At 37.6% G+C, this 288358-nt stretch overlaps 15 protein-coding genes, 3 long non-coding RNA genes, 1 other non-coding gene and 1 pseudogene across 59 annotated transcripts; 14 read left to right on the top strand and 6 right to left on the bottom strand.

The window, feature by feature from the left end:
• Positions 1-9868: 9868 nt before the first annotated feature.
• LOC131302086 (leucine-rich repeat extensin-like protein 4) lies at positions 9869-13112 on the top strand. Of its 3 annotated transcripts, XM_058328718.1 has the most exons (3): positions 9870-11674; positions 11705-11731; positions 11762-13112. In XM_058328718.1, the coding sequence occupies exons 1-3, from the start codon at positions 10282-10284 to the stop codon at positions 12640-12642; spliced, it is 2301 nt and encodes a 766-aa protein (XP_058184701.1). In that variant the 5' UTR covers positions 9870-10281; the 3' UTR covers positions 12643-13112. The 3 variants fall into 3 exon arrangements, with proteins under 3 accessions (XP_058184684.1, XP_058184701.1, XP_058184692.1); XM_058328709.1 differs by having other exon boundaries at positions 9870-11731; XM_058328701.1 differs by having other exon boundaries at positions 9869-13112.
• Positions 13113-47620: 34508 nt separating this feature from the next.
• On the top strand, positions 47621-56528 carry LOC131302066 (uncharacterized). 6 transcript variants are annotated; one of them, XM_058328652.1, is made up of 13 exons: positions 47621-48063; positions 51331-51626; positions 52126-52199; positions 52610-52769; positions 52855-52879; positions 53013-53102; positions 53279-53450; positions 53541-53614; positions 54091-54160; positions 54450-54521; positions 54596-54735; positions 54932-55005; positions 56244-56528. In XM_058328652.1, exons 2-13 carry the CDS (start codon positions 51434-51436, stop codon positions 56300-56302), a joined length of 1203 nt encoding a protein of 400 aa, XP_058184635.1. In that variant the 5' UTR covers positions 47621-48063; positions 51331-51433; the 3' UTR covers positions 56303-56528. The 6 variants fall into 6 exon arrangements, 5 of the variants coding, with proteins under 5 accessions (XP_058184635.1, XP_058184667.1, XP_058184657.1 ...); XM_058328684.1 differs by having other exon boundaries at positions 54678-54735; positions 56244-56381; XM_058328674.1 differs by lacking the exon at positions 47621-48063 and adding an exon at positions 49359-49382.
• Positions 56529-57389: 861 nt separating this feature from the next.
• LOC131302049 (uncharacterized) lies at positions 57390-66872 on the bottom strand. 3 transcript variants are annotated; one of them, XM_058328632.1, is made up of 14 exons: positions 66604-66872; positions 66106-66226; positions 62610-62671; positions 62404-62491; positions 62243-62304; positions 62070-62166; positions 61267-61839; positions 59890-60561; positions 59643-59804; positions 59443-59544; positions 59270-59353; positions 58583-58754; positions 58398-58440; positions 57390-58027 (listed from the first exon to the last, which is right to left on the bottom strand). In XM_058328632.1, exons 2-14 carry the CDS (start codon positions 66202-66204, stop codon positions 57880-57882), a joined length of 2364 nt encoding a protein of 787 aa, XP_058184615.1. In that variant the 5' UTR covers positions 66205-66226; positions 66604-66872; the 3' UTR covers positions 57390-57879. The 3 variants fall into 3 exon arrangements, with proteins under 3 accessions (XP_058184615.1, XP_058184608.1, XP_058184623.1); XM_058328625.1 differs by lacking the exon at positions 66604-66872 and adding an exon at positions 66453-66500; XM_058328640.1 differs by lacking the exon at positions 66604-66872 and having other exon boundaries at positions 66106-66434.
• Positions 66873-78092: 11220 nt separating this feature from the next.
• LOC131302040 (protein SODIUM POTASSIUM ROOT DEFECTIVE 2-like) lies at positions 78093-81404 on the top strand. Its single transcript, XM_058328613.1, has 3 exons — positions 78093-78517; positions 79495-79570; positions 80984-81404. Exons 1-3 carry the CDS (start codon positions 78314-78316, stop codon positions 81145-81147), a joined length of 444 nt encoding a protein of 147 aa, XP_058184596.1. The 5' UTR covers positions 78093-78313; the 3' UTR covers positions 81148-81404.
• Positions 81405-87809: 6405 nt separating this feature from the next.
• Positions 87810-89263, bottom strand: LOC131302035 (uncharacterized). Its single transcript, XR_009191582.1, has 3 exons — positions 88981-89263; positions 88147-88403; positions 87810-87937 (listed from the first exon to the last, which is right to left on the bottom strand). It is a non-coding gene; the product is annotated as an uncharacterized LOC131302035 (long non-coding RNA).
• Positions 89264-91727: 2464 nt separating this feature from the next.
• On the bottom strand, positions 91728-104052 carry LOC131301946 (putative protease Do-like 14). 3 transcript variants are annotated; one of them, XM_058328480.1, is made up of 12 exons: positions 103843-104052; positions 98737-98802; positions 98285-98537; positions 98096-98170; positions 97738-97883; positions 97344-97645; positions 96947-97007; positions 96128-96258; positions 95776-95893; positions 94949-95041; positions 92533-92657; positions 91728-92046 (listed from the first exon to the last, which is right to left on the bottom strand). In XM_058328480.1, the coding sequence occupies exons 3-12, from the start codon at positions 98433-98435 to the stop codon at positions 92001-92003; spliced, it is 1248 nt and encodes a 415-aa protein (XP_058184463.1). In that variant the 5' UTR covers positions 98436-98537; positions 98737-98802; positions 103843-104052; the 3' UTR covers positions 91728-92000. The 3 variants fall into 3 exon arrangements, with proteins under 3 accessions (XP_058184463.1, XP_058184461.1, XP_058184471.1); XM_058328478.1 differs by lacking the exon at positions 98737-98802 and having other exon boundaries at positions 103843-104031; XM_058328488.1 differs by lacking the exon at positions 103843-104052 and having other exon boundaries at positions 98285-98530; positions 98737-98815.
• A 4021-nt stretch (positions 104053-108073) lies between these two features.
• On the top strand, positions 108074-115076 carry LOC131328210 (cyclic nucleotide-gated ion channel 1-like; annotated as a pseudogene).
• Positions 115077-125341: 10265 nt separating this feature from the next.
• LOC131301982 (uncharacterized) lies at positions 125342-128612 on the top strand. Of its 2 annotated transcripts, none has more exons than XM_058328525.1 (3): positions 125342-125546; positions 127327-127385; positions 127592-128612. In XM_058328525.1, the coding sequence occupies exon 3, from the start codon at positions 127649-127651 to the stop codon at positions 128447-128449; it is 801 nt and encodes a 266-aa protein (XP_058184508.1). In that variant the 5' UTR covers positions 125342-125546; positions 127327-127385; positions 127592-127648; the 3' UTR covers positions 128450-128612. The 2 variants fall into 2 exon arrangements, 1 of the variants encoding a protein (XP_058184508.1); XR_009191503.1 differs by lacking the exon at positions 125342-125546 and adding an exon at positions 126953-127022 and having other exon boundaries at positions 127592-127736.
• An 8720-nt stretch (positions 128613-137332) lies between these two features.
• On the top strand, positions 137333-224660 carry LOC131301971 (putative protease Do-like 14). Of its 3 annotated transcripts, XR_009191490.1 has the most exons (11): positions 137337-137568; positions 137917-138006; positions 139243-139382; positions 139475-139737; positions 139936-139996; positions 141158-141288; positions 141509-141626; positions 143010-143102; positions 144697-144821; positions 145319-145450; positions 224388-224660. XR_009191490.1 is itself a non-coding variant. In XM_058328515.1 (10 exons), exons 1-10 carry the CDS (start codon positions 137526-137528, stop codon positions 145371-145373), a joined length of 1119 nt encoding a protein of 372 aa, XP_058184498.1. In that variant the 5' UTR covers positions 137337-137525; the 3' UTR covers positions 145374-145713. The 3 variants fall into 3 exon arrangements, 1 of the variants encoding a protein (XP_058184498.1); XM_058328515.1 differs by lacking the exon at positions 224388-224660 and having other exon boundaries at positions 145319-145713; XR_009191498.1 differs by lacking the exons at positions 141158-141288; positions 141509-141626 and having other exon boundaries at positions 137333-137568.
• LOC131302014 (protein SODIUM POTASSIUM ROOT DEFECTIVE 2-like) lies at positions 157425-248291 on the top strand. Of its 2 annotated transcripts, none has more exons than XM_058328571.1 (3): positions 157425-157638; positions 158278-158353; positions 247851-248291. In XM_058328571.1, the coding sequence occupies exons 1-3, from the start codon at positions 157435-157437 to the stop codon at positions 248030-248032; spliced, it is 462 nt and encodes a 153-aa protein (XP_058184554.1). In that variant the 5' UTR covers positions 157425-157434; the 3' UTR covers positions 248033-248291. The 2 variants fall into 2 exon arrangements, with proteins under 2 accessions (XP_058184554.1, XP_058184551.1); XM_058328568.1 differs by lacking the exons at positions 157425-157638; positions 158278-158353 and adding exons at positions 244660-244972; positions 245884-245959.
• On the top strand, positions 160655-160762 carry LOC131308654 (small nucleolar RNA snoR100). Its single transcript, XR_009194520.1, has one exon. It is a non-coding gene; the product is annotated as a small nucleolar RNA snoR100 (small nucleolar RNA).
• On the bottom strand, positions 164316-173037 carry LOC131301928 (putative protease Do-like 14). 4 transcript variants are annotated; one of them, XM_058328456.1, is made up of 12 exons: positions 172742-173037; positions 172237-172316; positions 171786-172038; positions 171598-171672; positions 171239-171384; positions 170838-171151; positions 170442-170502; positions 169593-169723; positions 169270-169387; positions 168450-168542; positions 165138-165262; positions 164316-164636 (listed from the first exon to the last, which is right to left on the bottom strand). In XM_058328456.1, the coding sequence occupies exons 3-12, from the start codon at positions 171934-171936 to the stop codon at positions 164591-164593; spliced, it is 1260 nt and encodes a 419-aa protein (XP_058184439.1). In that variant the 5' UTR covers positions 171937-172038; positions 172237-172316; positions 172742-173037; the 3' UTR covers positions 164316-164590. The 4 variants fall into 4 exon arrangements, with proteins under 4 accessions (XP_058184439.1, XP_058184420.1, XP_058184429.1 ...); XM_058328437.1 differs by having other exon boundaries at positions 172237-172382; positions 172742-172916; XM_058328446.1 differs by lacking the exon at positions 172237-172316 and having other exon boundaries at positions 172742-173026.
• On the top strand, positions 195947-199195 carry LOC131301991 (uncharacterized). Its single transcript, XM_058328540.1, has 3 exons — positions 195947-196130; positions 197911-197969; positions 198176-199195. Exon 3 carries the CDS (start codon positions 198233-198235, stop codon positions 199019-199021), a length of 789 nt encoding a protein of 262 aa, XP_058184523.1. The 5' UTR covers positions 195947-196130; positions 197911-197969; positions 198176-198232; the 3' UTR covers positions 199022-199195.
• Positions 214909-224660, top strand: LOC131301964 (putative protease Do-like 14). Of its 3 annotated transcripts, XR_009191486.1 has the most exons (11): positions 214909-215141; positions 215508-215597; positions 216848-216987; positions 217080-217342; positions 217546-217606; positions 218764-218894; positions 219120-219237; positions 220172-220264; positions 221741-221865; positions 224274-224451; positions 224560-224660. XR_009191486.1 is itself a non-coding variant. In XM_058328495.1 (10 exons), the coding sequence occupies exons 1-10, from the start codon at positions 215099-215101 to the stop codon at positions 224326-224328; spliced, it is 1119 nt and encodes a 372-aa protein (XP_058184478.1). In that variant the 5' UTR covers positions 214909-215098; the 3' UTR covers positions 224329-224660. The 3 variants fall into 3 exon arrangements, 2 of the variants coding, with proteins under 2 accessions (XP_058184478.1, XP_058184479.1); XM_058328495.1 differs by having other exon boundaries at positions 224274-224660; XM_058328496.1 differs by lacking the exons at positions 218764-218894; positions 219120-219237 and having other exon boundaries at positions 224274-224660.
• On the top strand, positions 229822-231951 carry LOC131302025 (uncharacterized). Of its 4 annotated transcripts, none has more exons than XR_009191565.1 (3): positions 229822-229860; positions 229974-230021; positions 231294-231951. It is a non-coding gene; the product is annotated as an uncharacterized LOC131302025 (long non-coding RNA). The 4 variants fall into 4 exon arrangements; XR_009191560.1 differs by lacking the exon at positions 229822-229860 and having other exon boundaries at positions 229867-230021; positions 231294-231467; positions 231592-231951; XR_009191569.1 differs by lacking the exon at positions 229974-230021 and having other exon boundaries at positions 229833-229860.
• LOC131301998 (uncharacterized) lies at positions 233391-240909 on the bottom strand. 4 transcript variants are annotated; one of them, XM_058328552.1, is made up of 3 exons: positions 236957-237226; positions 236218-236285; positions 233391-234287 (listed from the first exon to the last, which is right to left on the bottom strand). In XM_058328552.1, exon 3 carries the CDS (start codon positions 234272-234274, stop codon positions 233618-233620), a length of 657 nt encoding a protein of 218 aa, XP_058184535.1. In that variant the 5' UTR covers positions 234275-234287; positions 236218-236285; positions 236957-237226; the 3' UTR covers positions 233391-233617. The 4 variants fall into 4 exon arrangements, with proteins under 4 accessions (XP_058184535.1, XP_058184539.1, XP_058184533.1 ...); XM_058328556.1 differs by having other exon boundaries at positions 236176-236285; positions 236957-237153; XM_058328550.1 differs by lacking the exons at positions 236218-236285; positions 236957-237226 and adding an exon at positions 240754-240909.
• A 4106-nt stretch (positions 248292-252397) lies between the features above and the next one.
• LOC131301913 (uncharacterized) lies at positions 252398-256986 on the top strand. Its single transcript, XM_058328422.1, has 2 exons — positions 252398-253004; positions 256727-256986. The coding sequence occupies exon 1, from the start codon at positions 252536-252538 to the stop codon at positions 253001-253003; it is 468 nt and encodes a 155-aa protein (XP_058184405.1). The 5' UTR covers positions 252398-252535; the 3' UTR covers position 253004; positions 256727-256986.
• On the bottom strand, positions 255653-256687 carry LOC131301922 (uncharacterized). Its single transcript, XR_009191476.1, has 2 exons — positions 256471-256687; positions 255653-256399 (listed from the first exon to the last, which is right to left on the bottom strand). It is a non-coding gene; the product is annotated as an uncharacterized LOC131301922 (long non-coding RNA).
• A 9292-nt stretch (positions 256987-266278) lies between the features above and the next one.
• LOC131301844 (VIN3-like protein 1) lies at positions 266279-278277 on the top strand. Of its 14 annotated transcripts, none has more exons than XM_058328397.1 (7): positions 266281-266462; positions 269048-269112; positions 273082-273126; positions 273300-273400; positions 274205-274850; positions 275633-275943; positions 276406-278277. In XM_058328397.1, exons 5-7 carry the CDS (start codon positions 274387-274389, stop codon positions 277545-277547), a joined length of 1917 nt encoding a protein of 638 aa, XP_058184380.1. In that variant the 5' UTR covers positions 266281-266462; positions 269048-269112; positions 273082-273126; positions 273300-273400; positions 274205-274386; the 3' UTR covers positions 277548-278277. The 14 variants fall into 14 exon arrangements, with proteins under 14 accessions (XP_058184328.1, XP_058184313.1, XP_058184321.1 ...); XM_058328361.1 differs by lacking the exon at positions 273300-273400 and adding an exon at positions 272813-272904; XM_058328345.1 differs by lacking the exons at positions 273082-273126; positions 273300-273400 and adding an exon at positions 267288-267430 and having other exon boundaries at positions 266279-266462; positions 274211-274850.
• A 550-nt stretch (positions 278278-278827) lies between these two features.
• Positions 278828-287160, top strand: LOC131301833 (fe-S cluster assembly factor HCF101, chloroplastic). 2 transcript variants are annotated; one of them, XM_058328301.1, is made up of 16 exons: positions 278828-278982; positions 279098-279238; positions 280768-280907; positions 280989-281039; positions 281769-281924; positions 282107-282250; positions 282341-282483; positions 282889-282958; positions 283097-283192; positions 283369-283458; positions 283680-283733; positions 284250-284373; positions 284786-284910; positions 286075-286197; positions 286636-286704; positions 286875-287160. In XM_058328301.1, the coding sequence occupies exons 1-15, from the start codon at positions 278913-278915 to the stop codon at positions 286702-286704; spliced, it is 1596 nt and encodes a 531-aa protein (XP_058184284.1). In that variant the 5' UTR covers positions 278828-278912; the 3' UTR covers positions 286875-287160. The 2 variants fall into 2 exon arrangements, with proteins under 2 accessions (XP_058184284.1, XP_058184292.1); XM_058328309.1 differs by having other exon boundaries at positions 286636-286730.
• Positions 287161-288358: the final 1198 nt, after the last annotated feature.

Here is a 288358-nt window from a genome sequence, read left to right as displayed (position 1 = left end):
CGCGATTCTAAGTCCGGATAAGTGTTGTACGGTGTTCGTAGATCGCCATGGTAGTTCTGAAATCTTGAGGCAGCGTCCGGTGGCACTCCAACAGGGCCCGCAGCAGCGGTGTGCACACACCTACGGCCACAACTCTCTCTCTCTCTCTCTCTCTCTCTCTATTCTAGACTCAACAATAAAATTGGGAGTGAAATAATATACTGGTGTTCAATTTTCGGATTATGTGGGTATGTATAATGAGAGAGAATAAGGTAGTAAGAAGGTGAGAGGATAAGTGTAAAAGTGGTGGAATGAGGAAGGAGAGTGATACTGATAACGATAAAAAGATAGGGGACAAGTGCCACATTTGGGGGGGGTTTCAATTCTAATGTATGTGGACGCATGTATGTACAGGGTGAGAATGTATCTGGACGCTTTTATGTATAGGATGAGAGATAGAGAAGTGGAGAGTTAGTTTGAATAGAGTTCTACTTAGGGTTTAGATAGGAAAGATAAGAGATGAATATGAATCACTGATTTCTTGTATATCTAAAGTTTAAATACATATCTTATACAATAATGCAAATAATATCAATTGCACACATAATAATATATTTTAATTATTCAATCTAATTAATTATTGAATTAGGAATTTAAAAATATAAATTTGTATTAAAAAAAATTGGGTCAAAAATCCGGGTCGTTACATGGAGTATGATTTTTACACAATTTTTACTAATTTGACCCTAAATTTTCATAGGAATAGGTATAATTTAGCTATTTTGACCCCACAAAAAATCTCTAAATTGCCCTAACTTATTTTAAGTGCATAGAAATCTCAAACGTTCTCTTCTATTCGAGAGTTGATAGTGCTATAAATGAGACTATTATGTATTATTTTTTAAATATAACAAGTCTTTTGGAGCCAATTATGAGGCAAAAATGAATTATTAGTGCATATCAATCTTATAATTAATCTTTTAATTTAGTTATTTTTGGACGTGTGCGTAAAAAAAAATTGCATATAAATATAATTTTTGACCCCACAAACCAAAATTCTTGGTTCTGCCCCTGCCTAAAACATCATTTTAGTCGCAAGTATTACACATTGAGTGGTAAGTATTTTACAAGGAGAGGTAAATATTTCACATTCAGTGATAAGTATTTTAGATGTATAATACTTATTACTCAATGTGAAATACTCACCACTTTATACGAAATATTTTCACATTGAGTGGTAGGAATTATACATTTACCACTCAATGTGGAATACTTATCACTAAAGTGACTTTTTGTGTACCATACACACACAAAAATTGTGTACCATAGATGAAAAACCTATGTGGGATAATCAAAATAAATAAGCAGCAGAAAATTACTTACCTTTTGCCATGGTGTTTAAGTCTTGAGAAATTCGGAAACCGTTTCAAATTTAAACCACTATGTTTCGCCAAACAAACTCTCACTAAATGATTTGGAGAGCAATGGGTAGGATTTCTAATCTAATCTATATAAATGTTCTTCACACTTGTAACTTGATGGTAATCACATACCTTTATATTGATAGATCGGGACCCTTTTTCCAATGGACACAATCCTTTATATTTCCTTCAATCAAAGAAGTAATAAAGCACCTATTCATTAATAGTTGCAACTTTACATATGAACGGTCACTAAACCCATTCATAAATAGTCACCATATCTATTCTAAATAGTCACCAAACCTTTTCATGAATAATCACCAATTATTTAGACAATATTTTATTTAAATCTGATATCCATATTTTAGTTACGAACATAAATACTATAAAATATAAATAGAATTGATGTGGCATGTGAGCCACCTATAAATTCCAACAGTAGATGGACTCATTCCTGTCTCTATTTAATGTTTTGGGTTTCTTCAAACATGGGAGAGAGAGAGAGTGAGTCCAACAGTTGTAAAATTGTGAAGGGTGTTTTGGTAAAGAGCGAAGCTGGATAAGAAATTTTAATTAATATAGATATCCTGGCCAAATTATATCCGGGAACCAAAATGCAAACAAACAGGCCGTCGTATCCCCTTTTTGTACGCCTCTACCAAACAGGCTGTCGTAGTAATCTAATCGTAAATACTAACATCTTCGCGGTCGACAAAAATTTTATTTTTTTTGTCAAAAATCATATTATCAACTAGCCGATGCCAATTGATTTTCGAACATACTTAAGTTAAATAAGTTGAATGGACTTTGATTTGGTGTTGTAATATCTTTTTTAGAAGATCAATTGGGATTCAGAATTATACCGATCGGTTTTCGATCAAAGCGATTTTTTGGGTGGACGATATTCTCAACGAGCTCTAAAAATTGACAGTCTGCATCATTTAAGCGGGCATGCGAAGAATTCACAAAAAGACAAAATTGTACCATCCAGTTGAAACTTGTGGAATGAAAAAGAAAAACACTTAGAGAAAAATAAATAAAAGAAAAACACTTGGAGAAATTTTACATAATTTAAACAATTTTCTTTGTTGGATTTTGCTAAATAAGGTAAATACAGTACGGTTGCACGGACTTTGTTGGATTTCTTTCGTGAATTTAACTATTTGGAATCGATCGTGAAGCCTGTCTTATCTTCTTCTTTTTTAAACCTTTTTTCTAATACCCCAAACGTTTTTTTTTTTTTTCAAAAGTGAGAAGATTATATTGATAAACACTCAGAGGCACTTACAAAACGGAGAACATTACAAAGAATTTGAACAAAAACAAACTAATCGTCTAACAAATAGAAACGAGTAAATCACAAGGCAATCGATGTCTTTCATCATAACTCAGGCATGACCTGAAGCAAAAGCGACACTTTTAAATTTCCTGACATTAAATTAGGAGTCTCAACCGAGAAAAAATGCAAAGTTAAGGATAAAGACACCAAATACCCAAACGATCAGATGCACTCCAACCAAGGATGAGCGCACCAATGAACTCCCAAAAACTACAGATCTGCCAAATAGCCACAAGTTGTCCCACCCAAAGACATCGTGTAGGGATAGAATACTAAAACACAGATATCATTGTGAAGCAACCTCGATTGAAAGAACTCGACCTGTAGACAAAATTCGTCCAAAGACGAAACTAATAACTTTGGTAAAATAAGAGACAAAACTCACACAGATCAGACGACAAACCATTAATCTTGAGAGACGGAAGAAAAAAAGGAAAAACAAAGCAAGTGAGTCAGAATAGTACCATGGCCTTCTCCTCCCGCCGCCGCACACACGGATATGAAAACCACGAGGAGGGAAAAAGAGAAAAAGAGTTGTGGTTGTTAGGATTGATAGAGAGGAAGAGAGATATAGGGCCTGTTTGGATGGCGGAGAAGAAGGGCGATTTGTGAGCCGGCCGGATTTGGACTCCAGGTCTCACTCAAATCCGGGTCGAGAACCACCACCTCAGAACCTCACTTCCCTCAAGAGAGCGCCAGTGCCACGTCTAAATCTTTGTTTGCCCCATACGTTGCTTATTCCATTTCTGGAAACAATAAATATGTTTTCTTCTTTTAACTTAATTACTGACTGTTTCCTTTGGATTTATCTCAATTAAATTTGGTCAAACTTAAAATGAATGAGCTACCAGTTTCCTTCTTTTTTCATGAATGAACTACCGGTTTTTCTATGGTATTAATAAAATGAAGTACTAGTTGCAGAATTAAACCACAACAAATTCCCAAGTATTTCAATATTCATGTATTGATTTTATATTTTCTTCTTTTAAAAGAAAATGAAGGTTTCAAATCATTAAAGCAACTTGATTTTTAGGGCAAGAGTTCATGCATATAATAAAATGAGGTTCCGTTTCGCTAAGAGAAATAAGTACTTATTGTTGTTTGAATTAAAGGTAATGTATTATAAGAGAATAATTTGTCTCGTAAAACAGAAAATAAATATTTAAAAAATAAGAACCTTAGCGAAATGGGATCTACTTGCTTTTCCAAAGTAAAGTGGTATGAAAAAGCGACGGGTCTTTTTTAATGGGGACCATTTAGATAAACTTATAAGTTACTTGAATTTAGCATAATAATGTTGGAAATTCAGCAATTATACTAGCTTATAACATTAGTCAATCTTTGTAAAACCCTACTATACTTTAACAGGGAGTTAATGGGTTGTCCTACATAGATATAAAAAGACCATTATGGCCTTTACCTCATTAAATGAGGTGGGCTATGACAGAAGCATCTTGTCCCCTTCCGTGGTGGCCGGAGTTTGAGCCCCACGAGAGACGGGGTTGGAGGTTTCAAGGTTATGAATAATCTCTAGACCTTTTGTGAACTAACATTCTACTGACCTCTGCTAACTATAAAATATGGCAAAAAGAGAGAGAGAAAAGCATCCATAAGCTTAGAATTAAATATTAAAGTTGGCATAATAAAAGTGGAATATTCCACCGCATCCTGTTAACTCATGATTTTGTCAAGAAGCCGGCAATACTAAACTTTTAAAGATGCAATATTAATTTGATGCTCACTATTAAAAAAAAATAAAAAATAAAAGTGAACAGAAAGTACCGTTACCGGGACAAAAAATGAAAAAGGTGACCGACATTGATAACGTAGAATATTGAAAATAGTACTAGAATATATTCTCTGTGTGTATTGTGAAATCCAACCGTAAAATAAATATATGCAACATTAGAAAATTATTTAAAAGTATTAGTGGAGACCGTCATTACTAAGAAAATTTAGCGTAAAATCTGCATTATGCACGAGGTGATTGTATGTGAGGCAATCCACTGAATTTGTACTGTAACTAAACAACTTAATGAAATTCATAAAAGCGTATAACTTAAAAGGGATCATTCGTAATTACTAAAGTCGCAAAAGAATTGCTACCTAGTTCATCCCACCAGTAGTCATGTCCAAAAGATTAACCTTGTAAGTGTAAGTATGAATTAATTCCGACTGTGAAACTGAATTTTTTTTTGTTTTATTCATTTATACTAGGTTATTTAGATAATTGTAGTAATTCTATGGCTAATAAGTGCAACACATCCCCAACTTGTGAAAGTAGTAATACATTTAAGGTCCCGTTCCAGAACGGGTTTTAAGTCCTTATTTTTTAAGAAGGCAATTTCAAGCTCCAAAATTATAGGCTTATTGAAATCTAAAAATATGCAATATGGATCTTGTTTGATAGATCTCATTGAGATCTTTAATACGATGCAAAAAAAATTGAAAAATTATTTTTCATTTACATTATTTTTGAGTTTGAAAATGTGAATAAAGTACTTATTTTTTAAGAAGGTGTTCTGGAACGGGGCCTTAGTACATAAAAAGGTCGATGCCAGCTTTCTTGGTGGTCAGATGATCTATGATGACTCGACGTATTGTTCAGTCTTCGTGTCGACGACGGATCAACCAAATTTCTACCGATCAATTTTCGCTGGTCGAATAGTGACTCTACTATGGTGATGTCTATTATTCCTTTCGTTCCAATTTACTTGTTCCAATTCTATTTTAATTGGATAAAAAAATTAGTTATATTTTTAAATTGGTAATGAATTTTATATCTAATATAGATCTTGTTTAATAGATCTCGATTTGTTCTATAATACAATGTTTTCAAAATCACCTAAAACATTATAAATTACAAGATATAATCAATTGAAAAGTGACACGAATTTTCAAAAGTGACAACTAAATTGGGACGGAGTAGTACAAAACTCTGCCAATAAGATGCCCAACGTTTGGATAGCAGGTGGTCGAGGTATGGTTATGTTGGACTCAACCACATTGCCTTTGGATAAGGTTCCTTAGTTTTGGTGTGAATGACTTGCTTTTAACTAGATTGAAAAGGAAATTAGTCGAGGTGCGCAAGCTGACCCAAACACCCCTAGCCGACATTAAAAATGGAAAAGGGGTACAATCCACTGATACCCCCTAAGGTTTTCTATTATGACATATATCCTTTTTTACGTTTGAGAAATGACTGTAAATCTCTTGTGATTTCAATGTTCATTTCATCGACAACCAACCAACGAGTGTTCAACAAAAAACGTAACGGATTTATCAAAGAGTGACTTATGTCAACAAATTGACCATTTTTTTTGGATAATAAAGCGAATCAAAATAGATTTTCCAATGGCTTTAAAAAAATCAATTTGATTCAAAATAAGTGAAAGTTGATAGGTTATTATTATTATTTAATATAAGAAAAACGAAGTACGTACGAGATATAAGTAACTTTTGGATCATCAGTTTTGTTTGGACATAAAATTGTCAAGTTAGGGTATCAGTGAAATGCACATGTAAGCAACTTTTGGACCATCACTTTTGTTTGGACATAAAATTGACAGGTTCGTTGTAATAGTGAAACGCACATAGAAGCCTCGTGGGGTTCACCGTCATTTCTCCCTTGTAAAGGGGGTCTCCGTCATTAGGAAAAACCTCAAGGGGTGTCGGTAGATGAAATTCGCACAAAGGAAAAAACTCTCAACTGGACGTTCCCTCCAACGGTTTCACATCAAAATCATGGGAATAATAATCTCCTAATCGTTATCATCGCGTGGCTCTATTTCAAAATCATCGTTATCATGCTCACAGAGACTTACTTGTGAAATGGAAAATGACTAATGAGTATCACATCTGTGAGCTGTATATACTCCCTCCGTCCCAAAATTTTTGAATTTTTTCAATATTGGCGTCATTCTTTGAACTCTTATATATCTTTCAATATGAATCTTTAGAAATATACAATATGGATCTTGTTTGATAGTTCTCGATTAGATCTATAATACGAAGTTTTCAAAATTGTGAAAAATGTCATAAATTGAGAGATATAAGAGTTTAAAGAACGGCGGAAATATCGAAAAAAATCCAAAGATTTTGAGACGGAAGGAGTATATACTATAAATATAAAAAGGAATGAAAAAAAAAATCTTACCATGGTGTGAAAATCAATTTAACATTAAACTTTTTTATTTTATTAAAAAACATTGAGTATGATCATAGTTTGGAGTAGGACGCGGGGGGGGGGGGGGGGGGGGGGGCTGTGCTTATTTATGGGTCCATTCCGGTCTCGCTCTGATGATCGGAAGCGTTCACTTTGTAGAGCTCGTCGAGTAGAACAACTATGCAAAAAATCAGCTTAATTGGATATCATTAAGTGCCTGATCGGAGCCTATATAACTCTCGGTCCATGGGTTACAATGGATTTGATCCAGTGTTTCGGATCCATTCTTTTCAAGATAAAAAGGTTCCAATCAGGCACTTAATAATATCCAATTAAGCTGATTTTTTGTACAGTTGTTGTACTCGACGAGCTCTACGAAGTGAACGCTCTCGATCATCGGAGCGAGACCAAAGTGGACCCCGAATTCGGGGACAGCAGCCTCCCAGCTCCCGTTTGGAGTAGTTGTTAACATGATCATCGACTGAAGAGGTTAAATGAATCAAATTATTTGAGCTCAATTCGTATTAGACCTGTTAAAATCTCGTTAGCTTGTTATCTTGCTCGATTGGTGTCTTGCTCATTCAAAGTTTGTTGAAGATCGATAACTACTAGATAAGATGGTTTTGAACGAAAATTTTTTCATTAAATTTTAGACCTCGCTTGAACAATTCAACACTTGTTTCGTTTAACTTATTTATCATTCTTACTATTGACCGGGTAGTAATTTGCGTGCACATTAAGGGACTAGAGGGCCCCACTATGCCTCAAGCACAAAAGGCCTTGTTGTGTTCATCATATGGACCGTATCTCGAATTCAAAGAGCGGTTTATTTTGTTCAACTTGTTGAGTTTTTATGCATTTGCAAGAAATGACACTGATAGATAATGGTAGCAATGTGAAAGGAACACATTTATCTTGAAAAGAATAACGCTTAACATGATGAGAATGAGCATAAAAATAAACTCACTTTGTTCACATTAATATCAATGTCCAATATATTTATCTTGATATAAATAAAAAAAATGGGTTCTTATCCCATATAGCAATCTTTCTTTTCAAGATAGATATATATTGAAATCATATCAAACAATATCTAATCAATGAACGAAATTTTTAAGCATAGATAATGTTCTCAAAAAATTTTAAATTTTTTTACAATTTCAATCATTGAAGTAAGTTAGGAATGATCTACCGATAGCCAAAAATGGATTGTCCAAACCATTTCCTAATTGCTCGTGGATTGAGAAGGAGCCCGATCACATTATCTATGGTATTTCGGTATAGTTGTTTTCTCCCACTCTTATAAATTGCAATAATATTTTGTTTCCTTAAAGAAAATACTTTCACGCTTGCGTTTATGCTTCCGTTCATCTACGTATACTCGGTGAATGGATACGCGTATTTTGTGACCTAGAACCCATAGCCCGTTTGAAAATCTACCAGGATATACTAAAAGTCAAAAGTAACGGTTGCTCAAAGAAGAATAAACGAAATGAAAACGCAAATGGTCAATTCCGTCACTGCGCATAGCGTTACTGGGGGGCTCCTCACTCTGCTACGATTTGACAATCAAAACCATGGACTGCATTTTCTAGTTTTTTAACGGTCAGCTTAGGGTCTTGGAGTTTACTTTTAAGCACTTCGACTAATTCAGTTTTTTGGTCTGATTAACGGGAGATTATCCACATCGGAATGAACAGATTTTCAAGTAATTATTTTTTTACGGTCGGACCTCAAAAATCGAATCATTGGTCAATTCGCCAAGAGCAGGAGCTAAACAACCAACAAACCGAACTAGGCCTGTTTTCACTAACAATTTTGCAATAAAATTTAATAGCTTTTGAAAAGTTGTTCATATTAAACTAATTTTTTTTGTTAAAAGTTAAGTTATTTTCACTAAACAAAAGCATCTAGTAAAATATTTTCTTCTACTAACCAAACATATTTTGTATAATTTATAATTTAGTAAAAATAATTTGACGTTTATGATCTACAAAAAATGGCCATAGGACCATAACTTAAGAGTAGTGCTATTGGTACCGACGGTACCATAGGGAAAATGTACCGACGGCCACCGGACGGCCGTCTCCGGCCACCGGACGGCCGATCCGAGCCGTCCAAAAATTTTAAAAAATAAAACCGAGTGGGCCTTCGCGGGAATCAATGGCATCCGAGGTGTGTAGAGTACTTGATCCGAGCACCTCTTTTTCGTGTATATACACGTATATACAAATATACACGAAAAATGGGTGCTCGGATCAAGTACCCTACACACCTCGGATGCCATTGATTCTCGCGTAGGCCCACTCGATTTTATTTTTTAAAATTTTTGGACGGCTCGGATCGGCCGTCCGGTGGCCGGAGACGGCCGTCCGGCGGCCGTCGGTACATTTTCCCTATGGTACCCGTCGGTACCAATAGGATTTCTGATAACTTAATGCTCAACGGAAATGCCCTCTAGACTCTAACCCTTGGACTCAGGCCCCGTTCCATAACTGAAAATAAGTATTTACTTTTAAAAACGCAATTTCAAACTCAAAAATAAAGCGTTTACGCAAATAATTTTTCTAGCAATATGAATCTTGTTTGATATATCTTATCAATATCATTTATTTGATGCAAAAAAAATTAAAAAATAAATCTTTATTTACATTATTTTAAATTTAAAAATATAAAATAAATATTTATTTTTTAAAAAAGGGTTCTCAATAGACTGCTTTTAAACTCTGTCTTCTCTCTGCTCCTCCCTCTCATCCTACTTTTAATCCAAAAAAGGAAAACCATTAAATATTCACCAGTTACGTACCGCCGGAGTCTCGCCGGCGCGTTAGTCGCCGGTCATATCCAATTGCCACGTACACCATAATCTTTGAACTTTTTTAATTACTCTCATATTGTAATCTAACGAACTGCTAATTGTCCTTTTTGCACATATTTTAATCCAGTTTTGTCGTTTGCCCTAACCCTTTAGCTAGGGGAGTTGAATAGGAATGCATAGAATAAAGTCTTGCTTTTGGAGAGAGAAAATCAATGAATGAGAGAGGTAGGGAGAGAGAGAATCTGGTGGGTTTTGAGCTGTGATTTAGCTGTCTTTCCCTGTTTTTATTTTCTCTCTCCTCCCTTCTCTCTCCTCCTCATCTCTTCTCATTAACACACACACTCTCCCCCAAAATCCCCAGAAGAAAACCCTTCCGTTCCCCTCTCTCTCTCTCCCTAAACCACACCCATTTCCCCAAATCTCCTCACATCCTTCTCTCTCATCAGATCTCAACCATTCTCACCTCACATTCTCGAAAAACCCAGCAGAGAGAGTGAGAGAGAGAGAAACAGGAGAAAGAAACAGAGAGAGAGAGCCACTACCAGATGTCGAATCTGAGATGAAGAGGAAGAACTCTCTCTCTCTCCTCCTCTTCTTCCTCCTCTCTCTCCTCCTAACCTTCTCTCTCTCCACCGGCACTAGCCTCGTTCAGAATGGAAGACTCACCGACGCCGAGGCCCACTACATCAGGCGACGCCAGCTCCTCTCCCTCACCGACGACGACGGCGGCGGCCGAGGAGAGAGAGTCGTTATCCCTCCCAACTTCACCTTCCCCAACCCCCGCCTCCGCGACGCCTACATTGCCCTCCAGGCCCTGAAACAGGCCATCATCTCCGACCCCTTAAACATCACCGGCAACTGGGTCGGACCGGACGTCTGCGACTACACCGGCGTGTACTGCGCCCCCGCGCTCGACAACTATTCCGTCTTCACCGTCGCCGGCATCGACCTCAACCACGGCGACATCGCCGGCTTCCTCCCCGAACAACTCGGTTTATTGACAGATCTAGCATTATTTCACATCAACTCCAACCGGTTCTGCGGAATCGTGCCGAAGAGTTTCAAGAAGCTGAAGCTCTTGTACGAGCTGGATCTCAGCAACAACCGGTTCGCCGGGAAATTCCCGTATGTCGTCCTGAGGCTCCCCAGCTTGAAGTACCTAGATCTGAGGTTCAACGAGTTCGAAGGCACGGTCCCGGACGAGCTCTTCGACAGGCCGCTGGACGCCATTTTTATCAATCATAACCGGTTCCGGTTCGAGCTGCCGGATAACTTCGGTAACTCGCCGGTTTCGGTCATAGTCCTGGCGAACAATAACTTCCAGGGGTGCTTGCCGGCTAGCATCGGAAACATGTCGGCCACTTTGAACCAGATTATAATGATGCAGAACGGGCTGAGGTCGTGCGTGCCGGACGTGATTGGGCTGCTGACGAATGTGACGGTGTTTGATGTGAGTTATAACGAGTTGCTGGGGTCGTTGCCGGATGCGATTGGGAACATGGTGAGCTTGGAGCAGTTGAATGTGGCGCACAACTTGCTGTCGGGGAGTATTCCGGCGAGTATATGCAACTTGCCGAGCTTGGAGAATTTCACGTACTCGTATAACTTCTTCACCGGGGAGCCGCCGGCGTGTCTGGGGGTGCCGGCGTTTGATGATAAGAGGAATTGTTTGCCGGGCCGGCCGGCGCAGAGGTCGGGCAAGCAGTGCAGTAAGATTCCGAAGGCGGATTGTGGGTCGTTTAAGTGTAAGCCGTTTGTTCCGGCGTTGCCGCCGCCTCCTCCGCCTTCTCCGCCACCGCCGTCGCCTCCTCCACCTGTCTACTCACCGCCTCCACCATCTCCTCCACCACCAGTTTACTCGCCGCCGCCGCCTCCACCTCCGCCACCACCACCACCACCTCCTCCGCCACCACCACCACCATCACCCCCTCCGCCACCTCCACCACCATCACCTCCCCCGCCACCACCTCCTTCACCATCACCCCCTCCGCCACCTCCTTCACCATCACCTCCTCCGCCACCATCTCCTTCACCATCACCTCCTCCGCCACCACCTCCTTCACCATCACCCCCTGCCCCACCACCTCCTTCACCATCACCCCCTGCACCACCACCTCCTTCACCATCACCCCCTCCACCACCCCGTCCGCCACCATCTCCACCACCACCTTCACCTCCACCACCAGTTTACCTCTACATGTCACCGCCACCGCCCTCTCCGCCTCCACCATCACCGCCACCGCCTACAATGTGCCCACCTCCTCCACCGCCTCCCTGTAACCGCTCTTCGCCCCCTCCACCATCGCCGCCACCTCCTCCTCCACCCTTGTATTCTCCACCTCCTCCTCCCGTTTATAACTCTCCACCACCACCCTTACCTTCTCCACCGCCGCCACCCGTCTATTCATCACCACCACCTCCGCCCCCCGTTTACGTCTATTCATCACCTCCCCCTCCTGTCCCCTCTCCACCTCCCCCATCACCTCCTCCTTGTGGAGAACCACCACCTCCTCCCCCACCCCCTTGTGAAGAGCCTTCTCCACCTCCACCTTCACCACCACCACCTCAATACTTACCGCCCTCATCGCCATCGCCTCCACCACCACCAATTTACAGTTCTCCACCTCCACCACCACCTGTTTACAACTCCCCACCTCCACCACCTCACTCCCCACCTCCACCTCCACCATACGAATACAATTCTCCACCCCCGCCATCGCCTCCTCCCCCAGTTCACTACCAATCTCCGCCTCCACCGTCGCCACCACCTCCAGTTCCATGTGAAGAACATCCACCACCACCGCCTCCACCACCTCCATTGCCATGTGAAACTCCACCTCCCACGCCTGCTTACGAGGGCCCCTTACCACCCGTCTTCGGGGTTTCTTACGCATCTCCTCCACCGCCCCCTTTCTATTGATGATTCTTTTGAGAACTACTTTCCTCTAACCCCTATCCTCAGAAACACACAACATCAATTACCACTTAAATTACCAGTCATCGCATCGATTTCCACGATCAATTGAGTTCAGAAGAAGAGATACAATTGCAGATTCGCCCTCATTGACTTCCAATGGGGGTTGATTCAACTGGTGTTATTGAAGAAACAGAGAAGATTTGAACAGAGGGAGGAGGAGGAGGGAGGTAAAGAGGAGAAAGTCTCTCTCTCCATAATTTATTTGAAATTGTTAGATTTTGAGATTGTGAAAATAAATTGGCAGCGTAAAAAAAAAAAAAAAAGAGATTTTTAATTAGGTTGCAGGGGAAGTTGTATGTATAGAGACCATAATCATCATCATCATCATTTGCCAGTAACTGCTCTGTTTTCTGGCTTGTTGGTTCTTTGTTATTACTATCTCTTTTCTTTATATCATACCTTTTGTTTCTTTCTTCTTTGCTCTTCAATTTATAGTATAATCTTGAACATTTTTTTACTTGTACTTGATCTTTTAGTATTCATCAGTCCATTTCCTTTCTTTTCTTCTTGATGCCTTCCTATTGGTTTTCATTTGATGAGATTGATGAATCAAATGTCTTAGATTTATATTAGTATCATCTTCTATCATTGTTTATGCAGAACTGAGGGTGGCAATTGATCTCAAACACTTGCTTGTATTGGTAGCCATTTGGGTTCCTGATCGTTATACGTTTGAACAGAATTTCTCTTTCATTGATTTGTGCATTGTCTTTGAATCCTTGTTGAGGCCTCATACCAAGGGGACTGTTCTTCCGCTAGGGCGCCTCAAATCGACTGTGCCTTAGGAAGCCTGTATGTTTCGGCCATTGAATCAGGTGAGAATCTTTTCGGCTATTGGATCAAGTGAGAATCTTGAGAGATTGAAGATTCTCATGTGATTAGGCCGAAAATATTCGGGAATACTGGCTATTGGTTCATGTGAGAATCTTCATTCAGTGGCCGAAAATATAGGGGAGTCGATGTACAGGCATTATGAGTGCCGAATTTGAGCTCGTTCAATGGTTTGTGGCTGTCACTAGACCTTGAGCTTATTTTTGAGCAGAGGGTAAGAGGGTAATTTCTTCAAACTCACTCAATTAGGCAATTGCTTACTAGTGTGGGCACGAGGACCCTTCTAACTCACATCCCAACCCAAACTTCCCAATGTAGAAAGCCATCCCATGACGCAGGCCCGAAAGAATCACCCAACCCAAAGCGCAGGCCCGAAAGAATCACCCAAACCCAAAGCGCATTTGATCGTAATTCGCAAATCTTGGGTTCAACTCCTGCCGATAATGCTTTGCGCAGTCAGTGATTTGTGTTTGGGAGCAGGAATGGTCCGGAGGGATGGGTCTGCGGATTGGTTTCCTGCATTTAGCATTTTTGTGTATGAAAGGGTCCTGCATTCGCAGTTAAAAAATACTCCATGGATTTACAGTTCTCCAAAAGAGAAGTAAAAAAATGGTAAAATCCAATCGTGCGGTCCTAAATTTTCGATCGAGGCTTCGGGCGCCATGAACTGCGGGTGATAAATTAGCCAAATTCAGATCTTTACACACTTGAATATGACTTTTAACTCATTTGGAAATGGAAAACCATGTGCAGTTGACCGTAGAGCTAAATTCGAAAATTCAAACCTGTTTGCTTCAAATTCACACATTTTTTTTTTCTCCCATTGGAATGTGTGGAATTTTTACCACTTGAGTGCTCACTTTATTCTCCATGGGAAAAGTTGAAACTTGGGGATATCCTTACAAATTGCTTTACTTTTTGAATCTCATTTTCCCACTAGATGTAGCATTTGGCTACTATTCTTGTGCTTTTTCTTTTGAAAGGATTCACATTCTTTCCGGTCTAGGTTTGTGACCGGACAAGATGGTCTAAATGTGAATCATACACTTATGTAATTAATAGTTCAGATTTGCTCAGAGTCACTTTTATTAATAGTAGGGGGTCTTTGAGCAAATTCAAACAGTTAAATGAGGCAACGGACAATCCCGTCCAAATTAAGGACTTGAGAGGATCCGATTCTTTTTGAACAATGTGCGCATCAGCACCTCAAGAACTCTTTTAAGAAAAATACTTTCTCATTGAAGCTCCGTTCCGCTAAGATTCTTATTTTTTTAACTACTTATTTTTTGCTTTACGAGACAAGTCATTCTCTTACAATACATCACATTTAATTTAAAAAATGAGTACTGATTTGAAATCTCAGTCAACTGATTCATGTAAACACAATGACTAATCACAAATATGTTCAACATTAGGACATCATTGTGGTGGTTGTGGCAACTGGGGCTTTGCTCCTCATAAATTTAGAAACACAGCTATACTCATAATATATTATGCATTGGTAAATTTTTTTATGAGGCATCTCTCATGACCTCATTGCGCTAAATTTAAATGTGTGAAGGATACGGTTCGATATCAATATCACATCTCATGATTTTAGTGGGATAAGAGTGTACCGTTCAATATTCGCCGCCAACACATTGACTTACATTTCATTTTGATTGTGGGCGGCTCTACGTATTTGGAGTGAGTCCAACGCGACCGTACTCGAAGGGATTTCTCATCAAAGAAAGAAGAAGTTAATTTGTTTATCACTTTAGAGGCAATCTAACGGTAAACTAGGATTGAGATTTTAAATAGGAGAAAAGGTAAATTGACTCAAGAATTGAATATTTTTATTTGATTTGATTGTATTCAACCAGTAGTCTATGTACCACCAATACTAGTACGTACGAGCATCGAGACTTGAAACATCAGTGAGTGTTCTGCTTTGCAATCGGAAGGTCCATTTCTCTTGCGACAAATATGCTTTGTTTTGATAGGTATCGAAATATGATCGACTTGATTTTTCACATGGTTTGTTGATAAATGCATCAAGACTTGAAACACCTTGCTTCGCTAATCGATGCTGTATTGAGTTTTAATTTACGTGATACGAAAGACCACACGAGAGAGCGTGTCACACGAGAGGATCTTCATCTACCATAGACGGATCCACCTATAGGAAGATGATATAAGCAATGTGTGTAGCATTATGGACCAAAAAAGTAGTGGGGCTCATGATACCCAAGACTTGTCACAGGCAGAATGTGCTTTCCCTTTGCCTTACTCTAGAACCGAAAGCCCTTTATCCCATGCAAGTGAGATTGTTCTTCTACAACTAACTATTCGGTGCTAGCTTGGATCTGGTACCCTTTTTTCCGACGGTCGGAAATGTACGGGCCAGCTTACGTGCACCTCAACTAATTCCTTCTCCGGTCCGGTCAAAAATAAGCCATCTGCGCAGGGACTAGAAAATTTATAAGAAATTTCTTTCTTGCGATCTAACTCCAAAAAATCAAACTTTTATCAATTAAGTGGTGGGCAAATCTTCCGATCAACCGGACATCTGGTACTGCTTCCTGCATTACATGTGACACTGACAACACATATTTTCTAGACTTCTATAGCCCACAAACCCAGCAAAAGTTTTCTACCCTCCCCAATTGACAAGGTCTCTTCAAAACAAGAAAAATGCCATAAAAATTGCTTCAGTTCTTGGAATGGCAATAATTAGTTGAAGCATGTAGATCTCTACATTATTACTTCTTCTCTGTGCACCCAAGAATGCAATAATTGCAAATTTTTTAATAGTAAAATAATAACCTAATTGTCTTTTTAACCCAAGACATTTTTCTTTACTGCTTCTCAACCCAATTGTAAATTTTTATCTCCATTATTACCACTGTGGTACGCATTCGAGTTTTTTTTTTCTTTTCACAAGTAGTAATATATGCATTCGAGTTACGAGTCTTCTCTTATCAGTTTGAACTATGGAGTAAGACCAAGCAATTTTGAGTCATAAGATATGAGATATAGACTAGGAGGAATATTTGCGCTTATCTTTCGTTGGAAGCGGGTATTATTTCTAGCTGTCTCGCTACTAAATATTTACTGGGACGAATTCCAACGTCTCTATTTATTATTACTACTTTAATAAGTGGCTCTCCGTATGCTGCACGGGATTCAGAAAAATGTTTATAGTCATGTCACCAAAAAAATTATACTAGAACTTATATTAATTTGAATATACCGCAGTGTATAAAAATCAAAATGTAATCAATCTGCTGAGTGTTTTGAAGAATTCAATTTTTTGTTTTTGAAACGATTAAGAACTCAGTATCTACATATACTTTAGTTTAAGGGAAAATTATAGTTACCCCCCTCTAACTAACCCTCGCGTACACTTACCCCCTCTAACTTTTTTTTTGGCACTTAACCCCCTCAAACTAATTGAAATTCAAACGGTCATAACTTCAAACGGTCATAACTTCTTCGTTCAAAATCGAAAATATGCAAATTATATATCGATTTCGAGGTCTTGAAGTCAGCTTTCTAATGACACCAAAATCACATCACGATTCAAAGCACACAGAAAGTTATGATCAAAACGGTTTTTCTGTCTACCAGCCCTTACACAGAAAGTATGGACTTCGGGTTGTTGGTGTGCAACGGTGTGCGCACTACTGTGTTGCGCACCTTTGAGCCGTCAGATCCTGCATTCGAGGGCTCGGATCTCATCTTGGCAACCAACGATCGAGAGCCGTTTATTACCGAGATGACATCCGAGCCATCGGATGCACGATCCGACGGCTCGGAGGTGCGCAGTACGGTACTGTGTACACCACTGCACAACACCATTCCCAATTCCAAAAGTATGATTCCTTAGATAGAGGGACCATTGGACTACTGACTGCATAAATGGATGAATCCGCAGTTGGCCGGCTAGGAACCATGGGAGCGAATCTTCTTCAACTGTCCATCCTACCTCCTCCTCTACGCACTAGACAGCCCGCCCAGAATGCCCATGCATACTGACATCGTTCACACAACGAAGAAAGGCCGAGTGGAAGGGGGCAGACGGGCAGTTAGCTGCTGGCTGCTTCTATCCGGATCTAGAATCATCTACTTCATTGTTTCCTTAAAGTAACAAGTGATTAGTTTAAAGAAAATTTAGCGTGTAAGTTAATTTGATGAACTTCTAATAATAAATCCAAAAATAATACTAAAGGTTTTAATTTAGACCTTTTATTTTGGAAATTGAATTCTACACTCCATTTTTTGACATCTACACTCCTTTTTTTGTTTTCTAGCAAAAAAATTACATGCACTTTCAACACTAAAATCCAAAAAAAAAAGTGTAGATGTAAAAAAAGGTAGTGTAAAATTCAATTTCCTTTATTTTAAGCAAATAGTATACAGAGATGGCCGACGTAAATTTATGGTTAATCTTTTGATATTTTCTTATAAAAGTGATGAGGGAACTATAATAAATGCTCGTGTTTAACATTAAGAAAAGTAGTGTCATTTATGTTTGAACGACTAGCATTTTTCCTTTGTGTTCCACTAACTAAAATAAGTATTTTTTTGAAAAATAATTACTTATTTTTTTAATTAAAGGTGATGTTTTGTGAGAGAATGACATTTCTCGTAAGTACTTAAAAAATAAGAATCTTAGTGGAATGGGGCCGAAGGTAATGCAGGATGTCCAAAGTCAGCTTGTTCGCATTCGCACTAGCCCAAACTAATTCCTACAATTCCTCCCACAAACTTTTCACACGATTACAAGTGAGGGTGAGGTGCACCCAAAAGTTGCTGACAAAGAGAATTGAACCTGAGATCTTAAATGATAGCAAACTCCTAAGTTCCAAGCCAAAGACCACTATCCCAATCTCCGGGTTTTTTTTTTTTTTGGTTTCTTTTGAAAAGGGACCCCTTGTGTGGGGTTTATGTACTAGCATTTGGGACCAAGAAGAACTGGTTTTGCCAAGTCCACTTTATTGTGCCATGATATGTGAGATGCTAGTAGTAAGAAGAATCCACAGGAAAGAAAAACTAAAAGAGTGGTGGAATTCAATTTTCTTTACAGATGGATAGCATTTGGGACCTTTGGGATTGGGTTTTTTTCCCCTTGAATTAAGTTCGTAGAAAACTAGATAGGCTTATGCCATTTGGGTCCTTTTTGCGGTAGAATTTTGTCAATCTTAAATTTGTTTTCTACAGAAAAAGCATGAGGTGTGTAAAACAAGATAGGGAAAAAGAAACTTAAGTCTAGAGATAAATTCCATTTCTTTTTTGTTTTTATAGGAAATTAAATGAGAAAAACAATGAACGGTTATGTACAAAGGAAAAAAGAAATCTGTTTTCTCTGGGTATGCACAAAAACACACTCCTCCTTTCCTTTTATTTCCTCCCTTTTTGGCAAATGTACATTTTCTCAATAAAAAAAAATTTGTGAATTTTTTTTCATTTTTTTCCACGTGCTAATAGATTGAAAACTATTCTGTAAAATTTGCCACAAAATATACCTTCCATTTTTTTTTTTTGACACAAAAACGTACTCCAACTATCCTATTTTTGATGTCCTAATGCATGTTATTTTAAACAAGTTAAGGTGAAAAGTTTGATAGGTTTTTTTTTTTTTTTTGATTAGTAACTCTCTATAATAAAAAAATACAGAGGAATTTTGGATAAATTGTGATGATGTTCTCTTAAATAATCGTAGAGATGAGATCCTCTCAGATGCCATTTTGTGGGTCTTTTCGGGTTCACTTCAATGATCAACATCATTCGTTTTTTGGGTCTTTTCGGTTCCACTTCAATGATCGACACCATTCACTTTTTAGTGCTTATTGATAACCAATATCATAACAAAAAATCAAGTTGATTGAGTATCCTATGCTATATTTGAACTCCCAAAGAAGCATTAAAATTGCGGGAGAAGAAATTAAAGCATTAATTTGACTTGTTTCTTCAAACATATACCACCATTATTCTAATACGTGAATCAATTAGGTGGTTTGAATCTTTTCCCAAAACAATCTCCACCATAAATTTAGGTGGAGTACCTAAGTTACGCGTGCGCGTTGTTGAGCTGGATCGTGAAAGCGTCTTTAAAATGCACTTCTCAAACCACCAAAATTCGAGAGAGAGGATTAAGAGCGCGATCACATATCGAGAATTGAAAGCAAGAACATAGAACATTTTGAAGAATTATGTGATTAAATGGAGTACATCGCTTTCGTTTGTCTCTTTCTAGTCTATAGTAGGATGGAACCCTGAGAAAAAAGAGGAAAAATAAATGATGGGATTGGAAAGCTAGCTATAACCCACAAGAGATAGATGGATAGTGATACAGTTGAAATGGGCCCAAAAATACATAAAGCTCACATGGGGCTGTTAGGGCTTTTTCTCACATCAGATAACAAACACAGATTAGACAAAACCATAGTACTTATTATGGCATTTATTTAGAGGGTCATTTGACAGGCTGTGAGGTAGGTCAAGCCCTATTAATGGCATGTATCAATAGTAGTTTTGGCCACATGATATTGAGCCATTGAGGTCAATTGGGGGATGGTGCTGTGCAGTGGTGTGCATAATATCGTGCTGCGCATCTTCGACGGCTTGGATCTCATCTCGGCAATGAACAACTCTCAATAATGACATGTATCAATAGTAGTTTTGGCCACATGGTATTGACTCATTTTGGTACTTGCTATCATATCAAATTTGTGGATTTTCACTCATCGGAACTTCTCTTCCAAAGTTAATCCTGAGGCGTTGTCACACGGTGTTCTAGATTCTTTTTTCGCCAGACGTTGGTGAAGGCGCCACTCCGACTAATTAAGTAAACAGTGACATAGAATACAATGGTGACAAGTTTATGTGGCATATTAAAAGGTTAACATATGTAAGCACAAAAGCTCAGAAAATCCTTCATGGACATAATTCCCCACAAGTTACAAGGGAATAAGGACTATTGTATTTTAGATCAAAAGGCTCAAGCAACCTTATGTAGTAGGAAAAGGAAATCAATATTGGATTGAGCTTATATATTATACTCAAAACAAAAGTCTTACGGATAGAAATAAGGGGACACAAATCCGAAATCTGAAAGTAGTTGTGACCGAAACTATCCAAGGTTTGTGGGTTTCACGTGCATTAATTGTCTGGGATTCACGTGCATCGAACAGTTCCAGACGCATTTGTTTCCCTCTCTGTCTATGTCAACAAAATCGCAAATATCATAACAAAAAATAAAACTATAAACAATGTATTATTTATCACAAGAGGACGCGACATTTTCATAATACTTTTTTTTTGTTTTTTTGTATGAATGATATAACATTTTCAAAATCACCTATTTTAGGGTGTTTCCCGTCAGAATTTTCACCTCAAAATGGTATAACATTTATCATGAAAAGACATCCTAATATATCGACAAAGTGGGGGACAGCTTAGGATTTTCCATCACCAAACCCTAGCTAGTAAGGTGTAAATTAATAATGCTAAAAGTATACAACTTCACTAAATATGTCATGCAACCTACTTAATGCGTTTCCATATCTTCCCAATTCCCTAACCCACTCTAACACCGAATGGAGATGGTGCTGTGCAGTAGTATGCGCAGTATCGTATTGAGCACCTCTAAGCTGTCGGATCGTGCATCCAACGGCTCGGATCTCATCTCGGCAATAAATGGCTCTCAATCGTTGGTTGCCGAGATGAGGGGATAGTGCTGTGCACTTCACTGCACAATACCAACCCGAAGTCCTCTAACACGCTTCTTATACCTCAGTACAATGAGACGTGGTTAACACATTACTTATAACCTCCTACACAAAAATGTAACCCCAAGTGGTTGTCACGGTGGTTAATTTGTCTCGGCGGGGCTTACCATTCCAAGGTCACAGAGTCGATTGTCTTCGACAAAAATTTGTCCTTGGGGCCACCTCACCTCACGCAAATGCGTGGAAAAAACTGTGAAAAAACTGAAGAGATTATAATCTGGTTCATCCAGACACTCTTCGTTACCAAGAAAATTTAACGAGATATATTTTTGGAGAGCTTGTAAAAGCTCCAAACATGGTTAGCAACTTCAGGAGGTCTCTTAGGGGACGCAAGTACGGAGTATATGGCACATGGGATGAGAGGTTTTCAACGCCTCATGGGTTGTGGATTCCAGTTTTGGGGCAGAAGTATGGGCCTTAATTTGTTACGTGATGGACTCCAATTAGCCATGAAATTAAATCTAATTAGTACTAGTGTTGGCAAGGGCAGATCGGGGCTGGATATTACTATCCCGTCTCCAATCCTCAAACCACTTCCTCGTCCTTATTCCCTCCCCGATCTCTAAAGGAAATTTGCTTTTACCCTCCATCCCCCTCCCAAATGGGAATTCAGGGAAACGAAGTTTTTTTTATTTTTTTTATTTTAACAAAGAGAAATTTCAATTATTCAACGCGGCAATTGCAAACATTAAATAAATTGAAGTATGTCTGGACCCTGATAGCAACTTACGCTAGGCATTCAAGGGTCAGATTCACCCACTTGGGTGGTTGCCACAAGGGCTTACAACATACTTGACGTGTTCTAATCAAATACATCTACACAAACAAATTTCATATTTCTCCGTTCGCTAAAGAAAATACTTATTTTTTGAACGAAATGTGATGTATTGTGAGAAAATTGACCTGACTCGTAAAGCGGAAAATAAGTACTTAAAAAATACTCTGTAAGAACCATAATGGAATAAAACCTCATAAGTGTTGCTTTCAGGTGAAGGTTGGAGATTTGTTTAGGATAATCAATGTATTCAGAAATAATTTTTTTTAGTTAGTAAGCATTGTAAGATCGATGGACGGCAATTACTTTTCAGGAAAAAAAAGAAAAAGAAAAAGAAAAAGGACAGGACGGCAATTTTGCTTAATTCATGTTTAAACTAGAACTATAAAGACGTATTTGATGTTTCTATTGTCAATAGCCAATGTTACCTGACATCAAGTTTACGCGGTTCAACCCAAATCGCCTACATTTACGAGAAAGAGATTTCACTACGATATAAAATAAATTATAAACAATAGGATATTACACACTTGAGATGACAAAATGCGTAAATCTAATAACCCTATGGAGTCTTCAATGAAGGATAGTTGAGCGCTCGTTGACCCCCAGTGCTCACAAATAATATTTTTCGTCGCAACCTCTTGCATCTCCGTTTTTGCTCCTCGCATATTCTCTTGCCTCTCTCTTGGTTCCTATATGTCTCCGTTTATAGAACACTCGAAATGAATTAATCCCATGTGAAATTCAATTTCGTACAAATATAAAACCCACACATATAATATTTCTAGTGAATTCCGGACCTCAGTCGTAATCAAAATATGTAGATAAAAATCAACTCTGCATGGGTTCCCATCAATTTTGATTCTATTCAACCACCCCACGAGGGAAACCTAAAATTTTGTTTTATTCAAATTAAGATCGAATAATTAACAAGAAAAAAGAAAATGAGATAGAGGAAAAGATAAGCAGCTTGAAGACCCAATTATACCAAAATATCTTACGCCTAGCAAGTTTATAAAATATTTGCTCTCGTGGTTTTGGATGTACTCAAGATTGATTTCTTTCACTTTTTGAGACGATCTAAAATAAACTTCAATTTAGCCGATCATCAGTATAAATCGAGTAACTTGGTCTCTCCACACATAATATCTTGAGTGCTTGGCAAAAATATTAACAATCTTCAATGTTATAATATTCGATCTTGATAGTAAGATTTTCACTTAATGAATATTTGAATTTATCTCGAATAAGATTTAATGCGCAGCGTACAAATCAATCCACTGACGAGTTTGTGTACATCCCCATCAAATTGATGGATTCGTAGAGGGAGAATATATGAAAAGAAATTAAATTAAGTAGAAGAATTTTTTTTACAACACACACACCCCCCCCCCCCCCCCCCCCCCCCCCCTTTTTTTCCCGGTTATAGCACGAGGAAAATCAGAAGAAATATGAGAAATGAATGATCGCTTGATAGATATATACGATCTACTGCAAAATATGGCCTGCCAAAATTTATCAGTGAAGAGGCTTTTCATGGGCCATGGCCCATCTGATCTGCCTTAGAGCCAGAGGCTTCAATGGGCTGCTTAATGGACAGATACAGGTAGATATCATCATTGTAATTTGAAACTAAAACAAGACCATTTTCCATTTTTGTATACCAAGCTAGATACTACATTATTCAATTTTCATTTCTATGGCATTCGACGTGTAACGATGTGATTCGTATTGCCTATCGATGATGATGACGTCAACGGTGATAAAATTTTCGGTAGATTAATAAAATCATTTGTCTTCTGTCAACGAGAAGATACGGATGTTAACCATTCTATGTCTGACATTAGTTTTTAGAGATCTTCATTTCCAGTTCATAAGATTGTAGCGCATCATCGTAATCATTCTTCGTATGGTAGATTGCTAGTGTTAGTTTCAAGACGCCTGTTATCCGTCTAGCGTTTGATAAAAATAAAATAAAAAACTAAAAAAACAATAACTTTTGCATAGTGACTCATCTCACAACATTTATCGCCTATTCTTATGCAAAAATACTGTATAAACCAACGCCCTGTTCTTGCTATTAGTGGCGGAGCCATGATTTTGTTACGGGGGGCTTGGCTTAACAAACATATATTCTTTATCGAAACGTATAATTATTATATCATAAGGCGTTTGCTTTTCAATTCATTACATTTGTACATTAAATTGATTCTTTAGGCTATTCCAATTGTCACACGTCCTTATTTTTTATTTATGAAAGAAATTTAGAAATGAAAATGTAAAATAACCAGTTTTTTTTTAATCAAATCGAAGCAAAATTATTAAGATTATAAGTAACTATACACGAATAATTATCAATAATATTTAAAATTAAATATATATAAAATAAAATTTTAAAACTCGAACGCTTGGGGAGCCGGAGCCTCCCCAGGCCCCTACATACCTCCGCCCCACTTGCTATATGTTTCGTGCTAATGAGGGCGTCCAATGATTTGCTCAGATTAATTTCTTAGGTACATTTTCCCCTATCTAACATGGTAATTACCATGTGATAGTTACAAAAACTTCTACCATTGATGCGCCTTGCAATGATAAAGCCACGAAATTTAATACGAGAACTATACTTTTAGATAATAGTAGTAGCACAATTCAACAGCCAACTAATTTATTAAAAAGGTACTTTTTTCGTAAAATTAAGAATCCTTTCATGTGACGATAGATGCATCGAACTTATCTAGGCCGAACCCTTAGCCTTTAATCCAGGCGCAAGTTTGAAACCAACGTGCGCCTACAACTTTCGGGCTTAGGTTCCGTTCCACTTTTGGTCCTTAAAAAAACAAATACTTATTTACAATTTTCAAGCTTAAAAATAGTAGGTTTACTGAAATCAAAAAATATGCAACATGTATCTTGTTTGATAGATTTCAATGAGATCTATCAAACCCTGCAAAAAAATTATTTTTTTAAGTTTATTATTTTTAAGTTTGAAAATATGTACTTATTTTTTGAGTACTTATTTAAGAATGCAGAATGGGGCCTGAACGGGGCCTAAATGGGCTACACCAAACGTGGTCTGATTTGTGAGAAATTCAGGTTGCTCATTGAAGGAAGTCCAGTCAAAATTTCAGAATGTTGGTTGAATGAAGGATTCGGATTTGTTTTTTGGGAAAATGACGGCCAAGGACGTGTTTGATAATTAATACCCTCCAAGGACATTTTCAGTATTAACAAATGTTCTCAAATGTTCTAAACATGTCCTTGGCGGGTATTAATTATCAAAACACATCCTGGGCCGTCATTTTCCCTTGTTTTTTCTTTCTGGCCCAAGTTTGAAATGCCTGTTTGCCCATGATATCGGCGTACATTTATCTAGCCCAATTTCTCAATAGAGTGAATGATGAAATTTGGGGAAATGACGGCCGAGGACACTTTGGGGGTCCAAATTATCAAGAAGGACGAGCCCATTTTTAAAATTTACCAAGTACAAAGCTATTCACTAATTCTTACCGGTCATTAAACGAGAATTCTAATCCTGAGCCGTCATTTTTCCCTTGAAATTTCCATATATCCGATGTGCATTTAGTTTGACCCATACAAATTTTAACCAAACATCGAACATATTGCTCCAATAGATAGTTTGATTTAAATCTCATCTACAGCACATTTTTTCTTTTTTTTTTTCAATTGATAAAAGAGATTTTTTACATCATATATGAAGTACAGAGACAACCAAGCACAACAACTCAACCAATACAAGAAGTAAGCCCATTACATGATTGATAGAAACAAATAAAGAAAGAATTTAAAACCTCTCCAAGGGAATAACACCCACACGCAAGTGAGGAGAAGCGAACTCCTCATGACCAGTTCCTAGTGAGATACAAGAATCCTGGCCAACTGAGCTAGCCCCAGTTAGTTACGTAAAGCATACATTTATCCAGCCCAATTTCTCATTAGAGTAGATGATGAAATTTCAGTATGTCAGGTTGACACTAATGTTCAAGTACAAGGATGAAATTAACATGGGTGAATATTACTAACATGGAAAAAATTGATCAAATTGCTTTCTGCATGCTTATTAATTTCAACATAGAAGATGGATTGTTTTCACCATGTCAGGTTGACACTAATGTTCAAGTACAAGAATGAAACATGGGTTATTATTACTAACATGGAAAAAACTGATCAAATTGCTTTCTGCATCCTTATTTACTAATTTCAACATAGAAAATGGATTGTCTAGGTTATAAAGTATTGAAATTTTATTACAAGAAATTTTACCTCCAAATTCACCGTTTGTTGACATCGCAATAATTTCAATATTATTTCAAATGTATATTCTCCTGATCTCTTTTAATGTGTGGCGAACATGTATTGAATACCAGTAAAAAAAAAAAAAAAAACTTTTTTTGCTGGTGTTTGGTTTAAAAAAAAGTTTTAAGGTCTTTTCTTTTATCTCTTGTTCTTATATACGAATGTATATTTATCAAAGATCAATAGGAAACTTGACAATGGAGAAGTAATTCATGGGGTGAATTCAACTTTCAATGGCCAGGGCCGGTTTGTTTGACAGGACTAATACTAAAGAGAATTAATATAGTATAATTTTTCTTGTAAGATAAGTAAGTTTATGGAATTAAAAGTGTAACGAGATTGGTCAATAGTACCATGAACACCCCCATGGTTGCGGATTAAATTTCTGATGCATATCTAATTTGACCCGTAGAAATTTTAACCAAACATCGTAGGTGGTGTTTCACATTTTTTTTCTTAAAAAATAAGTATTTATTTTACATTTTCAAACTCAAATATAATGAAAATGAAAAATAATTTTTTGATTTTATTGTACCGTTTAAAAGATCTTAATAAGATCTATCAAACAAGATCCATTTTGCTAGGAAAATTAATGTATTTGCGTAAACACGTGATTTTTGAACTTGAAATTACCTTCTTAAAAAATAAATATAAAAGTTAAAATACGAAAAAGAATATAAAAGTTCTCCTGACCTAGTGACCTTTTGCTTGGGTAACATATGACATCATGCACTTAGCTAATAAGTAATAGCTAGATACTTCTATGTTCTCTTCAAGTAAATATGATGGTGATATTTACCCCCCTTCCCCCCAAAAAACAAAAAAACAAAAAAATGATGGTGATAATGACTTAAAGTCGTTAAAGGGATCCAAACATCTCCTTAATTGACGTTTATGGAGAGAAATCAATTTTTCTTTTTCTTTCCCACCCCCCCCCCCCCGGATTCATTGTATTTTAATCCTAGTAGGAAGCATGTGTGGGGGCAGATTATCCAAATTACTTTGTTGAAAGCCAACTGCTTTTTTGCCAGACAACAATATTGTCTTCCAAACAATTAATTGCTCCTAAAACTGCCGAAAGCATTGAGTAAACAATATTTTATAACTTAACTAGAAAAGACTCCATGTTTAGTAATAGCAATGCTGCGGAAACTGAAGAAAAGTGTCCAGATTCGGTTACAAATCACCGTTTCGCTAAGGTTTTTATTTTTTTAAGTATTTATTTACTGCGTTACGAGATATGTTATTCTTTCATAATACGTTACCTTTAATTCAAAAAATAAGTACTTTTTTGAAAAATAATACTTAATTTTTCTTAACAGAACGGGACCTACATGAGGGTTGTTCGGCTAAATAAGCCACTTGGCTTTTTTTTTCGTCCGTATTCAATTTTTTTTCGCATTTGTTAGTTTTTCATCAATTTTTTAGAGATGATTACTTCGTCTTGACGAGAGGAATCTAAAAAGTAAAAAATTACGATTGAAACCTAATTTTTTTGAATAAAGACAAAAATAAGCCAATAAGTTAATTTTTTCGTCTTTATTCAAAAAAATTTGACTTTCGATTGTGATTTTTTACTTTTTAGATTCCTCTCGTCATGACAAAACAATAATCCTCAAAAAATTGACGAAAAACTAACAAATGCGAAAAAAAATTGAATAAGGCCAAAAATATGCCATCTTGACTTATTTAGCCGAAATAAACCTAAGTTTATGGAAATCTGGAAAGCTTAATAGTTTAATTAGTTTGATCTCTAATTAGAACTCTAAAGCAGATGAGCCTCCCCTTCCATGGATTAAGGGAATGTTCTCTCTTCCATTTAGGCAACTGATCAGATAAGCCACTTTTCTTATGATAATTATAACTATTTATTATTTTGTGTGATTTCGGTCATCCGCTTTAGAATAGGGTGAATATTGTCCACTTTTTCTTTGCTATGTAAATAATAGACGCTAGAGCCCATTACAGCATTACTAGCAGTGGTTCCCAAAACCCTGTCAATGGAAAATCAATAGAAAGTGCGGCGGGTACGGCGGTACATAAAATCGCAATGTCTTTTTTCTCTTTGCAACTAAGTACAATCCGGATGCCGTCGAGCCAAAGGCCCTTCGGCTATTTATTTTTCTTGTTGAGATGATTTGAAAGTTTTCAAATTCTATTTAAAGGACAATAATATCAAACCTTATAATTTATTGCGAATCTTCTTAATTCGGAATAATTCTCAAAAGGTTAACTATTAATTTTAATTTTGTGCATAGAGGGGTATTAAAACATCTTCGATAACTTTGAATGCCAACGAATTTGAAAATTTTGCCTGCAAGGTTTCATATATTCTAGCAGACTCTTCAAATACTAAACTGCCCTTCAAATTCTTTTTCTCTCCTCTTCAAGTTGTGCATAAGAAAAACATACTTCAAATATCAAATCAAACTACAATAAATAATTTGGTACATAATTATTAACTAGTAGTATATAATTTTTGCCCTTTCAACTGACAAGAATTTGTAGGGATGCAAGTGAGCTTTGTTCGAAGAGGTGGCAATTCGGTGGCACACATTGTGGCCAAGAATGCTGTTAGAGGGAGTGGGTTCGTTCTTGGGAATTTTTTCCGCCCCCTTGGCTTTTCCATCCACTTTGTGAGGATGGGAGCCCCATCTGATGTATTTGAACTTTATTGCTTCTTGATTTTAATAAAATCTCTCCTAAACTTTGGCAAAAAAAAAAAAAAAACCTGACACCTAAACAAACACACACACACACACACACACTCTCTCTCTCTCAAAAAAAAAAAAAAACCCCTAGCTGCCACAAATATCACTCTTCTTCTTTCCTCTTCTCCCAGGGTTTCACACCCTTGTACGGTGGTGGGAGAGGAAGGCTATGGTTTAGTTTTGTCTTCGCTTTGTTTTTCTCTCGTCTCTTCAGATCAACGACTTGTCGTGATATGTGAGAGTTTTGTCTCTTGTCTTCTCGAGAGTTTTTAATTTCGTCTTTGAACAAAGATTTCGTCTATAGATCGGGTACTTTCAGAGATGATGTTGCTTGATGAATGATATTTGTGCCGACAATGCTCTTACACTAGATGATATTTTTGGAGGGGCAATTGGTATGGCTTGTTAGATCGGTAGTTTTTTGAAGTTCATTGGTGCGTTCATACTTGATTGGAGTCTATCTGATCGTCTGGATATTTGTTATCTTTTATCTTTGGTTATCTTTTATCTTTGGCTAGCACTTTATCTCTTTTGAGACTGCTGATTCTAGGTATGACTATACAACATATTGCAAGTGCCGCTATTTGCGTTAGGCTATGTCTGAGTCGCGGTGAAGACATCGACTGTCTTGTGCTTTCTCATTTACAATAGTTAGATGATTAGTTTGGCTATGTCCAATTTTTTTTTAGAAATAAACTCTGTTATGTAAGTGTTGCTGGACAATTATTAATATAATCTTCTCAATTTTGTCAAAAAAAAAAAAAAAACTAGAGTAAAATTAAATATAGAAGAGTCCATACGTTGAGTGCATCATAAAACCTTATTTTTCAAAATAAAAATGTGCAAGAAAAAATTCAAGTTTTGATGGTATATATATTTCGTGTATCTATTGAAGATAGAATGACGATGCTCTTAGTTATTGGATTGTAATGCTACAAGTCAATGGGCGCTCAAGGAGTAACAAATGATTATGTCAAAATTTCTGAGAAATTATAAAAGTCGTATTTTATCAGTTTCTTGCTAAATTTTAGGGAGGGGTTTGATTTTCCCACTCATTTTTTTACTATCCACTCATTTTTATTTATTTATTATTCATGTGAATTTACCACATTACTATTTGACGTGTGAAAAAATTAATCAAGTGGGAAGATTAATCTATATTATAAAACAGAGCGGTATCTTAAAGGAATATTTCAAAATTTATGTACACATACAAACAAGAGCACATTTTTAGCCGTTAGATTGAGTTTTCAATACGTTACAGTAAATACATTACATTTGAGTGGCATTTTAGTGAGGGAGGAAGGAATTTTAAATAAAATTCTCTCTCAAAACCACGTTCCCCCCTTGTTTGATCCTTGTAGGTTCTCTATCTCTCTCTCTCTCCACGCAGGCAGTAAAAATGGGTTGGGTGTGGTCCGATGAAGTAGACGACGGCCATGACGTCGCTGCAAAATCATTGATACTGCTCTGTTTAAGCTAATGGTTCCCATCTCTAGGATCATTCCTTCTCATGTACTCGCTACCTTTTTTATATAGCCAATAAGGTGTTTGATGGAATGCCCAACACATGTTCGGTGAATCTGTAGCAGTGAATTGGTTTTTATAGTAAGTAGACTACTTTTTATTCAATTGTATGTGTTTTGGAAGTTTTGGAAAATCTTTGGAAGCAGGTAATGGCTATTGGCCATCCATTTAAGTTGGAAAATGTGTAAGCGCATGCAGTGTGTGAACAATAGTTCATGACTGAGTGTTTCGTCTTTTTTTCCCTCTAGTATAAGGCTACATAAATCAAAAACACCAAATTAGAAGAGTGATAATTTTCTTCCCCTGCTCTTATTGCTCTCTCATTTTTATAAATTAAACTAAAAGGCCAAAACCAGTACCAAAAAGAGTTTCCATTATTATTTTTCATCGCCTACTGATTTATACTTGATATAGAGCATTGGTTGATATGTTTAAATCTTAAAATGTTGGTTTTTATAATCTTACTCTTGGACAGGGATTGATATATTGGGTTCACTATCCAATATTTATTTGCAGTGTGCTAATCGTAAAGTCATGCCTTCAGGCATGCACTAGCAACGTGCTTTTAGATACATTGCGCTGTGCTTTCAGGCATGGGGATGCACTAGTATGATCATAAAATATAGGAATAAAAACAGGAACAAAAAAGAGTGCGGTACCTTTTAGGAATGGCAATAATCTGGTTTGACCACTTGATCAAATCCTCTGCAAGACTGCAATCAATCTAGGTGTGAATCCTTTTTCACGCAAAATATAATGAATTGGTAAAATTTAACACTTTTTTTTTTTTTTGTCATTTTGATCCTTTCACTTTCTTCACTTTTTCTTCTTTATCTTCCTTTTTTCATCTCATTCAAGGGAAAAGAACATATCCTATGGCGATTAAAAAAAAAGTATATATAGTACAATTCATTGTCTCCCTTTTCAATAACGAATGAGGTAATCTTCATAGCCCCAAATCCACTCATTCTTTTGTCTTATATTATCTTTCGTGAGAGAGATGATCGGAGAAAGGTGCATGTGTCGATCATTAACAAGCAATTAAGGGAAGTGGGGGCAGTCTCTGTCATACAACCTTGAAAATGATATTAGCTTTTGTAATAAGATTGACAGTGTAATTCCAAAGCAAGCGTGACCGAGCCGGTTTATTTTTGAACCCTGCTGCTACACATACAGATAATTTGTGCACAGATTTTGTTGTAGGGGCCCACCACGGATTCCACACAAATAATCCAAGCCGTTCATTAAATGTAAATTATTTTTTCAAAGGTTCTTGCAAAAAAATCAGCTCAATCCGATACCCATAGATGCTCAATCCAATCGTCTAACTTTTCATTATCCTGAAATCTGAATGAAAAGTTAGACAATTGGATCGAGTATCTATAGATATCGGATTGTGCTGATTTTTCGCGTGGACACTCAAAAAAATATTTTACATTTAATAAATGGCTCGGATTATTTATGTGAGACATGGGGTGGACTCCCACAACAAAATCTCTGCACAATAGTCTATATGAATAGACTTTCTGTTTATTTTTTTATATTGAGGTATTCGGGTCAATGCATGAACCAACTATTCTGAAGATCAATTTCATCACTAGTAGGAGTCCAATTAAAATCGGGTTAAAATCTTGTATGATATGAAATGGACCTACACTAAATGGTAGCACGAGCGCTGGTGGAAATCAAACCTAAGCATCAGATTTCTAAGACCCCTAATCCGAGATGACTACTACTACGCCAACCCCTAGATTGTAATGCTCTCCAGTCTCCACCATTACAGTTTCTTCATTTTTTCGGGGGGTGTTGTTTCTTGACGATGGAAATAGTAGTAATTTTGATTATGATCACTCTGCATTTCTCACTTTGAAACAATTATTGTCTTCTTTTTATCTACATTATATAAAGTATGGCAGTATCTTTTAAAAACGAATAACTTCTGCAATCGTCCAATATATTTTTTCCTATTAAAGTTGTAATTGTTTGATCTAAATACACACACACAAAAAAAAAAAAAACACAAAACGAAAAGGGATCCCTGATAACTACTTCCTCCATCAAAACTCTCTCGTTCTGCACTCATTTTTTAACTATAAATAAAAAATTTCATAAGCTTTTAAAATATTTGGTGGTGAATTTAACGATCGATAATGATTGGTTAGTTATCTGTATATATCTTTTTTTCTTAGATGGACATTTATGTGAATAGCGATGGAAAATCGTGATTCTTAATTAATTGACAAATTGAGATACTTGCATGTGTTCATGTGAATTAAAAGGCAATACATACGAAGTTGCTATTGGGAGTGCCTTTTGGCACGCGCAATCTGCTAGTCGTAGCGTATTATTACAAAACAAACGTGCATTTACTAGGGACAATATTTTGATAACTAAGCATAATATATTAAAAGAACATCCGATCGAGTATTTATTTTTGGTATAAGTGAAGTATCAAGATGATTTAAAAAAAGGAAAGTGTCAAAATTACTCTTTTCTCTACAAAACTGGTATCCACTTTGATTAAAAAAGATTAAACAATAATATCTAGTATTAGAGTGGTAATAGTTATTACCACGTCGCTCCCATAATTGAATTGGGGGATGGTACTGTGTAGTAATGTGCGCAGCATCACGCTGCGCACCTTCGAGCCATCGGATCATCCGACGGCTCGGATCTCATCTCGGCAATGTACGGCTATCGATCGTTAGTTATCGAGATGAGATCTGAGCCGTCGGATGCACGATCCGACGACTCGGAAGTGCGCAACACAGTGCTGTGTGCACCTCACTGCACAACACCAACCTGAAGTCCTAATTCCCATAATTACCCGTGGTTGGTAAAGGTAAACAACCCATTCATCCCTTCATCATGATTTAGCGTGACACTTAAAAATGAAGACTAGGTTTTAATCATTTAGATAAACGTGCTTACTTTAGGAATAAAAGTAATATATGTAATTAAGGAGGAGGCTGTTAATGCCAAAAAAAAAAAAAATTTGTTAATGCCACGGGCTTTAAGTACGTAAAATGCCAAAATGGCTTAATTGCCCTCCCTCCCCAGTAACTAATATTGTTCTGACTTCTCCGCTATATAGCTTTCCTAAAATAACCTTTACTAACTTTTGGTATACTGCACAAAAATCTCGTTGAATCCTTCCCATTTCTAATCTAATTTAGTAAAGAGAGATGCTACATACACTACCCATACATCCATTACATCATCCACTACATCTTTTGTGGCGCTCATTCTGGGTCCCAAAAAAATACAGAAAAATGTCCATAAATTTTAGAATAATATTTTATGGGGCCTTATAAAAAATCAGCTCCAACGGATATGGGTAAGCATTATTTCTTGATTTGTAGTGGCGAAACTGCTCAACTGTACAGTTTTGCCCCTACGAATCAAGAAATAATACTTATCGATATTTGTTGAAGCTGATTTTTTACAGGGTCCCATAATATATTATTTTAAAATTTATGAACATTTTTCTGTATTTTTTAGGGACCTGAGGTGGGCCCAACAAAAAATGTAATAGATGGTGTAGTGGTTGGAGGTAGTGTACCTAGACTTATTGTTTAGTAAATTTACTACTACTCCACTATTTACCAAACCCAACCAAAATTCTTTCCTCTACAAAGAAGGAATGGCTGAAGCTCCATCTTCTCCATCTCAATATCATATTCAAGGTATTTTTTTTTTATTCTTATTATACATACCTAAGGTCTATTTTTGTTTTTTAACTGTTACATATGGGCTCTAAGATTTGAAGTCTAAATTGGTGATTTCTTACGGTTACTTAGGTCTTGGATTTTGTGGATCGATCTAACTAACTGAGTGAAGAAGCACCACACAACCTTCTCCAATTTCTGTACCAACCAGTACTCGAATAATAATGATGAAAAATCTAACATCCAAATATTTTTTATATATATTTGGAGTATATATATAAAAATGTACTATCATTTAAATTAGGTAAAGTCATTATGAATTCATGGTTAGTGGCAGCTCAACCGTATTTTGGTCTAGTGGTAGTAGCATGTGAGTGAAGCTTGGGCGCACAGGGCTGTAATCGAGTTGAATATTTTTTTTTTATTAGTAAAGAAAGATTTCTCTATCATTAATTAAAATGATACAAAATAGAAACTCTGAAGTGATACACCCGGGAGCATCAAACATAAATGGTAGTACTTCACCTATCGCTACACCTCACATCACATTTTTTTTTAAAAACAGAGAAAAATACCCAAAAATTAGTAAGGCACTAACAAACACCCAAAAAGAGCCTAGCCCAAACAAGCCGACTAGACCCAAACACCCAAACCTAAGAGCAACAACCCGAAACAAAAGCCTACTTGCAAAAGAAAAAACCCTAAAACCTAGCCAACCTAACAACTCCACCGGACCACCGCCGCCGCCACCACAGTCCCAAAAACCACTGGAAAGCAGCCCCCAAAACTCTAGCCAAACCGCAAACCTCCAACCGCCCACAACCACAACCCAACCACCATCAGCAGCCACCAAAGCCAAAGATCGGCTATGCACGCTCGCACCCATCATCCAAACATACCAGAGCATAAAGGACAGCCACAGATCGAAGCAAAAATGGCACCGCCGAACAGGAGGACCGCAATAACTTGAGTTTGCGTGGCTCCCCTAGCCGTTAAGCATGAACCAGTTCCCCCAGGAAAAGGAACCGACCGGAGAAAGCCAAAAACGCCCAAATGGACCACCACCTGCAAACGCAACCACCACGCCATTAAGCAAAGGACCGGATCCAACCAAGGAAGGTAACCGATGGCCTACGATGCAATAGATAGGCCGATCGTCGGAAAGGAAACGCGAAAACAGAGAGGTGGAAAGGAGAAAGGTGCAGAAGAGCTAGGAAAAGGGAAAAAATAAAAGAAGGATGCCAGAAAGGAGGAGGAGGCGCCTCCCCCTCGGCATAAACCCTAGCGGTTGGGACCAAAGGGAAGGGGAAAGGGTTCTAGAGAGAGGGAGGCTTAGTAAAAATCTTAGCAATTATCGAGTCAAATATATATTATAATGTTCAGATTCGTTCGTTTACCTTTTTAGCAAATTTGAACTCGACCCGAATTCAATGAAACTTTGACAAGCCGAGCTTGCCTAGGTTTGAGTTGAACTCGAACTTGTTCACGACCTTAACGAAAAAGACAGATACAGCAAAAGCGATTCGTTCTTTTACCTTTTTAGCAAATTCGAACTCGTCCCGAATTTAGTGAAATTCTGACAAGCCGAGCTTGCCTAGGTTTGAGTTGAATTCGAACTTGTTCATGACCTTAACGAAAAAGACACAGATAGAGCGAAAGCGAAAGTAAATTTTTTCCCAATTCATTTCCTTAACCTTTTGTGTACGAGAAGAAAGGAAGACAAACTCAACATTTATCTCCTTCATTATCTCTCTCTTTTTTTCAAAAAAATTTCTTTAAAATTTTTGGAGAGCTTTAACAAGAGGAAATGTAAGAAAATTAAAAGAAAAACAAAACAATTTTGTTCAAGCACCAATAATATTATATAATATATCTATGTTCTCATATAAATATAGAGCTGCAAATAAAAATTTTAGTATGTATCCAAATATGTTCATACATATATATAAAATGATAAAAACATATATACAAATAAGTTTTTAGTGTTCTAAAATTTTAATTATGTGTATTTATAAAATTCCCATAATATACCTATACGCCAAGTTTGTGAGCCCAATCGAGCCGAATACTGTTAGGTTCATGTTCGATTTATTTATGAAACAAGCCTAAAATTGAGGCTCAAGTTCCATTGAAAAATATATGCAATAGACACAAAAGAAATAATAATAGATAAACAAAAGAAGACATTAAATAGGCATCTTGTTTGTCGACATCCTGAAATTTAAATAATACCTAAAACACCCTTAATCATGACAAATACAAAAATCATGACAAATACAGAAATTATGGTAAAGTCATCTGAAATCATGACAAAATCATCCGGGATGTAAAACTAACTTAAATAGTAGGACCTTAAACTAACTTTTTAGGCATGTAAAAAAAAAACTAACTTTTTAGGACTTTAAACCAACTTTTTAAGTTAGTTTTACATCCTGAATTTCTTTACCTATATGGTAAAAATTTTTAGGACCTTAAACTAACTTTTTATGTTAGTTTTACATCCCGGATGATTTTATCTTGATTCCGGATGATTTTGTCATGATTGTCGCTGCGCGGACCAAATTAAATAAGGGATATTGACTTTGTCCAGACAAAGTCAATATCCCTTATTTAATTTGGTCCGGACAAAGTCAATATCCCTTATTTAATTTGGTCCGCGCAGCAGCTCTATTAAAATGTAAAAAATTATTAAGGGCTAAATGAATATTATTTAAATGTCAGGTTAAAAACATAAGTTTTCAAACCTACAAGAATTAGAATTTTAAACCTACAAGAATTAGGACTTAAGTATCAATGTAGGATAGGACCTCTATTTAAGTTCCCCAAAACAAAATTGGACGGAGAAAGTATTATTTTAGTCTAGTATAGTTGGCTATTATTGTACATTCTCATTGTTGAAAAATGTATGCATTATAATTTGTGAAAATTTATATGCATCTCTATTAATTATTTTGATGATTAATTCAATGATATTTTTATTCGGCAAATACAAAATTATCGAAAAGTCGATTCCCGAATTAAATATTTTCGTGACCTTGAAATATAGCATAAAGTCTCTTGGATTCATGATTTATATTTACAAAGACTTTATTGAGCTCAATACATGCTTTAACGGTTTATTTAGATGAAATTGTGAGCCACAGGATTGACGAACCGGCTGACAAGCCGACTGTCTGAACAGAAAGCTGTGACAACCGGACGACCACCCGGATGACCACTCTATCAAACGGCTAGTTTCAAACGGCTAGTTTCCAACGGCTAGTTCCAACGGCTAGTTTCCAACGGCTAGTTTCAAACGGCTAGTTTCCAACGGCTAGTTTCCAACGGCTAGTTTCAAACGGCTAGTTTCCAACGGCTAGTTTCCAACGGCTAGTTCCAACGGCTAGGAAGCATATGGATGGCTATATAAGGCATCAAGAACTCATTAATGAGTACATACACAAGCTACAACATTCCATATTATTGCAAGAGCAAATTCTCAAAAGATCAAAGCCAAAAATTCTCATTGTTCTTCCACTTTCATATTATTCTTGAGAGAAAATTTGTACAAGTCGTGAGCGATAATTTTCATACCTTCTTCACATACTTGTATTTCCTAAGTGAGTGTTTGAGTCAAACACTTGAAAGCTTAGAAGACCAAATTCGGGTTGGAATTTGGGTGTTATTGTTTTTGAGAAGTTTTCGGAGAAAATTCTTGCGGTTGTGCTAGCTCCTCGGGAAAGCTAGAGGCATTCGGTTCTTGTAAGCACCCGCAAGACTTACAAGTTGTAATCTTTTAAAGATTAGTCTAACCTTCAAGTAATTGCTTGAGGAGAAGTGGAGTAGGGCCGGACCGTGGACAAATCCGGACCGAACCACTATAAACGGGTTCTATCTCTCTATCTCTCTATTTTGATTGCATACTTATTGTTTGCATATATTGTTAGAGATAAATTTTTATTGGTAATTATTACTAGCAATCCTATTCACCCCCCCTCTAGGTTGCATAATTTGGGTAACAATTGGTATCAGAGCCTCGGCTCTTGTTTGTAGATTTAACCATCTAAGAGTTAAGATCCATGGCAACCACTAGTAATGTTTCTTGTATCGAAGGTCAATCGTCCAATAGACCTCCCTTGTTCACCGGAGAAAATTACTCTCATTGGAAAAATAGAATGATGATCTTTATTCAATCCACGGATTATGATCTATGGAAAATTATCAAAAATGGTCCCATTATTCCTACTAAGAAAGTTGGAGAAGAGACTATGCCTAAACCAGATTATGAGTGGAGTCATTTGGAAAAGGCTTCAATAGAAAAGAACTATAGAGCTATGAACCTTCTTTTTTGTGCTATTACTCCCAATGAATATGATTGTGTTTCCGCATGTGAATCGGCTAAAGAAATATGGGATAAGTTAGAAATGTCACATGAAGGAGATAGTCAAGTTAAGGAGTCCAAAATTGATATTCTTGTGCATAGCTATGAGCTCTTCAAAATGAAACCGGATGAATCTATATCTCAAATGTTTGCTAGATTTGCTAGTATTACTAACGGTTTAAAAGCTCTTGGAAAGATTTACAGTCAATCCGAAATGACAAGGAAGGTGCTCCGTTCCATGCCAACCAATTGGGACACTACCACCTCCATCATCCTACAATCCAAAGATTTCTCAACATACACGATGGACAAGCTCATGGGATCTCTCATGACGGAGGAAATGCATCACAACCTCAAGGGTGAAAAAGAGAAGAAAGTTAAGGATCTTGCCTTCAAAAGTACAACAAGCAAATCAAAAAGCAAGGAGGATTCAAGCAACGAAAGTGAGGATGATGAAATGGCGCTCATCACAAAAACGTTCAAGAAACTCCTCAAAAATAGAGCATCTCACAAAGGCAGAGGATTTTCAAGAAAAGATGGAGGCAAAGAAGAAAATAGTAAAAAGGATCCAATCATTTGCTACGAGTGCAAGAAGCCCGGCCACATCAAAAGTGAATGTCCATATGCAAAAAAATATTCAAAGAAGGACAAAAAGAGAGCTATGATGGCCGCATGGGACAATAGTGACGATAGTAGCTCCGATGAGGACGATGAGCAACAAGAGGTCGCTAACTTGTGTTTCATGGCCATCGAAGAAAACGAGGTAGATCTCGACTCATCCTATTCCTTTGATGAATTATTTATTGCCTATAAAGAGTTGAAAGTAGAATTTGAAAAGGTTGTTTCTAAAAACAAATTTCTTAAAAAGGTTGCTAAAGATCTTTCACTAGAAATAGATGATTTAATTGAAGAGAAAGATATTTTGGAGGAAGAAAATGAAAGTTTAAGAACCTCTTTGGAAAAAGAAAAAGAGTATTTGAAGGATACTTCCAAAAACGAATCTTTAGAAAAACAAATTGATGATTTAACTAATTCTCTTTCAAAACTCACTAATGGAAAAGAAAGTTTAGACATTCTTCTTGGAAAACAAATGGTTTCTTTTCACAAGGCCGGAATTGGTTATAATCCCACTCAACACAAAAATCTTTTTGAAAAAGATGTTCCTCCTTCTAGCCATTCTAAATTGACATGTCATTATTGTGGTAAAATTGGTCATATTTCTCCTACATGTCCTATGAAAGGATACTCATCTTCTAATGCAAAAAAGGTTTGGGTTCCTAAGAACCGTATCAATGCTAACCTTCAAGGACCCAAGATGATTTGGGTACCAAAAGTCAAGAATTGATGTGCTATTGTAGGTATGCTTCAAAAGTTCTCTCAAGGAAGGAAGTTGGTACCTTGATAGTGGATGTTCAAGACACATGACCGGTGACAAGAGGGCTTTCAATTCTCTTTCGTCTAAAGATGGTGGACATGTCACATTTGGAGACAACAACAAAGGTAAAATCATAGGAATCGGCAATATAGGTAATTCTCCTATTATTGAAGATGTTTTACTTGTTAATGGTTTAAAACACAATCTTCTTAGCATAAGTCAATTATGTGATAGAGGAAATCGTGTTATCTTTGAAAAATCCAAATGTATCATTGAAAATGACAAAAGCAACAAGACACTCTTCGTTGGACAAAGATTTGAAAATGTATATGTTTTTAATCTCAATGATTTAAGTAAATGTGATATAAAATGTTTTTCCGCTTTGAGTGAAAATAGTTGGCTTTGGCATAGGCGCCTAGGACATGCAAGTATGGATGCTATTTCAAAACTCCCTAGAAAAAATTTGGTAAAAGGTCTTCCTAAAATCAAATTTGAAAAAGATAGACTTTGTGGTCCTTGCCAACAAGGAAAACAAACCAAGGTTTCTTTTAAGTCCAAAAATGTTGTTTCAACTACTAGACCTTTGCAATTACTTCATATGGATTTGTTTGGACCAACTCGCTCTCCAAGTCTTTGTGGAAACTATTATTGTCTTGTTGTTGTTGATGATTTCTCTAGATATACATGGGTGATGTTCCTAGCTCATAAGAATGAGGCTTATCCTAATTTCACTAAACTTTGTAGAAGAGTTCAAAATGAAAAAGGATTTGTTATTTCTAACATTCGTACGGATCATGGAAAAGAACTTGACAATTCTTTATATGAAAAGTTTTGTGATGAACATGGTATTGGTCATAACTTTTCTGTACCTCGTACTCCTCAACAAAATGGAGTAGTTGAGAGAAAGAATCGTACTTTGGAAGAAATGGCCCGCACTATGCTTTGTGAAAACTCTTTGCCAAAATATTTTTGGGCGGAAGCCGTTAATACCTCATGCTATATTTTGAATCGAGTTTTAATTAGGCCTATCCTCAAGAAAACTCCTTATGAGCTTTGGAATGGTAGAATACCCAACATTAATTACTTTCATGCCTTCGGTTGTAAATGTTATGTATTAAACAATGGAAAAGATGACTTGGGTAAATTTGATTCAAAATCGGATGAAGGCATCTTTATTGGTTACTCTCTTACTAGCAAAGCATATAGAATTTATAATAAGCGCACTAATCTTGTTGAAGAATCTATTCACGTTTCCTTTGATGAATCTAATCTTTGTGCTACTAAGGATGTTGTTGATAATGATGACTTAGAAATTACACATGAGATTCATGACTTGAAAATTCAAGAAAAAGTTGATGGTGATACTCAAGTAGAAAGCTCTCAAATCAAAGAAGATGAAGTTATTAATCTACCTCAAGATGCCATGGGAGACAACCAAGATCTTTCCAAGGATTGGAGATTCGTGCAAAACCATCCAAAGGACTTGATTCTTGGAGAAGTTTCGAAAGGGGTAACCACTCGCTCGTCTCATAGAAATTTTTGTGAAAATCAAGCTTTTGTTTCTCAAATTGAGCCTAAAAACTTTCCGGAAGCTCAAGATGATGAAAATTGGATTTTGGCCATGCAAGATGAGTTAAATCAATTTGAAAGGAATAAAGTTTGGGCATTAGTACCTAAGCCTCTTGATCACACTATTATAGGTACTAAATGGGTTTTTCGTAACAAGCTAGATGAATCCGGAAATATTGTTAGGAATAAAGCTAGACTTGTTGCTCAAGGTTATAATCAAGAAGAAGGTATTGATTTTGAAGAAACTTTTGCACCGGTAGCTAGATTAGAGGCTATTCGCATATTACTTGCCTTTGCATCTTTCAAAAATTTCAAGCTTTATCAAATGGATGTGAAAAGTGCATTTTTGAATGGGTTCATAAATGAAGAAGTTTATGTCAAACAACCTCCCGGCTTTGAAGATCATGTATACCCCGATCATGTTTTTAAACTCTCAAAAGCTTTATATGGTTTGAAGCAAGCACCACGTGCATGGTATGATAGACTTAGTTCATTCTTGCTTGACAATGGCTTTACTCGTGGAAAAATTGATACTACTCTTTTCATTAAAGCCAAAGGTAAAGATATGCTCATTATTCAAATATATGTTGATGATATTGTCTTTGGTGCCACTAATGATAATATGTGCAAAGAGTTTGCTAAGTGTATGCAAGGTGAATTTGAAATGAGTATGATGGGGGAGCTTAACTTCTTCCTCGGACTTCAAATCAAGCAAACTAATGAGGGGATCCTAATCAACCAAGCCAAGTATGCGAAAGAACTTATTAAGAAGTTTGGCATGGAAGGATCAAAGCCAATGAGAACACCAATGAGCACATCAACTAAGCTAGACAAAGATGAGAATGGTAAGGCCGTCAATGAAAAGATGTATCGAGGTATGATCGGCTCATTACTTTATCTCACTGCAAGTAGACCGGATATAATGTTTAGTGTTTGCATGTGTGCTAGATTTCAATCATGTCCTAAAGAATCGCATTTAAAAGCTATTAAACGTATCTTTAAATATGTTGGCGGTTCTCATGACTTAGGATTGTTTTATCCACGTGGAGTTGCATTTGATTTAATTGGTTATTCGGATGCGGATTTTGGAGGTTTCAAAGTTGATCGTAAAAGTACAAGTGGGACTTGCCAATTTCTAGGGCACTCTCTAGTGTCTTGGCATAGCAAGAAACAAAATTCCGTAGCTCTATCTACCGCCGAGGCGGAATATGTAGCGGCCGGAAGTTGTTGTGCCCAAATATTGTGGATCAAACAACAAATGGAGGATTTCAATTTGCAATATGATCATATTCCTATTAAATGTGATAATACTAGTGCAATTAGCTTAACCAAGAATCCAATTCAACATTCTCGAACAAAACATATTGAGATTAGACATCATTTTATAAGAGATCATGTTCAAAAAGGGGATATTGAACTTAACTTTATTAGTACCGACAAGCAATTGGCGGACATTTTCACAAAACCCCTTGGTGAAGAACAATTTTGTTTCATTCGACGAGAACTCGGCATGTCTAATCATTTATGAAAAAGTTTTGTGTTCTTGATGTCAAAAGTTTTTTTTTGGATTCAATGTTGAGTTGATTGAATTCGTAAATATCATACTTGATGGAGAGTACAAATGATCTTGATAAAGAAATCACCCTCCAAACATTTTATCATATGATTCATTTTCCTGTGTTTGGTATGCAGAAAAACAGTTTTATGGTCTTTAATGCTACTCCTCTTAAACGTTTTCTGGACTTAACCTGCATTTGTCAGTGTAGAGACCCGTATTTTATTTCCATAATTCTTTATGTTTTATTAAGGCATGAGTTGTGATATAAAATGGAGAATGAGTTCGGATGTCGAATGTGCTAGAATTTAGAAGTTCGGGATGCAAGTGTAATATGCATGGGTGTATAAGTGAAGGTGTGTGTAGGGGATAATTCTCCCCCACATATATTTCTTTTCTTTTCCGGGCAGACACACACACGTTTCTCTCTCTCTACTCCCTCGACCGACTCTCTCTCTTTCTCACCTCTCCTCCAAACTTCTCTCTTCGATTTCATCGCCTTAGAATGAGATTTCGGAAAAATACCAAGTACTAAAGTTGTTCTACGCGACGAGATCTTCCTATTGATCGAAGAAGAATCATGATCGGAGCACTTTGAGGTTTCCTCCATGTTCGGGCTTGCTTCTAACCCTCGAGGTAGGGATCTCCTACCTTCTTTACATGTTTAAGTGTTGGTTAGATGTACAAGAATCAAGTTTGATCATTTATTTTGAGTCTTGAACAAATCTGTTATATGCTGATAATTTCGTGGGTTTTGGAAATCTGTCTTTTGGGAGCCCTCTGCTAGAAATCACTGGCATTATACATGATTAAGACCTCAAGGGGCGGGTCAGGGTCGTGACAGTCAGTCGGATGTCCAAGCGGATGTCCAACCGGACAACCGTGAGGTTGAGACTTATTCAAGCTTTTGCGTTGCTAACTCTGATTTATTAAGTCTGTTACACTTAGTTTGTATGAACTTCATGGCTTAGTGCTTAAATTGTCTCTTATATACTTCGCCGATATGAATTTCTTGTCTCTAAGCTTGCAGGGATAATCATTCTCGGTAATACCCCTCGCATTCTTTAAAAAGCTCTCTTTTAGGGGGAGCATGTATTAAGGGGACACAACAATAAACACCCGAACACAATTTTCTTCCCCTATTCTTGTCCTATTCGGCGCCGCATCCCCTATCCTATCTCTATTCGGTGCCGCATCCCCTATTATCTCTCTTTCGGCGCAGCAATTCAATCAATTCGGCGCACCATTTCAAACAATTCGGCGCACCATTTCAAACAATTCGGCGCAGCATTTCAAACAATTCGGCAATCTCATACTCTATAAATTCAACAACACAATCTCTATCTCCTCATCTATCTATCTCTCCTTCTCTCTCGGCCTAAATCTCTCATCAAGCAATGGCAAACATACCGCAAGGGTTACCGTTTGAGTTTTACGAAAGAGATGCCGAACGAGCAGAGTTCAGGTTGTTTATCCAAACCATTTGGATGCAACTCTTTATCTTCATTCTGCTGTGTGCGTTACTTACCATGAGAATACCACCATGGTTCGGATGGAATGTAAATGTGGATACTCTGTGGTATTGGATTGGCATTATAGCTGCCGTTGTAGCAGCCATTATTCGAGAATACGAAAATCAAGGACGCCAAGCTCTCAATGAACGAAGATAGAGTGCTACAGGGCAAGAGCGGCATGGTGCTGGAACCATGGCCCTATTGTTTTTCTCTTTTTAGTTTTTTTTTATGATGTCACAGGGGGAGAAAAAGCCAAGTTTTAATTGATCTATCTTGCCATTTTGGGCAAATTTAAAAAATTGCTTGCTATGATCTGATGATTATTGCTATTACTCGTTGATCATAGATAACTGCTTTGGTGCATGTATTAAGGGGGAGATTGGCATAACTCCTACTTGAATAAAAACTATCATTTTGTGTCATCATCAAAAAGGGGGAGATTGTTGAAAAATGTATGCATTATAATTTGTGAAAATTTATATGCATCTCTATTAATTATTTTGATGATTAATTCAATGATATTTTTATTCGGCAAATACAAAATTATCGAAAAGTCGATTCCCGAATTAAATATTTTCGTGACCTTGAAATATAGCATAAAGTCTCTTGGATTCATGATTTATATTTACAAAGACTTTATTGAGCTCAATACATGCTTTAACGGTTTATTTAGATGAAATTGTGAGCCACAGGATTGACGAACCGGCTGACAAGCCGACTGTCTGAACAGAAAGCTGTGACAACCGGACGACCACCCGGATGACCACTCTATCAAACGGCTAGTTTCAAACGGCTAGTTTCCAACGGCTAGTTCCAACGGCTAGTTTCCAACGGCTAGTTTCAAACGGCTAGTTTCCAACGGCTAGTTTCCAACGGCTAGTTTCAAACGGCTAGTTTCCAACGGCTAGTTTCCAACGGCTAGTTCCAACGGCTAGGAAGCATATGGATGGCTATATAAGGCATCAAGAACTCATTAATGAGTACATACACAAGCTACAACATTCCATATTATTGCAAGAGCAAATTCTCAAAAGATCAAAGCCAAAAATTCTCATTGTTCTTCCACTTTCATATTATTCTTGAGAGAAAATTTGTACAAGTCGTGAGCGATAATTTTCATACCTTCTTCACATACTTGTATTTCCTAAGTGAGTGTTTGAGTCAAACACTTGAAAGCTTAGAAGACCAAATTCGGGTTGGAATTTGGGTGTTATTGTTTTTGAGAAGTTTTCGGAGAAAATTCTTGCGGTTGTGCTAGCTCCTCGGGAAAGCTAGAGGCATTCGGTTCTTGTAAGCACCCGCAAGACTTACAAGTTGTAATCTTTTAAAGATTAGTCTAACCTTCAAGTAATTGCTTGAGGAGAAGTGGAGTAGGGCCGGACCGTGGACAAATCCGGACCGAACCACTATAAACGGGTTCTATCTCTCTATCTCTCTATTTTGATTGCATACTTATTGTTTGCATATATTGTTAGAGATAAATTTTTATTGGTAATTATTACTAGCAATCCTATTCACCCCCCCTCTAGGTTGCATAATTTGGGTAACACTCATGATCTCAACTGATGAGCAATCAAATTTTGCCACAAGTATATGGAGTATTATTCTCTTAATCCAAAGTTCGATTTAAGCATAGTTCTGAATACCGTTTCGGACAGGGTACCGGTTTTTCTATTGGTACGGTACGTACCGGTACCGGTCAGGTACCGGGTACCGTTTCGGATTTACCGCAACTACAATAAATATAATAATTATATATTCAAAAAAATCCCCCATATCATACAATTCATCATAAAATATCTCTAGTCCCACATTGCTTAGTTACAAAACTTTTTTCCACTTTAAATGACTTTGCACACTAGTGAACTTGTGAATAAGAACCCAATAAGAGGTCTCGCGCGCTCAGAAAAATGTGCCGTGGCCGAAGGCAATTTGGAAAAACTGATTCGGAAACCAATTAACCGGGTGCGCGTCACGGGTTATTCGTGCGCAGGGGGGTGCAAATCCGGGATCTAAGCCTCGCGCACGTATTATGGTTAAGCCCATGTTTTGCTAAATTTTTAAAAACGTTTTTTTATTTTTTTGGGAAAAAAATCCTGAAACGTTTTTTTGGGACCAGAAAAAGAAAAACGTAGCGTAAAAAAAAAAAAAAACTCTGCAAAATTTCGGCCGGAATTTCCAGTATCCCGATACCGGCCGGTATTTCCCGAAAAGTCCGGTACCGACCGGTAAGGACCGGTATTGGGACCGGAACGAAACTGGGGGGTTAGGATACCGGTTCTTCGTTAAAACGGTACGTACCGGCCGGTACGGAACGGTATCAATTACTATGGATTTAAGTGCAGTGCTACAAAAATTAGATGTTCTTTGATAATATATGTGACTACAACAATTTAATACATACGAGCCCCACACACATCAGACAACTGCATATATAGATACATCTCTGTCAAGATATGTTTCTGAAGCATTTTCCTTGATTTAATTCTTGTTTACAGTTGTGAGGTTATTTCTTAGGTTGTTTGGAGTTGATCACTTTTTTTTCCCAAAGGATAGGATGGCCAACTTCCTTTTCATAGGAATTTACTCCTTCGTTGAACCCTAGTCCTCACGCGACCATTGGGCAAACCCCAAGATCGATGGTTGATCGCTATAATGCTTTATTTGGTTACTGTGGACTATGACGTGGTTGATGTTGTACTCTTCTATTCTCATGCTATACCTATATTTGATATAGTTGTTTGGAAGTCATAAATATAATCCTCTTTTTATTAGTTTCTTTTTAAAGTTCATTTGGTTTATTCGAATATGAAAACAATCATATTCATTGACCCAAAAAAACAATATTTTTCATGAAATTGAAAATGCCAAAAAAAAAGAAGGTAATTAGGATAAAAAAAAAATAAAGGGAAATATAAAAGGGAAAGGGATAGTTAAATCTTGGAAGATACTATAATAAGACCTGAAGCGGAAACGGAAAGCCTGCCGGCGGGAAAATAAGGAAGCCAAGCAACGACTTCAAAAAGCTAAAACCACTCAAAAGCAAAAGCAATCTCTCTCTCTCTCTCTCTCTCTCTCTCTCTCTCTCTCATATAGGAGTTTATATATTTACCAAAGCATATACACACACATGTGGTGGTGTATGAACTTATATAATTATCAGGAAGAAAAAGCAGCAAAAGAGCAAAGGAGAAGGAAAGCCTGAAAATCTCTCTTTGTTTCTTATTGCCCCAATCCTTTTCCATTGCCATTAAAAGGAATCAGTGCGAGAGAGAGAGAGAGAGAGAGAGAGAGAGAGAGAGAGAGAGAGAGAGAGAGAGAGAGAGGAACTTCTTGTGTGAGAAGGAAAGTACCCTGTTTTAGATCTACATGATCAGCTTCTTCGAGTTCCTGGTACGTTCTTATTTTTTTTGTCAAATTCAATCTCATCACATTCGCATACAAACGCTGTCTCTTCGCATTCTCATTTCTGTTTATGATTTTGATTTGCATTGCAAAATGATTCAAATTTGATCCTTCTTTAGCATTCGAGCTTTGTTTTGTTCGATCACCAAATGTATGGGAATTAGATTCCAAATTATAATGAAACCGAAACGCGTGTGCAAGTTGATTTAGATACCCCGAATATGTGTGGTTTTACTAGTAACTAATCTTCATGCATGTATAGGTAATTGAGTTGAAATTGTGCGTGTGTTTCGAGAAAAAGAATACGTGCGTTTTTACAAAATTTCATTGGCATATTTTACAAAAGAGTTAAAATTTTTATTTTTTAGGTAATTATTTTTGACACTCTATTTTTTAATAGTCACACTCTATTGTATTTGTTTATTCAAAATACAGATAACATGATCACTAAAATGCAAATATTAATTGAAGTGTGATTATCAAAATTTGAACGGCCAAAATCTTCTTTTTTTTTATATCATTAAAAAGTTGAACCTCTTGTTCGCGATGATGTTGGAGAATGTAAATTAATGCATTATTTGGGGGTACAACGGTCAAACGACCTACATCAAATTTTTTGTTCGGCAATTCAGGGTAAAGTTCGTTTGGTGGGACTCGAATTTTGGTACGCTCTGACTGTTGGTTGCTATTATTACGTACACGCTTCCAGAGGAATCTTATTACTGCGAAATTGTTGGATTCCTTTCCGATCACCCAATTTTAGTTGGTTTGCTCTGCCAATTTCTAGTCCAGTTGGTTGATATATTCGATCGTTACAGGAGTTCGATTCGTGGAATCAAACAGTAAGGAAGTAATTTCTTGTAAATTTCATAATCTAAATGTGGGTGATTTGTCTTTGACCGAATTGAAGAAAAAACTAATCGATATACGCATAAACTGTCCCCGACACCCGACGAAACCCCCCTAAAAATGTCATACATAAAATGAGTGAGATATAGACTTGATGTGTTCCTACTTCCTACCGATTATCAGTGGTGGAGGTAAATTGGGACCAATGGGGACACGGCCCTGGCTCGACTTTTTTTTATTTTTAGTTTTTACTTGAAATAAATAATTAACATTATTTAGATAATTCGTTCCCTTGCACAAATACGCACATATCTAAGGATGTTTTGTTCACTCACAAAAATATAAGATGAACATTACCTATTTTATTTGGGATTCATATAGGATCTCACCATGATGATCTAAACCGTTTGTTTTTTTAGGACTTGTGTGGGATGTTATTTTGTTTACCCACCTAAAAGGTATGTGAAAATACTCAAATTTGTGCAATCCACCTTGGGTATGTTACTTCGATAATAAAAAACATTCATTTTATGGCTTGACTTTTAAGCGATTCAAGCAAAAAAAAAAACAAAAGTTGATCCAAATATCTATTAGTGTCTGATCAAATAACGTGTGTCTTGCTTTAGAATTTTGGTTTAGAATGTAGAAAAACAAAATTGTAGTATGAATTTTTTTTAATCAGAAAAAGAAGATTTTATTAATCTTTGAAAATGATTACAAAGAATAAAAGGATCATGGGCACACGTAAAAGCTACCAGAGAACCATACTCAGTGGAAAACAAGAAACCAACCAAAAACACTACAAGAAGTACGAAAGCCTCAAAACAGCCTAACTCCAAAACAACCACTAACAAAAAAAAAACAACTATAAATCCGAACAACAAATCGACAACCAAAATCGAAAGATACAAAACCGACAACCAAAACTGCCAATGTATGGAATTAAAATTCCAGAGAGAAAGAGGCACCATCCTGAAAGTCCTCATCATCCTCCAAACCCACGTCTTCCTCCAAATTGTCAAGATCACCGATTCTTTTCACTAAATTGACCTCCTCCATTTCAACATATGATTTGACCAAGAGTCGAGGGGGTATTTCAGGGTATATATCCATTACGTAAAATACTTTCACCCCAAGAGTTTAGAGGTGTCGACAAGCTACTTTGCTTTTCTTTTCATTGTTTATTGACTGAACCATTTCAGTGTACGTAAGAGAGATGCTAACTTGATGCTTGAGAAATCTATAGTTCCCTCTGCATCAACTACATAGTTCCTCTTCAAAAAAAAAACTTCATAGTTCAAAAGGAGAGCTCATGGGAATCATCATTCCTCATGAATTAAACAAATCCTGAAAACAACTAGCTAATGATTTCCTCACATGGCCTAAGGGTATTGTTGTCCTTTTTTTGACTTATTTTAGGAGTACTTGATTAGAGACCATAGCCCGGCAAATCCATCAGTCGGAGCCATGTGCACAAAAAGTGCAGACATATCACTTTCATTAGCTGTATTCTTTTGATTTTGCTGAATCACTATTGTTCTTCCTTGATTGCATTATTGGTCATTCCCATGATTTCTGTTTGCCATGCTGAGAGTGCATTAGAGGTGGATTAAATTATGGTCTAGGCAGCATAACAAAAGTGCTAACTAACGCTGGTCAGCTAATACTTTAGGATTGTTGGTAATTTTCCTTACTAGGAGTATGTACTTACTCTTTTGGAGTTTTTCTAACTTGATTCTCTCTCATTTCTAACAATCTTCATTTCACATTTGGTTAGTCACCCACTTCTACTAAAAAGTGGGGGAAAAAAAAAAGGCGTTAAAAAGAGGTTGTAGTTGCAAAAAAGGTGGTGTTGGCAATGAAGCAATTTCGGGTGTAACAATTGTACCGTAATGATAGCGGTAACTGGAGACTTGCGTTTTGTCAAATTTGGCACAACATATGAAAAATACCCGATCTAAAAAAATAGTTGCTTGTGTTTTTTGTCGGTAAAGCCCTTATGGCACATTACTGATATTAACGGCCGATACCATTACAAAGCACCATAAAGCTCCCAAATTTCGGCAATATGGTGCCTTTTGGGACTCGTTCTTAGAGATGCCATTAACTTAACGGACTGATACGATACATAATGCCGGTTTTTCTAACCGTGGGAGGAGCTGATCTGGTTCTCTTGTAGCCTGGTATGTATTGCAATGAAAAACCAAGAATTGTAACATGGATGATATTGTTTGCATGAAGGCACATTACCCAGAAATAGTTAGTTGAGGGTAACAGTAGCCAATTTTCAGTTTTGGCTTTTCAGAGGATACTGTCTTTAACAGTTTAAATTGGTCCAACTGGAATAAACACTGCCCTTATGAGTTATGACCTACTAAACATATCCATTTTTTTTTGGAATTGCAGTTGAAACAAAAAGAGAAAAGTGGAATTAATCCATTAACTATTTCCTTGCTCCTCCATTGAAGCTGTATGTAATGGGAAGATAATCGCGAAAAGTGATGCGAAAATGGATGATGCCACAGCAAACAGCACCATTGACCGGTATGCCAAGTTCAAGAAGGGCTCTTGGTTCAATCAGTTCTGGTATGGCTCCAACCCATGGATGGCTAGATATGTCTACGGCTTAATGTTTCTTGTTGCAACTTTGCTTGCGTGGGCTGTTCGTGATTATGGCCATACAGCATTGAAGGAAATGGAAAGTAAGATTTGTTCATTTTTCATTCAAATGCCTAGCTACTTAAAAATAGAATATTCAGTTTGTCATAATCAAGAGCATCTCCAGGAGTTGGAGCCGAACTTTCATAGCCAAATCCATTTTTGGCCTGCTATAGTATTATTTTTCCATGTTGTTTTAGAAAACTGGTCCAATAGTTTCAAAGCCATATTCTGTTACGTTCGACCAGACCAGACGTCCTCCCTGATGTGTGGGGTGAGATCCAGACACTGTCTCAGGGAAATTTACCTTTGTCATTGCTTCACCCAATGGACAATTTTTGACTGAAAAAAATGGCAAGCCGTTGGAGAGGTCTTCTTGGGAGCATGATCAGTTTTTGGCTTTGGCTGACAAAATGGTCAGGCATTGGAGATGCTCTAGGACGTTGATCCATTGATTTTGTCTATCTTCCATTGAAGCTTCTTATACATTTAAGTGCACACCATATCGTCATGGCCCTCTAACATTGTTTGATTTGAATACAGGACTCAAGGAATGCGAAGGTGGCAAAGAATGTTTGGGTACAGAAGGCGTTTTGCGTGTGAGCTTAGGATGTTTTGTATCCTTTCAACTCCAAAAACTAGTTTAGTTCTTGGCATTGATCTTACTTTGCAACTGTTGACAGTTGACAGAATGAAAATCGTAGGAATAACCTTTTCTAGGAAAGCTTCATCTCAATGTTTTATCTAGATCAGATTTTTTGTACAAAAATGAAACAGAAAAGGATATAAGAAGCCATTTCAGGAAAACAAATCTTCTTTATGATTAAAAAAGCAAGCAAAGAAATTTATCAAAAACAGCAAGACCGACAAAATTTTCTTTATGTCTGTTCACAAGACACATAATGAAATAGAACCCTAAATGATGAATGCTCATGCTCAGCTTCCATAAGTTAACTCTATCTTTGATTTTACTCTTACAATTTCCCAGCTCTCTGGTCGTTTGGAGTGAGCCTTAACAGTACATTAGATTTTCTATTCCATAATGTTTCTCTCTACGGTTGGTACCTCAAAATTGAATGTAGTTAGAGAGTTATGGCATTCCGGATGGTGGTCTGCCAAGATTCTCCTGATGATTGGACTTACAGTGGTTCCCTTTTTTGTTCCTTCAACTGTTATTCGACTTTACGGTTAGTGTATTCAGTCCCCAAAAAGCGTCCATACGTCATGGTTTCAACTTTCGATCATGCTTGTGATGCATTCATTTTTTTGCAGGGGACGTAGCACATTTTGGTGCCGGGTATGACATATTCCTCCTCTATGTTTGGCTTCAAATCATGCCTATTGCTTGTTGTGGTGGAAGTAGAGTAAGAAATCGTTTGTTAGAGATATGGCCTTTTTTTGCTTATGACATTTTGCTAATTCTTTTCCAGGGTCTTCCTAGTGATTCAGTTAATAAGCATCATCAGTTTCATTAAATGGCTTGACGATTGTTGTCAATCGGACAAAAATGAAGACAAATGGTAAATCGTTTCTCCTTTGGAAATATGCAAATGAAAACAATGTTGGGCTAGACAGTTTCCCCCAAACCTGATATTTTTCGTTTTCTGAAACCACACTACACTTTTTATGTACCGCTTGTCCGACTATAATTCGTATGGGCATTGTGACCAAAATGACAGTGAGATTTGCAATGCAGCCGAATTCATGGGATGTTACTTGCAACGACTGCGTACGTGGTTTGCATAATGGGGATCATTCTGATGTACATTTGGTATGCCCCAGCGCCATCTTGCTTTCTGAACATTTTCCTCATCACCTTCACATTAGCAATCCTCCAATTCATGACCAGTATCTCGCTCCACCCGAAAGTACGTTTTGATCTTTAGTTTAAGTTCCAGTTCTTTTGTGTCATGAAATAAATTTTACATACGGATACGTATATGAATTGCCTGAAACAGGTGAATGCTGGCCTCTTGACTCCAGGGTTTATGGGGCTTTATGTGGTTTTCCTCTGCTGGTGTGCCATTAGAAGGCATGTTTTCTGATTTTCTACTCATGTTGTGATGTTTATTAGTTCACGGCTTATGAAACCTACGATCTTCATAAACTTTACCCTCCCATGTAAGATCGAATGAACCGAAACATAATTCCCAAACTATGAACTGTGTTATTTCTGTGGAAGACATACTTGTCAAGAAAACAAAAAAGACACAATTCAAAAGACTAAACTGTGAGCAATTGTTCAAAGAAGAATGTCAACTCTAAAATGAAAGTTTCCTCAGCATTTTCTCTTCTTTCATACGCAAACTCACTGCTTAGTTACTAATTTTCTTCGGTGGAAACTAGAAAGTCTAGCTGGTAAGTAAAAGAATTACCCATTAGGCGTGAGAAATCAATCTTTAGTGACCTTTGAAATCTTTAGATTTCTTAGCATTGCAAAATTGTTTTTTGTTGACTTGTTCATCTTCAATTTATTTCAAAACTCAATTACATATTTGTGTTTCACAGCGAACCTCCAGACTCAAAGTGCATCAAGAAAGTTGAAGCTGCAACCAAATCAGATTGGCTTTCCATCATAGTAATGTCTCAGTTTCTCCAAATTTCCATCACTTTGGTCATTTTTAGTGTTGGCAGCAAAAGAATATGCATCGCGACTGTCAAATCTTGACAATTCTATTCATGAGAATGGCATTTGGTTAAATAGCAACGTCTAACTTATTTCATTCTCAGGACGTCTACCTTTTTTTCGGATACAATTTAACTACTTTTCACTCGTTAACCAGAAAGCCAAATAGTTACATCTTTTATAATAAAGAGAATCTTGTAACTTTGCCATGGAATGACAGTGGATATCATAATCTTGACAGAGCTTTGTTATTGCGGTTCTTGCAATCGTTATTGCGACGTTTTCAACAGGCATCGATTCCCAATGCTTTCAGGTACTTCCCACGAACATATTTCGTTTACAGTTCAGCTCTTCTGGGAGAGAGATATCTAACATCAAAAGTTGCAGTTTACGAAGGATGTGAAAGAGAAAGAGTCTGAAGACGATGTACCATATGGTTTTGGCTTCTTCCATTTTGTTTTTGCCACAGGAGCCATGTATTTTGCAATGCTGCTCATTAGTTGGAACAGTCATCATACCACGAAAAAGTAAGTTCCTGTATATGGCAGAACTCTTCCATTCAAACGGAGGCACTTGTTGGTTAATGTTTTGAGGGAAGTTTTCGAGGTACTAAATGGAGAGAGAGAGAGCGAGAGAGATGGGAGTAATAAGCGGAGGAAATTTATCGAAAACTGTGCTGAGAGAGGAGATGGTTCCTTAAACAATCTATCTAAATATGTGCAGGTGGACAATTGATGTCGGTTGGACCAGCACTTGGGTCAGAATACTGAATGAATTGCTGGCTGCTTGTCTTTATGGTAAGTATTTGGCAAAAACCCATATCTCACCCTATACATTTTATTGAAACTTGAGCATGTGTGGGTGTGTCTGCAACTTTTTATCTATCCATTTTGAAGAAAACGTAAGAACTTCGTTGAGAATAAGAAAAAGAGTATGATTTCCTGAACATGGCTGAAAGAGTGACAACTCTAACCAAAAACGAAGAAAAAACCGACAAACTAGCTTACCCGACGTGACCTGATAAAGCAACTACTTGTATTCCGTCATGTTTTCATCTTCTCTATAAATTGGTACAGAATTCCATGATCCAAACACATGTTGGAATTGGGAATATATACAAGGGGAGTCCGATTGTGTTCACCGGCCTTTTTAGGTCAGGTGGTTGATAATGTGATTGTGTGACACTGTGGAGGCCACTACATTTTGTAGGATACGTTTTTTGAATGGTACACATCACACTCTCGTCCAATGAGTTTATATAGTTTGCATCAAAATAGTTCACTTTTTTTTTTTCTCTGTTTGCAAATATTTTTGTATTGAGACATGATATAAGGTATATACCCTTCGAGCGGATGTGAAAAAACATGCAGGCCCACATGTTCCCTCACCTTTTCATTTCCCGTGCTTGGTGGTGTCCGTTTACATCTATATATATATATATATATATATATATATATATATATATATATATATGTTGCCATGGGATATCGTATCTCCCAAAATCGTTGAATGTAGTGTACCACTTGCATGGAATACTATATCCCCCAGCATGTATCTGCCACCCTAGTCCAGTGAACAAAATTAATCATCTTTTTCTTAACCAATGTTACACTACTCAAATAAACACAGTACGTGTGACCATATGGTAACCTTTTTTTTTCCTCATTCAACGGTTGGGGTTCAACGGTCAGGGTGTCCGGGCCAACTTACGCGCACCCTGACTAATCCCCTTCCCAGTCCAATCAAAGACAGACCATCCATGCTGAAACTAGGGGATTCACAAGAAATTACTTTCTTAAAGCCTGACCCCAAGAATTAAACTTTTGTCAATTGTGGAGAGCAAATCTACCAACCAACCGGACTAACCCTGGGCCCTGGGGGCTGACAGCCCTAACTTTATCTCTTTGGTTTTCTAGAATTCCCTTTCCATTGTTGGTAAATCCCTTACAACTTTATTGTGGCCCTTCTGAAGTAGTATAAAGTTCATGTACAAGTTTCTGAATGCCATTGCTAAAGCAAAATGGTGTCTTTGCAGCATGGATGCAGGTAGCTCCAAGTGTATGGAAAAGCAGACAAACAGCTGGATCAGTTTAATTACGAATTCTTGAGGAATAATTTTTTTTTTTTTGCCAAGTTTGTCCTCAATCTTGTGTTGTGCATAGAAGAACTGGGTCTCAGCAGATGGGAGGCAAAGAACTTTAGGCATACTTTTTTCAGGGCTAGATTTGACCTGATCTGTTTCAATTCCCTAATGTATAATGAACACTCCTGTACTTGTAGCCTTGCACACTGCATGTTGACTAGACATGCATTTCATTCAGTGATTGTACAAATTCTTCTGAAGGAACATTTGTGGGATCCTGAATATTAGTTTGTCCTTGAACCTCATTGAAAAAAGTCAGGCTCTCTCTCTCTCTCTCTCTCTCTCTCTCTCTCTCTCTCTCTCTCTCTCTCTCATATATATAGAAATTAGCTCATCACAAACGATCAAAAGTTCATTACAATATACTGACTGTATCAGTCAGCTAGGAAATGGGAACATTTCTTCAGTATTACAAAATTGCAGCTTGCTACCAACAATCGCAATTTCATTTTGGTACATTGTTCCAGTCAAGCTAGAAAACTGCAGCACTTCGGAAGCATCATAGAAATGTAAAATGGGACGTAAGGGGAGTGTTGCATGAACTCGGTTACTCGGATATGTATGAAATCACCATTGTAGGTGAAATGAATCAACTTTTGTTTGTTCCGGTGTAACCCAAAGAACATTAGAGTTTTGGGTTCTACTATCGTTCTACTGTTGCCTAGGAAATATCTCAGGAAATGGAGTTTTTTCTCTGCTTGCTACTCAATCCTTTGAGATACCACTGGTCCACCGGAGCCAACGCTGTACTATTGTTGGTTTCCATCTGGCTGCATGGAACCATGGGTACTCAAATGAAGCCCGCGTGGGACTTAAACGATCGAAGAAAAGTTGGCCCACCAACATGCTTCAAGGACCACTTTCATTGGCACGAGTGTCGTAGAAAGTAATGGAAAGAGAAAAACAAAAGATTCCAAACATTCAGCAACGTTATCTAAAATCTTTAAGCTATAAACAAACTTTTTAGGGAAAACCCACCCTAAAGCCTCCCGAATTTGGATCACATGACCCAAAAGCCGCTTCAAAGGGCACACAACATTTGAGGAAACAGCCGTTTTATTCAAACTTTAATATATAATTATCAATATCAATACCACTAGTGTTACAAATACAAACTACATGCTTTACAAACACTCTTACAAAAACACTAACGTCATGACCTCACATCAAGAAAATTTCGAAATCATACAAACTTACAAATGGAAAAATTGATACAACTCTGGAGAGAAAAGGCACAGTACAGATCACCCGATGGAGAACTAAAAAGATGACCCTGCAATTATATACTGCTTCACGATTACCTCTCTCACCCAAACTATTTTCTTCCAGCATAACACACTAATTCTACATGGCCAATGAGGATAACTGAACCTTACCCAGGAATTCAAGCGATAATCACATTTGGCTGGATCATTTAACTTAATCTACAACAACAAAGGAAACCCAAAATTTCCACCCAACGGCACTCGAAAGGGGGCAATAAAATGATGCCCCAAAATGGAGACAAAAAAGGCAATCACCTTTCAATTTATCCAAATGGGTTCCCTCCGACAGGGTTGAAAGAATTTGGCATAGCAGGTGCTGAATACATTCTACTCAGCGGCTGAATCGGCTGGTTTGGATTTGTGGATCCAAATGCGGCTACCTCACCGCCATACCCCACAATTGTTTGGTGCCTGCAGAGGTTTACCCAAACACATTTGTAAGTACAGCGGTCAAACAAGTTCCCAGTAAAACATAATTTAATATAAAGGACCACGCAATTGAAAACTTCTGATATCGTAACTCCAGTAGCAAATAGGAATCGTTTTGGAAAAACAAATATACGACACAAAAGTGCACACCAGAATACACAACACAAACTAAGTAGGGGCAAAACAAACTGCATAGACAAAAATAGAATGGACATCTTTAACAGAGTGTGTGGAGAAAATGCAATCACTTACCAAAATTTCTTAATTGTGCGCGCAAAAAAACGAAATGCTGTCTATTCGATGAATGATGCAATATTCACAGATGAAAAAGGTAAAGCAGATAAGAAGTTACCTAGGTGGCAAGTTATTTGGGATCTGCTGCCCCATGTATGCACCTGAATGCAATTAAAGAAAATATCAAAACATTTGGAAGCAATTATAGCCAAATGTTGTAAGGAATACAATTATGTATGAGGTCACATATACATGCACAAAAAAAAAATACTAATTAACTGTATTAAAGAGATGCTATATTACTGGGAGACATTGCTGGCGCAAAAGATGGTGCTTGTGGAGGCATCCCAGGCAGATAAGAAGACTGGGATTGCATCCATGTTGGTGAAGGGGTATCAAGGCTAGAAGTGCGCAATAAGCCTGCTGGACCTGCCACGTTTGGGAGCGCCCCTTGCAAGGGGGCCATGGAAGGGAACTGCATTACCAAATAAACATTAAACCTGGTTAAAACATTCATCAGCAAAGTAAACTACTAAAGAATGGGAACTGCATAACTTTGTTCATAGAGACGAAATCAATGCACAAAATTCAACCTCAATAACATATTTTGGTATCTTGTTATTTTGTGCTAAACTGTTACTGAAAGATTAACCAAAAACTAGTCAGCCATCTCCAAGTTTGCAATCGTAAAAGAAATTTGGGTATTTCTATCCAAATTAACACATAAAAAAGATTGATTACAACTTCCTGTTCGCTTTTTCTTTCCAAGATTCAAACTCAAACAGCAACCACAAATTCAAACAGAGCATAAAACTATATAAGTACCAATCGGTTTGCAAACCAAGAAGCAGTGGAACTTCCATTTCTGCAATATGTTCAGTGCAGAACTGTTCCAAATGATACCAAACGAGTCCAAAGACTAGAGGGATCAAATCAATTTGAATTAAATTGCTCAGAATATTGTTGGAACTTTTTGAAGATGAGACGTACAATTGGAGCTTGTACTGACGATGCTTCGTTGTTCAGGTCAAACGGGTTAGTTGATTGTGATGATTGTGGGAAAGTTCGCATGGGCTGTGAAAAACAAGCAACATTTGCAATGAGTGATGGTTCATGTCAATGTCGTGAGGTAAGTAAACAATACAAACCAAAGCAGACGATACCATCGGAGTATTATATTGCATATTGAACCCAAACCCGTGGGGAGGACCAGTTTGCCAGCCTGGAAGAGGTGCATAAGATGGATAAGTAGGAGCAAATAAATCCTGCAGACAAAGAGATACATGTAAGATGTGAAAAACAATAACAAACCATCATGGACGAAGCAAATGAAAAGAATGAAGCAAATAACAAACCCAATTACCTGTGGTAGCTCATTTCTTCCACTAGGCTTCACTTCTTGGGGGGCGGATTGGTTTATCACACCAGGAACCTGCTGGACAGATTTCGATACAACCTGGAATGCTTGTGTAGGTGGCATACTATAAGGCCCTTGTGTATTTGCTGGAAGAGATGAATTCCATGGCTGCAAAATTTGCGTAGAAAATCTCTAAGAGTCCTATGAAAGAGCTATTATGATTTGAAGCAGAAAGCTTGGTTGTGGAGCACACCTGATGGCTTGAAGGCCCACTAATCAGTGGACTGAATGGATGCGCAGAAGGCTGAATGCCAGAACCAGGAAATAAAGAATGTTGCTGAGGAGGCCACTGCCCGATGGAATTAACACCATTTGATGGTATTGCTGACATGGGTCCAGGAGTTGCTCCTGGAGCACCTACTCCAAAGGGTGATGCAGACGCGTGCCCTACGGGAGCACTAACAGGGGGGAACATGGTCAAGTTGTTTACAGCAGTACCTGGTGGAGGATTACTGCCAGGGGGTAACATTGACATTTGCCCTACGGGTGCACCAAATGAGTTACTAAAAGATGGTAATGCTGACATGCTTCCCACATGCGCAGTTGTTGATATAACCCCAGAACCAGGTATTCCAGTCGTTTGAACTGAAAATCCTGAAAGTACCGACTCCAGTGAATTTGCATTGGAAGGAGCTTGAGTTACTTTAACCTCGGTGGGGGAGTCAAAAAATGCCCAGTTTTCAGCATTGGATGAAGCTGTTGGCTGCACAACCGATTGAGCTGTAACGGTTTGCTGTGTTTGCGGTACTGTTGCAATTGCAGGAGGTTCAGGAACAGCATCAAAATCGATTAAGGTTCCTATATCATTTTTAATTTCTGCTGGGTTGACATTAGAGGATGCCAAGCTACTGGAAGATCCAGTTCTCTGCAATAAGAAATTCCCACTAGTTACTTATTCTCTGCAGGGAAAAGTCAACAAAAAAGAATGGAAACATAATACTTGATCAACCAAATGGAGATGGATTTAAGATGAACAGATTCTGAGTTCTAAAACTAAGAAGTAAGCAGCATGGAAACTTCTAGAAAGGTGGAGTACCATGTTGGCATTGGATACACCCTTCTAACTATCAATCTCTCGTCATTTAGACCTATTTAGAAATGTTGAGATGATGAAATTATTTTCCTTAACTGATTTATGCATGGTAGTATTAGTTTTTGATAGAATTAAGGGAAAAATGTTAATTCATGTTTAAGTTTTTAAATAAAGGCTCACTTTTAATTTAAATTTAATCTATTGTTACGTTTCCTTTATATTTTCACTCAACAAAAATGCATTTTGCGAACAAATGCAAATAAATAAAATATTTTCTGAAGTGTCCCTGTCATGTTGTGTACTGCAGGTATTGGAAACATCTCAAAAGAGACGAAAGGAAACTGACAATATAAGAAATGCATAAACATATGAAAAACTTATTTATTTTATCTTTTTGTGCTTGTCGAAACAAACACATCAAAATCAAATTTTGACTTTGTCAAGAACCACAATTAACCAGTTTATAAGAACATGAGATTTATGAGGCAACCCTGAAAATATTCACACTGAAGCTGCCTAAGAAAGAAGCCTCCTCACCTGTACGCTAATAGAACCATCAGTAGCCTTGGCACCATCAGCTTTTGGAGGTCCAATGATTTTAAGGGGGACTACATTCTCCCCTAGAATCTCTCTAACAGGCCGGACTATAGGGGGACTGGCCACATCCACATCCTTTTGGCCCTCAGGTGACTTCCCTTCAATCTTGGAGCTTCCATCAGAAATTCTACCATCATCATATCTCTTTCCATTGCCAAATCTCTCCTCCCGTCTCCAGTCATTGACTACCCCAGCACGAGCAGGACTTTTCCTAAAATCACCATACTGCCGACTTTCTTGATCGTATCCTGGACTTCTTCTTTCGTCGTAACTATTTCTGTAATTTTTATCATCACTTCTTCCACCAGGACTAGGTCTGTCGCTGTACCGACGTTCGTATGTGTCTTCATAGGGTGGGCTTCGAGACTCACTTCTGTAATTTTTATCATCACTTCTTCCACCTGGACTAGGTCTGTCGCCGTAACGACGATCGTATGAGTCTTCATATGGTGGGCTTCGAGACCCACCCTGATATGTTTCTCTCCTGTTTTCATAGGAGTCCTCTCCTTCACCCTGTGACATAAAAATTCATCTTTTTGAACAATGTAAACCACGGTACAGGAAACTCAGCAAGCTAAAAAAATATCAACTCACTACTTCAAAATGGAGAGTGGGCGAGAGAGAGGAGGTTTTCTTGGTCTATGTGCTTCCTTTCTTTTCTTTTTTCTTTTACCTTAATACTTATTCCTATACTAATGATAAAATATTGTAATTCTTCCAGCTGGGGTGGGGTGTTCACGTACCGTCTTCACATTTGGAGGTTTGTCAAAGCTCCTCTCACCAGTGTATCTTCTATCCACGTAGACATGCCTAATGAAGTCCCGAAGTCTCTCGACATTACTAGCATCAAATGTACGAATCAGACCACAGTTTTGCATGAAAAGCATAACAGAATAACCCAAACACGAGTAATAACCTGCTATCAGGAGCAGAATGACGCTGTGGATCCCATTCCTTGAAATAAATTTCTTTTGCACTCTGTTAACATGAAACATTGCTAAATTTGTTATGAAAAATCAGGAAGGTCAATCAACCAAAAAGCAATTTAAGTTATTAATATGTAAGATATTTTCATACCGCATTTCCCCCTCCTTGAAGGGCACTAACTTCTTGCGAAGTGAATTTAGCCATGGAGACTGACTTCACTCTGTGTGTGAACTCCCGACTGAAATTAGTTTTGAGATGATAAATAAAAGAGCATTTGATCTATTACACAATAGTAAATATATATCCCCCTCATGACATCCGTCTCCTCTTTAATAAGCATAAATACAAGTACTTACTGTATTCCACTACAGGCTGTGCAAACAAATGTTGAGAAGTTTGTGCATACATACTGCGGTCCCTGCTTTGCAAAAGAAAATATTTTAAACCTATTGCAAGATCCATTTTTGTTCTCGAAAAGAGCAATAGCCATCAACCACTTCTCAGTACAGAGTCCATAAAATCAACATCACACAGTTATCACTTCTAAATTTCGATGCCTTGAAACAAAAACAACATCCAAAGAAAATACTAGGAAAGTTCACCAATGGACAATTGGCCTTAGAAAGCGTACATCCATTTTGCAACAGCATCTATACTGGCTCACAAAACATATGCTTCTCCATTTTTGATATTCTTACTATCAACATATTTACTTTTATTCACTAACGAATTTTCATTGGATGCTCCTACTATATCGATCATGTCTGAAACAAAAAGTTTATCACAACACATACGACAAAATGTTAGCACATCCTCCATGTTTCCAGAGTATGAGAAGAGTTCCATTTCAAATACAACATTGCTTTGGCAAGAGCTGTTTGCACTCCATAGGGATCTCCCGAGTTCGCAGTTCTAAGCTATATTATGATTATGATTCCTTGGACCAAAAAGGGCAACTCACGTCACTTGGTTTATCCTATCCAACCAAAAAAAAAAAAACACTGGAATACAGAGCCCATGAATCAATTCTATTAAAAAAAAAAAACAGTTAAAAAGTAAAGTGAAAGAAGTCCAACACTTAAATTTTCAAGGACTAAATTAACTTAATGGAAAATTGGCTTGGTGTTATACAAAGGAAAAAAACAGCACTTCTGCATGTTACTGGTTTAAGATGCCGATAAACTTTCCAAAATTTGCCTTAATAGTTGGCAGAGTTTTCAAAGCATGCTATCAAGTATCGATTCTAACACTTCATAAAGTCAAAAATACAGTGAAATAACTACATGTACAGGAAATATAGAGCTTTCAAGTTTCAACCTACGTTGGACTATTAAAAGTGTGACTGTGAAGTATATGTTTCTGACAGGACAGCGCAAAGTGTAAATACGAGAAAGATATTGAACACATCAAGTCGGATATGCACCCTATTACACTATGAGCTTGTGGTTATTCAAATTCCCATATGAAGATAGACATATACTGTCTTTTATGTTCCAGAATCCTTACTAAACACTTGAAATAAGAGAACTGTAAATGTAACATGGCCAGCAAGAAAACTACACTCAAATATAGGTTCATTTCCGTAATAATTGAAGTCCCACACGTACAACACCAGACACAGTTAAATGGCATATTAATATGAGAAAAAATAATGCCAATGCAGTCATTACTCTTAATCTCTTATAATGACCCCCTTCAAAGGGGAAACAGTTATTAATTGCCAAATTAAAAAAGCTCCTGCTCATTTTTCTCATTAATTGCACTTGAGGTTAGGTGCCACTTTGCAGTGTCGCGTCCAACTAGTATATTCATTTTTTTAAGGAGGGGTGAGTCGGGTGACAAATCAGTAGGCTCATAGACATGGGGAAAACCCAGCATCAGTGGTATAGTTCAAAGGGCTGCAATTGCTGCAGTTTTAAGGGATCACCGAGGCAGAGTGCTAGATGGACGGGCTCCTATGGTGTTTGCTTCTTCTGTGCTTCAAGACGAGGCCTTAGCAGTGAGGTTGGCACGACAGCTTTGGAGGCAAACCAAATTTCTAATGCTATCATTGATAGTGACAACAAAGTTGTGATCCACTTATGCTCAACAGAAAATGTTCCCCCTTGGGATTGTGGATATTCGACCTCTTGGGTAGCTCAACAGAAAATGCTCAACTCTTATTGAAGATATTCGAGCTCTTTCTTCTCTTATGCTTTGTTCATTTTCTTGGGTCCCTAGGCAATGCAATAGGGCTGCTCATTAGGTAGCATCTCTTCATTTGAAGGGCTCTATCCCTTTAGATTGGATTTGTAATCCCCATCCCCAATTTTCCCGGATTTGTAAAGATGATGCCTCTTGGGAGGTTAGCTAATACATAAAAAGTTTCTTCCGTTCAAAAAAAAAAAACCTTGTATGTTCATCAACTATTCAACCTATATCTTTCCCTCCTTAATTCTTGATCAACAAGCAAGTACCCCTTCAAAACTTCTAGACACATCTCTTATAGGCATTGGAGGTTAGAGCATGACTTTATTTGTGTATGAATCAAGCATGAAGTAGTGGGTGGGGATGAGAATATCAAAGACACAAAAGCACATATCAATCGTATAATGTCAACAGGAATGTGATGACAAACTTATATTCATCACCAACTAGTTTAACTGTTGTCTATTGCAGCTTATGCTACTAACTCGTGCTGTTTGCCAGATCCCTGATTGGCATTTCCCACAAACAAGAAGAACAGATCTTATGAGTTATGACCACTAGGGATCCCACTTACACACCTAATACAGTATCATATTGGTTTACAATGAGAACTCAAATTTGAGCAAATTTTCATGAAGCGTAAACCAACCTATATCTAGCTAATGATAAACCCATGGGTTAATGATGGAAGCAGTGAGGAGCTACATTTCAATTGCTACAGTGGTTCCCCTTATCATCATATTAGGGTAGAAAACAAACAGAAAACAGGACATGCATGTGCACGGCACGGCAACATATACACCAGTTCATGTAAAACGGTGAGCATGTTTAAATAGTGAACCAACTCAATGGCTAATAGGCATAACACTCACCACAAAGCAACATGTATGAACTAACCATCTTGCAATGGAAGGAAACAACAAATGCATGATCAAGAAGGCCACCCAATTTCTCCTCTAAATCAACAGCTTTTACAATGTCAATCACTATGGCTTCAAAGTAAAATTCAAAAGTATCAAAGCATTTTACTTTCCATTTTAAGGACCTATGCAATTACTCATCCCACAAATACCGCATTTAACATCTAAGTTCAACCTTTTAACACCGACAACTTAATCCAAAAATGCAGAGAAAAACAACCTATAACATCAATTTTGGCAATGCAATCAGCGAGGGTTCCAAATTCAAGCTCCAAAGTAGTAAAAGCATTTTCCTTTTCCATTTCAATAGAAAATCATACAACTCATGACACATATAACTAAATTTAGCGACAATTAAGTTGTTCTACCTTCACGTTTGAACAACAACTCGTCGATATGGCTCATCACGCAATTGTATTCTAATGACAACCAAACACCAAAAAAATCAACCATCTAATCACCCAAGGTCGGGTCCAAGGTGCAAATATACAGATAAAAGCTTTGTGTTTTTTTGATAAACTATTTAACACAATACTCAATTCTGTTATGAGATCCCCACTCTTTTGGGGAATTGTAATGAAATCCTGGATTCATAGGATACTCAATTTCGTTATGGCATGTCCATCTAAATTAATCATCCTTTCCACGGAGGTAAGTCTTTGACATTGGGCATATTAGCAGGTTCATTCCATCTCAGCGGACAACAGAAAGTTCAGGAAAAAAAAAAAGGCAACAAGTAGCATACCAAGCTGTTACAGTTGATACACCTTCGATTATCCGGTAGTTTGAGAAGAGCTCGTATAGCCCTCTCGTTCTTCTCATCTTCCTTTATCCTATTCGCCATTTCCCCCAATCAAAACCCTAACCTTCACAATCACCAACACAAGCAACACATGAATCCAACTCAATCCAACGCCTAAAATCAAAATAGGCAAAAACAGCACAACCCAATTCACAATAACTGCTGGACTGGGCCCAGGATTAGTCTGGGCGCGTAAGCTGGCCTGGACGCCCAAAAAACTTCACAACAACTGCCTAACTAACAGTGAACTCAACAAAAGATAGATCCAAATTACAAGCTCTGCAGAGTACCAGATCTGAGGGGATCAAGCTATCGAACTTGAGTGTTGAGTACATACAGATACATATACAGATACAGATACATATACAAATTCAAGAGCTAGTAGTAATATAGTTATGTAAAGGTACGTTGTATGTATAGATTGGAAGACTAGGGGCTGACCTGATCGGGGTGGGTTTGGGAAACGAAGGCTGTGAACAGCTAACGTTGGGGAAGGAGTGATTTCTTTTTTCCGGAAATGTAGAGAGAGAGAGAGAGAGAGAGAGAGGTGGGGAATAATAATAGGGTGCCCGCGGATACAGGGGAAGGAGATCTAATCTTGATGTGATCGGAATGAACCGTGATACTGTTGTTGGACAGACCCTCGAGTTCTGGTCTGGTCGTAAGGAGATGGGGTAGTCGTAAGGGGCGACTGGCGTCAGCGGTGACGGAAAGGCTACGTTTGGGTGTTGCGGAATGGAAGAGGGTAGTTGTGAGAATATTTCGGGCTGTAAACGCATCGGGTCGAGTCAAGTTGTGCCGTGTTCAAGGTTGTTTATTAATTTTTTGACGGGTTCGAGCTCAAATATAGCGAAAACTTAACGAGTCGAGCCAATCAAAACTTGACTTGAACTTGAACTTGAACTTGAACTTGAGTTTGTTCACAAGCCTTAACGAACCAAAAACAAATATATATTTTGGTCCCGGTCTATTAAGTAAAATAAATACTTATTTAAATATTTTTTTTAATTAAGAATATATATTATGAGAAAATAAAATGCCAGGCAGAAAATAAGTACCTAAATAACTTTAGTCATACTCTAGCTAGCTTGCATAGTAGAGGAAATGTTACGTGTGTCATCTATTTACAAAAGCCTCTATTTTCGAAAAAGTGATACAATTTAATACTATATTTGAGTATTGCACATCAACATACTCATTACTTTCGAATTAATAAGAATTAATTTAATCTCCTTCCGTTAAAAAACAAACATGTCTTGTGGAGCCGAGCATGATAATGTTCAAGCTTAAATATTAATTTTTTCTCTAGCTCAAACCTAGCCGAGTATGCTAATGTTCAGGTTTGTCTACAAAAATTTTCCCGAGCTTGTGTTCAAGAAAAATTTAACGAACCGAACTCGAAAGAACCCAAAATGAGCTGTTCACGAACGACTTGATTCATTTAAAGTAACAAAGAGACCATGATGATGAGAACCTGACACTACATGAAACCCCTATGGTAACGCCCAAAAATAATTGCTACACCAGTTCCCTACCCACTGATCCTTTGCTTAGCAAAGAAAAACAAGACCATGAGTAGTATTCCAAGGAGAAGGCCAAGGTAGACATTTCAAAAAAACAATTGCAAGGAACGTTATCATTAGGATAGCCTTTCATCTCATCAATCGCTGGGCCGTTGGCAAGTGAAGTGAAGTGTAATTGGTGTCTTTCTTATATTCTTGTGCACATGGACAAGGTTCGATTCTCGTAAGCACTCTTCCCCTCCCCAAGTCCTATAGGATAGAGTAGATTAGGATTAACGAATGACAAAAAAAAAAAAATATTATGGTTGGGCCTTTGGAGTTTCCCTCAGGTGATGAGTCTGCCCTCGCTTCAAACAATGTCACGTTTTAAAGAACGGAAATTTTTATTAGCAGACCATTCCGTAAAGAAGATTTTACGGAAGTCAATCGTGAGCATTCAAAGTGTTTTTGGACGGTTTGGATTGAAAATCAATTGTGATCGGTAAAAATTAATTGTGTCCGGTCAAAATTGAAAACGAATTTCAGCCGTTGATTGCGCGAATAGATGACTGAGATTGTGCCGCTCCGTGAATAAGTTTCCCTCTTTTAAGAAACGATGTGAAAGTGGTGAAGAGGGCCCACGATTGCCCATAAAAATGTTGTGGCCCTGCAGTTTTGAGATTAAAAACTAAAGTAGTTTCGTTCACAATTTTTTGTTTGCACCCACTTAAAGGGCTCAGAGGCACTAGATTATTTTGTTGTTTTGAAGTAACTGGATAAAAATTCCTAATTTAAAATTGAACTCATAAGTAATCGCAAACAAGAGTGATGTCATTTCGTTTTTATAAAAAGAAAGAAGAAAGAAAAGAATAACTTATTTCCAAACATACCATAATTACCTTTATTTGCAATAATTACCTACATAGGAAGAATATGCATGTCTCACTATTTTTCTTGCTTCTTTTGAGAAATTTTTGGGTGCCGGATGGGTACCATATTATTCGGTTGACGTGGTGTCCGAGCAACACATCCAGGCCATTCAAAAGTATATTGGACGGTCCAGATTAAAACACACTCTCTCTTCTTTCTCTCTCCAAATTCGAGCCGTCCAAAATTGAAATAGACACCCCGAATGTGCTAAGCGGGCACCACGTGATATCTGCTCGGCACTGAAAATCTTATCGCTTCTTTTGGAAGATTTTTTTGCATATCTATGACGTTTTTGAATGAGTTCTTATCCCTTTTGCTTCTTTGTCCATGTAACTATTTGTGAAAAAAGCAAGCACGCGAGGATAATTGCACAGTTATCATGTGAGTCCGATTTTGTTCGTCCACCGAAAAGTGGGACGAGCATAATTGTCCTTATAATTGGTTCATACTAAATCACGGAGCCTAATTTAATTGCGCTTTCGGGATTTGTGTCACATGATTATAAAGTCGATGTGAGTACAAGCTGACCTGGACACCTGATCAGTTATTAAAAAAAAATGTAATCGCTTTCTTATATTAGAGCATCCGCAATGGTAATAATCAAAATCAATAACTAAAATGTGCCCCATCAGCATTTGATTATCGATTTAGTCTATAATCAAACTTAACAACCTCTACCTCCACACTGGTTATTTTTGCATTGTTAACTAAAAAAAACCCCCACAATACACAATGCACATTTGTCCAATCGCAAATGAGTTTCAATCATGCATCTGACCACACCAAATTATTCGTCTCAATGAGACGATTCCAATGTGGGAGTGTTTTTGAGTTTTGGTTATTGGTAAAAAGTTGTTAAGTTTGGTTGTGGAATGGGTGGAATTTGATTATTTGCTAAAAGACTTATAATTTTGCTTATTACAATGTGTGGTGTTTTTTTAGCATTGTTATTAAATTTGCTTATCCATACCCATTTGATTATTGGAATGGGAATGCTCTTGTTCTAACAGTTAAAGAAACCTGTTCCTACCAAAGCTGCATAGCCTGCATTCAAGTGGACAAGTGGTTAATTATTTCAACTTAAAATATTATTCAAACTTAATTTTCAAGCTAGCTAGCACACCGTTAATACTCCAGTAGTCAATATTTCCAACCTCACACTGCTTTGTCGTTAGGATCTTAATAGACACTTAGCTTAGACAATTCCCATTGTTGGTCAGAATTGGAATTATAATTCTTACGTCAACTAATTGTTTGTTTCTGTTGATTTATATTCAATCATATCCTATAAGAATTACATACAAGTCAAACAAAATCAAATCAAATCAAGTTAAGTTTTTCTATACGCACCAATCATAGAATGGTATTGCGCTATACGAATGCATGTCCATGGATACATCTCAAAATAAGAATTTGACACGGATCTTACGTGTCGGCTAAGCTACTTAACACAACTCTATTTTTTTAAAGCTTGAAATTGACTATCTAAAATATGGAACTTTTAACTCTAAGCATGTCGCAGGCAGAATTAAGTAACTAAATATGTATGGGTTTGAACCTTGTGCCTAAATCAAGACGAGTAACAACGCTTAAATTTTTGGCCCTACACATTAAAGTAAATCTCAACCATTAATTTTATTTCGAGAGATATTTTCGGGGAGCATAGACTTTCTCAAAAGGTTTGGGGTATAGCAGTATAGACTATATAGGTGAGCTTATCCCAAGTGAGAGGTTAAAATATAAGATGCCATAAATTTGGATAGTTGGATTTGAAAAGTAGGGGTGATAACAAAAAAAAAAAAAAAAAAACCTCAGGCCGTTTAGTTTTGTTTGTAGAGGTAAATAGTTTGTTTTTAGCCAAACTAATAAAAAAATGGACGGTCCATTTCGCCACCATCTAATCCGAATTAAATCGAATCAAAAAAACGGACGGTCCATTTCGCCACCATCTAATCCGAATTAAATCGAATCGGACCGGATAGTAAAACATAGATAGGTTCCTATTCCGAATTCTTTAACGTTTTTAGAATTTTTTTAATTAATGTTGCTTAACATTTTCTATATTATTTTTTCCTTTTCTAATGTTGTTTCTGGTGACTAGTTCCAGCACTCTTTAGTTGTTCTAGTGTTTTGCTACTGTTGGTTGGCAAAAAAAGTTTTGCTACTGCTGCTATAATTTTCTCGTAGAAAGCGCACCTACCTATTGTTGGTGCCACATTTCTAATTGCCAATTTGCTACTGTTATTTCTGCGAGCTCGACAAAAACGTATGGCTTCCTTATAAAATACTGAATCGTTTGATTGATTAGAGGCGCCATAAAATGAGTAATAGGAAAATCAGAACAAACCGGTCAAACCAAACCACAAATAATATTTGGTTTGATATAGTTTGTAAAATGTCCAAACCGAAATGTCCGATTTGGTTTGAAAAATTGCCTTTGTCGGACCAAACCGCACCGTTTACACCCCCAGTGAAGAGACGAAGAGTGTCCGGACTGCCAGGCTACTATTAATCCTTTGTCGTTTTCACATGTCAAAGTTGATCATTTTGATTCATTTTGGCGAACTGGCCAATAGTGGGAAATGCAAAAGTAATTTAATACTCGTAAAGCTTTGTTGAGATGCAAACCCATCATTAATTTATTTGCATGATCGACTACCATTAGCCAGATCCAATTGTAGCCAACACATGACAGCTACTTGTGAGATTCACTGACATTTCACTTTGGAATCTTTTGAGCATTCTTGGAAATTTAGGCTATGTGTTGTCTAACATCTTCAAGATGGAATGAGGTATCAGGAATTAAATTCGTAGTGTAAACAACTCAAAATTTTTTTTTTTTATCAGCAATTCATTTCATTAAAGGCCTAAAAATAGGCAAATATAGCGAATCCATCCGAATACAATGAAGAAGGAACTACAGCCAAACCATCCAAAAAATACAGATGATAAACAAGGACAAAGAGACCACTAATGCCTAGATTCTAAGCCAAGTCACAGATTCACTACTCACCGCCTCTAAGGGTCGGGTTACGAGGAGCTAGCAATCTATCCATTCAGTCGCCTCGGGATGGCGCAACCCCCAAATCACAGACGAACAATAACAAACCGATGGAAACAGACAAGAAATCAAGCAGATCGGAAGCACAAACACCTTGGACTGACACCAATAAGCCGCCGGCCTACTCCGGTCAAGGGATGACGTCGTACGCCGACAAAAAGGCACAGATGGGACCTCGGACCAGAGTGAAGGAGATTAAATCTCCGGCAAGCCCCCGCTGCCACGCGGGGCTCCGGGCGAGGAGATCGAAATAGAAATCCACATGGGCTAAAATTTCGATCACACGCGACCACGGCGGCCGATGCCTGCGAACCCAAGTCTGCCTATTCAAGTCCCAGGGCTCTTCAAACCAGACGACACACTCAAGGGCCAAGCCCTGAGCCTTATACTACCGCCGTCAAATCCAGATCAACAGTCGCAGTACCCACCATATCAGCGGGAGGAGGACACCGACGATCTCCGACGACGACCAAACCACCACCACAGCACCACCACCACCGAAATCGAGAAAAAACCAGCAATCGCTAACTAATTATTAACCCACCACCAAACCCACCGGATCTGAAAAAACAGACCGGTACAAATACCGAGCTGGGGAGACTAGCCGATAGAACCGGAAAAAGCAACTCAATTCAAGTGTTTGGATTAATACAGTAGTCTTGTCTAGGAGATACTAATTTAGAATTAGATTTATAAGAATCAATGTGGGTGTTTGCGAAAAATAATTTTGACAAATTCTTAAATTTTAGCTTCTAAAAATCAGTTTAGAGTGTTTGTCAAAAATCCTATATAACAGATTTTTAGAATCTACAGATGTTGAGAACCTAAAAAGAAAAGAAATTCTCAAATTTTCAAAGCTGAGTTTGGATAGCTTTTGGGATTGTGCAACACAAATTCTCAAAAAAAATAAAAGTGAAATTCTCATAATCTCGTTAACAGGTTTCTAAACATCTATTAAAATCCGAAATATAAAATCTGTAGCAGAATCTGAAGCTAAAATCTAAAATCTGTATCCATAGCTATTGTCAACACGTCCAATATTTCTTCTTTTTTATGAATTGAGCGAGGGACCATATTTGTACTTGGTGCAAGAAAATAATCTTAAAAAGTGAATATGTCCCAAGAATAACATTTTTATTCCCATCTGCATTATGTTCCAAACGTAAGAATTATAAAGATAAATGTCATCAAATTCTCATTCATTTTCAAGATTTCCGTTATCGAAAATGAGCAGATCATCTCTCTTATAATCACGTGCACAGTGCTATTAGGTATTTTAATTGCATATTTATGAAAACTAGGAAAATAGACCGATACAAGTGAGATTTATCGAAAAAATGGTTGGGACATGAAAATTCATCCATAAAAGTATATGTGAAAGAGAAATGGACGGTTTAGATTCACACTGTTTGTGAATCTGAACTGTCCATTCCCCTTTCATGTACACTTTTATGAATGGGTTTTCATGTGCCCTCCCAAACCTCGAGATTTATTCATGATCAAAAACCTCTTATTTACTTCAAGGGAAAATGACGGTCAATGACGTGTTTTGATAATTAATACCCGTCAAAAATATTTTCAGCATTAACAAATGTTCTCAGTATGTCCTTAACGGGTAATTATCAAAACACGTCATGTGCCGTCATTTTCCCTTACTTCAAATTCAAAAAGTAGGATGGGCTTTACTACCTTTTGGGTTTAGAATGTTGAAGAATAGAATGGGCCTCAGCCCAATGTCGTTGGACTAAAAAAAGGTAAATGCACAGCCTAATTTTTTCTTAGATGTGATTCTCTACTTGTCGTTGTGACATGGTGTAACATGATCAAGGCATCTATGATCGGATCAAAAAAAAAGAAAGAAAGGCATCTATGATACCTAGGTTCAACGCACAAGATCGTTTGCCCTCCCAAACTTATTAAAGATGTGGGACTTTTTGGGGGGATCAGGTTGGATTCGGGGAAGGATTTGGAGAAGAAAACAAGGAAACAGGTAAGATGCGGACTTACCGATCAAGGGTAAGTTTTCACTACATTTTTTGTCTTTCAGATTAATAACAATACTCAAGTTGTTTTCATTAAACGGTATTTTAGTTGATGTATGTGAATAAAATGACTTGCTTAAAAATATGTGAAACATGGATGTTAGTCTAGTTAGTTCAATGACTCGATAGGGAAAACTCACTCTGAATAAATTTTTAAGTCCCCCAGTAAAGAAACTTTTAACTACTCCACAAGTTCAGGAAATTTGAAACCGTAGAAAAGAGGAAATTCACTACAAGGGATTTTCGTTGTCTTGCGATAAATTACCCTACCACGTTTTTATGTGTTCAAATGTAACAAGAACGATACCACTTTTATCATGCATCGTGACGTACTATTACCACCCAATAATTGACCACCGTTTTTTTGGCAGGACTCTTCAATATTCAAATGATATCGTTTGCGTAATGGGCACCACTCGTACCATGGTTTTGACTATTGAATGGTATGATGTCTTTTTCAGCAGTCTTTAAAGTGTATACTGATAAATTGGTATCTCTTGTATTTATTCATACAATGGAGCCTATGGAGCTTCTAATTAAACACACTCCCCTTCTATGAGTACCTGCACTTGTACAAGCATTTCGTTTTAAGGTACAATGGTCACAAAGCATGTGACGAGTACGGAGAAATTATATGTGTATCGGTAATCTCTACTGACAAAGATTTTACGTGTGTGGAGTTTGAACCCTCACCAAATGAAGTGTTCATTACCTGCTCTATCAATTGAGCTAGGAGGCAACTTCAAAGAGCCTAAATGTTGAAACCTTACAAATTTGGGCTGCACCTACTCCTCTTGAGCAAAAGCTAGGGTACTAATTTCCCCATGACATTTTACACAAAGACCTTTCAGCAATAAGTTAGCACATTTGTGCAACTATTGACTTACTGTTCTGCTCTGGAAACTATCACAAATTGTTCTATCACCTCAATAAAGTGAAATATAGGTGGGAGTAATGATTTGAATGACTAGATTCACGTGGAGGGCCCTCCTCCATTTAGTACTAAGGTGGTGCTGTGGTGACGGTCTGTCCTCACGGGTAGTAGATATGATTCAAACTGGACATTCCACAGCAAGTCGAGAACCCCTATAGTCACTCTCAGGGGGAGTTGCTACACTGATTGCCCATTTCCACTCTTTTGGCTATTAATAAAAAAGAAAAAAAAATTAAATGAGACCAATTTGATACCTTGTCACTTTCAGATGACCTTATATATATTGGAGAAGATGCATGGTATCAAATCAACTCATGTGGTGCATCAACCAATTGCCCATGGCCTAACTAATTAGCAAAGAGTTCGTGTACTAGAATTAATCATTCAAGTACTGTTCATCCATGTTAGGTTTTTGGCTGTTTTCAGGGTTTGAGGCTTGTTAGGCATTTGGCTGTTTTCTGATCGGGTTTCTATGGGTTTTTTTATTTTTTGGTGTTCAGTTGGCATTTTGTCTTTCTTCGGTCTCGGATGACTTTTTCTCGATGTGCCACTGATCATTTTAATCTTTGTAATCCTTTATAAAAATTAATAAATTCTTTTTGCTTAGCAAGAATCCAAACACAGTTCTCTTGGTGCGACTCTGAATCCCTGATCATGTGAGAGACACGTGCATAACATGACTACTCATCAATCAGCTTTCTCATTAGAATCCCATCATCACATGGATCAAACTGCATAGACAGACAGAAGCAAAAACAATTCAACCAGACAATTATCCAAATCCCCTTCATACCTCATGGTGCTCTATAATTCACAACTACTAGACAAGGTTCTCAACAGCTTTGACCCCTTGGTTTTGGCCTTGTATTATTATCCATCGGTCTCTATGTATTGCCCTCTATGATACTTAAATGCGCAATGGGATGGGATCCTATCCGAAGGGTCGACGGTCCAGCCGAGGTCATTTTCGGGCCCTTCTCAGATTCGTTTGGATGATCGGGACCACTGATATTATAGACATCGTCAAAAAGATTAGTCACGTCACTATTCATGTTAATTTGATATTATATAGTATATTTTCAAAACACATTCGTCTGGAGAAAAATGGATTTAGAAAATTTTGCAACACTGCGTAAAAATCCATTTTTCTAGAGATAAATGTGTTTCAAAAACACATCAAACAATATCCTATTAGCAAGATTTTTTCCAAGATCAAGAGTACCCTTGAGGTAGCGCAAAAATGAGTTTGCCAGCAGCGAGATATGTGCCTAATGTTCTCGACGAGGTGTAAAATATCAATGGTCCCGATCATCAAAACGGACATGGGAAGGGCCCAAAAAGGCAGAAATGACTCGGTCAAACGATTCAGTCTCCGGAGAGGATCCCATTCCATATGGTATTAATCTCATATCATATTGCCAAAGGGCGTGAACATGATCTCACACTCTTTGATTCTTTTCTTGTTTGTCCCCTTTTGGGGTGGTCGTGTCAAATGACCAATGAATACCTTTTGTTTTTGTTTTCTTGTTTTTGCAAAGGAGAGTGATTTTGCCACTTTCCTTTTTGTTAATATCACTTCCTTTTGTGTCTTTATTAAATAATTTATTTTGTGAGATAAGTGAAGTGACATTAACAAAAAGGAAAATGACAAAATCAATTCCCTTTGTTAATTAATATTGGGACTAATCAGTACTAATGAATACTTTGTGATCATAATTGATTGACAATACAATATCTTGGGGCATCAAAACCCATAGCGTTTGCACAAAACTCTGATAGAGAACAGTATCTGTCCATTTGATTTTAGACCATATATAATAAAATCTAGGGTACTTATGCATACAAGTTTTCCTTGTGAAGTATTTTTCTTAAGCTAATAGCTTCTCCAATTTCTCACTCTTGGTCAAATATCATTATGGAATTAACCTTGATCTGGTCACATGAATCAGATGCTCAGGCTCACAAGTCCCAAAAGCTCCCTCCGTTCCCTAAAGTTTGGCATTTTTAAGAATGCGTGTCATTTTAAAATTGCATATATCTTTCAATTCATAATGTTTTAGGCGATTTTTGAAACTTTATCTAATAGAACAAATTAAAATCTATCAAACAAGATCCATATTGCTTATAAAAATATTACGGATTAAAAAATATAGTTAATTTTTTATAGGACTGGAATAGTGAAAGTGCCAAACTTTACGGGACGGAGGGAGTAATTTTTTCACACGAAGCTCTTTGAAGCTTTTTTTTAGAGTTTATATTATGTATTGTCAGCATGACAGCATCTTTAGTTCTTCATCGCACGACAAAAATATAGCTTGAGAGAACGTGAATTATTTAACAGTCTAAAATGCCACGTACACATTTTTATTGGTCAAGACTGAAGAATATTACATGTCAGGAACATGTGGCGCTCCTAAACAATACGAGAGTGCAAAAAGAGAAAGGTGAGACTGACTTGGTGTGCTATATCATCAGCGGAGGTAGTTTTGGCTCCACATTTATTTCTTTCATTAGTCCAAAATTACCATGTGAGCTATGTTGGTGTTTTTTTTTTTGATCCGCAGCTATGTTGGTGTTTAGGAGTGCCTTCATGTGGCATTGTATACCTTCCTCAATCTCGGTTACGTACTCCTTCCGCCCCATTTTGTTGTGTCTGTTTTCTTTTTGTCACGTTATAAAAAATTGTCTATATCTCACAATCTATAATATTTTTTTACGATTTTGAAAACTTTGTTTAATAAAATTAATTGAGATCTATCAAACAAAATCTATATTGAATATATAGAACATTATAGATTGTGAGATATAAACAATTTTTTGAGACGTCCAAAAAAGAAAACAAACACAAAAAAGTGGGACGGAGGGAGTATTAGCTTATGAGGGCCTAGTTTTGGCTTAATAATTCACAAAAATTTGATACAAAATTAACAAAAACGGAAAAATAAAATAAACAAAGACAAAATAAGCCAATTAACTTATTAAGCCAAATAGGTATAACGGAAATTTAATACGGCATGGTTGAAACGTGAGCATTGATGCACGGGGGTGTTCAGACAAATAAGCCACTTTGGCTTATTTTTTGTCCTTATTCAAATTTTTTTCGTATCACTTGGCTTATTGTCATTTTTTTGGGGATTATTGCATCCTCACGTCAAGAGGAATTTAAAAAGTAAAAAAATTTGACCGAAATCCAATTTTTTTTGAATAAAGACGAAAAAAAATCAATAAGCCAATTTTTTCGTCTTTATTTAAAAAAAATTAGATTTCGGTTAAAATTTTACTTTTTAAATTTCTCTTGTCGTGAGGATGCAATAAGTCCCAAAAAAATGACAATAAGCCAAGTGATACGAAAAAAATTTGAATAAGAACAAAAAATAAGCCACTGTGGCGTATTTATCCGAATGGGCCCTCATGAATATGTATTCTTTAATCTCACACTTCTTGTTCTCCCTATATATGGGTCTTGACACCTATCCTACTCAAAAGCTTCTTGGGTTCAGTAAAATTTTGGCTTTTCCCAATGAAAATTGACCTTTAGCTTGTCATTTCATACTATAGTAACCCTTATTTTAGGTTTTGGGGTTCTTTAAATTATCACATGGAGGGAAGAAGTGGCTCCCTATTTTAAGGGCCAACTTTTCTATAGAACTTCCAATTGTGGGTGGACAAGTTGTGAGGTGGTATGGGGAGGCTCAGTTTTGGGAGGGTTTTAGACTCCCTCTGTCTTTCTAATGGCTCAAGCTCTTGTTTCTGCACAAATTCCTTGGAAAACCAAGATGTGTACTTTGAGACAAAGCCACTGGTTGCAAGTGAAGGGAAGCATTTGGTGAGATTGAAGGATGTTCTAGCAGGACCCCAGACCCTGGCTTTCCAACTAAAGCCCAAGGTAGATTTTGCTCCCTCTGTTCTCTCTCTCTCTTCTTTTTTTTTTTCTAGTTGAGAGAGAACGGAGGGACGACCAGGCGTGACTATAGGGCCTCCAAAGCCCAAACCCCTAGTAGGTCTCCAGAATGGGATTGAAACCTAAAGGTGCGCACTTGCCCCACTAGGGTGAGAGCAATCTTGGGGGGGGGGGGGGGGGGGGAGGGAGTAAGAGGGGTCCAAAGACCCGTGTCATGAGACCACCGCTAGTGGTTCAAGGAGGTGTCAATAGCACACCTTGAACCTGCTACCTCCAACAATGGTTTGTGCATTCCTTTTTCTTTTTTCTTTTTTGGATACGCTTATCAGTTACTTCATTGAAATTAATACCCCTTTTCATGTGTTTTCTGTCTCACATATCAATAACATGGTATAAACTCTAACAATAGTCGTAAAGGAGAGTACTGAAGTTTGAAACCTTGAACTCATCACCCCCCACCCCCTGTGCGCACTTGCCCCACTGGGGTGAGAGCAATGGGGCAGGGGGGGGGGGGGGGGGGGGGTGGTGGTGGTGGGGGGAGTCAGAGGGGTCCAAAGACCCCGTGTCATGAGATCACCGCTCCTGGGTTCAAGGAGGTGTCAATAGCACACCTTGAACCTGCTACCTCCAACAACGGTTTGTGCATTCCTTTTTCTTTTTTCTTTTTTGGATATGCTTATCGGTTACTTCATTGAAATTAATACCCTTTTACATGTGTTTTCTGTCTCACATATAAATAACATGGCATAAACTCTAACAATAGTCGTACAGGAGAGTACTAAAGTTTGAAACCTTGAACTCATCACCCCTAAAACATTCTTCCTAGTTTCGAGTAAATTCACATATAAAAGGTAAGAAAAAAGAGGTTATAAAAATTGTGTGCAAATTGGTAAACTAAAGCTTATTTTGATTTTCAAAATCAAGTAATGCAAGAGCTTAATATTAAGTGATGAATGATGTAGATGGTGGTGCTAAGGGTGTCCATGCACTGCAATGGTTGTGCAAGAAAAGTTGAGAAACACATCTCCAAGATAGAAGGTACGAAACAACCATTTATTTTTTCAGACAAATTTATCAATCGCTTATTTCTATCTTTGTTTGTGTTAATTTCTAATCAACTATCCTTGCTCTGACTTGAATTGGGATTTCCACAAGTAGGTAGTGAGATTGGTCTCCCAATATTAGTCCAGGTGTACATAACTGGGCCCAAACAAGTCAGTTATCAGGGGAAAAAAAAAATCTTTGTGCCTATAGAGCATTTTTCTTTCCTTGATGATGGGTGCCCCTTGCATGTGCACGCATGTGTCCCCTGTTAATGGTATTTGACTTCACAAAACGAGTGTCTGTACACTAGTCCTCATAAACGTACCATTGTTTCCTAAAGATATTTTTCGAAGATGGATTCCCTTGGAGTTATTCACTACTTTCCGCGAGCATATGCTTAATGAATTTTTTTATATCCAATATTTGTTTGATGATGTGCATTTGATAATAGGTCTCATATCAATTTGCAGCTACATGTGGAGCTGGTGAGAAATTCTTGATTGCCGTTGGTTATCACACATGTGGTATCTCGTCGGCGATCCGAACCGTCCAAACGTGTTTTAGATGGTACGGATTTTAGAGTGAGAGAAAGAGGAGAGAGAAAGAATAAATCTGAATCATCCAAAACACGTTTGGATGGTCTAATCGCTGACGGGTACTGTCACGTGGTACCTGCTCGGCACCCAAAAACTTCTCAAAGTTGGGGCATGTATGTTAGAAAGCACAAAATTAAAGTAGAGGGAAAATAAAAAGATAGTATCATAGAATGGAATACCTTAATTGATTTACTATTTGCACTAAGAACGGTATGTGTAAAGTGGGAAAGAAAGGGATGTCATTATTTATTAAGCATTGTGAATGTCTTTTCATTTGCATGACTCCAAAACTACTTGAGGTGGGTTGTCTGCACTCTTCTTATTCATGGCTTACATCTGGTCCCATTTGAATGATTTTATAGTCATATTGGACAGGTAAACACTTCTCTTGATTAGATTTTTAGAAGAGTAGGTAGAAATTGTTGCTGGAGTACCACCACGTAGTACTTTCGGGACCTTCTTCGCTACACATTAATGAGAGCCACTAGATGATAATCACTCATAAATATGAGAATTTTTGCAAGATCGAGTATCTATAAGTTCTACAAAATGAAAGGATTTTGATCATCGAAATGGAATCTAGTATGGGCACGTATACAGATGCTAGCAAATCTACTACCTGATCCCCAAGGCTCTCTCCAAAAATCTAGCAAGAATTGGGCGTCCATAATGTTCTTCATGTGATGGTTCCTCTAAAATGATACATTAACTAATTCAAAGTACGTATAATTGTTTATGCTCTCTCTCTCTCTCTCTCTCTCTCTCTCTCTCTCTCTCATCAGTCTCATGCATGTTATGTGGTGTAACACAGGAGTGACCTCGTACCAAGTAGATCTGGAAACCAAGAAGGTCGTTGTCACGGGCGACATTGATCCTTTTGAAGTGTTGGAGAGTGTTTCCAAAGTCAAGAATGCCGAGCTCTGGACAGAAGATGATGAAGCTAGACAACCATCCCATTCTACTGTGTCCCCATGATCTCCCCACAAGGAAAATTAAAAACCCATTTGTACGTAGTAACCTAAACAAAATTATTACACTTTCATACTTTATTTCTAGCTCATCCTCAAAGGAGAATTTCGATATTGAGATCCCTTTGTGTAAGCTTGATTAGGTAGCCATTCGTACAGGGACAAGGGGGTGTCCCAAGGCACATCACCCTCAGATTCGGCCCATTCCGGCATTGTCTCGAGCTCAAAAACTTAATCTGAATCGTTAACGGTTGGATGTCTTCATCTTGTAGTTTAATTTTCATGTTTTCGTCAGTGAGTGAAACGGGATTGGATTTGACCAAGATATAAGAAGAAAGGTAATGTTTATCTAGGAAAGAAGATAATTGCTGTATTCATAATGGTACCAAATAAATGAACTTAATTTCTCTTAGCTACGGGCGGCCATTCGAAGTCATGAAGTTTGTGAACACCAATTCGATGTCTGCGTGTTTATTTTAGGGCCAGCCATTCAAAGTCATGTATAAATCTCAAAAGAAGGGTAAAATTTTGTCGTTAGATGCTTGAAATGGTGTGTGAAATTGAAGTAATACAGGTTTTTACTGGTTGCATTGGCCAATTTTTTAACGGAATGCCTAAATGGTTGGAGCTTGGACCTTTCAAAGTCTGCAACTTTGCTTCCGGTGACTCGACAGAAGTGAAGGTCTGCTTATAAGTTGCATTTATATTTTTCATAAATTTCTTGGAAGGGCTGCTAGCTTATGTTTTCTTTTTCCTCCTGATTTCACTTAAGTTGAATTGATTGGCAAGATAGTGTTGAATTTTAATTCAATTACATTAATGGTGTTGTATTGATTGAACTGTGAAGCTTTGCCCTTGTTCGGTTGTGGGTTTGGAAAAAAAATTTCAAACCCAAATCTACTCATTACCTATATTTCCAATCATCACTTTCAATTCTCTCTCCACTCATTATCTTTATATCCAATCATTAATCTCATTTCTCTCTCTATCTCTCTCTACTCATTATCCCTATCCCCAATTATTATCCTATTTTCTCTCCTCACTCATTTCCCAAAAATCAAAGCCAAAAATTTTCCAAACCCACAACCGAATTAGTATAATGTAGAGTGGTCAACATTGTGTGTGCCTTAGGCATGGACACTCCGCTAGTAAGAACAAATACTTGGACCTTTTTGGGGGCAAAGGTTTCGGGAAGTTTTAGGTCCGTTTGAGGGATGAAAATCAGGAAAACTTGTTTCCCTATTTTCTTATTTATTTTCTTATTGATGTATGACGATTGAAAGCATGAATGATACAGTTTCTATTGGTTGGTATGAGCAAAAAAGACGAGGAAATCACCCATATTATTATTTAGGATCCAAAATAGATGGGTGAGATTCACTTGAACTCACAAATCTATTTTGGATTTGGGTGCCCCAAGTAAATTTCACCCATTCATTGTGCTCTATAAACCCAAACCATATCCATAACACATCAACAGGAAATAGACCACCAAAAACTACTAAAACTCATATTAACCCATACAAAGAGCTACAAACTACTAAAGTACCCATGTCAATATGCCTCACCCACTTATAATTCTCTCAAAATCTCACCTTCCCCTCCTCCTTCCACCCCTTTTCTTCCTCAGCCTCCCAACCTTCGGCTTCACCCTTATATACAGTTACATCGTAACCCTGGGGCACCAAATGTGCACAAGTCAAAATAGCCACTCTCGTTTATCACCATACCGGCCCCGAACCGATTCCCACCACCCTCTTCCTCCTCCTGATCCTCATCCTCACCCGCACCCGCCTCCTCTATTTCCTCATCCTCCTCCTATGGCTTAGAAGACACAACCACAATCAAATCCTTCATGTAGTCAAACAATGCCGCGTGACATTCCATTTCGTACTTGTAGTGTGCTTGTCTTCCTTTTCCTTCCGGGCCTTGTATTCCGAAGACCTATCCGAGAAAATATGCTCAATTACTTCCCAACAGGAAGATTTAATGGGTCAAGATTAAAATGTAGACAAATAAGTAAAAGGATAAAAGTTGTCAATTCCATTTGAGACCATGAGCTCATCACGTACGAAGCATGCAATCTCACATTAAGTGCATCGTAAATAACAAAGGAAATGTTAACTGCCTAGTGTATCAGAATGAAAGTAACAATGCAGTTAGTATACTTCAGCACGTCTAAAAGGAAAAGTGAAAAGCTTAGGCTCACGTAATGTCATGACATTAATTTCATCTCTTGCTGGTAAACACATCCGATAAGACACTAATCATAATATTATCTAATCCAGCAACAATTCATGCTAAAAATATTAAGATGACTTGCAATTCTGCGGAAAAGTGGCTACAATGCTGATCAAAATCTTTGCAAACTATCCACCTTCAAAGCTTCCACAATCACAATGTAGTAGAATTTGAACCAAGAATTATTAAAACGACCCAAATAACTGATGTCATTCATTTACATGGAGCAGTTAGACAGATTAGATGTATCACCCAGAAGCAATTTTTGTGAGTTCAACATTGTACCACTTGAAAAAGTTTTAAGCAGTTTAGAGCTTATGACAAGCCTCAAACAATTGAAACTATTTCAGTAGGTCGGAGAAGATAAATAGTTCGTGGCAGATTACAGATAAGAAATACTATCTTTAGATCAGACGTATGCGGTCAGCATGTTGGAAGGGTAACTTGAGCAGACTTCGTATAGCTAACTCTTAAGACGAGGTTTGCAATACAAAATGAGGAGAACCTATTCATGGAATTGATCCTTGTGCAATGTACCAACCTTTGTAACCTAGTCAAAACCTGCGCGTCTTCTAACTTGACCACAGTCTAATAAAGAAAAGGTTGATTTTGAATCTCGAGGATGCTATTTGAGCAAAAAGTTGAATGATAGAAACTAATTCCGATAGAGATTAATATACAGTGTTGCTAGGATTCCATCTTAAAATCAGAATTGAATGGACACTAAATTCAACAAACCACAGTTGAGTAGTTGACATCTAAAGATCCATAATTACCAATAAGTGGAAGTTACTCATAATCATCTTGAAAAAGTTTTCCGTCATTTTGTTTACTTTCTTACTCAAGGCATGAACACCTAAAGCAATCAGGTTATGCCTCCACACTACAAGGCTTTCGTTAACGTTTCTGAAGATCTTTGCCCCTAATTTTATCCAGTTGCATTGGCTTACTTATACTCTTAGCAATCTTCTTTCATTGCATCGGAATTGAGTGATTATGCTATTATATGCGGTAGCATGAAAATAAGGCAGTAAGGTGTAACTACCTAACTGTTTAACAGGATATCAAGGCACACAACATATGATGTGCTTTAACTCCACGGTATTCTCCACTCGATCTTTCTTAGAATTTAAGTAGGCCTGTCAATGGGCTAGATCCGATCCGGATCCGACAGATCCGATTGACAGGCCTCACGAAGGGATCCCTCTCTGACTGGCAGTGGCAATCGATCCTCTTTCCGGCGTATTTAATCCCTCCCTGGGGCGGTCACAAGAAGCACAGGAGCGGGAAAGCTCTAGAGACTAGCCACCAACTAAATAGGAGTAGCAGTTTTTCAAGGTGAAGCTTACTGTCAAAAGCTTGCACTTTCTCTTTTCACATAGAGAGTCAATATTCAGATTGTTACTTCCCAGTTCAAAGCCTTACCAACATGAGCTCGCATGTTTGATTTTTACGCAAAAACTTCTAAGGCTATTGAAAGTTCGCCTATTTCAAAATTAATCAAGGTGCACATAAGTTGAACTAAACACCTGATTATCGCAAAAAAAAAAAATGCTTAAGTCGAACCACAGACAAGCAGGGGCGGAGCCAACATGTGATGGGGGTCACGTGCCCCCTGGAATTTTATCCCCTGCATTTTTTTGGGGGGTACACCTACTTAAAAAATGTAAGAGAAAATAGAAATTTGGGGTATTAGAGCTTATTGTTTACTTTGTTTTCACTACAGACGAGCAAGCAAGGATTGTGTCACCAATTCACCGCGGAGTATAGAAGATTGCCACTAGCATTAGGCCATCCACAGTGGTATAATTAAAAAATGATAACCAAAAGTTGACACATCAGCTTTTGATTATTCACTTAAGAGGTTGCTAAGCTTAACAATGTTAAGCTTCACTATGGTCACTTTTAGTCCATAATCAAAATATGGGATCCGCTACAATTTCATTCTCTCTCCCCCCCCTATTTCCCGTCATTCACTTCCCTCTATTTACATTTTTTATCTATACTACTTCTTTTAAAAGCACGAAATTGTTTCCTACTTTTTACTTTCCAAAAATGCCCCAATGAGTTCCTATGAACCCCAACTCTATCCCACGCCTACCCACCCTTCCTGAACCGGCACACAATCCCATCAATCTACGCTTCTTAAAAAAGGGGAAACTGTCCAGCCCACTCTATTTTCCCCCACAAAGCAACCCAGCCCACGCTTCCTCATGGAAACGACACCTCCAAAGAACAAAGTGGCACAGCGACCACACGATCGTCGCAAATCAAACTGCAACAGAACTCTAGGTGGCTCTCTCTCTCTCTGCGGCAAAGGGTAAACGGTTGGTTCTTCTTCAACTTTACCATTAGTTTATTTTTTGATTTGCAGTCTCCCATTAAATTATGATTTACGTTTTCGACTTCTTCCTGATGAGGGTAACATATCCCTCATGCAAACCATGTGATTTGCCTACCACGTGTTTGATACATTGTTCCAATGACAATAACAGAATTCAACATCACATACCCACACATGAAAGAGTTAATTGAATCTGGCTACAGTGTGTACATGTTCCTTAGGTTCGTTGAATCATTGTTCTCTTCACTACATATTTCACACAACAACTTTCGAATGCTCTTATCTTTGAACAATTATGCTTTGCCGATTTGACACATCCATTATCCCGTGGGAAATGGAACAAAGATAAAGGTTTGGAGTCTTTGGACCTGTTAAGTTTAATTTCATTTTGTTTCCAACGGTAAATATGTTTTGCAATGTGTCTGTTCCAATGGGATCAGATCTATTAACCTTCGTGTCCGTTCCGTACAGTTGCTTCCTTATGTATGGTCACTTTCTTACCTATAATTAACAGGCTCTGCCTTCCCTTTTGCTCACAACCGCATACCACATCTCGAATTTTTGACAGCCCCCTCCGAACACCCCAAACGACGTATCTTTTTTCCATCTCTCGAACGCTTCAACGGTCGTCAACTACAAACACCCCGTCTTCCTCTGACTCTCCCTCCATCTACTTCTCCGACCTTCATTTCGATTCCGTCTTCCTCTGAGTCTGCCTCCACATTCCCCTCTGACCTTCAATCCGTTTGTGGACTGTTACTCAGACCCTATCCTCGCAACCTTCAACGAAGTCGAGTCCGGTGCCCGTTATAGCCATCTTGATGTCTAGACTGCCAAGTTTTTTGCTTCCAACAATATTTGCATAGTAAGTTTAATTTTTCCCACCCTCTATTCCCCATCTTCATCGACTGTAAACATTTATATCAACTATAGATATCTCTGCTTTCAACATCAAATTGATATCCTGTAAAAAAAAACTGAATTGTTGATGTTATGCACACCAATTGTTCAATGGAATTACTCAACATTCCTGGGTGTTGGATTATGGTTTTCTTTTCCCTTGGTGCGAAGTGACCACAAATTAGGCAGTTTTAGTTACTTGTAGTCTTTTGGTTTTGGGTTAGTGCCGAGCAAGTCGGACTCCATTGCCCCAAATTCATAAAAGTACCATGTATTCATGATTTTTTTGGGCTGAGTATCAAGTATTCATGTTAGTTTTACCTTGTAATTGACTGAACCTACCATGCTTTCCCCCCACCATTCATGTCGTAAGAGTGGATTTTTGTTTCATGATAAGTGAGTAGCCAACGTTGGGTAACGCATGCAGCTATTTAAATCGGGTGGTAGATTGGTTGGGTAACGCATGCAGCTATTTAAATCGGGTGGTAGATTGGTAGAGAATATATGTAATTCACTGGGGTGTGTAATGAATTGTGCACACAGAGATCGATCAGGGCATCGTACAAGGAATGACAAGTAGTAAGAACTTGAGTTTACCATCCAACAGTAAAGATCATCCATTTATGGACGGACAATTGTACATAAGAAACATATACTACACTACTATCTTCGGGCCTGCTGGGTTATTTCTCAAACTACTTCCGACCCTTCAATCAATTTTGTTCTTGCGCCTCATGCTCGGCGATTGTCTATGTTCTTAGTTTTATAGGATAGGATGATATCTATTGTTGTTTCCCTTCATTTTCATGCTTTCCTGGAACTGATTAGTTGGTGTTCTATCGCACTATGTTGATTCTATGGGCCAAGCTTTTAACTTAGACGTGAGCAAGTAAAGCCAATTATAATTGTATTGCTTCCATCAATGTCTTTCCATAATCTTATTCCTTCCTTTCACTTTATTGAATTTGTTTAGGCCAACTTTCAAACCAGGCATTGAAAATTTATTCTTCGTTCAAGGGGCCTAAAAAAAAGATCTAAAGAAGGTAAGAATTTGGCAAGACGACTAAAACTCTTGCTAGAAGCCCGGAAACCTGGGATATTCACTTTTGATATTTAATGGTCTACAACTTGTGAATTCAATTAATGCTCCTACTATTACTTCAGTTATCTTTACTTTTTTGAGTTATGTACAGATAAAACCATGACCCGTTAACAAATGTATAGGAGGGATCGGTACGCTCGATTGATTGCTCAAGAAAAAAGAAAATACATTCAAAATGTCTTCCATAAAAGAAGATTGAAAACCACCAGCCTAGACTCTAAGGACGCTGCTATAGGTACAGCAGGTTGTGTATAGCAGCCGCGCACAGACCGCTTTTGCGCTTGTCTCGGGTCTTGCAAAGATGATCGGAGTCGCTCATTTTGTTCAAAATACTTCGTTTAGGGTCCCTGTAAAAAATCACCTCAATCCGATGTCGGGAAGGGTGTTTACAAATCATCAAACTTTGCTTCAAAATTTACGTAGATTGTAAAGGTTTATAGATGGTGATGGACAATGTCCAGAGCTTGGTAAATATTTTTGAAACCAAACCGAGCCTTATGTCCCAATCAATTGGGGTCAGTCATATGATTTTTTTTTCTCCATTCAGTTCTATCAAGGGTTACTTATTCACTCAAACCCATTAGACTCATATCTTTGTGCACAATAACATCTAAATATTTATGATTTATCAGTATTTATAACTTTGTTGTTGGGTTTTGTTTTCACCTCTAGATTTCTGTTGCTCTGAATTTCATGTAGATGTAGTATACCTTGCTCCTTCTGGGGTGCAAAGAAATTCCAATATGAAACTCCAAATTTGTGTTGCTATGGTGGTAAAAAGTAGTATTCGGAAGTCCTTGCCTTCCAGAGTCTTTACGCAAATTATATATGTCCTAATATGAACAAGGAAAAGAATTTCGTAGAAACACCCGAGCATATAATTGTGTCTTCTCTTTTACATCATTTGGGGTGAGATTGGATAAGAGGCTGGCGTCCTCACAACAAAGTGTTTACATATTCTGTATACAAAGTTTGATAAGCAGACTCAATTCTTTATGCCATCGAAATAGGCTTTAGTTTATGCAATTTCCTATCGTTTATTTTTTTGGTCCCTTAAAACTTTTGGTGCATGTTTTGTAGTCTTTTTATGCTTTGTATATGAATTTGCTACTTTTTGGTTTCTTGATTGAGGTTTGAAAAAAGAAAACTAAAGGTGAATATGAAATTAGGAAGTCAGGATTCATTGAACTGTTGGTGTGTGTTTTCCCCTGGAAAAATGTCGCTATGGTTTTTTTTTTCTTTCCCTGAACAACAATGGATTTTTGTTTACTAAATTGCATTTCTACATTTATGCCATGGAATGTTGTGGGTATCATTTTCAATTATGGAACTGCTGTGATATATATTTTCAGTTATGAAACTGTTGTGGTTTTCTTCTCCTTACATTTCGACTTCATTGTTCATTCACATGATTGCGCACATGTTTTATTACATTTTATGTTTATATATCTGTTGTAGCTTGTGTTAGCTTTTACCTTGAGACTTGTGATCATATGAAAGAAAGTTCTGGAGCGATCTCTTACATGATTTTGCTGATTTTAGGCATTCTGATTTGAAGTTTATCACGCATGTATAAAGATCTTTTTCATGAGATGAAGAGCAAACGAGAAAAGGTTAAAGAGGAGCGTTGATTTGAAAACTGCATCCAATCTCTGACTTGAGTTGTCGGATAGTTGTCTCTCCATGCATTTTGTAAAAACCATATCATGGTTATATGGAAATATTAATGGAGCAAATGAAAGCCACGACAACAAGTACAAGAGAAGATGCTAAAGTGTAGATCATTCAACCGTCCTAGGTAGGTTGTCACTTGTCAAAATGGAATTGAAAGTTAGTTCTTCTTAGGTGAATTTCTATATTTCTGGTTTGGAAAACATGTCATATATATAGATATACAGTTATTTTCAAATGAGAATATCCTTATTTTAATTAAAATGGGGACCTCCCAATTTCTCCCATTTTCCGATCGAATTTCAATGATCCGAGTCGCTCAATGTGTACAGAACGTGATTTTAAGGGTACCCGCAAAAATTCGACAAAAAAAATGACCGGGAAGGGCTTCATCCGAGCAGTTATTGTTTGAATTGCTCAATAAAAAATAAACAAAAACTGCTCAGATGAAGCCCTTTCCGATCATTTTTTTTGTTGTTGATTTCTCGCAGGTACCCTTAAAATCACGTTCTGAACACATTAAGCGGCTTGGATCATCAAAATTCGATCAGAAAAGGGAGGTCCTCATTTTATGAAGTTAAAGTGGTCCTTACGGGAAGTGGACTCTGTGTGTGTGTATATATATAAGGAGTTTTCTCTTCTATATTATTTCAGAATGAAAGTTCTAATATACATATATTGTTTATGCAAGTGAAGAACGATAGATTGGCCGACCTTAAAAATGGGGAAAATGGGACAGATAAAATAGGCAACAATGATTTTATATGACGAGGCAAAGAATATCATGCTTACTAACCCAAAAAAAGAAGAAGAAGAGATATTGGCCGCTCATCTATATACCCATAATGTTAATATATTTTTTTTTGCTAATCCCCACAATGTTATATGCTAAGGGAAATGGTAGAAATGTTTTCTCAATTAACCTACTGTGTGCATATTTAGGAATGTAAGTCTAACATGAGGGAGGGAGGGATGGAGAGAGAGAGAACCGGTTCAACTAGCAAAGACCCATTCTATCCCATCTCCTTTATCTGCTTCATTTCCATTCAAAAGATACAAGAAAGTGGACATAATAACAGTGAACAATAGCACAAAAATATCACGTGCGTTGCACGTGCACTTCCACTAGTGAGTTAAAATATATCGATTCCCTCTCTTAATTTTGAAAAAAAAAATCGGTGACTTCCTTTCCTCCTTTATGATTTTTTCCTCTTTTTTTTCGGGGTGGGTAGTAGAAACAGAAAAGAAGAGTGAAACATCTTAATCCGGCGACGATGGATTGAATTGTAGATGATCGAGAGGTATGAGTTTCACTTTTGGAGGAAAAGAAAGAGAAATAGTTTGTTGGCGAAATAAAAAAGATATCGAATAGCGAAAAAGCTTGGCTACATAAAAATTTTATTCTTCAATTTTATTTTTTTAACCAAAAAAAAAAAAAAGAGTGGGCGAAGAAGGAAAGAAGAAAATACTAGTTGAAACACGTGTGTATACAAATTTTGGAACTAGTTAACTTATGTGGTGTAGGATCCACAAATTTTAATTATTGAAAAAGGTTGTTAATTTTGGTTATCCAAAGCCCAAAATTTGATTATTTCTAAAGATGTTGCTAAGTTTGATTATACCATTATGAGTAATCTTTTACACCAACATTGTTAACTTTAAAAATAATTGACATTTGATTATACCACTGTGAATGGCCTTAGGTGGGCATTTTTTCGTCACTAAAGAACCATGTTGTTGGACTACACAATTTTGTTAATCCACTTAAAGGCAGAAACCACTTTTCTTTTTCTTTTTTTTAAGTAATCGGTGGAAAGGGTGAAATCAATAGTACATATTTTCGCACAGGTGGAGTTTGACAAGGTTTTCCAAATCCCTTTCGCCTTTTCTTTATCTTGGCAAAATCTGAGATCCAAATATAGCTTTACCTTTTCTCTCACAAAAACAAACATTATCGCATGTATCGCCTCCTCCGATCTCCTGTTTCCTAACTTTCCTTTACCAATGCATTATCGCATATATAATTCCATAAATATAAAATTTGCTACGTAAAAATATGTAATTGCTAGGTATTCTGGTAACCAGCTCTCCGTACGTACAGCTTTGCCAGAAAAGGAAGAAATTTAAGAGAAAAAAAGAGACTATTAAAAACAGATTGATACACAAATAGAGCACTGCAGCCAAATTGAAATTGGTAGAGCCTCTCCAATGACATTACCATTGGAGATGCTCCTAGACGATAGCAATACACATGCACTACCATATGAACAACATCCAGGGGTCTGAAATAATAAACGAAAAAGTGAAAGAATGCAGAAAAAAACTCTTGGAGAAAATAAATAGTATCATACCCTTAAATATCTCAACTGGGCATTAGTCGACAGACATCATCCATCAGTCCGACCTTTAAAAGTTACATTCTTGGGACCTCTGGCCAAATCTCCCAATAACAAATAGTACTACCTAAACTTGAAAGCAAAACAAAGTTGAATGTGCCCAAAGCAGACATCACTTTAAATAGTGCCGAAGATCTATGTTCATACATTTCCAGTGCCAACAAAACACCATTCCATGAAGAACATGTCATCGACGCATAAGCCATTTAATTTACTCCTATTTTAAACCACCTTGACTCGGGGATTGGCCATCTGAGAAGACAAGTCAAAGTAAATAAATCAAAGGAATGGAAGGAAAAACCTCCGACCAAGAAACACCACCTCATGGAAGAGAAAAGTGAAAACAACTTCTAGAATATGGAAGAAAAAAATCCGAGTTATCGAATTAAACAGTTTAAAATCCCCCACTTACACATCATACTCAAGCTACATATTTAGAAATTTAAAAATTTTCCTCCATAATTGAAAACTAAGGGAAACTTTACAAGGGCTGAAGGGTAATATTTTTACATATTAAATATGTCCAGGCATCAACAAAAGCGCAAGAATGACATTCTACCCTGCATTAAAATACAGGGAGATCGATGCAATTTACCCTCCAGAACAAATACAAAGATAAAACATACGAAAGAAGAAAACATATCGGTTTGGCAAAAAAAAAAACATGAATTCAAATCCATTTTAAAGATGCACAAAAATATATGTAGATAAAACAAATAATGCCAGCAAAATACTTACCTATTTACTTTATCAGGGCTAGTCTCATCAACGAACAATTTCAGATTCAAATGAGCAGCACTTGATTCTCTTACCACAACCACCTCTATAGACTTCCCAACATTTTCCCATATTACATCACAGAACTGATACCCACAACAGCGAAAGATCAAACCAGCAACCGGAGAATAGTGAAGTGGCGTAATTGGAGGGAAATAAATTAAAAGTACTGAATGAAAAAATACAAGGTTCATACTGAATAAGCAAAACAGTTATTGGCAATCACAAGGGACAGAGCGGCCACTCAAGCACTTCATGGGGCCCACAATCATCTACCTTGACAACTTATTAGTTATTACCATGCAATATGACAGTATGACAGTAGTGTGCCCATGCAATACCTAAAGCGTAATTGAAATCTATGCCACGAGGACATGGACAAAATCCCCTGAAAGTGATCAACCTAAAAATTTCACTGAAAGTCATGCTACACTAGCCTGACCCGATTTTCCTCTTGATAACCACAGTGGGTAAGTTGAATGGGGCAACCAGAGTGGTCACTCTTGATGCCCAAGATCACAGGGAGGTGGAGGATGAGGAACCAAACACCCTAGGGAGCTGAGAGAGAGGCAGGCCCAAGCGGGGAAGAGAGAGGAGAGAGCTCTTCTTGAGAAGCGTGTGATAATATTGTAATGAGTGCTGAAGTCACCACCTCCATAAATAGGTAATGGTTGGGATGCGTGGCGTTCTTCCTTTGGCTTGTATATGAGTTGCTACTCAGTAATGTGGATAGAGCTGCCCCTTCTACTCTAAGAGTGGTCTAGTCAAGGTCCCACCGGTGGGGAACAAGTCACAACAGGATTATTTGCGACTTACGTATTTTAAAGATTAATATGAAATTTCCATTTTATTTATGGCTTCATTAGGATCTTTAGATTTGTTTTGTTTTGTTGCCTTTTACGATTTGGATCCTAGTTTCCTATGTTAATTAGGGTTTCTATTCTAGCCTATAAATAAAGAGATTTGGCATTGCATTTGGACGAGTTTTTAAATCAAATTGTGACTTAAGGCTATGGCCTTGTGTTAGGACTGTGACATATATGCTACCTCCCTTCCCCCTTGTCACCCCTCCACGTTCGCCATCACCCGCAAGTGGTACCAAGAAGACCTGATGAATTTATCCCTAGCCTCCAAGCCACAATCCCTCCATGTGATCGTGATAGATTGTTGCGTCGTCCCTAGGCCTTGCGGCCTGCTTAGGGGTCTTCTCGAGAGATCAATGAACTGATTGGTTCTTGCTTGAGGGAGGAGAAGTGTGATTCATTCTAGGTAAAATCCCCAGTAGATGGGAATTGGGAGGGACTCCCTTGGGGATCCCATGAGTAGGAAAGGTTCCCTTTGGATGGAGACCACTGAGAACAGGACGGCACCAATGAGTAGGAAGGGTTTCCTCAAGGCGGTGTCCATGTAGTTGGGAGAGATCATAATTGAAGGTGAGCTGACTAATTCGCACCTGTGTGCCCGGGTTTGCACAAAGTAAATGGTTGCATCTGCACCCACCACTGTACAACATCTTTTACACGTCTTTTGGAAATCATGCTTAAGGCTATCTGAATTAGTAAAATTCAGGATTTTTCATTGTTTAGGACCTCTGTGAGTTACTGACAGCTTTTCTGGAGATAAAGAGAGACGGAGGGAGGGGGAGAGAGAGTCTTAAATTTCTCTAACAGCAATGTTCAATTCTAAGGGTACAAAAGGTCTTCTTAAACAATGTTATTCCACCTCTTTGCTGGTATTATTCCCTTTTCGTGGAATCAGCTATTTCCAAAAAGGCTGTCACTGATCTGATATTATATACCCCCACCAAGACCATTGTGATCTTGCCGTTTTCCATACATTACTGGTAATTTTATACTCGTTACCCCTATTGTTATTATGACAACTAGTCCTGCTACTATCACAAAATAATGTTACTGGTTAACAAATGTTACAGTTACTACAATTAAAATCAATATTGCTATAGCTATTACTGTGTTATGACTTTTACAGTTCCTAATCCTAATCCGTAGGCGACATGGACATAATGTTAAAATATCATTTGCCGTTTTTTCCCTTCAAGTCAATAGATTATAAAGCATCAAACTCAAAACTAATTAGCAATGAGTATACTAGTATTGGAGGAGACAATTAATCGATTTCGGAAAAGCTCTAACCAACCATTAATAAATATTCTGAACCTAATCTGTTAGGATGACATTTATATCTGCTAGTGGCTGATGGCAATGATAATGTCAACAATAGTGAGGACAAAGATAGTCATGCTGATATTTCATACTCCAAAAGAATTGTAAGAGCAATGCATGCAAGAGAAAAAGGAAAACAAAAATAAGACATTTCCATCTTGAAGCTCTGAACAACAATGAAAAAGATGATGTACCTCCAAAAAACCTTGAACAGACTTTTTCTCGCATTGAACAATAACATCACCCCGGAGTATACCAGCTTGTTTAGCAGGGGATCCTTTTATAACCTAGTCAATAGTTTTGAAAGTTAGGCAGCGCAGTAAGAACTATTAAGGAAATATCAATTAACAAGTACATTAGATGCATGGGTACATCCATCCACGCAACAAACTAGACACACTCTACAATTTATATTACAAATACTCCCTCAGTCTCAAATTGCTGGTCCTCCATTCCATTTCCGGATGTTCCAAAATGCATGTCTCTTTTGAAAAGTCAAAGAATAATGTCTGCTTTTTTAAAGCAATTCCAAATAAAAAACTTTTACAACAATATTTCAAAGTGAAAAAGGAACGGAGGCAGTATTATGCGACGAAGAGAGTACTAATTTAGACATTTTTCATAGCTGTCAATCAAACACTTCAAAACCATGAAGGAAGTAAAAAATTAGTTTAACACAAAGGCAACAAAGCAAGCAATTAGCTGGAAGTACAAGGGGAAATATCACATTAAAGTATTAAACTGATGAATAATTGCTACTTTTTATTTCGTGCTTAGCATTCTGCAAGAGAAGTACATAGTGTTGAACAACATATCAAAAGTTGATATGGCCCAAAATAATAGCTTCTGCAGCAACTCTGACACCAATAACCTCAATATTCCATTTCAAAAAAATAACCTCAATATTAAAGATGTGCAGTGAAATTTAATATATTTTTCTTAATGCCATTGAACATCCAAAACTTAGAATTTGTCCCCCAAGAATCAGCACCCATCTAAACCCAGGTCACAGAGAACATACCTCTTCAACAAGTACACCTTTGGAGATATTGAACCTTGAGAAAACTTTTTCCACCTTGCCTATGCGTGCTGCATAAAGATTAGTCAATTCCATGCCAGACCAAGGTCGACAGCATTGCCTGTGCCATGATACAAACCATTGGACACTCAAAGACATCATCATAAAAGTTTCAGTAAATCATTTGTAAGGCAGCTAGTTCAGAGGAGACCCTTCTATGGTACAATTTCTCCTTCTAAATTTTAAGGAGAGTACAAGGGAGGGAGAGGACAAATAATTGAGGACATCTAGCAACATATAGTAAGCAAAGGTACAGATGTGCTGGTAAAGTTTATTTGATTGATATGAAACATACCGATTTTCTTGAAATCGCTTCAAGCATTTGGAAACTATGTTGATTGGCATAAAAGGGGTACAGTCAACATCAAAAAAATTGACCCCAATTACTTCTCCATGACGATTGATAAGGGGTCCTCCGACACCACTCTAGTAAAAAATAATCGTTAGTTGAGATTTTGCCATAAATACATACTTCGTCCCATATTCCATACTCTCCCTCCAGGATGACCCCAAATATATGTCATTTATGGAAAGTCAAAGCAAAAAACTTCTAATTATTTTCCCAGCTTTAACACTTATTAATGGTAATGTACACATTTCAAAGTGGGAAAATAGGAGTCATATTGAGAATCAATGCTTTGAATTTGAATTTGGGAGCATTAATTGAATGTCTGCATGTCCCCTCGTAAATTTGGATTCCCATAAAGGACCAAAAATATGAGACGGATGGGGATATAATCTAACTCAAATAAACCAACATCACAAGGACAGATTGCACCTCACCATGCATGATCTACTATCATATAACTCTTGCCTAAATGTAGACTATGAAATTATACAAGTCGTAGGACTTGGGGCGGGTTTTGAAGGTAAATACCAGCCCGAATACTAACTGGGCAAGAATGAAATACCAATCCGTCCCAAACCTTATTGAACTATTACCAACTCCATTCCAACAGGAGCAAGGAGTGGGGCAGGTTTCCATCTACTCCTAAATGCAGAGCACGCCAAGAAAATTTAAAAGACAAAAAGGCATATCATCATTTAACACAAACCAAACTTGAACTCCAATATAGATATGAGAGAGAGGGAAATGAGAGTGTAAAATTTTTACTTCTAAAATACGGCAGTTCGCCCTGAAAAGCTCTCTACAATCAAACCTGCAACAATCAACACTAAAGCAAGAAAAGGGAGCAAGTGTAAGTAATCATCAAGGCACTACAGGCACCGTGATCAACAGAAAATAATGCAATATAGAGTTAATGGACACCGTATACAATTTTTGCAAAGTTAAGAACTTTTTACAACTCTATGTTTTGATTTTGGCAAACTGTAGATGCACTAAGATATGTCTTAACATTCGTTAAGTTGAGTAAAAAAACTGTAACATATACCGCAAGTCTACATTCTGTACCTGAATTTGCCAAGAGCAGCCCATAGTTCATGGGTTTCACCACGCATTAAGTTGAGTAAGAAAATTGTAACATATAACAGAAGTCTACATTCTGTACCTAAATTTGCCAAGAGCAGCCCATAGTTCATGGGTTACACCACAATGGCGGCCAAGGGCTACAACCATGTCTCCAGGACAAATTTTAAACGAATCCGAATGACGATGAAGCTGAAATGATCGGGAAGCCTCCTCATCCTGGATCTCACTGGGATCTATGGAAATAGAATCATCCAAAGGTCTAAGACGGGCAGTAGGCAATGCTACATCAGATGTGATAGAGAGAGCAGCAATGTTGAAATGTAAATCATGAGCGGATAGGTGACCCTTAAATGATTTACCATCCGCTAGATAAACATTAACCTACAATAATAGAGAGGCAATATTTTTAGCTCATTGAAAAACATTAACCAATATTGTATGGTATCCAGTACTTCTATAACATGAATAACAACCTCAATGTCATCTTGTAGAGCATTTGATTCAGTAGATGACCTAAGGAGAGTAGCAGAAGTTAAAATCGTACTAGTGTACGTCCCATTTACATCTTCACATCCTATAATGGTCCCAGAACCCACGAACATCGTCTCCCCACCTGGACCTGGATGGTGACATAATTATAAGTATTGTGTGTGTATGTTCACATGCGAGAATGCCTATAAAAGTGGTGTTGCCATATTATCGATTAGTAGTGTTCACAAAATAAGCAAAGTCCGGATGACAAATCATATCAGTACATCTGCATACGAGAAGGACAACATATAGAACAATCAAGCAAATCATAATACTAATGTGGTATATTGATATACCTACCTGCATGATATGATTCTAGGCTGACAACAGCAGCAGCCGCTTCCACAATAGCTCCTTTGAATTCGGTAGGAATATCTAAGACCATGTTTAGCATATACATATGGGTCACACTTCTCCCCGAAAGTATGTCGCATAGTTGTGTATTCAGAAATCACAAAACGATAAAAGTTTCTTTTTTTTTTTACCTACCCTTAGATTCAGGGTGTCTCGCTTTCATTGGGCCCATATGGACTTCCTCCTCCTTTTGTATCCATTGACGACCAGCAAGCCTCCTCTTTTTGGGCGCCATATTGTAGTGAAGCTTTAGACAAGCAGCAAGCGTCATCTTTTTGGGCGCCATATTGTAGTGAAGGTTTAGGAATTGATTCTCAGTGAACCCACAAATAAATAACCAATTGATTCCCCTGCCAACCCTTCTTCTTCAATGAAAACAATCTGAAATCTACAGAACAATCAAAGAAAGAAAGCAAACCGGCTTTAACAGCAAAAGAAAGAACCTAGTCAGCAGCTAAACTAAAAATAAACATGTAAATACTTCCAAATCGTCGAGCAAGCTCAGGTAAATATTTCAATTATTTCAGCAATTTGAGTTATAGGAACTCAAAAAACGGATGGGAATGATGGAACTCAGAAAAACGTACCCCAGAAACTCCTTCTGCAGCTGGGATTCGATGGTGGACGAGTTTGGTGGTTTGAGGAGCCGTAATCTGGTCAGGGATTTGAGAGCTAAAACGGTGAAGAAAGGGGGGGCCAAACAACAGTTATATAGCGGATAAAAAAAAAAAAAACAACAGTTTTATATTAAGCTGATTTTGGAGAGAGATAGAGAGAGAGATATTTTGTTAGAACTATGGCTTATATGTTATTGGAGAATGCGGGAGGCGTTGTACGGTAGGAATACAGACTAAATACATATTAGGATTAGAATAGAGTCAATATAAATGCTCTATGTTTTAAACCCTAATTCATACTGTGATAATAAAGAATAGCAGCCGCTCTCGCTCCCGTGGACGTACCCGGTTTTGAGGAACCACGTATATCTCTGTGTTGATTCTTTACTGTTTATACTCGTAAATCGTGTGCGTGTGTGTGTCGATCCTAACAAGTGGTATCAAAGCTACAGGCTGTTTTAGATCACACAGAAGAACGATGTCATCGAGTTCGTCTGTTTCGAAGTTCGATGGAACTTCGAATTTCGGATTGTGGCAACAGCGGGTAAAGGATCTGTTGGTGCAGCAGGGTTTGTACAAGGGATTGAAGGCGAAGCCAGAAGCCATGTCTAACAACGATTGGGAAGAACTCCAGATGAAGGCGGTGAGTACGATTCGTCTGTGTCTTGTAGACGAAGTTATGTATCACGTGTTGGGTGATGAATCGCCGGCTGGGGTCTGGACTAAACTGGAGAGCAGGTATATGTCGAAATCGTTGACGAACAAACTGTTTCTAAACCAGAAACTGTTTGGGTTGAAGATGGCCGAGGGTGCTGATCTGATTCAGCATATCAACACGTTCAATCAGGTTGTGAGAAACCTGCAACGGATTGACGTAAAGTTTGAGGAGGAAGACCAAGAGCTGATGTTACTGTGTTCACTACCGATTTCTCTCAAAACCCTAGTTACAACTTTTTTCTGGGGAAAAGAAACCCTAGAACTGGAGGAAGTCACTGCAGCCCTTCTGGTGTATAATCGACGCAAACAACAAACAGAATCGTTGCAGGGTGAAAGTTTGGTGGTACGGGGTACGGGGATCGTGGTAGGAAGAATGGGGGGTAAATCAATTTCGGGGTGTGAGAGGTCTCAGTCAAAAAATAAGTCCGAGGGCACGTTTGAGTTCAAGTGTTATAGGTGTCATGAACCGGGGCACATGAAGAAAGACTGTCCGCAAAAGAGTAAGGGAACTGACTGGAAGAAGAAGGGAAAGGTAGGGGAGAGGAAACATTGTGGAGCAGGAGTCAGATGATGGTGATATGCTTTCGGTCTCAGCAAGCTCAGATCACATGGCAGCGTCGTGGATTATGGATTCAGCATGTTCTTTTCACATATCTCCTATCAAGGAATGGTTCAACACATACAGGTCAGTGGATTGTGGTAATGTTCTTATGGGTAACGATGCATCGTGTAAAGTCATAGGAATAGTCACAATTAAAATTAGAATGTATGATGGTGTTGTGAGGACTTTGGGAGATTTTAGACATGTTCCAGAATTGAGAAAGAATTTAATTTTGTTGGGAACCTTAAACTCCAATGGTTGTGGGTATAAAACAGAGAGTGGAGTCATGAAGGTAACGAAGGGTGCTATGGTAATGATGAAGGCTTGTAAAGTTCCTGGTAATATTTACAAGTTGGTAGAGAGTACAGTTGTAGGTGGAGCTGCTGCCACTACAACAGACGATACTGATGATACTATGCTTTGGCATACACGGTTGGGACATATGGGAGAGCATGGGATGTTAGAGCTGCATAAGAGAAATCTGCTGAAAGGGGTTAAATTGTGTAAATTGGATTTCTGCAAGTTTCGTGTTCTGGAAAAACAATGTAAGGTGCAGTTTAGGAATGCAACTCACAGAACGAAGGGAATTCTTGACTACGTTCATTCAGATGTTTTGGGGCCAGTGAGGGTAGCTTCGAAAGGAAGATCTCTGTATTTCTTGACCTTTATTGATGATTTTTCAAGGAAAGTTTGGGTATACTTCATAAAGCACAAGTCTGAAGTCTTTGCTAAGTTCAGAGTGTGGAAAGCTGAAGTGGAAAACCAGATAGGAAAAAAGATTAAGTGCGCAACATGGGATTCAGCGACACTTTACAGTTCGGAAGACACCACAGCAAAATGGGGTGGCAGAAAGAATGAACAGAACCATTGCAGAAAGGGCACGGTGTTTGAGATTGAATGCGGGACTTCCGAAGGTTTTTTGGGCAGAAGCAGTGAGTATGGCATGCTTTGTTATAAACAGGTCACCGAGTGCTGCTTTGGATGGGAAGGTAGCTGAGGAGATGTGGACAGAAAAAGAGGTTGACTACTCAGGGTTGAGAATTTTTGGGTGTCCGGCCTATGTTCATGTTCCCAATGATGAGAGGTCAAAGCTTGATGCGAAGTCTAGACAGTGTATCTTTCTTGGTTATGAGAAAGGGGTCAAAGGGTACAAGCTTTGGGATTCAGAAATAAAGAAGGTGATGATCAGTAGGGATGTGGTATTTAATAAGGACTCTATGATCAAGGCACATCAGAGGGTTCAAAATTCTGAGTCAGAAGAAGTGAACAGCAAACAGCAGGGCGTACAGATTGAGTTGGAGAGTTTTGATATATGTGATACTCAGCCAGATGAACAGCTTGATCAACAGCAGCAACAGCAGGAGCAGCAACAAAGCTTGGCTGCTGGGAGAACCAAGCACACTATCAAGCCACCAGTGAGGTATGGGTTTGATGACTTGGTTTCTTATGCATTGACTACTACTAGTGGGGATCCATCTACTTTTTAGGATGCTATTACGAGTTTTGAAAGGGACCAATGGATAGAAGCCATTGTAGAAGAAATGGAGTCTTTGCATAAGAATAAGACTTGGGAGTTGAAAGAACTGCTCAAGGAAAAAAAGCCAGTGGGTTGTAAATGGGTATACAAGCGGAAAGAGGCAGCAATAGAAAAGGAGAGGGAAAAGTTCAAGGCTCGATTAGTGGCAAAGAGGTATTCACAGAGAAAGGTGATTGATTTTGATGAGGTCTTTTCTCCAGTGGTGAGACATACGTCAATCAGGATTATCTTGGCATTGGTGGCTAGCTATGATCTGGAGTTAAAGCAGGTGGATGTGAAAACGGCATTCCTCCATTGTGATTTGGAGGAAGTCATATACATGGAACTGCCTGAGGTGTTCAAGCAGCTAGAGACTAAGCATCTTATCTGTAAGTTGAAGAAGTCCCTTTATGGGCTGAAACAGTCTACAAGACAATGGTACAAGAGGTTTGACTCTTTCATGATACGGATTGGGTACAGATGCTGTGAGTATGATTGTTGCGTTTATGTTAAGAGTCTTGATGATGGTTCCTATATTTTCTTATTTTTTTATGTGGATGATATGCTGATTGCTGCAAAGAGTATGGTTGAGGTAAACAGGTTGAAGTCTTTATTGGGTAAAGAGTTTGACATGAAGGATTTAGGAGCGGCTAGGAAGATACTTGGGATGGAGATTCGCAGAGATAGGTCAGCTGGTAAGTTGTGGTTATCTCAAAAGAATTATGTGGTGAAGTATTGGAGAGGTTTAATATGAATAATGCCAAACCGATTAGCACTCCATTGGCAAGTCATTTCAGATTATCTTCAGCTCAGTGTCCGGTGTCAGATGAAGAAATTGAGGATATGTCAAGGGTGCCTTATGCAAGTGCAGTGGGTTGCTTAATGTATGCAATAGTTTGTACGAGGTCTGATTTGGCACATGCAGTTAGCACAGTCAGTAAGTACATGGCCAAACCAAGCAGAGAGCATTGGAAAGCAGTCAAGTAGATGTTCAGATACTTGAAAGGTACTTCAGATTGCGGGATTATGTTTGGTAGGCAACGGGGTCAAATTTCAGTTGTTGGGTATGTGGATGCGGATTATGCTGGGGGTTTGGATGACAGAATGTCTACAATTGGTTATGTATTTACACTTGAGGGTGAGCCTATTTGTTGGAGATCCATGGTACAACCACTGGTGGCTTTATCCACCACTGAGTCTGAGTATATGGCGGTGATTGAGGCAGCCAAGGAAGCATTGTGGTTGAAAGGGTTTGTTAAGGAGCTTGGCATAGATCAAGGTGGAGTTCAGTTGCATTGTGACAGTCAGAGTGCTATTTATTTGGCAAAGCATCAGGTGTATCATGCTCGAACCAAGCATATCGACGTGAGGTTTCACAAAGTGAGAGAGTTGATTGATGCAGGAGATTTGATACTGGAAAAAGTGCATACTTTTGAGAATGCAGCTAATATGTCGACAAAGACAGTTACTACAGACAAGTTCGAGCATTGCTTGGACTTGGTTAATGTCTCCCGGTGCTAGGAAAAGGGAGGCATCCCCCCAACTTACTGGATAGTGATGGTTATCTTCTGAAGGGGCGAGAGTGAATTCGTCAAGGTGGAGATTGTTAGAACTATGGCTCTATGTTATTGGGGAGTGCGGGGGGCGTTGCACGATAGGGTTCGTACAGGGGTATTTTTGGGATATAGACCAAATACCAGATTAGGGTTAGAATAGAGTCAATATAAATACTCTATGTTGTAAATCCTAATTCATACTGTGATAATAAAGAACAGCAGCCGCTCTAGCTCCCGTGGACGTACCCATTTTTGGAAAACCACGTATATCTATGTGTTGATTCTTTACTGTTTATACTTGTAAATCGTGTGCGTGTGTGTCGATCCTAACAGATTTTGAGAAGTGTAAGTTTCAATCGAGGTAGATGAACAAAATATCGCCAATTCACAAACATGACAAAAATAAAAAAACATAACACCTAAAAAGCCATACTGATCTCTAGAAACAGAAAAGATATAACAACCAGAGCAAGTGCAACACGACGCATTTTGAAGCCACACGAGGCCGAACAACACGATACCAACTGAAACAATCCTTTTTGTGGCTGAGACTTGATCAAAAACCAAACACGACAGCTAGAAAAAATGCACATGATCAAAAACCAAAAACGACAGCGAGAAAAAATGCACATGAACCCCAGGAAAAAAAATAATAAAGAAAAATCTAAACCCTCAAAATCTGATACCTAAGCGTCGGCGTCCATAGAGAGACGAGTAGATGGTGGATCTTGTTGCCAGAGGGTTTTACTCCAACGGAGCATAGGAGCACGCCGACCTCCAGGACGGTGAGGCTTCCATTGGCGCCAGAAAGAGTGTTCCAGATCGCTTATTCCGAGAGGAGAAAATGAGGGTGGGTAAAAAGCAAGAATTGAGAAAATTGGTTTTGTTGGTGGGTCGGCGACAGAGTTTTGTAAAGGGATAATGGAAAGTCAGTATTGTGGGGATTCCTGTGTTGATCTCGAAATTTTGGGAATGAATTCCCAGTTTAGAGCAATGTTATTTATCTGTATAAATACATTATTAGGGGTATAATGGGTAATAATGCAAATTCAAGATGGGAACATAATTGTTTAAATTCACATAGATGTGCACCTAAATAAAATCTACTATATAGAATGCCTATTTAATTTCTTCTAAAATAAAGTCAGGCTGTTTTTTTGCCAAACCCACCCTTTAGTGTTTTTTTTAAATTATTTATAAATGCACAAAACTTTATTACTCTCAAACCAATAATCAAAGTACAAGGGATAAAATCCGCTTACAAGAGCAACTATACAATCAGCCAAACATGGCAGCTCTAAACAAAAGAACACATTGTAAACCTATACAGATTGCATAATGCTATGAGAGTAGTTCATATCTCACAAATATTCCTATTTTGAGAGGATTGTTTTACATTCCTTCTACAGCTAAGGAAAGCATGAATTTCATTGACAATATTTGTTGCCACCTGTGTATGTCCTTTCATCGTTGCACAAAAAATTCGAGAGCTTCTTTCTTGCTAAATACCATGAACTGTAGCTATCAATGTACACTTCAAACTAATAAATTTGAAACTATCCCCAGATACATTGCCCTGGAACCATTCAAGAACATCTCCCATATTAGGAATGTCAGCCACTGTTTTTTGAAACCAAATGTTGCCAAACACTTGTAGAGTATGAACAATCAAAGAACAAGTGATGTGTGATTCCTCTTCATCCTGGCAGAGGCAACAAAGGTCATCCACAACCGTACTTCAGTTCCTCAATCTGTCCTTAGTACTTAGTCTGTGAAAAGCTACCAACCATAAAATAAAAGACCATTCAGGGACATTACGACTATCCCATATAACCTTGAATTTAGGCTAAATAGGGTATTTCTCCCGAATAGCTTCCCAAGCAAATTTAGTAGTGAAAAAATCACCAGGGTGAGGCAACCAATGTATTGAATTTTCCACCTCAGGGCGTGAAACCAAACTCTGAGGAGTTTGAGAGATAATGTTTTGAATAAAGGGGTTTCTCAATCTGGGCCATTTCCAAGCTCCATTGTCAACTATTGAAGCCACCTTAGCCCTTAAAGATCTGCCCACATTATGCAACACTCTATCCCCAAATCTGGCATACAAGGGGCTAAGAGGGTGCCAATTATCCCACATAAGAAGGTTCTCTCTCATCACCAATTTGATATTTAATGAGGGATTGACCTAGCCTTCTAAGACCAAGCAGTTTTCTCATAGTCCAAGAGGTATCACAAGGAACCTTCATAGCTCAAAGGCTCTGATCTTTAATGATGTATGTGTGTACCTATTTGATTCATAAAGTGTCTGTCATCATACAAAGAGCCCAAAGATGTTTAAGCATGGCAGCCGTATACCAATCTTTGATCCTCCTGAAACCTAGCCCACCTTCTCCCTTAGGACAACTCGTATGGCCTGTTAGATATGTAGTTTTGAAAGTTCATTAGTGTGTTCATATTTGGCTGGAGTCTATCTGATTGTCTGGGTATTTGTTGTCTTTTATCTTTGGCTAGCACTTTATCTTTTTTGAGACTGCTGATTCTAGCCTTATAGGTATGAATATACAGCAGATTGCGAGTGCTGTTGTTTGCATCAGGCTACGTCTGGGTCGGGGTGAAAGATATCGACTGCCTTGTGTTTTCTCGTTTACAATAGTTAGATGATTAATTTAGCTTTGTCCAAATTTTTTTAATGAACTCCGTTATGTAAGTACCGTTGAGCAATTATTAATATAATTTTCTCAATTTTGTCCAAAAAGAAAAAAACGGACTACAATCCCACTGACTTTTTAATCTGTTACCTAGCTTTTTTAATGCAACGCTATTTTGGTTTCTTTAAGGGTTTGTTTGATTAGAAAGAAAATTGTGCTGAAAAATAAAAGTAAAGTAAAAGAAAGTGAAGAGAAATTTTAATTTCTTACATGTGTTTGGCTAAAATGAAAAGATTTGTAAGAATCTTGCAAGAAAAAAATGGATTTACTAACTTACCCTTAACATACATTATGAATCATTACAGAAAAGGAAAAATTATGGACATAATGAGAAGTTTCATAAAGTGTGACAACTTTCATAAGAAAATATTTTTTTTTTCGTATTTTCAGCAAGAAAGTAGAAGCTATGTACCCATGCTTTAATAAGTTGTACAAGAAAATCCATTTTCTTGTATTTTCATGCTAATCAAACACCATAAAAATGTGATTATTTTCTCTTTATTGCATTTCTATCACATTCACTCTATTCAAACGGAACCTAAGAAAAAAAAGCAAAGAAAATCTAGATGATCTGAACCAAATCAAATCCGATCTGAAAATCTGGATGATCTGATGAGTTAATGTGCCGAGTCCGCATATATCCAGCCCCATCCGAGTATTTCTATTTTCCCTGAATAACACAAAGTCACGAAGCCCTTGCGCGTCTATTCTAATTTCAATGCTCTTTCTCAAAATTGGCTGGCTGAATTGAATTCATGAATCAATTTAGATTGTTTTTGGGTTTGAAATTTTAAATGGGAGGAAGTTCAAGCTCGGCAATCGAAAATTGGATTCTGGTGATTTTTTTTCTCCCAATTAATCCGTTCCGAGATGGATCAAATGCCTAATTTGCAACAACGGCTCCAAAATTTTAAGTTTAGGTGTGACTAAATTATATATATATATATATATATATATATATATATATATATATATGTATACACACACATTTATACAAAAGCTTTATATTAAATGAATATTTTTTTATGATTAAAAATGTGTTATGCTTAATTATTTTATTTTGTTGAGTTTTATTATCTGTATATTCACAAATTTAAGTGATATTATTTTTTAACTTTAAATATTCATGAACAATTCAATTCTACCAATATAAAAAATATATGAAAAAAGTCAAATTGTATGTAAAAAAAATACTAAAATTTAGTACATTTTTCGAGTCTAGGGTTCACTTGCACTCATGGTGCCGCCTCCCTTGGTCGCACTTCTTTCTTCCCTCGCGAGTTAGCGTTGCGTAATGGGTTGTTTTACAGTTTTGAACAAGGTTCTGAATACCGTACCGGCAAGAGTAACTGTTTTCTTACTGGTACGGTACGGTACCGGTATTGTTTCGAATTTAGCGCAATTACCAATAAATAGTTATAAATTCATTATTTTTCTCATGACATCCAATTCATCATAAAATAAATTTTTTTCATAACAGTCATTATATAACTCTCATCTAGTAAATCCAAAAAAAAAAAAAGAGAGGATGAACACTCCCATAATTATCAAAATTTGAGAATTAAAATTTTATTTCCGTAAATAATTTTGGGCACAGTGGCACACAAAAATACAATAGAAAAAAAGAAAAAAAAAAGAAGAAAAAACCTTTCTCAATTAACCACTTTTGCCTTTTTTTGAAGAAGGCCCATTTCAAAAGTAAGGGGTAATTAAGTACTTTTGGTTTTAGGGCTTCACACGTTTATAACCCTTCTTCCTCCTTCCAATTGCTGCTGCTGCCCCGACTTCCAATTCCAGTGCTGCGTTCACCTTTCTCCGGCTCTCACAGTCATGGCAAACAGGTAGGACTTAGGAGTATAAGGCGCTCTCCCTGGTTGTCATCTGGACCAGTTTAGCAAAATACCGCCTGAAATTTCTGGTACCACCATCTCGCCCGGTATTGTCCGGAATCGCCGGTGCCGACCGGTATTGAGGCCGGGACGGTATTGTATAGTTGGAGTACCGTTGTCTCTCTAAGCCGGTACATACCGGCCGATACGGAACGGTATTCACGACCTTCGATTTTGAGTTATTTCTTCTGCTGCTGAACGTGTTTTTCTCGCCCTGAGGAATCACCTCAAATTTGCAAATCACGTTCGAGGATGAATTTCTCGAGGCTGAAAAAAATAGTCCCCTCGCGCAACAACAGAGTCGACGTTTCTACGAGAAAATGAGGAGGGTTGCAGTTGCGGTACATATTGTTGATCAGGCAAATCATGTACTGCACGGTAAGAAATTTGAGAGGCTCGATGGTTCAGCTATTGGTTCCGGGTTCATAATCACTAAGGACGGTCATATCATGACCTGTCTTCATAATGTGCGTCCTGCGAGTATCGAGAAAATAAGAATATTCATTGCCCGTGCGGAAGAACCAGATGTGTTTAGGGAAGCTGTAGAAGAAGGGCATGATGAACCAGGTTCAGATGTAGCCGTGCTGAAACTCACGGAAGTGGACCGAGAATTCGATTATTGCAAGTTTGGAAGCATCGACGACATAACCATAGGAATGAAAGCTTTTTCCATCTCAAACCCGCTTGGTTTTGAATTTAGCTTCTTAATGGGACAAGTGTCGTTCCCTTGTGTGGTCAATGGAGACATAAAAATGAAAAACACTAACATTGCTCGAAGTTACGATGCTGACTTGCGCCATGTTCAGTTTAATAATTTACACACTCGTCCGGGCTCATCTGGTGGGCCTGTATTTGATGGAAAGGGAAGGGTCATCGCGATGTCTACTTTTGGTTTGGGTGACATCGACTACGGTATCCACGTGCGGAAGCTAAATGAAATTCGTGCAAAAGTTTTCCCAACCTTACCCCCCTCGGACGCAATACATCCTAAAAAGAAAAGGAAGGTGACAAAAAGGGGGAGATGATGATGGAGCCTGTAGCGGTTCTCTCTCTCTCTGGTGGTTGTTTAGTGTCTCCTTTCCCCCTTCGGCGTCCCATGACAAAAACAAAGGGGGAGAGCGTAGTAATTAGTAGGTGTCTTTTGTTTGTCGTAGGTAAGACAATTTATGTTTATGTGTTATGTTGGATATTTTGTTGGCAAGACGTGGGGCTTTTGCATGGATCTTTATGTTTTATCTATGGTAGTTATGTTTTGCACCATACCATGTTGCTTCTATATCATGATTCATTAGTTGGTAGTTGGCATATGGTTTCGAGCGTACCATGTCTATCTTGATATTATTGCCAGACTGTTGTTGGAATTTGGATTATGCTTTGGATGCTGTTGGACTAACCTTTTGCAGGATTGAAAAGGTTCGGAGCTTCATTGCCATCTAGCATCAATTTTTTAGGGTTCTTGCTCTAGCTGTAATTGTATCTTGTATTATGGGGATTTGGTGTAATCGTTTTCTTGTAATGGGGAGTTGTCGAGTTTTGGGGTTTTGTCTTGGGCAGGGGGAGTTGTAACCGTTTTGGTGATTCCCGAATCAAGACAAAACTGTTGGAGTTGTATTTGAGTCCTTTTGGGTTTGGGCAAGGGTAGTTTCATTAGATAGATACTCCATACCTTGCTCGAAAATTAAGGATTCTTTTGGTTTATCTTGGTGTGCAATTTCTTGCTCTGGTGCTCAAAGGTTTTGCATTGAGGGGAAACTGCACCATTTTGAAATTCCCCTGGTGCTTGAAATGATGAAGCTGGCTCAGAGATTGCATGTATTTCATCTGAGATGCATGAATTGGATTAATCTGATGGTGAAGACTCTCAAGACAGTGAAGATGAAAGTGGACCTGATGTTGAGCATGTATTCAGTGATCTAAATTCATTTGATGTTGCTAGTGAGACAGGGTTCCTGGAATGTACCTGTTAAGAAAAAGCCTGCAAATGCATCTCATAACCAACAGAAGAAGCCTCAGAGGGATAAAGACCTTTCGTGGAGGGTCCAGGCCCAGGGTGATGATGTGAGGGGATGCCTCTTAATAAGAGTATTCTAGAAGCCAGTGAATTCAGACCCGGTGAAAGTTGGATTGGTCTCAGGTTGAAAACTGCTGCTATAATTGGTGCCTTTGGTTGGACTCGTGCAAATTCAGTAGACTCAATTGGGGCTGCAGTTCTTTAGTTGCTGCATGCCGGTATGTGTGCCTGTACTTATAGATTAAGTCCATTTTCCTTGTGTATGTAAACACTTTCACTTGTTTTTTTTTTTTCTTGTTGCCTAATTATTGAATGATGTTAATGTGACATTGGTTTGGAGTTTTGTATTGTATTGTTGTAAAATTTTCGTCTTGTACAAATTGCAAAGAGCATGCAAATATAGGCTTCATGTCTATTGTCTAGCCTGTAGAAGTGATGCGACATGCCGTATCATCAGACATCAATGAAATTGGCCTTATCAGAATACTAGTATATAATCTAAAACTTATTTTTAGTCCTTTTTCACGAACAAACCAGGCTTGAAAATGTTTTTTTATTCTAGCTATATAAGCTCAGTTCAAACTTGAATTAGTAACCTGATATGCACTTTATGATTGTATAAGCAATCAAGCTACTCAAGCTCGCTTCATGGTTAACTTGATTAAAGCTCATTCAGAATCAATTGAAATTGTAATCGTACAAAGATCTAACACATTTGTTTGGTTAAGCTAATTTTTCGAGACGAGCTTGAACAACCCACCAACTCAGTTTAGCTTGTTTACAACCCTGGCAAGGAGATCCACATAATGGTTTCTTTTTATATATGTAAAAGCCTCCTATAGTGCTATTTGTATAAACTATAAACTCAATACTGTGGCGAGAAGTAATTTATTTGCATCCATTTATGTGCGCGTGTTGGTCATTTGCTTGCTAAATGGACCGAAAACAAACTTAGTCTAATCGAATTTGAGGTGGTCTAATTCAAAACCCAACAAAGTCATCTAACAACTAAGTGAATCTAAGCAAACACTTGGTGGTTAGTGTGGCTATCATGTTAGAGATAATTCTGTATCCCTTCTCAAAGCTTCAATGCATTTGCTTGCAAGGTTGGTTTAGAGATTCAAATGTTTTATTAAACTTATTAATGATTATAGGTCTTAATTCTATCAGTCTGGCTCAGGCCGGGAGCCCGGGACGTCCGTTTGGCCTCCAAATGTCCAATTTGTTTCTGGACGTCCGCTATGCTTTAGATCTGTCACGTGTGCTTGCTCTTTCCCTGGATCTGATGTTCTCTGGACAAAAAGTTGGAGGTCACATCTATCATTTTGCGCTGCATTATGATATCTATTTTGTAATTCTTATTATCTTTCTATTCCAAACTGGATTTATGTCTCCCTCTTCTCTAGTATTTGGAAGGGGTGTTTTGGTCGAAGATGCTTGGGCAAGAACAAAGAGATCCTACTTCTTAATTGACATTCTTGCAGTTCTTCCACTGCCACGGGTTTTCCTGCAGCCAAATTGTGTTTATAACTTTATATTGCTCTACAAAGGTCAATTGCACTACGTGATGTTAGTAGTGGTTGGGATCGGAGCAACTTGCCACTACTTGATGTATTAACAGTTTGTACCTGCTCTGGACCTGGCCAAATTTCTTTACCAATAGAGCCAGGCAAAGAATAATACAGTATTATTGATGCAGCAGTTATTGAATGGTTGAACAAGTTTGATAGGCTTTGAAAGCCTAAAACAAAGGCTATGAGTCGCACGAACAAGAAGAAGCCTTTTTGGTCAAAGTATAAGTGTCCATGGTAGTTATAGAGGTCACTAGAGAGTCAAATAAGTCTTCTAGAGTATACATTTAATATATATTATGCTCTCTGACCACATTATTCAAAATATGCATTTATCTAGGATCATTAATTAGGTAGTTGGAAAGGCCATTTGCTTAGCCTATAAATATGGATGTAATCTTTCTTTTCAAAGTAGAGTTGAATGAAATTGAATTAAAAAGGCTGAGGTCTTCTGTGTTTGGGGCTGCGGTCCTTGCTGAAAATCGCCTAACCCTTGCGAGGGTGATGCACCCATCTCTCTCTCGTCATCTTTCTTTCCTTTCTTCTTCTTTGCGCACATATTCACTCCAATACCCCCATGATTCCAAAGTAGAAACTCTTAGTGTCTCTAAGTTGTCCTATATCAATTATGATTGGCCTTTTGCTTTATTATCACTGGAGACTGGAGTGTTCAGTTTGGGGAAGTGGTGACACCCTATTGCATGTGTATGATTTCCTATTTGAGTTTTAGGGGAATATTGATTTTACTAATCTGAGAAATTATGTTGTTTCCAACATTTCAAGTTGGAAGCTTAATGTAAAATACTTTAATTTACATTACTTGATATTTATGTATATCCAATGTTTCCCAGGTGGTTATTTTTGTTATTATTCCAGGAATGGGAGGGTCAAGATCCTTGAATACAAAGAACTAGTTGAAGTTTGTTGTTCTCTTCTAATATGTACCAAGGGTTCTTCTGGTTTATCCACAGTACAAGGAAGTCACAAGAACCTCTGGCATACTTACTGAAACTGCATAATCTGAAGCTGCATTTAATCTCTTTCTTTACATGCTTGCTCGTTACGTAAGTTCAGTCTGAAGCTTTTTTTACCATTTTTTTGGGGTTAAAATGACAACTGAAACGTATAGCCATTTTATTTTGTTTAGTGTTACCTAGGTTCTGAAAGAAATTATTTGTATAATTGACTTTCGTCTGCATATATCCTGCACATCCTAAGTTATACTACTGTCTTTCACGTAGACATTAGCAATTAAAAAATTAATTGTCTACTACGATATTTACTTTTATTCTCTCTCTTCTTTCCAGTCTCTCTCTGATCATAATAGTGATTTGATGCCTTTTAGGTACTTGGAGCCTTTTGGTACATGTTTTCTGTTGAAAGACAAACTGCTTGTTGGAGAAAGGCATGTGGAAATGAAAATGAAAGTGTTGATTATTTGGCGTATCCTAAAAAGGGGAAGGAATTGGAAGTTGTCTGAATAAATCCTGCCCCATACAAACACAAAATGCTAAACTTTTTGTTTTTGGAAATTTCATATACGCACTTCAGTCTGGCATTGATGAATCAACAGATTTTCAACAGAAACTCTTTTACTGTTTTTGGTTATGCCTGCAGTGGTACCACTGGCCTGATTGCACTGTTTTACATGGTTTGATCAATAGCAAAAGAGACAAGTTGAAAATTGTGGTAGTTGCGTCACATTTAGTAGGAGGTTGTCTATCAAGACTGAAACCCCAACCCTCTTTACCTTTCCGACCCCTCGAGATTATAGGCAACAAAGTGTTGCTCAAACTATTTTGGGTAAATTGAGAATCTTGCTCTCCTGGTTTGTCCATGTCTTCTGGGGTTTTGATCTTCTTGTTGGCTTCTCAGAGCAGTTACCATATTTTGACATATACGAGTGTTGCTGATATTTCTGCATTCACGTGTATGTGCGTTCTGGATTTACGTATACATCTGGTTATTGCTTTAAGTTGATGCCTTGTTAGTTTGGGCCTGTGATTCTGCTTCTTGTTTTTTGATCGGCGTGATTCTGCTTTTCTTATCATCGAGCACCAATTTTATGCTCCTTGGTATTACCCTTTTTGACAAGATGTCTTATATTTAAGTTGATAAGAGCATAATTTTCAATTTGCTACATTGGATATTTGAATTATACTGGTTGCTATTTCTAGACATTAGTTTGTGATCCAATTTTTACTTGTTCATTTTTGCAGCTCTCTTGGTTAGAACCTCGGAACAAGTACCTTTGTATGGGAAATTTGCTTTGCAGTTTTCATTTCCATATCCAGCGTGGTGTTATTTTTGTTTCTCTTTGGAAATAAGCAGGTTGGTTTTGAGCACTCACATGTTGTTGCATGTGATGATGTGAACACGAGATTCTCTGGCATCCCACTTTTTTTTTTGGAAAAGCGCATCAAGTTAACAGCACAAACCGTTAACAGCACAAACCTGGTTAACATTGCAACCTTGTGGTCGTGGGACCCACAATGGAGACCCAAAAGTTTGTGTCACTATGATTCTCTGAACACCTAATCACCTATTCTTCTAATGCTGAAGAAGTGCTTTTGTTTTGGCATCATTTATCAAAGCCAATTGATTATTAGATTGGCTCCTCAACATTGTCCTGGTCACAAACAAAATAATATTCTATCCACCATACTGTATCAGAATGCTGCCTAGAAGGCAATGGCTACGTAGATTAGGTGCATTTTGTTTACAGTATCAACAGAACTGAATACTACTCCCTTTCTGATTCTGTTCTTTGTTATATGGATGGAGCCATCTCATCTTTTCGTAGACCAAATAACAGCAATCATGTAACTGTCCGCAGGGGAATTGATGTACATTTGGGATCAAGTGAGTGCTAGTTAAAAAAGCTGTTGCAGGCATAGTTTCACGGCCTAAATGCTACTATGGCTGTATTCAGGATTGAATACAATTAGTTCATTTTCTGCCAAACAGATATATCTGCAGTCCACGACAATAAGATTGGAGGAGGTGATAGTCAAAAGTCGAGATGCAGAACAGTGGATGGCGCATAGTTTGCTCCCTGAGAATCTGAGGGAGCTGATTAGGCAGTACAAACTGTACAAGTGACAGGAAACTAGAGGCGTTGATGAACATTATCTGATCTGCAATCTTCGGAGATATAAAGCGCCATCTCTGTTTGGCACTCCTGCTCATGAGAGTGAGTTCTCTTTGCCTATTTCTTACTTGATATTTTTGGTTATGAGCTCTCTCTCTCTCTCTCTCTCTCTCTCTCTCTCTCTCTCTCTCTCTCTCTCTCTCTAATGGTTTTGTTGATGCTTTCTGCATTTTAGTTATCACTAGCTCATGGATTGAATCTCTTCCATTATTCTGGAATATTCTCAAGTTGCCAATGTTTGTAAAGATGGACAAACAACTAATGGATGCAATGTTGCGACCATCTGCGAACAATTAATCGTGCAAGATGGCGACCCAGTTGATGGGATGCTCTTCGTGGGTGTGGGTGGGGGTCGGGTAGCTGATTGACTGTGAAAGGATTGGTTTCTTCGTCTCAGACTATCTCAAAGATTTTTTTTTTTTAATCAGCAAAGATACTTCTGTGCTGATCAAAATAAAGGTTGGTGACTTCTGCGGAGGATGGGAGAAGAGCCTCTTACTTGGGCTCTGGATCCACATTCCTCGACCAACCTTCCAATCTCAACCACTGTCCAAGCCCTCTCATAGGTCGAAGCTCTCCCCCCAAACTAGATATGGTGAAAGAAGTGGTAAGGGAAGGTTGGCATGGATGCTTTTAAACTGATATGGTGAAAGGCATACGATAGGGTTGATTGGGGTTATTTGAGGGCGGTTTTGCAGAAAATGGATTTTCATGATGGTCTGGGTACAAAGGGTGATGTGGTGTGTGTCAACGATATGGTCATCAAGATACAATGAAGCCCAATTGTTAAGACTGCTGGCTAATTGCGTTTGCCTGAACAAAATTAGACCTGAATATATACCTTTGAAATTTTAAAGTCTTTCAACAATAGAACAGATGCAGGGGGAATAAATTCTCAAGAAGAAACAATGGATTTTATTGTTGTACATAAAATGGAGGAGCACGTATGATATCCATCACTTCGGTCAGGGAGTATTGTCTCGTCACACCACACTTGCGTCTGCAAGGGATCTCTCTGTACCTATGTTGGAGTCGAAGCTTAGTTTTCACCGCACGCAAGTGGCGCCAGGAGTAAGTTTAGCCCAAACATGAGGCTATGGGAACTTGAACTGTGGCTTTGTCCAACCAAGTCAATTTTTCTACCACTTGAACCAACCCCATAAGGAACACCACCTAGTGTGGTTGTTTCCTTACTCTCCCTCCTAAGTGAGAGGTCTTGAGTTCAAGTCCTCATGAAAGACTCGACTCCCATTGTAACCCCTAACAATTAATCCTTGACATCCTTTGGTCTGAAAAGAAAGAAAGAAACAACCAACCCCATGTTGGTAAGGAACAATGGATAGTTTCTTAGGGCTCTTCTATATGGGTGAACCTCTTAGCTTTATATGGGTATAGATTTTTTTTAACTGTTCACCAATGTTCAACACTTGCTACATTAATTTGCAACTATTCACCAATCGCCACATGGCCCACATCTATTCATCTAAACCCTAGAATTAATGTACATAGGGAAGACAATGAGGTAGTAGCAAGGTTATGAATCACGTACTGTACCGGTCGTTACGTATCGGTATTGTTCAAATCCGGTACCTAATTTCGTTCCGGCTCAAATATCGGAGATACCGGTCAGTAGCGGTCAATACCGGACTCTACCATACTACTCTTAAATTTATTTGTTTTCTTTTAAGTATCGGACAATACCTGTCGGTATCAGACAAATGCCAAAATTTTATTTTTATTTTTAATAAAAGTTTATAGTATACTATTAATTTTTTTATATGGTAAAATAATCCTAATAGTGATAAATCCAAAATGGTACCCGATATTCAAAGCTGGTACTATGGTTAGAACCTTGGGTAGTAGCCTAGTAGGGTATAGTGTTCGCCGCGCGTCCAACCATAATTTACGGAATATTGGGTACATTACAATTTACATCGGTTGAATTTAGGGAGATTTTATTTCTAGCCCTATAGCATAGATTTGGACTCCGAATAATATTTCTAAGGGTGATAAAAAAAAAAATTTACTGAGAGCATATCCTCTTGTAAATTAATTAAATCTTCCTAAATTGGTGCGTATATGTTACTATTTCTTACTTTTCTGTTTTGTTTCTTTTTTTCATTTTGCCTTTTTGATGTGAGATAAAGAAGTTTGTGGAATTTAAAAAAACAAAACTTTATTGAGAATATGCTACGTACAAAGAGAACAAAAAATAGAAGGGATTGACATGTGATGCACAAGAACAAAAATGAAGTTACAACATTTTCGTCCCATTTTTCTTAACCATGTCAAATGAATAGTGCAAAGGGTTGCTATTTGCAGCACCGGCCCTGAAATTTTAGGAGCCTAGGACAAATTTTCAAAGAGGGCCTTCAATATACATTCCCAAAAATACTATAACAAGATAATAACAACTTGTAAAAATAATGAGGCTCTTTTTGCTTCATGTCTAATGATTGCACATTTGCACTTTACGAGAGAGAGAGAGAGAGTTGTAATTACCTAAACAATATTTTCTACGTTTTTTTAAGAACACATTAGAAATTCATTAATATCAATAAAGATTACAATCTACCGTGTGTTTCTAATACAACTGGGGGAAATCTATTGCACACAAGTTAACAAAATACGTAGCCAAATCAAATGAATGAATCAAATCCAACGATAAATTGATCAGATTGGCAAAAGTTAGAGCCGCGCATGCAATGTGTCGATATCCAGCTACGATATTTTCTACTTGAAATCATCATTTGTACAGTAACAAAAATTTAACCACTCGCGCGCAATAAAGTATATCTTTCTTTTAATTGCAAAAAATTATTTATTAAGCTTGTGTATATACTACCATACACTTTCAAAATGATTCAAAATATCCACCAATAGTTCTTAATGGGTTTTACATTTAAGTTTGGGTACAAGAGTGCTTTGGTTATCGAAAGCTAAATCAACTAGTGGGTGTATGTATAATTTTTGAACTTAATGAAAGAATCAAGTTGTAAAGGAAAGAAAAGTTTCCATTGAAGCTTGGGGACAAGAGTGTTTTGGTTATCTAAAACTAAAGTAGTTGGTGTATTTTTAAGGGTAGTTGTTGTTTACCTAAGCATAAAGGGGGTTTGGGATTGAGGGATTTGGCTTTGTCTCAATCAGGCTCTCCTTGCTAAAGTTGCATGGAGGATTTTTAAAATCCAACTTCTCTGCTGTCCCAAGTGCTTATGGGAAAGTATTGTAGTCGCTATCAGGTTTTGGGCTTCACGGCAGGTTCTAACTCTTCTTGGGGATGGAGGAGTATACTGTGGGGGAAAGTGTTGCTTAAGAAGGGCTTGAAGTGGAGGTTAGGGAATGGATGTATTCAAAGATGAGTGGATTCCTAATGTCTCTAATCCTTATGGGGGAAGAAATTTGGAGCGTAGTTTCAATGACTTCAGGGTGATGGATTTAATTGATCTTCGGGTGAAGCAGTGGAGGCTTCCTTTTGGTGTCAGTTCTCTTCCCACCAGAAGTGACCCAAATGATTTTGACCCCTCATATTCCAATACAGGAGATTGAGGACGAGCAGATATGGGACTGTACTAAGGATGGACTTTTTTTCGGTTAAGTCGGCTTATTTGCTTGGCTTTTCTGTGAAGCGTGAACGGGTTATGAAGGCAGAGAAGCTGAGGTATGACTTGTGGGGGAAAGATTTGGGGACTTCCAACTAAATTAATTTTGTTTGTGTGGAAGGTAGTTCGATCACCTTATCTTGGCAACTACGGAATGCTCTTTTGAGAAGGAAGATTGAAGTTCCTCCGCAATGTCCAATGTGTAGAGAAGAGCCAGAAACTATTGAGCATATGTTTTTCCAATGCTTTTTCTCTAGAAGGCTTTGGTGTGCATCATATCTGGGATTTGATTTTGAGACGGACTCCAGTTCCTTTCAAAGAATGGTTGGCCGAAGAAGGCCCCAAACAAGGATGTAATTTGGGATTCCATTTTTGTCTTGTGGACCTATATATGGTGTACTAGAAATGATGCATTGTTTAATATTCTTAATGCCTTAGCTCGTTTTGCAGAACTCAAAAGTACCTGCAGGAAAATACATGGGAGGAGTGTGGATAATCAGATTGATTCAAGCAGTTGGAGAACTACTGCTTCCAGTATGTCAAAGAAGTGTTTAGTGTGTCACAGGCAAACCTTCTTGCGGCTTGATAAGCTGTGTGGCGGCGGCCTGGGCCTTGAAGAGCAGTGCATATCAAGTTTCTATGCAGCAAGTGGAGGTGATGGGCGGTAAAAACAAAAAGATGAGGACCTTTTGTTAGATTACTATAAGGGGTTAAAAGTAGGAGGGCCCTCTGAAATTCAATTTTTTTTTGAGGCCTAAAACGACTGCAACACAAGCTTTAGCTTAGGGCCGGGTGCAATTTCAGCAACAATGGTGGAAATCAAGGCAGATCTCCAGGTGTTAGTAGGAGTAGTAGTTTAGGGTGGTCAAATGTAATTAACCCCAATGTCAAAAAAAAAAAAATGTAATTAACCCGGTTTAGAACCTCCTTCACTTATAAACCGTTCTTTGGTGGGTTTGGCACAAAAAACAGCCTTACTTATTGAATTCAAAGGAGCTATTGTGGAAGCGTCTGCTGCCGTTGTCAGCCTTAGACCATATCATCCAGGTAGGTGTATATCAATATACCACATTAGAATTATGATTTGCTTGATTGTTCTATACGTTGTCCTTCTCCTATGCTGATGTACTGATATTATATGTCGTCCGGACTTTGCTTACTTTGTGAACTCTGCTAATCGATAATAGTGCAGTACCAGTTTTCATACACGTGCTCTCATGTGATCTTTTACACACACAATATTTATATATATGTCCTCATCCAGGTCCAGGTGGGGAGACGATGTTCATGGGTTCTGGGACTATTATAGGATGTGAGGATGTTAATGGGACGTACACCAGTACAATTTTAACATCTGCTAATATCCTTAGGTCATCTACTGAATCAAATGCTATACGTGATGACATTGAGGTTGTTATTCTTGTTATAGAAGTATTGGATACCGTACGATATTGCTTAATGTTTTTCAACGAGCTAAAAATATTGCCTCTCTATTATTGTAGGTTAATGTTTATCTAGCAGATGGTAAATCATTTAAGAGTTGCCTCCCTCTTAGCTCCCTAGGGTGTTTAGTTCCTCATCCTCCACCTCATTGTGATCTTGGGCATCAAGAGTGACCCCTCTGGTCACCCCATTCAACTTAGCCACTGTGGTTATCAAGAGGAAAATCGGGTCAGGCTAATGTAGCATGACTTTCTAAACAAAATAACAATTGAAGTGAAATTTTTAGGCTGTTGATCACTTTCAGGGGATTTTGTCCATGTCCTCGTAGCATAGATTTCAATTACGCTTTAGGTATTGCATGGTCACACTACTGTCATATTTCAATCAAAAGAAAATGATGATTTTCCTATGATCGCTTCCTTTGAATGGTTGGGCACTAAATGCTTCCTATATGAGGTGCCTGGTGTGGTAATAAGTTGTCAAGTTAGATGATTGTGGACCCCATGAAGTGCTTTAGTGGCCGCTCTGTCCCTTGAATCGCCAATAACTGTTTTGCTTATCCAGTATGAACCTTGTATTTTTTCTTTAAGTATTTTTAATTTATTTCCCTCCAATTACGCCACTTCACTATTCTCCTGTTGTTGGTTTGATCTTTCCCTATTGTGGGTATCAGTTCTTTGATGTAATATGGAAAAATGTTGGGAAATCTCTAGAGCTCATTTGAATATGAAATTGTTCGTTGATGAGACTAGCCTTGATAAAGTAAATAGGTAAATATTTTGCTTGCATTATTTGTTTTATCTACATATATTTTGTGCATCTTTAAAATGGATATGAATTCATGTGTTTTTTTTTTGCCAAACCGATTTGTTTTCTTCTTTCGTTTGTTTTATCTTCGTATTTGCTATGAAGGGTAAATTGCATTGATCTCCCTGTACTTTAATGCGGGGTAGAATGTCATTCTTATGCTTTTTGTTCATGCACATATTTAATATGTAAATATATTCCCCATCAGCCCTTGTAAAGTTTCCCATTTTTAAATTTCTAATTATGTAGCTTGAGTATGATGTGTAAGTGGGGGATTTAAGCTGTTTCATTCGATAAATATGATTTATTTCTTCAATATTGTTGAAGTTGTTTTCACTTTTCTCTTCCATGAGGTGGTGTATCTTGGTCGGAGGTTTTTTCTTCCATTTATTTACTTTGACTTTTCTTCTCAGATGGCCAATCTCCAAGTCAACGTGGGCTAAAATACGAAATTAAATGGCTTATGCATCGATGGCATGTTCTTCATGGAAACATAGATCTTCGGCACTATTTAAATCTTCGGCACTATTTAAATTTTAAAGTGGTGTCCGCTTTGGGCACATTCAAAATGTAACTTTTTATGGTCGGACTGATGGATGATGTCTGTCGACTAATGCCCAATTGAGATATTTAAGGCATGATACTATTTATTTTCTCCAAGAGTTTTTCTGCGTTCTTTCACTTTTTTTTTTAATTTGTTTTTTTATATTTTTTCAAATTCTTGATGTTTTTCATCTGGCAGTGTGTATTACTATCGTCTACGAGCATCTCCAATGGTAATGTCATTGGAGAGGCTCTACCAATTTCTTTTTGTGTATCAATCTGTTTTTATAGTCTCTCTTCCCACCTTACCCCACCCCGCCCCCTTTAAATTTCTTTCTTTTCTGGCAAAGCTGTACGTACGGAGAGCTGGTTACCAGAAGAGAGCCTCTTCTCGCACCCCCCCTGACACACCCCCTCCCCCCGGCCCCACCACCTTTCCCCCCTTTGCCCCTCCTCCCCTCCTTTTTCGAATTTTTTTCTTTTTACTTTGATTAGTTTTTTTTTTGTTTTTTAAAAGTAAATAATTACTGTTTTTTTTTAACTTTTACTAATTTTTTAATACTTTTAAAATACTTTAATTACCGGTTTAGTTTTTTTTAACTTTTACTAGTTTTTTTTCTTTTCAAAGACTTTAATTACTGTTTTTGTTTTTTTTTTTAACTTTTAACTTTTACTATTTTTTTTGTTTTACTTTTACTAGTTTTTTGTTTTACTAAATGTGTGGTTGTAATTGAAGATAAAAAGAAAATTTAAATGAGTGGTTATAGTTGAAGATAAAAAGAAATCTGAACAAGTGGTTAGAAATAAAATAGATAAAAGATATAAATAAAAATAAAATTAATGAATTCAATAACATAAAAAAATTATAAAATTTTAATAAGAGTAAAATTTCAATAACATAAAAAAATTTATTCACGTATATAATATTAAATAATTTGAAAATACATATAAAGAGTAAAAAAATAAGTGTTCCGATTTTTAATTCATTTGAACCAGTGCGAAAATCTTATTTTTCTTATCATTTCATCCTAAATGGTCGTAATAAATTTTTTACTCTAAGGCATTTCAATGAGCACCTTAAGAGAGACCTGTAACTAAATAAGGAACCTTAGGATACTTGTTGAACGGTCTTAGAGCTAAAAATTCATTATGACTATTGAAGATAAAATGATAAAAAAAATAAGATCTTTGCACCGATTCAACCAGATTGAAAATTGAAACACTTAAATAATATTAAATAAATAAAAATGAAAAAAGATATAAAAGTTATTAAGTAAATAAATAAGAAATAAAATAAGAAAATGCCGTGGGTTGAATTATTGGCGGGTATAATATTAAATAATTTAAAAATACATATAAAGAGTAAAAAAATAAGTGTTCTGATTTTTAATTCGTTTGAACCGGTGCGTAGATCTTATTTTTCTTATCATTTCATCCTAAATGGTCGTAATGAATTTTTGGCTCTAAAGCCTTTCAATGAGCACCCTAAAAGAGACCTGAAACTAAATAATAAGTCTTAGGGTACTTGTTGAAAGGCCTTCGAGCCAAAAATTCATTATGATCACTGAAGACAAAATGATAAAAAAAACAAGATCTTTGCATCGATTCAATCGGATTGAAAATTGGAACACTTAAATAATATTAAATAAATAAAAATGAAAAAAGATATAAAAGTTATTAAGTAAATAAAAAAGGAAAAGAAAATGCCGTGCGTTGGGTGAATTGCCCGGGGTATTTTGGTCTGGGAGGTGGGGTCGGGCAGGGGGGGTGGTGTCAGGGGGGGCGCGCAAAGAGAATTACTTACCAGAATATCCAACAATTAGGCAGCAAACGAGCCGATCCGAGCTGAGTTTTACCGTGCTCAAGCTCAATGAAAACTTAACAAGTCGAGCTCAAGCCGAGCAGGTCTTAGCTTGATTGGAGCTCGAGATTGTTTATGAGCCTCAACGGATCAATGAAAAATATATATATAGATCCTCGCATAGGCTTTATACAACCAAAAATATTTTGATTGTGGAGGTATATATCTTTCATTTTCCTATGGAGCGGGGGTGTATTGGTGTGCAGTGTGTATTGTCTGTGCTTCGACTTAGCATTTTTTATTTTTTATTTTTTATTTTTATGATAATTGGATATTCAAGTCAACTTATGTGCACTTTGATTAATTTTGAAATGGACAAACTTTCAATAGCCTTAGAAGTTTTTGCTAACTGTAAAAATCAAACATGCGAGCTCATGTTGGACTCGGATTTTACCTTGCTGGACGTATGAGTCAATGATGCCAAGGCTTTAAACTACTAATAATTATGTTCCCTTATAAAGCGCGAATCTCCAAAAGTGACAACTAAATTGGGACGGAGGGAGTAGAAAGTAACAATCCCAATGTCCACTATCTATGTGAAAAGAGAGAGTGCAAGCTTTTGACGGTAAGCTTCACCTTGGAAAACTGCTACTTCCTCCGTCTCAAAATATTTGTCCAGTTCACAAAATAAAGACTAAAAAATAATGCATTTCTTTCAAGAAAAAATTCAATTTTTTTTCATAAATTTAAAGAACTCATCGATATCTAATGAATTGTTAAAAAAAGTTGAAGTTTTTCTTGCAAAAATTGTATTATTTTTAGATCCTCGTTTCACAAACCGGACAAACATTATGGGACGGAGGGAGTACTTTAGTTGGTGGCAGCTCTTTAGAGCTTTTCCGCTCCTGTGCTTCTTGTGACCGCCCCAGGAGGGATGGGATGAAATGCGCAGGAAAGAGGATCGATTGCCACCGCCAGTCAGAGAGGGATTCCTCGTGAGGCCCATAATGCAAGAGACTCTGAGTATGCCTAAGAAGCTCCCTTCCCGTTATGGCCTTTGACGCCTAACCTCTGAGGAGAGGAATAGAAGCGGATAGGGAAGGAACTAACTTACTATGCTGGATCGTTTTTTTTTTTTTTTTTTAAGTTCAATTTCATAATTTTTTGATGTGGCGTTTCGTACTCGTTTATTAGCAATTGATCCAGCTATGATGGGTAAATTGCATTGATCTCCCTGTACTTTAATGCGGGGTAGAATGTCATTCTTATGCTTTTTGTTCATGCACATATTTAATATGTAAATATGATTTATTTCTTCAATATTGTTGAAGTTGTTTTCACTTTTCTCTTCCATGAGGTGGTGTATCTTGGTCGGAGGTTTTTCCTTCCATTTATTTACTTTGACTTTTCTTCTCAGATGGCCAATCTCCGAGTCAACGTGGGTTAAAATACGAAATTAAATGGCTTATGCATCGATGGCATGTTATTCATGGAATGGTGTTTTGTTGAGCTGAAAGTGTAGGAACATAGATCTTCGGCACTATTTAAATTTTAAAGTGGTGTCCGCTTTGGGCGCATTCAAAATGTAACTTTTTATGGTCGGACTGATGGATGATGTCTGTCGACTAATGCCCAGTTGAGATATTTAAGGCATGATACTATTTATTTTCTCCAAGAGTTTTTCTGCGTTCTTTCACTTTTTTTTTTTTAATTTGTTTTTTTATATTTTTTCAGATTCTTGATGTTTTTCATCTGGCAGTGTGTATTACTATCGTCTACAAGCATCTCCAATGGTAATGTCATTGGAGTGGCTCTACCAATTTCTTTTTGTGTATCAATCTGTTTAAATTTCTTTCTTTTCTGGCAAAGCTGTACGTACGGAGAGCTGGTTACCAGAATATCCAACAATTAGGCAGCAAACGAGCCGATTCGAGCTGAGTTTTACTGTGCTCAAGCTCAATGAAAACTTAACAAGTCGAGCTCGAGCCGAGCAGGTCTTGGCTTGATTGGAGCTCGAGATTGTTTATGAGCCTCAACGGATCAATGAAAAATGTATATATATCCTCGCATTGGCCTTATACAACCAAAAATATTTTGATTGTGGAGGTATATGTCTTTCATTTTCCTATGGAGCGGGGGTGTATTGGTGTACGTGTGCTCTCGCCTCCCTTGATTGACTGGAAATTGAAAATGGAAAGAACAAATTATGAAGTAACAAGAAAAATCCTAAATTTAAGTATATATATCCCGGCTCGCGAGCCGAGCTTATCCTAGCTCGAGCTTGGCTCATTTACAAAACGAGTTGCAAAATTTGGCTTGAGCTCATTCGTTTAACTTCTGAGCCGAGCTGCGAGCCGCTCGCTAGTTGCTCGGTTCGTTTGCAGCCCTACCAGCAATTACATATTTTTACGTAGCAAATTTTATATTCACGGAATTATATTTGCGAAAATACGTATTGATTTCACCCTTTCCACCGATTACTTTAAAAAAATAAAGTGGTTTCCGCCTTTAAGGTGGATGAACAAAATTGTGTAGTCCAACAACATGGTTGATTAGTGACGAGAAAATGTTAGTAACCTTGGCATATGAAAAGATAAAATTTGGAAGTATTTATCAGAAAATGAAGTGTAAAAATTATTACAGTAATATTTTTTAGTAACTGTTATTTCCTCCCCTACCAGTTCACGCAAACCCTGGGTTTCTCTCTTTACTCTTCGTCTTCCTCTCCCTTTCATTCCACACTTCCAAACACGGCCCCAAAAGCTCTTTTCCCGTTTAGTTGCAGCCTCTCTCTCTCTCTCTCTCTCTCTCTCTCTCGTTCAGGTCAGCTCAATCCCACCGCTCCTCCACCGTCGCCCTCGCCCCAGGTAGATTACTCACCATTTTAGGGTTAAATGGCGCTATTTTGTGTTAAGCATGTGTGTACATTTACATTGTTGCATTGTTGTATGTATTAGGTTATGGAATAAAATGTTATTGCTGTGGAGAAACTGAGGGAAACCAATTCTTTCGATTGAGAGCTGAATTATAAAGGAATGCCAAACTAATTCTAGTTATCATCATGGTTACTTCATGTATTCAGAAATCCAGATTGTCGGCTTAAGGTTATCATGTTATTCTGATTTAGGAGTGACAGGGATTTTAGGAGTTTGGTTCTGTCTAAGGAGTATCCCACCCGCGTGCTACCGTTTCTGACAGGGCTTTCGCTTGCTTTGATTGGGCCCTCGCTAGTCAACTGTAGGATTGGCCCGGATTAGTAGGTTCATTCGGTGGAATACCGAGTTACTAAAAAAAGGAGTATCCCTACCTATAAAAGAATTAGTTGTTACAAATGCGTCAACGCAGGAAATTAGTAGGCTTGGAAATAAGAAAGATCGAGTGGAGAATACCATGGGGTTAAAGCTCATCATGTGTTGTGCCTTGATATCCTGTTAAACAGTTAGGTAGTTACACCTTACCGCCTTATTTTCTTGCTACCACGTATAATAGCATAATCACTCAATTCCCATGCAATGAAAAGAGTATAATAAGCCAATGCAACTGGATAAAATTAGGGGCCAAGATCTTGAGAAACATTAACAAAAGCCTTGTAGTGTGGAGGCATAACCTGATTGCTTTAGGTGTTCATGCCTTGAGAAAGAAAGTAAACAAAATGACAGAAAACTTTTTCGAGATGATTATGAGTTACTTCCACTTATTGGTAATTATAGATCTTTAGATGTCAACTACTTAAATGTTGGTTGAATTTAGTGTCCGTTCGATTCTAATTTTAACATGGAATCCTAGCAACACTATATGTTAATCTCTATTGGAATTAGTTTCTATCATTCAACTTTTTGCTCAAATAGCATCCTTGCGAATCAAAATCAACCTTTTCTTTATCAGACTGTGGTCAAGTTACAAGACGAGCAGGTTTTGACTAGGTTACAAAGGTTGGTACATTGCACAACGATCAATTCCATGAATAGGTTCTTCTCATTTTGTATTGCAAACCTCGTTTTCGGAGTTGGCAATACGAAGCCTGCTCAAGTTACCCTTCCAACGTGCTGACCGCATACATCTGATCTGAAGATAGTATTTCTTATCTGTAATCTGCCATGAACTATTTATCTTCTCCGACCTACTGAAATAGTTTCAATTGTTTGAGGTTTGTCATAAGCTCTAAACTGCTTAAAACTTATTCGAGTGGTACAATGTTGAACTCACAAAAATTGCTTCTGGGTAATACATCTAATCTGTCTAACTGCTCCATGTAAATGAATGACATCAGTTATTTGGGTCGTTTGAAGGTGGATAGTTTGCAAAGACTTTGATCAACATTGTAGCCACTTTTCCGCATAATTGTAAGTCATCTTAATTTTTTAGCATGAATTGTTGCTGGATTAGATAATATTATGATTAGTGTCTTATCGGATGTGTTTACCAGTAAGAGATGAAATTAATGTCATGACACTACATGAGCCTAAGCTTTCACTTTTCCTTTTTGACGTGCTGAAGTATCCTAACTGCATTGTTGCCATCCATTCTGATACACTAGGCATGTACGTGTGAAACTTTGTTAAGTTTCTTCTCACATATTTTTTTCAGTATCACTTAACTATATATCCCATTTTTGTTAACATTGGTCTAATTTTATTGGAAAAACAGGTAAGTGAAGAAGTGGAGCGTGGATTGTCAAAATCCGGCCATTCTAAACTAGCTGGAAGGTGGGTTTGTGTATTTAGACCTGCAGTTAACATTTCCTTTGTTATTTACGATACCCTCAATGTGAGATTGCATGCTTCATACGTGACGAGCTCATGGTCTCAAATGGAATTGACAACTTTTATCCTTTTACTTATTTGTCTACATTTTAATCTTGACCCATTAAATCTTCCTATTGGGAAGTAATTGAGCGCATTTTCTCGGACAGGTCCTCGGAATACAAGGCCTGAAAGGAAAAGGAAGACAAGCACACTACAAGTACGAAATGGAATATCACGCGGCATTGTTTGACCACATGAAGGATTTGATTGTGATTGTGTCTTCTAAGCCATCGGAGGAGACGGAGACGGAGACGGAGACGGAGACGGAGACGGGGGCGGGGGCGGGGGCGGGGGCGGGGGCGGGTGAGGGTGAGGGTGAGGGTGAGGGTGAGGGTGAGGAGGAGGAGGAGGAGGAGGAGGAGGAGGTTGAGGAGGGTGACGGGAATCCCTTTGGAGCTGGTATGGTGATAAACGAGAGGGGCTATATTTTGACTTGTGCACATTTGGTGCCCCAGGGTAACGATGTAACTGTATATTATATGGGTGCCGAAGGTAGGGAGGCTGAGGAATTTCTTCGGGACGAGAAATGCGATTTAGTTATTTTGAGAACTAAGGGAGCGAGTGTTGGTCGCCGTAAGTTCTGTGAATTTGGGGGTACCGAAGCCCTACACATGGGGATGGCTTTATTCACAATCAGTCATCCTCACGGAATTCTTTATAGTTTTTTAACTGGCAATGTCGCTTATCCTGAGAGGATGAGACAACAAATTCCTTTTTACTATCGCAGTTCTATCCCAGACGAGGGTTCGTTCTTTCAGATCAACAATATGCACGGTACTGTGAGAACTTCACACGGTGCTCCCGTTTTTGATTCAAGTGGAAAAGTGTACGGGTTAATAACTTTTACGAAGGGATTTGATTTTGCTGTTCGTCCTGAGACTTTGAAGAAGTTGGTGAAGTCGTGCAGTGAAAAGCTAAGAGCTGAAGGAGAGAAGGGGAAGGGGAAAGGGAAGGGGAGATTTTGAGAGAATTATAAGTGGGTGAGGCATATTGACATGGGTACTTTAGTAATTTGTAGCTCTTTGTATGGGTTAATATGAGTAGTAGTAGTTTTTGGTAGTCTATTTCCTGTTGATGTGTAATGGATATGGTTTGGGTTTATAGAATGCAATGAGTATTGTTTAAATTTATGTGTAATTTCAATGCTACTGAGAACAGAATTGCAATCAGAGTTTTGGTTCAGAATCATATATTTGATGCTTGATGTCTATGACATTGGTGGGTGTGCGAGCGTTGGGACAATGGCTAATGGAAGGCAAAGAAACCTTTTCTTTCTTAAACTTATGGTTCCTGAAAATGTTTTTGAAGTCAACATGAATGGGTGAAATTTACTTGGGGCACCCAAATCCAAAATAGATGGGTGAGTTCAAGTGAATCTTACCTATCTATTTTGGATCCTCAAAAAAAAAATATTGGGGGATTTTTTTGTCTTTCTTTCTCATACCAACCAATAGAAACTGTATCATTCCTACTTTTAATCGTCATACATCAATAAAAATAAAAATAAAAAAGTAGGGAAACAAGTTTTCCTGATTTTCATCCTTCAAATGGACCCTTAAACCTTCCCCAAACCTTTGCTCCCAAAAAGGTCCGAGTATTTGTTCTTACTAGCGGAGTGTCCATGCGTAAAGGCACACACAACATTTAACATGCATTGCAATATGTTGACCACTCCACAATATACTAATCACAGCCGTAAAAACTCAACCGTACTAACGAAAACCACTTTATAAGTTCTAAATTAAATAAATAAAGCTTCATAATCAATCAATACAACACCATTAATGTAATTGAATTAAAATCCAACATTATCTTGCTAATCAATTCAAACTTTGTGAAATCAGGAGGAAAAAGAAAACATAAGCAGCCCTTCAAGAAATTTATGAACAATATAAATGCAACTTATAAGCAGACCTTCACTTTTGTCGAATCACCGGAAGCAAAGTTGCAGACTTTGAAAGGTCCAAGCTCCAACCATTTAGGGATTCCGTTAAAAAATTGGCCAATGCAACCGTAAAAATCTGTATTACTTCAATGAGAATAAATTTTTTACACCGCCAGTGTAAACATTTGTTTCCTCCAAATTAATTGCATTGTGCCACGTCGCCATGTTTTATTAATTATGACCACTGTTTTGACACGTGTCGCAATATAATTGATTTGGAGGAAACAAATGTTTACACTGGCGGTGTAAAGAATTTATTCTCTACTTGAATTTCACACACCATGTCAAGCATCTAACAACAAAATTTTACCCTTCTATTGATATTTATACCATGACTTTGAATGGCCGGCCGTAAAAGAAACACGCAGACATCAAATTGGTGTTCACAAACTTCATGACTTCGAATGGCCGTCCCTAAGAGAAATTAACTTCATTTATTTGGTACCATTATGAATACAGCAATTATCTTCTTTCCTAGCAATATTACCTTCCTTCTTATATCTCTGTCAAATCCAATCCCGTTTCACTCACCGACGAAAACATAAAAATTAAACTGCAAGATGAAGATGCCCAACCGTTAACGATCTAGACTAAGTTTTTGAACTCAAGACAATGCTCGAAGGAGCCAAATCCGAGGGTGATGTGCCTTGGGACATTCCCTTGTCCCTGTACAAATGGCTACATAATCAAGCTTACACAAAGGGATCTCAATATATATCGAAATTGTCCTTTGCGGATGTGCTAGAAATAAAGTATGCAAATGAAAAGACATTCAATATTGCTTAAATAATGACATCCCTTCTTTCCCACTTCACACATTCTGTTCTTAGTGCAAATAGTAAATCTAGGTATTCCATTCTATGATATATATCTTTCTATTTTCCCTCTACTTTTGTGCTTTCTAACATGCCCCAATTCCAAGAAATTTTTGGGTGCCGAGCGGGTACCACATTACAGTATTCGTCCGTGATTAGATCGTCCAAACGTGTTTTGGACAGTTCAGATTTATTCTCTCTCCCCTCACCCAATCACGCTCTCTCCTCTTTTTCTCTCTAAAATCAGGATCGTCCAAAACATGTTAATAGCTTACTTTGTTGGCTAATTAGTGTGGAACCCACTCATCTTATGAGGTGGGATCACTTGGGAAAGTGTTCTCTAATGTGAGGAGATTAATGTTGAATATACTTTATCAAACCCATTAAGGAGTGAATAAGAAAGTGACGCCATAATACTCATAAATTTTGGGTTGAAATACGGAAGGAACCTCTATTCTACATTGGTTAATTAGGAGTGGTGATAATAACCTCTATTGGGCTTGGCCTGTCATGGGTTTTTTTTTTGTGTGTGTGTGTGTGTGTGTGTGTGTGTGTGTGTGTGTGTGTGTGTGTGGGGGGGGGGGGGGGGGGGGGGGGGGGGTTTGGTGGGGTTGGTTGTGGGGTGGGTGGGGGGTGGTTTTAAAAATGGTATCGCATATATTAAAACTTAAATCGGGTCCGAGGGAATTTTTATTCCTACACAATCATCATATATAGGCTGCTCAAGGCAGTTAGGAAAATGCAAAAAGACAACTAAATTAACTTGCTGCAAAGGAAGAACATCTAGGGTATCAGCACAAAAGTTAGCTTCATGGGTGTACGAAACTTCACTCCCAAGCACCCGCAGCATTAGCCTGCAATCAAGAACCACATTACTAATTAAGCTCATGATTTCCAAGATTTCCACTGGTGATAAGTTGAGTGGCAACCAAGGAGTCAGCTGTCTCCACAAGAATACCATTTAAATTCCTCTCAAGAGTGAGATTAATCAGCCCGGCCATCTAGAGGTGTCAAATGGGCCGTGCCAGCACGGCACGACACGGGCATGGGGCAGCACGGCACGTCACAGGCACAGTATTGGCCTGGCACGGCACGACACAGCACGATTGTAGTAGGCCCGAGGCACAGCACGGGCACGGAAGTGGGCGGCACAGCACGGGCACGGCACGGCACGACACGGTCGTAGACGGGCACGACAGGGGCACGGGCACGAAAAGTGGACAGGAACGGCACGGCTCTAGCAAGGCACGGGCATGGACACGACCCGGCACGACATGGGCACGAGAAAAAAAATTAAATAAGCCAAATGGCTTCTTTTTTTTAAATTTTTAAAAAATTAAACAATTTCTATTTGGTAAAAAATATTTGTTTACCTTTTTTTAAAGGTAAACAACTAAGATATTTAATTTAAAAAAAAATCATGTTTTTAAAAAATTATTTTTTCACTTTTAAAAAACTATCAAATTTTATTCGGTAAAAATATTTGTTTTGTTTTTGTTAGTAAAATTAAATAGGCTTTGGACTTTTGGCTTGCAAATTTAACATTACAATACAAGATAACAAGTAAAATTAAAAAAACTTATCAAAATATTTATGGTGCAAGAGTAATTTAATGTGAAAGGAAACGTGCAAAAGTCATATATTATTTACCCCAAATCTAACAAAAAATTAAAAAAAAAAGTGTCAAACAAAAAGGGAAAAAAATACATAGTAGAAATAAGGGAAAATATATATATATATATATAAATAACGGTTAGCTGGACAGCCTGGACTAGGACAATAGGACCATTTGTAATATGTTATTTTTTTAATTGTTAAATTTTACTTCATTAAGACCAAGAATTTCTTTTCAATTAGGGGTTGTAATATGTTATTTTTTTGATTGTTAAATTTTTTTGACGTGCCATGGTATATGAAAATGCAGCGTCCATTGTTATTTTTCTCCTTTCATTGTAAATTGTCCTCTCCTTTTTCTCTTCTGCAAGTTACAGAGTGATTATGATATTCTGAGACCGAGTATAGACCTTTTGCCTAACATAATTCTCGTGCACTAGCAGGAGCATAAAACGGTAAAAACTTTTTTAAGAAATCACCTCAAACTATTCAAATGTGCGACAATAAGAATTGAAAGCGCAACTGCAGATTGATTGAGCCCTTTACCAAACTCGCTTGTATACTAACCAAAAAGTTGTCTAAGATTTATTAAGTAGGAAACTGGAAAAGTGAAGAAAAAGAGGGGACGTTCAAAGAAAAAAAAAGAAAAAGAAGGGGCAACCGAAGTTGAATAGCAACTTCGTTCTCTCTCTCTCTCTCTCTCTCAAACACACACACTCATCCCTTGTTTTTTATGAGGATGCAGTGAATGCAAGGATCTCTCTATCCTTGCCCAATGTCGCTGAGTTTCTAATATGCCAAAAAATCAAATGTATACAATGGTTGCATGTCTGATGCAAGATTAGTTATGCCTTAAGTCAACCCACACATGTTAGGACAGACTAAAACGACACGACTTAAAACGGCCCGGCTCGGCCCGATCCGACACGACACGATTAAGTAAATGGGCCGGCACATCTTGACACGATTGAAAACGACACTGCACGACATGATTTAAGAACACGGACCGGCACGACACGATTTAAGAAAACGGACTGGCACGACACGACACGACACAATTTAAGAAAATGGGCCGGCACGACACGACACGATTTCAGAAACGGGCCGGCACGGCACGACACGATTGGCAAATGGCACGGCACGGCACGACACGATTTAAGTAAACAGGCCGACACGGCACGGCATGACACGACACGATTTAAGTAAATAAAGTAAACGGGCTGGCACGGCACGGCACGAAGCACGGTTAGCACGAAGTTAAACGGGCCCTGCCGGCACGGCACGGCCCATTTGACACCTCTACGGCCATCCGGAATTGCCCAAATTTCAGTCATGGTGCTTGAGGAAGCTGCCATGTAATCCCTATGGAAACCAGTCACCTATTGGTCTTGATCATCACGGGTAGGCCTCCCTCGCGCACAGCCAGTTTTCGCCTCCAAATTAAAGGCTCCATCTGTAATACTCTGTATTAATCTTAAATTTACCCAAAGGTGGCAAACTCTAACACAAAGAGGTAATCACTCTACCTAGCTATCCTCGGTTTAACCATGAAAGTGTTCCATTCAAGGGGTTTATTAATGGTGGTCCAAACTCTGATGTGAAGAGGAATGGAAGCCTCGCGGGGACCTAAAAAGAGAGTTGTTGCGATGACACCAAATGGCCCAGCACACGGCCGAAAAGAGAGGGAGGCCCGGGGAATATTCAGAGAATGATTACAACGACTCAAGCAATTATTCCTAACCCGGTCATGCAAATTGAGACTGAAAGACGTGTGGTACACGAAGACCGGATAGAAATGCAGTCCCAAACTTCACGAGCGAAGGGACATGCAGTCCCGGAGCACGTGCACGTGAGTGATGGACTCCTCAGTGATACAACCAAGAGGACACATGTTGTTAAGAGTCTTGGTATAGCCCCATCAGGTTCTTAATTGCGCACAATTACTACACCCACAAGGTCATAGCTCCCATCACTCGAAACCCAGGCGGCGAGAGAAGAGAGAGGCGAGGAGGGACAAGAAGGGGGAGGAGGAGGGAGAAGGGAGAAGGGAGGGGCAAAAACCACTGCACCCAGTGGCGGATTCAGGAATTTCATATACTGGGGGCATCTATTGTTCACAATCTTAAAAAATATTTCTCCGCATGTATATCACTAAATTATCGCTCAACAATTGAATATTAATCATTCATTCTATTTCGCAACCGATTTTTGACAATCTTTATAACTGAAAATACTCTTTCAACTGTCGCGGTGACAACTGTAAAATTAATGCCAAAGTCAAGAGAAAGTAAACTAAAGAATATAGTAAATTTGATTTTCATAATATTTTGGATTAAGAGGAAAATACAAAGAGATAGAACAAAAATGGAGAAATAAAGGAAAGAAGTAGAACAAAAATGGAAAAATAAAGGAAAGAGGTATAACAAAAATGGAGAAATAAAGGAAAGAGTTAGAATAAAAAAAGAGAGAGGAAAATTCAAAGAGATAGGACAAAAATGGAGAAAAATAAAGGAAAGAGATAGAACAAAAATGAAAAAATAAAGGAAAGAAGTAGAATAAAAATATAAAATAAACAGGGGATGGGATGCATGGGAATCGAACCCAGTTGTTATGAACTTTTCTCAACGCACATAGCCACACCATCATGTTGATGTTATGTACAATTGTAGGGAACTTTTATGTATTTATATCAATTTTTATTTTTAGGCACGTGACCTCACGTGCCCCAACGTGAGTCCGCCCCTGATTGCACCTGCAGTGTGTGTGGGGCTCACCTTTATTGTGCACGTGTGTAAGTGTTTATGTGTTTATATGTGGTCCAATACTTATTGTTTTTGGGATTGTTCTGCGTTTACCCTCCCCCATATGCAACAGAGTATTAGGCTGAGTTTGGATAGAGGCATCTTAGGGTGGAATGAAAATGTGATTTCAGAACTCTAAGATTCCAATGTTTGGAAAGGGCTAAAATAGGAATCTGATTACTGATCTCTCAATCCATGAGCAATCACTTTCCTGAATAGAGGAGGAGTTTGATCACCCCACTAACCCCTGGGAATCTGAGATTATGGGGTAATCTTATTATGGGAGGAAAATGAAATATTAAAACTTTTCTCTTGTACCCCTCATTCTCACATTATTTTGGTATAACTTTATTATGAAATTATTTGTTTATTTGTACTTCAATAAGATTTGCTTTGGTTAATTTTTTATTAAATTTAGTTGAATTATTTATTCATCATGTGAGGAAATATAAAGCTATAAAAACATAGACACACTTGAAAAAAAAGTAATTAAAAAATATCTGTCTATTTCATATTATTATTTTTGTCTTAGGTACACTATTTTCAACTTTTGGTCATTAATTTTTATTTTTCGCATTTCTCTCATCTAGACAAACAAATATTCAACAAAACTTAAAAAAGGAATTTTTATTTTTTTGTATAAAGACAAAGTAATCCAAAACTAAAAAAGTTAAGCCCAATATATATTTTTTTCACTACGCAATCTCTAATGTAAAAAGTAAAAAAAAAAGAAGAGCAAAATCCTTTGGTCAAGTTTGGTAGCCATTATATTTTCTGTTTTCTGTTTTCATTTTCAGAATTTTTATAAATTATCCTTGAAAGTTTGTTTGGTGCACTACTTTCACTTCTCAATTCTAATAATCACTTTCATTATTTTCATAATATATCTCTCTCTCTCTCTCTCTCTCTCTCTCTCTCTCTCGATCGAGCTAGGTCTATGACGTACGCGTCGAAATGGTGGTGATCTGAGGTTTGCTTCGGTCCTTCGATTTCTTCTTTTATTTCCGTCGAATTCTTGTGTTTCTCCTCATGATTCTCTGTGTTTCTGTTGTCTGCTCCCCTTTTCTTTGATTTGTTGTTAGTTTTTGGTCTACGATGAATTTTGAGGGCAATTTCCCTGCCCTGTCGAGTGACTCTAAATATCTGGGAATTTTGGGGGGACTAGTTCCAATTGCAATCTGATTGGAGAACAAGTTTTGGTACCTAAGGATGTTGCTCCTAATCTTCAATACCTTCAAAAGGAGAATAGCATGCTGCGTAAAGTGCTAGCTAAGAGAAATCAGAAATTTGGGTCTGCTTTGCCTCTTACTGTGGATAATGGATGGTTGGGTTTATGGAGGAGTTAGTTGACAACTTTTGACAACAGGTTTTCCGCTTTCATTTTTTTTTATAACACATTGACAAAAACATGTTTTCCGTTTTTATTTTTTTTTGAGAAAAAAGTAGAAATTGATTTCAGCAAATAGAAAACATGAAACAGAAAAGTGACAGTGTTACCAAACAGAACCTTTATGAATGCAATGAGATGATATATGCATTTGTTCAAGGACGTTTGATACGCATGGATAGGGTAATGAGTTGTCATACCTTTTTTTTTACATGGAATCGATATTTGAAAATTGTAGTTTGGTTTGTTTGTAGTTGGGTTTAGTTGTTGTAGCTGCAGACTCTCCTGTAGTTGATGTTTTTTTTTTTTTAGCGCAAATTTTTTTTTATTAATTTTTGAAATGAAAACAAAGATTGAGAGCTGGGGGAAAGACAATAAGTGTCCATCCGAGATTCAAACCCTTTATTGGGCAATGTAAGATGCCAACCGAGGAAAATCTTCGAGGGCTAAAGCCCAACATCTAAAAGGCCATGGAGTCCAAATAAGACCGCTAATGCACCGATGGGAGCCACAGACGGCATTGCGGGACCCACTCCGGCCATCGGATTGTCGATCCGAGCCATCCAAAAATTCTATAAAAAAAATGAGTGAGCCTACCTAGAAATCAACGGCATCCGATGTGTGTAGCCGCTCAATCCAAATTTCCCATTTTTTCATATATATATATATAGTCTCATTCTCCTAAGGACCACCTTAACTTAATAAAATAAGGACCTCCCTTTCCCGATAGAATTTCGATGATCCAAGCCACTCAATGTGTTCAAAATGTGATTTTAAGGGTACCCGGGAGAAATCAGCAAAAAAAAATGACCGGAAAGGCTTCATCCGAGCAGTTTTTGTTTATATTTTATCGAACGATTCAAATAAAAATTGCTCGGATGAAGCCCTTCCCGGTCATTTTTTTTGCTAATTTCTCGCGGGTATTCTTAAAATCACGTTCTGAACACATTGAGCGGCTCGTATCATTGAAATTCGAACGGAAAATGGGAGAAATTGCGAGGTCCTTATTTTAACTAAAATAAGGACCTTCTCATTTGAAAATGACTATATATATATATATATATATATATATATAAGTGGTGGACAAAATTGATTTCTATATCGTATTTCTCTACCAAAGAATAATCTTCCCAGTTGGAGGATGGAGTATGGGTGGGTCATTCATTGGACATTAAAAAATTTACCCTTGGAAGAAAAATAGTGAAAAAATAAAAATTTCAATTACAGCGAATAATAAATTTTTCCTCTCAATTTTTTCTTCTCTTTTACTAATATTTTCCTTTCCTTCCTTTTCTTTTTCGGGTTCCAAACAGAGCGTAAACCTTATCCAAAGTTAGGGTTTCAAAAAATTAGCCCCTCTTTTGTTTCTCTCAATTCAAAAGCTATTGAAAATTAGGGTTTCAAAAGTGTAGTTGTAGAATTCTGTTGCAACGTAATCTCAACAAAGAGAAGGCGATTCTCATTTATCTCAGCGAATAAATGGAGATTGATAGCGTTAGCCCGTGGAAACGTAAATCTCGGGGTAGGTTAAAAGTTGTTCCCGGATAGTAAATCTCGAGCGATTCTGATTTTTTTTTTTGGATGTTGATCTTTGCTTCAATGATCTCCCTTAATAATCCACAGAAGAGAGAGAGAGAGTTTAATCTGGTAGATTTTAGTTATTCATGTTTTCTCCTCGCAGTTAATAGAGATTAGAGAGTTTAATCTGGTCGATATCACATTTGTAAAGGATATTTGATTTTGGGCAAATAGAAAATGTGAACCATCCTCGATAACTGATCCACATCAAAATTGGTCCTTGCATAAGTAATACTGTACTAGTATGGATGTATCCGCTCTTGTTGATTTTATAATGATGTATTATGAACAGGTGCATTGAAAGCTTCCGATATAGATATTGATACCAAACGAGCTGCATTGAAAGCTTCTCCTTCTGTTGTCAGTGTTGTATCCTATAAAGGTACGTGATATGCTGCTGATGTAACCTGAGAAATCATAGGAAAGAAAGTAAATAGACTGATGTGTTCTTGTTGCATTAATAGATGATATAAGATTGTGAGAGGAGAAAAAACAAAGGGGAGGAACCCAGATAAAAGAAGAGAAAATCCTAGATCCCTAGGAAAGTGTAAGAACAGAGGCAGGGGTAGAAGAAGGAAGAGAAAAGATGGGGATAGGCATCCACAAATTACTGATGCTCTACATCTTTTTCGTCCTACTCACAATTGTGACACTGATAACTCTTGTATATTTGGTTTAAAATCCGAAACTACGTAATCACTCAAACAACTCTGAAGTAAAAATAATGCCTCGTGCCATTGAATTATTTCCTCTTTTCGAGTAAAATTGCATCTCATCTATTCCCTCTTGTTGGAAAAAAAAACTCGTCTGAGTTTTAGTGCGTGTCTCTCCGTACTATCACATCATTAGACCACCATGATTTGGCTTCCTCTTCGTAGCGGAATCTGATGTGAAATTTGTGTCTCGTCTTTTTCTTCTAGATCTAATGCTTGGATTTGAGCGTGTGGGGCTTTGGCTTTGATACCAAGTTGACGTAACATGAGAAATTGCAGAAACTATGTATATATTTTGGATGCATTAGATAGCAGGTTGAGAGATAGAAAGGAAAGGGGAGAAACCTTAGTTTTCACTAAGGGGCCTTGATCACACGACAAGAAAGAAGACGAGAAAACCCTAGATCCTTAGGAAAGCAAAAGAACAGAGGAGAAGAACAGAGGAAAGGGGAAGAAGTAAGAGAAAACACGGCCATGGGCCTTCACAAAGAATTGATGCTCTACACAATGATACTGATAACTCTTATTTATAGACACTTAAAATGGTACTGATAACTCTTATTATAGACTCTTAAAGTTTTAATCATAAACTACTCAAACACCCCTCAAGTGAATTGAAAATAACACATCACTCCATCAATTTATTTTAGTTTCTTGCCTGAAAAACTGTATCTCATCATATACCATGTTATAGCATTTTGTATGTTTTTCTTCGTACTTGTGCCATGCGTAGCCTTCTTCGTGTATATATATGGAGTGCACTGTTATTCACACTCTGCTTATTTTGTTCACATTACTAGATACTATTATTACAATACAAGTTTCCATTCTTATGTGTCTCTGCATGCTTATACGCGCGCGCAGGCAACATATAGTTAAATACCCATATTTATTATGATGTCTAGGTGGGAAGATGATGTTGCCTGGTTCTGGGACTATCATAGATTGTGAGGACGTCAATGGAATGTATACCAGTACGATTTTGACTTCTACTACACTCCTTAGGTCATCTCCTGAATCAAATACTGTACAAGATGACATGAAGGTGGTTATTCTTGTTATAAAAGTAATGGTTTTCATACGATATTGTTTAGTCTTTTTCACTGAGCTAAAAGAATTGTCTCTCTATTATTATAGGTTAATGTGTATCTAGCGGATGGTAAGTCATTTGAGGGTCATGTGTCCGCTCATGATTTTTATTTTAACATTGCGACTATCTCCATTACATCTGATGTAGCATTGCCTACCGCCTGTCTTAGACTTTTGGATGATTCTATCTCTTTATATCCAAGTGATTGTAAATCAAACTACTTCAAACTTGGTCCCGGAGACATAGTGGTTGCCATTGGCCGCTCCTGTGATAAGACCCATGAGCTCATGGTCACTCCAGGAAAATTCAGGTACAAGGAGTAAATATACTATGCATATTGCAATTTTCTTTCTCAACTGCAAGTATTTAAGACGTTTCTTACAGTTTGCACAAACAGGTCTTGAAATATAAGAGTTTGCATACCTAAATGTTGTATGATTTTCTGTTAATCATTGTGCTTGTAACTGCCTTGATGATTACTTACACTTGCTCTCTTCTCTCTGTGTAGTCCTGAATCTTGGGAGTTTGGTTGTGGAGAGCTTTTCAAGTCGTCTTGCATTATTTCAAAAGTAATAATTCTTCTCTATGTTTCTCTTCTCTTGTATCCATATTGGTGTTCAGTCTTTGATTGAGGTCAATGATAATAAGACTTAATGGATTAGTTTCTATTTTGATTATTCTCATTCACCTTATTTCTTTTTTATCCTTTGGAAAACCCCTTGAACCCTTCTAACATTCAGAGTAATAAGACCAAGAAATATGTACAAGAGCTAGTAAGAAAAGGTTCAGGAATAAGTCTCATGTCATGATACATATGTTATGATGTATTTCCAAACAACAATTTATTTGTTGATATGCATGCTTGACGTAGTCAACATTTAGGGGGTGTTTGGTCAGATTATGGAGCCTGATTATCGAATTATAGCTTCCAGAAAGCAATTGTGGCATGTTTGTTGCAGATTATCAAAGTCACTTTGGGAGAAAATGTGATTATTAGAAGCTATAATTTGCAGATTATTGGGAAGTTTCCCAACCCAAGCTCTTAGATTATATGTTGTGATTTTTTAAAGTTAGAAAAACTCAGATGTCCGTGGCCCTCCAAAACAATTGCATGTCTTACTCATTATTTGGATGTATATATCTCTGTGTATATCTTTGTTATAGTTCATTAGTACTTGTGGAATAACATGTACACACACACACACACACACATTTGCCTCTATAAATGTTAGAAAATAGAAACTATGGAAAACTACTATTAACTTGTACTTGTGCAATTCTTTTTGGCACCAGTACGCATACAATGATCTTTTTAGAAACTGTTCAGAACTTGTAGATTATACATAAAAAATGCATTATCTACACTTTTACATCAGTCCAAGGGTAAGATTGACTTTTTAGTAGCATTAAGCAGATTTTTAGCATATTGTAACAAACACTACACTGCTGATTAACAAGCAATCAACGGCTGTAACAAACAGGTTTGTTGCTTCAGCTTGTAAGTCATGATCTATAATCGTTACAGCTATAATTTATTAGTTGGTTCTAATTGCTGCACCAAATACATACTTAGGCTAGTCTACATGGTGGAGTGCAATCTATACCTAAAGCGTGTTAGAAAAATTGACGTATACATATCACATTTATGAGTTAATGCTATGTGCTCTTTGTTTTATTTGAGTAGATATGTATTCATTGCAATCTTTCAACTAAGGGCTGTTTTTTGCTAGAGTGGTTTCGGGGGGCCCCTTATAAATCGTTATGGAGAAGTAATCGGAGTCAATTTTTATGACGAGTTCTGTACCCCTTTTCTTCCAGTCAACATAGTTTCCAAATGCTTGAGGCGATTTAGAGAAAATCGGTATGTTCCAAATCAACTTCCACATCTGTATGTTGCTTATTATGTCTTGCTAAATGTCCCCATTTCTATGTCCTCCCCCCTCCCCTGTAGCCACCCAAAAAAAGAAAATTGTGGGCTAGAAGTTTGTTAGATCATCTGTGAAGGAGCTGCCTAAAAATTGTCTTACAGAAAGCATTATGAAGCATTCTTGGAGGGTCTAACAGTTTGTATCATGGCATAGGGAATCCTGTCAACCCTGTCTTGGCATGGAATTGACTAATCTTTATGCGGCAAGTATAGGCAAGTTGGAAAAAGTTATCTCAAAGTTCAGTACCTCCAAAGGCGTACTTGTGGATGAGGTATGTTATCTGCTACGTCTTGTTTTAGATGGATCCTGCTTCTCTGAGGACAAGTTCATTTTTTGAATTTTCTTTGCGATGAAGAAAAATACAAGTAATTTGACTGCACATCTAGATTATTGAGATTGTTGGCGTCAGAGCAGCTGCAAAGTCTGTTTTGTGGACCATATAAAATTTAGGTCTCTTATTTCAAGAGTCGACTTCTTTAATAGAATGCCAAGTGGTATAAACTTTCTATATTTGGGTTTTTGTTATAAAGTTGGCACAAAGGCTGTGAAGTATGTGTGCGTAATTTGTGCTTAATGTACCATTAGGCTTAGGTTCACATGTCAGGGTACGGGGTTCTGCAGTCACCTATGTAGCACGGACACAAATACGGATACGGACACGGGACCGGCAATTCTAAAAAAATGGGGATATGGACAGGGCGGGGGACACGCCACGAGTATAAATAAATATATATATAAATACATATATACATATATTTTTTCTTTTCTTCTACTGTTGACCTATATGAATGTATAAGATTACCATGGTCCAAATAAAGGCATAATTACAATTTAACCCAAATATTTTTGAATAATTTCATATTAACCCCTCAAAATTAAAAATATATATTACATTTTGACCCTCAGCCGTGTCCCCGGAGTGTCCCCCACGTGTCCCCCATCAAAAAATAATAAAAATTATTGGACACGCCACGTGGCGTGTCCAATACGTATTTGGGCGTGTCCCCGCCGTGTCCCCGTGTCCAATACGTGGACACGGCACCCTTTTGGAGTGTCGGTGCTACATAGGCAGTCACCTTACCTTATTCTGTGCCAAGTCCAAGTTACCATTTCAAATATCCTCCCATTCCCTGGTGGATGTTTGGTCCTTGCTAGAGGTGGTGCCATGCCATACTGGTTTTAGTGGCAATGATAGAAGTTTCAAGAGCTTTTGGAATGGTTTATGTAATACAGGTTTTGCCGGCAGCGTAATACAGTTTCTGCCCGCCTTAAAATGCAGTGATGAACTATTTGGTGCTTTATCACTTTTTGTGCTATAGCGTGTGTGGGTGTTTTACAATTGCTGGCTATGATAGAGTTCCATTTTTAGGTAATTTGAAATAAAGTAGCAACTGTTTATTAGTTTCTTTTCTGTTTCTTTTCCTTAAAATTCCCGCCTAATTGCTTGCTTTATTGCCTCTGTGTTCATGGTTTTGGAGCGTGTGATTATTGGATAAGAAGAATATCTTGGTTAGAATATATAATGAAGATTGAGCCGAGTGTGTACACAATTCAAGTGTGAATGGATGTATGCATGCATGTAATTGTCTGTCTTAGTTCAGACATTCGTACCTATTGCATACTGCACTAACTAATCTTTCACATTGTCAACTAGGTTATAAAGGGGTCCCCTGCTGAACAAGCTGGAATACTCTATGGTGATGTTATTGTTCAATGTGGAAAAAAGGAGGTTCAAAGTTTTCTGGAGGTATATTCACTTTCATCATTGTCGTTCTTAGGGAGGAACTATTTGCATTTTTGAAATAGCTTATCGCACTCCTTTTCACTAGTGCAATATCTGGAAGTGCCCTAGAGCCTTAAAAATGAGGGAGGGAAGATAATCAGACACCATGTTTTGTTTTCCTTTTTCTTGTTGCTTTTATAATAGTGTATATTATCTTATCCTCATTTGGACTATGAAAAATCAGCATGAGTGTCTTCGTCTTCACTACCAGCAACTAGCATTTACATGTCACCCCAGCTTAGGTGCAGAATGTTCATTATTTGAGATTTCAGTTAGATTTAACGAGTAAATGCTGGGATTTTGTTTGTTGGACGTCTTGTGTTACACGTTCTACCAATTCTAATGTACATATTCCTATACTTGTCCCTGTACTTGTAGTCTGAAACGGTCCAACGGAGGAACTGGTGGTAAAAAAAAAAAAGTTTGGGCACATACAATCCCTTTCCCTCCTATACACCGTCATGATTATATATCAGTGGTAATAATATAGGACTAATAACATAACTAACACCACTACTTTTGGTCGTAATGTAGCAGAAGCAGCAATAATGATCTTAATAGTTGTAAGAGCAGTTATATTTATAACTACGAGCCATATATTATTCTCATAGTTGTAGTAGCTATCAGCCTATCACAATAGGAATAGGAACAGGAGTAGGAATAATTGTAATAATATCACCAACAGCAAGAAAATGGTCTTAAGGGCATGTAATATCAGGTTAGTGACAACTTTTTTGAAAATAGATAACATGGGACATAATATCTGTTGTACTTGGTCGGATAGACAGACAAAACGGTGTAGGAATAATAGTAGCTAAACACCTTGAGGATAATGTTGTAATAGTTTTGAGGAATAATAGTAGATACTCCCTGCGTCCCTTATTGCTAGTCCTGACATGTAATTTTCGAATAAAAAAATAACGTACTTCCGTGCATAATTTTTAATATATCTTGACACCAAATTAAAGAACTAATCGAGATCTTTAATTTGTTGTCAAGAAATTTAAAAAATTATGCCTGAAAAAGTTATTTTTTTATTTGAAAATTACATGTCAGGACTAGCAATATGGGACGCAGGGAGTATCTACTATTATTCCTCAAAACTATTACAACATCACCACTTAGACTAATGGTACGAGATATTATGCATTCGAGGAATATGAGACGGATGGAGTACTTTCTTATTCCAAACACATACAGGCTGAATATGGAAAGATAGCAAGGTGATCCTTGGAGATTAACATCACCACTTAGACTAATGGTACGAGATATTTATACAAGAGGACAACACAGAAACAGAAAAAAAAATATTAGAAACCCACAAACTTGACGGTCAACAGAGTCCTAGTGGCAACTAACCGGCCCGAGTTCGCCTTATGACCAGGCGTGCATCTAGACCTGCCTTTAATAACTATGCGCCCAGTAATAACTTTTTTTGTTTTCCAGTATGAATCTTTGTTTTCCTTTTTTATTACCTTTTTGTTTTCCCAAAATTACTTATTTACCTCTTGCACTATTCTCGTATTGTTGGTTTATTCTTTTCTCTTGTTGGTATCAGTTCTATGATATAATATGGGAAAAGGTTCGGGAAACTATGGAGGTAGTTGTGATAAGAGAATCAAGTGCTGCCCGTTTGATTCTTGAAGTGTTTGTTGATGAGACCAGCTCAGATAAAGTAAATAGGTGAGTAATATTTTGTGTGCATTTTTTTTTATGTCTTCAACTCTACATGTATTTGTATCAATCTTTAACATGGGTGTGGATTCATGTTTTTTTTTTTGTCAAATCAAATAGATTTGTTCGATTGTGTTATCTTTGTATTTGGAATGAAGGGTATATTGCATCATCCTTCTATTTGAATGCGAGTCAGAATGTCCTCCTCTCATGTTTAGCTAAAACAATTCCTCTCTACATATTTAAAACATTGAGAATTTACCCCTTCGTTCGGTGTGAAATTCATCTTACTTTAAATGCATGGAGGGGGGAATTTTCAGATTTTAAATATATAACTGCTTATATAGAAAGCGTTGAAGGGAGATTTTTTTAACTTGCATTGCGTCCAAATATTTATTTTCTTAGTATTCTATTAAGTAACTTTTAGGATTATGTTTTCTGCCACGAGGTTGTATACTTTACAAGTGATTCATTCTGATTTTGTACCATGTAACTTGTCTTCTCAGATGGCCGGTCCCCAAAACATACGAGGCTTCGGTGAAAAGAATTCGACACGGGTAATATGTCTCTTGTGCGGTGGTGTTTTGTTCGAACTGGAAATGTATGACGTAAAACTAACCGAAACCTGTGCTTTTGCCGATGAGTGATGCGAGTCTGCTAGGTTTTGCTTTCAAGTTTAGGCAGTATCTATAGAAGGTCTGAAAATGGAACTTGTTCTAACATACAGGGCCAACTGTTTTTTGTTTGTGGATAAGTCGTTAACTGTTTATTTGTTTATGGTTAAGTGGTAACAAAGTTTTTTAGCCCTGTATATTATAACTCATATTGTACCCTTGATTACAGGAGTAACTTATTAAGTGGGGTTGGAAGGGTGCCATGGCCCTATCTATTTTTTCGAAAATTTGCATTGTTGTAGGATGTTTAAATTTTGTCATTACTTATATAATATGAAATTTGTCCCATGTAGATTTTTTTCTGGTAAAACTGTATCCAAACAACAAATTGAACGGGGTGGGCAGTGGCGGCCGAGTGCGGGAGGGAGGAGGCGGCAGCCCCCTCCCCCAAAACTAAGTTTACATTGCTCAATCCAGCACATCCAAAAGTGTTTTGGACGATATGGATTTTAAAATGAAGAGTTTTTTTTTTATTTTAAATTTGGACCATTAATTGCCTAGATGAACGGTTGAGATTGTTCGCCTCTGTAAATAACTTATTCACGGATGAGCCATGAATAAGTATCTCTTCGAACATATCCCTTAGTTCTATCCCTGCATTAATTGAAATTATAATACGCACTAGAAGAGTCCTAGAAGGGAGAAATTATTCGATGCCCCAAGGGCAATGACAGGTGTTGCCTCCCACCTTTGTTTTTTTTTTTTTTTTTTATCCGCAGGTGCCTCCCACTTAAATATCTATTGACACATGTTTTCTTCTCCCCTGTCCCACTAGACACAGCCTTTTCTCTAAAATTAAGTGTTTCAAATTTCAATCCGTTTAAATGGGTGAGAAGATTTTATTTTTTTATCATTTAATTCTAAAGGGTCATAATTAAATTTTGACTATTGGGCTCTCGTTGATTAACCCTAAGAAAGTCGTACAATCAAATATCTCTTAGGACTAATCAACGAGAGCCCTAAAGTCAAAATTTAATTATGACCCTTTAGAATTAAATGATCAGATAAATAAAATCTTCTCACCCATTCAAACGGATTGAAATTTGAAACACTTAATTTTTCAACCTTCAGTTTATATATTAAAAAATATGGTTAAAAAATTAAGTGCTTCAAGTTTCAATCCGTTTGAATGGGTGAGAAGATTTTATTTATCTGATCATTTAATTATAAAGGGTCATAATTAAATTTTGACTCTATGGCTCTCGTTGGTTAGTCCTAAGAGATATTTGATTCTACGACTTTCTTAGGGTTAATCAACGAGAGCCCTATAGTCAAAATTTAATTATGACCCTTTATAATTAAATGATCAGATAAATAAAATCTTCTCACCCATTCAAACGGATTGAAATTTGAAGCACTTAACTTTTTAACCATATTTTTTAATATATAAACTGAAGGTTGAAAAATTAAGTGTTCTAAATTTCAATTCGTTTGAATGGGTGAGAAGATTTTATTTATCTGATCATTTAATTCTAAAGGGTCATAATTAAATTTTGACTTTAGGGCTCTCGTTGGTTAGTCCTAAGAGATATTTAATTGTACGACTTTCTTAGGGTTAATCAACGAGAGCCCTATAGTCAAAATTTAATTATGACCCTTTAGAATTAAATGATAAAAAAATAAAATCTTCTCACCCATTTAAACGGATTAAAATTTGAAATACTTAATTTTAGAGAAAAGGCTGTGTCTAGTGGGACAGGGGAGAAGAAAACGCACGCCAGTAGATATTTAAGTGGGAGGCACCTGCGGATAAAATAAAAAAAACAAAGGTGGGAGGCAACACCTGTCATTGCCCTTGGGGCATCGAATAATTTCTCCCTAAAAGGAGGTGAATAGGACGATCAATTAAAAATTCATGCAACCTCCAAATTTAATCCACTAACCAAGTTTCATGCCATTCAATCAATTTAGCAACTAAAGGCAATAGCAATAAAACTAAAGAACTCAAACGCAAGAATATATGTGAAAACTACTTAAGGTAAACTTAGTCTAAGCATAAAACCACGGCTTAACTATCAAATTTGCTGTAGATCAAAAAGGTTTGCAAAGTGCTAAGAGAGAAATTATAACTTTATCCCAAAAGCTACCTAACTCCACCATTTTGATGTAACTCCCCAAGCTCCTTCTTGATCCCATAGCCACCACGAGTCCAACGCCTCGATCTCCGTTCATCATGGCTACGGTATCCGGCCAAGTAATATCATAGACATGTATGGATGGATTTTAAAAAATGAAGATTTTTGTGCAAACTAAATCAACCTAGAGAAAACACATGGAGTATTAGAGTGTATCTCTAGATCGAATCAAGATGATTAAATGCTTGATTCAATTCATCCAAAGCATCATGAAAGCTCAAGAGAAGGGAGAAGAAGAAAACTCTCTCTCTCTCTCAAAATGGTTGCAAAAATTGCGCAAAGAGCTGCCCTAAAAATGAGAAAAATAAGTATAAATATGCTTAGGAAATTTGCACGAAGCGCTAGCTATGCCCCTGCTAGCAAGGAAGCGCCAAGGTGGCACATATCTCAGAATTTCAGGAATACTAAGCACCCGCTGAAAAAAGGAAGCGCCAAGAAGGCGCATATCTTTGAAACTCAAGAGTCAAGAAAATCACTAGTAAACATAACCAAACCTTAGAAAATCATTTGAATAGCTCTCCACTAATGCAACCATGCCTTAGACACACTAAATGGCTTCTGCAAAAAGACTAAATGGAGACTCATCAATGAAACCAACTTCTAAGGCAAAGATACTAAAGATTTTTCATTAGAAAACAAATGCATGAGAGATGTTAAGGTCTTATGGATGAAATGCATAGATATACCTTCTCAAGCTGATCTCAATCTTTGGCACGAGCATCTCCTTTTTCCGTAAGCTTTAATGACATGGTGGAATATCTAGACTTACCCTAAGACTTTACCACCCAAAGCCAATAGGAAAAAGAAACCCATACAATCCCAATGGTTTTGTCGGAATCCGAAAATCGCCAATAATACTAACAATGGTTTTGGGTTGGAAAAGTTGTGCAGATGGTTTTGTACTTTTGGAACTATGTTGATGGTTTTGGTGTCGAGTTTGCTGCACTCACCGAATGCAAGGAAACCAATAGATTAGGCACTTGTGCGACGCCGCCACACAAATACCCATCTAGAATGGACACGCGCTGCAGTCCAGTCCGTGGGGTCCACCATGGATCATTTTTTAGATATTGGTCGGATCAGAAAATACGAACAAGATAATCACATTTTTTGATGGTCTAAAGCCGTTGATTGTGCGAAGTCCAGTGCCAAATTTATTCCTGTAGCTCAAATGGATTCGAGATCATTAGCCACTTGAATGGAACACATGTGTATGAACCGCAAATGTGATTACAAATGTATTCCGTTCAAGGGGCTATCAAGATCCGTTCAAGGAGCGATTGGAATTTTTGGTGACTTTGGGCGGCAAGTATTGGCGCCTGAAGATTTTCGCGGAACCCTATTCTACTTTAATGAAACGCTATAATTTTATGAGCGGAGGATCCGAGGGAGCGTTTAGAACTACTCCTCTTTTATAGCATAGAGGTAAAAGCCCATGTTTGTTGTAGTGTTATGGAACAAAAACACAAAATCGATGTATATAACGGGCCATTTAAAACTACATCGAAAATCCTAAAATGGTTATCGCATACCTTCGGTGGTGGTGAGTAAATTACCTGCGGCGATCGTAACGGTGGAGGAGCGGTGGAGTTAGCAGATCCGCGACGCTGAAAGGAACTAGAGAGTGAGAAGAGGGCGTTTTCTAGCTCTGTCCTTGCATGGTTTTGGAGTTTCGGAGCTGCGTTGATGGTTTTGCTGTTGAGTTTGAACGCTGCTACACACATATGTTTCGTGCACAATCTGTGCACAGATTTTATTGTGAGGGCCACCACGGGTCTCACACAAACGATTCGAGACATTTATTAAATTTAAAATACATTTTCAATGGTATCTGCTAAAAATCATCTCAATCCGATTACTATAGATATTCGATCCAATCAACTAAATTTTTATTTAAATTTCGGGATAATGTAAAGTTAAATGATTGGATTGATTATCTTTAGTTATCAGATTGAGCTCTTGAAAAATGATTTAAATTTAATGAACGACTCGGATTATTTGTATGAGACCCGTGGTGAGTCCCACATTGAAATTTGTGCACAAATTATTTGTGTGAACAGACTTATCCGTTTAGTTTAAGATAGAAAGTCTGTTTGCACATACAATGCAACACATATCATGCACACACTTTTTGTGGGGCCCATCTCGGATGGTGATCCAAACCGCTCATTTTTTTGAAAATATTTTTCATGAATTTTTGTATAAAATCAGCTCAATCAGATAAAGGAAAGAGCTTTTTAAGAATTCACAGGGTGAACCACTCAGTTTCGCGGTATGAATTTTGAAAAAACTCTTACCGATTTCAGATTGAGCTGATTTTCTCACGAGAACTCATTAAAAAATATTTTTTAAAAATTAAACAGTTCGGATCATCTTTACAGAACCCAAGGTGGACCCCTCAAAAAAATTTGTGTAAAATCCGTGCTACATTATCTGTGGTGATAGCACGACTCATCGAGTTTGCTGCACTCACCGAATGCAAGGAAAACTTAGGCACCCGCACTTGTGCGAAGCCACACACAAATACCAACAATCCTTGATCTGGATTGGACGGTGCAGTCCAGTGCCAAATTTATTTCTGTAATTCAAATGGAGTCGAGATTGTTAGCCACTTAAACGGAACACACTTGTATGAACCGCAAATGTGATTACGAATATGTTCTGTTCAAATGGTTATCGATATCCGATCAATTTAATGTTTTACACGGATAAATTACACACTGGATTTCACAAAATCAACAGCTGCTGGGCCCATGGACTTTGGACTGTCACTGGTGGGAGGCTAGCTTCCTCGTTAAGACAATGATGGAAAGAGCAAAAGAGGCAATATAGGAATTTGTTTCCACAAATGAATTCTAGTCTCCGATCTCCCAATTATTTAAACCTTCAAAAACAACTTGATTTTGACAAAATCATTTGACAATAAAGCACCTCAATCGGCTTTCTTAGAAAGCCATGATCACATGGAATCAAACACTAGAGAACAGAGGCAAAAACAATTCATCCTTTGTTTGAATCAGTTTTTGAGAAATTTTGTAGGGTTATGAGTGAAGAGAGAAATAAAAATAATGATTGGAGATGTAATGATTGGAAGTAGGAATAATGAGTGTTTTTTCAATTCAGAATTTTTTTTCAAAAAACAATCCAAACAATTAGCCAATTATTCAAACAATAATTCAGGACTGTTGTCCCCATTTTCACACACCATAAGACAGGGTTCTCAACGGGCTTTGACCCCTTGGTGCCTTTGTTTTATTGTCCATCAGTCACTATGTATTGCCCTCTTTGTAACATGTAGGAGTATCTCTTGATTCTTTTCTTGTTTGTCCCCTTTTGAGGTGGTCATGTCAATTGATTAATGAATTCTTTGGGATCATATTTTTTCTGTCCCTATTCTTTTGTTCATCATTTTATTTCAATCGGATAAAAAATTAATTAATATAACTTTTAATTGGTTATATTATTTATATGCAATATAGATCTTGTTTGGTAGATCTCAATGACCTCTTTTAAACGGTGTATTCAAAATTACTTAAAAAATTATAGATTGCAAAATATAATCAATTAAAAAATTGCACAAACTCCCAAAATGGACTAAAAAATTGGGACGGAGGAAGTGATTGATTGACTTCAAAATATCTATGGGCATCACATGACAAAATATATATAGTTCGAGAGAATGTAAATTATCTAATAGGTTGTAATGCTATGTGTCACATTTTGATTGGCCAAGAGTACTATATGCCAAATACATATGGTGCTCCGGAACAATACGAGCATTTGTTCTTTTAATTTCTGTAATTTTTGAATTCGATGATTAATAAAAAAAATTGCTCATAAAAAAAAAAGGAGGAGAAAGGTGAGACTGATTTGGTCTCCTATCCCATCAGCGGAGCTAGGTCCGGCTCCACATTCCACAATTATTTGCTTTTATCTATACTACTTCTTTTAAAAGCGCGAATGTGTTTCCTACTTTTTACTTTCCAAAAATGCCCCAATGAGTTCCTATGAACCACAACTCTATCCCACGCCTACCCACCCCTCCTGAACCGGCACACAGTCCCATCTATCTACGCTTCTTAAAAAAGGGGAAACTGTCCAGCCCACGCTTCCTCAAGGAAACGACACCTCCAAAGAACATAGTGGCACAGCGACCACACAACCGTCGCAAATCAAACTGCAACAGAACTCTAGGTGGCTCTCTCTCTCTCTGCGGCAAAGGGTAAACGGTTGGTTCTTCTTCAACTTTACCATTAGTTTATTTTTTGATCTGCAGTCTCCCATTAGATTATGATTTACGTTTTCGACTTCTTTCTGATGAGGGTAACATATCCCTCATGCAAACCATGTGATTTGCCTACCACGTGTTTGATACATTGTTCCAATGACAATAACAAAATTGAACATCACATACCCACACATGAAAGAGTTAATTGAATCTGGCTACAGTGTGTACATGTTCCTTAGGTTCGCTGAGTCATTGTTCTCTTCACTTCATATTTCACACAACTACTTTTGAATGCTCTTATCTTTGAACAGTTACTCTTTGTCGGTTTGACACATCCATTATCTTGTGGGAAATGGAACAAAGATAAAGGTTTGGAGTCTTTGGACCTGTTGAGTTTAATTTCATTTTGTTTCCAACGGTAAATATGTTTTGCATTGTGTCTGTTCCAATGGCATCAGATCCATTAACCTTCATGTTCGTGTCCGTTCCATACAGTAATTGCTTCCTTACGTATGGTCACTTTCTTACCTATAATTAACAGGCTCTGCCTTCCCTTTTGCTCACAACCGAATACCACATCTCGAATTTTTGACAGCCCCCTCCGAACACCCCAAACGACGTATCTTTTCTCCATCTCTCGAACGCTTCAACGGTCGTCAACTACAAACACCCCGTCTTCCTCTGACCCTCCCTCCATCTACTTCTCCGACCTTCATTTCGATTCCGTCTTCCTCTGAGTCTGCCTCCACATTCCCCTCTGAGTCTCTGACCTTCAATCCGTTTGTGGACTGTTACTCAGACCGTATCCTCGCGACCTTCAATGAAGTCGAGTCCGGTGCCCGTTATAGCCATCTTGATGTCTAGACTGCCAAGTTTTTTGCTTCCAACAATATTTCCATAGTAAGTTTAATTTTTCCCACCCTCTATTCCCCATCTTCATCGACTGGAAACATTTACATCAACTATAGATATCTCTGCTTTCAACATCAAATTGATATCCTGTAAAAAAAAACTGAATTGTTCATTTTATGCACACCAATTGTTTAATGGAATCACTCAACATTCCTGGGTGTTGGATTATGGTTTTCTTTTCCCTTGGTGCGAAGTGACCACAAATTAGACAGTTTTAGTTACTTGTGGTCTTTTGGTTTTGGGTTAGTGCCAAGCAAGCCGGACTCCGTTGCCCCAAATTCATAAAAGTACCATGTATTCATGATTTTGTTGGGCCGAGTATCAAGTATTCATATTAGTTTTACCTTGTAATTGACTGAACCTACCATGCTTTCCCCCCACCATTCATGTCTTCAGATTGGATTTTTGTTTCATGATAAGTGAGTAGCCAACGTTGGGTAACGCATGCCGCTATTTAAATCTGGTGGTAGATTGGTTGAGAATATACGTAATTCGCTGGGGTGTGTAATGAATTGTGCACACAGAGATCGATCAGAGCATCGTACAAGGAACGACAAGTAGTAAGAACTTGAGTTTACCATCCAACAGTAAAGATCATCCATTTATGGACGGACAGTTGTACATAAGAAACATATACTACACTACTATCTCCGAGCCTGCTGGGTTATTTCTCAAACTACTTCCGACCCTTCAATCAATTTTGTTCTTGTGCCTCATGCTCGGCGATTGTCTATGTTCTTAGTTTTCTAGGATAGGATGATATCTATTGTTGTTTCCCTTCATTTTCATGCTTTCCTGGAACTGATTAGTTGGTGTTCTATCGCACTATGTTGATTCTATGGGCCAAGCTTCTAACTTAGACGTGAGCAAGTAAAGCCAATTATAATTGTATTCCTTCCATCAATGTCTTTCCATAATCTGATTCCTTCCTTTCACTTCATTGAATTTGTTTGCACCAACTTTCAAACCAGGCATTGGAAATTTATTCTTCGTTCAAGGGGCCTAAAAAAAAGATCTAAAGAATGTAAAAATTTGGCAAGACGACAAAAATCTTTCTAGAAGCCCGGAAACCTGGGATATTCACTTTTGATATTTAATGGTCTACAACTTGTGAATTCAATTAATGCTCCTACTATTACTTCAGTTATCTTTACTTTTTTGAGTTATGTACAGATAAAACCATGACCCGTTAACAAATGTATAGGAGGGATCAGTACGCTCGATTGATTGCTCAAGAAAAAAGAAAATACATTCAAAATGTCTTCCATAAAAAAAGATTGAAAACCACCAGCGTAGGCTGTAAAGGTTTATAGATGGTGATGGACAATGTCCAGAGCTTGGTAAATATTTATGAAACCAAACCGAGCCTTATGTCCCAATCAATTGGGGTCGGCTATATGAATTTTTTTTCTCCATTGAGCTCTGTCAAGGGTTACTTATTCACTCAAACCCATTAGACTCATATCTTTGTGCACAATGACATCTAAATATTTATGATTTATCAATATTTATAACTTTGTTGTTGGGTTTTGTTTTCACCTCTAGATTTCTGTAGCTTTGAATTTCATGTAGATGTAGGATACCTTGCTCCTTCTGGGGTGCAAAGAAATTCTAATATGAAACTCCAAATTTGTGTTGCTATGGCGGTAAAAAGTAGTATTTGGAAGTCATTGCCTTCCAGAGTCTTTACGCAAATTATATATGTCCTAATGCGAACAAGGAAAAGAATTTCGTAGAAACACGCAAGCATATAATTGTGTCTTCTCTTTTACATCATTTGGGGTGAGATTGGATAAGGGGCTGCCGTCCTCACAACAAAGTGTTTACATATTCTGTACACAAAGTTTGATAAGCAGACTCAATTCTTTATGCCATCGAAACTGGCTTTAGTTTATGCAATTTCCTATCATTTATTTTTTTAGTCCCTTAAAACTTTTGGTGCATGTTTTGTAGTCTTTTTATGCTTTGTATATGAATTTGCGACTTTTTGGTTTCTTGACTGAGGTTTGAACAAAGAAAACTGAAGGTGAATATGAAATTAGGAAGTCAGGATTCATTGAACTGTTGGTGTGTGTTTTTCCCTGGAAAAATGTTGCTATGGTTTTTTTTTTTTTCCCCTTGAACAACAATGGATTTTTGTTTACTAAATTGCATTTCTACATTTATGCCATGGAATGTTGTGGGTATCATTTTCAATTATGGAACTGATGTGATATATTCAGTTATGAAACTGTTGTGGTTTTCTTCTCGTTACTCTTCGACTTCATTGTTCATTCACATGATTGCGCACATGTTTTATTACATTTTATGTTTATATATCTGTTGCAGCTTGTGTTAGCTTTTTCCTTGAGACTTGTGATCATATGAAAGAAAGTTCTGGAGTGATCTCTTACATGATTTTGCTGATTTTAAACATTCTGATTTGAAGTTTATCACGCATGTATAGAGATCTTTTTCATGAGACGAGCAAACGAGAAAAGGAAAAAGAGGAGCGTTGATTTGAAAACTGCATCTAATCTTGAAGGGGTGTGTATTGAAGACTTTTTCTTAAATGGGAAGTGCTACAATACACACCCCTTATTTGGGTGTGTATCATATGCACTCTTATTAAAATACACCAAAATGTTATGAATCCCAAAATGTTACGAATCTATTGTTAAAAAGTTACGAATCATATTGTTGAAAAATTACGAATTTTTAGTATAAAAGTTACGATACGAAATAAAATGTTATGAATGACCGGTCCTACGAGTAATTTTTTATGAGGTGGCACAATATGAACCACACAATATGTGCATATGGTACATACCTTGAAGGGGTGTGTATTGAAGACTTTTTCTCTAATCTTTGACTTGAGTTGTCGGATAGTTGTCTCTCCATGCATTTTGTAAAAACCATATCATGGTTATATGGAAATATTAATGGAGCAAATGAAAGCCACGACAACAAGTACAAGAAAAGATGCTAAAGTGTAGATCATTCAACTGTCCTAGGTAGGTTGTCACTTGTCAAAATGGAATTGAAACTCTTCTTAGGTAAATTTCTATTGTCTGGTTTGGAAGACATGTCATATATAGATATACAGTCATTTTCAAATGAGAAGGTCTTTATTTTAGTTAAAATAAGGACCTTTCCATTTTTCTCATTTTCCGATCGAATTTCGATGATTCAAGCCGCTCAATGTGTACAAAACGTGATTTTAAGGGTACCCGCGAAAATTTGGCAAAAAGAAATGACCGAGAAGGGCTTCATCCGAGCAGTTATTGTTTGAACCATTCGATAAAAAACAAACAAAAACTATTCAGATAAAGCCCTTTCCAATTTTTTTTTTGATTTTTCGCTGGTACCCTTAAATCACGTTCTGAACACATTGAGCGGCTCGGATCATCGAAATTCGATCAGAAAAGGAAGGTCCTCATTTTATTAAATTAAAGTGGTCCTTACGGGGAGTGGACTCTGTGTGTGTGTGTGTATATATATGTATATGGCGTTTTCTCTTCTATATTATTTCAGAATGAAAGTTCTAATATACATATATTGTTTATGCAAGTGAAGAAAGATAGATTGACCGACCTTAAAATGGGGAAAATGGGACAGATAAAATAGGCAACAATGATTTTATATGACGAGGCAAAGAATATCATGCTTACTAACCCAAAAAAAAAAAAAAAGAAGAGATATTGGCCGCTCATTTTATATACCCACAATGTTATATATATATATTTTTTTTTTGCTAAGCCCCACAATGTTATATGCTAAGGGAAATGGTATAAATGTTTTCTCAATTAACCTACGGTGTGCATGTTTAGGAATGTAAGTCTAACATGAGAGAGAGAGCCGGTTCAACTGACAATGACCCATTTTATCCCATCTCTTTTATCTGCTTCATTTCGATTTAAAAGATAAAAGAAAGTGGACATAATAACATTGAACAATAGCACAAAAATACCACGTGCGTTGCACGTGCACTTCCACTAGTTAGTCCAAAATTACGACGTTAACTAAGTTGGTGTTTAGGAGTGCTTTTATGACTTATGAGCCATTGAATCCCCTCTCAATCTCGAGTACATGTTAGTCTAGGATTCGGATTCTCTTCCATCAATGTTTTGGATTGATTGGGACAGTCCTAATCTGAGAAAATCCGAACCATTAGTTACAGTAATGGACGATTCAAATTTTAATTGTCCCGTCTAGTCCAAATCAAGGACCGGAGGGAATCAAATTCCATTAGCCTATGAAATATAATGGTAGTTTCACATAATGGTATCGCTACTCATATATAGTTGAATTACGTGAGAATTGTTGCACTCAAATGAGGAATGTTAGGTACGAAGAAAATATATCCGAAAATCACCCAAAACAGGGGTTTCTTAACGTTAATAAAAGGATATTAACAGTCATAAATACCTCTAAAAGTATATTTTGGGTAATTTCCAGGAACAATTTCTTTGTACATGGCACTTTTGCACTCAAATTTATTCTTTAATCTCACACACTTGTTCTCCCTTAAGTGTGTCTTGACACCTATCATACTAGTAATAAGTAGTAGTAACCCTTATTTTAGGTTTTGGGGTCCTTTAAATTATCTTATGGAGGGAAGAAGTGGCTTCCTATTTTAAGGGCCAACTTTTCTATAAAACTTCCAATTGTGGGTGGACAAGTTGGGAGGTGATATGGGGAAGCTCAGTTTTGGGGGGGTTTTAGACTCCCCCTGTCTTTCTAATGGCTCAAGCTCTTGTTTCTGCACAAATTCCGTGGAAAACCAAGATGATTCCTTTGAGACAAAGCCACTGGTTGCAAGTGAAGGTGGCCATTTGGTGAGATTGAAGGATGTTCTAGCAGGACCCCAGACCCTGGCTTTCCAACTAAAGCCCAAGGTGAGATTTTGCTCTCTCTGTTCTTTCTTTCTTTCTTCTTCTTCTTCTTTTTTTTCTTAGACGAGAGAGAATGGAGGGGTGACTAGGCATGGCGACCTGGCCCTAGGCGTGACTATAGGGCCACCAAAGTCCAAACCCCTAGTAGGTCTCCGGAAGGGGATTGAAACCCAAAGGTGCAAACTTGCCCCACCTAGGGGCAATCTGAGGGGGGAGTAAGAGGGGTCCAAAGACCTGTGTCATGAGACCACTGCTCCTGGGTTCAAGGAGGTGTCAATAGCACACTTTGAACCTACGACCTCCAACAATGGTTTGTGCATTCCTTTTTTTTTTTTTTTTTTTCTGTTTTTGGGATACGCATATCGGTTACTTGGTCAAAATTAATACCCTTTTACATGTTTTTTCTGTCTCACATATAAATAACACGGCATAAACTCTAACAGTAGTGGTAAAGGAGAGTACTAAAGTTTGAAACCTTGAACTCATGACCTCCTTCATTCTAGTTTCGAGTAAATTCACATATATAAAAGGTAAGAAAAAAGAGGTTATAAAAAGTGTGTGCAAATTGGTACCCTAAAGCTTATTTTGATTTTCAAAATCAAGGAATGCAAGAGCCTTAATAATAAATGATGAATGATGTAGATGGTGGTGCTAAGGGTGTCCATGCACTGCAATGGTTGTGCAAGAAAAGTTGAGAAACACATCTCCAAGATAGAAGGTACGATACATGCATTTATTTTTTCACACAAATTTATCAATCACGTATTTCTATCTTTGTGTTAATTACCAATCAACTATCCATACTCTGAGACTCAGTTTGGATGACCAAATCTTCAGTAGGAATGGGAATGTGATTGCTAGGTATCAAATTCCTAAAAAATTTATTGAGTGAGAATAAGAATATGATTACTGGAAATGAAATTCCTATGAATATAATACCTGAAGTAATTTCATTCCAGTATTTGGATTAATTCATTAATCTTATGCAGGAATCAATTTTTTTGGAAATTATCAAAGTCAATATTTCTTTTTTTTATTGAATGAGCTAGGAATCTAAGATTCCTATGGGGCAAGGGAGAGATGAGATTTCCACTCTATCTAATAATGTGATTCATGGTCGGATGTGTCGTCAGACCAGGAATCACAATCATATTCCTGTCTCTCCCAAACATGAGAATCCTGAGAGTGTGACATCACATTCCTATTCCTATTCCTATTCCTGTTCCTTCCAAATTAACGTTAGAATCATGAAATTATGGTGTCACATTCTCATTCTTTCTCACGATTCCTGACTTGAATTGGGATTCCCGCAAGTAGGTAGTGAGATTAGTCTCCTAAAATTAGTTGAGGTGCACATAAGATGACCCAGACACGTCAGTTATCAGGAGAGAAAAAAAAAAACCAATCTTTGTGCCTATAGAGCATTTTTTCTTTCCTTGATGATTGGTGCCCTTTGCATGTGCACGCATGCGTCCCCGGCCTGTTAATACTCCTATTTCATGACTTCACAAAACGAGTATCCGTACAATAATCTTCATAACCTTTGTTTCCTGAAGATATTTTTCAAAGATGGATTCCCTTGGGGTTTATTCAGTACTTTCTGAGCATATGCTTAATGAATTTTTTTTATAGCCAATATATGTTTGATTATGTGCATTTGATAGAAGGTCTCATATCAATTTGCAGCTGCATGTGGAGTTGGTGAGAAGTTTTTGGGTGCCGGTAGGGTACCACGTGTTTGGTATATCGTCAGCGATTCGGACCGTCTAAATGTGTTTTGGACGGTCCGGATTTTAGAAAGAGAAAAAGAGGAGAGAGAGTGGTGGGATGAGAGGAGAGAGAATAAATCTTGATTGTCTAAAGATCGCCAACGGGTACCATCACGTGGTAACTGCTCAACACCCAAAAACTTCTCGGAGTTGGGGTGTTAGAAAGCACAAAAGTTTGAAAATCTAATGGTACAAATGAAAAATCTGTACCAGTGGGTACAAACCCTTTTCTGGGCCCATTTTAGGTCTCAAAAAAATAATCGGAGTCGCTCATTTTGTTTGAAATACTTTGCTTATGGTCCCTACAAAAAATAGGCTCAATCCAGTATTATGAAACATCCAAACTTGCTCTAGAATTCAGGCTTGAATTCTGGGACAAAGTTGGATGTTTTGTAGATGTCTTAACCGATATCGGATTGAGCTTATTTTTCGCAGAAACCATAAATAAAGTATTTTAAGCAAAATGAGCGATTCCGATTATTTTTTTGAGACCCAAAACGGGACGAATATGGGATTTGTATACACTTGTACAAATATAAATTCTATACCAGTAGCACCATTCCAAAAGTAGAGGAAAAATAGAAATATAGTATCCAGTGGCGGACCTAGGAATTTGACATAGCAGGGGCACCAATTTTTTTTGTAACTGTAATATACGAGTGACAGTTAAGCACATTTACTCTAAAATAATTCTAGCATTCATGATAAATTAACAATTTTAAAGTATATATGTATTTTAATAATTAGCTACTTGGGCAAACTTGCGCACTTTGACTAAATGCATTAAAACAACATTATCACATGTTCATCATCCATTTTTCTATTACTAACTCTAGCTACTATTACAGTTTTGGGGACAAAATAATATACAAATGCAATGTGGGGTAGACTCGAACCCATGAATAATATAAAAAATAAGGTACTCACTACTATTTTCTAGTGCATCAACAAACAACTACTCACATGTACTCAACATAAATAATATGTATACAAAATTGTAAAAAAAATAAATAAATAAAAATTTAAAGAGTGTGGGGGCACGTAACCCCATGCCTTATGTGGGTCCGCCCCCATAGTATCATATAATGGAGAGTTTTTTTCTTTTTATCCCCTAAATTGATTTACTATTTACACTCAGAACGGTATGTGTGAAGTGGGAACGAAAGAGATGTCATTATTTAAGCTTTGTGAATGTCATTATAAATTTGGGGAGTGACATTATCTTTGTGTATACCAATGCTCTAGACTATCAATGAAGGAAGTATGGTAATATGCACATAAATTAAATTGGGTCTCTAGACCTGCCCTCTCTAATGTCATTTGGCTTTGATTTGGGGGTATGGTTCCGCAGCAAAACAGGTATATGGGGGCTACTGTTTAAATGGTATTCTGAGAGCAGCCACTTTATGCATATTGCCAAAAATTAGGTCTGAACTTGGCTCCTATGAATGTAACATGGTATTAGTCGGATTTGGATCCTTTCAATGCAACTTGGTGTTTAATGAAAAAATTGCATGTTCTAAAAGGCTTACGGACCGGACATTTATTTAGAGACGGAGGGAATAGTTGGATTTGGATCCTTTCAATGCAACTTGGTGTTTACGTGCACCATCGTTGGTAGTGCCGTAGGCACGAGCAAACACTAGTTCTATATAACCTAATACATACAACAATGCATCAATGTAAATGTACACACATGCTTAACACAAAATAGCGCCATTTAACCCTAAAATGGTGATTTCGCATACTTTCGGCATTGGTGAGTAAACTACTTGGGGCGAGGGTGACGGTGGAGGAGCAGTGGGATTGAGGTGACCTGAACGAAAGGAAAGAGAGAGAGAGAGAGAGAGAGAGAGAGAGAGAGAGAGAGAGGCTGCAACTAAACAGGAAAAGAGCTTTTTGGCCGTGTTTGGAAGTGTGGAATGAAAGAGATGAAGACTGAAGAGGAATGTAACCCAAAAAAAAACAAAAAGAAGACTGAAGAGGAAATAAGAGAGAAACCTAGGGTTTGCTTGAACATGTGGGGGAGGAAAATAAAAGTAAAAAAAAAAGATTTTGACAATTCATTTTCTGGTAAATACACTCCAAATTTTATCTTTTCATATGCGAAGATTACTTCTTCTTTTTTCCCTTATTGATCAATTAAAATGGGCTTAAGAGTTGTAGTTGTAAGTTGGGCATGATTTAGTTCCAAAACAAAAAGAAGGTTGAGCAAGATTGTTATGGGAGTTAGCATATTTGAATAATTCCTAGTGGTTCACGATTATTTAAATGTAATCAAGACAAATTTTTTTAATTTCTCTTTTAATTTAGCTCTAATCGTTTAATTCTTAGTTTTTTCCCCCTTTTAAAAAAAAACACGAAATTAACATAGGCTGAGCAAATTCTCAACGTTATTAGTTTTAAAAAAAATTAAAACTGAGAGTATTATTAGTTCAATTCGCAAATTTGAGAAAGAATTTAAGTTCCAAGAAAGTGAGAATGTTTCCAGTATATTGAGTGTGATGGTATCAAAATGATAAAAAATGTCATATACAGTACTAGTTTATTTCCCTGGCTAGATCAATTGCCAATAAACAATACGAAACGCTACATCAAAAAATGATGGAATTGAACCTAAAAAGAAACGATCTAGCATAGTGAGTTCGTTCCTTTCCTATCCGCTTCTATTCCTCTCCTCAGAGGTTAGGCGTCAAAGGCCTTAACGGGAAGGGAGCCTCTCAGACGTACTTAGAGTCTCTTGCATTATGAGCCTCACGAAGGGATCCCTCTCTGGCTGGTGGTGGCAATCGATCCTCTTTCCGGCATATTTAATCCCTCCCTGGGGTGGTCACAAGAAGTACAGGAGCCGGAAAGCTCCAAAGACTTGCCACCAACTAAATAGCAGGTTTCCAAGGTGACGCTTACTGTCAAAAGCTTGCACACCAACTAAATAGCAAGAGCGGGAAGACTTGCCACCAAGAAGCACAGGAGCGGGAAAGCTCTAAAGACTTGCCACCAACTACATAGCAGTTTTCCAAGGTGAAGCTCACTGTCAAAAGCTTGCAGTTTCTCTTTTCACATAGATAGTCGACATTCAGATTGTTACTTGCTAGGTCAAAGTCTTGCCAACATGAGCTCGCATGTTTGATGTATACAGTTTGCAAAAACTTCCAAGGCTATTGAAAGTTTGCCCATTTAAAAATGAATTGAGATGCACATAAGTTGAACAGAATACCTGATTATCGCAAATATATATATATACATATATATATATATATATATATATATATATATATATACGCGGCGGTTTCGGGGACACCTAAAAAAACACCTCATAGTTTCCGATCAAATTTTGATGATCCGAGCCGCTCAATGTGATCAGAACGTGATTTTAAGGGTACCCATTAGAAATCAGCAAAAAAAATGACCGGAAAGGGCTTGATCCAAACAGTTTCGAACAGTTTTTTATTGAACGGTTCAAATAAAATTTGCTCAAATCAAACCTTTCCCGGTCATTTTTTTTGCTAATTTCTCGAGGGCACCCTTAAAATCACATTCTGCACACATTGAACGGTTCGGATCATAAAATTTTGTTCGGAAACTATGAGATTAAGATTATGGGTGTTTTTTTAGGGTGTCCCTTGAACCGTTTATATATATATATATATATATATATATATATATATACGGGGCGGTTTCGGAGACACCCAAAAAAACACCTAAAAAAACACCTCATAGTTTCCGATCAAATTTTGATGATCCGAGCCGCTCAATGTGATCAGAACGTGATTTTAAGGGTACCCATTAGAAATCAGCAAAAAAAATGACCGGAAAGGGCTTGATCCAAACAGTTTCGAACAGTTTTTTATTGAACGGTTCAAATAAAATTTGCTCAAATCAAACCTTTCCCGGTCATTTTTTTTGCTAATTTCTCGAGGGCACCCTTAAAATCACATTCTGCACACATTGAACGGTTCGGATCATAAAATTTTGTTCGGAAACTATGAGATTAAGATTATGGGTGTTTTTTTAGGGTGTCCCTTGAACCGTTCCGATATATATATATATATTGCTAAGTCGAAGCATAGACAAGTAGGGACGGAGCCAACATGTGATGGGATCACGTGCCCCCTGGAATTTTATCCCCTACATTTTTTTTTGGGAGTGCACCTACTTAAAAAATGTTTAAGAAATTCGGGGTATTAAGGCTTATTGATTACTTTGTTTTCACTGCAGACAAGCAAGTAAAGATTGTGTCGCCAATTCACCACAGTACAGAAGATCGCCACAAGCATTAGGCGGACTTTTTTTTGTCACTAACGAACCATGTTGTTCGACTACACAATTTTGTTCATCCACCTTAAAGGCAAAAACCACTTTATTTATTTATTTTTTTAAGTAATCGGTGGAAAGGGTGAAATCAATACATATTTTCGCACAGATGGAGTTTGACAAGGTTTTCCAAATTCTTTGGCCTTTTCTTTTTCTTGGCAAAATCTGAGATCCAAACATAGCGTTACCTTTTCTCTCACAAAAACAAACATTATCGCATGTATCCCTCCTCCGATATCCCGTTTCCTAACTTTCCTTTACCAATACATTATCGCATATATAAGTCCATAATATAAATTTTCCTACGTAAAAATCTGTAATTGCTGGGTATTCTGATAACCAGCTCTCTGTACGTACTGCTTTGCCAGAAAAGAAAGAAATTTAAGAGAGAGAGAGAGAGAGAGAGAGAGAGAGACTAAAAGAACAGATTGATACACAAAAAGAGCACTGCAGCCAAATCGAAATTGGTAGAGCCTCTCCAATGAGGCTACCATTGGAGATGCTCCTAGACGATAGTAATACACATGCACTGCCATAGGAACAACATCAAGGGGTCTGAAATAATAAATGAAAAAGTGAAAGAATGCGGAAAAACTCTTGGAGAAAATAAATAGTTTCATAACTTAAATATCTCAACTGGGCATTAGTCGACAGACATCATCCATCAGTCCGACCCTAAAAAGTTACATTCTTGGGACCTCTGGCCAAACCTCCCAATAACAAATAGTTCAACCTAAACTTGAAAGCAAAACAATGTTGAATGTGCCCAAAGCGGACATCACTTTAAATAGTGCTGAAGATCTATGTTCATAGATTTCTAGTGCCAACAAAACACCATTCCATGAAGAACATGTCATCGACGCATAAGCCATTTAATTTACTCCTATTTTAACCCACCTTGACTCGGGGATTGGCCATCTGAGAAGACAAGTCAAAGTAAATAAATCAAAGGAATGGAAGGAAAAACCTCCGACCAAGAAACACCACCTCATGGAAGAGAAAAGTGAAAACAACTTCTAGAATATAGAAGGAAAAAATCTGAGTTATCTAATTAAACAATTTAAAATCCCCTACTTACACATCATCCTCAAGCTACATATTTAGAAATTTAAAAATTTTCCTCCATAATTAAAAACTAAGGGAAACTTTACAAGGGCTGAAGGGTAGTATTTTTACATATTAAATATGTCCAGGGGCAGTGCATGAACAAAAAGCGCAAGAATGGCATTCTACCCCGCATTAAAATACGGGGAGATCGATGCAATTTACCCTCCAAAACATATACAAAGATAAAACATACGAAAGAAGAAAACAAATCGGTTTGGCAAAAAAAAAAAACAAACACAAGAATTCATATCCATTTTAAAGATGCACAAAAATATATGTAGATAAAACAAATAATGCAAGCAAAATACTTACCTATTTACTTTATCAGTGCTAGTCTCATCAACGACCAATTTCAGATTCAAATGAGCAGCACTTGATTCTCTTACCACAACCACCTCCACAGACTTCCCAACATTTTCCCACATTACATCAAAGAACTGATACCCACAACAGGGAAAGATCAAACCAACAACAGGAGAATAGTGAAGTGGCGTAATTGGAGGGAAATAAATTAAAAATACTGAAAGAAAAAATACAAGGTTCATACTGAATAAGCATAACAGTTATTGGCAATCATAAGGGACAGAGCGGCCACTCAAGCACTTCATGGGGCCCACAATCATCTACCTTGACAACTTATTAGTTATTACCATGCAATATGAAAGTAGTGTGACCATGCAATACCTAAAGCATAATTGAAATCTATGCTATGAGGACATGGACAAAATCCCCTGAAAGCTATGAAGCACGGGTACTCCGGAAATGTCACCGTACGCGTACCGGGTACGGGTACGAGTATGGCAAAAACGTACCGGGTACAGCAAAATTGTATGGGGTACTTTTGGTAATTTGGGTATGGCACAGGCACGGCATGGGTACGTTTTAGCCCAAAATGAAATTTTTTTAAAAATTTCTGGGTTTTTTGTAAATAATTATAAAATGTGGGCTCATTGTGTAATTTATTTGTCATTTATAAACACAATATTACACGGCAGAGATCTTGGAGATCGATCTAGGGCTCTAAATCGGAAAAAAAAAAAATGTAATCTCTCTCTCTCTCTCTCTCTCTCTCTCTATATATATATATATATATATATATATATATATATATTTTTTTTTTTTTTTTTTTTTTTTATCGATCGAAATAATCTCTCTTTGTATATATGTACGAATATATGCATGTGTAATGTCCATGTATATATGTATCTGACAATTTTGAATACTAATAGATATGCAGTAGATATGTATATTTGTATTGATTTTGCTTTTTGTAGGTAAAATGAGTTTCTATTTCATTTTATGCAATAAAAAATTGAAAATAATTATATATATATATACACACACACACACCCGCCGTACCCGTACCCGTACCCTACCTTTTTGGGATTTTGCCGTTTCCCATACCTGTACCCGTAGCACGTACGGGTACCCGTTCTCCATAGATAACCACAGTGGGTAAGTTGAATGGGGTAACCAGAGTGGTCACTCTTGATGCCTAAGATCACAAGGAGGTGGAGGATGAGGAACCAAACACCCTAGGGAGCTGAGAGGGAGGCAGGCCCAAGCCAGGAAGACAGAGGAGAGAGCTCTTCTTGAGAAGTGTGCAATAATATTGTAATGAGTGCTGAAGTCACCACCTCCTTAAATAGGTAATGGTTGGGATGCGTGGAGTTCTTCCTTTGGCTTGTATATATGAGTTGCTACTCAGTAATATGGATGGAGCTGCCCCTTCTGCTATAAGAGTGGTCTAGTCAAGGTCCCACCACAACAAGATTATTTGCGACTTGCGTATTTTAAAGATTAATATGAAATTTCCATTTTATTTATGGCTTCATTAGGATCTTTAGATTTGTTTTGTTTTGTTGCCTTTTACGATTTGGATCCTAGTTTCCTATGTTAATTAGGGTATCTAGTCCAGCATATAAATAAGGAGATTTGGCATTGCATTTCTAAGAGTTTTTAAATCAAATTGTGACGTAAGGCTATGGCCTTGTGTTAGGACTGTGACATATATGCTACCTCCCTTCCCCCTTGTCACCCCTCCACGTTCTCCATCACCCACGAGTGGTACCAAGTAGACCTGATGAATTTATCCCCAGCCTCCAAGCCACAATTCATTCCTCCATGTGATCGTGATAGATTGTTGCGTCGTCCCTAGGCCTTGCGGCCTGCTTAGGGGTCTTCTCGACAGATCAATGAACTGATTGGTTCTTGCTTGAGAGAAGAGAAGTGTGATTCATTCTAAGTAAAATCCCCAGTGGATGGGAATTGGGAGGGACTCCCTTGGGGATCCCATGAGTAGGAAAGGTTCCCTTTGGATGGAGACCACTGAGAACAGGATGGCACCAACGAGTAGGAATGGTTTCCTCAAGGTGGTGTCCATGTAGTTGGGAGAGATCATAATTGAAGGTGTGCTGACTAATTCGTACCTGCGTGCCCGGGTTTGCACAAAGTAAATGGTTGCATTTGCACCCACCACTGTACATCTTTTATACGTCTTTTGGAAATCATGCTTTGACTTCACTCATTAAAGGCTATCTGAATTAGTAAAATTCAGGATTTTTCATTGTTTAGGACCTCTGTGAGTTACTGACAGTTCAAAAAGGTCAAATCTTTGACGATTCCATTCTCTAGGATAGAGTTTCGAAAACTTCTGGATGTGTATCCTACATCTGAACTGAACTGAATCTCGTTTCAGATAAAGAATCTCTCTGTAGTTGCTCTGCAACAATTACGACATCACCAAAATCACCGCCAAAGTATAATCCACAAAACTTGAGAGTTCATGCTAAATCATCATCAGATGAAGCCTTCTGGAATGAGATGTTTCAATCATCATAACAGAAATGGGTTACAGCTTTTCTGGAGATAAGGAGAGACGGAGGGAGGGGGAGAGAGAGTCTTAAATTTCTCTAACAGCGATGTTCAATTCTAAGGGTACAAAGGTCTTCTTAAACAATGTTATTCCACCTCTTTGCTGGTATTATTCCCTTTTTGTGGAATCAGCTATTTCCAAAAAGGCTGTCACTGATCTGATATTACATACCCCCACCAAGACCATTGTCTTGCCGTTTTCCTTACATTACTGGTAATTTCATACTCGTTACCCCTATTGTTATTATGACAACTACTCCTGCTACTATCACAAAATAATGTTACTGGTAGTAACAAATGTTACAGTTACTACAATTAAAATCAATATTGCAATAGCTATTACTGTGTTTTGACTTTTACAGTTCCTAATCCTAATCCGTAGGCGACATGGACATAATGTTAAAATATCACTTGCCATTTTTTCCCTTCAAGTCAATAGATTATAAAGCATCAAACTCAAAACTAATTAGCAATGAGTATACTAGTATTGGAGGCGACAATTAATTGATTTCGGAAAAGATCTAACCAACCATTAATAAATATTCTGAACCTAATCTGTTAGGATGACATTTATATATGCTAGTGGCTGATGGCAATGATAATGTCAACAATAGTGAGGACGAAGATAGTCATGCTGATAATTCATACTCCAAAAGAATTGTAAGAGCAATGCATGCAAGAGAAAAAGGAAAACAATAATAAGACATTTCCATCTTGAAGCTCTGAACAACAATGAAAAAGGTGATGTACCTCCAAAAAACCTTGAACAGACTTTTTCCCGCATTGAACAATAACATCACCCCGGAGTATACCAGCTTGTTCAGCAGGGGATCCTTTTATAACCTAGTTAATAGTTTTGAAAGTTAGGTAGCGCAGTAAGAACTATTAAGAAAATATCAATTAACAAGTACATTAGATGCATGGATACATCCATCCACGCAACAAACTAGACACGCTACAATTTATATTACAAATACTCCCTCGGTCTCAAATAGCTGGTCCTCCATTCCATTTCCGGATGTTCCAAAATGCATGTCTCTTTTGAAAAGTCAAAGAATAATGTCTGTTTTTTTAAAGCAATTCCAAATAAAAAACTTTTACAACAATATTTCGAAGTGAGAAAAAGGAACAAAGGCAGTATTATGCGACGAAGAGAGTACTAATTTAGACATTTTTCATAGCTGTCAATCAAGAACTTCAAAACCACGAAGGAAGTAAAAAATTAGTCTAACACAAAGGCAACAAAAAGCAAGCAATTAGCATGGAAGTACAAGGGGAAATATCACATTAAACTGATGAATAATTGCTACTTTTATTTCGTGCTTAGCATTCTGCAAGAGAAGTACATAGTGTTGAACAACATATCAAAAGTTGATATGGCCCAAAATAATAGCTTCTGCAGCAACTCTGACACCAATAACCTCAATATTCCGTTGCAAAAAAATAACCTCAATATTCTAGATGTGCAGTGAAATTTAATATATTTTTCTTAATGCCATTGAACATCCAAAACTTAGAATTTGCCCCCAAGGATCAGCATCCATCTAAACCAAGGTCGCAGAGAACATACCTCTTCAACAAGTACACCTTTGGAGATATTGAACCTTGAGATAACTTTTTCCAACTTGCCTATGCGTGCTGCATAAAGATTAGTCAATTCCATGCCAGACCAAGGTCGACAGGATTGCCTGTGCCATGATACAAACCATTGGACACTCAACGACATCATCATAAAAGTTTCAGTAAAACATTGGTTAGGCAGCTAGTTCAGAGGAGATCCTTCTACGGTACAATTTCGAGGAAGAGGACAAATAATTGAGGACATCTAGCAACATCTAATAAGCAAAGGTACAGATGTGCCAGTAAAGTTTATTTGATTGATATGAAACATACCGATTTTCTTGAAATCGCTTCAAGCATTTGGAAACTATGTTGATTGGCATAAAAGGGGTACAGTCAGCATCAATATAATTGACCCCAATTACTTCTCCATGACGATTGATAAGGGGTCCTCCGACACCACTCTAGCAAAAAATAATCGTTAGTTGAGATTTCGCCATAAATACAGACTTCGTCCCATATTGATTGTTCCATACTCTCACTCCAGGATGACCCGAAATATATGTCATTTATGGAAAGTCAAAGCAAAAAACTTCTAATTATTTTCCCAGCTTTACCACTTATTAATGGTAATGTACACATTTCAAAGTGGGAAAAATAGGAGTAATATTGAGAATCAATGCTTTGAATTTGAATTTGGGTGCATTAACTGCATGTTTGCATGTCCCCTGGTAAATTTGGATTCCCATAAAGGACCAGCAATATGAGACAGATGGAGATATAATCTAACTCAAATAAACCAACATCACATGGACAGATTGCACCTCACCATGCACGATCAACTATCATATAACTCTTGCCTAAATGTAGACTATGAAATTATACAAGTCGTAGGACTTGGGGTGGCTTTTTAAGGTAAATACCAACTCCAGCCCGAATACTAAATGAGTGGGCAACAATGAAATACCAAATCCGTCCCAAACCTTATTGAACTATTACTAACTCCTTTCCTACAGGAGCAAGGAGTGGGGCAGGTTTCCCTCTACTCCCCGTCTACTCCTAAATGCAGAGCACGCCAAGAAAATTTAAAAGACAAAAAGGCATATCATCATTTAACACAAACCAAACTTGAACTCCAATATAGACATGAGAGGGAGGGAAAAGAGTGTGTAAAATTTTTACTTTTAAAATACGGCAGTTTGCCCTGAAAAGCTCTCTACAATCAAACCTGCAACAATCAACACTAAAGCAAGAAAAGATAGCAAGTGTAAGTAATCATCAAGGCACTACAGGCACCGTGATCAACAGAAAATAATGCAAAATAGAGTTAATGGACATGGTATACGATTTTTGCGAAGTTAAGAACTTTTTACAACTCTATGTTCTGATTTTGGCAAACTGTACATGCCCTAAGATATGTCTAACATTCGTTAAGTTGAGTAAGAAAACTGTAACATATACCGCAAGTCTACATTCTGTACCTGAATTTGCCAAGAGCAGCCCATAGTTCATGGGTTTCACCACGCGTTAAGATGAGTAAGAAAATTGTAACATATAACGGAAGTCTACATTCTGTACCTCAATTTGCCAAGAGCAGCCCATAGTTCATGGGTTTCACCACAATGGCGGCCAAGGGCTACAACCGTGTCTCCAGGACAAATTTTAAATGAATCCGAATGACGATGAAGCTGAAACGATCGGGAAGCCACCTCATTTTCTCCGGGACGAAGGATCTCACTGGGATCTATGGAAATAGAATCATCCAAAGGTCTAAGACGGGCAGTAGGCAATGCTACATCAGATGTGACAGAGAGAGTAGCAATGTTGAAATGTAAATCATGAGCGGATAGATGACCCTTAAATGATTTACCATCCGCTAGATACACATTAACCTACAATAATAGAGAGGAAATATTTTTAGCTCATTGAAAAACATAAACCAATATTTTTAGTGCTAAACATGGTCTTAGAATAACAACCTCAATGTCATCTTGTATAGCATTTGATTCAGTAGATGACCTAAGGAGAGTTGCAGAAGTTAAAATCGTACTGGAGTACGTCCCATTTACATCCTCACATCCTATAATGGTCCCAGAACCCACGAACATCGTCTCCCCACCTGGACCTGGATGGTGACATATATATAAGTACTGTGTGTGTATGTTCACATGCGAGAACGCCTATGAAAACTGGTGTTGCAATATTTTCGATTAGTAGAGTTCACAAAATAAACAAAGTCCGGATGACATATCATATCAGTACATCTGCATACAAGAAGGACAACATATAGAACAATCAAGCAAATCATAATACTAATGTGGTATATTGATATACCTACCTGCATGATATGATTCTAGGCTGACAACGGCAGCAGAAGCTTCCACAATAGCTCCTTTGAATTCGGTAGGAATATCTAAGACCATGTTTAGCATATACATATGGGTCAAACTTCTACCCGAAAGTACGCCGTGTAGTTGTGTATTCAGAAATCACAAAACGATAAAAGTTTCATTTTTTTTTACCTACCCTCAGATTCAGGGCGTCTCGCTTCCACTGGGCCCCTATGGATTTCCTCGATCTTTTGTATCCATTGACGACCAGCAAGCCTCCTCTTTTTGGGCGCCATATTGTAGTGAAGGTTTCGACGAGCAGCAAGCGTCATCTTTTTGGGTGCCATATTGTAGTGAAGGTTTAGGAATTGATTCTCAGTGAACCCACAAATAAATAACCAATTGATTCCCCCGCCAACCCTTGTTCTTCAATGAAAACAATCTGAAATCTACAGAACAATCAAAGAAAGAAAGCAAACCGGCTTTAACAGCAAAATAAAGAAGCTATTCAGCAGCTAAACTAAAAATAAACATGTAAATACTTCCAAATCGTGAGCAAGCTCAGGTAAATATTTCAATTATTTCAGCAATTTGAGTTATAGGAACTCAAAAAACGGATGGGAATGATGGAACTAAGAAAAACGTACCCCAGAAACTCCTTCTGCAGCTGGGATTCGAGGATTCGATGGTGGACGAGTTTGGGTTTGGTGGTTTGAGGAGCCGTAATCTGGCCAGGGATTTGAGAGCTAAAACGGTGAAGAGAGTGGGGGCCGAACAACAGTTATATATTAAGCTGATTTTGGGAGAGAGAGAGAGAGAGAGAGAGAGAGGGAGTGATTTTGAGAAGTGTAGGTTTCAATCGAGGTAGATGAACAAAACATGGTCAATTCACAAACATGACAAAAATAAAAAAACATAACACCTAAAAAGCCATACTGATCTCTAGAAACAGAAAACATATGACAACCAGAGCAAGTGCAACACGACGCATTTTGAAGCCACACGAGGACGAACAACACGATACCAACTGAAACAAGCGTTTTTGTGGCTGAGACTTGATCAAAAACCAAACACGACAGCTAGAAAAAATGCACATGAACCCCAGGAAAAAAAAAAGAATAAAGAAAAATCTAAACCCTCAAAATCTGATACCTAAGCGTCGGCGTCCATAGAGAGACGGGTAGATGGTGGATCCGGTTGCCAGAGGGTTTTACTCCAACGGAGCATAGGAGCACGCCGAGCTCCAGGACGGTGAGGCTTCCATTGGCGCCAGAGAGAGTGTTCCGGATCGCTTATTCCGAGAGGAGGAGAAAACGAGGGTGGGTAAAAAGCAAGAATGAGAAAATTGGTTTTGTTGGTGGGTCGGCGACAGAAAGTTTTGGCGCCAGAGAGAGTGTTCCGGATCGCTTATTCAGTACTGTGGGGGATTTGTTTCCTATGTTGATCCCGAAATTTTGGGAATGAATTCCCAGTATAGATTTTAGGGCAAATTTCACTTACCTCCCCTGAGGTTTCTGACAATTACAGATATCTCCCTTCAGGTTACTGAAATTGCACTTACCTCCCCTGTCAGGGTTAGCAAGTAACAGAACCTAACGGGGGAAGCAAAAATACTTATTTGCCCATGGTATTATACTGAATAAAGAAAGCCGGATAAAAGAACAAGGAAGAATAAAGAAAATGCAAAAAATAAAAGGGAAAAGTATATAGTGTTTTAGCTACCTACCCACCACGTGTAGTGTAGGGTTGTGATGTGTAAGGGAAAAGTTTACATGTGCTTCGTGTTTTTTAGCTTTCTGAGACCGTTTGGGCCTCCAAACGAGCATTTGAACCGTTTTTGGGCTATTTTTGTTTCGCTTATAACTTTTCGTAGAAAACTCTGTTTCAGTCCATTCTTTTTTCAGAACTCTTGTTTTTGCCCCACTGACACACGCTTCTTCTCTCTCCGGACACAGCTTGCTCTCTAAAATCAAGTGTTCCAAATTACAATCCGTTTGAATGGGTGAGAAGATTTTATTTTATTTATCATTTAATTCTAAAGGGTCATAATTAAATTTTGACTATAGGGCTCTCGTTGATTAACTCTAAGAAAATCGTAGAATCAAATATATCTTAGGACTAACCAACGAGAGCCGAGAGTTAAAATTTAATTATGACCCTTCAGAATTAAATGATAAAAAAAATAAAATCTTCTCACCCATTCAAACAGATTGAAATTTGGAACACTTAACCAAATTTAACGAAAATAAATTAAGTGTTCCGAATTTCAATTCGTTTGAATGGGTGGGAAGATTTTTTGTTTCTGATCATTTAATTCTAAAGAGTCATAATTAAATTTTGACTATAGGACTCTTGTTGGTTAGTCCTAAGAGATATTTGATTCTACGATTTTCTTAGGGTTAATCAACGAGAGCCCTATATTCAAAATTTAATTATGACCATTTAGGATAAAATGATCTGAAAACTAAAATCTTTCTATCGGTTCAAACGAATTGAAATTTGGAACACTTAATTTTTTAACCATATTTTTTAATATATAAACTGCAGGTTGAAAAATTAAGTGTTTCAAATTTCAATCCGTTTGAATGGGTGAGAAGATTTTATTTTTCTGATCATTTAATTCTAAAGGGTCATAATTAAATTTTGACTCCAGGGCTCTCGTTGGTTAGTCCTAAGAAATATTTGATTCTACGATTTTCTTATGGTTAATCAACGAGAGCCCTAAAGTCAAAATTTAATTATAACCCTTTAGAATTAAATGATAAATAAAATAAAATCTTCTCACCCATTCAAACGAATTGTAATTTAGAACACTTAATTTTTGAGAGAAAGCTGTGTCCGGGCAACGAATAATTTCTCAAAGTTGAGCCAAGGGTAGATTTGTCATGGAAAAATGTCTTTATGCTGACATCATCACCTTTATTGCTTTTTCGTTACGTTAAACAAATGGATGGGCTGAACTGCAGCCGACAACTAAACTAGAGGGGAGGTAAGTGCAATTTCAGTAACCTGAGGAGAGGTGTCTGTAATTGTCAGAAACCTCAGGGGAGGTAAGTGAAATTTGCCCTAGAGTTTATCTATATGTAATAATACATTATTAGGGGTATAATGGGTAATAATGCAAATTCAAGATGGGAAATAAATTCACATAGATGTGCACCTAAATAAATTTACTATATAGATTGTCTATTTAATTTCTTCTCAAATAAAGTCAAGCTGTTTTTTTGCCAAACCCATCCTTTAGTGTTTTTTATTATTATTTATAAATGCACAAAATTTTATTACTCTCAAACCAATAATCAAAGTACAAGGGATAAAATCTGCTTACAAGAACAACTATACAATCAGCCAAACATGGCAGCTCTAAACAAAAGAACACATTATAAATCTATATAGATTGCATAATGCTATGAGACAAGTCTTCATATCTCACAAAATATTCCTATTTTGAGAGGATTGTATTACATTCTTTTTAGAGCTAAGGAAAGCACGAATTTCATTGACAATATTTGTTGCCGCCTGTGTATGTCCTTTCATCTTTGCACAAAAAAATCGAGAGCTTCTTTCCTGCTAGATACCATGAGCTGTAGCTGCTAATGTACACTTCAAACTAATAAATCTGAAACTATCCTCAGATACGTTGCCCTGGAACCATTCAAGAACATCTCCCAAGATATAGGAATGTCAGCCACTGTTTTTTGAAACCAAATGTTGCCAAACACTTGTAGAGTATGAACAATTAAAGAACAAGTGATGTGTGATTCCTCTTCATCATGGCAGAGGCAACAAAGGTCATCCACAACAGTACTTCAGTTCCTCAATCTGTCCTTACTTGTTAGTCTGTGAAAAGCTACCAACCATAAAATAAAAGACCATTCAGGGACATTATGACTATCCCATATAATCTTGAATTTAGGCTGAATAAGGTATTTCTCCTGAATAGCTTCCCAAGCAAATTTAGTCGTGAAAAAATCACCAGGGTGAGGCAACCAATGTATTAAATTTTCCACCTCAGGGTGTGGAACCAAACTCTGAGGAGTTTGAGAGATAATATTTTGAATAAAGGGGTTTCTCAATCTAGGCCATTTTCAAGCTCCATTGTCAACTATTGAAGCCACCTTAGCCCTTAAAGATCTGCCCACATTATGCAACACTCTATCCCTAAATCTGGCATACAAGGGGCCAAGAGGGTGCCAATTATCCCACACAAGAAGGTTCTCTCTCCATTACCAATTTGATATTTAATGAGGGATTGACCTAGCCTTCTAAGACCAAGCAGTTTTCTCATAGTCCAAGAGGCATCACAAGGAACCTTCGTAGCCCAAAGACTCTGATCTTTAATGATGTATGTGTGTACCTATTTGATCCATAAAGTGTCTGCCATCATACGAAGAGCCCAAAGATGTTTAAGCATGGCAACCGTATACCAATCTTTAATCCTCCTGAAACCTAACCCACCTTCTTCCTTAGGGCAACTCGTATGGCTTGTTAGATATGTAGTTTTGGAAGTTCATTAGTGTGTTCATACTTGGCTAGAGTCCATCTAATTGTTTGGATATTTGTTGTCTTTTATCTTTATTTAGCACTTTATCTCTTTTGAGACTGCTAATTCTAGCCTTATACGTATGAATATACAGCAGATTGCGAGTGCTGTTGTTTGCATCAGGCTACGTCTGGGTCGGGGTGAAAGACATTGACTGCCTTGTGTTTTCTCGTTTACAATAGTTAGATGATTAGTTTGGCTTTGTCCAATTTTTTTTAATGAACTCCATTATGTAAGTACCGTTGGACAATTATTAATATAATTTTCTCAATTTTGTCCGAAAAGAAAAAGAGAGACTACAATCCCACTGACTTTTTAATCTGTTACCTAGTTTTTTTAATGCAACGCTATTTTGGTTTCTTTAAGAATTCGTTTGATTAGAAAGAAAATTGTGCTGGAAAATAAAGATGAGAGAAAGTAAAGTAAAAGAAAGTGAAGAGAAATTTTAATTTCTTACATGTGTTTGGCTAAAATGAAAAGATTTGTAAGAATCTAGCAAGAAAAAAATGTATTTACTAACTTACCCTTAATATACATTATGAATCATTACAGAAAAGGAAAAATTATGGACGTAATGAAAAGTTTCATAAAGTGTGACAATTTTCACAAGAATAATTTTTTTTCGTATTTTCAACAAGAAAGTAGAAGCTATGTACCCATGCTTTAATAAGTTGTACAAGAAAATCCATTTTTTTGTATTTTCAAGCTAATCAAACACCATAAAAAGTGTCATTATTTTCTCTTTATTGCATTTTCTATCACATTTACTCTATTCAAACATAACCTAACAAAAAAAAGAAAAGAAAATCTAGATGATCCGAACCAAATCAAATCCGATTTGAAAATCCGGATGATCTGATGAGTTAATGGGCCGGGTCCGCATATATCCAACCCCATCCGAGTATTTCTATTTTCCCTGAATAACACGAAGTCACGAAGCCCTTGTGCGTCTATTCTAATTTCAATGCTCTTTCTCAAATTTGGTTGGCTGAATTGAATTCATGAAACAATTTAGATTGTTTTTGGGTTTGAAATTTTAAATGGGAGGAAGTTAAAGCTCGGCAATCGAAAATTGGATTATGGTGATTTTTTTTCTCCCAATTAATCCATTCCGAGATGGATCAAATGCCTAATTTGCAACAGCGGCTCCAAAATTTTAAGTTTAGGGGTGACTAAATTTATATATATATATATATATATATATATATATATATATATATATATATATATATATACACACACATTTATACAAAAGCTTTATATTAAATGAATATTTTTTTTATGATTAAAAATGTGTTATGCTTAATTATTTTATTTTGTTGAGTTTTATTATCTGTATATTCGCAAATTTAAGTGATATTATTTTTTAACTTTAACTATTCATGAACAATTCAATTCTACCAATATAAAAAAATATATGAAAAAAAAAGTCAAATTGTATGTAAAAAAAATACTAAATTTTAGTACATTTTTCGAGTCTAGGGTTCACTTGCACCCATGGTGCCGCCTCCCCTGGTCGCACTTCTTTATTCCCTCGCGAGTTAGCGTTGCGTAATGGGTTGTTTTACAGTTTTGAGCAAGGATCTGAATACCGTACCGACAAGAGTAACTGTTTTCTTACTGGTACGGTACGGTACCGGTATCGTTTCGAATTTAGCACAATTACCAATATATAGTTATAAATTTATTATGTTTCTCATGACATCCAATTCATCATAAAATAATTTTTTTTTCATAACATTCATTATATAACTCTCATCTAGTAAATCCAAAAAAAGAAGAAGAGAGGATGAACACTCCCATAATTATCAAAACTTGAGAATTAAAATTTTATTCCCGCAAACAATTTTGGGCACAGTGGCACACAAAAATACAGTAGAAAAAAAGAAAAAGAAAAGAAGAAAAAACCTTTCTCAATTAACCACTTTTGCCTTTTATGAAGAAGGCCCATTTCAAAAGTAAGTAAGGGGTAATTAAGTACTTTTCGTTTTAGGGCTTCACACGTTCATAAGCCTTCTTCCTCCTTCCAATTGCCGCCGCTGCCCCGACTTCCAATTCCAGTGCTGCGTTCACCTTTCTCCAGCTCTCACAGTCATGGCAAACAGTTAGGACTTAGGAGTATAAGGCGCTCTCCCTGGTTGTCATCTGGACCAGTTTAGCAAAATACCGCCTGAAATTTCTGGTACCACCGTCTCGCCCGGTATTGTCCGGAATCGCCGGTACCGACCGGTATCGAGGCCGGGACGGTATTGTATAGTTGGAGTACCGTTGTCTCTCCAAACCGGTACATACCGGCCGGTGCGGAACGGTATTCACGACCTTCGATTTTGAGTTATTTCTTCTGCTGCTGAACGTGTTTTTCTCGCCCTGAGGAATCACCTCAAATATGCAAATCACGTTCGGGGATGAATTTCTCGAGGCTGAAAAAAATAGTCCCCTCGCGCAACAACAGAGTCGACGTTTCTACGAGAAAATGAGGAGGGTTGCAGTTGCGGTACATATTGTTGATCAGGCAAATCATGTACTGCACGGTAAGAAATTTGAGAGGCTCGATGGTTCAGGTATTGGTTCCGGGTTCATAATCACTAAGGACGGTCATATCATGACCTGTCTTCATAATGTGCGTCCTGCGAGTATCAAGAAAATAAGAATATTCATTGCCCGTGCGGAAGAACCAGATGTGTTTAGGGAAGCTGTAGAAGAAGGGCATGATGAACCAGGTTCAGATGTAGCCGTGCTGAAACTCACGGAAGTGGACCGAGAATTCGATTATTGCAAGTTTGGAAGCATCGACGACATAACCATAGGAATGAAAGCTTTTTCCATCTCAAACCCGCTTGGTTTTGAATTTAGCTTCTTAATGGGACAAGTGTCGTTCCCTTGTGTGGTCAATGGAGACATAAAAAAGAAAAACACTAACATTGCTCAAAGTTACGATGCTGACTTGCCCCATGTTCAGTTTAATAATTTACACACTCGTCCGGGCTCATCTGGTGGGCCTGTATTTGATGGAAAGGGAAGGGTCATCGCGATGTCTACTTTTGGTTTGGGTGACATCGACTACGGTATCCACGTGCGGAAGCTAAATGAAATTCGTGCAAAAGTTTTCCCAACCTTACCCCCCTCGGACGCAATACATCCTAAAAAGAAAAGGAAGGTGACAAAAAAGGGGAGATGATGATGGAGCCTGTAGCGGTTCTCTCTCTCTCTGGTGGTTGTTTAGTGTCTCCTTTCCCCCTTGGGCGTCCCATGACAAAAAAAAAGGGGGAGAGCGTAGTAATTAGTAGGTGTCTTTTGTTTGTCGTAGGTAAGACAATTTATGTTTATGTGTTATGTTGGATATTTTGTTGGCAAGACGTGGGGCTTTTGCATGGATCTTTATGTTTTATCTATGGTAGTTATGTTTTGCACCATACCATGTTGCTTCTATATCATGATTCATTAGTTGGTAGTTGGCATATGGTTTCGAGCGTACCATGTCCATCTTGATATTATTGCCAGACTGTTGTTGGAATTTGGATTATGCTTTGGATGCTGTTGGACTAACCTTTTGCAGGATTGAAAAGGTTCGGAGCTTCATTGCCATCTAGCATCAATTTTTTAGGGTTCTTGCTCTAGCTGTAATTGTATCTTGTATTATGGGGATTTGGTGTAATTGTTTTCTTGTAATGGGGAGTTGTCGAGTTTTGGGGTTTTGTCTTGGGCAGGGGGAGTTGTAACCGTTTTGGTGATTCCCGAATCAAGACAAAACTGTTGGAGTTGTATTTGAGTCCTTTTGGGTTTGGGCAAGGGTAGTTTCATTAGATAGATACTCCATACCTTGCTCGAAAATTAAGGATTCTTTTGGTTTATCTTGGTGTGCAATTTCTTGCTCTGGTGCTCAAAGGTTTTGCATTGAGGGGAAACTGCACCATTTTGAAATTCCCCTGGTGCATGAAATGATGAAGCTGGCTCAGAGATTGCATGTATTTCATCTGAGATGCATGAATTGGATTAATCTGATGGTGAAGACTCTCAGGACGGTGAAGATGAAAGTGGACCTGATGTTGAGCATGTATTCAGTGATCTAAATTCATTTGATGTTGCTAGTGAGACAGGGTTCCTGGAATGTACCTGTTAAGAAAAAGCCTGCAAATGCATCTCATAACCAACAGAAGAAGCCTCAGAGGGATAAAGACCTTTCGTGGAGGGTCCAGGCCCAGGGTGATGATGTGAGGGGATGCCTCTTAATAAGAGTATTCTAGAAGCCAGTGAATTCAGACCCGGTGAAAGTTGGATTGGTCTCAGGTTGAAAACTGCTGCTATAATTGGTGCCTTTGGTTGGACTCGTGCAAATTCAGTAGACTCAATTGGGGCTGCAGTTCTTTAGTTGCTGCATGCCGGTATGTGTGCCTGTACTTATAGATTAAGTCCATTTTCCTTGTGTATGTAAACACTTTCACTTGTTTTTTTTTTTTCTTGTTGCCTAATTATTGAATGATGTTAATGTGACATTGGTTTGGAGTTTTGTATTGTATTGTTGTAAAATTTTCGTCTTGTACAAATTGCAAAGAGCATGCAAATATAGGCTTCATGTCTATTGTCTAGCCTGTAGAAGTGATGCGACATGCCGTATCATCAGACATCAATGAAATTGGCCTTATCAGAATACTAGTATATAATCTAAAACTTATTTTTAGTCCTTTTTCACGAACAAACCAGGCTTGAAAATGTTTTTTTATTCTAGCTATATAAGCTCAGTTCAAACTTGAATTAGTAACCTGATATGCACTTTATGATTGTATAAGCAATCAAGCTACTCAAGCTCGCTTCATGGTTAACTTGATTAAAGCTCATTCAGAATCAATTGAAATTGTAATCATACAAAGATCTAACACATTTGTTTGGTTAAGCTAATTTTTCGAGACGAGCTTGAACAACCCACCAACTCAGTTTAGCTTGTTTACAACCCTGGCAAGGAGATCCACATAATGGTTTCTTTTTATATATGTAAAAGCCTCCTATAGTGCTATTTGTATAAACTATAAACTCAATACTGTGGCGAGAAGTAATTTATTTGCATCCATTTATGTGCGCGTGTTGGTCATTTGCTTGCTAAATGGACCGAAAACAAACTTAGTCTAATCGAATTTGAGGTGGTCTAATTCAAAACCCAACAAAGTCATCTAACAACTAAGTGAATCTAAGCAAACACTTGGTGGTTAGTGTGGCTATCATGTTAGAGATAATTCTGTATCCCTTCTCAAAGCTTCAATGCATTTGCTTGCAAGGTTGGTTTAGAGATTCAAATGTTTTATTAAACTTATTAATGATTATAGGTCTTAATTCTATCAGTCTGGCTCAGGCCGGGAGCCCGGGACGTCCGTTTGGCCTCCAAATGTCCAATTTGTTTCTGGACGTCCGCTATGCTTTAGATCTGTCACGTGTGCTTGCTCTTTCTCTGGATCTGATGTTCTCTGGACAAAAAGTTGGAGGTCACATCTATCATTTTGCGCTGCATTATGATATCTATTTTGTAATTCTTATTATCTTTCTATTCCAAACTGGATTTATGTCTCCCTCTTCTCTAGTATTTGGAAGGGGTGTTTTGGTCGAAGATGCTTGGGCAAGAGCAAAGAGATCCTACTTCTTAATTGACATTCTTGCAGTTCTTCCACTGCCACAGGTATTCCTGCAGCCAAATTGTGTTTATAACTTTATATTGCTCTACGAAGGTCAATTGCACTACGTGATGTTAGTAGTGGTTGGGTTCGGAGCAACTTGCCACTACTTGATGTATTAACAGTTTGTACCTGCTCTGGACCTGGCCAAATTTCTTTACCAATAGAGCCAGGCAAAGAATAATACAGTATTATTGATGCAGCAGTTATTGAATGGTTGAACAAGTTTGATAGGCTTTGAAAGCCTAAAACAAAGGCTATGAGTCGCACGAACAACAAGAAGCCTTTTTGGTCAAAGTATAAGTGTCCATGGTAGTTATAGAGGTCACTAGAGAGTCAAATAAGTCTTCTAGAGTATACATTTAATATATATTATGCTCTCTGACCACATTATTCAAAATATGCATTTATCTAGGTTCATTAATTAGGTAGTTGGAAAGGCCATTTGCTTAGCCTATAAATATGGATGTAATCTTTCTTTTCAAAGCAGAGTTGAATGAAATTGAATTAAAAAGGCTGAGGTCTTCTGTGTTTGGGGCTGCGGTCCTTGCTGAAAATCGCCTAACCCTTGCGAGGGTGATGCACCCATCTCTCTCTCCTCATCTTTCTTTCCTTTCTTCTTCTTTGCGCACATATTCACTCCAATACCCCCATGATTCCGAAGTAGAAACTCTTAGTGTCTCTAAGTTGTCCTATATCAATTATGATTGGCCTTTTGCTTTATTATCACTGGAGACTGGAGTGTTCAGTTTGGGGAAGTGGTGACACCCTATTGCATGTGTATGATTTCCTATTTGAGTTTTAGGGGAATATTGATTTTACTAATCGGAGAAATTATGTTCTTTCCAACATTTCAAGTTGGAAGCTTAATGTAAAATACTTTAATTTACATTACTTGATATTTATGTATATCCAATGTTTCCCAGGTGGTTATTTTAGTTATTATTCCAGGAATGGGAGGGTCAAGATCCTTGAATACAAAGAACTAGTTGAAGTTTGTTGTTCTCTTCTAACATGTACCAAGGGTTCTTCTGGTTTATCCACAGTACAAGGAAGTCACAAGAACCTCTGGCATACTTACTGAAACTGCATAATCTTAAGCTGCATTTAATCTCTTTCTTTACATGCTTGCTCGTTACGTAAGTTCAGTCTGAAGCTTTTTTTACCATTTTTTTGGGGTTAAAATGACAACTGAAACATATAGCCATTTTATTTTGTTTAGTGTTACCTAGGTTCTGAAAGAAATTATTTGTATAATTGACTTTCGTCTGCATATATCCTGCACATCCTAAGTTATACTACTGTCTTTCACGTAGACATTAGCAATTAAAAAATTAATTGTCTACTACGATATTTACTTTTATTCTCTCTCTTCTTTCCAGTCTCTCTCTGATCATAATAGTGATTTGATGCCTTTTAGGTACTTGGAGCCTTTTGGTACATGTTTTCTGTTGAAAGACAAACTGCTTGTTGGAGAAAGGCATGTGGAAATGAAAATGAAAGTGTTGATTATTTGGCGTATCCTAAAAAGGGGAAGGAATTGGAAGTTGTCTGAATAAATCCTGCCCCATACAAACACAAAATGCTAAACTTTTTGTTTTTGGAAATTTCATATACGCACTTCAGTCTGGCATTGTTGAATCAACAGATTTTCAACAGAAATTCTTTTACTGTTTTTGGTTATGCCTGCAGTGGTACCACTGGCCTGATTGCACTGTTTTACATGGTTTGATCAATAGCAAAAGAGACAAGTTGAAAATTGTGGTAGTTGCGTCACATTTAGTAGGAGGTTGTCTATCAAGACTGAAACCCCAACCCTCTTTACCTTTCCGACCCCTCAAGATTGTAGGCAACAAAGTGTTGCTCAAACTATTTTGGGTAAATTGAGAATCTTGCTCTCCTGGTTTGTCCATGTCTTCTGGGGTTTTGATCTTCTTGTTGGCTTCTCAGAGCAGTTACCATATTTTGACATATACGAGTGTTGCTGATATTTCTGCATTCACGTGTATATGCGTTCTGGATTTACGTATACATCTGGTTATTGCTTTAAGTTGATGCCTTGTTAGTTTGGGCCTGTGATTCTGCTTCTTGTTTTTTGATCGGCGTGATTCTGCTTTTCTTTTCATCGAGCACCATTTTTATGCTCCTTGGTATTACCCTGTTTGACAAGATGTCTTATATTTAAGTTGATAAGAGCATAATTTTCAATTTGCTACATTGGATATTTGAATTATACTGGTTGCTATTTCTAGACATTAGTTCGTGATCCAATTTTTACTTGTTCATTTTTGCAGCTCTCTTGGTTAGAACCTCAGAACAAGTACCTTTGTATGGGAAATTTGCTTTGCAGTTTTCATTTCCATATCCAGCGTGGTGTTATTTTTGTTTCTCTTTGGAAATAAGCAGGTTGGTTTTGAGCACTCACATGTTGTTGCATGTGATGATGTGAACACGAGATTCTCTGGCATCCCACTTTTTTTTTTGGAAAGGCGCATCAAGTTAACAGCACAAACCGTTAACAGCACAAACCTGGTTAACATTGCAACCTTGTGGTCGTGGGACCCACAATGGAGACCCAAAAGTTTGTGTCACTATGATTCTCTGAACACCCAATCACCTATTCTTCTAATGCTGAAGAAGTGCTTTTGTTTTGGCATCATTTATCAAAGCCAATTGATTATTAGATTGGCTCCTCAACATTGTCCTGGTCACAAACAAAATAATATTCTATCCACCATACTGTATCAGAATGCTGCCTAGAAGGCAATGGCTACGTAGATTAGGTGCATTTTGTTTACAGTATCAACAGAACTGAATACTACTCCCTTTCTGATTCTGTTCTTTGTTATATGGATGGAGCCATCTCATCTTTTCGTAGACCAAAAAACAGCACTCATGTAACTGTCCGCAGGGGAATTGATGTACATTTGGGATCAAGTGAGTGCTAGTTAAAAAAGCTGTTGCAGGCATAGTTTCACGGCCTAAATGCTACTATGGCTGGTGTATTCAGGATTGAATACAATTAGTTCATTTTCTGCCAAACAGATATATCTGCAGTCCACGACAATAAGATTGGAGGAGGTGATAGTCAAAAGTCGAGATGCAGAACAGTGGATGGCGCATAGTTTGCTCCCTGAGAATCTGAGGGAGCTGATTAGGCAGTACAAACTGTACAAGTGACAGGAAACTAGAGGCGTTGATGAACATTATCTGATCTGCAATCTTCGGAGATATAAAGCGCCATCTCTGTTTGGCACTCCTGCTCATGAGAGTGAGTTCTCTTTGCCTATTTCTTACTTGATATTTTTGGTTATGAGCTCTCTCTCTCTCTCTCTCTCTCTCTCTCTCTCTCTCTCTCTCTAATGGTTTTGTTGATGCTTTCTGCATTTTAGTTATCACTAGCTCATGGATTGAATCTCTTCCATTATTCTGGAATATTCTCAAGTTGCCAATGTTTGTAAAGATGGACAAACAACTAATGGATGCAACGTTGCGACCATCTGCGAACAATTAATCGTGCGAGATGGCGACCCAGTTAATGGGATGCTCTTCGTGGGTGTGGGTGGGGGTCGGGTAGCTGATTGACTGTGAAAGGGTTGGTTTCTTCGTCTCTGACTATCTCAAAGATTTTTATTTTTTAATCGGCAAAGAAACTTCTGTGCTGATCAAAAAAAAGGTTGGTGACTTCTGCGGAGGATGGGAGAAGAGCCTCTTACTTGGGCTCTGGATCCACATTCCTCGACCAAACTTCCAATCTCAACCACTGTCCAAGCCCTCTCATAGGTCGAAGCTCTCCCCGCAAACTAGATATGGTGAAAGAAGTGGTAAGGGAAGGTTGGCATGGATGCTTTTAAACTGATATGGTGAAAGGCATACAATAGGGTTGATTGGGGTTATTTGAGGGCGGTTTTGCAGAAAATGGATTTTCATGATGGTCTGGGTACAAAGGGTGATGTAGTGTGTGTCAACGATATGGTCATCAAGATACAATGAAGCCCAATTGTTAAGACTGCTCGCTAATTGCGTTTGCCTGAACAAAATTAGACCTGAATATATACCTTTGAAATTTTGAAGTCTTTCAACAATAGAACAGATGCAGGGGGAATAAATTCTCAAGAAGAAACAGTGGATTTTATTGTTGTACATAAAATGGAGGAGCACGTATGATATCCATCACTTCAGTCAGGGAGTATTGCCTCGTCACACCACACTTGCGTCTGCAAGGGATCTCTCTGTACCTATGTTGGGGTCAAAGCTTAGTTTTCACCGCACGCAAGTGGCGCCAGGAGTAAGTTTAGCCCCAACATGAGGCTATGCGAACTTGAACTGTGGCTTTGTCCAACCAAGTCAATTTTTCTACCACTTGAACCAACCCCATAAGGAACACCACTTAGTGTGGTTGTTTCCTTACTCTCCCTCCTAAGTGAGAGGTCTTGAGTTCAAGTCCTCATGAAAGACTCGACTCCCATTGTAACCCCTAACAATTAATCCTTGACATCCTTTGGTCTGAAAAGAAAGAAAGAAACAACCAACCCCATGTTGGTTAAGGAACAATGGATAGTTTCTTAAGGCTCTTCTATATGGGTGAACCTCTTAGCTTTATATGGGTATAGATTTTTTTTAACTGTTCACCAATGTTCAACACTTGCTACATTAATTTGCAACTATTCACCAATCGCCACATGGCCCACATCTATTCATCTAAACCCTAGAATTAATGTACATAGGGAAGACAATGAGGTAGTAGCAAGGTTATGAATCACGTACTGTACCGGTCGTTACGTATCGGTATTGTCCAAATCCAGTACCTAATTTCGTTCCGGCTCAAATACCGGCCAGTACCGGAGATACCGGTCAGTAGCGGTCAATACCGGACTACTTTTAAATTTATTTTTTTTCTTTTATGTGTCGGACAATACCTGTCGGTATCAGACAAATGCCAAAATTTTATTTTTATTTTTAATAAATGTTTATAGTATACTATTAATTTTTTTATGTGGTAAAATAATACTAATAGTGATAAATCCAAAATGGTACCCGATATTCAAATCTGGTACTGTGGTTAGAACCTTGGGTAGTAGCCTAGTAGGGTATAGTGTTAGCCGCACGTCCAACCTTAATTTACGAAATATTGGGTACATTACAATTTACATCGGTTGAATTTAGGGAGATTTTATTTCTAGCCCTATAGCAAAGATTTGGACTCCGAATAATATTTCTAAGGATGATAAAAAAAAAAAAATTACTGAGAGCATATCCTCTTGTAAATTAATTAAATCTACCTAAATTGGTGCGTATATGTTACTATTTCTTACTTTTCTGTTTTGTTTCTTTTTTTCATTTTGCCTTTTTGATGTGAGATAAAGAAGTTTGTGGAATTTAAAAAAACAAAACTTTATTGAGAATATGCTACGTACAAAGAGAACAAAAAATAGAAGGGATTGACATGTGCTGCACAAGAACAAAAATGAAGTTACAACATTTTCGTCCCATTTTTCTTAACCATGTCAAATAAATAGTGCAAAGGGTTGCTATTTGCAGGACCGGCCCTGAAATTTTAGGAGCCTAGGACAAAATTTCAAAGAGGGCCTTCAATATACATTCCCGAAAATACTATAACAAGATAATAACAACTTGTAAAAATAATGAGGCTCTTTTTGCTTCATGTCTAATGATTGCACATTTGCACTTTGTGAGAGAGAGAGAGAGAGAGAGAGAGAGAGAGAGAGAGAGAGAGAGAGAGAGAGAGAGAGAGAGAGAGAGAGAGATGTAATTACCTAAACAATATTTTCTACGTTTTTTTAAGAACACATTAGAAATTCATTAATATTAATAAAGATTACAATCTACCGTGTGTTTCTAATACAACTGGGGGAAATTTATTGCACACAAGTTAACAAAATACGTAGCCAAATCAAATGAATGAATCAAATCCAGCGATAAATTGATCAGATTGGCAAAAGTTAGAGCTGCGCATGCAATGTGTCGATATCCAGCTACGATATTTTCTACTTGAAATCATCATTTGTACAGTAACAAAAATTTAACCACTCGTGCGCAATAAAGTATATCTTTCTTTTAATTGCAAAAAATTATTTATTAAGCTTGTATATATACGACCATACACTTTTAAAATGATTCAAAATATCCACCAATAGTTCTTAATGGGTTTTACATTTAAGTTTGGGTACAAGAGTGTTTTGGTTATCGAAAGCTAAATCAACTAGTGGGTGTATGTATAATTTTTGAACTTAATGAAAGAATCAAGTTGTAAAGGAAAGAAAAGTTTCCATTGAAGCTTGGGGACAAGAGTGTTTTGGTTATCTAAAACTAAAGTAGTTGGTGTATTTTTAAGGGTAGTTGTTGTTTACCTAAGCATAAAGGGGGTTTGGGATTAAGGGATTTGGCTTTGTCTGAATCAGGCTCTCCTTGCTAAAGTTGCATGGAGGATTTTTAAAATCCAACTTCTCTGCTGTCCCAAGTGCTTATGGGAAAGTATTGTAGTCGCTATCAGGTTTTGGGCTTCACGGCAGGTTCTAACGCTTCTTGGGGATGGAGGAGTATACTGTGGGGGAAAGTGTTGCTTAAGAAGGGCTTGAAGTGGAGGTTAGGGAATGGATGTATTCAAAGATGAGTGGATTCCTAATGTCTCTAATCCTTATGGGGGAAGAAATTTGGAGCGTAGTTTCAATGACTTCAGGGTGATGGATTTAATTGATCTTCGGGTGAAGCAGTGGAGGCTTCCTTTTGGTGTCAGTTCTCTTCCCACCAGAAGAGACCCAAATGATTTTGACCCCTCATATTCCAATACAGGAGATTGAGGACGAGCAGATATGGGACTGTACTAAGGATGGACTTTTTTTCGGTTAAGTCGGCTTATTTGCTTGGCTTTTCTGTGAAGCGTGAACGGGTTATGAAGGCAGAGAAGCTGAGGTATGACTTGTGGGGGAAAGATTTGGGGACTTCCAACTAAATTAATTTTGTTTGTGTGGAAGGTAGTTCGATCACCTTATCTTGGCAACTACGGAATGCTCTTTTGAGAAGGAAGATTGAAGTTCCTCCGCAATGTCCAATGTGTAGAGAAGAGCCAGAAACTATTGAGCATATGTTTTTCCAATGCTTTTTCTCTAGAAGGCTTTGGTGTGCATCATATCTGGGATTTGATTTTGAGACAGGGACTCCAGTTCCTTTCAAAGAATGGTTGGCCGAAGAAGGCCCCAAACAAGGATGTAATTTGGGATTCCATTTTTGTCTTGTGGACCTATATATGGTGTACTAGAAATGATGCATTGTTTAATATTCTTAATGCCTTAGCTCGTTTTGCAGAACTCAAAAGTACCTGCAGGAAAATACATGGGAGGAGTGTGGATAATCAGATTGATTCAAGCAGTTGGAGAACTACTGCTTCCAGTATGTCAAAGAAGTGTTTAGTGTGTCACAGGCAAACCTTCTTGCGGGTTGATAAGCTGTGTGGCGGCGGCCTGGGCCTTGAAGAGCAGTGCATATCAAATTTCTATGCAGCAAGTGGAGGTGATGGGCGGTAAAAACAAAAAGATGAGGACCTTTTGTTAGATTACTATAAGGGGTTAAAAGTAGGAGGGCCCTCTGAAATTCAATTTTTTTTTGAGGCCTAAAACAACTGCAACACAAGCTTTAGCTTAGGGCTGGGTGCAATTTCAGCAACAATGGTGGAAATCAAGGCAGTTCTCCAGGTGTTAGTAGGAGTAGTAGTTTAGGGTGGTCAAATGTAATTAACCCCAATGTCAAAAAAAAAAAATGTAATTAACCCGGTTTAGAACCTCCTTCACTTATAAACCGTTCTTTGGTGGGTTTGGCACAAAAAACAGCCTTACTTATTGAATTCAAAGGAGCTATTGTGGAAGCGTCTGCTGCCATTGTCAGCCTTAGACCATATCATCCAGGTAGGTGTATATCAACATACCACATTAGAATTATGATTTGCTTGATTGTTCTATTTGTTGTCCTTCTCCTATGCTGATGTACTGATATGATATGTCGTCCGGACTTTGCTTACTTTGTGAACTCTGCTAATCGATAATAGTGCAGTACCAGTTTTCATACACGTGCTCTCATGTGATCTTTTACACACACAATACTTATATATATGTCCTCATCCAGGTCTAGGTGGGGAGACGATGTTCATGGGTTCTGGGACTATTATAGGATGTGAGGATGTTAATGGGACGTACACCAGTACAATTTTAACGTCTGCTACTATCCTTAGGTCATCTACTGAATCAAATGCTATACGTGATGACATTGAGGTTTTTATTCTTGTTATAGAAGTATTGGATACCATATGATATTGCTTAATGTTTTTCAACGAGCTAAAAATATTGCCTCTCTATTATTGTAGGTTAATGTTTATCTAGCGGATGGTAAATCATTTAAGAGTCGCCTCCCTCTTAGCTCCCTAGGGTGTTTAGTTCCTCATCCTCCACCTCATTGTGATCTTGGGCATCAAGAGTGACCCCTCTGGTCACCCCATTCAACTTATCCACTGTGGTTATCAAGAGGAAAATCGGGTCAGGCTAATGTAGCATGACTTTCTAAACAAAATAACAATTGAAGTGAAATTTTTAGGCTGTTGATCACTTTCAGGGGATTTTGTCCATGTCCTCGTAGCATAGATTTCAATTACGCTTTAGGTATTGCATGGTCACACTACTGTCATATTTCAATCAAAAGAAAATGATGATTTTCCTATGATCGCTTCCTTTGAATGGTTGGGCACTAAATGCTTCCTATATGAGGTGCCTGGTGTGGTAATAAGTTGTCAAGTTAGATGATTGTGGACCCCATGAAGTGCTTTAGTGGCCGCTCTGTCCCTTGAATCGCCAATAACTGTTTTGCTTATCCAGTATGAACCTTGTATTTTTTCTTTAAGTATTTTTAATTTATTTCCCTCCAATTACGCCACTTCACTATTCTCCTGTTGTTGGTTTGATCTTTCCCTATTGTGGGTATCAGTTCTTTGATGTAATATGGAAAAATGTTGGGAAATCTCTAGAGCTCATTTGAATATGAAATTGTTCGTTGATGAGACTAGCCTTGATAAAGTAAATAGGTAAATATTTTGCTTGCATTATTTGTTTTATCTACATATATTTTGTGCATCTTTAAAATGGATATGAATTCATGTGTTTTTTTTTTGCCAAACCGATTTGTTTTCTTCTTTCGTTTGTTTTATCTTCGTATTTGCTATGAAGGGTAAATTGCATTGATCTCCCTGTACTTTAATGCGGGGTAGAATGTCATTCTTATGCTTTTTGTTCATGCACATATTTAATATGTAAATATATTCCCCATCAGCCCTTGTAAAGTTTCCCATTTTTAAATTTCTAATTATGTAGCTTGAGTATGATGTGTAAGTGGGGGATTTAAGCTGTTTCATTCGATAAATATGATTTATTTCTTCAATATTGTTGAAGTTGTTTTCACTTTTCTCTTCCATGAGGTGGTGTATCTTGGTCGGAGGTTTTTTCTTCCATTTATTTACTTTGACTTTTCTTCTCAGATGGCCAATCTCCAAGTCAACGTGGGCTAAAATACGAAATTAAATGGCTTATGCATCGATGGCATGTTCTTCATGGAAACATAGATCTTCGGCACTATTTAAATCTTCGGCACTATTTAAATTTTAAAGTGGTGTCCGCTTTGGGCACATTCAAAATGTAACTTTTTATGGTCGGACTGATGGATGATGTCTGTCGACTAATGCCCAATTGAGATATTTAAGGCATGATACTATTTATTTTCTCCAAGAGTTTTTCTGCGTTCTTTCACTTTTTTTTTTAATTTGTTTTTTTATATTTTTTCAAATTCTTGATGTTTTTCATCTGGCAGTGTGTATTACTATCGTCTACGAGCATCTCCAATGGTAATGTCATTGGAGAGGCTCTACCAATTTCTTTTTGTGTATCAATCTGTTTTTATAGTCTCTCTTCCCACCTTACCCCACCCCGCCCCCTTTAAATTTCTTTCTTTTCTGGCAAAGCTGTACGTACGGAGAGCTGGTTACCAGAAGAGAGCCTCTTCTCGCACCCCCCCTGACACACCCCCTCCCCCCGGCCCCACCACCTTTCCCCCCTTTGCCCCTCCTCCCCTCCTTTTTCGAATTTTTTTCTTTTTACTTTGATTAGTTTTTTTTTTGTTTTTTAAAAGTAAATAATTACTGTTTTTTTTTAACTTTTACTAATTTTTTAATACTTTTAAAATACTTTAATTACCGGTTTAGTTTTTTTTAACTTTTACTAGTTTTTTTTCTTTTCAAAGACTTTAATTACTGTTTTTGTTTTTTTTTTTAACTTTTAACTTTTACTATTTTTTTTGTTTTACTTTTACTAGTTTTTTGTTTTACTGAATGTGTGGTTGTAATTGAAGATAAAAAGAAAATTTAAATGAGTGGTTATAGTTGAAGATAAAAAGAAATCTGAACAAGTGGTTAGAAATAAAATAGATAAAAGATATAAATAAAAATAAAATTAATGAATTCAATAACATAAAAAAATTATAAAATTTTAATAAGAGTAAAATTTCAATAACATAAAAAAATTTATTCACGTATATAATATTAAATAATTTGAAAATACATATAAAGAGTAAAAAAATAAGTGTTCCGATTTTTAATTCATTTGAACCGGTGCGAAAATCTTATTTTTCTTATCATTTCATCCTAAATGGTCGTAATAAATTTTTTACTCTAAGGCATTTCAATGAGCACCTTAAGAGAGACCTGTAACTAAATAAGGAACCTTAGGATACTTGTTGAACGGTCTTAGAGCTAAAAATTCATTATGACTATTGAAGATAAAATGATAAAAAAAATAAGATCTTTGCACCGATTCAACCAGATTGAAAATTGAAACACTTAAATAATATTAAATAAATAAAAATGAAAAAAGATATAAAAGTTATTAAGTAAATAAATAAGAAATAAAATAAGAAAATGCCGTGGGTTGAATTATTGGCGGGTATAATATTAAATAATTTAAAAATACATATAAAGAGTAAAAAAATAAGTGTTCTGATTTTTAATTCGTTTGAACCGGTGCGTAGATCTTATTTTTCTTATCATTTCATCCTAAATGGTCGTAATGAATTTTTGGCTCTAAAGCCTTTCAATGAGCACCCTAAAAGAGACCTGAAACTAAATAATAAGTCTTAGGGTACTTGTTGAAAGGCCTTCGAGCCAAAAATTCATTATGATCACTGAAGACAAAATGATAAAAAAAACAAGATCTTTGCATCGATTCAATCGGATTGAAAATTGGAACACTTAAATAATATTAAATAAATAAAAATGAAAAAAGATATAAAAGTTATTAAGTAAATAAAAAAGGAAAAGAAAATGCCGTGCGTTGGGTGAATTGCCCGGGGTATTTTGGTCTGGGAGGTGGGGTCGGGCAGGGGGGGTGGTGTCAGGGGGGGCGCGCAAAGAGAATTACTTACCAGAATATCCAACAATTAGGCAGCAAACGAGCCGATCCGAGCTGAGTTTTACCGTGCTCAAGCTCAATGAAAACTTAACAAGTCGAGCTCAAGCCGAGCAGGTCTTAGCTTGATTGGAGCTCGAGATTGTTTATGAGCCTCAACGGATCAATGAAAAATATATATATAGATCCTCGCATAGGCTTTATACAACCAAAAATATTTTGATTGTGGAGGTATATATCTTTCATTTTCCTATGGAGCGGGGGTGTATTGGTGTGCAGTGTGTATTGTCTGTGCTTCGACTTAGCATTTTTTATTTTTTATTTTTTATTTTTATGATAATTGGATATTCAAGTCAACTTATGTGCACTTTGATTAATTTTGAAATGGACAAACTTTCAATAGCCTTAGAAGTTTTTGCTAACTGTAAAAATCAAACATGCGAGCTCATGTTGGACTCGGATTTTACCTTGCTGGACGTATGAGTCAATGATGCCAAGGCTTTAAACTACTAATAATTATGTTCCCTTATAAAGCGCGAATCTCCAAAAGTGACAACTAAATTGGGACGGAGGGAGTAGAAAGTAACAATCCCAATGTCCACTATCTATGTGAAAAGAGAGAGTGCAAGCTTTTGACGGTAAGCTTCACCTTGGAAAACTGCTACTTCCTCCGTCTCAAAATATTTGTCCAGTTCACAAAATAAAGACTAAAAAATAATGCATTTCTTTCAAGAAAAAATTCAATTTTTTTTCATAAATTTAAAGAACTCATCGATATCTAATGAATTGTTAAAAAAAGTTGAAGTTTTTCTTGCAAAAATTGTATTATTTTTAGATCCTCGTTTCACAAACCGGACAAACATTATGGGACGGAGGGAGTACTTTAGTTGGTGGCAGCTCTTTAGAGCTTTTCCGCTCCTGTGCTTCTTGTGACCGCCCCAGGAGGGATGGGATGAAATGCGCAGGAAAGAGGATCGATTGCCACCGCCAGTCAGAGAGGGATTCCTCGTGAGGCCCATAATGCAAGAGACTCTGAGTATGCCTAAGAAGCTCCCTTCCCGTTATGGCCTTTGACGCCTAACCTCTGAGGAGAGGAATAGAAGCGGATAGGGAAGGAACTAACTTACTATGCTGGATCGTTTTTTTTTTTTTTTTTTAAGTTCAATTTCATAATTTTTTGATGTGGCGTTTCGTACTCGTTTATTAGCAATTGATCCAGCTATGATGGGTAAATTGCATTGATCTCCCTGTACTTTAATGCGGGGTAGAATGTCATTCTTATGCTTTTTGTTCATGCACATATTTAATATGTAAATATGATTTATTTCTTCAATATTGTTGAAGTTGTTTTCACTTTTCTCTTCCATGAGGTGGTGTATCTTGGTCGGAGGTTTTTCCTTCCATTTATTTACTTTGACTTTTCTTCTCAGATGGCCAATCTCCGAGTCAACGTGGGTTAAAATACGAAATTAAATGGCTTATGCATCGATGGCATGTTATTCATGGAATGGTGTTTTGTTGAGCTGAAAGTGTAGGAACATAGATCTTCGGCACTATTTAAATTTTAAAGTGGTGTCCGCTTTGGGCGCATTCAAAATGTAACTTTTTATGGTCGGACTGATGGATGATGTCTGTCGACTAATGCCCAGTTGAGATATTTAAGGCATGATACTATTTATTTTCTCCAAGAGTTTTTCTGCGTTCTTTCACTTCTTTTTTTTTAATTTGTTTTTTTATATTTTTTCAGATTCTTGATGTTTTTCATCTGGCAGTGTGTATTACTATCGTCTACAAGCATCTCCAATGGTAATGTCATTGGAGTGGCTCTACCAATTTCTTTTTGTGTATCAATCTGTTTAAATTTCTTTCTTTTCTGGCAAAGCTGTACGTACGGAGAGCTGGTTACCAGAATATCCAAAAATTAGGCAGCAAACGAGCCGATTCGAGCTGAGTTTTACTGTGCTCAAGCTCAATGAAAACTTAACAAGTCGAGCTCGAGCCGAGCAGGTCTTGGCTTGATTGGAGCTCGAGATTGTTTATGAGCCTCAACGGATCAATGAAAAATGTATATATATCCTCGCATTGGCCTTATACAACCAAAAATATTTTGATTGTGGAGGTATATGTCTTTCATTTTCCTATGGAGCGGGGGTGTATTGGTGTACGTGTGCTCTCGCCTCCCTTGATTGACTGGAAATTGAAAATGGAAAGAACAAATTATGAAGTAACAAGAAAAATCCTAAATTTAAGTATATATATCCCGGCTCGCGAGCCGAGCTTATCCTAGCTCGAGCTTGGCTCATTTACAAAACGAGTTGCAAAATTTGGCTTGAGCTCATTCGTTTAACTTCTGAGCCGAGCTGCGAGCCGCTCGCTAGTTGCTCGGTTCGTTTGCAGCCCTACCAGCAATTACATATTTTTACGTAGCAAATTTTATATTCACGGAATTATATTTGCGAAAATACGTATTGATTTCACCCTTTCCACCGATTACTTTAAAAAAATAAAGTGGTTTCCGCCTTTAAGGTGGATGAACAAAATTGTGTAGTCCAACAACATGGTTGATTAGTGACGAGAAAATGTTAGTAACCTTGGCATATGAAAAGATAAAATTTGGAAGTATTTATCAGAAAATGAAGTGTAAAAATTATTACAGTAATATTTTTTAGTAACTGTTATTTCCTCCCCTACCAGTTCACGCAAACCCTGGGTTTCTCTCTTTACTCTTCGTCTTCCTCTCCCTTTCATTCCACACTTCCAAACACGGCCCCAAAAGCTCTTTTCCCGTTTAGTTGCAGCCTCTCTCTCTCTCTCTCTCTCTCTCTCTCTCTCGTTCAGGTCAGCTCAATCCCACCGCTCCTCCACCGTCGCCCTCGCCCCAGGTAGATTACTCACCATTTTAGGGTTAAATGGCGCTATTTTGTGTTAAGCATGTGTGTACATTTACATTGTTGCATTGTTGTATGTATTAGGTTATGGAATAAAATGTTATTGCTGTGGAGAAACTGAGGGAAACCAATTCTTTCGATTGAGAGCTGAATTATAAAGGAATGCCAAACTAATTCTAGTTATCATCATGGTTACTTCATGTATTCAGAAATCCAGATTGTCGGCTTAAGGTTATCATGTTATTCTGATTTAGGAGTGACAGGGATTTTAGGAGTTTGGTTCTGTCTAAGGAGTATCCCACCCGCGTGCTACCGTTTCTTACAGGGCTTTCGCTTGCTTTGATTGGGCCCTCGCTAGTCAACTGTAGGATTGGCCCGGATTAGTAGGTTCATTCGGTGGAATACCGAGTTACTAAAAAAAGGAGTATCCCTACCTATAAAAGAATTAGTTGTTACAAATGCGTCAACGCAGGAAATTAGTAGGCTTGGAAATAAGAAAGATCGAGTGGAGAATACCATGGGGTTAAAGCTCATCATGTGTTGTGCCTTGATATCCTGTTAAACAGTTAGGTAGTTACACCTTACCGCCTTATTTTCTTGCTACCACGTATAATAGCATAATCACTCAATTCCCATGCAATGAAAAGAGTATAATAAGCCAATGCAACTGGATAAAATTAGGGGCCAAGATCTTGAGAAACATTAACAAAAGCCTTGTAGTGTGGAGGCATAACCTGATTGCTTTAGGTGTTCATGCCTTGAGAAAGAAAGTAAACAAAATGACAGAAAACTTTTTCGAGATGATTATGAGTTACTTCCACTTATTGGTAATTATAGATCTTTAGATGTCAACTACTTAAATGTTGGTTGAATTTAGTGTCCGTTCGATTCTAATTTTAACATGGAATCCTAGCAACACTATATGTTAATCTCTATTGGAATTAGTTTCTATCATTCAACTTTTTGCTCAAATAGCATCCTTGCGAATCAAAATCAACCTTTTCTTTATCAGACTGTGGTCAAGTTACAAGACGAGCAGGTTTTGACTAGGTTACAAAGGTTGGTACATTGCACAACGATCAATTCCATGAATAGGTTCTCCTCATTTTGTATTGCAAACCTCGTCTTCGGAGTTGGCAATACGAAGCCTGCTCAAGTTACCCTTCCAACGTGCTGACCGCATACATCTGATCTGAAGATAGTATTTCTTATCTGTAATCTGCCATGAACTATTTATCTTCTCCGACCTACTGAAATAGTTTCAATTGTTTGAGGTTTGTCATAAGCTCTAAACTGCTTAAAACTTATTCGAGTGGTACAATGTTGAACTCACAAAAATTGCTTCTGGGTAATACATCTAATCTGTCTAACTGCTCCATGTAAATGAATGACATCAGTTATTTGGGTCGTTTGAAGGTGGATAGTTTGCAAAGACTTTGATCAACATTGTAGCCACTTTTCCGCATAATTGTAAGTCATCTTAATTTTTTAGCATGAATTGTTGCTGGATTAGATAATATTATGATTAGTGTCTTATCGGATGTGTTTACCAGTAAGAGATGAAATTAATGTCATGACACTACATGAGCCTAAGCTTTCACTTTTCCTTTTTGACGTGCTGAAGTATCCTAACTGCATTGTTGCCATCCATTCTGATACACTAGGCATGTACGTGTGAAACTTTGTTAAGTTTCTTCTCACATATTTTTTTCAGTATCACTTAACTATATATCCCATTTTGGTTAACATTGGTCTAATTTTATTGGAAAAACAGGTAAGTGAAGAAGTGGAGCGTGGATTGTCAAAATCCGGCCATTCTAAACTAGCTGGAAGGTGGGTTTGTGTATTTAGACCTGCAGTTAACATTTCCTTTGTTATTTACGATACCCTCAATGTGAGATTGCATGCTTCATACGTGACGAGCTCATGGTCTCAAATGGAATTGACAACTTTTATCCTTTTACTTATTTGTCTACATTTTAATCTTGACCCATTAAATCTTCCTATTGGGAAGTAATTGAGCGCATTTTCTCGGACAGGTCCTCGGAATACAAGGCCTGAAAGGAAAAGGAAGACAAGCACACTACAAGTACGAAATGGAATATCACGCGGCATTGTTTGACCACATGAAGGATTTGATTGTGATTGTGTCTTCTAAGCCATCGGAGGAGACGGAGGAGACGGAGACGGAGACGGAGACGGGGGCGGGGGCGGGGGCGGGGGCGGGGGCGGGTGAGGGTGAGGGTGAGGGTGAGGAGGAGGAGGAGGAGGAGGAGGAGGAGGAGGTTGAGGAGGGTGACGGGAATCCGTTTGGAGCTGGTATGGTGATAAACGAGAGGGGCTATATTTTGACTTGTGCACATTTGGTGCCCCAGGGTAACGATGTAACTGTATATTATATGGGTGCCGAAGGTAGGGAGGCTGAGGAATTTCTTCGGGACGAGAAATGCGATTTAGTTATTTTGAGAACTAAGGGAGCGAGTGTTGGTCGCCGTAAGTTCTGTGAATTTGGGGGTACCGAAGCCCTACACATGGGGATGGCTTTATTCACAATCAGTCATCCTCACGGAATTCTTTATAGTTTTTTAACTGGCAATGTCGCTTATCCTGAGAGGATGAGACAACAAATTCCTTTTTACTATCGCAGTTCTATCCCAGACGAGGGTTCGTTCTTTCAGATCAACAATATGCACGGTACTGTGAGAACTTCACATGGTGCTCCCGTTTTTGATTCAAGTGGAAAAGTGTACGGGTTAATAACTTTTACGAAGGGATTTGATTTTGCTGTTCGTCCTGAGACTTTGAAGAAGTTGGTGAAGTCGTGCAGTGAAAAGCTAAGAGCTGAAGGAGAGAAGGGGAAGGGGAAAGGGAAGGGGAGATTTTGAGAGAATTATAAGTGGGTGAGGCATATTGACATGGGTACTTTAGTAGTTTGTAGCTCTTTAATTTGTATGGGTTAATATGAGTAGTAGTAGTTTTTGGTAGTCTATTTCCTGTTGATGTGTAATGGATATGGTTTGGGTTTATAGAATGCAATGAGTATTGTTTAAATTTATGTGTAATTTCAATGCTACTGAGAACAGAATTGCAATCAGAGTTTTGGTTCAGAATCATATATTTGATGCTTGATGTCTATGACATTGGTGGGTGTGCGAGCGTTGGGACAATGGCTAATGGAAGGCAAAGAAACCTTTCTTTCTTAAACTTATGGTTCCTGAAAATGTTTTTTAATTCGACATGAATGGGTGAAATTTACTTGGGGCACCCAAATCCAAAATAGATGGGTGAGTTCAAGTGAATCTTACCTATCTATTTTGGATCCTCAAAAAATAATATTGGGGGATTTCTTTTGTCTTTTTTTCTCATACCGACCAATAGAAACTGTATCATTCCTACTTTTAATCGTCATACATCAATAAAAAAAATAAAAAAAAAAGTAGGGAAACAAGTTTTCCTGATTTTCATCCTTCAAATGGACCCTTAAACCTTCCCCAAACCTTTGCTCCCAAAAAGGTCCGAGTATTTGTTCTTACTAGCGGAGTGTCCATGCGTAAAGGCACACACAACATTTAACATGCATTGCAATATGTTGACCACTCCACAATATACTAATCACAGCCGTAAAAACTCAACCGTACTAACGAAAACCACTTTATAAGTTCTAAATTAAATAAATAAAGCTTCATAATCAATCAATACAACACCATTAATGTAATTGAATTAAAATCCAACATTATCTTGCTAATCAATTCAAACTTTGTGAAATCAGGAGGAAAAAGAAAACATAAGCAGCCCTTCAAGAAATTTATGAACAATATAAATGCAACTTATAAGCAGACCTTCACTTTTGTCGAATCACCGGAAGCAAAGTTGCAGACTTTGAAAGGTCCAAGCTCCAACCATTTAGGGATTCCGTTAAAAAATTGGCCAATGCAACCGTAAAAATCTGTATTACTTCAATGAGAATAAATTTTTTACACCGCCAGTGTAAACATTTGTTTCCTCCAAATTAATTGCATTGTGCCACGTCGCCATGTTTTATTAATTATGACCACTGTTTTGACACGTGTCGCAATATAATTGATTTGGAGGAAACAAATGTTTACACTGGCGGTGTAAAGAATTTATTCTCTACTTGAATTTCACACACCATGTCAAGCATCTAACAACAAAATTTTACCCTTCTATTGATATTTATACCATGACTTTGAATGGCCGGCCGTAAAAGAAACACGCAGACATCAAATTGGTGTTCACAAACTTCATGACTTCGAATGGCCGTCCCTAAGAGAAATTAACTTCATTTATTTGGTACCATTATGAATACAGCAATTATCTTCTTTCCTAGCAATATTACCTTCCTTCTTATATCTCTGTCAAATCCAATCCCGTTTCACTCACCGACGAAAACATAAAAATTAAACTGCAAGATGAAGATGCCCAACCGTTAACGATCTAGACTAAGTTTTTGAACTCAAGACAATGCTCGAAGGAGCCAAATCCGAGGGTGATGTGCCTTGGGACATTCCCTTGTCCCTGTACAAATGGCTACATAATCAAGCTTACACAAAGGGATCTCAATATATATCGAAATTGTCCTTTGCGGATGTGCTAGAAATAAAGTATGCAAATGAAAAGACATTCAATATTGCTTAAATAATGACATCCCTTCTTTCCCACTTCACACATTCTGTTCTTAGTGCAAATAGTGAATCTAGGTATTCCATTCTATGATATATATCTTTCTATTTTCCCTCTACTTTTGTGCTTTCTAACATGCCCCAATTCCAAGAAGTTTTTGGGTGCTGAGCGGGTACCACATGACAGTATCCATCCGTGATCAGATCATCCAAACGTGTTTTGGACGGTTCAGATCACCCAATCACGCTCTCTCCTCTTTTTCTCTCTCTATAATCAGGACCGTCCAAAATATGTTAATAGCTAACTTTGTTGGCTAATTAGTGTGGAACCCACTCATCTTATGAGGTGGGATCACTTGGGAAAGTGTTCTCTAATGTGAGGAGATTAATGTTGAATATACTTAATCAAACCCATTAAGGAGTGAATAAGAAAGTGACTCTATAATACTCATAAATTTTGGGTTGAAATACGGAAGGAACCTCTATTCTACATTGGTTAATTAGGAGTGGTGATAATAACCTCTATTGGGCTTGGCCTGTCATGGGTTTTTTTTTTTTTTGGGGGGGGGGGGGGGGGGGGGGGGGGGGGGGGGGGTGTGGGTGTGTGTGTGTTAAAAAATGGTACCGCATATATTAAAACTTAAATCGGGTCCGAGGGAATTTTAACCCTACACAATCATCATATATACTGCCCAAGGCAGTTAGGAAAATGCGAAAAGACAACTAAATTAACTTGCTGCAAAGGAAGAACATCTAGGGTATCAGCACAAAAGTTAGCTTCATGGGTGTACGAAACTTCACTCCCAAGCACCCGCAGCATTAGCCTGCAATCAAGAACCACATTACTAAGCTCATGATTTCCAAGATTTCCACGGGTGATAAGTTGAGTGGCAACCAAGGAGTCAGCTGTCTCCATAAGAATGCCATTTAAATTCCTCTTGATCAAGAGTAAGATTAATCAGCCCGGCCATCCGGAATTGCCCAAATTTCAGTCATGGTGCTTGAAGAAGCAGCCATGTAATCCCTATGGAAACCAGTCACCTATTGGTCTTGATCATCACGGGTGAGGCCTCCCTCGCGCACTGCCAATTTTCGCCTCCAAATTAAAGGCTCCATCTGTAATACTCTGTATTAATCTTAAATTTACCCAAAGGTGGCAAACTCCAACACAAAGAGGTAATCACTCTACCTAGCTATCCTCGGTTTAACCATGAAAGTGTTCCATTCAAGGGGTTTATTAATGGTGGTCCAAACTCTGATGTGAAGAGTGTTAACTATAATTATGGGATCTGATGTATATATTTTAGGAAATTGAAATCCCCTTAATGATGTGATTTGATGTAGATAATTTAGGAAGTTTGAATCCCCTTGATTATGGGATCTGATCATTGTACTCTTGTATATATAGATGAGTGAATATGAATAATATGTATTGACAGTTTCTCCCAAACTTGTCATGGTATCAGAGCATTAAGATCCCTGTTTACTGTTTTGAGTACGTTCCCTTTTCTCATAATTCTTTTCAAGAATTTCATTTCATTGAACACATTCCTGCTCTCTTTCTTCATAGAACACATTCCTGTTCTATCTCTCCTCTTTTCCGTTGTGAACCTAATGGCTACAGTTAGTAAAACCTCATCTTCCACTATAGATGTAATAAAGAGTGCTGATGTTGTAGCTGCAAGTATCGATTCTTCAGAGTCCCTATTTCCTACACCACTCAAATATTCCAGGCACTATACTAGTTTCTCATCCTCTAAATGGAGATAATTATTCTTCATGGAGTCGTGCTATGAGCACAGCGTTGAACGCCAAAAATAAACTATGTTTCGTTGATGGTTCTTTGGAGATTCCTCCACCATCTACTGCAGACCAACAGATTTGGAAATGCTGAAATGATATGGTGAAGATTTCGCTCCTCAACTCTCTTTCTGCCGAAATCGCTGATAGTGTGATGTACGAGACGTACGCTTCCACCATCTGGAATGATTTCAAGGAGCGTTTTGCTGTAACAAATGCTCCTAGAATTTATCTGTTACGCCGCGATATTGCTCTTCATTCTCAAGGGATACTTTCCATTTCTTCTTATTACACAAAGTTGAAATCTTTGTGGGATGAACTTCTTATCTTTCTATTCCTACTTGTCATTGTGGTTCTTCAAAGGCCCTACAAGACTACCAGCAACAGGAGAAGCTAACCCAATTTCTTATGGGTCTCAATGATACTTACGGCAACATTCGTGGCCAAATTCTTCTTATGGATCCGCTTCCATCTATTAATCGTGCCTATTCTCTTTTGCTTCAAGAAGAGAAACAACGCCAGATTTCTGCAAATCCATCGGTTGAACCAGAATCTGCTGCATTTCTAGCTTCAAATAACTATGCTGCCCCTTTCCCATCTAACTATCAGATTGCCCCATCGCCAACTGCTAGTGGTCATCGCAAACCTCGTCCCATTTGCGAGCATTGCAAATGGGTTGGACACACCAAAGCAAATTGCTACAAACTCGTTGGATACCCACCCAGCCATCGTCTTCATCAGTCCAACAAACATTCCAAAAATGAGGGAGTCAATAAGCCAACTATCAGAGCACTTCTCTTTCATCAAACTAGGACTCAAGCACCGGCCAAAGGTTTTGCAACTGCTGCTAATGTTTGTTCTTCTCAAGAGTTCCATGCCAATCAAGGTTTTGTGGATGGCTCTGGTTCCTTATCACGTCAAACTCCCACTCATATAGTTCCAAAAAATCCAGTCAACCTCACCCACACGGCTTAAGCCTTCACTGCTGATCAATATCAACACTTACTCAATCTCATCAATACTGGTAATACACCCCCATCAACTCATTTTGCAGGTAATTCTGTTTCTTACCCATCCTCTTTATCCTTTGCAACATGGATAGTGGACACGGGTGCCTCAGATCATATGGTATTTGATTCCTCACTTTTCCATTCGTTTACACCCACTTCTACCATGTTATCTGTCAAACTTCCGAATGGAACTACTGCTGCAGTCACTGGTGTTGGTTCTGTTTTTCTCACTCCAACAATTTTGCTTGACCATGTTTTGTGTGTCCCTTTTTTTGGTTTCAATCTACTTTCCATCAGCAAGCTCACGGCTTCTACATCTATTTCCGTTTTATTTACTCAAAACTCTTGCATCTTTCAGGACCAACCCCAGAAAAGGAAGATTGGAATAGCTGAGCAGAAAAATGGTCTCTACTACTTTCACCCTTGGGATACTTCTAGCACTTCTTTTGTTTCTATTCGTCCAACTTTTAACTTGTGGCATTGGCGTCTTGATCATGTTTCTTCTAGTCGTTTACAAGCATTGTCAAAAACTGTTAATGATATTTCAATTCAAGATTCTTGTCATTGTGATATTTGTCCGTTGGCAAAATTTAAGCGACTCCCTTTTCCTAGGAGTTCCATTTCCTCTCTTGGCCCATTTGATTTGATACATTGTGACATATGGGGTGGTTATTGAACCCCATCTCATTGTGGGGGTCATTATTTTCTCACCATTGTTGATGACTTTACTCATTGCACATGGGTATTTTTGATGCGACATAAATCTGAAACTCCTCTCACCTTAAGTATTTTTTTGCATTTGTTGATACCCGTTTCAATGCAAAGTCAAACAAATCAAAACAGATAATGGACGAGAGTTCTTTTCCAAATTAATCAATCCATTTCTTCAAGAACATGGTATTTTTCATCAATCAAGTTGTGTTGCCACTCCCCAACAAAATGGAGTTGTAGAACGCAAACATGGTCACATTCTTGGAGTTGCTCGAGCTCTTCGATTTCAAGCACATCTACCCCTTGCTTTCTGGGGTGAATGCGTCTTAGCTGCCACATATTTGGTCAATCGCATTCCCACTCCCATACTCTCAGATAGATCACCACACGAAGTTCTGTTTAATAGAAAACCTGATTACTCCCATCTTCGAGTATTCAGATGTCTTTGTTATACAGCTAATCTTAACCCTTCTCGAGATAAATTCAGTCCATGAGCTCGCAAGTGTGTTTTTGTTGGTTATCCTCTTGGTAAAAAGGGTTATCGTGTTTATGATCTCAACACCCATGAAATTTTCACAATTCGAGATGTTACATTTCATGAAACAATTTTCCCCTTTCAACATTCTTCCCAAAAAATCAAGTTAGATTCTGTTATTCCCCTCCCCATACCTGACTATCACAATTCCCTCGATATATCACATTCTTCACGTTCTCTGCCTGAACCATGTGATACACCTTCTTGCATCTCTAGTCCACTGCATACAGATTCACATGATTCTCACCCTTCCGCTTGTCCAGATATATCCACTATTCCTCCCTCCGTCCCTCCTACTTCGACATCCTCTCGACCATAACATGTGCGTCGTCCACCTAGCTTTCTTCGAGACTTCCACAGCTCTCAAGCTCAATTGCCGGCTGTTTCTTTCTCTTCTTCTTTGCTTGGTTCACAGAAAGGTATGTCTTATCCATTATCCTCATGCATATCCTATCAACAATTGTCTCCTTCTCACCACAAATTTGTTGCAGCAATTTCTTCTGTTGTGGAACCCAATTCTTTTTGTTAGGCCATGCAAGAGCCAAATTGGCGTGCTGCTATGGCTAATGAATTTCTCGCTCTTGAACAGAATTGTACTTGGCAACTAACACATTTGCCTCCTAGTAAAAAGGCTATCGGTTGTAAGTGGGTTTATAAAATCAAATATCGAGCTGATGGCACCATAGAATGCTACAAAGCTCGTCTCGTTGCTAAAGGTTATAATCAAACAGAAGGCCTTGACTATCATGAGACGTTTGCTCCAATTGCAAAACTAGTTATTGTACGCTGTCGTCTTGCCATTGCATCAGCTCATTCTTGGCCCTTACATCAGCTCTATGTGCAAAATGCTTTTCTCCGTGGAGATCTTGAGGAAGAAGTCTATATGTCACTTCCTCAAGGTTTTCGACGACAAGGGGAGACAAAGGTATGTCGTCTTCTTAAGTCCTTATATGGTCTTAAGCAGGCTTCACGCCAATGGTTTGATAAATTCTCTACTGCTCTTATAGATGATGGGTTTATCCAATCCAAAACAGATTATTCTCTATTCACTCGCTCTCGTGATCAACAGTTCACTATTGTCCTTGTCTATGTGGATGACATTATTGTCACCGGAAATAATGAAACTGACATTCGTCATCTCAAGGAATTTCTTGATCACCAGCGATTTCATCTCAAAGACCTTGGACTTCTCAAATATTTTCTTGGTCTTGAGATTGCGCGATCTGCAAGAGGTATTTGCCTTTCGCAACGGAAATATACTCTTGAAATTATTGAAGAAACTGGTTTACTAGGTGCTCAACCAGTTCATATTCCAATGGAGCAAAACCATAAATTGAATGCTTCTGATGGTGCCCTGCTTACTGACCCTTCTTCCTATAGAAGACTGGTAGGTCGCCTCATTTATCTCACCATTACTCGGTCGGATATTGTGTATCCTGTTCATGTTCTAAGTTAGTACATGAGCCAACCACACAAGCCGCATCTTGATGCTGCTCTTCGCCTAGTGCGCTACTTGAAACGAGCACCTGGTCAAGGAATTCTTTTATCTTCAAGTTTTGATCTTCAACTTCGAATGTATTCTGACTCTGATTGGGCCAGCTGTTCAGATACACGACGTTCGACTATGGGTTTTTTTTTCATTTCTAGGCACCTCACCTATTTCGTGGAAAACCAAGAAACAACACACCGTGTCTAGGTCATCCACAGAATCCGAATACCGCGCCATGGCCTCTGCTGCATGTGAAATCACTTGGTTACTATCTCTTTTGAAAGATATGGGAGTTGACCATCCTCAACTTGCCATACTCTTTTGCGACAATCAAGCAGCACTTCATATAGCCGCCAATCCGGTCTTCCATGAAAGAATAAAGCACATTGAGATCGATTGCCACTTCATTAGAGAAAAAATTCGTCAAGGCTTCATCCGTACTGCATATATGCCTAGTAAAGAGCAACTTGCTGATATCTTTACGAAGTCCTTGGGCAAAGATCAGTTCCAGCTTCTTCTTCGCAAGTTGGGCATTCTCAACATTCACGCTCCAACTTGAGGAGTAGTGTTAACTATAATTATGGGATCTGATGTATATATTTTAGGAAATTGAAATCCCCTTAATGATGTGATTTGATGTAGATAATTTAGGAAGTTTGAATCCCCTTGATTATGGAATCTGATCATTGTATTCTTGTATATATAGATGACTGAATATGAATAATATGTATTGAGAGTTTCTCTCAAACTTGTCTGGAAGCCTCGCGGGGACCTAAAAATAGAGTTGTTGCGATGACACCAAATGGCCCAGCACACGGCGCCGAAAAGAGAGGGAGGCCCGGGGAATATTCAGAGAATGATTACAACGACTCAAGCAATTATTCCTAACCCGGTCATGCAAGTTGAGACTGAAAGACGTGTGGTACACGAAGACCCGATAGAAATGCAGTCCCAAACTTCACGAGCGAAGGGACATGCAGTCCCGGAGCACGTGCACGACTGCACGTGAGTGATGGACTCCTCAGTGATACAACCATGAGGACACATGTTATTAAGAGTCTTGGTTTTGCCCCATCAGGTTCTTAATTGTGCAAAATTACTACACCCACAAGGTCATAGCTCCCGTCACTCGAAACCCAGGCGGCGAGAGAAGAGAGAGGCGAGGTGGGACAAATGAAGGCGAGGAGGAGGGAGAAGGGAGGATAAGGGAGGGGCAAGAACCACTGCACCCAGTGACGGATTCAGAAATTTCATATACTGGGGCACCTATTATTTACAATCTTAAAAAATATTTCTCCGCATGTATACCACTAAATTATCGCTCAACAATTGAAAATTGATCACTCATTCTATTCCGCAACCGATTTTTGACAATCTTTATAGCTGAAAATACTCTTTCAACTGTCGCGATAGCAACTGTAAGATTAATGTCAAAATCAAGAGAGAGTAAACTAAAGAATATAGTAAATTTGATTTTCATAATATTTTGGATTAAGAGGAAAATACAAAGAGATAGAACAAAAATGGAGAAATAAAGGAAAAAAAATAGAATAAAAATGAAAAAATAAAGGAAAGAGGTATAACAAAAATGAAGAAATAAGAGCATCTCCAGCCTTGACCCATTTTAAGACTCAAATTTAAAAATAGGGTAAAAACCACAAAAATCTCTCTCCAATCCTAAAAACCCTTCCCCATTTTGGATTTTACCCATTTTTTTGCTCAAATCTGAGACAACTTTTGCTTTGATCCATTTCTCCAACGGCTAGTTAGAGAGAGAAAGAGGGAGATGTGTAAAATTTGGGTTTGATGGTTGGAGATATGTCTATCCAAAATGGGTTTTTACCCAAAATTTGACTCAAATTTGAGGAAAAATATGGGTGAAGGCTGGAGATGCTCTAAATGAAAGAGGTAGAATAAAAAAAAGAGAGAGGAAAATACAAAGAGATAGGACAAAATTGAGAAATAAAAGAAAGAGATAGAACAAAAATGAAAAAAATAAAGAGGGGATGGGATGCATGGGAATCGAACCCAATTGTCATAAACTTTTCTCAAAGCACATAGCCACACCATCATGTTGATGTTTTGTACAATTGTAGGGAACTTTTATGTATTTATATCAATTTTTATTTTTTGGCATATGACCTCACGTGCCCCAACGTGGGTCCGCCCCTGACTAGTGACTGCACTTGCAATGTGTATGGGGCCCACCCCTATTGTGCATGTGTGTAAGTGTTTGTGTGTTTATATGTGGTCCAATACTTATTGTTTGTGGGATTGTTTTGCATTTACCCTCCCCCATATGCAACAGAGTATTAGGCTGAGTTTGGATGGAGGCATTATAGGGTGGAATGAAAATGTGATTTCAGAACTCGAAGATTCTAATGTTTGAAAAGGGCTAAAATAGGAATCTAATTACTGATCTCTCAATCCAGGAGCAATCACTTTCCTAAATAGAGGAGGAGTTTGATCACCCCACTAACCCTTGGGAATATGAGATTATGGGGTAATCTTATTATGGGAGGAAAATGAAATATTAAAACTTTTCTCTTGTACCCCTCATTCTCACATTATTTTGGTATAACTTTATTATGGAATTATTTGTTTATTTGTACTTCAATAAGATTTGCTTTGGTTAATTTTTTTTATTAAATTTAGTTGAATTATTTATTCATCTTGTGAGAGGAAATATAAAGCTATAAAAACATAAAAACGCTTGAAAAAAAAAGTAACTAAAAAATATATGTCTATTTTATTTTTATTTTTTGTCTTCGGTACACTATTTTCAACTTTTGGTCATTAATTTTTATTTTTCGCATTTCTCTCATCTAGACAAACAAATAATTCAACAAAACTTTAAAAAAACTTACAAAAGGAATTTTTATTTTTTTGTATAAAGACAAAGTAATCCAAAACTAAAAAAGTTAAGCCCAATTAAGTCTTAGTCAATATATTTTTTTTCACTACGCAATCTCTAATGTAAAAAGTAAAAAAAGAAGAAGAGCAAAATCCTTTATGAATGCAATGAGATGATATATGCATTTGTTCAAGGACGTTTGATACGCATGGATAGGGTAAAGTTGTCATACCTTTTCTTTTTTTTTTTCTTACATGAAATCGATATTTCAAAATTGTAGTTTGGTTTGTTTGTAGTTGGGTTTAGTTGTTGCAGCTGCAGACTCTCATGTAGTTGATGTTTTTTTTTTTAACGCAATTTTTTTTATTAATCTTTGAAATGAAAACAAAGATTGAGAGCCAGAGGAAAAACAATAAGTGTCCATCTGAGATCCAAACCCTTTAGGCTCCGTTGAGTTGCCAAAAATGTTGTACAAGAAAGTTATTTTCAAGAAAAGTCAAGTAAAATGAAGTAAAGGAAAAAGAAATTTATTTTCCTGTGAGTGTTCATTTGACAAAATTTTTTTGCAGGAAAACTAAAGTTTAGTGGTTCATTTGTCAGAAAAAGACACTTATGAGAAACTTCTTTATTTCCCATGGCAAAAAGTAACTTTGAGAGCTAACACATACTGGAAAATGTATTTTATCTAATGCAAATCCTTAACATGAAGCTTAAAAAATAAGTAGATGATAACTAAATGAACAAATATTAAATAACTATGCTTGATTAGTTGCCGATACAAAAACTCATTGATAAACTGATGATTAGTAAGTACAAAACAAAACTGAAGACTAATGACAAGATAAATAAATACTTTCAAAAAAAATCAATTACTAATTTTTTCTACAACAATTATCTTAGAAAGTATCACAGTAGTCGAAATTATTGTTGCTCACGTAAATTTTAAAGTGTTTTTCTAAGAACCTAATTCGTATTTTTTTGGTATTGGCGTCATTCGTTTTTTTTCTTACCCTCCAATTATTTTGGCCCCACAATGGAGAAAACTTTCCCGCAAAATCCTATGCTTTTGGCCGGATCACTTTTGCAAGAAAGTAAATCTTGCAGGAAAATTTAAGAACATTTTTCCCACTACTTTCCTAGCAACTAAACACTACAAAAGTTATGAGAAAGTTGATTTTCCCATCCTTTCATGTAATTTCCTGACAACTGAACGGAGCCTTATTGGGCCATGCAAGATGCCAACCGAGGAAAATCTTCGAGGGCCAAAGCCCAGCACCTAAAAGGCCATGGAGCCCAAATAAGACCGCTAATGCTACGGAACCAGAAGGAGTGCACCGATGGGAGCCACAGATGGCATCGCGGGACCCACTCCGACCATCGGATTGCCGATCCGAGCCGTCCAAAAATTCTATAGAAAAAACGAGTGAGCCTATGTAGAAATCAACGGCATCAGATGTGTGTAGATGCTCGATCCCTCGTTTTTTCGTATATATCTATATAATAAAACAAAGCTGTGTTTGAATCAAATAGATAACCAACGCTCAAGATTTATCATCTTCTTCTACATAAATCTAGACCATTGGTTGTTCAAAATGGCAGCTTGGTAAATACCAAATCCATCCAAGGATTATCATCATCGCATTTTGGTAACCGGCTAATCAAGTAAAAAAAAAAAGGATCCCTGAGATTGATTCCCTGTGATTCAGGGTTTAATTTTTTACCACCTTTACCAAATATTGACATTTAAACTTCTATTGATTATCACATAAATTGGAAAATAATGCTTACAGCCACATTTCCGGGTAAGAATGGATCCCTGTGATTCAAGGAATTAATGCTGAAAATTCGAGTGGTTTTCAAACGTTTTTTTTAAACAGTAAGATCAAACGTTTGCTACTTCAAACCTTTCAATTTTCCCTGTGACTATTCAAAAAAAAAAAAAAAATTCCCTGTGATTATCAGATAAATTGTGATTTTATTCTTAATAATACCTTCTCAGCCGAAAAGGTCCACGTTTGGTACTTCAAAGCTTTCAATTTAATTTGATTATACCTTCTATTTAGAAGGTCCACGTTTTTTACGATTTGTTTGTCACGGGCATACATTTTTCACGTTTTTCAACTTCTGAACGACCATTACCGATAGTGAGGTAAGTTCGATTTCTTGAACGTCGCAAGAATTCAAACATTGAAGGATTTTTTTCAGTTCTCATGAAAGTTCGATTTTCTCCTTGAACGATTTTTACTCATATTGGGTTTCTTTTGCTGAAAATTGGGAGTTTTTTGAACGATTTATTTCAGTTCTCATGCAAGAGATTCTTGAAGGATTTTTGTCAGTTCTCATGCAAGTTTGATTTTTTACTTGAACGATTTTTACTCATATTGGGTTTCTTTTGCCAAAAATTAGGAGTTTCTTGAATGATTTTTTTAAGTTCTCATGCAAGGGATTCAAACATCGAAGACATTGAAGGATTTTTTTTTTCCAGTTCTTATGCAAGTTCAATTTTTTTCGATAAAAAGGGAATGAGACCCATTCCGATAAAAAAAGAAAAAGATTTGGGAAGACTTATATTCCCAATCCCCACCACTCCTGATATGGGAACCCATTCCAATCAAAAAGGAAAAATGATTTGGCCCATCATCTCTTCAGCGAACACGGACGCAGCCCTCTTTAGCGCCATCGTCGGGGGTCCGCAAGAAATCATAATAAGTATGAGATTACATGTCCTTTCCTTTTTTCCTAGCATATTTATAGGATGCAAAGAATGAACCCCCAATCACGTAATGAATTGCAAGGAGGAAAAAAATTACGGTTGTTAAGCGGCAATCATAATCACAATCACAGCTGTCAATTACTAAAATTTTTGAATTTCCTTTTCAGTTTAGAAATCACAATCATGGCTGTGATTTTGTGGGGTTTATTATATAGATTTTACAATCACAATCACGGCTGTGAACTCTCTCTCTCTCTCTCTCTCTCTCTCTCTCTCTCTCATACACAGAGACACAGAGATATATATCTTCACCCTTCCCACCACTGTTAAGCGGCAAGCAAAAAAGGTTCCCGTAAAGGTAAAGGAAAGACGATATAATGTGTTCTTTTTTAATCGGCAGGATACAATGTGTTAATATTAGTTTTCAATTCCAACTTCTAATTTAATGATGATTTTTTATTCCAACTTCTGATGCTGAACTATAAAGACCATTGCAAACATCATCGAGACACCGATAGTGAGGTAATCTTTTGTTTTTCTGCTTCAACAGTTTTTTCAGTTCTAATGCACGGAGCTAAATCCCCTTCTCTACAGTTTAAAAAAACAAAGGCGTTACGAGAATGGAATTATAGCCCTTCGCTATTCTATGAAGATTAAGGCTCCATACGTGAACGGAATACCATTCTTGATGTTTTGATGCCATGTATGCTTAAGTTTGCGTCAAACGTATTGGAAAAAGAGGGAAACTGATGAGTGGTCCCATTAATATTTTTGTGGTTTGGAGTTTTGTTGGTGATTATTATAGCTTTTCATGTTTAATCAGATTTTTTAACAATACATTTGCTAACAATACGGATTTTTTTATGTTCATAGATATAGAACGACTTAAGAATATTGGTAGACTGTGCTTCTCATTTTGCTAACACCACAACGTTTTTTAATGTTTATGGACATAGATGCAAAAATAAAGATTTTTAACCTATCCATTCCTTATTTTCATAATCTTAAATTCCTAGGATTTGTATTAATCAGAGAACAAGAAGATCGGTCATAGTTACACCCTAAAATTAAGGAGATAGGACTGGTTTTGAAGCCGGCTCTGGATGTCTGGAAAGTCTAAAATCAAAATGATAGAGAAGAGACCGATGAGAGACATGTTTACAAAAAATTGTAAGCAATTGGGGTGTTTACTTGAGGCTAGGGGCATTTTTTTTTTTATGTCTTTTAATATCTACCGACATAGGAAAAGAAAGAGTGCAAAACTAATTAATGCCCTGTTCTTTTTTTGAACGGCAACACCCTATTCTTTTTTTTTCTTGATAGTTGTCAAAACAACATTTTTTTGCAAGATTAACACATGGAGTAATTGTAAACATTTTTTTTCATTTTTTTAAACTTCGTTTCATAAGAACATGTGTTGTTATTGACATTCTTTTAAACGTTACCATATATGCATCGATGAAAATATTTTGATGTTAACCAAACACACCGCAAACTGGAGTTTTGTGTTCCTTCTTTTTTTTTGTCACTCATTTAATATTATGAGAATCTATATATATATCTTTAAAACGTTTTCTATTGTTATTCCCATGATAACTTTTGACTATTACTCTCTTTCAAATTTTAGATAATTTCTTGGGATTTTAACTAGTCATGGACAATCTAAGCATCTATGGCCATGTGAGTTGAACTGTTTCATTTTATACCTTGGTCGTAATAATCAAATTAATTGTTTCCTATGCATTCGGTGAATTCTTCATTTTCTTATGCTGCTCGACGGTAACTTGTAGAAAATGTAAGAACTATTTACTCAATTGCATTGCTTTGCTTAATCTGACTTTATATATTTGATTCATATTTGCTTTGTTTTATTTTTTCAGTACAAAGGTCATGTGTCTTCGAGAAAAAAAGTAATTGTGGTGATTCATGATGAGCAAGAAGTTAATTGTATTTTTATGCATGGGGTATGCCTACCAATGCCATTATTACTTTACTCCCTCTGTACTGTAAGGGGTCAACGAATTGATAAAAGGGATGTGGTGCCATACAATACATACTTTTGGAGAAAATATAATTCTCATATCAATGTGGAAGTTTGTCCTGAAATAAAATCTGTTAAGTATATCCACAAGTACATCTACAAAGGTCATGATCATACCATGATAGTGTTGAGAGACGAATAAACGAGATCTAGAATTAAGGTAACTATTATTAGTCATCATTTTATTTTACAAGAAGGGATTCTTGCTCATTAATTATTTTTTTAGGCTGTTATTCATGTTCCTAATTGTGTTTCTTAGGCTGATATGCATTGGTACAAAAACTCTTGGGAGGCAGATGGAGTAACAAATTTCAAGACAATAAGACCTATGCTGAACACCTTTTTTCCCCCTACATTTGTGTATCAGATTTGACTTTATATAGATTTTTATATTTTTTATGCATGTTAAAATTGGATTCTATGAATGTAACATGGTATTGGTTTTGAGTTTTATGGTTCGGATTAATATAGTTCAGTGTGTATCCTATCAATGCAATTAACTCGGTATATGTGATTGGGATTATCATTGGTAGTGATATACATACGGGTAGTGGCTTAACAAATAAAACTTTTTGTTGCGGAGTGCTGCAGGCATAGGTAATTAGCATATGAAAGTTTTGCAACAACAAAAATATATCATATTTTACTTTGTTCTTACCCATTTTTTTCAGCATGTCCTCCCTTTGCTCATTACTCGACCCGTAGCTTTAGTTGTCTTCAAAATATGTTTGAAGGCACGGTGCATTCGCTAGTATATGTATAAGTAGTGGACAAAATTGATTTCTATATTGTATTTCTCTACCAATGAATAATCTTTCCCAGTTGGAGGATGGAGTATGGGTGGGTCATTCATTGGACATTAAAAAATTTCTCCTTGGAAGAAAATTAGTGAAAAAATAAAAATTTAGCGAATAATAAATTTTTCCTCTCAATTTTTTCTTCTCTTTTACTAAAATTTTCCTTTCCTTCTTTGCTTTTTCGGGTTCCAAACAGAGCGTAGACCTTATCCAAAGTTAGGGTTTCAAAAAATTAGCCCCTCTTTTGTTTCTCTCACTTCAAAAGCTATTGAAAATTAGGGTTTCAAAAGTGTAGTTGTAGGAAGTTGTGGAATTCTGTTGCAAGGTAATCTCAACAAAGAGAAGGCGATTCTCATTTATCTCAGCGAATATATGGAGATTGATAGCGTTAACCCGTGGAAACGTAAATCTCGGGGTAGGTAAAAAGTTGTTCCCGGATAGTAAATCTCGGGCGATTCTGATTTTTTTTATTTTTTTTTGATGTTGATCTTTGCTTCAATGATCTCCCTTAATAATCCACAGAAGAATGAGAGAGAGAGAGAGAGAGAGTTTAATCTGGTAGATTTTAGTTATTCATGTTTTCCCCTCGCAGTTAATAGAGATTAGAGAGTTTAATATGGTAGATATCACATTTGTAAAGGATATTTGATTTTGGGCAAATAGAAAATGTGAACCATCCTCGATAACTGATCCACACCAAAATTGGTCCTTGCATAAGTAATACTGTACTAGTATGGATGTATCCGCTCTTGTTGATTTTATAATGATGTATTATGAACAGGTGCATTGAAAGCTTCTGATATGGATATTGATACCAAACGAGCTGCATTGAAAGCTTCTCCTTCTGTTGTCAGTGTTGTATCCTATAAAGGTACGTGATATGCTCTGCTGATGTAACCTAAGAAATCATAGGAAAGAAAGTAAATAGACTGATGTGCTCTTGTTGCATTAATAGATGACAAAAGATTGTGAGAGGAGAAAAAAGATGAAGGGGAGGAACCCAGATAGAAGAAGAAGAGAAAATCCTAGATCCCTAGGAAAGTGTAAGAACAGAGGTAGGGGTAGAAGAAGGATGAGAAAACACGGGGATAGGCCTCCACAAATAACTGATGCTCTACATCTTTTTCGTCCTAGTCACAATTGTGACACTGATAACTCTTGTATATTTGGTTTAAAATCCGAAACTACGTAATCACTCAAAAAAACTCTGAAGTAAAAATAATGCTTGGCGCCGTTGAATTATTTCCTCTTTTCGAGTAAAATTGCGTCTCATCTATTCCCTCTTGTTGGAAAAAAAAAAAAAAACACTCGTCTGAGTTTTAGTGCGTGTCTCTCTTTACTATCACATCATTAGACCACCATGATTTGGCTTTCTCTTCGTAGCAGAATCTGATGTGAAATTCGTGTCTCGTCTTTTTCTTCTAGATCTAATGCTTGGATTTGAGCGCGTGGGGCTTCGGCTTTGATACCAAGTTGACGTAACATGAGAAATTGCAGAAACGATGTATATATTTTGGATACATCAGATAGCAGGTTGAGAGATAGAAAGGAAAGGGGAGAAACCTTAGTTTTCACTAGGGGGCCTTGATCACACAACGAGAAAGAAGACGAGAAAACCCTAGATCCTTAGGAAACCAAAAGAACAGAGGAGAAGAACAGAGGAAAGGGGAAGGAGGAAGAGAAAACATGGCCGTGGGCCTTCACAAAGAACTGATGTTCTACACAATTATACTGATAACTCTTATTTATAGACACTTAAAATGGTACTGATAACTATTATTATAGACTCTTAAAGTCTTAAATCATAAACCACTCAAACACCCCTCAAGTGAATTGAAAATAACACATCACTCCATCAATTTATTTTAGTTTCTTGCCTGTAAAATTGTATCTCATCATATACCATGTTATAGCGTTTTGTATGTTGTTCTTCGTACTTGTGCCATGCGTAGCCTTCTTTGTGTATATATATGGAGTGCACTGTTATTCACACTCTGCTTATGTGTCTCTGCATTCTTTGTGTCTCTGCATCACAAGTTTCCATTCTTATGTGTCTCTGCATGTTTATACGCTCGCACAGGCAACATATTGTTAAATACCCATATTTATTGTGATGTCTAGGTGGGAAGATGATGTTGCCTGGTTCTGGGACTATCATAGATTGTGAGGAAGTCAATGGAACGTATACGAGTACGATTTTGACTTCTACTGCACTCCTTAGGTCATCTCCTGAATCAAATACTTTACAAGATGACATGAAGGTGGTTATTCTTGTTATAAAAGTAATGGTTTTCATACGATATTGTTTAGTCTTTTTCACTGAGCTAAAAGAATTGTCTCTCTATTATTATAGGTTAATGTGTATCTAGCGGATGGTAAGTCATTTGAGGGTCATGTGTCCGCTCATGATTTTTATCTTAACATTGCGACTATCTCCATTACATCTGATGTAGCATTGCCTACTGCCTCTCTTAGACTTTTGGATGATTCTCTCTCTTTATATCCAAGTGATTGTAATTCAAACTACTTCAAACTTGGTCCTGGAGACATAGTGGTTGCCATTGGCCGCTCCTGCGATAAGACCCATGAGCTCAGGGTCACTCCAGGAAAATTCAGGTACAAGGAGTAAATATACTACGCATATTGCAATTTTCTTTCTCAACTGCAAGTATTTAAGACGTTTCTTACAGTTTGCAGTTTGCACAAATAGGTCTTGAAATACAAGAGTTTGCATACCTAAATGTTGTATGATTTTCTGTTAATCATTGTGCTTGTAACTGCCTTGATGATTACTTACACTTGCTCTCTTCTCTGTGTAGTCGTAAATCTTGGAAGTTTGGTTGTGGAGAGCTTTTCAAGTCGTCTTGCATTATTTTGAAAGTAATAATTCTTCTCTATGTTCCCCTTCTCTTATATCCATATTGGTGTTCAGTCTTTGATTGAGGTCAATGATAATAAGACTTAATGGATTAGTTTCTGTTTTGATTATTCTCATTCATCTTATTTCTTTTTTATCCTTTGGAAAACCCCGTTGAACCCTTCTAACGTTCAGAGTAATAAGACCAAGAAATACGTACAAGAGCAAGTAAGAAAAGGTTCAGGAATAAGTCTCATGTACATATTTTATGATGTATTTCCAAACAACAATTTATTTGTTGATATGCATGCTTGATGTAGTCAACATTTAGGGGGTGTTTGGTCAGATTATGGAGCCTGATTATCGAATTATAGCTTCCAGAAAGCAATTGTGGCATGTTTGTTGCAGATTATCAAAGTCACTTTGGGAGAAAATGTGATTATTAGAAGGTATAATTTGCAGATTATTGGGAAGTTTCCCAACCCAAGCTCTTAGATTACATGTTGTGATTTTTTAAAGTTAGAAAAACTCAGATGTCCATAGCCCGCCAAAACAATTGCACTTCTTACTCATTATTTGGATGTATATATCTCTGTGTATATCTTTGTTATAGTTCATTAGTTCTTGTGGAATAACATGTACACACGCACATATTTGCCTCTATAAATGTTAGAAAATAGAAACTATGGAAAACTACTATTAACTTGTACTTGTGCAATTCTTTTTGGCACCAGTACTCATACAATGATCTTTTTAGAAATTGTTCAGAACTTGTAGATTTTACATAAAAAATGCATTATGTACACTTTTACATCAGTCCAAGGGTAAGGTTGACTTTTTAGTAGCATTAAGCAGATTTTTAGCGTATTGTAGCAAATACTACACTGTTGATTAACAAGCAATCAACGGCTGTAACAAACAGGTTTGTTGCTTCAGCTTGTAAGTCATGATCTATAATCGTTACAGGCTTACAGCTATAATTTGTTAGTTGGTTCTAATTGCTGCACCAAATACATACTTAGGCTAGTCTACATGGTGGAGTGCAATCTATACCTAAAGTGTGTTAGAAAAAATTGATGTATACATATCACATTTATGAGTTAATGCTATGTGCTCTTTGTTTTATTTGAGTAGATATGTATTCATTGCAATCTTTCAACTAAGGGCTGTTTTTTGCTAGAGTGGTTTCGGGGGGCCCCTTATAAATCGTTATGGAGAAGTAATCGGAGTCAATTTTTATGACGAGATCTGTACCCCTTTTCTTCCAGTCAACATAGTTTCCAAATTCTTGAGGCGATTTAGAGAAAATCGGTATGTTCAAAATCAACATAGCTTCCACATCTGTATGTTGCTTATTATGTCTTGCTAAATGTCCTCATTTCTATGTCCTCACCCCTCCCCTGTAGCCACCCAAAAAAGGAAAATTGTGGGCTCTCAGTTTGTTAGATCATCTGTGAAGGAGCTGCCTAAAAATTGTCTTACGGAAAGCATTATGAAGCATTCTTAGAGGGTCTAACAGTTTGTATCATGGCATAGGGAATCCCTTCAACCCTGTCTTGGCATGGAATTGACTAATCTTTATGCGGCAAGTATAGGCAAGTTGGAAAAAGTTATCTCAAAGTTCAGTACCTCCAAAGGCGTACTTGTGGATGAGGTATGTTAGCATCTTGTTTTAGATGGATCCTGCTTCTCTGAGGACGAGTTCATTTTTTGAATTTTCTTTGCAATGAAGAAAAATACAAGTAATTTGACTGCACATCTAGATTATTGAGATTGCTGGCGTCAGAGCAGCTGCAAAGTCTATTTTGTGGACCATATAAAATTTAGGTCTCTTGTTTCAAGAGTCAACTTCTTTAGTAGAATGCCAAGTGGTATAAACTTTCTATATTTGGGTTTTCGTTATAATGTTGGCACAAAGGCTGTGAAGTATGTGTATGTAATTTGTGCTTAATGTACTATTAGGCTTAGGTTCACATGTCAGGGTACGGGGTTCTGCAGTCACCTTATCTTATTCTGTGCCAAGTCCAAGTTACCATTTCAAATATCCTCCCATTCCCTGGTGGATGTTTGGTCCTTGCTAGAGTTGGTGCCATTCCATACTGGTTTTAGTGGCAATGATAGAAGTTTTAAGAGCTTTTGGAATGGTTTATATGATACAGGTTTTACCGGCTGTGTAATACTAGTTCTGCCAGCCTTATAATGCATTGATGAACTATTTGGTGCCTTATCACTTTTTGTGCTAAAGCGTGTGTGGGTGTTTTACAATTGCTGGCTAGGATACAGTTCCATTTTTAGGTAATTTGAAATAAAGTAGCAACTGTTTAATGTTTATTAGTTTCTTTTCTGTTTCTTTTCCTTAAAATTCCTGCCTAATTGCTTGCTTTGTTGCCTTTGTGTTCATGGTTTTGGAGTGTGTGATTATTGGATAAGAAAAAATATCTCGGTTAGAATTTATAATGAAGATTGAGCCAAGTGTGTACACAATGCAAGTGTGAATGGATGTATGCATGCATGTAATTGTCTATCTTAGTTCAGACATTCCTACCTATTGCATACTGCACTAACTAATCTTTCACATTGTCAACTAGGTTATAAAGGGGTCCCCTGCTGAAAAAGCTGGAATACTCTCTGGTGATGTTATTGTTCAATGTGGGAAAAAGGAGGTTCAAAGTTTTCTGGAGGTATATTCACTTTCATCATTGTCGTTCTTAGGGAGGAACTATTTGCATTTTGGAAATAGCTTATCGCACTCCTTTTCACTAGTGCAATATCTGGAAGTGCCCTAGAGCCTTAAAAATGAGGGAGGGAAGATAATCAGTCACCATGTTTTGTTTTCCTTTTTCTTGTTGCTTTTATACTAGTGTATATTATCTTATCCTCATTTGGACTATGAAAAATCAGCATGAGTGTCTTTGTCTTCATTACCAGCAACTAGCATATACACGTCACCCCAGCTTAGGTGCAGAATGTTCGTTATTTGAGATTTCAGTTAGATTTAACAAGTAAATGCTGGGATTTTGTTTGGTGGACGTCTTGTGTTACACGTTCTACCAATTCTACTGTACATATTCCTATATTTGTCCCTGTACTTGTAGTCTGAAACGAAGGAACTGGTGATAAAAAAAAGTTTGGGCACATACAATCCCTTTCCCTCCTATACACCATCATGATTATATATCAGTGCTAATAATATAGTACTAATAACATAACTAACACCACTACTTTTGGTCGTAATGTAGCAGAAGCAGCAATAATGATCTTAATAGTCGTAAGAGCAGTTATACTTATAACTACCAGCCATATATTATTCTCCTAGTTGTAGTAGCTATCAGCCTATCACAATAGGAATAGGAACAGGAGTAGCAATAATTGTAATAATATCACCAACAGCAAGAAAATGGTCTTAAGGGCATGTAATGTCAGGTTAGTGACAACTTTTTTGAAAATAGATAACATGGGACATAATACGGTGTAGGAATAATAGTAGCTAAACACCTTAAGGATAATGTTGTAATAGTTTTGAGGAATAATAGTAGATACTCCCTGAGTCCCATATTGCTAGTCCTGACGTGTAATTTTCGAATAAAAAAATAACGTACTTCCATGCATAATTTTTAATATATTTGACACCAAATTAAAGAACTAATTGAGATCTTTAATTTGTTGTCAAGAAATTTACAAAATTATGCCCGAAAGTAAGTTATTTTTTTATTTGAAAGTTACATGTCCTTTCATAGAGGACTAGCATTCTAGGAATATGAGACGGATGGAGTACTTTCTTATTTGAAATACATGCAGGCTGAATATGGAATGATTGCAGGGTGATCCTTGGAGATTAACATCACCACTTAGACTAATGGTACAAGATATTTATACAAGAGGACAACACAGAAACAGAAAAAAATATTAGAAACCCACAAACTTGATGGTCAACAGAGTCCTAGTGGCGACTAACCTGCCCGAGTTCACCTTATGACCAGGCGTGCATCTAGACCTGCCTTTAATAACTATGCGCCCAGTAATATTTTTATTTTTATTTTTCCAGTATGAATCTTTGTTTTCCTTTTTTATTAGCTTTTTGTTTTCCTAAAATTACTTATTTACCTCTTGCACTATTCTCGTATTGTTGGTTTAATCTTTTCTCTTGTTGGTATCAGTTCTATGATATAATTTGGGAAAAGGTTCGGGAAACTGTGGAGGTGGGTGTGATAAGAGAATCAAGTGCTGCCCATTTGATTCTAAAAGTGTTTGTTGATGAGACCAGCTCAGATGAAGTAAATAGGTGAGTAATATTTTGTGTGCATTTTTTTTATGTCTACAACTCTACATGTATTTGTATCAATCTTTAACATGGTATGGATTCATGTTATATATATATATACACAGTCGGGTTCCGGTGAGGGATTAAAATGCGGGACTCCTCTTCCCGATTGAATTTCGATGATCTGAGCCGCTCAAAGTGATCAGAACGCGATTTTAAGGGTCCCCGCGAGAAATCAGCAAAAAAAATGACCGGGAAGGGCTTCATCCGAGCAGTTTTCATTGAACGGTTCAAAAAAAACTGCTCGGATGAAGCCCTTCCCGGTAATTTTTTTCCCTGATTTCTCGCGGGGACCCTTAAAATCACGTTCTGCACACATTGAACGGTTCGGATTTTCAAAATTTGATCGGGAAATGAAAGTCTCGCATTTTAACAAAGTGAGGGATCCCTCACTTGATAATTTGTGTGTGTATATATATATATTTTGGTCAAATCAAATAGATTTGTTCTTTCGATTGTGTTATCTTTGAATTTGGAATGAAGGGGGTGTGTGTGTGTGTTATATATATATATATATGGGGCCGGTTCCATGGACAATATTTTTGACACAACTTTTGCCACTTCATCTCAACCCTTGAAATGGAGGGCTGAGATTAAACCTTAAAAGGGGATATTGTACTCAATAATTCCCCCCCTCTCTAAAGTTTTCTCTCGCCTTGTACCCTCACAAATCATGACACTGGCGACTCCCCTCCCCACTCCGGCTCCTCCATCTCCGACGAACACCATCATCTCTCTCTCCCAATGTCAGCATCAACAAGAGTTTACCAATTTCCAGTGTAACCCTTTCAAGATTTTTTAATGGGCATAAAAAGAAAAAACCATGGAAACCCATAACATTCAAGATTAACATTCAATTTTCAGAACCCATAACCCCATTTCAATTTCTGGACGGAAATAACATCTAAAAAGTTCAAGTGCAAAGCAAAATCACATTACAATTGCAGAAATTAGCATCCTCCTCTCTGGTTTTGAGGTAATTGTTTTGATTTTGATCTATTGGTAAGAAGATTAGGGCTTCATTGGGGATTCGAGAGAGGTGTGTGTGTGTGTGTGTGTGTGTGTGAGAGAGAGAGAAGCGCGAGAGTGGGCAGGAGAGACAGAGAGAACGTCGGAGCTGAGTTCGCCAGGTACGGGAATCGCCGGAGTCGCAGGTGGTGGTGTGTCGGTGAGGAGAGAGTACGTGAGGGTAGAGACGACATAGAAACGTGAGATGGAAAGATGGGGAGCTATTCTGAGAGAGAGAGAGAGAGAGAGAGAGAGAGAGAGAGAGAGTACTGGGTTGATTACCAGAGATGGGTTTGCCGATGAGGACTCTCAGCGGATATGAAGGGGCAAGAGAGGCTCAGGAGGGGATGGGTCGTAACAGAGAGAGAGAGAAAGAGATTAGGTGAGGTTGGGTATGTGTGTCATTTTAAGAGTTTTAATCTCAACCCTCCATTTCAAGGGTTGAGATAGAGTGGCAAAAGTTGTGTCAAAGTTGATGTCTACAGAACCAGCCCCTATATATATATATATATATATATATATATATATATATACAGTCAGTCTCAAATGAGGGAGTCCTTATTTTAGTTAAAATGCGGACCTCCTCATTTCTTTTATTTTCCGATCGAATTTCAATGATCCAAGCCGCTCAATGTGTTCAGAACGTGATTTTAAAGGTACCCGCGAGAAATCGGCAAAAAAAATGACCGGGAAGGGTTTCATCCGAGCAGTTTTTGTTTGAACTGTTCGATAAAAAACAAACAAAAACTGTTCGGATGAAGTCCGTCCTGGTCATTTTTTTTGCTGATTTCTCGCTGGTACCCTTAAAATCACGTTCTGAACACATTGAGCGGCTCGGATTATCGAAATTCAATCGGAAAAGGGAGGTCCGCATTTTATTAAAATAAGGTGGTCCTTACAGGAGACGGACTGATATATATATATATATATATATATATATATATATATATATATATATATATATATTTGATAAGTAATTCAATATATAAATAAGAAGGCTTTAAGGGAAAGAATCAAGGGTATATTACATCATCCTTCTATGTGAATGCGGGTCAGAATGTCCTCCTCTCATGTTTTAGCTAAAGCAATTCCTCTCTACGTATTTAAAACATTGAGAATTTACCAGGTGTGAAATTCACTCTTACTTTAAATTCATGGAGGGGGGAATTTTCAGATTTTAAATATTTAACTGCTCATATAGAAAGCTTTGAAGGGAGATTTTTTTAACTTGCATTGAATCCAAATATTTATTTTCTTAGTATTCTATTAAGTAACTTTAAGGATTATGTTCTCTGCCATGAGGTTGTATACTTTTACAAGTGATTCATTCTGATTTTGTACGATCTAACTTGTCTTCTCAGTTGGCCGGTCCCCAAAACATATGAGGCTTCGGTGAAAAGAATTCAACACAGGTAATATGTCTCTTGTGCGGTGGTGTTTTGTTCGAACTGGAAATGTATGATGTAGCTTTTGCCAGCATGATGATTAATGTGATGTCTACTGGGTTTTGCTTTTAAGTTTAGGCAGTATCTATAGAAGGTCTGAAAATGGAACTTGTTCTAATATACAGGGCTAACTGCTTTTTGTTTGTGGATAAGTCGTTAACTGTTTATTTGTTTATGGTTGAGTGGTAACTAAGTTTTTTAGCCCTGTATATTAGAACTCATATTATACCCTTGATTACAGGAGTAACTTATTAAGGAAGTGGGGTTGGAAGGGTGCCATGGCCCTATCTATTTTTTCGAAAATTTGCATTATTGTAGGATGTTTAAATTTTGTCATTACTTATAGAATATGAATTTTTGTCCCATGTAGATTTTTTACTGGTAAAACCGTATCCAAACAACAAATTGAACGGGGTGGGCAGTGGCGGCCTCCTCCCCCAAAACTAAGTTTACATTGCTCAATCCCGCGTGTCCAAAAGTGTTTTGGACAATACGGATTTTAAAATGAAGAGTTTTTATTTATTTATTAAATTTGGACTATTAATTGTCTAGATGGGCGGTTAAGATCGTGCGTTTCCGTAAATAACTTATTCATGGATAAGTCAAGAATAAGTATCTCTCTTCAAACATATCCCCTAGTTCTGTCCCTGCATTAATTGAAATTATATTATGCACTCTTGAGGGGGGTGAATAGGATGATCAATTAAAAATTCATACAACCTTCAATTTTAATCCACTAACCAAGTTTCATGCCATTCAATCAATTTAGCAACTAAAGACAATAGCAATAAAATTAAAGAACTCAAACGTAAGGATATATGTGGAAACTACTTAAGGTAAACTCACCCTAAGCATAAAACCACTGCCTAACTACCAAATTTGTTATAGATCAAAAAGGTTTACAAAGTGTTAAGAGAGAAATTACAACTTTATTCCAAAAGCTAATCTAATTTCACCACTTTGATATAGCTCCCCGAGCTCCTTCTTGATCCCATCGCCACCACGAGTCCAATGCCTCGATCTTCGTTCACCACGACTCTGGTATCATCTGGCCAAGTACACTATCATAGGCATGTATGGATGGATTTTAAAAAATGAAGATTTTTGTGCAAACTAAATCAACCTTGAGAAAACACATGGAGTATTAGAGTGTATCTCTAGATTGAATCAAGATGATTGAATGCTGGATTCGATTCATCCAAAGCATAATGAAAGCTCAAGAGAAGGGAGAAGAAGACTCTCTCTCTCTCTCTCTCTCTCTCTCTCTCTCTCTCTCAAAATGGCTGCAAAAATCGTGCAAAGTGCTGCCCTAAAATTGAGAAAAAGAAGTATAAATATGCTCTGAAACTCAGAAAATCACTAGTAAACATAACCAAACCTTAGAAAATCATTTGAATAGCTCTCCACTAATGCAACCATGCCTTAGACACACTAAATGGCTTCTGCAAAAAGACTAAATGGAGATTCGTCAATGAAACCAACTTCTAAGGCAAAGATACTAAAGATTTTTCATTAGAAAACAAATGCATGAGAGATGTCAAGGTCTTATGGATGAAATGCATAGATTTACCTTCTCAAGCTGGTCTCAATCTTTGGAATATCTAGACTTACCCTAAGACTTTACCACCCAAAGCCAAGAGGAAAAAGAAACCCATACAATCCCAATGGTTTTGTCAGAATCCGAAAATTGCCTATAATAGAGCCCGTTCCAGAAACACAATAAGAACTTATTTTTTATGTAATAAGAAGGCTTGTTCCAAAAAATAAGAAGGTTGTTACTTATTTTGGAAGAATTTATATAGGTACCGACCGGTCGGGGAGGGAAATCGTACCGGCAACCATGCTGGGCCGTCTCCGGCCACCGAACGACCGATCCGAGCCGTCCAAAAATTCTAAAAAAAAAAAATGGGGGGCCCCTTGTGAGAATCAATGGCATCCGAGGTGTGTAGGGTACTTGATCCGAGCACCCCTTTTCCGTGTAGGGTGCTTGATCATATATACATGGAAATGGGTGCTCGGATCAAGCACCCTACACACCTCGGATGCCGTTGATTCCCGCTAAGGCCCCCTCGGTTTTTTTTTTTAAAATTTTTGGACGGCTTGGATCGGCCGTCCGGTGGCCGGAGACGGCCCGGCGCCGCCGCGGTACGATTTCCCTCCGCCGGTGCCCATTATCATAGCAACAGTCTTATTTTTTGTATAAGGCAACTTCAAGCTCAAAAATCATGTGTTTACGTAAATAATTTTCCTACCACTATGGATCTTGTTTGATAGATCTCATTGAGATCTTTAATACGGTGCAAAAAAAATTGAATTTTTTTTTATTTACATTATTTTTGAGTTTGAAAATCTGAAAGGAATTTTTTATTTGGGTTTTGTAGAATGACACTTCTTATTTTTGAATGAGAAGTGGCAAAATAAGTACTTATTTTTTAAGAAGGTCTCCGTAACGGAGTCTTACAATGGTTTTGGGTTGGAAAATTTGTGCAGATGGTTTTGGACTTTTGGAACTATGTTAATGGTTTTGGTGTCGAGTTTGCTGCACTCACCGAATGCAAGGAAACCAATAGATTAGGCACTCGTGCGATGCTGCCACACACAAATACTAATCCTTGATCTAGAATGGACGTGCGGTGCAGTCCAGTCTGTGGGGTCAACCACGGATCATTTTTTTTTTCGACGAACAAGATAATCGCAATTTTCCATGGTCGAAAGCCGTTGATTTTGTGAAGTCCAATGCCAAATTTATTCCCGTAGTTCAAATGGATTCGAGATTGTTAGCCACTTGAATGGAACACATATGTATGAACCACAAATGTGATTACGAATGTGTTCCATTCAAGTAGCTATTGAGATCCGATAAATTTAATTTTTTGCACGGATAAATTACGCACTGGATTTCACAGAATCAACAGCTGCTGGGCCTATGCACTTGGACTGTCACTGGAGGCCGGAGAGAGGCTTCCTCGTTAGACAATAAAGGAAAGAGAAAAGGCAAAACTGAAATTATTTGTTTAGGAATTTGTTTCTCCGATCTCCCGATTATTTAAACCTTCAATAACTGAAATTATATGATATGTTTCCGAGTTCAAAAAGAAAAAAAAAAAATTTCCTTCAGTAACAACTTGAGTTTCGGTTTGGTTTTATATATATATAATGCCGAACCCAAACCTAAACACTTGTTTACATATTTACCCCTACCAGGGGCGGCTGCACATATACGAGGGGTGCGAGTGAACCCCTGGGCTCAGTAAAAAAATGCTTAATTTTTCAATTTCCACAGGCCACCTATAAAGGAACCAAGTTCCAAATTGTGGCTTACATTTTGGCCACTTTTGGACGATAATGCCCTCGAGTTCTGAAACTGGCTCATTGAATTTACTTCTTTGGGGTTTTGGGCGTTATGGTAATTTCGCGCTCAAAAGTGGTGGGCCATAGACACTATTTAGGTTATTTACCAATTACTTTAACGGGTTTTCGGACTTTCGATGTTTTCCGTCTGCGTCCCAATTTTTCTACACTATTTTGTCATGTAGTGGTGTTGGGCCAGGGGGCTTTCCTGTAAATTTACATCACCATTATACTGTGCATGCGGAAATCTCGGCTGGAATTCAGCCGTGTGTCTCCAGGTTCAGCTCCCGTCCAGTGTGGGCTATGGTCCAGTCCAGTCCAGTCCAGTTCGGCATTTGCAGGCTTTTTCTGGGCACAAAACAATGATCAGAACTGTTCATCTTTTAAAACTCGTTGAGAACATCAGCTCCACAAAAAACCATATTGATCGAATAACTTTTGCTATAATTTTGAAATGAATTAAGCTTGAAAAAAAATGTGCACAACACTAAATTACAACTCATTTAGCACATTTACCTTATGTCCAATGCATTTAAAAGTCATATCAAAAGGTATCTGATCAACATAAGTTTTTTCGTGACCAATGTTCTCAATGAGGTCTAAAAATTGAACGGTTCCGATCATCGTTTTAAGCTTAGGAAAGGCCCGCAAATACCGAACTGGACCGGATTGGATCGTAGCCTACACTAGACGGGATTCATCCCCGCCCCACCATCACCTCTGCAACAAACGAACAAACAGACATCTCGGAAATTACGTCTTCTCTCTCTCTCTTGTGAAGTTGAACGAAGTCGACGATGATGGTGCGTAAATATCGATCGATTCGTCTTGCCCCGTCGATCGATCATCTTGCTCCGAATATCTCTCTCTCTCCAGCTTCGGTTTCAGAACTTCACGTTCCTTCGCGTCGCCTGAAAGAAGAGAGACACGGAGAGGAGGAGGAGGAGGAGGAGGAGGAGGAGGAGAGAGAGAGAGAGAGAGAGAGAGAGAGAGAGAGAGAGAGAGAGAGAGAGAGAGAAGGTGGTGTCGGTGGTGGGGGAGGCCGTAAATGGCGATGTAAGGGCAAATAACCGCCACACAAAATCTGCTCCATCTAAAGCCCTCAACTTGCTCACGAGGCCGATGATGATGGATTTGGCACGGTTGTTCGGCTCAATTGACGCCAAGACAGAGGTGAACACCGATCCTTTCGTTATGAAGAGATTTTATTGTTGTTCGAAGTTGTAGACTTTTACATGATTTGGGGCATTTTGAAATTTCAGGAAGTGGATAACCACAATTAAAATAATAGCACTCTAATCCACTTCCAACTCCATCAAAAATTCCAGTAATACTACAATCATTTCGTTTATTTATTGCACCAGTAGCGAAACTTGATTATATTGCTATGAATCATCCCATTTCTTGAAAAGTCCTGGTTTTCATTTAGGGTTTTGTGTTGACATGAAATTAGGGATTTTAATTGTTTGAAATTAGGGTTCCAAGAGGATGTGAATTCTGGTTTTCGTTTTTTAAATTGGGGTTCCAATAACCAAGCTTCGCTTCCCGTATGTAACTCTGTATCAACATTGTAGTTCACATGTAATGTCAGATCTGAGCTCTAAACCATAACATTTGGGTAATTGGTAACTGTTGGTTGAGCTCTTTCTAGCTACCATTTGTGTATGGAATGAAACTATGGCATTCTGCCCGGATTTTGTGAGAATATAAAGGGAAAAAATAAAAAGTTAAGCGGAACAGGACCTTATTAAGGTCTACCCTGTTGAATTGCTTGGGGAAGTCTTACAAACCTAACGGGTTTCGAAGATATGAGCATCTCTAACCCATGCCTTCAAATGGGAGATGTCAAATTTTTTTTAAGGCTTGGGTGATATTTTGCCATTCCATATTTGACATCATGAAACCCTTCCTCTCCAACCCTAACGATGAATTTAAACGCATAACAAAGTTATGATATTGTGGTGGATAGAGGAGTTGTGGGAACTTGCTCTGATACCAATTTGATGCAAATAAATATAGACGAGATATGTAGGAAAATAACACCAGCATAATTAGTAGTAGATTTTCTGTGAGAGTTTAGGTCTAGGTTTAAATAGAATGTGAACCCTAAATTGGTCAACTCCAAACCGGTGTTAAAAATCATGTTGAAAATGTAACTCATTCCTTTCCTTAGGAAACTCTTATATATGTAGCTATTCTTTGAAATTTTATATGATACTGTGTGGCTTGATTTTGATTTCTCATTATTCTTTTTGCATCGAGCAGCTTGCGATGATTTCCAAAAATGACCCACTTACATGCATTGACTGCCAGGTATGTGCTTTTCAAGACCCATTCCCCTTGAGAGAACAGGAAATAGCAAATAGATGCATGACTTTACTGAATTATAACAATAACTTGCTCTAAATTCTACAATTAATTGTATTGTGTAGGACACCTGGTTGTTTTTGCCCGCAAAAGATATATCACACTGTACTTGTTAATGGTTGGAAATTTTGTATATCACATGGGTATCCCCATGAACAGTGAGGTACTTGGGAAGAGCCAACGATGAATCTTTAAGAAGCTCAATCATGCTGGGTCACTCATTAATTAAATGAATCAAGCTTGGACACATACGTTCGAAGTTCATACGCTATTGTTTCAAAGTTCACGCACTATTGTTTAATGAACTTTGCTTGAACAAGTTAGGCTTATGAATAGCTAGCATGGCTTTCACTTTCACATCTTACACACTTAAGGACACTTATGAAGCTTACATGAAAACAAAAATTGTGACGATGGTTTGGGTGCTCATGTGAACTAATGGCATTGCAAAAAAAAAATGATTTGAGTTCATAAATTTTACATGTACTTTATAGCCCATTTAATGTCTCAACTTTGATTCCTCATGCTAAATTGGAATGTTAAATAAGTGTCAGCCTCACAAGCCAAGTGAGGCTTGTGAAGAGCAATAGTCCTCATGATGTTAAGGGAACTTAAGTTGGAGCCTGATGAGCTTCAACTTGACTCGATTTACAATTTTCTGCTTCACTAAAGATCTTCCAAGTGAGAGACAATTGGCAACTCGTGAGTAGAATACCTTGTAATTGGACCCTTGACCAAAGTTCTCATACATAGTCTAAGTAAGGGACGGGACCGTGAAGTCAATTTTTCCTCCAAATCTTCTTTAATTGATAAGATGACGTGTATTGTATAAAGAAAAACATAGAGCTCTTTGATCACATGATGTTTTTATAACTTCCCTATTGAATTAGATGTCTCTGACAAGATAGCAGGTAAACATTCTTGAATTTTTTCCTTTAATGGTAAATTCAGCCATATCCTTTACTATTTATGGACATTCACTAGAAACGGAGAAACTTTGATTATATGTTCTGAACGTGTATGTTTGGAAGTATTATGGACCTAATCAGTTGATAGTTGAAGTTATGAAGAATTTGTTAATATCTTCTTGATTGACTATGATGAACTTTTGATGAATTTGGTAGGAGGGTTCTGCCAAATTGCTCTTAGTATTAGTTTGGACATTAAAATCTTCTTGCTTTTGTAATATTTGTATGATGAAAAAAATTATTTTGACAGTTGGAGACATTCAAGAGACAACTAATGCAGTCGCGAAATGATGATAAGTCTCATCTGTAACATTTTTTCGATCATGGTGGTTGATAACTCTTACACTGAGTTTGTTTTCTACCTTGGTCTTTTATTGACGATGAGTGCTACTAGTGGACATCGCTCACACCTGGTATTTAATGGGTAAGTACACTGCTTGTTTTCATTCTTAAAAGGTGTGTCATTGTTTTGGGGGTGTTCATTGTTGTGTTGAGTTATTGAATAGTCGTTTAATTCTTATTCTTGTGTTTTCTGATGACCTACATAGAGATTTGGTCTTCCAGCATGGAGTCCGCGTGGTAGACAAACAATGGAGAACTAATGTTGAACTCTGATGGGCGTACCAGGTATAAATCAAATCCCTGACTATATGGCATCGGAGCCTTATTGTTTGTTTCAGAGTCATCACCCTGAGATGGAGATATATGTTATTTTGGTACCGTATGGGATCAGAATGTGATTGTTTATTTCAGAGTTATAGCCCTAAGATGGCGATGTGTGTTCTATTGGTTTGCAGATTTTTACCTGTAAATCTAATTGGTTGTGCTTCCTTTGAAAGACTCTCTATGTGGTGAAAGCTTCTTTGTGTACCTCTCTCATCCATGGAGTTGATTGCTAACTTCTTAGGTCAAGACCTACTCTCTTCCACGACCTAATTTGTTATGATACTTACTACATGTTAGAATGAAATTGAAGACAACTTTAGCTGGGTATTTTTTAAGTTCTTGGATTCTAGAATGAATTATACTATAAACATGTCGGGCGGAGGGTTGGCATAGTAATGGTGTGTTACGCCACCTAACTGGATTTAAGATCATAAGATTAGTTGTCTTTCAAAGAGATTATGGTATACATATAGGGATGTCTCTCAAGGATTTTTATTCTATTTCCTACCTTTGTTAGTGATAGCATGTTTTTTAAATTCATTGCAGTTGTGGTAATACTTCTTATGCTATCTTGCGAATACAGGATGTCCCCTACGAAGAAGTGGTATTAATTCTTATTAATACTATTCTTGTATTTGTTATTTGTTGCTTAAAAAATGTAAGGAACTGCCTGATACGGTTAGGCAAGTTTCAAGTGCGCATGGGATTAAAAGTAGTCTTTTGATAACTAGGGAAAGGGTTTAGATTGTTTGACGCAACATTATTTCTTTTTGAAGAAAAAAATCTGGAATTCTTTTGTTCATGGGCATATGAATAAGGCTTGTGACATTTTGTCCTTTGGTGCAGGCAAGGCCGCAAGAATGTTCTATGCGTAGTATGGCTTATTCGAAGGATGCTTGCAACCGTATTCATCCTTCATGTCTGAAGACGAGGGAGCTATTCTTGGAAGACATGGCTCAGAGACTTGGTTTCTACCTTTGATGATGAATGAAGGTGGTTGCGATAGAGATTTGTTCTGTAATTTTGTGTTTTCGGAGATTAGTTTTGTTTTGAGTGTGTATCTTTTTCTGTAACAAGTTTTGTATGGGAAGATAGAAATCAAAACCTTAATCTTTGCTTTTGATTAAAGTGATTGGAATCAAGAGTTGTTTGCTTAGGCTTCTGAGCTGAGTTTTGCCCTTAAACAACATAGTTTTCTTATACCATTAATAAATTTCTAATGACAAATTAAACAAAATTAGAACACATAGCAAAAACTCAAATTTGATGCATTACAATGAGCACGCGATTCGTGCAACGCACGAATAGTGATACTAGTTTACTTGAAAAATTCAAATGAAGCCTTCAAGTTTTTTGAAGTGACCCTCTTGTAGCTCAAAAAACGTTCACTTCATAAAACTTTCAAATGGCTCTCATTTTTTCAAAATAACAATCCACAACTAAAATCCAAGAACTACATAGCCCAATAAAGAAACGAACTTGCTGATTGTCTAGTTACTTACATTGAGAGGAATATGTTTAGTATTGATGACAATAAAGTTCGAGTATTTTGCAACGGTTTCACAATATGAAAACTCATCGAGAGCAATGATATATTGTTGATGTGACACGTATTGTGAGGTTAGCTATTACTGTTTTGGTTCTTTCGCATTGGTGACACGCATGTCATAGACATCTGGTATCTAAATATGATTCCAATTCAACTCTGATTGCATTTCTGTTTGCACTTATCTCTGTAGTCCCATTGAAAAAGAACATCTATAAACCCAACCAATATCCGAATACACACCAATTCAAAATAGACCACCAAAACCTACTGTTTTCACAAACAAAGAGCTTACAAACCACTAGAGACGACAACAACAAAAGGTACATCATGATCCTCAAATATGCAACTAGTAAAACTATTTACAGGTGTCCTTTGCACCACCTCACAAGCTTCTTTAAAGGCGGAAGACGGATAGCGAAATCAAATCCAGCGGTGACAGCTATCAATCCGAGCACTTTCCCAGTTGAGTCAAAAACTGGAGCTCCATGTGAACAACTAGAACAATGCAGGTTGTTAATCTGAATAAATGAACTTCCGTCGGGGTAAGAAAAGTTGAAAAAGGCAGGAGGAATATGTTCTTTCGGCCTCTCAGGACAAACAACATCACCTGCTACAAAACTAAACTCTACCTTGTTAGCATGAATTAAAGCAAATACGGGCATCCCCATTTGTAAAGAACTTGTATCACCGAATTGACAGAACTCATATTGACCAACTCTCCCTGTTCTCAGAATAGCTAAATCTTCCTTAACGGACCTATGCAACACATAAGCCTCCTGAAAGGCATCTTCATCCGATCGCCGTACAGTGACCTCAAAACCACGGGGCACCAAATGTGCGCAGGTCAAAATATATCCCCGGTCATCGATCACCACACCAGCCCCAAAATAAGTCATGAGCCCCTCCTCCTCGTCCTCCTCAACCTTCCCCTCCTCCTCCGGTACCTTAGGTAGCCTAGACCATACAACAACAACAACTTTCTTCATCTTGTTATACAACTGCGAGGAGTTATCCATTTCTTTCCTATAGCTGCACAAACCCAAGAAAACATAACTAATAACTAGATAGATAACACCCAAAACAACAAACATCAACAGGACACATTGACACAAGCACACTCATGAGATAAGATTGAGAAAAGCCATACTCAAGAGTGTGAAATACATGGAAAATAAGCCTTGTAACAAACTAGGGAGGTACACACGGTGAGCAAAACAGTAAAGATCAACTTTTGCAAAAATCAAAATTTTAAGAGAATGAAAAAAAGTAAAAAAAGTTCACGAAGGGTTCCAAAAGCGAGAGATACAAGTTACAAAGCCAAGATAGGCACGTCAAAATGAGATGAGTAGTACTGGTCCTACTGGATCACATTAGCACATTTAGAAACTAGAATTACGGTGGATTTATGGGTTGCTTCTTCCAAATGGGGTCTACTAGGGAGCTATACAAGTAAAAACTTGAAAACACCAGCATATTTTGTTTCTTCTTTCTAATTCTTGTCCTGCAGAATGCAGTTGGCAGATCTCTTGACATAAAATGGACACGACTTCTTTGGCATTCCAAGAGAGGCAAAAAACAAAGCTCGACACTGCGATAGGATGCCCACTTAGATTTTGTAAGTTTGATAGGATCTTTTCTTTGGTCTTTACTAGAAATGCCTATGCAACGCAGAAGAGGAAAATTGAATTGGAAGTACACACTATTTTATTTTAATGTTCTGTAATTTCTTTGAAAAACAATGCTCGACATTGCAATAGGTAGACTATCAAGAAATGTTCTCCTTAAAAGGGGAAGAAGATTAGATTATTGTGTTCTGGTAAGAAACTTTACACCCTCGAGCTCTTAGTATCAATGCCTAACCAAAGAGTTTAAACTTCATTTCTTTCCCCTCATTTTCACATGGATCAAACAGAACTCTAATTGGAACGGAACAAACTATAGAGCGGAATTAGCCAACCGAAAACACAAGCAAAATCAACAGAACACAAAACATAGAGAGAACATCAAACATCGAAAGTGGAGGAACTTGCAAGTTACACTACAAGAAAAATCGCCTTTAATAGCGGTCGAAAAATGCTATTGAAAGGTATAGATAGCGTTTTTTGAATCGCTGTATTAGCCGACGTTATAAAAAGTCTGAGACCTAATATAGCGTTTTTGGGCTGCTGTCTATTTTGTAGTTTTGATAGTGTTTTTGGGCAGCTGTCTAGTGCGTAGTATTTATAGCGTTCTTCGAATGTTGTATGTATGAGACCTAATATAGCGTTTTTGGGCTGCTGTCTATTTTGTAGTTTTGATAGCGTTTTTGGGCCGCTATCTAGTGCGTAGTTTTTATAGCGTTCTTCGAATGCCGTACATTGTGCAGCTTTTTATAGCGTGTTTTGAACGTTGTATGTTTTTAAAGTGAATGAAACACAACTTATAGCAGATTTAGGTTCAGAACACAGTCAAAGTAAAGAACTGTTAGTGCCAAAGCTGTCCAAAGCAAGTGAAACAGATTCAGTGCAGATTCAAGCAACTGAAACAGATTGAATACAGATTCCCATAGTGCAGATTCAAGTAAAGCAAGTTCAACTAAAGCAGGTTCAATTGTTTGGTGGTGCTGGATATGTTCCTATTATTGTGTCACTCCAAAAAAATATTGCCATTGCCTTAAGCCCAAGTTTAGCACCAGTTAACAAGTGACATATATAGCAGCAACAATTATCAGTAACACTTCATCTCAATAGCCAAGCTTTAGGTATATCAGGAAGACTTCATCAGTTTTTCTTTGATTTCTCTCCCTAGTTCACATTCTATGTAATAAAATAAAGACAACCATAACCAACAAATCACACATTCTCGTAAAAAATTCGCTAGTAACTCTACAACATCATTTAACTCAAAATAGATACCACGAAAAAAGTAAAGCCCGAACCTTATATTTCGGTAAGAATGAAAGGCAAAAATTAAATCAAACCTGGTGAGAAGTTTCCAAACTGATTGTTTGCTCCTGCCAGTGCAATATGTCGGAATATGGCTTTGATTCTTCTCCAAATGCACAATGACGAAGCAGATGAATGATGAAGGTTAGGAGATTAGTAAAGAAACAAAAGTTAATGGATAAACTAACAAAAACAGACCATTTATACACTGACATCAATAAGCATATAATATTAACTCAAGTGATTGGGGAAACAACAACCTAGCCATTAAAACACAACCAGTGGACCTCTTCAAACTTTTTCTTTATAGTTGTTTCATAAAACCAAGGGTAGGAGACCATATTATTTAAAATAAATTCTGGTCTATTCTCTACAAACTATGTATATAAAATGAAGATTTATACAAAGTAGAACTTTTAAGCACATAGACCCTAAAAAATAACCTGTAATTTCTAATAAACAATGTAAAATCACAAACCCCCAAAATCAAACCCTAAAAATGCTTAACATTACATATATGTCAGTATATATAAGATAATTGTTTTCAAAGTAGCTGGGTTTGTGCATGTCCGAAAGCTTCTCACTCTAATGTCCGGATTTGTGGCTGGGTTTGCTTAATCATACAGGATCGAAAGCTTCTCACTCTAATTTCGAAGTGGCTAGGCGTGTGCGATGGTTCAATGATCTGCTGGTTGATGGGAGAGAGAGAGAGAGAGAGAGAGAGAGAGAGAGAGAGAGAGAGAGAGAGAGAGAGAGAGAGAGAGAGGAACAAACCTGGTGTGCACGATTGAAGCCCTAGGACACGAGAAATCGATCCATTAACGAGCAAAATCAGTTCGCAATGCTTGAGATATCAAGCTCCAGTTCGAGCGAAGTGATTGGGAGATCTAGCGCCTCTGATTTTGATGGAGCAATTGGAATTTTTTGTGACTTTGGGCGGCAAGTATTGGCGCCTGAAGATTTTCCCGGAACCCTATCTACTTTAATGAAATGCTATAGCGGATCAAAAAAAAGAAATGCTATAATTTTATGAGCAGAGGATCCGAGGGAGCCCATCTATACTATTTTTCTTTTAAATATGCGAAAGTGTTTTTTACTTTTTATTTTTCAAAAACACCCCAAGCAGTTGCAATTAATTCCCACTCAATCTCATGCCTCTTCTCGACGGACGCAATATAAAAAAAAAAACCTTCATGCTGAAATATATGGAAAACCCACGAAACAAAAGTTACAAAACGTCTCAAAGGAGTACCAACTGGGAACAAACCGAAAAAACCAACAACCGTTCATTGTTTGTTTTTTGGGGGGAAGCAACCATTCAATATTCTCTCTCTCTTTGATATCAGAATTGGTCGGATTTGAGCGCGATTTTTGTGCCGTGTTTAGATCCTTGATTTATTTCGCTTCCTGGGTTTTAACGTTTTGTTGAATTTTCTTGTGAATTTTTCCCTGGGTTCCGTGCTTCAATTCGACGTAATCGGTTCTCTAATTCTTGGGTTTGGATGCATTTTCTTTTTGTTTTCCGAGTTTCAATCTTCAGTTGGGGTTTCGTTGATACAGAAATTGGGTACTGCTACTCATGGTTACTTCAGTGGAATATGTGTTCTCTCCCATTCTAGATTGCGAGCGTTTGTATTTGAGAAGAGAAATTGGGGATCTGGGATCCTTTGCGGTGAAAATGGAATGGAGAAAAGCATTTTGTAACGAAATCGCCTGTAGAAAATATCGGTTTCCCAAAGGATCCTGAAGAGCGCTCCGGGTTACCAAACCGGCACCATTTTTCCGAAGGAGGCATCAGGTTTCCTCGCAAAATTCGGTATCTATATTACTTTTTAAAACCTTCCATCATTTTCTTGATTGAAACACTTGTTGAGAATAGATAAATTGCTTCCCTGATATCACAAAATTTTGTGTGCCTTTGTGAACACCCATAATCCCCCATTTCTATTTGCATTTCACATGTTCAATGAAGTGTGCGAGAGACGTGTGGATGGATAGCCCATTTTGCTACCTTCGGAACGATTAATTGATTTCATAAGTGGATCAATCGTTGGTTAATATCTCATCAACATATATAGTGTATAATTTTGGTGTAGCAGACAATGCTTGGTAAATGTTTGATAAACTTTTTACATTACATAGTGGCACTAAGTTGAGTCCCCATACTTATCCTCAACGTTTTATTGTATTTAAGTGGAAAAGTAATTTGTCCTGTCCTATACATGTTCACGTGTATTCCTGGCGTGCTCGGTATTCCTGGCATGTCTTGCATGGATACCGGCGGCGACTTAGGTGTGTGAGAGCTTCATAAACACGATTTCTGTTAGATATGCATACTGTTTCTTGTCTTAGTAGAGTAGCATATATATATAAATGGCTGCTGATTTTGCCACTCCCTTATTTGTTAACGCCACTCCCATGCACGTGGTATTTTCTTGTTATTGTTCATTGTTATTATGCCCGCTTTCTTGTATCTTTTGAATGGAAATGAAGCAGATAAAGGAGATGGGATAAAATGGGTCTTTGTCAGTTGAACTGGTTCTTTTTCTCTCTCTCAATGTCCAAATCATTATCTCTCTCATTTTAAGAAATGATTTGCACCTTAAGTTCTTGACACATAGCTTTCTTTTTCATTGTAGATGTATATTCTCTTTGGTCATGTGTTGATACATGATAGCTAAGAAGCACAGACACTTCAAAGAAGGTGACGTGTGGATGTCCTATATGCGTTTGACACCAACATTTCTTGAGCAGTCCTGGACACCTGTCGATACTTTGATTTTCTTGTCCATAACTAGAAATAAAACTCTTCCTAGATGCTTACTGATATGTAATTACCAAAGTTTGGAATTTGGCATATCAGACTATAATAATGCAAAAGAACAAGAAGATTTTGAGGGTTTTCGGGGAAGACCTATGTGAGCACCTTTTGATAATATTGGTAGTTCTGGATGGTTATTGCAGGTTATGCAGAGGAGCCTAAATGTCAGGGCAAATAGGAGCATAAATTCCATAATCTAATGTTGAAAAAGCCCGACAGGTGAGAAGTTCTTTGATCGGATACATAGTCGAATGCGCCGGCATTCTAACTATTGTCCCCATTACAGTTTAAGCAAGAAACCATGTATTAGGATTTAGAATTTCTCCAAGAGTGGTGGAAGCAATAGGTGTCTTTCTAAGACTCCATTTTCACTATTTTTTATTTATACTTTTTCATGCCTTTTTTTGATTTTGATGGTTGTTTCTATACTTTTTTTCCTTGATCGGTTATCATCACAATGAGTTAGCTAACTACTTGAGGCTTAGGTATTAATGGTTGTACATCTTCATGTGATTAGTCATCGTATTATTCTGAGATGGATCTGTACTAGAAATGGAAAAAATGTATGAGGATAAAAGAGAAGTTGAAAAAGAGAGGAGATGCATGATTCGAGACATTTGTGTAATGAGATTGTTAGAGATAGGAAGTTGTAGGCAAAGACAAATTAATGACGAGAAAAAAAAAGTAATGATTTGGCTCATTTTCCAGTTCCAATATTGGAATTGAAAAGAGAGACTGAAAAGATAGATGAAGAAGAGTGAATAATGATTGGCGCTGATAAATTATGGGTGTTTGTAAGATCTTGTTACGTGGACAATGTGTTTGTTGTTGATGTATAGAGTACTCTCTTGTAGAAAACACGAAATGAACAATTCAAATTTTATGTCAATTACTAACGATTTAGAAGTTTTTTTCATTTGTTTGGAAATATAAATATGGCTGAGCATTGTGGTCATCATTGTGGAACTTTTGGAAACATACTACTATCAAAGTGCCGTAGTTTTATCTTTGAAATGTTGAAATTTGCATTTATGCATGTCTAACATAAGACCTTTGTGAAGTGCACAAGTACTACAAATTTCATGAGAAAAACTCCATTTGACAAACTCCAAGGGGTCAAGTTTTGGTGTATGTTTTATATCCTTTTTAAGCTTCGTATACAATTTTGCTACGTTTTAGTTTTTGGATTGTGGTTTGGATGAAGAAACCTGAAGGCGAATCAGAAATTGGAAAGTCGGGATTCATTGAAATATTTGGTGTCTTTTTATTTCAGTTGGTATGTGTTTTTCCCTCCAACAATGTTGCATGGTGTTTTTCTCTCCCTTGAACAACAATGGATTTCAATTTACTGAATTGCATTTTGCATTTATGCTATGGAACTGTCAAATGCATTTATGCTATGGAACACTATTTCCCCTCACACGTTGACGCAACATGAATAAAGCTCTCTCTCTCTAAAGCTTATTAACTCACGTTGGACTTACATTCCGCAATATGCAAACAATAAGTTAATCGAGAAAATGTTTCCACTTGATTTTCCCTTCACGACGACAAAATACCACGGGCAACGCACGTGCAATTCCACTAGTATTTGTTAAAAACGCTAGTATAACTTAATGTTAAAAGCCCATATTTGTTGTAGTGTTACAGAACAAAAACACAAAATCCAGGTACATAACGGGCCATTTAAAACTAAATCGAAAATCCTAAAATGGTTACTGCATACTTTCGGTGGTGGTGAGTAAATTACCTGCGGCAATCGTAACGGTGCAGGAGCGGTGGAGTTCGCAGATCTCAACGGAAGGAGAGACGGTGAGAAGAGAAGCCGCGACGCTGAAACGAACCAGAGAGTGAGAAGAGGGCGTTTTCTAGCTCTGTCCTCGCATGGTTTTGGAGTTTCGGAGTTGCGTTGATGGTTTTGCTGTTGAGTTTGAACGCTGCTACACACATACGTTTTTGTGCACAGATTTTATTGTGGGGGTCACCACGGGTCTCACACAAACAATTCGAGACATTTATTAAATTTAAAATACATTTTCGATGGTATCTGCTAAAAATCATTTCAATCCGATTATTATAGATATTCGATCCAATCAACTAAATTTATATTTATATTTCAGGATAATGTAAAAGTTTAATGATTGGATTGATTATCTTTAGATATCAGATTGAGCTGATCTTTGGCGTGTGTTCTTGAAAAATGATTTAAATTTAATGAACGATTCGGATTGTTTGTGTGAGACCCGTGGTGAGTCCCACATTGAAATTTATGCACAAATTATTTGTGTGAACAGACTTATCCGTTGAGTTTCAGATAGAAAGTCTGTTTGCACATACAATGCAACACATATCATACACACATTTTTTGTGGAGCCCATCTCGGATCCCGCAAAGGTTATCCAAGCCGTTCATTTTTTGGAAAATATTTTTTCATGGATTTTTGTATAAAATCAGCTCAATCGGATAAAAGAAAGAGCTTTTTAAGAATTCACAGGGTGAACCACTCAGTTTTGCGGTATGAATTTTGAAAAAGCTCTCACCGATATCAGATTAAGCTGATTTTCTCATGAGAACTCATTAAAAAATATTTTTAAAAAATTAAACGGTTCAGATCATCTTTACGAAACCCAAGATGGGCTCTTCAAAATAATTTGTGTAGAATCTGTGCTACATTATCTGTGGTGATAGCACGACTCGTTGAGTTTGATGCACTCACCGAATGCAAGGAAAACTTAGGCACCCGCACTTGTGCGATGCCACACACAAATACCTACAATCCTTGATCTGGATTGGACGGTGCAGTCCAGTGCCAAATTTATTCTTGTAATTCAAATGGAGTTGAGATTATTAGCCAGTTAAACGGAACATATTTGTATGTACCGCAAATGTTATTACGAATGTGTTTTCTTCAAGTGGTTATCGATATCCTACAATCCTTGATCTGGATTGGACGGTGCAGTCCAGTGCCAAATTTATTCTTGTAATTCAAATGGAGTTGAGATTATTAGCCAGTTAAACGGAACATATTTGTATGTACCGCAAATGTTATTACGAATGTGTTTTCTTCAAGTGGTCACCGAATGCAAGGAAAACTTAGGCACCCGCACTTGTGCGATGCCACACACAAATACCTACAATCCTTGATCTGGATTGGACGGTGCAGTCCAGTGCCAAATTTATTCTTGTAATTCAAATGGAGTTGAGATTGTTAGCCAGTTAAACGGAACATATTTGTATGTACCGCAAATGTTATTACGAATGTGTTTTCTTCAAGTGGTCACAAATACCTACAATCCTTGATCTGGATTGGACGGTGCAGTCCAGTGCCAAATTTATTCTTGTAATTCAAATGGAGTTGAGATTATTAGCCAGTTAAACGGAACATATTTGTATGTACCGCAAATGTTATTACGAATGTGTTTTCTTCAAGTGGTTATCGATATCCGATCAATTTAATGGTTTACACAGACAAATTACACACTGGATTTCTCAAAATCAACAGCTGCTGGGCCCATGGACTTGGACTGTCACTGGAATATAGGAAAGAGCAAAAATGGCAATATAGGAATTTGTTTCCACAAATGAATTCTAGTCTCCGCGCGATCTCCCAATTATTTAAACCTTCAATAACAACTTGATTTTGACAAAATGTCAAAATCATTTGACAATAAGCACCTCAATCAGCTTTCTTAGAAAGCCATGATCACATGGAATCAAACACTAGATAACAGAGGCAAAAACAATTCAATCGGCCAATTATTCAAATCCCCTTCATAGCTCATGGGTGCACAATAATTCAGGACTGTTGTCCCCATTTTCACACACCATAAGAGCATCTCCAATCCACCTCTATTCCTCCAAAATAGAGGATGGATGTGACACATTGAGGGGAGATTTTATAATTTATTCTCTTTTTTCTTCATTTTTTGTAATTTTTGGAAGAATTTTTGAGGGACCCACCGTCCTTTTTAGAGTTTGGTCCTCTAAAAGTAAATTTGGTCCTCTAAAAATGGAGGATCAAAAGTAAATTTGGAGTACAAAATTCCTCCAAAACTCTAAAAAGGACGATGGGTCCCTCAAAGATTCTCCCAAGAAGTACAAAAAGTGAAGAAAAAATGGAATAAATTACAAAATCTCCCCTCAATGTGTTACATCCATCCTCTATTTTGGATGGATTGGAGATGCTCTAAGACAGGGTTCTCAACAGCTTTGACCCCTTGGTGCCTTTGTTTTATTGTCCATCGGTCACAATGTATTGCCCTCTTTGTAACATGCAGGAGTATCTCTTGATTCTTTTCTTGTTTGTCCTCCTTTGGGGTGGTCATGTCAATTGACTAATGAATATAGCCACGAGATCCTCTATCCGACCTCCTCTCGGTTGTTGATCTCGCAAATCAAGTTTTTAGCAAGAAGTGTTCGGTCCATCTCAATCGTTGATTTGCGAGATCAACAGCCGAAAAGGATGGGATTAACGCCTGTCTGGGAGGGGGTCGGACAAGGGATCCAAAGTCATGAATATATGCTTTGTGATCATAATTGATTGACTTCAGAATATCCATGGGCATCACATGACAAAATATAGTTTGAAAGAATGTAAATTATTTAATAGGTTGTAATGCTACGTGTCACATTTTGATTGGCCAAGACTCAAAAGTACTACATGCCAAATGCATATGCTCCTGAACAATACGAATCGTTCGTACTTAATCTCTATAATTTTTGAATTCGATAATTAATCAAAAAAATTACTGATTAAAAAAATAAAGAGGAGGCGGATCAAAATAAATAAATAAATAAAGAGGAGAAAGGTGAGACTTTGGTCTCCTATCCCATCAGCGGAGCTAGGTCCGGCTCTACATTCCACAATTATTGCTCTTATTAGTCCAAAATTACCATGTTAGCTATGGGCCTCTCACATATATGTAGGGTCCACACATAATAATATGTGTGGAGCTCACATGTATGTGAGAGGTTGTGTTTGGTATTGTGTTTGAATTATTGTGTAAATAGTATTTTTGTTAGCTAAGTTGGTGTTTAGGAGTGCTTTTATGAGCCATTGAATCCCCCCTCAATCTCGAGTACATGTTAGTCTAGGATTCGGATTCTCTTCCGTCAATGTTTTGGATTGAATGGAACAGTCCTAATCTGAGAAAATCCGAACCATTAGTTGCAGTAATGGACGATTCAAATTTTAATTGTCCCGTCTAATCCAAATCAAGGACCGGAGGGAATCAAATTCCATTAGCCTATGAAGTATAACGGTAGTTTCACATAGTGGTATCGCTACTCATATATAGTTGAATTACGTGAGAATTGTTGAAATCAAATGAGGAATGCTAAGTACAAAAAAAATATACCTGGAAATCACCCAGAACATGGGTTTCTTACCGCTAATAAAAGTATATTAGTAGTCATAAATGCCTCTAAAAATGTATTCTAGATAATTTTCGGATACAATTTTTTTATACCTAGCACTTTTGCACTCAAATTTATTCTTTAATCTCACACACTTGTTGTTCTCCCTATAAAAGTGGGTCTTGACACCTATCCTACACAATAGCTTATTGGGTTCAGTTAAAATTTTGGCTTTTCCCAATGAAAATTGACCTTTAGCTTGTCATTTCATACTTGTAACTCTTACTTTAGGGCTTTCGGGTTCTTTAAATTATCACATGGAAGGAAGAAAGAAGTGGGATTCCTATTTTAAGGGCCAACTTTCTATTATAAAACTTCCTATTGTGGGAGGGAAAGTGTTGGGAGGTGATATGGGGAGGCTCAGTTTTGGGAGGGTTGTAGACTCCCTCTGTCTTTCTAATGGCTCAAGCTCTTGTTTCTGCACAAATTCCTTGGAAAACCAAGATGAGTACTTTGAGACAAAGCCACTGGTGGCAAGTGAAGGTGGCCATTTGTTGAGATTGAAAGATGTTCTAGCAGAACCCCAGACCCTGGCTTTCCAACTAAAGCCCAAGGTGAGATTGCTTCCTCTGTTTTCTTCTTTTCTTTTCTTTTTTCTTTTGCTAAACAAGAGGGAGTGACCACGAGTGGTGACCTGCCCCTAGGCGTGATCATAATAGAGCTTCCAAACCGATAGCAGGTCGATCCTCGAGAGGTGATTGAAATCCAAAGGTGAGCACTGCCACACTTGAGGCCAGAGCAAGCCACATGAGGGAGTCAAAGGAGACCAATGACCCGAGTTGATAGCACGCCTTGAACCCGCGACCTCTCTAATCCAACCAAATTAATAAACCGCGACCTCTAACAATGATTTCTGTATTCTAATTTATTATGGATAATCGTATCCGTGATTTCATCGAAACTGAAATTAATACCGTAGGACATATAGTTCTCCGTCCAGACATATATCGTGTAATAACATGGCATACTCTGACAGTAGTCATAAAAGAGAATACTAAAGTTTGAAACCTTAAACTCATGACCTCCAAAAAAATGTTCTTTATATAATTCTTCTTACTCTCCATTTTGTTGCAGTGAACTGGAACTATATCTAAGAGATCAACTGGACGAGAATCGCTCTATCCTGAAATAATCACAAGCATCAACAAGTTTTTCGCATTCACCCAAAAAAAAAACGAGTTTCCTGGAATCTGAGATTAAACCAGTAATTTAACTACTGGAAGAGAATACGGGCCGCATCGATCATTGATTTTTACACTTTCTTTGTCATAATTTTCATGCATATTTTATTCCAAACTTATCCTTTCGTAAGTTAAGAAGTTCTATACATGAAAGGGCAGTTAAATAATTCACATTTAAAATGTCAAAAAAAAAGTATAAAAAGAGTATATATGAAAGTTCCTACCCTATTGCTTGTTTTCATTTTCAATATCAATGAATGTGAGCTTATTGATGAACCATGTAGACGGTGGTGCTGAGGGTGTCCATGCACTGCAATGGTTGTGCAAGAAAAGTTGAGAAACACATCTCCAAGATAGAAGGTACGATCGATACAAGCATTTATTTTTTCAAACAAATTTATTAATTGCGTATTTCTATCTTTCTTTGTGTTAATTATAAATCAACTATCCTTGCTCTGACTTCAATTGGGATCTCCGCAAGTAGGCAGTGAAATTGGCTCCGAAGATTAATCAAGGTACACTTAAGCTGGCCCGGACATATCAGTTATCAGGAAAAAAAAAACTATTCTTTGTTTGTCTAGATGAATTATTGAAACTAAAGGTGATTAGCCTATAGAGCATTTTTCTTTACTTGATGATTGGTGCCCCTTGCATGTGCCCGCATGTGTCCCCTGTTAATATTTGGCTTCACAAAACGAGTATCCGTACGTACACTAGTCCTCATAGCCTTTGTTTCCGCAAGATATATTTTTTCAAAGATGGATTCCCTTGGAGTTATTCACCACTTTCCAAGCATATGCTTGAATCTTAATGAATTTTTTTTATATCAAACATTTGTTTGGTTATATGCATTTGATAATACGTCTCATACTGTATCAATTTGCAGCTGCATGTGGAGTTGGGGAGATGCTCGGCAGCATCTCATCCTATGAAGTCGGGGCATGTTAAAAAACACAAAAGTAGAGGGAAAATAGAAAGATAGTAGTATCATAGAATGGAATACCTTAATTGATTTACTATTTGCACTAAGAACGGTATACGTGAAGTGGGAAAAAAAGGGATGTCATTATTTAAGCATTGTGAATGTCTTTTCATTTGCATGACTCCAAAACTACTTGAGGTGGGTTGTCTGCACTCTTCTTATTCATGGCTTACATCAGGTCCCATTTGAATGATTTTACAGTGGTTCATATTGGACAGGTTAACGCTTCTGATCTTGATTAGATTTTTAGACATGAATTTTAGAGTAGGTATGAATTGGTTATTGATGAGGAAAAATTGTTCATTGCAGCTGGAGTACCACCACGTAGTGCTTCCAGGACCTTCTTCGCTACACATTAATGAGAGCCACTAGATGATTACTCATAATTAAGGAAATTTTTGCAAGAGTATCTATAAGTCCTACAAAATGGAAGGATTTTGATTATAGAAATGGAATCTAATATGGGCACTTATACAGATACTAGCAAATCTACGAGTCCTGCTACATACACAGCAGATCTGTGCACAGATTTCGTTGTGGGGCCCACCACGGGTCCCACACAAATCATCCGAGCCGTTCATTAAATGTAAAACATTTTTTCAAGGGTCCCCGTAAAAAATAAGCTCAATCCGATACCAATAGATGCTTCATCCAACCATTTAACTTTTCATTCAGATTTTCGGATAATGAAAAGTTATATGGTTGGATCGAGCACCTATAGGTATTGGATTGAGCTTATTTTTTACGGGGACATTTGAAAAAATGTTTTACATTTAATGAACGGCTCGGATGATTTATGTGGGACCCGTGGCGGGCCCCACAATAAAATATGTGCACAGATCTGCTGTGTGTGTAGACTTTCTGCAAATCTACTCCCTGATCCCCAAGGCTCTCTCCAAAAATCTAGCAAGAATTGGGCGTCCATAATGTTCTTCATGTGATGCTTCCTCTAAAATGATACATTAACTAATTATTCAAAGTACGTATAATTGTTTATGCTCTCTCTCTCTCTCTCTCTCTCTCTCTCTCTCTCTCTCTCTCCATAATGTTTCTTCATGTGAATGCGCGCTTCCTCTCTCTCTCTCCATAATGTTTCTTCATGTGAATGCGCGCTTCCTCGAAAATGATACTCCATTATAACAAATTCAAAGTATAATTGTTTGCTCTCTCTCTCTCTCTCTCTCTCTCTCTCTCTCTCTCTCTCTCTCTCTCTCTCTCTCTCTCTCTCTCTCTCTCTCTCTCTCTCTCATGTTATGTGGTGTAACACAGGAGTGACCTCGTACCAAGTAGATCTGGAAGCCAAGATGGTCGTTGTCACAGGCGACATTGTTCCTTTTGAAGTGTTGGAGAGTGTTTCCAAAGTCAAGAATGCTGAGCTCTGGACAAAAGATGATGAAGCTAGACAACCACAATATTCTACTCTGTCCCCATCTCCCCACAAGGAAAATTAAAAACCCATTTGTAGTTGCCTAAACAAAATTAGTACACCTCCATACTTTATTTCTAGCACACCCACAAAGGAGAATTTCGATATTGAGATTCCTTTGTGTAAGCTTGATTATGTAGCCAGTTGTATAGAACGAAGGGGCCCCTGATGCGCCCTTGATTTGAGTCGGGTGTCGTCCCGAGCTCAAAAACTTAATATGAATCGTTCACTATTTTGGAAAATTCAAGTCGATCGGGCAATGGTTGCTTACTGATTGAACCAAATAATCTTGCTATATATTTTTTAAATTGGATTTGTTTCTCATTTGTTGTAGAAAAATGTGATTTGCTTATTGTTACTAAAATTTGATTGATTTGAATTTTTATGGGATTGTTATACGCATCAAGATTTATGAAGTGTACGATCATGAATAACATTTTAGAGCTCAGGACGACGCCCGAATAATGGCACATCAGCCTGGTGTCGCCCCCTTGTCCGTTCATATAAGCTTGATAAGATGTAATGTCTACTTTGTTTTTCATGAATGTGATGTGCTTCGAAAGCTATATAATAAGTTGAGTCAAGTGACCTTGCCAACTTAGAAAATTTGCTAAGGTTATGGCTAAACTCCGTTGATAATAAATTATATTAGTAAATTCAGTGGCAGAGCTAGGATTAAGACTTCGAAGGGGCCGAGTCATAACGATTTATTTTTTTTTACGTCAAATCCATCTATTCCTTACCGAATAAATAAGTAAAAATAATAACTACCCATATACTTGCGTTCCATAGTCAAAGGATAAGCAAAAATGCATTTTTCAAGATTGATTATCCACCAAAATAGAACAAAAGTAGTTTAACAATCTATCAAAGTGGAGCCGATGTGTTTTCAAATCTCGAAAATCATCTAAGATTGATTGACTCTAAACTAAATTGCATTGCAATTTTCCTTTCGATATATAAAATCACTTGTTTGCTGAATTGAACATTCAAGCCGATTCAATTAAGCAATTTCAAGCTGACTCAATCAAAGAGCAACACGAAAAACAATAGGAGCCGAGTTCATAAAAATGATGGAAGGAGAAGGAAGGGTTTTAGGTATTTAACCCCATGCACTATTAGTATGTCATGGCTCCGCCACTAATATGAAAAGTTTTGATCATCGTTATGAGTCAGAAGTGAGCCCACGACGGGTTATTACTGGACAAACTAACAGATAGGGGTTGGAGCCTCCTCTGTAAAACTAAGCATTGCAACACTAAAATGGACCTAATAATAAGTTCATAAACAGTTTGACCCAATTAAACAGGACTAGCTCAATATAAGAAGTTGTGTGATGTTTTCTCAATACTAAAAATTTCTTTATTGGCGTTTTAAATAATTAGCATGACCCAATGCTATGTCAGTGTTTAGTTCAACAATGGTGTGACATAATATAATAAGTGCGGAACATTGTGATCCAACATGCTTTTTGAATAATTTAATTTGTCACAAGTGATGCTGGCTCCCAATATTTCAGACAACATCCTGACATAAACTTGCTTTGAATTATGGGTGCGGCCCTTTTAGTTTTATTGAGCCCCCCAATTTTGAAATTAACCTCAATCGGTCATGGACTCATAGAATTGTTTTTAAGTCACATGGTTAGAATATGGTTTTCGACGTCTGGTGGCTGTAGTTTTCCACGTTCCAGATGGGTCTTCTGGTGGTGGTATGGTTTTCGCTTGGGGTGGTGGCCGCCCGGCGGTTGACTGATGTCGGTGGCAGCAGGTTTTCTTGGTCTGTTTAGGGTTGGAGTTAGTTTTGGACTTTTGCGCTGGGCTTCACCCATTATTTAATTGGGTTTTGCTTTTCTGTTTTTCTTTGGGCTTAAACTGTTGATCTGGGCGGATTGAAGCACATAGGTGTTCGAGCTGGGCCCTCGGATGTTTTGGGCTATAGCTTATAAGTAGCATATTAACACAAGTATAATTTTTCAGCAACATTAACAAAGACGATAGGCATACTCCCAGAAGGAAAAGAGGGGTATACAATCGATTTACGTAGTTGGATCATCAATTTTATGCTGGTATTTTGCCCAAACATTGTAGAAGTGTCCTTTGGTATTTTGCCCAACATTGTACTTTCCGAATACGATGCATTAATTATTTTCGTACTCTTAAATGCATTTGGAGGGTGTTTGGGTAAGATGCCCTACGAGTCTAGGTCAGTCAGCTAAATAGGATCACTATGCATCGCACAGAAACCGTTACATCTATAGATGCGACGTTTGTTGGAATGAGTGGCCAAATAGCCCTCCATATTTTACATACCTCATTGTTAATTATGTTTGCCTTATTTATTATTGGCTAACGTTTCTTTTTGGTTGAGCCTGAAATTATTCTGTGTGTTTGCACAAGAGAATACAATAGGTGTGATTGGCCAAGTTGGCTAAGAGTTTGATTTGGTCAAACCACTATTAGGTGTATCCCACTTAATAAGAGATGTGCATGTGGATGGGGTGATATGGTTATATCATGTGATGTGCTCCCTAAATAAAAGGGGTGGTTAGAGAGATATGGGTGAGTGAGATAACCCCCACTATCTAAATAATAGGGAGCAGTTTTCCCTGTAACGTTACATGGGTATATGCCTATAAAAGAAAACCCAGAAGAGGGGAAATCCAATCACAACCCACGCACAAATTTTGCCCTATCTCTATATTGTTTTCTACTGTGCAAACACTTACATTTACAGATATTAGTTGAGAAGGAAAGCTTGGAGATCCACCAATCTTCGGAATTTACGAAGAGAAGTCTGAGCCTCAATTGTTCAACAACGTTATCGTCCAAAATTACAATAGCACGTCGCATCTATTGATGCAAAATCATGGGTGGCCACTTGATAAAGGAACCGGACATCACATGAAAGTCTTGGAGGTGCTCTCCCCTCAAGACTTGATTCTCATTATACCCATCACAACGGTGATTTAAATTGTTCAACTTGTAGATCCCGTTGAGAGATCAAACAATTTTTTCACATTTGTTCTTCTCAAAGAGGCTTAGGAGATGAACTATTCGGATCACAAAATAAAGTCTTGAGAGGTATGGTGGAGATGAAGGTCTTGAGTGGAGCTTCTCTGTGGAAATCCAACTCACTCCTCTCCATAGTGGGAAGTTGCTAAGGGCATCATATGAATAGAGGACACCCTTAACTAAGGGCATCATAGAGACTAGCCCTTGCCTTTGGATTTGTAACATGGTTGTAAACTTGTTTTTCTTGCTATTCCGAAGCACCTTAAAAAAAGAAGAAGAAGAATAAATAATTGAGGACACCCCTTAACAAACTAGAACATCCCTTAACAAACTAGACCATCATACAGAGAATAGGCTCTCAAACAAAAAATATCCAGAAGCTCCATGAGGGAAGAGAGAGAAGGGATCTTTCATCAACATTAAGGTTTTCTTTGGCCTAACTTTTTGTAAATTTTTTTGCGCAACATTTAGATGTTTTCTTTTAATTCTTACTAGATTTGGCACCAATCTTTACGTCACATTGTTTGTTTCGATGAGAGAAATTGAAAAAGCATAAAAATAATAGACCAAGATTGAAAAAGTTCACGTAAGACGATGAAAAAAGACTCAAGTTTGTATTTTTATTTAGATTGAAAAGTAAATAATACCGAAAAAATAAAAATTTAGGAATAATGAGTTGTCTTTAATATGAAGACAAATATACAGACAAAATGAGTCAAAAAAAAGAAAAAACCATTTAGGCTCCGTTTGTTTCAAAGTAAAAAATTTTCCGATGTAAAAATTTTTCCATATAAAATGATTTTGCATTTCAAACAAAAGTTTCGTTTTTGTTTCAGTGTTGGGTTGATATTTGTTTTACAAGGAAAGTTTTTTAGGAATAAACCCCACAAGTCAGAATTCTGGTTCACATATATTAGAGTAGCACTATTGGACCGACGGGGTCGGTATCGAAATCGTAGGGATGGCTGCGCCGGGCCGTCTCCGGCCACCGAACGGCTAATCCTATGTACACGAAAAAGGAGTGCTCGGATCAAGCATCCTACACACCTTACATGCCGTTGATTCTCGCAAAGACCCCCTCATTTTTTTTTATAAAATTTTTGGACGGCTCGAATCGACCGTCCGGTGGCCGGAGACAGCCCGGCGTGACTGTCTCAACGATTTTGATACCAACCCCGTCACTAGCAATATCATTTTCGCATATATTAAATAATGCAAAAAAAGAAGAAGAAGTTGTAGTCAATGCGGTGTGCAAATAGTGTATCGGCTTAGAAGACGCGTGAGGATCCCAGAGGTCAACTATGACGCACGCATCCGATTACATTGACTTCCACGACGTGCCACGATACGAGCCCCTTTTAACAAAACTCCCACATACGACACCGTTTCCATCAGATCTCTCCTCTCTCGAGTTTTCATCCCCCTCCACACACAGACACACGCAGTCTTGAAAATCATCAAAACCAAATCCATCCCCTCTCTCTCTCTCTCTCTCTCTCTCACTCAAAACCACCATGGCTAAACACTCTCTCTCCATCCTCTCTCTCCTCCTTCTCCTCCTCCCCCCCTCTCTCTCCTCCCCAAACCCCAACCCCAACTCCCAACCCCCGCTCACCGCCCACGCCGAGCTCACCAGCCACGGCTTCCCCATCGGCCTCCTCCCCACCAACGTCCAGGCCTATACCCTCAACGCCACCACGGGAGACTTCGCCGTCCACCTCGGCGACAACTGCAGGGTCACCCTCCCCCCCGACAACTACCTCGCCACCTACTCCAAGCGCATCACGGGCAAGATCGTCGAAGGCCGCATCGCCGAGATCAGCGGGATTAGGGTTAGGGCCTTCTTCCAGTGGTGGTCGATAACGGGGATTCGATTGAACGGCGACGATCTGGTTTTTGAGGTCGGGGTGGTGACGGCCAAGTACCCGTCGAATAATTTCGACGAGAGTCCTGAGTGCGAGGGGAAGCGATCGGCCTCGTGAGGTATGGGGTTTTTATTCTTAGAGTTACGGGTTCTGTTACGTTTGTTTGGAATATTTATGTATAGAATGCTTGTTCACTTTTCTTTAAAGAGGGTAAACATTGGAGTATCCTGGTGGTAATTGTGTGGGTCCAACCACAAATTATCTCATTAGAGCAAGTTTATCAATACTTAGGTAAAAAAACTCGTGAACAGTGCACATTTTTCATTTTACCTACTCACATTTCTTTCAACACTACATCAATATTATCTATTTAACATATCCTTTATTAAAATATATTTTCTTTCCTTTTCAATAGTGTACCAAAGTGCAGATTTTTCAAAAAAAAGAAAAAAGAGGAAGAGAGAGGGACGGAGAGAGGAGAGAGAAAATAATATTAACAATCACATACCTAATGAACAGTCCTTAGCTACAAGTAGCTTACAACTGTAGATTGAGCAACTCTGCCTAATTGTTTACAGAAGCTGCTGCATGACTCTTTTTCCCAATTTGATGAGCTATTATAGCTAAAAAGCTACTTTACCTTGACTGGTAAAGTTGCTCTTATTATCAAAAATTGTATTTTCCGTGAACCCAACACAATTTCCACCAATCACAGAGAGGGGTAATGCTCACAGGGTAAACAAAATTATTCTCGTAGAATTGGGATTATGTACTAGTTGATTTGAGAGTAGAGACGTATTTCAGTTGTTATAATTGTTTTTTATTTTTAAGAATGACAATTTAATGTGGTTGGTTCGTTATTCTCCTTTATAGGGAGAGGTCCTCAAGTCCTCATATAATAAGTTAAATTTTTTGGAAAGATTTTGGGGATCACTTTGAATTGTTATATTTACCGTTTTGGAACAGAAGTGTACCATGTTTCTGTTCGTTCGTATCAAAACGTAATTCGCTAGGGTAGTAGCGTTCCGTGGTAAAATTGGTTTAGCCTGATTAGGGATATTGTGTGAGTGTATAATTGGGAATTTTGTGATAGTTGATTTGAGTAGAGGTGTTTCAGTTCTTCTTCTTCTTTTTCTTTTTTTGAGTTCGGAATGGCAATAATGAGGATATAAAAATGTGAGATACTTGTTGACTTGTTGGTTTTGGAAAGTCCCGTCGCATTCTCTTTTTTTTAGGTGCTTAAAATGGAAGTGCATGTATGGTCACGTCACCTCGACCGAGTATTGTCCCGTCACACCGCACCACTATCCGCAAGGGATCTCACCGCCCATATGTCGGGGGCAAAGCTAAAGTCCCACCAACCTAGGCCTTGTTCAATCAAGTCACCAATGCCTCATTGGTTTGGTGGCATTCACCTATCATTTGGCTACATAAAATGTTAAGTCTGTAAAAAAAGATCTCACCTATTTCCAACTTTTGGCCCAAACAACTTGGTCTTTTGATCCTTCTCAAAAATCCAAAAACTAAAAAAGATTTTTAGGCTAAATAGCTATTTTTAGCAAAGGGACAAAATAAAATGAAGTTTGTTTGACTTGTTAGCCATCCCAATAAGGCAAGTCCACCATGAGTCTTTTATTAGGTTGCCGAAGCCAAACTCTGGAAGAATATATGTCAAATTTGTGCTCCACTTGTAATTCAAAATTGCTACCAAATAATGGCAAGCCAATCTTTGGTGCCAAATTTTGCAGCAACATTGGCGTTGCCACGTTATCACATCATTCAGGCCGTTAGTTCTGCATTGACAAGTGAGACGAGTTTATTCTAGTGGGCTGGGATTGAGATTGTGCCATAATAGCACCAAGCTTTGCAACAATGTTGTTGTTTTTTAGTTTTTGATTTTGGCTCTAGCAAGTCATTTTGGTACAAACAAGTGCAATTTGTTACGTCTCGCGAAATTCTGTACAAGAACCCAAGGCATTGAGGCTTTATGGAATGTTGTAGACTTGTCTAGGGAATCCTTGAAAGATGTACACTATTGAATATTTTAGAAAAGAGACCATTTGGAGAACTAGGGAATTCTTGAAAGATGGAAATTATTGAATATTCCAAAAAAGGGACTATTTGGAGAACTAATGGCTTGTTTGATGGTGGGAATTGTGGTTGAAGAGAGGCGGGACCAAGGGGAGGGATTAAAGGTGAGCCCACATGTTCCTTTTTTCTCCATAGTCCTGTGTTTGTTCCACTTGGGATTGAGGCCGGATTGGACAAGACTGGACTAGTTGTCCATTTAGCACCCCATTTGGAGAATAACGGATACCAGGGGAGGGATGGGTATTAGCTAGTTCCCCTTCTCCAGAATATTGCCCTCTGCAGCCAAGGGTTGAAAATAATCCCCATCATCTTTATGCCACCTTTATTCCACTCTAACCAAACACAATATACTAATCCTAGTATTCATATTATCCCATCTATTAACTTGTGCACCCCACCTATCCCCTCTATTCCCATTCTCGATCCGTTCTTATCCCATCTTTCCTAGAAATAATATGGCAATCAAACATGCCCAGAAGCCTCCCCACACATTCTAGGAGGATCTATTTCAGGAGGTGGGAAGTTTCTAGAGTATGTTCTAGAACTCTCCGTGCCCCTATAAAAGGGGAGTGGCATCATTTGGCCAAGGCCCAAGGCACCACACACACTACTCGAAGACATTGTATACTTCCCTCTAAATAAATAAAATCTCCCTTGTGTGTCCCCTTGACTCCCTTGTGTGTCCCCTTGAAGGATGTGGCATCAACATATAGAGCGGGACAACAAAAATTAAACCCAAACTTGCGGGCCTCATAAACAACAAACAGCCTCGTAAAATGACGACTCTCATCACACTCCAAATTGAAAACACTCCAAGAACATCCCCATTTGGTTGTTGCGTTTTTCAAAAAGTTCAAAATTCAGAAACTTGTTTGGCTGGCGGTCTTCGGAATTTTTTTTTTCCTAGCATTATTTTTGGAAAGTAGTTTGTTTCGAGAACACATGTTTCCAAACTTTCTAAAACTGCTTCTACGGGGAAAATGGATAAGATTTAAAGTTAGAAGTGTTTCAGACTTTTAGGTTTCAAAAACAGGTTGTGGAAAGTACTCCAAAATTAATTTAGAAATACTCATATATCGCAGCGTAATTTTAAGGATCCTTCCCCAACATAATGAAGTCAAGATTAATGGATTCTAGATAACAGTTGGTAGTTTGAAAATTGCAGCATAATTTTAGTAATAGCTGGATGAGTATTTTGCAAGTCCCAAGGTTTTGTGAGTTTACATGTTCTCATTTTTCTCTAACTATGGTTGGGATTACTTGGACTATATCTTACAAGGAATTTACTCTTTGTTTGCATAATATGGATAAGGTTTATGGGTTTTTGATTTCTGAGAGAAGACATGACCGTCATTATTATAAAGGAATTGCACCAAGATAATGGGGTTGGTTCGAAGCATGTACTTCTTTGGAAGTTGGTCCCTAGCCTCCTTCTGCTCGCTCCTTGCCCACCCATGGTCGATCAATCTATTCAAAAACGAATGGGCTTCTACATATCCTCCTTCTGCTCGCTCCTTGCCCACCCATGGTCGATCAATCTATTCAAAAACGAATGGGCTTCTACATATCCTTGTTGACAAGAATAATCATGTGTTATACTAGTGGTCCAGCACTGTAAAATGATTTCTTTTGCTATTGCATGGTTTTTTTCCCTGCTCTTTTTCACGTTTTCCCTTGGGTACGAAATATGGATATGCTCTCTAACTAAAACAGCTACTCCAAACTTATCAATATTTCCTTATCATGCAGATACTCCTATTTCGTTGGCTGCTTCCATGGAGCAGATGTGGAATAACTTTAAGTTAAGACACGAAGAAGTACTAAGCAAGTTCATTGAATTGGTAGGAATTTATGTTATTAACTAGAGGATATGATCAAATGCCTGAAGAAATTTTTTCTGTTCTTGTATGTTGTATAAATATGCTTCTCTGTTTCCAATACTGGTGTTGCTTTCTCTTTGTATTGATTTAATTACTACTAGCGGATCAAAAAAAAAAAAATTACTACTACGAATTTCCGTTTCCTCTGTTTCTATGTAGTTGGAATACTTCTTATTAAGTAGTATTTGTTTGAGTTTTAAGCGCACCACGCTTATGCTGTAGCCAATATTCGCCGGCCACGGCTCGCCGCGCCTACTTTTGTTTTTCCTACCTGCGCCTCAAGCGAGTGCAATTTTGTTCACCCTACCCTCCCTCTTATTGGTTGAAATGGTATGGATCTTACCATAAAGTGATGTCATGCTTATCATACAATACACTTCTTGGTAAATATGACATTACTTTGTGATGAAAACTATACTATTTCAACCAATAGGAAGGAGAGTAATATTCACCCTCTTAAGTAGAGGGTGAATAAAACTCAACTCGCCTCGGGCTCCTGTGATCTCTATATGGGGCTCATCTGGGGTGGATTTGTGTGTATGAATCGTGCATTTGTTGGGCTCTCCGAGTTTGGTTATTTATGCACAAAAGAAATTAGGTTGACTGAACATCAACAAATGTATGATTGGATTACATTTTCTTGCGGATCAAAAAAAAAAAAAAAAAAGATCACATTTTCTTGGAAAAAATTGAATCGGTAAGCTGATTCTAAGAATACGGCTTGAGATAACTGTGCTCAATCTTTGGTCTAACATTGTCCCAATCAATCTAATCTTTTGCATGAACAACCCACCCATCGAAGTTGAGAAAATTAATGGCTCCGATCATGAAGTCGAGTTAGAAAAAAGCCAGAAAAATGGGCATTGCAGAGGCTGCAGTGGCTCCTGCCTCCGCTGAATTTGGGTTTTGCTATTGTGAATCGCCCATGAAGCAATGTGAGAAATTGTATAATCAATCATAGATTTTTAAAATCCTCCTGGTAAAAGAAGCAATTAGTTCCCGATGTATTAACTGATTGGAGTTCTGATGGGTAATGGTTTTACTGTCAAAAGTCAATGCTACAGCATGTAGGGATGTTTAACCAACCAGGATCATAATCTGAAAAATAGGACTTCACATTGATTTATTTGGATAATTTAAGCTATTCATTCTAAAAAAGTTTGTCCATAGTTTAATAACTTTAGAAAAAGTTGTTTCCGTAGGAGCATTTCCACTTTTTATTCAGATTTTTACCCAAATTTTGAGTAAAAACTTGATTTGATGTGAAGTCTTCCACTCTTGGACTCGTATTTTACTCAAATCTTATCCATTCACCACCCATCACCACCGCCGCTCCACCAAAATCCAGTCCCCTCTCTCTCTCTCTCTCTCTCTCTCTCTCTCTCCACGGTTTCAAACACCCAGAATCCTCGATCAGCACCTCTCTCTCTCTCTCTCTCTCTCTCTCTCTCTCCACGGTTTCAAACACCCAGAATCCTTGATCAGCACCTCCCAGAACTTTAGATCGACACCTCCCTAGCATCACGACCACCACCACTAGCAACCACCACCACTAGCGCCGACCACCATTTTTTTTTTTTTTTGATCTTGCCGACCACCTACCACAGCAACCACCACCTGAAAATTTGGTGAAGGATTTGGTTCAATACCAAATTTGGGAAAGAATTTGAGTAAAAACTAAATTTGGTATAGGTTTGGGTAAGGAGTGGAGGTGGATTTTGGAGGTTTTTCACTCAAATTTGAGTTTGAGTTTATTATATAGATGTTTAAATCATCCACACAAAAAGTTAAATTAATTGGATACCAACATAGTCAATAAATATCTCTCAAAAATTTTTGTTGTCTGAATCAAAATTTACCATCCGAATTCGAACTGTCTTGAACATCAAAATTCTAACGACCTATTTTTCCCTCCCTTAAAATGTTTTTTTTTTTTGTTTGTTTGTTAAGATGACAAACAATGGTCAACGAAACCAATTCTTTTTGCATGGATAATTTACACATGAAGACTTAGATTGGGTTTTCTAAACGGGCTCAACCCCAAAAAAACATGAATTTCGAGACATGTCACTCACTCTCTTCACATACATCAACTAAAAGTTCAGTTTTTGAATCTTGTAATTGGTGCGTAATTGGTTTGAACGATTCAGTTGTTGTAAACTCAATATCATGTTGTGCCGGGCCTTTAGGTACGGACAGTTTTCTCACACTTTACTATTAGGACACTCGAAACTATTTTGAATACCGAATTTTCCTTCGAGCCATACCTTTAGGCACGAAAATGCCAGAATTGAAAGAGCAACAATTGTACTACATGGGTTTTTGTTTGGGAAGCAGTCCGCCCATGGATGGGTGGGCCCATGAACTGGAGGGTGCTGTCCAAGCCCAATGCGTGCCCTCTTTGAACTCATTTATAAAATGATCTATACCGTTCAATTTTTTTAGAACACCTTTGACATTATTGGCCACGTCAATGATCCTATTCGTTGAATATTGATTGATTTGTTTTTGGGACACATTCTTGCTGTAAAAATAAAGTTTTATAAACTCTAAAACACTAAATCGACACCTTTTTTTTTTGTTGTTGTGGTCAATGGTCTCTGGTGCCAACTTAAAGATATTTGGGGCATGAAGCGGAAGTTCTAATATGGTGTCATCTATCTCGCATAGGTGCATACAAATCTTTGCATGAATTGTTGCAAAAATTTGAGGAAGAGTTAAGGGGTGGAGATTTCGGATTTAAAAAAAAAGTGTGGAGATTCGAACCCAATTTCTCAAGCATCCAAATAACCTCAGTTGCCACACCACTAAGAAGATGTTTACTGTAGGCAATTGGAACTCATTACTCATATTATTTAAAACAATAAAGTGTATATTTTGGGACCCTCTTAGGGCCAAAAAAATGGGGGCCTAAAAGCGACGGCTTCTTTGGCTTTTCCTCTAAGCCGGCTTTGATGGTCTCGATGACTTTTAAAAGATAAATGATTCCAATCAGGTTGGTGCTATGCAGTGAGGTGCTGTGCACCTCTGAGCAGTCGAAGGCTCGGATCTCATCTCGATAATTAACGATCAAAAGCTGTTCATGACTGAGATAAAAACCGAGCCGCCGGATGCACGATCCGATGGCTCAGAAGTCCCAGTTCCTTTTAAGGGCATGTCCTTTAACTTTTGCTCCTTTGGCCTTTGGGGTTGAGAAAGGGCGCAAGATTCTTCAATCTTTTTATTGCTTTAACTGAAAATGGAAAGTATCTGAAAAGTGGTTGTGAAGTCATCCTCCACCAAAGAGAAATTTACTATACTGCCATCCTCGTATCCATAATATACTCCATATCCCTCCAAACTCACACTTTTTGGCTTTACGGCGGGCCTACAAATATAATCCAAACCGTTAACCTCGTAGATCTTGTTGAGAAAAATATGTTTGGAAAAAAAACAATTTGATTGAACGCCAATTTTGGAAAATAATTCATTTACAGTTGACAATATAAGTTTACAACTGTATTTGTTGTCCATTTTTGGAAAACAAAAGGAAATTTGTTTATAGACTTCTTTATATTTGATCAAAGTGATTTCTCGTACACATATTCTTATTGAGACACAATGTGAACGATTCAGATGATTTTTTTAAGCTCTTCGTAGAGCCCAAAAGTGTGAGTCTGGAGAGGTTTGGAAGACGAGCATATGGAGGGGAGCTTAACCCCATCCTCATCACAGCATACTCACCCTACCACCTGTGATATGGTGGAAAAATTAAACAGTAAAAAAAGAAGAAGCAAACAAACAAAAATTATTGGTGGCAAAATTATATGGTGGTGTTGTAGAACCGTCACGTACTGCTCTAACACCATTTATCCACCACACATTTTTGAAGAGTCCAGTACTAAGTGTATAGATTCCTCAAAAATGCATGGTACATAAAGGTTTTGGGGTACTGTGTGATGCCCCAAGCCCACTGAATAAAATGATTTTTATTGTATTTCCTTTAGTTATAATTAAAATCTTATGTTTGTTTCCATTGTGGGATATTCAAAATGGAATCAGTTTTCACACTCTCTTTCTTGATATTTAAAAAAAAAAGAGTGTGAATATTAAAAAGAAAGCGTAAAAATTTCTCTATTGAAAACCCAAGCTTTACCAAAAAACAAAAAGCATGCATTAATGAAGATAAAGACCCCTGCAGTTTAATTTGAGGAAGCTAATCAGTTGCAAATGAAAAAGAACTGTCATATGGTGTCATAGCTTTTGCCTTTTGGACACCAATCGTGCATGAAGCTCTCTGACAGTTCATTGAGTGAAAAAGAACTCTCTCTCTCTCTCACCTCTGAATTTACCTTGAGAGTACTGTGAGCAAAAGCTGCACTAAAACACCAATCGTGCAGGAAAGCCCCTGTTATTTTCTCGGCGCATTAAATGAATATGTTTATAGGTCATTTCATTTCACATGTTTGTCACTCAACATCACATCTACACCTACATAGGATAGGACACCAGACAACCGATGTCGCAGTTGAAAGCAAGGTCACACCGTGTGCTACGAGCAATAAAAATTATTATTCTTAACTTCACTGAGTGACTATTGGAGACGGGTACGCTTGAGCTCAAAGAATTTTCTTCATAATCCATCATCCATAAAGAGTTGTTTTTTGGGTAAGCATCCATGAAGAGTTGTTATTAAGAGAAGTGAGGATTACACAATAGCTTTTCCATCGGCTATTGATTTTATTTTATTTTTTCGAATTTTCATTTGGCTTTGGGTGAGTAATAAAAGTTAAAAAAAACCTATTCTATGATGAAAGAACTTTAATTACAAATTTCGTATAAGAAAACAAAAACTCGAACGGTAACTGAAAACGCATCAATATGAGATTTCTGGCACTTCACTTTTAGTAATTGGCACACTCCGCTTTCTCACACATAGAAGGGTGTTATTGTAACTTTAAAAAGAATCTGTCAATAAATGGAATGTCAATAGCCATTATGGAGTCTTAGAATCACTTTCCTATTGAAAAAAAACTAATATAGTGGAAAACTGGGAAATAAAAAGAAAAGGAAAGAAAGCTAGATGCAAGCAAAAACTTTCTTTCCATTTCATTTGGGAAAATGATATTGGCATTCTAAAAATTGATAGAGGCACTCTAAAAAATAAATGAAAGTGGCTTTGAAATTACACTAATTTTGGAGTGTCTCCATCAATTTTTGAAGTGCTTTGAAGATGAAAAGTAGAATAGTGGAATTCAAACCTACTTTACGACCGGATTAGAGTCAACTTTTTTGGTATTAGGTGCATGAACAATTTGGACGGCAAACAAGGGGTTTGATTGGCCAAATGGGCATGTTAATTAAATAGTTAAAATACTTTTGTTCTGTGTCCGGCATGAGCTTGCATGTTCGGGTTCTGCGGACGCCGAACATTTCAAATCTTAAGTCCATTGTAGGGTTTATCAGGTCGTTAACTTTTAGAGTTGCGTATTCAAACAAAATGCGGGTAAGTTGGCCTGAGAATCCGGTTGTTAAAAAAAAAAACAATTTGGACGGCAAAGAGCTTTTATTTTTAGCATATATAGTTGGTGTTTTACCAATACAACGGAATCGATTCTCCAAACACTTACGAAACATCAATTCATTAATCCAAACCCACCAATTAGAGAAGCCGTCAATAACAAAGTCCGTATCATTGAAAGATTCACTAAATAATCTTCCCCAATGTTGAAAAAGTCGCAAGGCGCTAATCGGGCGGTCGGCCACTTTTCGAGTTTCGAGGCCTATTAATCGGCGATTAATTGGCCCATAGCAATTAGTAATCAACGATTAATTGGCGCATAGCAACTAGTCGGATCTAGTCAGATAGGCTCCGCTAGAGGTGATTAATCATCGATTAATTTCGATTTTTAAAACACTGATCTCCCTATGACACTTGGCCTGTAAACGTGTGAGGAAGAAAAAATCCAATAATTAGTGCCCAAAGATTTTTCATATGGCAACGAAAGATCATTGACACATTCGTGTGTAAATTACGTTCAAAGTCGTTTGCTTGACTTGTGTTCAACATTCAATTCCACAAGATTTCACATAATAGCCCAATGTTCACATTAGAGTCTCGTTGTTATGCCCTTTTAATCCTTTGTCACACGCGTGGTGATCTTGATTTTGGCGTCGACATAGATGCGGCGAGATTCTTTACAATAACTATGCAGTATTGACTAACAATACTGCAAAGTTGTTTGCTTGACGTGTGTTCAACATTCAATTCCACGAGATCGATTTCACGTAATAGCCCATGTTCACATTTGATTCTCGTTGTTATAACTTGTACCCTTTTAACCCTTCGTAACACACACGGTGATCTTAATTTTAACGTTGACAGAGATGCAGGGGGATCCTTTTCAATAACTATGTAGTATTGACTAACAATACTTCCTGATGGGTATGTGAAGTAACTTATATGCATATGCATTTCGTGCGTTTAAGAAATTGACCAGATTCAGCTAATATATATGTAACTAATCAAGCAAATCTCTAGAAAAGTCAAATGAAGCCTTTGCCTTTGGCCTACATTTTTTGAAGGTCCCAAACCTCTGAATATTCATATATTATGCTCATATTGATCGGTGTTATTTAGAAAAAGAAACAACGCCCCATAAAGAAAAAAGACCAAAAAACAGTATAGTTATTTTTGCAAAATCAAAAGTTATAATTTCCAAATGTAATTACAAAATTCTGGAATATAATTATTGTCGCGACATAGATAAATCTTTTGGAAAATAGACGCGGCTACTTATGATGATTTTTATGCCACAAAAACATTGAGTAGATATGCTGTAATATAAATTGAAAATGACATCATGTTAAATTAGATTTTTTAATGTGTAAAAGAAATAGTTTTAAATCAAGTGATTTTCAATTATATATAATAGTAACTGTCTAAAGCTCATTCTGAATTGTCAGTTTAGATCTCCAATCGTCTCAAGCTGTCCTACATGTAATCTCTCACATAGATTATTGAGCGTAAATTTTGTCCGGATGAGCCGGAAAATGGTGGTTTTTTGCCACGCCGAGGGCCTCCTTTGCGGATTTTTTTGAGATAATTTAAACCGTGCATTTTGTAGAGCCTATAAAATAATGTATCTACGCAAAAAATCAGTTTGTCTGGATATCGATAGGTATGTCAAAAGTTAAATTTTTAGATCAAAAAATGAACGGTTGTGAACAGTTTAACTTAAAAAACAGTTGACAGATCCAGACCGTCTATTTTTTCGTCTAGAACTCAACTTTTGACATACGTATTAGTGTCCTGACAAGCTGATTTTTTTTCATAGATATATTATTTTACAGATCATACAAGATGCATGATTTGAATTACTCAAAAAAATACGTGAATGAGATCCACGAAGGATGCTGGCGGAAAACCGCCTCTGTCCGGCTAAGCCGGGCCGGACAGAATTTAAACTCATATGTAGTTCATCTTACAACTGGAAATCATCCCGTATCAAATGCAAAATCCAATCTCATGTCTAATCGATCGAAAATCATCTCTGTCACATTTATAATCCAATGGCATATCTAATTTGACCAAGCAAGTGCCCGTAGAAGAAGTCAATCTAGCTATCAAAGGAAATTGATTTTCACTCTTTATTTTTAACAAAATGTACTCTCTTCTTCATTTTTATACCCGTAAACTTTCAAGAATATTCTTTATTCGTGAAAAAGATGTACAATTTTTTATTTTGTAATTTGGCATGGAAAATTACAGAAAATTGAATGCATTAAAAGAAATCACTAAAATCAATCAAATTGTTTCAGGGTTGTTTTGGTTAAATAAGCCAGTTGACTTATTTTTTGTCTTTATTTTTTATTTTTTGCATTTGTTATTTTGTGTCAAATTTTTATAAATTATTAATTTGTCAAGACGAAAGGAATCGAAAAATTTCAAAAAAAAATTATGATTGAAATGCGCAATTTTTTGAGTTAAGATACAAATACGCCAAAATATTGTCTTTTTGGTTTATTTTTTTTCTTTCGGTTCCTCTTATCAAAATAAACCAATAATCTACAAAAATTTGACACGACAATAACAAATACAAAAAAAGAGTTGAATAAAGATGAACAAATAACTTAACAGTTTTTACCGTTTTAAGAGAACCTCTCAATAGCCCCTTTCATCTCTCTCTCTCTCTCTCTCTCTCTCTCGGGGCTCTCTCTCAAAATCTCCAAACCCTAGCTGCCAACAGCTCTTTTCCTCCTTCCCATTCTCAAGCGGCGGGAGAGGAGGGATCCTTCCCCTCCGATCTCTCTCCCTCTGTTCTCTTACCCCATAGTCGAACTGTCTTCTCTCTCAATCCCGCGATTGAAGGTCGGGCATCCATTGAGAACTTTTCAGCCATATCATTTTCCGGCTACGTTTCGGGGCTTCGGTTTCAATAGTTGCGGGCAAAATGTTGTCCACCTTCTCAAATTTGTGACCTGATGCTGTTTACCGCATTCGCTGGGCGACCACCTCCCAACGATGTGCTCCTATTTTGTGAAGCAGAGGTGGTGGTTACGAGCCTATTAAGTTGATTGCAAAAGAGTGGAGGCGGATGTCTCGCAATGCTTCTTTTATTTGTTACTCCGTAATTTGTTTTAATAATGTCCTCCGCCAGGGGTTTCGTCCTCCCATGGGGGGTTTCTTTTCATTCTGTAGGGCGGCGCATTTATGCTCTTATACGCTCTTTCTATTAGAGTGTGGACAATCTATGGACTCCCAACCTTCCTCCATGAGGATCTTTTGATGAACACTACCTCTTATTTGTTAGGAAAGGAAAAAAAAAAAAAAAAGACAGACAAATAAGCCGAGTTAACTTATTTTAGCAAAAAAACATCGTCTAGCTTTTTTTTTTTGTTTCTGTTTTCCTTTGGAAAAGATAGTAGTACTATGGTTTTCACAAATGGTTCTCCCACATCTAAAAAGTGCAAACAAAGAAGCAATAAATTTAGCATAAAACCCATAAGGAAACCACTACCTCACCCGCAGTTACCGCGCGTGACCAGCACGAACCAATCAAAATCAAACAAAGTGCATCTCGTACTTTGGGCCGCGCATCAACTACTTACCCATCGCAACTGAATCGGTACTCCCACGCGCTAGGAACAGCGCGTGATTCATCTGCGCCTCCCTCTGCTAAAAAAGGCGTGCGTTCACGCAACTCCGAGAGCTAAAAATATTTAGACTCGGGCCCTGAGGTGGGTTTGCTTTTTATGCAATTGATCGGGTTCGATTCTTGGAGCTAGGCCGTAAAAAAACTACTCTTTTTTGTGACTTTCTTAGACCCAGCGTGGATCTGCCTTCGACTGGACTAAAGAAGGATTAATTAAGGTGCGCGTAAATTGTCCCGTATTAATTAAAATGCGCGTAAACTGGCCACAATGCCCTAATCCTTGGATTAAAAAAAAAATATCCGTAGACTCAGAGAAAACCCAACTACCAGCGACGTTACAGAGAGAGATATAGAGAGAGAAGGAGAGAGAGAGTCGTTACCCTCCATATCCAAAGAAAAACTTCCTCTTTCTCTCCATCGAAACCCTAGATTCCTCGTCCTTGTTTCTCTCCCTCTTCGCATTATTCAGAGGTAACTATCCCCAGATTCCTCCTCTTTCTCTCTCTCTTCATTGTTTACATACCTATACAGCCTCTTATAGATATATAGATATACATACACATATATGCCTGATATATGTAACTTCATAGTAATGATGTGCATTAATTACGTGCTCAGATCCGTAGTAAGTTGTTTGCAATGTGCTATTGGTTTTCTTGACATTTGTGGGTGAATTTGTTTCCCTGTCTGTATACATGCGTTTCCCCATCTGAATGTCACTGTTGAGTCTGTAGAAGTTATGTAGATCGATGGTATGGGTAATTTTCGCAATGTATGTTCATCATTGTTAAAAGTGCTGAATGCACTTTCGTTGTGCTGTGGTTGGCTTCTTCTTAGATGGGCTTAGTATTTGGGCAAGCATATTGTTTATGCCCGGTGGTTAATTCGAGAAAGTCAAACATTCTAAACCTTGGAGGTTTGCCAGGTCGTTTACATCAGGCCCCAAGATTAGTTGAGATGCGTGCAAACATACACTCGGTAATAAAAAAAACGGCTTAGTAACAATTTCATGACTTTTTGTTGTAAAGAAGCTTTTTTTAGGGGTGGTAAGGACATGGTGAAGTTTTTGTCACTCCATGGCATTCATTAAAGTTTCAGCTGCTTGTAGTATGTAACATGTCCAGATGGACTTACCCATATGAAAAAAAAATAATCAAAAATTGATGGATTTCTGTTCTTTGATTTTGATGTTAAATTATTACTTATTTCTATTTTCTAATTTGGTAAAGAGAAATCCTCCAACTCGGGGCCACTTTGGACCTACCCCAGTGGGCTAAATCCCTTATACTTGCACAGGTAAGTCAAGGCGTTGCTAGCCGGAGTTGAATGCAAGACCTCTCATAGTTGTAAGAGGCGCCTAGGCGCATCAAAGCTCACTCTTGTCGCCTAGAGGGGTCCAGGCGAGGTGACTTGACAAAAGCTAGGCCTAGGCAACCAAGGTGCGCACCTGGTTAGCCTCTTTCAATTCGCACTAAATTCAATTCTAGAGGGGGAAAAATTGTAACTTTACATCTTCACCTAAGGGTTAAAAAAGATCCTCACACATTAGTATGACACATCGATCTCTCATTTCTTGATTGAACGACTTGAACCAAACGATCTCTCTCAAGAATTGTTGACTATTTAGCATTAAGTATACGATTTTATTGATTTTTATATGGTACACTTTCTAAAAACGAAGTATAGAAATTCATTTTTATATACTCGCCCACCCATACTGCCAATGATTGGGGACTAAATAGGTTCTGTTATTGTTGTTGTGTGGTACACTTTCTAAACTTCATTGCCTCTGTGTTTATTATTTGAAAAATTGATGTATGCTATTGCTATTTTTTATCGCCCAAGTGCACCTTGCTTCAGTAAGGGCTGCGTCTCGCCTTGCACCTCATGCCTAGATATTTGCGCCTCAGCGCTCCTCTTGCCCTTTTAACCATGAAACCTCTGGATCAATGTTAGTCCAAGTGAGAACCTTAAACTGCTAGGCTGCCCTTTGACACTAGATTATGGATTAACTTTTGTTCCACATTGCACTCCAGCTTTTTGGCAGTATGGGCCAGCTAGCATACAGGATCATGCATGTAGGCAGGCTCAGTTTGAACACGCTGCACTTGTAAACATTAACATGTGCATAGAGGAGGCATTGCATGACAATCTTTTCTTTGTTCGGCTTTTGTGATTTGTCATGTAGTCAAGTTTGATGAGAGCTGGTGTTGAAGAGTAAGACCATGGGAACATTCCTAGTAAGATTTTGTGAGGATTTAGGACCTCCAGGGGCATGAATTATCCATTTGAAACTTAATTTTGTATCATTATTGCTGTCGATTTCCTGCATGAGGTGTTTCTCCACTTACTGATGACTTTTGTCCGTCGCAAGTGTCTAATGATAATAACATTGTTAATCCTGTCAAGATTCTTGATCTGTTTGATATTTTCTATACACACTTTTAGTTGTTCCTGCTTGGAGTGTTGATTACATGATCCTGGGATACATTCCAAAGCAGCATGATCCATTCTTAGTTCATGCCAAACCTGATAAATTTTGTTTTCTAGTTAATACAGGAAAGAACTTTTTACTGTGCCGTTGAGTTAAAATTATTTTAGTTACAGTGTTGCTTTACGTATAACTTCAAAGTGTTTCTCAGTTTTCCACTGTTATGTAGAACTAGATGTTGTTCTTTACTAACTTATTTAATTTTGCAAAAGGACAAAAACCTATTGCATTGTAATTCAAAATGCAAAGCTTCAAGGTAGTATGATGGGATGTTTTGGATATTTATAAACCTGGCTTATATTTGAGTTTAAGTCCAGTTGCGTAGTTTTTAGTTGCAATGTGAAGTAGACACATTGTCCACGATACGGCAATTGAATGAATAGATTGGATACACATTTTTGTAGCATTCACACTATCCAAATTATTGACCCATAACGAAGTTTCTTCATCCAATATAAAATTAGACCACAATGATTCTTTCTTTCACTTCAAGCACTGTTTAATGTTTACAGTTGAGTTGAATCCATGATTATGATGAGATTTGCATGCTAACTGATTCTCGCAGGTAGGGTGTCTTGAACTTTCTTAACTTCAGAATCATGGATTTAGAGGATAAGTTTCTTTCTAAAGGTAAGATCTAGATAATTTGTCTTGCCATTTCCCTTCCCATCCCCAGCTTTTCATAGTTTATTGTCTTTGTTTTCCCTGCTTCGTCCATGCTTCATTTGTTACTTGCAATGCGGTAACTGATATAGATGTTATTAGTATACTGACTTTTAATGTACATCTTACGAGTCACGAAGTGCTGGGAAGGGAGGTGAATACAGGCAGTCACATCTTTTGAGGGGAGAAGAGGATCTCTGAACTTGATTTTGCCTTAGAAACCTCTCTTCCTCCAGCATTTTTGTTTATGTAGGAAGCGTTCAAAATTCTAACATGTTCAAAGAATAGAAAGTTCCTTATTATGAAGTAGTTGGAGTAATGAATATGCAATACAATCCAATATGTCGGGGTGGTTTTCTACTGTTTGTGGTCTTGTGGTTAGAAAAGCTATCTTTGTGCCAGTGATATTGCTTGCTTGGGTGAATTGTCCTGGGACTGAAGAATATGTGCTTGGCCAATGTGAGAATTTATGAACCTTCCTCTTTAAGAATTCTCGAACCAAAGTATGACTACTTAGACATCCTCCTTTCTGTTAATTGAGGATTTGGAAACCCAGTTCCCTGCTGAATGATTAGAAAATAAGTTTATTTCCAAATCTATTGTCACTCGTCATTTTTCCTTTCTCCTTTTCCCGCATTCATATGATATAATAGTTATTTAAGAAGCACTAATACTTCTATAAAGGTGGCGTGTCAGTGTTGGAGCTATTCTGCACCAACACTCATTGAGTCATTGGACACCCCACAACATGTGGTGCCATGTCAGGCATTTATCTGGAAGATGTCTAACTTTTTCAATTTTCTGAACCCAACACTTAAAACACCCATTAAAGACATTACAAGTTTGCAGAAAGTAACTTGTTATTCACTGATAAACTAGAAACAATGGTACTTACCCCCCAAGAAGCTAAAAACAATGAATATTTATACCCATTAATCCCCTTCATTTAGAGTTCTAAATTTTTTTCCATTTTGTTAGTTAAAAATTTATCAAGTTGATGTTAGCTCTTTTAGTTCACCATTATTTCTGGCATGATCTGTGTAAAATGTGCTGCTGATATGGTTAATCCAGAATGTAAACTTGTAAGGTAATAAATTATGTGTAGAAACTTTATATCCATCTCAAAACCAATTGGCAATGAGTGGAGAGGTCCCTAATGTGATTAAGTGATCATCCATTCCGCTCCCAAACGATTTGAGACTATATTTCCTTAACATCCCCCTCACGTGCAGCCGCGTTTGAGGTTTGTTACGTGTAGCCTCTTTTTGGTTCTATCATCATGCAGCCTTGGTGCTAGTCTGTTATCGCGGGGTGTGAATTGTAAATTGTAAATTGTAAAATTTTAAAATGTAGGGTGAAATGGGCCCTGCTCTAATACTATGTAAAAACTTTATATCCATCTCAAAAGTCAAAACCAATTGGCAATGAGTGGAGAGGTCCCTCATGTTTTTAAGTGATCACCCATTCCACTCCTAAACGATGTGGGACTATACTTCCTTAACATTCTGTATATGTTTACTTCTAGCGGCAAAAAAGCTACAAATAAATTCAGTATATGTAGAAATAGGTTTACCTATTGGCATGTCCTAACAGATTGGCATCCTCTTTTTCTTGGCATGTACGTGTTGTATCGGTGTCCTGTGGCCATACCCGTGCTTCTTAGGTAGTGATTATCTATAGTTGGTTTCAAGTGATGTTTACTTCTGATTTTCTCTTGGTGGCTTTCCCTTGTTTATAGCTTTCTTCAAACTTTGTTTGCTTGTTCTCTCCCTCCATCTCTGTGAAACGTTTTAAGAGATCTGATGGTGCTATGTTCTCTATGGACCATATCATATATTTATGTCAGCAATTATATTCAGTTATTAGGTGAGATTGCCTTGTTTCCTCCATCCTACCTACCACTTTGTTGTGGTGTTACGATTTCGGGGTTAATAAGTGAACTTCAACTTATATGTGGCACTACGAGAAAAACAATGGTACGATCTTCAACCATCCTTTTTTTATGTGCATGAGTTAAATGACATCTCGAGTCCTTAAACTCCCCTGTCCTAGGCCTCCAAACGTGTAAAAAGAAAACGACATGTAAAAAACCTGCAATATGTGTAATAGTTTATGTGTACATTGAGAAGCAATATTTACACTGCTACAGAAGGGTATAAGAATCAAGTTTCAAGCACCTGAGAGAAGGAAGTAAAGGTATGGTACTGGTAGTTCTGAGATAAGACTTAATGGACTATAACATATAGTATATCTGAGGATGCAGATGATGCAATGGCATTACAGGCACAATAGCCCAAACTGGTCACCATTGCTGAAATTTTCCTTTGGATCAGGGATTCATCTTTTACTTTGGTATGAAACCACAATTAGTGCAGAGGCATAAAGTAAAGATGAGACTAGACATTTTTTTTATCTGTGTGATCAATGAAAAGCATATAAATGTCAAATGAAAAAACAGATTTGTTTGGTAACTATATCTAGAAACAAAAGAAAGCAGCAAGAGGATGTTTTGAACCTATATGAAAGTTACACAGAATCCAGTTGTAGTCAATGAGTAATATTTTCACATTTCTGTTGAGACTGATCTATTAGTCATGTGAAACCTTTCATGGTAGTGATGTGGAATTTTTATCTGGTGATGGAACTTGCTTTCTGCCCTTATTGGTGCCTTTTCAAGTTTTGTTTTGCTACCTGGATGGACTTATAGCTGTGGCTACTTCGATGGCTTTGAAGACTCTAAATAATGGTTGCCGTTATATTTTGAGTGTTACAATATTGACTAATACATTTATTAAAAGGCATAGACAATAAAGGCTAAAACTTGGGAGTTGGGTGTCTGGGGACACATTTTGGCATGGGAGACTCAAAATTTAGAATGATCACATGATGGAGTTGAGTATGTGTTTTATTCTCTAAGTTTTCGTTATTAGGTGGAACCCGTCAATGTCAATTAGAATCTAAAAAGGCGATTACTATGAATAAGAAATTTTCAAGCTGGATGAGCAATGAGTTTTTAAACTTTTAATAGAATTGTATTACCTTAAGAAGTATTGCAACACAGTACAACCATACCTTTTGTTATTTTTCCCAAATAGTTCCTCGTCCTAGAGTGCATGGCTTATCCCTTTTGTGTTGCCATACGAGTTACTATGTAAGTCAAGTTGACCTTGTATCTCACTTCTAGAAAAAAAAAAAAAACCCCCCGGCAATTCTACTTGTTCTCGAGCTTTCATGTCAGCGTCACAATAAATTATGCCTCTTTTGTTTAAGCATAAATTCATTTTAATCTTGTCCATTGTACGAGGCTACGAGCAAAGGATTTGGTCGGGTGATTGGCCTCTCATACAAAGGCTCATGAGGTAGGGAGTTCGACTCCTACTTCATCCCCTACCCCTCTCCTGTAGACTAGGCAGTGGCTGAGGTTGTTTTGTCATCATGAAAGGCCAGTAAATGGATTGGATTTTGACTCTATTCGATTTAAATTGCAAGCTTTTCTAAATGGGGTTTAATGCTGGCAATTTGTCAAATTTCTATTTCCGGTTGAGCCATCAATAATTTGGATATCGGGTGATTCCATCCATTTATAACCTGATAGGATAATTATTACCAGGCAGAAGTGTAATTTGCTGTAACCTTTATTTACTATTGATCTCACTAAGGTATATAGGTTATACATGATATAAAACAGAGGATCTAAGGGTTCCTTTCCAAACCCTAGCAGCGCCGACCTCATCGAGTCAGTGACTGCTGCACGCACCAGTAAGTAGATGCTTTCTGATATTGGTTCTACTTAGTCAATGCTCCTTCTTCTTCTTCTTTTATTCCATTAGGAGTAAGGTTGTGTCATCAGTTTGACGACGTTCATTTGTATTTTTTATTTTATTTTTTTGATGTTTCGTCTCTTCATTTGGTCCATTTGTCTCTATTTTATTGCAGAACTTGTTCGCATAATATGGTTTCTGTAACCGTCTTTTTTTTATGGTAAGAAGATATGATCTCTCCGCTTTATATTTTGTTAAATCTGCTTTGTTTGGTGACCAATCAATCTATCATTAAATGGAATCATATTTCTTCTATTAAACTATTATTTTAGATATTTTGATTGGTATAGTGCTTGATCGGGTTAATAGTACAAAAGTATTGCTCTAAATCAGGTGATGTGTCCAGTTTCAAGGCCTCATTCAGTGCAGACTGACTGATGGTTCAGATATAACAAACTGATTTCAATGCACCAATAATCTGCCTGATTTAGCAGGTTGATTTAAAGAATTTTTTTTTTTTTTTTTGTCTACACAGGTCAGGAGTATATTGTATAGGATTCTAAAATACCTAATCTGGCACGACAAAATCTTTCTGAATGCTAAACAGTGACCAGATACTTATATTTTACTGGCAAAAATTAAGTTTCTGCATCAAGTTTATTTAGGTTAGCATGGTTTAGATTATTGTTTTTGCCTTTAGGGTTGGTGTTTTCCGAAAAGCTCCCCCTTCCCTGCCTCAATGATTCAGTTGCTATTGAGAATCCCCAATGGCAGTGAGATCTCCACCTATCTTTTGAACTCCTTGCTTGAATGCGTAGAATATTTAGTTCTTGAGCTCCAATTTAACAGGTCACAATTATACCAGGCTATCTTTTTTTGATAACACATACCAGGCTATCAATACAGAAAAATGCTCTTCTTAAAAGTGTTCTAAAACTTATTCTATGCCTGTGTTAATTAAGCTTTATAAGAAGCATTCTTATAGACATGCTGATGATAATTTGTAGATAGGTATGGACTTATGATCAATTTATCCATCCCATTCATTTTGTCATAGGGTACTTTTCTTTTGTTTTTCTTGGCCATGTAATTGGAAGGTGCATTCAGAAGGGAAATAGGTGAAAAGTAACAGCGTTACTGTAGTCTATAGAAGCTAATTCATGAGGGGAGCAACAAAATTGGATTCTCCTACGATATGAACTAGAAGATTATTCTTTTCTTGACTTTAATTCCATGTCTGCTTTCTCGCCTTGCTCTGGACTTTTATTTTGTTTTTGGTGGTTTCTTTTTGCTACCAGTTTCAGGCATTCAGAGTCTTTCTTCCAGTGTGCAAAGCACCCCAGACAAAAATGGACACTCTGATGATGTATCAAGAAGTCCAGAACTTCCCCAAGAGTTTCTGAAACCAGGCCCGAAAAAGGAACTTTTCCGTACCTGCTTTGATAAGGAAAAGAAATATACAGCTTCATCTAAATGCAAAATGACTGATCAACCTCAGAAGACTAGTAAGAAAATTCTGAAGAATCAGGAGCCAAAGAAAGCGTCCATTAGTCCTAAGGGTCAGACATCTTCCGGGCGGAAAAGTCAGAGAAAGGGGGAAAACCCTGTTCGAATTCCACCTTCTTCAGAGGAGTCTCCGGACTTTGGAAATTCAAATTCATGGCTCTGTAAAAATGCTGCATGTAGAGCCATTCTTTCTATAGAGGACACATTTTGCAAGAGGTGCTCTTGTTGCATTTGTCACTTATTCGATGACAATAAGGATCCTAGTCTTTGGTTGGTATGCTCATCTGACTCTGGTACCATAGATTCCTGTGGTTTGTCTTGTCACATTGAGTGTGCACTTCAACGTGAAAAAGTGGGGGTTGTTGATCTTGGGCAATTGATGCAGCTAGATGGGAGTTATTGCTGTGCATCATGTGGTAAAGTTTCAGGGATACTTGGGTGAGTTCCTTGCTTGCGCTTATGACAAATGAAATACACATTAATAGTACCACAGGAGAACCTCTCACCCTTCCCCTTCTGCCAAAACGCCATAAGAAGAAACCAAAAGAAAAAGGAGAGAAAAATAACACATTGAGAATTCATGAGTCAGTTTAACACTCAGAATTAGCATCTCCAATTCATGTGATTTTCTGTTTAAACTTTTCCCATTGATATATGCTCTTCCAGAATATGTATGAACTTTGTTCCACTGGCTTTATTCAGTGGGGAAGCTGCTTGCAACCACTTAATGTAATTAACTTCTTGTTGTGTTTTCCCTATTGGAAAATGACTTTGAAAACCATATCTTACTAAATCCATATGTTGGTAATGAGTTGCTTTAACCAGACATATAAGATAATGTAGATTTAGGGCTATGAATTGCACGCGCGCGCGCGCACACACACAAGCAATAGCATCAAGAGCAAAACCAATCACTTTTTGAAAGCATGACATATAATATGTATATGGGATCCGGAAAGGATGTCTACGTTCACTGCTCACACCAGATTTTAATCTATTCACAAAGGAGTTCTAACATCGGCTGATGGGTTGGCCACATTATTTATGCTAGGGTTTACATCTACGAATTATAGTGAATGCGTGGGCCTTAAGTCCAGTACTCTGGCTTCAAAAAAACTAACAGTACAGACTTGTGAACTGCAATTAATCTCGATTTCACTTCATTATGTTTTGAGCCTGATTGGTGTTCATTGCGTTATACATAATATCAATGCTGGCAGATGTTGGAAGAAGCAACTGAATATAGCAAAGGATGCTCGCCGTGTTGATGTCCTCTGTTATAGGATATTCTTGAGCTACAGGCTCCTGGATGGGAGTTCCAGATTTAAAGAACTGCACGAAATTGTTAGAGATGCCAAGGCCAAATTAGAAACCGAGGTGGGCCCAGTTAACGGTGTGTCAGCCAAGATGGCACGTGGCATCGTCAGCAGACTCCCTGTTGCGGGTGAAGTGCTGAAACTCTGCTCTCTTGCAATTGACAAAGCAGATGAATGGTTGGCTGCTGTTTCTAACAAAAACTCAACATGTAGAGGTAATTCAGTTTGTGTCCACCTCTCCCTCTAATTTTGACAATATTCAGTGGAGGCTCCAGAAAGTTTGTCTGGTGTGTTTATTCAATTTTTGTCTCACAAGTTGAATAAAGTCAAACCAACTTATACTCAATGATATTATGCATTATTTCTAGATACTGACCCCTTATTGTATGTTTTTGGTTTGTTTACTAGATTGACTCTGACATGGTAGACAACAAATTATTACCATGTCATAGTTTCAGAATTAACAAAATGATTAACTTGAGCTCAAGTAATACATTAAGAGTAGATATATTAACATTTGGCTTGAAATTTTTATCCGATCATTCTGTACATATCTATATTTGTCTAGGGAGTGGGAAAAACTGATGGGAACATCTGACCCCGTATGCATAGACATAGCACCGCATCTGGCCATATTCCGTACATGACTTTTGGTTTTCCTGTTTCCACCTTGGCAGAGGGCTCACTTCCTGCAGCATGCAGATTCCACTTTGAGGAAGTGACATCTTCATCAGTTGTGATTGTTTTGATAGAATTACCCGCTTCATCAGGCAATGACATTGAAGGATACAAGCTTTGGTATTGTAAGAGTAGAGATGAGACACACCCAAAAGAGCCTATTTCTGTTTTTCCCAAAGCCCAAAGAAGGATTTTGATATCCAATCTCCAACCCTGCACAGAATACTCCTTTCGCATAATTTCTTATGTAGATTCCGGTGATTTTGGCCATTCTGAGGCAAAATGTTTCACCAAAAGTGTGGAGATAATTCACAAGAATGCTGGCTCAGCTTCCATGAACCACACAAATGGAAATCCCCATTTTGAAGAAAGTAAGACTCCAACAGCTATTGGATCTTCTCCTGGATTCAAGGTGCGGGACCTCGGGAAGCTCCTGCAATTGGTTTGGGCTAAAGAACAAGGTTGCTTTGATGGCTTTTCAGGCATGGAGATAGAAAACATTATTAAGCCTGTTGAAACTCCCAAAGAACCGTTGCCATCTGTTTCCCGCGGGCTAGACTTAAATGTTGCTTCTGTCCCTGATCTAAACGAGGAGCTAACCCCTCCTTTTGAATTCTCTAGGGATGAAGAGGACAACGGATGCACTTTGGGGCCCGTTGATGATGCAGCATCTCATGATATTGCAAAAAACTGTCTAGCGGGATCACATGGTAGCGGTGATTCACAGAATTGGGCTCACGGGGCAAATGGGGAAGTGGCAGCTGTTGATTCCCGCACAGAATCCAGGAAAAGGGCGGCAACTGTGATTGAAGAAACACATGACTGCAATAGCACTCTGATAAGTGGATCCCCCTTTCGAATGGCTAATGGGTTGGGGTGTTTGGATGAGAATTTCGAATACTGTGTGAAGATTATCAGGTGGTTGGAATGTGAGGGTCACATTCAACAGGAATTTCGGTTGAAATTGTTGACGTGGTTTAGTTTGAGATCAACAGAGCAGGAACGAAGGGTGGTGAACACTTTTATTCATACTCTGATCGATGATCCAAGTAGCTTAGCAGCACAACTGGTTGACTCATTTTCTGATATCGTTTCGAGTAAGAGGCCGCGGAATGGTTTCTGTAGCAAACTGTGGCATTGATTCTATTGGAGGGATCCTGCGGAAGAAAAGCGGCAGCATGGGTCGTTAGCTTAATGATTATCTTATAACTCTACAAATTACTACTGATTGTTTTGCCAGTTCTTTGTACAGGCAATTCTTGATCACCATGGGAAGTGATTCAATTTAATTTATGGACAAATTTGTCCCGTTAGAAGATTTCAGTCGCTGGTTGCAATGACAGTTCCTGACTATCTCAGCAAGGAGAGCTCTTTGGGTAGGAGATTTGGCATTTTAGAAGGCATCATCCTTTATTCAAATCTTCTCATTTACATTCAAAGTACTGAAGCTGGTATCGCGAAGGAGGATAAATCAATGGGATGTGCTATCTATATTTGATGCAGTGGAATAGATATCGCAAAGGAAAATTAGTCAGGGAGATCAAGGAACTGTTCTTGTTGCCTTAAAACTATTTGTAGAAGGGTGGATGAATTTTCTACCCAGTATCATTTATTTCTTCTTCTTCTTCATCAAATTTTAGATGAACCTGGTCTTGTTGAAACAAGTGGGTATCTGCAGTCCCCTTCTTTTTTGGATTCAGATCCTCGACCGTGCGCCCCTATGTACTCTTTCAGGGTCCGCTTTGATTATTGGAATCGTTCATTTTTGTAGAGTTCGTCGAGAAATTAATTATGTCGAAAACCATGTTTATCGAATGCCAATCAACACCTGAAGTGGGACCGCAGAGGATATGATGAATCCTTTCTTATCACCTCTCTTGCCTTCAAATGGTTGTTCAATTATTTATTTTAAAGCCAACGGGTTTGTTGTTGAATGACACTTCTTCATAGAGACTTGCCCTTTCCTTTCTTATCACTTCTTCACCTCTTCCAAATGAAAGGCGAGGGTTTGATTCTCGCCAGGAATAACGAGTGCTTAATGTGGTGGTTGATACCCTTTGGGCTTGCCCCACCAGGATGCTGCTTAGCGGTGCCATTTTTCCATCTCCTTAAGAGTAGATTACACATTTATCGAGTGAAGACAAAAATTATTTTAAAATACTTTAAATAAGTGATAAACATGTTTGACGTAGATTTTTCTAAGTAAAATTCTAATACTTGATCAAATATGTTTAGATTGTCTTCGATTAGTCTATCGAACCACTCAGAAATTAAGTGATTTGTTAGGTCAAATATTTTTTTTTTTACATCTTCAAATTAGAATTCAGAATAAAAGCTTGTGAAGACGACGCCGTTTTGCCAAGCCGATAGAGTTCGAAGCAGATCATCCGCGTGACAAGAAAACATGAGGCTGCCAAAGCTCTCTACTCTCCACTCACCCCTCAACCATCTCCTCCAACTCCATTGCCACTCTCTCTCTCTCTCTCTCTCTCTCTCTCTCTCTAAAATGCAACTTCTTCACTCTCCATCTTATCCCCATATACCGTTTCAGAACCAAAAACCACAATTCAGAAAGGGTTTGTTTCTCTTCTGTGATATAGCAATATCTCTCTGTTTCTTTTGTATGTTATCTTGTTCTATACATCAAAAGAAATCCACTTTTAGCCTAAAACTTCCCCATCTTCTTTTCAGGGATACTTGTACCAGAGAAGTTTTTTCAGCTCTCTACTGCAAACAGGTCAGTTCATTCCCAAAGACATGTCAGGCCAATATGGGCACCAATTAACCAGTCAATTTTCAGCGCCATTTCAGTTAAAGCTGCTTCTGTTGAAGGTGAATTTTTTTTTCTTCCTAACATGTTTGCAAAGAACCCATCTCTTGAGTTTCCTAAAGTTGTAGTATTATGTGGTAGTTGAAGTTTCATATTTGCTGCCAATTTTCTGTTGATATTGATATAGAGTGGTGTTGGGTTTGTGAAGTACTTTTTGGACTTGGTTTGTGATTTTAATGATTGCGACAGGTTATAACGTGCTATACATTTGATGTAACTTGTATTCTCTTAATTGGATACATACTGAATGCTGGTGTGAGTCGCGAATGTAACCAATTACCCAATTGGGGAACCACGTAAAATCTTTGTCATGATCTCTCTTTATTTCTTTCTCACACGTTAGCAAAGAACCCATCTTTTTAGTTTTCCACAGTATCTTATATGGTAGTTGAAGTTTCGTATTTGCTGCCAATTTTCTGTTGGTCTTGATATAGAGTATTGTTGGGTTTGTGAAGTATCATTCAGACTTGTTTGTCATTCTAATGATTATGATGGGTTATAACGTGCTATACGTATTCGATATAACTTGTATTCTCGTAATTTGATACCTAGTGAAAAGTGGTGTGAGCCACCAATGTAACCAATTACCCAATTTCGGAACCACGAAAAATCTTTGTGTCATGCTTTCTGATTTGAAACTTGATTATTCTCCGTGTGATTGTGTGTGTCTTGGTTTGGGTTGAACCCACAACAAGTATCTAGTGTATCACTTAATGCAAATTGGAATCACTCATCGGGGGAATTTAAGAACGAACTTTTAAAGCTATGAATTTCATCTTTGTGGGTTTGTTTTGATAGATGTAGATTTCGCAGAATCAATTCAACACTACTATTATTCAGTAGATTTGATGGTTTGCCTGTGGGTTTTGACATTGGGATGCATTAGAGGTAGAAGACACATACTTGAAGTCCCTCTTAGTAAATAATCATTTCACACCCATCAGGATCCAAAACCAATTGGTAAACTACCAAATCTAAATTTGAGCTAATTTCATTGATTAATAGGTTCATAAGCCATCAATAGCTAAACATCTTGTTTATTTTTTTGAAAGTGGACATTATCTATTAATTTGAAGTTTTGAACTCCTCATCTTGGTGCTTGGACTTTGGAAGGAATTTTGTAGGGAAAGGAAAATGTATTCGAACATATCCACATTTTCTCATATTTTATTCCGTTCCTTTTCCTTTTGTACCACATATCCCTCTACAAATCCAAGATCCAAGCACAATATAAGGATGTTGGTTGAGACATGTCTTCCAGAAGAAAGGAACACAGGATATACCCAAGCGTTTGGAGCCCGTAAAATACGGAAGTGGATGCTGAATTCAAAGAATTCCTTCATAACATTTTCCTTGGATTCACGATGAGTGTGGTTACACATCGCAACACGACTGACGACATTCAAAATAAAGTTCTTAGGGGTTTCACCATGTTCTATTTTTCCTTGATTGGTTGGATAAGTGAAATTTTTCGGTAAACACAATAGTTTGATATCAATTAAAATCTAACTTGTTCTCTCGTGTGTACCAGGTGTTTCTTCAGTTTCAGCTACAGAAGCTACAAGTGCTGTATTGAAAGCCTTGTCTCAAATAATTGATCCTGACTTTGGGACTGACATTGTCTCATGTGAGTTTGTGAAGGATCTGCATGTGAATGAAGCTTCGGGGGAGGTCATTCTCAACATGGCTGTGATAAGTTTCATGACCTATATTTATCATGTCCCTACTTACCATTTAAACTTCACATTTCAGGTTTCCTTTCGGTTAGAGCTCACTACTCCGGCATGTCCAGTCAAGGACATGGTAAATGATCCACAACAACTGATGTATGTTTCAATTGGTAGAATTTTTTTTCCCTTTCATTGACTTGATGTTCTTGGGGGATCTTTTGGGGCACTTGAGTGAAGCGAAATTATTTCTCTTTCTTATAATAACTATGTTGCATAAAAGCAACACGAGTACCAGAATGGGCATCAGGGTATGTGTCCATGTCATTTTCATCTAATGTCCATGTCCAAGGACACGTGGACACTATCTTAATTGCACCCAAGGTTTTATAGTGTGTTTCATGCATAACTGGGAGATTTAGGCTAGGTCTGTCGAGCATCTTCATATTATGCACATTCTCCAAGTCCACCAATAGTTTTATAGGCTAGCTCTTGACATGCAGTTATTACAATGCAGCGATATGGTAAACTAAAACTACTAAAGATTCTTGCTTGGTGAATGTTTAACTATCCATGATGGACACATATCCCATATCCCATATCCCTACCAAGTGTAGATTGTCTAACATGGGAACTTCATACCGTAAGAAGGATCCATATGACATAGGCCGTAAGCATGAATTAGCATTTCCAACAAGACGTAAAAACTGTGGTGCTAAAAGACAAATTAAATGACCAATTAACGAGCAAGTTTTTAATTCTGAATTTATCCTTTATTTGATGTTATTTTCTTATGTGGGAGGGTTGTTGACTCCATTTCATGTATCAAGCCGTACAAAAATGATGCAATTTAATCTCTTGGCAGTTTGAGCAGAGGGCGAATGAGGTGGTGACAGCACTTCCTTGGGTTAAAGAAGTCAATGTAACAATGTCAGCCCAACCAGCAAGACCTGTTTTTGCAGGACTTCTTCCTGCAGGCCTACAAACAATTTCTAACATCGTGGCAGTATCAAGTTGCAAGGTAGGATTTTCTGCAAGAGCGGATCTTCTTCTGTCTGTTGGTGAACAAAACTTTAAACAAGTGTCCAAATGGTTAAGAAATCTGAGTGAACCGCTGTTTCTTACTATTACAATTTAAACAAGTGTCCAGTGTTGCTTGTCAAGAAAAGACCTTGGTTTAAATCCATAGTCCTGTGTTTGCAGGGAGGTGTGGGAAAGTCAACAATAGCTGTAAATCTGGCATATACTTTGGCTGGTATGGGCGCTAGAGTTGGTATCTTTGATGCTGATGTTTATGGTCCTAGTTTACCAACAATGGTCTCCCCCGAAAGTAGACTGCTCGAAATGGTAATATTCCTAAATTTCCCACTTTGAATCAATATCCACAATGAATATAACAATATTGTTGCAATTATGACATTCATGAGTGTCCTATAGAATGCAGTGAAGAAAACCATCATTCCGACAGAATATTTGGGAGTCAAGTTGGTATCATTTGGGTTTGCTGGACAAGGTCGTGCAATAATGCGGGGTCCAATGGTTTCTGGAGTTATCAACCAACTACTGACTACAACTGAGTGGTATGATATGCCTCACATATTAAAACACAAAAGATGATACTTAACAAATGATTAACTAATCATCCTAGAAAATTACAGAAACTTCTTATCTTCTAAAGTTGTTCTTCTTGTTGATGCACTACTTCAATGTACGATGCCATCAGTTTCGAAATGAGTGAATTTAGATGAATAACTCTCCAATTGCCCTACTGGAGTTTTGCATTCAACGTTGGTGAAAGTGATACCATTTTCTAAAATTCAAGGGGCTGCGTATCATTCAGTCTTGTAGAGAAACTGATTGAATAGACTGTTAGCTTTTTGAAACCTCTATCAGCAAGTTTCCATCGTATAAGACAAGTGTGTGGGTGCTTTTCTTAAGTTTAAGACTCCTGAAACACTCTTACACTTATCATGGAAACTACGCAGGGGAGAACTGGACTACCTCGTGATTGATATGCCGCCTGGAACTGGTGATATTCAGCTTACCTTATGCCAGGTGCTCAATTTTGTTTTTTCACTCCTCTAGAATTACCTACTTTATATTGGTGTGTAACTTGGTGCAAGAGAAACCTATGAAGTTTTTTTTTTGGTGAATCTTTTTTGCAACCTTCATATTTCCAGATATAATTTTCAGGTTGTTCCATTGACTGCTGCAGTTATAGTCACCACACCTCAGAAACTAGCATTCATTGATGTTGCAAAAGGAGTACGCATGTTTTCAAAGCTTAAGGTTTGTTTTAGTTGTGATACCAACCCTTTCCATTTCAAAACGTTTTACTATCTATAAGTTCTTCATCTCTAAAGGTGAAAGGAACAGAAAATTTTGCTGTCATGTATACGAAGAAATATGTTTCATTTCCTTTACTCTCTTCTACTGTTGCATTCACTTTAGATATTCGTTTCCAGGTGCCATGTGTTGCCGTGGTTGAGAATATGTGCCACTTTGATGCGGATGGAAAACGGTATTACCCGTTTGGTAGAGGTTCAGGTTCTCAGGCATGCACCTAATTCGGTTTCTAATCTTTCTTGCTTTGTGTATGTTTAACGACTATGGAGCAATCAAACAGTGGATAATCCCCCACAGACATGCCCTGTATTGAGATGAAAACCAAATTGAAAACCTTGTTTTGGGTCACTATAAAATGCCATATGCATATGCACATACAAATTTGTCTAGTTCTTTGTTCAGTCCTAATCATTTGCTTATATCTCTGCAGGTTATTGAACAGTTTGGAATTCCCCATCTGTTTGATCTACCAATTAGACCAACTGTGAGTCCGACTTCGAATTTGGTTAATGAAAAAAGTTGTACATTTATACACTGCTACATTCACTGTCTCCATTTATTCATTCTATTGGAAATGGTTATGCATTTGTTTTGTTTTTTCATGCCCCCTTTTGACACATATTTCCAGAAAGTAATCACAGTTGATACATAATTACAGTTTTTACTGTAAAAAGGAAAGAAAATTCTATACCCAATCTTGAGCAATAAGTTAATTTTTTGCTGGTTTTCAACTCTTTAATACAAGTATTAACCAGGTTGCACGTTTTACCTCCAGTGTTGACTGTTTGAGCCTGCTGTTTAACTTTGGCTAATAAATTCCATAATCGTAGTCCGTAGATAAAGGGAAGTATATATGCTCGGATATCTTAAGCATCGAACAAGCATATATGCTCAGCAATCTATATGTGCAATGCCATCATATTCAAAACATAGAATTTGCTTCTATGACAAAACTTACAGTATATAGAAACTTAGAATTTGATTTCTGTTACTTTGCTAGCTATCTGCTTCTGGAGATAGTGGAACGCCTGAAGTGGTGGCTGATCCTCAAGGTGAAGTTGCCCAAACATTCCAAGACCTAGGAGTTTGTGTTGTGCAGCAGTGCGCCAAAATTCGCCAACAAGGTATGTTCATCTCTTTTGTGTCTCAGCAGAATGTGAAAGCAAGAATAAGCCAAAGCGCATCTTGATCTCTTGCATTATCCAAGTATTGACAAATATTTCCTGTTTCAATGTGAAAATTGATTATGAACCTTCAAGGGTCGCACATGAAATGCTGAAATCGAGAAAGGAAGTTGTTTGTTTTCACAAGGATAAGAACATATTTGGACCCTCCAAATTTAGGATTATTTATTTATTTCTTGGAACGTGGTGAACTAAAAGTTTAAATCGTCTCTGTCGCACAATGTGGGAGTTCAAAATGCACTAATATAACCATTTGGTGTTGGGAGCTCAACTACTGGAATGATTAATTTGGTGGATTGTTTAGCTAATGAATTATTGCTTTTGATCAAAGAATTTTGGTCTTTCTCTCCAGTTTCAACGGCTGTCACCTATGATAAATCTATTAAGGCAATCAAGGTGAAGGTACCTGATTCAGATGAAGAGTTCCTTCTGCATCCTGCAACTGTAAGACGAAATGATCGTTCAGCCCAAAGTGTGGTATGTAGAAAATTCTTTTGAGAAAGTGGTTCATCTTTCCCTATCACCTCTGCACATAGAACTTTTATTGAGTCATATGTATTGCACCTCATTAGTTTTTTTTTTGATTTTTTCCTAATTAAGTCAGACCTTTGGTCAGATTCCCATGCATAAGATAAGAGTCTGGAAATCAAATGTTTGTTTAAAAAATACGTGTAAGAATTTCTAGATATTTGCACCTAGCTTTTACTTCCAGTTAGAAGTTTGAAAGGGGGAAGAAAGGAAAGGAAGGAAAGAGAACATAGAAAAGTTCCCACATCATTCCTAAATAAAATTGCTCGACAGTTTGAATGGTTGAACAAACTATTAGGCTATTTACTGGGTTCATCCTTATTGACAGTATAATAGAATCTAAATAACATCAAATAGACACAAGAGCCCCTTCGAAATGGCTGTGCTTTCATGGTTTTAGAAATCTACAGTTTCTCAAACCCGACTCCTCAAGGCATCATTTTTTTGAGGGATTAAAGCTGGTGTCAACATCCAAAAGATGATTCATCCTCTCCTGTGGGACTCGGGTAAATATTAAGTGAAGCAAATATCGTGTTTTTGGTCACTGATATTTTTTATAAAATGTAACTGGCATCTGTTTCTTTAGGGCTTTTTCGTTTGGGGGTCTCAAAACCCCTGCACACGGTCCCGAATAAATTTTCTCCATCTCTCTCTCTCTCCACTCATTACTGTTAAAAACCTCCCTCAAAACCCAAACCGAACAGGGTCTTAGTAAGGCATGCTCATTTTCCAAGTTCAGGAATACAAGGGCCTAAGGCTCCAGTTCAATGGTCAGCAGCGACAGCAAAGCAAGCAGAGTTCTGGGGCAAGATTATGCGGCGCCTCATGCTCCATTGCTTGACAAAATCAATAAATTAGTTTAGATGTAAATCTCAAATGATTTTGATGTTGGACTTCTAGATTTTGTACTGGATATTCAGATCCTAATCACAATCGAACAAAACTTCATTTTTTGAAAAGAAAACGGTCCTTTGAGTAGTTCGTATTAGTTTTCTGAGTTCAATTCTTTTGTTTTTTTACAGTTAGTTTAAAATCTTCCACATACATGTCTTGACTTTATATTCCTTTTACTTGAAATCACACGGTGGATTTTTGGTCTTTTCGGTGGAACAGGATGAATGGAGTGGTGAACAGAAACTGCAGTATACTGATGTTCCAGAAGACATTGAACCTGAAGAAATTCGCCCCATGGGAAACTATGCTGTATCAATAACATGGCCAGATGGATTTAGCCAGGTTTTGGGCCTATTTTATTTTCTGTAGTAACTGCAATCCTGAAAAGACTGTTCTTGACATGAACCACCATTACAAATTTGACTTCAACTAACAGGAAAAAATGCATTGCTGTAGTGGCATCTTCATTAATTCACCCCTAAAACATAATTTTATACTGCAGCACTAATCAAGGAGTATTCGAACCTCGTCATTCAGATACCAAATAATTTTCCTAAAACATTGTATTATTAGTGCAGCACTAAATACAAGCGGTTTTATAGGTCTTGTTTTTTTACCATAAGATTGCATGAATGGATATAAGGGGACTATGTTGATCGATGTAGACTTGTAGTACTTGCCATTTGACTTGCAGTTTATTATCTTCTTTTGAGTGTTTTCCATTGACACGCGCATGTGCTTTCCTCGACTTATGTTGTTTCTTTCATATATATGGTGCAGATTGCCCCTTATGATCAGCTGCAAACCATGGAGCGTTTAGTCGATGTTCCTCAACCAACTCTTGCATAGGTGACAAATTGACAATCCAGTAATAGGCATGCTGCTTGACATTTTTTTTGGAGAGAGAGAGAGAGAGAGAGGGGCCTGCTGCATTCAAGTCCAATGAAGTTTATTCCTTATTTATTTTGCTCTCATGGTTTACCAGCAAAGTTCTTACGATTATTTTTCTTGTCTTGCAGGCATTTATTCTGGCGAAAACTGGATAGAGAGTAGAGATTGGAAATTTGGAGAATTATCCTATACATACCTAATGCTGAAGGGAGAAGTGCATTGTTGCAGGAGTGATTCTTTTCTTTTTTATTTTTCTAATATCTCGATCTGTCGATATTTTGCAATTGTGTAGCATTACTTGCCATTGCTTTTCTTGGTAAAAAAAAAATACATGTCTGCCTTGCTACCATGTTTGAGCTTTCAGGGTGCTTCAGTAAAACCGAAGTAATTAAGTTAATCTATTCAACTTGTATATTTGGATGTATATAAACTACCCAATACTATATACTAATAATATACCATCATTGTCAGGCAGATGTTTTACACTTTTACTCACTGCGAAGGAGCCAAATCAGAAAGAGAAAAAAGAAGAAAAAGGATCATGGTGATTGGTGAGCAATGATACTAAAGTAAAAAAGGAAGCTTGCTCGATGAGAGATGCTATTGGTACAGACATACCAGCACATACCCTGCGTACAAACTAATTTTGAGCCCGTTTTGAGTTCCAAAAAAAAATGATCCAAGTCGCTCATTTTGTTTAAAATATCTTGTTCAAGGTCCCTGCCAAAAATAAGCTAAATTGGATTTCGGTAGAGGCGTTTATGATGCATCCAACTTTATCCTATAATTTAGGCTAGAATTTTAAAGCAAAATTGGATGTATCACAAATATCTCTAACAATATTTGATTTAGCTGATTTTTTTGCAAAGACCTTAAATAAAGTTTTTTAAACAAAATGAGCGGATCAAATTACTTTTTTGGTACCCAAAACAGGCCCAAAACTGATCTGTACAGTGTAAACAAATGATACAAATAAAAATATCTGTACCTTTATCCTTTATCATTTCTGGGCTTTTTATGCACTTTCAACTATGTACTTCTGGTTACAGAGAAAGTTAGCATCATACTTATAAAAGTGAAACCGTTACACCATGTCATCGCGTTGGCATGGTGTCATATCATTTGACAAGCCATAAACATTTTGTCCTAGTGGCAGCATCTAAAAATTCATTTAATTCAGATAATGGAAACTAAATTCGATGTGGAGAGTGAACTACGTATGATAAATAAAGTTCGATGAATCATTGAAATTTGACAAATCTTTTAGAGAGCGCGACTATTGCCAAATCCGTTTACATCAAGAAGCCATAAAACATTAGGATGCTGCTTTTTAGGTAAAATTCATATTGTACGTTCTAGGCTACAATTCATTCCTTCTTTACAAGAACTCAATTTTCCTTTGAAGAAAAGTATAAATATGCTCCAATTGCACCAAGAATTCTTGAAACCCCACGCGAAGACTTTATTGATTTTGGTAATATTGTCTTATCATAATGTTTTTTTCAATTTCGACTTATATTTCAAATTTTCAATACTTTTTGACTTCTCTCGTTTAGATGGATGATGAATAACATAAATTATTACGAAAAACAGTGTAACATCTTGTTTGGTA

Source organism: Rhododendron vialii, chromosome 1a (genome assembly GCF_030253575.1).
Source record: "Rhododendron vialii isolate Sample 1 chromosome 1a, ASM3025357v1".
In the NCBI taxonomy this organism is placed as follows: Eukaryota; Viridiplantae; Streptophyta; class Magnoliopsida; order Ericales; family Ericaceae; genus Rhododendron; species Rhododendron vialii.
This window is presented reverse-complemented; position numbering and strand designations above follow the sequence as displayed.

Bases quoted from the DNA above. Each gene is read 5' to 3' on its own strand.
- LOC131302086 (XM_058328701.1), top strand. From the start codon at position 10,282: ATGAAGAGGAAGAACTCTCTCTCTCTCCTCCTCTTCTTCCTCCTCTCT.
- LOC131302066 (XM_058328652.1), top strand. From the start codon at position 51,434: ATGGATGATGCCACAGCAAACAGCACCATTGACCGGTATGCCAAGTTC. The intron at 52,880-53,012 runs GTATGACATATT...ATTCTTTTCCAG, and splicing joins GTAGCACATTTTGGTGCCGG to GGTCTTCCTAGTGATTCAGT. The intron at 54,522-54,595 runs GTACTTCCCACG...CAAAAGTTGCAG, and splicing joins TCGATTCCCAATGCTTTCAG to TTTACGAAGGATGTGAAAGA.
- LOC131302049 (XM_058328632.1), bottom strand. From the start codon at position 66,204: ATGGCGAATAGGATAAAGGAAGATGAGAAGAACGAGAGGGCTATACGA. The intron at 59,545-59,642 runs GTAATTGGGTTT...CTTTGTCTGCAG, and splicing joins GAAGAAATGAGCTACCACAG to GATTTATTTGCTCCTACTTA. The intron at 58,028-58,397 runs GTAACTTCTTAT...AAACCTCTGCAG, and splicing joins CCAAATAACTTGCCACCTAG to GCACCAAACAATTGTGGGGT.
- LOC131302040 (XM_058328613.1), top strand. From the start codon at position 78,314: ATGGGGAGGCTCAGTTTTGGGAGGGTTTTAGACTCCCTCTGTCTTTCT. The intron at 78,518-79,494 runs GTAGATTTTGCT...TGAATGATGTAG, and splicing joins CTTTCCAACTAAAGCCCAAG to ATGGTGGTGCTAAGGGTGTC. The intron at 79,571-80,983 runs GTACGAAACAAC...GGTGTAACACAG, and splicing joins ACACATCTCCAAGATAGAAG to GAGTGACCTCGTACCAAGTA.
- LOC131301946 (XM_058328480.1), bottom strand. From the start codon at position 98,435: ATGGCGCCCAAAAAGATGACGCTTGCTGCTTGTCTAAAGCTTCACTAC. The intron at 96,259-96,946 runs GTAAAAATTTTA...ATTTTTTACTAG, and splicing joins CGAACTGCCGTATTTTAGAA to AGTGGTGTCGGAGGACCCCT. The intron at 95,042-95,775 runs GTATGTTCTCTG...ACTATTGACTAG, and splicing joins AAGGTGTACTTGTTGAAGAG to GTTATAAAAGGATCCCCTGC.
- LOC131301982 (XM_058328525.1), top strand. From the start codon at position 127,649: ATGGAATATCACGCGGCATTGTTTGACCACATGAAGGATTTGATTGTG.
- LOC131301971 (XM_058328515.1), top strand. From the start codon at position 137,526: ATGGAGATTGATAGCGTTAGCCCGTGGAAACGTAAATCTCGGG. The intron at 139,997-141,157 runs GTAATAATTCTT...GTTTTTTGCTAG, and splicing joins CGTCTTGCATTATTTCAAAA to AGTGGTTTCGGGGGGCCCCT. The intron at 141,289-141,508 runs GTATGTTCCAAA...ATCATGGCATAG, and splicing joins AGGCGATTTAGAGAAAATCG to GGAATCCTGTCAACCCTGTC.
- LOC131301928 (XM_058328456.1), bottom strand. From the start codon at position 171,936: ATGGCACCCAAAAAGATGACGCTTGCTGCTCGTCGAAACCTTCACTAC. The intron at 171,152-171,238 runs GTTGTTATTCTA...CTATTATTGTAG, and splicing joins CTATACAAGATGACATTGAG to GTTAATGTGTATCTAGCGGA. The intron at 169,388-169,592 runs GTATGTTTCATA...ATCATGGCACAG, and splicing joins AAGCGATTTCAAGAAAATCG to GCAATCCTGTCGACCTTGGT.
- LOC131301991 (XM_058328540.1), top strand. From the start codon at position 198,233: ATGGAATATCACGCGGCATTGTTTGACCACATGAAGGATTTGATTGTG.
- LOC131301964 (XM_058328495.1), top strand. From the start codon at position 215,099: ATGGAGATTGATAGCGTTAACCCGTGGAAACGTAAATCTCGGG. The intron at 216,988-217,079 runs GTGGTTATTCTT...CTATTATTATAG, and splicing joins CTTTACAAGATGACATGAAG to GTTAATGTGTATCTAGCGGA. The intron at 219,238-220,171 runs GTATGTTAGCAT...ATTGTCAACTAG, and splicing joins AAGGCGTACTTGTGGATGAG to GTTATAAAGGGGTCCCCTGC.
- LOC131301998 (XM_058328550.1), bottom strand. From the start codon at position 234,274: ATGGATAACTCCTCGCAGTTGTATAACAAGATGAAGAAAGTTGTTGTT.
- LOC131302014 (XM_058328568.1), top strand. From the start codon at position 244,676: ATGGAAGGAAGAAAGAAGTGGGATTCCTATTTTAAGGGCCAACTTTCT. The intron at 244,973-245,883 runs GTGAGATTGCTT...TGAACCATGTAG, and splicing joins CTTTCCAACTAAAGCCCAAG to ACGGTGGTGCTGAGGGTGTC. The intron at 245,960-247,850 runs GTACGATCGATA...GGTGTAACACAG, and splicing joins ACACATCTCCAAGATAGAAG to GAGTGACCTCGTACCAAGTA.
- LOC131301913 (XM_058328422.1), top strand. From the start codon at position 252,536: ATGGCTAAACACTCTCTCTCCATCCTCTCTCTCCTCCTTCTCCTCCTC.
- LOC131301844 (XM_058328320.1), top strand. From the start codon at position 269,082: ATGGATTTAGAGGATAAGTTTCTTTCTAAAG. The intron at 269,113-274,204 runs GTAAGATCTAGA...TTTTGCTACCAG, and splicing joins GGATAAGTTTCTTTCTAAAG to TTTCAGGCATTCAGAGTCTT. The intron at 275,944-276,405 runs GTAATTCAGTTT...CCACCTTGGCAG, and splicing joins CAAAAACTCAACATGTAGAG to AGGGCTCACTTCCTGCAGCA.
- LOC131301833 (XM_058328301.1), top strand. From the start codon at position 278,913: ATGCAACTTCTTCACTCTCCATCTTATCCCCATATACCGTTTCAGAAC. The intron at 283,459-283,679 runs GCATGCACCTAA...ATATCTCTGCAG, and splicing joins GTAGAGGTTCAGGTTCTCAG to GTTATTGAACAGTTTGGAAT. The intron at 284,911-286,074 runs GTATGTAGAAAA...TCGGTGGAACAG, and splicing joins ATCGTTCAGCCCAAAGTGTG to GATGAATGGAGTGGTGAACA.